The 243408-nt window shown below is 32.5% G+C and overlaps 9 protein-coding genes across 25 annotated transcripts; 2 read left to right on the top strand and 7 right to left on the bottom strand.

The window, feature by feature from the left end:
• Positions 1-2666: 2666 nt before the first annotated feature.
• Positions 2667-24513, bottom strand: LOC139487473 (acidic mammalian chitinase-like). Of its 12 annotated transcripts, none has more exons than XM_071272302.1 (11): positions 14719-14871; positions 12355-12403; positions 11619-11801; positions 10993-11255; positions 10365-10489; positions 8508-8622; positions 7717-7902; positions 7329-7451; positions 6426-6747; positions 5904-5919; positions 4231-4378 (listed from the first exon to the last, which is right to left on the bottom strand). In XM_071272302.1, exons 1-11 carry the CDS (start codon positions 14827-14829, stop codon positions 4366-4368), a joined length of 1506 nt encoding a protein of 501 aa, XP_071128403.1. In that variant the 5' UTR covers positions 14830-14871; the 3' UTR covers positions 4231-4365. The 12 variants fall into 12 exon arrangements, with proteins under 12 accessions (XP_071128393.1, XP_071128401.1, XP_071128398.1 ...); XM_071272303.1 differs by having other exon boundaries at positions 6537-6747; XM_071272292.1 differs by lacking the exons at positions 5904-5919; positions 14719-14871 and adding an exon at positions 24340-24513 and having other exon boundaries at positions 2667-4378.
• A 4347-nt stretch (positions 24514-28860) lies between these two features.
• Positions 28861-33727, bottom strand: LOC139487451 (uncharacterized). The gene is made up of 3 exons (XM_071272241.1): positions 32796-33727; positions 30636-30820; positions 28861-29142 (listed from the first exon to the last, which is right to left on the bottom strand). Exon 1 carries the CDS (start codon positions 33574-33576, stop codon positions 32827-32829), a length of 750 nt encoding a protein of 249 aa, XP_071128342.1. The 5' UTR covers positions 33577-33727; the 3' UTR covers positions 28861-29142; positions 30636-30820; positions 32796-32826.
• On the bottom strand, positions 29582-30526 carry LOC139489381 (integrase/recombinase xerD homolog). Its single transcript, XM_071275693.1, has one exon. It carries the CDS (start codon positions 30524-30526, stop codon positions 29582-29584), a length of 945 nt encoding a protein of 314 aa, XP_071131794.1.
• On the bottom strand, positions 30765-31598 carry LOC139489380 (uncharacterized). The gene is made up of 2 exons (XM_071275692.1): positions 31100-31598; positions 30765-30820 (listed from the first exon to the last, which is right to left on the bottom strand). The coding sequence occupies exons 1-2, from the start codon at positions 31596-31598 to the stop codon at positions 30765-30767; spliced, it is 555 nt and encodes a 184-aa protein (XP_071131793.1).
• A 16571-nt stretch (positions 33728-50298) lies between the features above and the next one.
• LOC139487450 (neuronal acetylcholine receptor subunit alpha-10-like) lies at positions 50299-172938 on the top strand. 6 transcript variants are annotated; one of them, XM_071272234.1, is made up of 9 exons: positions 105549-106329; positions 115016-115074; positions 146137-146372; positions 149965-150074; positions 156527-156981; positions 161435-161521; positions 166326-166441; positions 168696-170679; positions 170758-172938. In XM_071272234.1, the coding sequence occupies exons 1-8, from the start codon at positions 106292-106294 to the stop codon at positions 169098-169100; spliced, it is 1506 nt and encodes a 501-aa protein (XP_071128335.1). In that variant the 5' UTR covers positions 105549-106291; the 3' UTR covers positions 169101-170679; positions 170758-172938. The 6 variants fall into 6 exon arrangements, with proteins under 6 accessions (XP_071128340.1, XP_071128338.1, XP_071128341.1 ...); XM_071272239.1 differs by lacking the exons at positions 105549-106329; positions 161435-161521; positions 170758-172938 and adding exons at positions 50299-50540; positions 161293-161379 and having other exon boundaries at positions 168696-170363; XM_071272237.1 differs by lacking the exons at positions 105549-106329; positions 170758-172938 and adding an exon at positions 50400-50540 and having other exon boundaries at positions 168696-169221.
• Positions 56280-57710, bottom strand: LOC139489379 (GATA zinc finger domain-containing protein 14-like). Its single transcript, XM_071275691.1, has 2 exons — positions 57353-57710; positions 56280-57301 (listed from the first exon to the last, which is right to left on the bottom strand). The coding sequence occupies exons 1-2, from the start codon at positions 57708-57710 to the stop codon at positions 56280-56282; spliced, it is 1380 nt and encodes a 459-aa protein (XP_071131792.1).
• A 12836-nt stretch (positions 172939-185774) lies between the features above and the next one.
• LOC139487449 (ATP-dependent DNA helicase RecQ-like) lies at positions 185775-188787 on the top strand. The gene is made up of 4 exons (XM_071272233.1): positions 185775-186861; positions 187363-187498; positions 187717-187887; positions 188086-188787. The coding sequence occupies exons 1-3, from the start codon at positions 186741-186743 to the stop codon at positions 187811-187813; spliced, it is 354 nt and encodes a 117-aa protein (XP_071128334.1). The 5' UTR covers positions 185775-186740; the 3' UTR covers positions 187814-187887; positions 188086-188787.
• Positions 188289-198979, bottom strand: LOC139487448 (uncharacterized). The gene is made up of 10 exons (XM_071272232.1): positions 197587-198979; positions 196766-196937; positions 196148-196306; positions 195595-195725; positions 194772-195016; positions 193697-193820; positions 193269-193523; positions 191386-192226; positions 189207-189552; positions 188289-188567 (listed from the first exon to the last, which is right to left on the bottom strand). The coding sequence occupies exons 1-10, from the start codon at positions 198496-198498 to the stop codon at positions 188561-188563; spliced, it is 3192 nt and encodes a 1063-aa protein (XP_071128333.1). The 5' UTR covers positions 198499-198979; the 3' UTR covers positions 188289-188560.
• An 8927-nt stretch (positions 198980-207906) lies between these two features.
• LOC139489378 (uncharacterized) lies at positions 207907-209805 on the bottom strand. The gene is made up of 2 exons (XM_071275690.1): positions 208747-209805; positions 207907-208424 (listed from the first exon to the last, which is right to left on the bottom strand). Exons 1-2 carry the CDS (start codon positions 208856-208858, stop codon positions 207907-207909), a joined length of 630 nt encoding a protein of 209 aa, XP_071131791.1. The 5' UTR covers positions 208859-209805.
• Positions 209806-243408: the final 33603 nt, after the last annotated feature.

The raw sequence follows: 243408 nt of genomic DNA, 5'->3' as shown, positions 1-243408 counted from the left end.
AGTTTGTACTTTTGACGACATGTTTATTGAATTTGGATGTAGAATTTTGAATCACATTCAGTATTCCTGGCGGACTGTTTCATACTTATATATGTGTCGGATTTCCTGTAGTCACTTGTAAAAACAAGAATATAAAGAAGCAAGATTATTTGATTTAACATACAGGTGTATTGATGATTTTCTTTCCATTAACAATCCAAACTTTTCTGATTGGGTCCAAATAATATATATATATAATATCAACTTTAAAATAAATTGTATATAAAAGAAACTACATATAAAACTTCCTCCGCATCAGTACAAGACATTCTACTCGAATTGCGAGTATGTTCTTGAGAAAACGATGATAGTCCGTCGGAAGGGAACGATAAATGGCTGACGCGTGTTAAGAGAGAGCCATATCTCTTGCACGTTAAAGACACCCTTGTAGATATCGAATAAGAGCAGGCTAATGCCGGTACGAGGCAGCACTCGCACCTGCAAGGTGGAAAGGGATTTATATAAGTTGAAAAACTTGTTTCCCAATCGTTTAAACTAATATGTGTATGCGGTAATCTCAGTGCCAACAATAATTTGCATTTCTATTTACTTTTTTTGAATCTATCGAGACAGTGAACATACTATATACAATATGTTTACAACGCACCTTTCTTTTGTTTCATTTTCAATTAACTATCTACTACACCTTTAGTGTTGGTACAATTGAGAATGGAAATGGGGAATGTGTCAAGGAAACAACAACTCGAACAAAGAACAGGAAACAGCCAAAAGCCACCAATTAGTCTTCAATGCAGCGAAAACATCTCGCACCCGGAGGCGTGCTTCAGCTGGACCCCAAACAAAAATGTGTACTCGTTCAGTGATAATGAACGTCATACTAAACTCCGCAATATATAAATGAACTAAAATTAAAAATCATACAAGACTTACAAAGGACAGGGGCTACTGACTTGGGACATGTACAGAATGTAGCGGGGTTACACGTGTTTTTATTGTTGTTTTTTTTTTTTTTTTTTTTTTATCTCAACCCTTCTTTTATACCTCTAGCCAATGTAGAAAAACCAACACACAGCAATACGCACAGTAAAACTCAGTCTAATATAAGTCCGAGTCCGAAGCCAGAATAGGTAACAAAAGAAACTATTCAAAATAACGATGTATAAATTAACAAAGGACTGACATGCCAGCTGCAGTGTCTTTGTTCGAACAATGTGTCTGTTTGTCTGAATTTGTTATCAGTTGTGTTGTTGAATTTGTTGTCAGTTGTGTTATATGTCTGTGCTGCATTTTGACACAGTTTTGGCTGATGAATTCAAATCATTGTCACTTAAAACTATTATGTCTTTTCGGGTACCCATCCAATTTTGTCAATGGTCACCTATTAACAACTGGTATATAAGAGTGAGGCGAAGTAAGCTACAAAAAATATAAATCACAAAATAAAAAAGAAACTCTGAGGAATATTCAAAACGAAAAATCCACACTCAAAATAAACAAGCTAAAGCTCGAACACATCAAACGAATGGATAACAACTGTCATATTCCTGACATGGTACAAAATAGTTTCAATCTAATTCAATTTTTATTTAGAAAATGTCAGTACCTAGTCAGGATTATTAAAGTCTGTTGTGTTTAACGATATCGTTTTATTTTGTCATTTTTTATTGACTCCCCCTTTTTAATTTGTCTTGAAGAGCGTTTTTTTGTAAGATCACCCTCTGGCCTTCGGACATCGGGATGATCTTAGACTAACACACCATGTCCTCAGGGAATAACTATTATTGATCAAATTGTTCGTTTCTATGTATGTGGCGTTTGTATTTGTTGAACTTTAGTATTCAGATTTATGACTTTAGGACAGCAGTATACTTCTGTTGCCTTTATCTATTTGATACGTTTGTAGGCCATGCAGTCTATTAACAAAACATGAACATAACCAGTTGCCCGGGAACAGATATATTTTTCAATATAATTCCTGAATGTAACATTATACAACGAGTAGTACTATAATACTTTGTTCTCAAGTTCCATAGAGTTGTGCCCCCTTTTCGTCAATCTGACGTTAATCACAGATGTGAATACGGACAATGTTGTTATGAATTCCATCTTTTATGTAGTGAATAATCTTTCTCAGTATAGATCCACATCAATTCTCACAACAAATACACAAAAGACTTTTGATCACCAACATATTTGTTTAGATTGATGGATTGATATTTCATCATATATTTCGGTATTCCAATGGAAACTTATTGTGTATCACTATTTTGATACTAATCTCAAGCATAATTCATAGAGAATCATCTCAAGCATAATTCATAGAGAATCATCTCAAGCATAATTCATAGAGAATCATCTCAAGCATAATTCATAGAGAATCTTCTCAATGTCAATTATAAAAGAAGCATCTTGCAAAGTTCTTTCATTTCAATATAATTTGATGATGTCATTAGCGACTTTTTTTCGCAACTTTTAGATTTAAGATATCAGTTAAATCGTGTGTCCTATTTCCAATAGACAGTCAAATTATGAACATGTATATCAAGAGACGTCATCCCTGTAGGAACACCAATTCTCCCTCATTTAGAGTTCATGCGATTGACTCAGTTTTAGTAATTATCATCATAAGAGCATGTAACTGTAAGGCGGTTTAAGAAAAGTTACGGTTTTGTAGAAAACATTTAATGCATTGGTTTGACATATAACAAGTAGAACTAATAAACATAACTTTAATATTGTATAACAAACAGGAAAATATCTAAATACATTCTGGAACATTGCAATGTGTGTTACAAGTTTTTAAAACGTGTTTTATTACACATAAAAGTCTAAAGAAAATTAAAAAAAATATGTCTACAATCAATATATGAGGTGTTGTGCATGTTTTGGAAAAATAAATGGAAAGAAAATAATTTATGTAAAGAGAGGTGTTCCTAAATTCGTTCAATGGCTATTGTAGTACGTTATTGTAAAAATCCTATGGTAAATTAATTAGTTATCTCAAAATTATATCGTTGGATAATAGTAATTTGTTTTGAACGATGAATTCATTGTTATGGACCACTTATGTAACGCACACATCCTTTGGATACTGAACATGTGTTAAATGATATGTTAGCACCGATGAAATGTAAAAAAAGAAGAAGCTAAAGCTGTTAAAATGAATAAAATGAAATCAATTACAAAATATGCATTACCAAAACACAGTTTTAGATGAAATGTGTTATTGTCGAGTGAACAATATTTCTAAACAATAACTTACATAAGGAACGCATTTACTCCAGACAACTTTTGAAAAGTAAGAAAAAAACAAAAGTAATAAAATTAAATAAGTGAAATGAGTTTATAGAAGGTGTGAGAGTTTACAACCGAAAGATAACGAACACAAACATAACGAACCTTAATAACTTCACATGGTATTATGCACTTAGCATTTAAACATGAAATGTATAACTTAAATAATTAAAATTAAAAAAAAAAAAAGCCTACCAAAAAAAAAAACAAGACTGTGGTTTGTCAGTGTATAAGGTCAACATGATAAGATAGTCTGATCACTGTTTTAAGAAATTTATATTTTTAGTTACAATAAAAAAAAACATAGTTATAAATATAGTACCAGTCCATGTGTTATACATGAACATAGTTATAAATATAGTACCAGTCCATGTGTTATACATGAATATGTTAATGATTCGACAAATACACTGTCGTTATACATTGGTTGAGGTACCTAGTTTTCCAGACTTAGATATGACTGCCTTATAATTCGGCGGTTCAACTGCATCGAAGTTATTGTAGTTACTATTCCTTTGTTCAAAGCCGTAATCTTCACTTTCTAATGAAGGGTTTTCATGTAAAGTAACATGTGACTGTCTTTGTCTAAGGATGTCATTTGATCCAGCACTAGCACTGATGTGTCTTGTGTTATTTTGTAGAAGAACGTCAGGTGATGAAGCACTATTATTCACCGGATTCGAATGAGGAGGTGGAAATCTAGGTGGTGGTGTATTTGGCGGTGGTTTGTTAAAAGCATCGAAACGACTGACGTTGCCATGCACATGGTTAACACTTGGAAGAAATTTCATTGGCTCGGGCCGATCGTTAAAATAAACTGGTCCAGAATCTTTTTTAAATCCCGCATCGTCTATATGCATATTAACTGTTTGAACACTTGGTGGTGGAATGCTAGAAAAATCTGATTTCTTCTTTTCTGATGATTTATCACCGCGTATTATATACAATGGGTTTATTTCATAACCTTTGAGTCTAAGAATATATAACACTAAAATTATATTGATTATTAAAGATATGGCCATTAGAAGTCCCAGTATAATTTTCGCTGCCAATCCGTCACTATATGGACAATCACCATGTAACCCTACAAAATAATGGTGAAGTTGTAACATAAAACTGAAACATAGTAATTAACATCAATTTGAAATATATATACTTATGATAATTGATTCGATAATTTAACTAATCCCTAGTTTACAGGTTAACAACAAGTAAAATAACTACATTTTTATCGTTATATATTAATATTCTATATTTACTATAAGATTACGTTTAATCACATGTTTTTGTTTTATATACCATTTCTCCTTAGCCAGACAGTGTATATGCAGTAAAAATTGCTCGGAAATAAGTATCATGTGCAGGTATAAAACAGATCGATTAAGATATACAGAAAAAGTGTTTTGGAAAGTCAAGTTTGGTTGTTAGAAAGGATTTGATTCGCAAAATTATATACTTGACATGCTTGTACCGGTCTGTTGTTCAGTGGTTATCATTTGTACAATGTAGATATGGTTGATAAGTGCTTCTCGTTTATCGTTTTTTTTATATTATAGATTAAACCATTGGTTTTTCTGTTTAAATTGTTTAACACTAGTCCTGTTGGTGCCCTCTATAGCTTGCTGGTAAGTATGAGCCGAGGCTCAATGTTGATGTTTGTTTACTCTTTCAAATTGTGAATGTGATAGAGAGTTGTCTTATTGGAACTCATACCACATCTTCTTATTTCTTTTGACTCCAATGTTTTGTATCTCTGAATTAAGCCCAAATGCCATGCGCTTCTCATTGTATGCGTAATGCAGTATAAACATAACACAAACACGTATATCTATTCTTATTTCACAAACAATTATCTCTTCAATCCTCATAAGGGTAAATACAATTGAGTAACAACGCCCTTAGAATTATTAAAGATCTAATAAACTGAAGAAAAACGGTTTAAAGAAGATTACAGTATTCAAAACAAAAATTTGAAAGAAATATACAAAAATTCGCCAAGAAAACCTATCGGCAAAAGTCCATCATTATCAAACTTTCACCAGTATATTCCAACCCAAAATTATAATGTATAGTGGGAGACATTGATATGAAGTTAAAGTTGAAGATTGATATCGAACAAAAAATGTTTGCATTTTCAAAAATAAGATAATTGAAATCACATATTCTGTTTTTCATATGGAAGAGACTCAGAAAATAAGGAAATTTTATTATCACATGTTCTTAGAGAAACTTCTAAGGCTAATGATTGTTTTTCTAGTGTCGGGAAGTGAAGGCTACATTTTTAAAATCTAAACTCATTTTTTTGAAACCCCAAATTGAACGAACCAAGGTTTGCTTAGAAGTGGCTGCTCACAAGACATTTAAAAACATACACAATAATTACAAACATGACAAAAACATGTACACAAAGCACCACCTTTAATAGATGCTGCATCACCATTCTGTATATATATATAATTCCTTTTCCCTCATTCACTGCTTGTTTTTTGCCATATTTTGTACTGATAAATGAAGTACCAAAATATTTAGCATGTCTGCATGTTGTTCCGAATCTATTTTACATTAATTGGGTAAGTTAAATGTTAGTTTGTAAATAATATCAATATTACCACTTGCTGCTAATTTCTGGAAATGAAATTCGTAACTGTATGTATATTATTTCAATGACAGTAAAACCCTCTAGAAAATTCTGAGATTCACATTTCCTCATTTTCCCGACAAACCTAACCAGCTAAGTGAATCAATTTTGATGTTAAAATAATCAATATAACCTCGAATACAAATTTTATCGTCAATTTAGACAATTAATTATATTATTTTCTGTATAGCTCATAATATTCAATATTTGTCCATTTTGCTATAGAACAATTGCAATCACACATTAGTACTTTTTAAAATTTTAACCTAATTTTACAGTTACGGCGAAATTGGATTATATCATGATACATGTTAGTTTGGTCTCATTTGTCTTGAATCATTGTATAGTGCTTTACCAATCATTATAACAGTTGCTATAGAAACGATAATTAGTGCAAATAATTGACAACATGTGGTGCTAGCAATATAGTTATTTTTTCTAATTTTGATTTGAATGTTCATGCTATTTTCTTTATTTTTTTGTTTTGTTTTACCTGACACAACAGGGCCGTTAACTCCAGATCTTGGTGTTGTAGAATCGGTCAATATAGCCTGGTTCCCTCTGATTGGAGCATTATTATTGTTAGAAGTTAAACGAGAGGTACCTGTAGAAATCGATCCTTTGTCTGGGGCATTCGTTTGTCTAGGTCCTGGAGCATTCGTTGGTCCAAACGTTGGAATAGGAGCGCCATTAAAAACATTCTTCATAGTCATCATTAAAGGGTTTTTGCCTTGCCCACATAGTCCATGGAAATCGTCAAGATCTAATGCCCATGTCATACCACCGCCTAACCCATTGTCTATAACGTATTTTGCCTGTAATGTAAAGATATTGGAAAACGTCAGTTGGTATGATTGTTACCGTACACGTTTCGTGACGTTATAATTATGAAATATTGCGAGTATTCATCTGCTGTCAAAAGCAATAAGCAACACAAAATAATGCAAAGAACATGTGCTCTTTCTTCAAGGACAAGATTATGATTACAAGGAAGGAATTCATTTTAATGGGAAGCTTGCGAGTTTTCAATAAGGAGGTCAGTATTTAGATCTGGTATCACTATACTTTTGTTGGAAATCTACAACCATGAGTAATAGTTAGGCGCCCGCTAAAATGTCCGCCCACTCCCCCCCCCCCCCCCCCCCCCGCCACACTTAGTAAGTGTTTGTTTCACGTCAAGAGCATGTAATTAATTGGTTGCTGTATACTGATTCTAGCACCGATAAAAAATGAGGGCGACATTTTTTCACTATACAATGTGTATCATGCACAGAAGGATTATGTATGATCCTGGACGTATGAAATTGCTAGTTTATAGGACAACGTGTATTGTACATTGATTATGAAATACCGGATACTACATAGTTTTATGTCTAATTTGCCACCACCAGCTTACCTTAATCTCAATACTTTTAGCATTGTCGTAGCCAACCCATTGGTCACCTTTGTAGGCATATGGGACTTTTTGATCGTCCAACCACCCTTCTGTCCAGCTCTTATTTCTTATATTAGAACAAATCTGTTACAATAGAAATGTTGATTAGTGTTGACAGTATTGACAATCAAAGATACTAGAATAAAACATAGAATAATACAAAAATTAATGTACAATACTCATTAACAAAAAGTAGTGTATGCTTTCAATCGTAATAAACCTGTAATCTACATTCAAGTGTAGCTATTCTAAAGTCGTCTTTCTAAGGGAAAGTAGGATCAAATAGGATTTCAATTAAAATCATTGGATTATAATAATTCGTCATAATTAATTTTTTAATGCCTTATACCTCGTAATATGATAAGAATCCATTTTCTTTTGTGTATCTTCCTGCTGTACCCTGTCCCTTGGTGGGAGCATTCAGTCCTGTCTCTGCTGTGTTACGTAACCTATAAGATCTTCCATAAAATGCCATACCCAGTATCAGTTTTTGTTTAGGTGTACCTCCATTCAACCACATTTTTATTGCAAAGTCCTTTAAAAAAAAATATATTAATATTAGCATATATGCACAGTGTCATTTGAAATACTTTATTACAACAAGCTTTCCGCAATTAAACATAATGTTTAAGTCCTATTCAAACATCACACATAATTTTCAAATGTAAAAGCCACATTTTCGTGTGCCTTCCACATATATATACCGAATGTTAATGTTTTCTTCATGATTTGTGTAATTGAAATTGTTTACACTGTTTATTCCTCTGTATATGTCTTCAACACCAGTTAATACACTGATAATACGATATCGTCTTTGCTAAATATAACTGTAATGTGCAATATATTTGCTTTAATGTGTATATGGCAATAATATGCTTACATTGTCAATTCGAGGCCTTTTATAGCGGACTATGCGGTAAAGGCTTTGTACATTGTTGAAGGCCGTACGGTGACCTATAGTTGTTAATTTATATGTAATTTGGTTTCATGTGGAGAGTTGTCTGATTGACAACCATACCACATCTTCTTTTATTTATTTACAATACTAAAGACTTTATTAGGACCAATTGGTGGGCATAAATTTAAATATAATATACTTTCTACATAAAAGGCTTCTGTGTCACTTTACTACATACTTACAACATTAAAGGCTTCGTTAGGAGCCATTGATTTGTATAATGGACTGTTATGTTGTGTAACGGTGTTATAATCACTAAACAGATCGTATGCCATGAGATTTATGAAATCTAAATGTCTGCAAAAGAAAACAGCGTCATTAACAAGAGGATGGTCAACATTTTATTTTACAAGACTTCAATTGATTGATTAGTGTTGGCTTACCGTTCAGTGAATATTGGTTCGCATGAATTAAGGACCAGAACACAAACTAGCACTAAACAGAATGGGAATAGTGAATTGACCAGGATAAAGGAAAGAAATGTATACTTCTATCTTAAAATAAGTGTAAATAGTAAATTGCAACTGACAACCGATCGACCCCTTACAGAGATCATGCAATTGTTCTTACACGTGGGTGACAATCTCCAAACATGAGCATCGGTTTGTATTCCTTATTCTGAAATGATGTGGCTGCGTATGTTTACATCCCGTGCAGTAAAATTGACGTTCTTCAATCAAAATGAAGCATGACTCTTGTGCTTATTCTATGGTGTTGCTTCTTTACGCATCTTTAACGTTCAGTAGGTGCCCCATAGTTAGTCACATCATTTTGTCTCTGTCGGATATTAAATAAAGGCAATAGTAGTATACCGCTGTTCGAAACTCACAAATCGATTGAGAAAAAAACAAATCCGGGTTACAAACTAAAACTGGGAAACGCATCAAATATAAGAGGAGAACTACAACACAGCAAAAACACAACATTCTAAAGGTAACATACACAGAAACGAACTATAATATAACAATGGCCATTTTCCTGACTTGGTACAGGTCATTTTAAGAATAAAATATTGGGTTGAACCTGGTTTTGTGGCATGTCAAACCTCCCGCTTTTATGGCAATGTTAAATATAACATTGAAATAACAACACTAACTCGTATACTATAATAGTAAATCGTAAACTTATTTTCGTAAAAAGCCTTTCCTGTCCCACAAATAATTATTATCGTTGTTGTTTATGATCCTTGTTAGTAATCAATTAAGCATGGAAATCGGTTTATTTACTGTACCAATATAAAAATTGAATCAAGGTTATGGAAGAATAAATTGTGTTAAACCTATCAATGCTTTCTTTTCGTGTGTTTGGACTTTTCTTTTGAGTTTTAAATGAAAAATAATTTCTGTTCGACATATTGTTCAGATACTTTTTGTTGTCCATTCTTTTCATGTGTTATTTACGGACTGATAAAATGAGGGGGTTTCTACGTTTATAAAAATAATAACTCGATATTGATACTACTTTACTTCCTCTCAATTGATGAAATTAATTGAAAACTTATTGCTGCGATTCTACACCAGAGTTTATATCTAATCTAGCCTTTCGATGACTTAAAATATTTCAAACCTGTATGGGTTGATATAAACATACTTAAATAAAATCCAAAAATAAGTATACAATGAACGTGATTGTTTAAATTGATATATGCTTTTTGTGCTTCTTTGTAAAATATAATTTTTTTTTTATTGGAGATTGTGACACGGTGATGACTGATGTACCCCTATTTGACAATTTTACCTATATATTATGTCTATTTTGTTCACACATCGTCAACATAATGAAATTACATACTGTGTCATACAAGTGAAAGGTTTAGCTAGCTATAAAATCAGGTGCCTGTACCAAGTCAGGAATATGACAGTGGTTGTGTGGTGTGTTTTATCTTTTAATTTTGCCATTTGATTAGGGACTTTCCCTTTTGAATTTTCCCTTTTGAATTTTCCTCGGAGTTCAGTATTTGTTTTATTTTACTTTTTGCTACAAGTGAAATTGATAACTATTTTGAGGTCCAACTAGAGACGTTATATTACGATACTTACTGTGCTATTATGTTTATTTCATAAGCACTTTCAATTGTGGATTGACCGGCGGCCACAGCGGCTGTCAACAGAAGACGTGATCGACCGGCAGTTAACACTTCATTGTTATATTTTGTACGTAATGTCTGAAATATAAAACCATAGATGTATACTATATTATATATCATATATATGCTTCCTGGACATTATTTTCTTGTAAGATTTCTTAATCTATTAGAGTTGTTACTTGAAATGAAAGTTTTGAGAAGGATAAGTTTCTCTAATTATTTATTTTAAAATTTTACATATTTTCACAAGCTTGTAGGTCGTGGTCATATTTTATTGTGCAAAACTTAAACTATTACATGAATATTCTTTTGTCTCTATTACGTTTCAACATTCCTTGTCATTTTTTTAGAACATTTATTAAATGACATCTTTATAAAAAAATATACGTGACCTATATATTCTACTTTTACGTAATTTGTCTCTTGTGGAGAGTTATCTTATTGTCAATTTTACCATATTTTTATTAGATTTTACAATATTTTAGGTACACAATTCATTCATTCCTTTATACATTTTGATAATTTGTCTACACAAGTCATCATTTATCGATATTTTCCAACTATTTGAATTATCAACTGACCTTCACTAGCTGAGAGAACCTCTTTTTATCTTCAGGCGGACTTCCTCTGTTGGCAGGATATTCCCAGTCAAGATCTAGACCATCGAAACCATTAGCCCTGAGGAATGTCATTGAGTTTGTAGCAAATGCATCTATATTTGGTTGGTTAGCTACCACCTTGGTGAAAGGTTCACTTCCATGATTCCATCCCCCGATAGCTAACAATATCTTTAAGGCAGGGTTTTTAATCCGTACATCACGGATCATTTCATACTGACCTTTGGCTATTGACACAAATTAAAGATAAAAATAACATTGTTAACAAAAGACTGCTCAATAAAATTTACAGGAAAAATTTATCTCCCCCCCCAAAAAAAAATATCATACAAAAAATATACAGAAAAATATTATTTGAATATTAAATATTTAGTTCCCTTAGGTAAACAAATATATTCTTGTGTATTGTCTAAAAAGATACTGCTACATTTTAACGTATTAAACAAATATTTATTTATTTTGAACTTATGAATAAGTATAATATAGGTCAAATATAAGAAAAAGAAAAAAAACTAGATAAAACTCCTAAATTCACTAATCTGTGTTGTCAATTTTAAAATATATTCTATCAAATTTTCTAATAAACTTACCCCACTCATTGATATCATTCCATTCGTACGGTTCGATACTGTTTCCTGTGACTTTAGCGAAGGCATAGACTACATGAGTACAGAGATCTGGATCTACATCACTAGCCATATACTTTCCTATTCCGTCCCGATATTGGGCCCAGTTTGTAAAGTAACACACTCTTTTATAGGAACCTGACTTAACTGAAAAGAAATATGTTTTTATTACATATTTGTTTGTTCTATAGTGATGAAGATTATAACACAATGTTGACTACTGTACCGCTATTTCTGACATTTTTGCCTATAATTTCTGTTTGTTTTGTTCACGCATCGTTGTCAATATAATGGAATTTGATGCGACTGTCATACAAGTGAGAGGTTTGGCTAGCTAGATTTTTGTTTGATCATCACTTGCTTTTCTACAACTTTCTTCGGTAGAAATTGAAAATATAATTTGATGCGCCATATTAAGAATTGTGAGTTTGCATCATTGTTGTGTCCAAACCCTGCCAAAGAACATCATTACATATAGGAAAGATGAATTAAAACACAGAATTAAAAAGAATGAAGGTATTTATTCAAATGTCTAAATTTACTACAAAATTCTGTTATTCATCAGTTCGTATACAGGAGAAATACCTAACGAACACACAGACCAAACATGGCATACCCTCACAACAAAAAGTACATATCTGAAAGTAGATTTTGTAGTAAATTTAGACATTTGAATTAATACCTAACACAATCATCTTACCATCATTTACAAGTAGTAACAGCAACACAACTAAAATGTTCCTCGTCATCTGGAAAAGAGAGAAAACAATCAAAGTCACTATATTATAAACTTTCTATTTTTCAAATTTACAACTTCATTTACTGTAATATGAGTATAAATTAATGCAGTACTGGATATATTGTTTTCTAGATTGTAGAGACAAATAATCCTTATATTTATATTTGCATAGAAGTACCATTTATCATGAAAAAAATAAGTTTTTGGAAATGAAACACCAGAAAAAGACAATCTAGTCGAGTATTTATAACAGCATACAAAAGTAGCGACAAAGTATCAACTTGATGACAGAACATAAGACGCTATTTACATTTATTTTCAAATCCATTACTACAAAACATATGTTGAGAGTGTCGCTGGGTCTGAAAAATTCGAGTTGACACTATTCCTGTGTTATTAAAACTTATTGCTCTTTTAAGAAAAGAGAAAAGATAAAATAAATAATTCATTACTGCCTAGAAAATCTGATGTTGCCGTTTCGTGTCTTTGAGGCTGTTGCCTCTGATATGAGAAGACTACATCTAATACAAAAAAGTAAGCCAACTCCCTGTTTGTCAGGCAAAAGTTTGTCCAGTATAATACAGTTATATTTCACATTTAATTATCACATTCAAAAGAGTTTTCTTTCAGATTAGAATAGAATTACTGCAGTCACTTTTAACGCGCATGAGCACTTATTTTTCTCAGGAATTATTCATTCCACCTTTTGCAAATATCTACGGAAGCGTATTAGCGCCACACATTTTTTATTTTATTTTTTCTTCCTATGTTTGCGTTAACGCAAACAAACGCAAACCTTAACGCAAACATTATTTCGTATTTAAGATTCAAAGGAAACAGTAGTTATTAATGGAGGAGGCTGTATATATTAAAATGTATCACCTTTGTAGTCATTGCCAAAAAAAATGCTTGAATAATTAGATCATATCATTGACTAATAATGAGCAGAATAATATAAGAAGATGTGGTATGATTGCCAATAATAAAACTCTCCATCTAAGTCACTATTCGTAAAAGAAAACCATCATAGGCCAAAGTACGGTCTTCAACACGGAGCATTGGCTCACACTGAACAACAAACTATAAAGGCCCCCAAAAAAGATATCCATGTTACTACTAGTATATATATTACAAAGAAAATTGATTAAATTGAGGTTATATCGAAGAAAAAAAATCAACCCTGATAATAAAGCTATAACCGAATATATAAATATACTTCCAAAGTAAGCTCTCGTTTGAGAACTGTGTAAAGTAGGTTAGATTCAAACAAGCTACCGTTTGGCAATAAATGTATAAAATGAAGATGTTTTATTAATAAAATTATGTTCTCTCTATTCAAATTTCTACCCAAGCATCTTAAAAATATTTCATTATATTGAAATGAAAATTCAATGACTTTCTATCAAAGAATCTATCTCATATTCTGAGATTTAAAAAGCAAGTTTCCTTATTAATAATTCATTTTAAAGCAGAAAGATCATTTTATCTATTTGACTTGGAGGTTTCACAATTATATGACAATTTTTTTGATATTTCAATTTAAAATATGACTATATACTATATACTATACTATATCTATTTTCTTGTTAAATTATATACTTTTCTGATGGACAAATCAGTCTTAATTTATGTATAATTGCACTTCAAGTATATTTCAATATTCCTATGCATATTTATTATAATGATTTGGCCTTGTATGTATGTTTTTATTTTTTATCTACTAGTAAATCACATCCGAAATGAATGACAGACGGACATGTATACAAAACTTAATGAATAATTGAAATCAAGATATTTGAGTTATAACGCAAAGGTTTGCGTTACAACGCAAACATAGGATGAAAAATTAAAAAAAAATGTGTGGCGCTAATACGCTTCCGTAAATATCACTTATTTTCGTTAACAATTATTTCCTGCATTTTGAAAGGCTAAATTTTCATAATCATCATATTTCGGCCAAGTTCGGTTAATTTGTTTCAGTTTTTACCAGGTCAGAATAATCATTTCAAAAATACTCCTTTCTCCGAAGACTTGTTCGTGTGGTATATTTTAAGGCTTTACATATTTTACATTTATATCTATTTTTTTTTTTTTTTTTTTTTTTTTTTTATCTAAATCGAGTTTAAAAATACTGTATACGTAAACTCGATCAAGATATTGTATCATTATGACACATTTAAAGCGAAATTCTGTGTTATAAAAAGAAAAAGAATGTAATGTGAGAGCATGGAAGTTTTATATATCTAGTACTTAGTATTATATATCTTATACTTTCATGATAAAGTTGACTAACCACATTGTTAAAATGCAGATGTTTCATCATACCTTATCATTAGATGATTTCTTTGCAGGAAGGTTTGTCACGCAACAGTGATTAATTACAAACACATCCTTAGAAGGTAAAAAACTTTGTTTGAAAACCTCCAAAACTACCATATCCTATGTTTTACAGTTTACATATTTAATCAGTAATCACACAACGTAACATGTGCAGTAATTAATGTAACATAGATTTGACCACACAATAGATAAACACAAACTCGTGACGTAACCTCAAGATAATTTGTAAATAATCTTTTTTTCCAATCTCCGTAACTAAACACGACGGTAACCCATTCAATCATCTTTTATTTTTAGAGCTTTTGTAACTGTCTTACTTTAAATATTATTTCCACTGCATTTCGTTTTTTTTTTATTATTTTATATTTATTTTATCTATAACAATAATATTTTACTTTGGAAAACTCTACATGTATCTCAGTGACAAATTATTTGTATGGGTTTCATTAGCACCGACTAGATAGCACAAATAATATATTGCACCGACTAGATAGTACAAATAATGTATTGCACCGACTAGATAGTACAAATAATGTATTGCACCGACTAGATAGTACAAATAATGTATTGCCGTTTTACATACTTGTAAGACTATTTTCTAGTAATCTTTCACAAATCATGTGTCTGCAGTTAAGTATGTAAAGCAAAAAAAAAACCAATTTATTTTCCCTATTGTAAACTTTCAATTTTTATATCATGGCATTTCTTTAAGTATATACCTCTCCGGGAGATCCACTTGAATTGCATTGATAGTATTATAATATTTTACAAGATAGAGATACATGTAGGTTTGTATTTTGTAGATTTAGAACTGATAATCATATATTATTTTAACTTTGTAAAAGATTTAGATAGATATTATGTCAATGTCAAGAATCAGGTGACGAACGAAATTATAAAGATTATGAATTCACTAGCTGGTCTTCGGAGTTCCTGGTTAGCAATACAGTTTGGCTATCTGTTTTTCCATGCTAATAACATAATGCTCATGTATTATGGTACTATGCATTATTATTTATTTCTTTCTAATTTATACTTATAAAATATACAGTGTTTTTGAAGAATAAAATAAAATTCTCTTGTCTTGTCGTGACTTCATAGAATAGAGCACAGGAAAAATAAAGGTTTAGATTTAACTGTCTGTTCCTCACATTACAACAAACTAGTTTTCACTCCGTTTAAAAACTATCACATGAAATTGGATAAATTCAATATTTTTCATACCTATTCTCTAGATATATATGTTTTACAATATTTACCTCCTGTTTGTGATTCGGAAACACAGCCCGAGGAAGAACAATGACAACATGAGAGCAAATTCCATCCAGATCTGAATGACTAAATATACTAATTAACCGAACAGGTTATACTGGTACAAAGGATTTTTATCAAGGAAGTTTTTTTAGTGTCATGTGATTTTTTTTTAAAACATATACAATGCACGATTAAACGGTAGACAAAGATTTGACAGTGTTATATTAAGAAAACTGCAAGAATAAAAACAAAGGCAAAATATAACAAAAGGACAAAATCAGACAAACTAAATGAACTTATTTGGTGATGGGCAATGTGAACGACATTGTTGCTATAGGAGGAAAATTAGAAAAAAAAGAAATAGTCAATGGTAAGTCCGACAACTTCAAATTGAAAACTACCATACCTTTAAAAATACAAAGCCATATAAGATAGATTAAGTTACAAGCTCTTAACTAAACCATTGAATAACACACACAAAAGTGATCACATACAATGTTAATAAGGGGCACTAAACATAACGCTTCGTGAGTTCAACAATGACTTCAGCGTTGATCATCTTTTTTCGATAATTGTTTGGGTTTTATGGGTTCACCTTGTAAAAAATTGCATTTATTTATTTTAAATCTTAGATAGTTCAGTATATACTAACTTCAATTATTTACAATAGATAATTATATACGGAAGTAAACATTTAATCTAAATAACAGACCTCTGATTCATCATTAGAACTGATCTAATGTTGTTGTTATTTCAACATACACTTTTGTATTCTAATGCATTTAAAGAGGGACGAAAGATACCAGAGGGACAGTCAAACTCATAAATCGAAATAAACTGACAACGCCATGGCTAAGAAGGAAAAAGACAAACAGACAAACTTTAGTACACATGACACAACAAACTGCGAGTCCCTTATAGTTTTTCATATCATTTTAATCACATAAGAAGATTTACAAAATATTGATTTTACGCGTTTTTGTCATGGCGTTGTCTGTATGCCATAGACTTTTGAGTTTGAAGATCCTTTTTGTATCTACCGACTCTCTCTATAATAAGCAAGATGCATTGTGGTATATTTCTCACTATTAATAGCCCCGCTATTTAGTAAGCAGGAAATTGATGGTAATGGATTTGCATATGCATCACACAACATATCATGGTGATACCAAATTTCAGAAAGCTCGAATTCGTAGTTCCTCATAGGAAAATTTTGATTAAGTAAATAAATCAGCATTTTTGCGTAGAATATAAAAACAAGATGGGATATGATTTCTGATCAAAACTTTCCACACGATACCAAAATGACACAGTAATTAACAAATATGTGTCAACAATGAACAAATCCCGATACCACATAGTCAGCTATAAAAGGCCCCGAAAGGTCAAATGTTAAACAATTCAAACAAAAAAACTAAGGGCCGAATTTACACACAAAATAATGAACGAAAATAAGCACCATGCTTACCAAATTTCGGTTGGAAATCAGATTTGATAGTAGTTTTGACATTTTGAATTTTGACAAAAACTAAGGGGACGGACCGATTTAGTTTTTTAATTTAACTATATTTTATTTGCTCAAGGCAAAAAAAACAGATGCAAGTAAAACAGACATATAAAGTTGTCTCCACATACAATATATGTAACTAATCGACGACCAGAGTTAAAACAACATATCCCTCACTCGTATCGAGGTATAAAAAAATAGTGCCAACGTTATTTTCTCACTTTTTCCTATACCCACTTTCACTAACATTAACGTCTACGTTGGTTGGTTACATTTTACTCTTTCCTATTGATATTTTCTCATTTCACCAACGAAGGCAAATTTTACAACTCCTCCAACGAACAACTGAAATCAATACGCCACAATTATATGGTCGCTTTCACATTAAAGGATCTAAGCTTGTAAAATTATGTATGTTTACTGAAATTGCTGAGTTCATCTGACGATGATGTGTCTTACCTTACTAATGTATAAACTTTTAAATATTACGAGAGGTGATGTTAACCGTTTACCGACACTGCCTGTCTCACTTCAACAGAAATAATGAGAGTCTCAAATTAATGTAGTAGGTGTAACAATACATATATATGTTTGTCTTCTTCGTCTCAAATGAAAACAAATTGTTAAAACATTTAAAAATGAAAACAGGAATTGTCAAAAATTAAAAAAAAAAAAAAAAAAAAAAAAAAAACGACCACAACATCCACCCAAGCCGGTCGACTCTTTCGTAAAATAAACATAGACACAAAGACAAACAAATCCAACAAATGGGCCGGAAAGCCAATAGTGGAACAGACATACAATGTTTTATTTAACAACTTTACATGCACACATTCCAATCTCTCTCTTTATCTATCTAGAACAACAGCAATGTCTTCTATCTCATATCAAAATGACTGGGGAGTATGCACTGACGAAAAAAGTCATCACTTAACACAAGGGAACGAAAGATACCAGAAGAACAGCCAAACTCATAGATGGAAAATAAAGTGACAACACCATGGCTAAAAATAAAAAGACAAACAGACATAAAATAGTACAGAAGACACAGCATAGCCTATCACGAAAAAGACGAAATTAACAGGTCGTCATATAGAAAGGATTTGGAACGTTGATGTGCAAAGGATGATGATAGTCACGATTGACAAGTGAATCAAACAGACCCAAAGTTTTTGCATCTTTGATTTAACCTAAGAGTATTAGCACTAACAGATCAAAATAACATCTTTCTTCATACTTTCAAGTGACAAACAACGATTGAAATGTTTTGAATTCTTGTGATGTTTAAGATACTGTTGTTTCATATCTGTATTTGTTACTTTTTAATTAGAGTCAATTTGTGCACCTTTTGGGACTCATTCAATAAACAACTTTCGAGTTCGATGCATTTCCGTCAAAAACTCTGGTTTTAGTGAACGTCATTTGTGCGTTTAGGGTCGTCGTCACTTCCATTCTAATGTTGAGCTAGTGGTTGGAAAACTATAATTCTATATTGTACGAATTATTCGGCAAATTGAATTCTCAAAATTGACAATCAGCACTGCTGTCATTAGGGAATAGTCATTAAGTACCTACAGAACAACTACTATTTCTAGTTTATCCTGCACAACGACAATCACTAAGACGCTTGGTGAACGTTAATAGTGCAGGGATACAGGCGAGCCCCTCTATCTTGTAAATGACGTCATAAAGGCGAACATAATTGACGAGTTTTTTCCGGTGACGGATGAACTCGAAAGTGGTCTATTCCTAGTATCGCAATATGCATGAAAAACTGAAATAAAGAAATGTATTTCTAAAAATGCCATTGAAAATATTTAAAAAACGATGGTATTTTCGAAAAAACATTTTCGCTTTAATATTATGTATTAGTAAGCATTATTAACTTTTGTAAATAACTTAAAGAAATGAAATTCGATTATGATATTTTAATAACTGTCCTAGTCTGCATTGACCTCGTCTTCCTCAAACATCTAAACATTGTCGTTAGGAAAAAAGGAAAACGGAAATAGTGTGATAATTGTAACCATTATAAAACGAAAAGTCTTACAATCAGAGACAAAGACTTTCAAAAAAGTTCGTTTTAAACATTATATTAGCTTCCTTGTATAATTATTGTTTGAAAAAATACCAATCGTTGAATTTAGAGATTTATGAAAGTAAAATAAACAAATGAATAAATACATAAGAAAGAAAACAAGACCATATTTGGATACATGTCTGTTGAACACAACGTTATTTCCTTATTTTAAGTACAAAGTATTTGGATGGGACAGACACAAATATAACATTAAGCTCTATATTTATATACAGCATTCGTTTGACACAAATATTTCCTTTTTACGTTTGGCGTTTTGTCAAATATGAGTTTATATCAGTATTTTATGGAAACATAAATCACCAGTTTCTTTTGAAAATGATAGACCAGCAAAACAAAATCAAATTTCTTCTTGGTGAAGTTAAATTTAACGTGACCTGTAAACATACTATAATAAATAAATCGTTTTTATCTATTATCGATAAAAAAATACGTTTAAAAAAATGAAAGAACTTCCTTTATTCAGTCATGTATAAATGAGATGATTTATCATTCCCACCGATTCAAAGGAAAAGTTAAACTTATTGATAATGACATTATTCGTCTTTTATTTTACGTTAAATGTCCATATTTTGACGAGGTTTTATGGTCATAGATTCCCCGAGACCGTAAGATTCTTACTTCAAATAAAGTGTATATCAAGGACAATTACTAGAACCGCAACATGAAAAATCGCCTACATTACTTTATTGCAATTAAAACTACTTGCATGGGCTACATCATCAAAGTCAAACCAATCGAAAGTTAATTTACCTAGCTGAACATCAATTTTAAAGAACAATATTTAGTTGGGAATCGGATGTATTGAGGACTTTACAATATTTTTACGTTGTGTTTATATCTATGTTAATAGAAAGAAGAATTCATTTTATTATATTTCAGAAAATAAAATTTTACTGCAAAATCTAATAAAAATCTGTGATATGACCTCACATTGGGTGAAAAAGTGTTCGGTTAATATCATACAATATCGGGAAAGTTTTAAAACAAAATTCCATATCTATTCCATATGTTTTATGATAGTATGGGTTTTTATCTCTATCTGCGAGTCCGTCCGTCTGATCGTCCATTCCTAATCTAAAGTTTTGGTTAAAGTTAGTTAATATTAAAGTTGTGGTCCGATTATTTTGATTTATAGGTATAGTAAGAGGTGGTATGAGTGCCAATGAGACAACTCCCTATCCAAATAACAATTTTAAAAAGTAAATCATTATAGGTCAAGGTACGGCCTTCAACGCGGAGGCTTGGCTCACACCAAACAAGCTATAAAGGGCCCCAAAATTACAAGTGTAAAACGGGAAAACCAATGGTCTAATCTATATAAAAAAAAACGAGAAACGAAAAATATGTATAAACTACATTAACAAACGACAACTATAATATAAATATAGTTCACATATAAGAATAAGAAGCTTTGGTATAATTGCCAAATGAGACAGCACTTGCTGCAAGTAACCAAATGACGTAGTTCTAAGTTCCCATGTTCATCATGGTGAGAGGTTACTAAAGTACACTATACATTCGGTTTTGACGTTAAAACATGCGAGATGAGCATACTTTCCTATTGACCAATTTTTGTTTTGATTTAGAAAAAAGTTAAATAATAAATATACCTAACTCCGAGGAAAATTCTAAACGAAAAGTCCCCAAGCAAATGACAAAATCGAAAGCTCAAACACATCAAACGAATGGATAACACAATTAAAAACTTACAATAAGAATGGACAACTTTGTCAGAGAATGCTTACCCTATCCACCGTTTGTAAACCGAACCTAACGAGTTCAAAATTCAACAACTTACATGTATCAGATAAACACCACACTGAACTGTTTCTTTTGCTCACGTGTGATTGCAGAAATAGAAACGGATTTATAAACATCGAATTTAGGGTAGTTTGTTTAATCTAGTTAATGCATTGTAAGATCGTTATCTTGGTGAATCTTAATATGCAGTGTTGTTTTAAGGAGCGGAAGTGGAAATGAATCACTTTCCCTCCTTAAACGTACACATAACCATTCACTAATCAAACATGGAACACAAAATATATCAAACTTATCACCAGTTAGGTTTATTTATTTATTGAGAAAGAAAAAACTGTTCAACAACAACATATTTCATTTTTGACGTGTATCTCTTTATTATAACTTTTGTGGCACACTCATTACAAATAATTGTTTTAATATTCATTAATTTTACGTCATACCATTTGTATTAAACAGTGTGTGTAAATACATGTACTGACACATATGAACTATAAAACAATAACTTAAGTATAAGTGTATGAAATTTTAGCACATGCATGGTTCCATACCAAATTAGGAGGATTGGTATTTAGTGAAGGGGTTATTGTCGTAGCAGTTAAGTAATAACGGGCTAACATAAATATAAGTGTATGGATCTATATTATTTTTTAGCATACGGTTCCATACCAAGGATTCTGATGTTTAGTAGTTGTCGTTTCTTTTTTTATATAGATTAAACCGTTGGTTTTCCCGTTTAAATCATTTTGAACTAGTTATTTTAGGGCCCTTTAGGGCTTGCTGTTCGGTATGAATCTAGGCTCTGTGTTGAAACCGTTCTTTGACCTATGATGGTTTACTTTTACAAATTTTGACTTGGATGGAATACATGTATAGAAAAGTTGTTTTTTTTTTTTTTTTTTTTCTTTCTTTTGGGGGAGGTATTGTCACCACTGTTTAGTAATTGAAATATTTATTTTGGCCCTGTGCGTGGTAAAATGAATAAAGTCCATGAAACAAACAATTATTCAGATTTCGATATGACACCTTTTTCCTATCTTGGTTAATATTTATGATTTAGATATACAATTATCTTTATCGTATTAATATGAATGAGCCTGTAGGTACAAATCTGACATTCTGACATATGAACAACCTAGAAAACTTTGCATTGTCAAAATTTTAGGTTCTTTTTAGATTTAACCATTCTTTAACATCAAATAGTTTGCACTCGAGCCTCACTGGAGAGACAGTATATACCAATGGTGCATTAACATTAGTACCGTTTATGAATTTAACAACGTTTAATACAGAGTTTTCAGAAAGTAAACAATTTTACATGGTTTCAAAAATTCTGTTTAAACATTGTAAATCAATCATTTTTTTATTTTACGCAAAACAAAATGATTGTGCATTTCGATTCTGTATTTTGAGCAGTATACGGACTATAAGTGTTCTCTTGAATTACTGTTTAACACCGAATGCATTTCCCCTTTATATTTGTCAACTGTAAAGTATGAGTCAACTACAGTATACAGGGGCGGATGCAGGAATTTTCGAAAGGGGGGGGGGGGGGGTGCTAACCCAGGGCACCCAGGGCAAAGGGGGGATGCAAAACATATGTCCCGATACAAATGCATTGATCGGCAAAAATAAAGGGGGGTACGCACCCCCGGAACCCCCCCCCCCCCCCCCCCCTGGATCCGCCACTGGTATATGTATTATATGATTACTTCAACAACACAATCATCATTATTGTTTATCACAGATTTTAGGGATGCATGATATATCAACCTTATATTAAAGACTTTCATATATTATATAATTTTTATATATCAGTTTGTATTACGCCATGTACATGTATATTAACAAAAAACATCCTTATGTCATTGCAACAAAGTATTGTTTTTTGAATGGCAGTAACAAAAAGCATTATACAGCAAGGATGGTGCACACATATACTGGCATGTCAAACAATTAAGATGAACGTTAAAAGAATTTTGAAATAATCAGGTTTATAAAAGTAATTTCTGTAAATCTACATGCTACACAAGGTCGTTCATTTAAAAGACTTGCATATTTTTGCACTTTGTCAAAATTTACAATATGTCAGAGGTAATTCTAGTGGAAAAGTTTACAACAATTTCGGGCCATTAAATGTCTTCAGATTGATAAATTCGTTATGTATTGAACTACATGGACCCACGTTATTATAAATGGTTTGTTAATGTCAGATATATGTAATGTTCCTTTCTGTTTTATTGATGTATTTTTTGGAGAGAAGACGTTACCAATTTGTAAAACATGATGTGTTTAATTAATTTGTCATTTGTCATATGCAATAATAGAATATGTTTCAACTACTGAATTATATGGGGTTCATGAAAAAACAAATAAAACTCTTATTTATGAGGGTCTGGCTTTGGAAACCTTCATATCTGTATTCTATATTTTTTTAGCTCACATCTTTTATTCTTTTATTATATGTTTTAGAACCCAAATATTCTCTATTCTTTAATCTAATTTCTTGGTAATTTTTTCTCTATTCTTCATGTTCTTGGTCAAGTCTTTTCTATTCTTTTTTTTTTTTGGTCCTTATATTCAACAATTTTTGACATCTTTTTTCTAAATAATATTCAAACTTTCATATATTCATAGTATTGCGCACAGCAGAATGTTATACTCCAGTCAGTTCCTCGTATATTGTTGTATTCTTTATATATAAAATATATAAAGTACCTTAATTGGTAATAAATGTAAAGTTAATGTTACCGTGACAAATATAATTGACATACTGACCTTGCTTTATTATTTAATTGTCGAAGTAAAATTATTTCCTCACAAATATAAAATTCCGCCTTATTCAAACAATGAAATCGAAATCTAAAGTTATGTTATGTTCCGCACCAAAACATCCCTCATCACGAAAAGTTTTTCTGCAATAAACATGCAATTATTTGAAAGGTAAAACACCAGTTTACGTCACAGATTACAGGTATATAATTACCTGTTTAAGGTGTAACATTGTCTGACTACAATGCTATGTTACTGTCTGCCCACAACTTTCCCTCATGACCTTTATCTAGTGTATACTTGTACATTTAAGTGGACACAACTTCTTACGATGTTTATCTCTGTTTAAGTTAAATATTGTCATTTTTATGGTACAAAATGTAAATATAATTTAGATCGGAAATAATGACCCCCCCGAGTCATCATAATATACTTCATTTGTCAGTTGTACTAAGACTAAGACTTGAAAGTAAATATTTTAACACCAACTCATAAGATTTGTTAATGCTATAGAATTTTTGACCAAAATTTGAATATTAATATGCAATATTTAAAGAACGCATACATGTAGTTGCATTTTTAGAGAGAAAAAATATGATTTTGGTTAGAGACGTTAGAATATGCTATTATTATGAAAAAGACAGCTTTTTTTTTTAATAATTACTAACAAATTAAATTGATTCTTTGCTCATCCTTCTTTACTTTTTAATCTTTTTTTTAACAGTAACGATACGCCATGAATTGGCTAGATAACTGACATATATGTACTAAACTTCCGCATGTTTACATGATGCTTTTATTGTTTTATTAAAATGTGTACACTGTCACGCAGGTGTACTGCGAATTTATATGTTTGTTATAATTCTTTATGTTTCTTTTCACTTATTAACTTTTATAAGTCTTCTTAATCGTATGCTTCATGGTGAATACTTGTTTTTCCTAAAAATTTAAATCACAACACAGATTCCCAGTTTTATCTTGGTTATCTAGAGTCTGTTAGTCTGTGTTTAGATAAAAACACTCTAACGTCTGATTTGAATGAGGTCGTTTAATTTTATGACCGTCTTTGTAAAGCATTGACTAGATAACATATGTATAAAACAGTATAAACCAAACAATAACTCTATACGAGAGGTGTCCTTGATAGCTGCATCTCCGTATGATACATATACAAGATGCATCTCCGTATGATACATATACAAGATGTATCTCCCTTTAATTATTTTTTGTTCAAAATTGAGCTATAATATCTTAGATTTTTATAAGAAATTGCTTTAAAAACTTGGACCCAGTTTGTTAGAAATAGTTTTTATTTAACTCAACTGCTTTATTTGCTACAACAAAAAAGCGAAAAATAGTTTTGAACTAGCTTTCAGTAATAGACAACTCACGAGTTCGATGCATTTCCGTCAAAAACTGGTTTTAGTGAACACACGGTGGGTATGGTTGTCCTGCGAGAGAACGTTCTGTGCTGGTGATTTGGTCCTGTCAGGTGCTGGTGGGTCCTGATTTTGTGCTGGTGGGTTTGTTTACATTGTATCAGAACGGCAATAAAACGACTGTTTTGTTGCTTAATTTTTCTCTGATGCGTCATAAGTACTATGCAAAGTATATTACAACAATATTATATTGCAAAAGTCGTGCAAGTTCGTTAAACGGAATTGTCCTGATGCTGTGCTGGTGATAAGAAAAACGGTCCTGGTTCTGTGCTCCTATGTCCTGGTTCTGTGCCTTTATATTTTAGTTAAAAGTGGCATATATTCAAGATCATTGATGCTGTACTGTTATTGGCTAATTAACTGTTGTCTGCTTTCTTGAAATTGACATTGTTGTGAATCTGTTTACTGTTATTATGAGAGAAAAAATACCCCTATATTTTTATTTTTTTTTTAAATTAACTGTAATCTTATTTATTGGCCTGTTAATGGAACCCTTCTTGCACCCTTTTAAGATAAGAAAATATGTTTACGATTTTCGGGATTACGATCATTTTGCAAGATCACCAAAATACGTTGTAAATTATACAATACTTATATAAAGTAGATGATGTGGTATGTTTGTTGTCAATGGACAAATTTCCATAAGAAACCAAAGGAAGTATGTGTTAACAACCATACGTCATCGTACGACCTTCAACAATAACCCATAGAATAAAAATGTAAAAGGTTTTTCATAAAAATGGAGAGCAAAAATATAGAACAAAGGACTTTCTGAGCGTTTGAATCATATGTCTTTATCAGCTTAAAACACGTTTGTTTGTGAACAATTTAGTGCTGACTAGAAGAATGACAATAGTATTGCGGGTTTGTTTGTTTGTTTGTTTTTTTTTGGGGGGGGGGGGGGGAGGGGGGATAAGTTAGAGCGAGATTACAGTGAAAGTTTTAAGCTTGGCATAGTTTCTCGTAAGATTTAAAAGTTGTATTTTAAAAGAAAAATGTATCTTATAGCTATTAAGAATCACTTGCTGTATCTGTAAGATTTTTTCAACATATTTTTTTTTGTCTGAACGGTTTAATATCAGGTATATTTTTTCGAAAGTTCGATAGAACACTAAAAAAAATTCACTATTTTATGAAAGGGCAGACTAGAATATGTCGGAGAATGAAGACGAGATAACCTTTGTACAGAGATTTTTGTTATGTTTAGCATACACAAGGGTACATTATCCTTAAAGATCTATTTAAAAGTATTTGAAACTACCGTTTGCTTTGTTAATTGTGCCTTCAATTTCAAAAATTAGAATATCTCCTAGCTTTGTACTACCAATTGAGTATAAAACAAGTATATAAGTTTAAAAAAGAAATTCTTAGATTAAACACCTACATTTAACATTAAAAGGTCATAACAGTTTAAAACAATACAAATCTACACACACAACAAACTGGCTTAATTTCAACTGGTTATCAACCCGAATCGCTATAAGATCATATATAAGCTCACCTGTGTCGAGGGGTCGTGTGAGGTTCATGTATTGTCTTGGCGTCCGCAATTACAAAAAGATCTTTTCTGAAATTACTTGACCAAATGTTACCAAATGATTTTTCAAGAGTGAATCTAGGAAAAACAATATTCATCAACAAACATGACCACTGTCTGTTAAAATGTATTCGAGTTTGTAGTTACAGCCGATTCCATTGAGTATGTAGGCAAAGGTAATATCTTTGGTTAGCTTGCTTGTTAGCTAAACCGTGAAGTCATTGTTAGGTAAGGTATACTACCCTCCTTTCGAAGTAGCCTGGTCCTACAGACAGAAAGATGTGTCATTTGTCGGACTAGTCTACTCTAAAAGTAGGGTAGTTTACATAACCTAACAATGACTTTTCTGTTAAGCAAGCAAGATAACGAAAGATATTCCCTTTGTCTACACACTCATTGAAATCGGCTTTAATATTGCAAAAGTTCAAGCAATTAGGGCAAAACTTACCGAGTAAACAAAATCAAAAGGCCAATGTCTATCTACCTTGCACATTTCAGAAAATTCAGATCAGATAACGAAACTGGGTCCAGCAACATTTATAAGCAATTTAAGATTTTGACCCTCACAGTTTCCATTCACCACAAATATTCTCGTTACAACGAATCATTTTAAATACAAAAATACCAGTTGCAACCTTTTGTTTATCTATTAATATATGTATACGGATAAAGTTATGAAAGCCAGCAGGGTCACCAGGGTGAGGAGTCCATGTAATCTGAAATAAATGCTAAGCATAGATCTAGAAAGCGACAGATAATCATGACATTAAAAAAAACTCTCTTCTTTTCGACTTTTTTCGAACAAATTGACACATAAAATGAATTATATAGTATTGTGGAATTTTTAACTTGTGTTCAATTCATTGGTTACACCTTTTACTAGGATAACAATCCTGTCAAGTATGAGCTGGGAAAAATATTTCAGAAAAGAAGATGGAGATGTGAAAGTTTCCGTGCGTCAGGTGCAACAGCATACGAACAGCTAACATGCCTCGTCAGGGTGGAAGCTAAAAAGTCCACGAAAATTTGATTTAAAACCTTTATTCGTTCCAACAAAGTTATTGAGATTTTGTTGAGGATTTAACCATCTACGACAACAAGAATATTTTTTCAGAATTTACAGCTCTTCTATAAATATATGCAAAGCAAACCATCGATCAAATTGCTTGCTATGATTGTTTGGATGTTTGTAAACGACAGGTAAGTAGTCTGTTTACTATATACTAGAATTTGTTTGGACAATAAACATTAACTATAATTCCTGTCAGTTTGTATTTGTCCAATCAAATCCCAGTATGTATTGAAACTCCGCCTACCTCAGAACATCCAAGCAAACATAGCAAGCAAGTCAATCAAAGTTTTTTTGCATGCTTTTATAGAAAAGCTGTACTATATAATGCAAAGACGCGTTTAAGTCTTTCGCCAAAAAATACTATCAATTTCTTTTTGTCCTACTAGTATGTAAACTTCCGTACCATTTCCTTTCATTCATGATCATTAAATTGAACTGTAAAATATTTCTTGGTACCTTCTTAATTCCTTTATAAGTCTTATGTAAACATAATTATTATAATAACTGTTGTGAGCACAAGATTCACTGCACACTTTTAAAGTTCTGCTTCATCAAACATTAAAATGTGAACTTAAGTTTTGAGACTTTTTTAATCGACACATTGGAATTTTTGTATATGAGAACATGGTTTATCTATTAGTTGAAAATGCGGCTTTGAACTAGCTTTATTTTCTAAATTCTCTTCGTTCAAACGAACATAAATTATTTATGTACTAGACTATATAATTTCTATATACCTCGGCCCAATCTTTTTCTTATCTCATTCATATATAAATAACTAAAACACTAGTTTTAGAACTTGTCAGGCACGATGACCATTCTCTTTTATCTAATACCAAATCATTACAATACATGTTTATCAAATGAACAACAAATTACAAATGTTTGTAATTTTGCAAATACAGTCCACATCACAGAATATATATACGTCCTCTGTTTAAATAAACTTAAAAAGGTTGTCTCAACAATCTACAAAAAACAAACAAAAAATGTTACAAAAAATACATTTAATACTGTTTTCGAATCTATATGTGCTTAAGTTTAACTAACAAAAACTACGTGTGTACATGCGAATGGTCAACGCCCTTATCGATAATTTCAATTCGAGTCCACCGTATTTAAATACACTCGGGTTCATAAAACCTGTTACAATTCTATTGTTATATTAATAGAATTATCATACGATAAAATTCTTTCGCCACGTACATAAATATATTTATTTTCTAAATTCTCTTCGTTCAAACGAACATAAATTATTTATGTACTAGACTATATAATTTCTATATACCTCGGCCCAATCTTTTTCTTATCTCATTCATATATAAATAACTAAAACACTAGTTTTAGAACTTGTCAGGCACGATGACCATTCTCGATTGTACAAAGAAAGAAATTGCAGTAATAAATCTTATAAACCTAAAGATTTTGAAACTAATAAGCGTTTTTTCAAATTGTCGCTTATGTAACTGTCTTTCGCAATATCAGATTTCCACCTTCCGTGAATCTTTAATAATCTGTCCGATACACCAGAGTTACTAGCGGCTGAGCAACCGCCTGCCCTAAAACTATGTGTACCAAAAATTCTTGCGTTTAAACCTAACTCCGACAGAGCCCCTTTTAAAATCTCTCTAGTCCTAGTATAAGATAGTTGTATATTCTTTTTTCTCAGCTTACAGTTGTTTGTACTTTTACAATACGATAAAGCTCTGAACACAAAATCATCTGAGGACCTGTGTATTTTAGCTTTATCTAAATAATCACTTAAAATTTTAACAGGACAGTGAGCTTGATCAAGTTTAGCTATCAAAACGTTTTTTCCTTTTCTATAACAATCTGTTTTGCTACTCTCAATATATATGTCAATATGATCGTTTCCGAATGTAATGTTCTTAGCTCTAATCTGGCATAGTTCACTGTACCTTAAAAATCCTGAATAAGCCAGAAAACACATAGCTAATAATCTAAGATTTTTTAACGAACTATTAGCACCGCCAAATTTCTTAAAAAGACTAAGCATGATGTTTGCATTCATCGGTTCTTTTTTCTGAATAGGCCTATTAAGCTTTCTTTTAGATGCCTCAACAATACATTTAACTATATCCGAGGCACATGGGTCTTCAAACCCAGCTAAACTGTGAGCCCACTTTATAGCGTAACATGCAGCTTCTATAGTACTGTAATGTTTAGCACTTTGCATTAAATATTGAAGATATAAACTGACATAGATTTCGTCTGCAGGAAGGACAGACTTGATTTCTGTATACTTTTCAGACCACACTACAAAACGCTTAAAACTGTATGCATATTTAACAGTTGTATTTCTGGCTTTTGAGTCAATAACTGAATTCTTCATCTTTCTGAACAAAATCTTAAGTTCTGTGTGCTTTACTTGTGTGTCATTTTTCCAAAATCCCGTTGAAAATATTTTCTGTAAAATAATTATAAATTAAATAAATATTTACCTTGAAATATGCGTAACTGCTCAGCTTACAACAAACAGAAAAAAACAGGTCCAGTGACCATAACTATACCCAGTGGTATCTACAGACCATGTGGCCCCAAAAATATCGTCAAGTGACACAACATACACATTAATCAGCTTCTGTAAGCCAACATCTCTGAATAGAGAACCTCCAGTCAGTAAAATCTGCAAAAAATAATAAAAATTTTCACAAATATCAATCAGAAGCTTTCAATCGAACAGCTAAAATTCTACCTTTGAATTTTCCGTTCGCGAAAATAGAATTTAAATTGTTTCCAGAAACTAAAATTCTGTCTACCTCGTTAAATTCGAGCACATCTAACACGTAAGATCTGTGTTCTGTGTTTTCATCAAAAATTAATGGCCAGTAAGGAGACGACGGCCAACTCGGAACTATCAGTGTTCCTTCTGCTTTGCATTTAACCAAGTGGTTTATGCACTTACAAACTAAAGACACAGGTGGTACTAATAGATTGTTTTCTTGTGCCCAGTGGCACGAGAAAGCGTCTACTGCCGAGGAACCAGGGTTCCAGTACAACGAACTAAATTTATCTACTTTGTTATTGTCCATATTAGCAAACCTATCAAAGGTATGAGGACCCCAGAGGTCGTCTAAAAACTGAAAGTACTCTGGAGAAATACCCCAGTCATCAATATCTATAATCCGACTTAAAAAATCAGCCTGCTCGTTCTCTTTTCTGGGTAACCATATAATGTGTAATGTAATGTTTTCAAGTAAACAACACCTATAAATTTCTAAGGACAACTGTTGTAATTCTTGTACTTTGCTACCTTTATTTATGATGCTAACAGCATTCTTGTTATCTGTGTGAAAAGTCACGATACTATTTTGTAAGAGTTTTGAAAAGGCACTGACACATAACTGAATTGCTTTTACTTCTCGCCAAGTAGAACTCCTACCTCGCTCAGTTTCTAACCACATTTTGTGCAAAATGTTTGTTGAATTTTGTATGAAACCAGCAGCACCCGTATCGCTAGCATCTGTGAAAACATGAAAATTTGAAATGTTCTTTACCAGATCAACCGCCTTTAATAAAGGCAAATTATCTCTCCAGAAAATAAGCTCATTGATACAACCTGGATACTTGCCGATGTTTACATATTGATCCCAATAGTCTCTTATATTAATGACTGAAAAAATGTTTCTCGTCATTATCTGGGTAACATTACCTACTGCTGGTGTTAAAGCAATTAACTTACCACATATTTTGGCCAACTGTCGTACCTTTACCCTGTAACTAGAATTTAGTATAAAAGCTACCAAATTCAATATATCATCTATTTTTCTTTGAGGAATTTGCAATTTGCAAGAAATTAAATTCCATGAAAAACCTAACCACTCAACGTGCTGTGCAGGTAACCATACACACTTGTCTTTGTTTGGCACAAAACCAGAAGCAATCAAGTCTGCTTTGATTCTTCGAGCGTGCTTTTCACATAGTTCATAACTAACTTCGACCCCAAAACCGTCGTCTAAATAAACAGCTACCTTTATGCTAGATTTACGCCAGTGCTTTACCAATTGTCTCACAGTTTTAGTAAATATATACCCGCTTGAACTTAAACCAAATGGCAACACAGTAAAAACATAAAATTCTCCTTCCCACGAAAACCCTAAATACTTTTGATGTTGTTCAAAAATGTTTAAGTGGTGATATCCCGACTTCAAATCAAAGACATATCCATAACAATTCAAAGTAACATATTGTGCTAAAGTTTTCCAATCTTCGAATTTGACTTTGTTTACAATCACTTGTTTATTTACATGTCTTAAATCTAAAATCAATCTGTGTTTACCTTTACCGTTAACTGAAACAGTTAAAGGGTTCACAACGTGTGGCATAATTGATACACGTTTTACTAAACCGCCCGACACAAGCTCTTTAATTGCACTTGAAACAAAATCTGAATGCTCTAACGCAGATTTATTATTTTTAGAAAACATATTTTCGGGCTCTTTTAACAAAGGTATTTTGTAACCATTTTCAATAATATCAACAATAAAACTAGAAGCGTTAATACTTTTCCAAAAGTTTACAGAATTTTTAAGCCTGTCTTTAACAAAAATATCTGAACGACCCTTTTCATATTCAAAATAAGTTTCATAAACATCTTGTACCTGTAAAGTGTCCGTATGAGCGCTGAAATCCTTATGAATTTCCTCTGGGAGCTCCAAATCCAGTCTTGGTGTCTTTTTTGCAATCGGATGCCCAATGTCCAAATAATCCACACCTGAAACACATATCTCCTTCCCTGGACCTTTTGACCTGGTTTCCGTAACCAGGTCTGCTCCCGCGAAAGGGCGGCATGCTGACAGAAACTGGAATTGCGTTATGCGCTGTCTGCGATGTAGAACCGGATGCTTCGGCTGGTCTTTTTCGAACGTTCTGCTTCTTGTCTGCAGATTTAACGGACTTTAACTTTTTCACCGCCCGGGTATCAGCTGCCCTTATCTTCTTTTCATCCTCGGAGTCGCTGGCTAAATCATCGGACAAATATTCTTGTACGGTCTTCCACCCTCCCTCCGACTTGTCAGCAATTCTTATGAGCTTGTTTCTTTTCTTTAGCGTGTTAAGAGCCTCATTCAGAATAGTTACCGCTTTATCCGACTTGTTTCTCCCTAGATAATCCAACGCCCTCTGTACCAAATCCTGTAAATCTACGTTCAGCTCGTACTGGACCTGATGACCCTTGAATTTGAACGAATTTTCAGCCTTTTTAACCTTTTTCTCCAAAGTATGCGTAGTATCTGTGAAAGATGTTTCAATACCCGACAGTCTAGTATCCATATACGTCTTGAGAAGTGAAAATAAGTCTGCATTAGACATTTCATGCGGATTTCTAGTAGACGTACCTTGTTCACTCGGTAAATCCAAGATTTCCTCCTCCATATCGGACATTGTCAACGTAAGTCTACGGCAATACAGGTTTAACTAACAAAAACTACGTGTGTACATGCGAATGGTCAACGCCCTTATCGATAATTTCAATTCGAGTCCACCGTATTTAAATACACTCGGGTTCATAAAACCTGTTACAATTCTATTGTTATATTAATAGAATTATCATACGATAAAATTCTTTCGCCACGTACATAAATATATTTCAGTACCTGCGAGCATTCGTTGTTCAATAATGTGTGTCTTTATGTTATTATTTTATGTGATAAATTGTTGTGTTGGTACACCACTGTAACAATGAAGGAGGAAATGAGGAGGGTTGGTTGGGTGGAAGTCGGGAGGGGTATGCGGAGCGCTAACAAACATGTCTATGCGGCATGGGCTTTGATCATTGTTGAAGCATCAATGTAAGGGTCATTTAATATCTTAATAAAACTATTCTTATTTTAGATACTATATATTGTTATCTGATATTGGATGAAAGATGTTGCCCTTTTATGTTATCATGTAATACAAGTTACGATCATTTGAAAACACATATTAAACAGCCAAATGGATGCACAAGAGCTAAAATAGGAGTCATAGATCCTATTGACAACAATTATCTGCCCAATTTTATTGATTTTGTAACATTTGTTACAAATATGACCAACTTCTTATCCAAAATCACCAGCACGCACCGTATCAGGACCCACCAGCACAATGACAGGACCCACCAGCACAGTATCAGGACAGGAATAAATTGAGAAAATGCTAAATTTTAATAAATTGCAATGTTTTTTCACAAAATAGTTTTGCCGTGTGGATTGCGGTATGGAAAGCGGACTCTATGAACATTTTTGTTTTATTTTTTCAGTTCTAGATTTTCTGAAAATGAGCACTTTTGTGTTACGCTTACTGAAACAGTTTAGAGGGTCAACTTTTTAATGGTTTACATATGAACCCATAAGAAACAAAATTGAAAAATCTCAACTGTTTTCTTCCATTTTTTATGAGTGAAAACGTCAAAAATCATCATTTTTGTCTTTGTTTACATGTTTTCATTGATCACCAGCACCCGTCAGGACCGAATCACCAGCACAGAACGTTCTCTCGCAGGACAACCATACCCACCGTGGAACATCATTCGTGCGTTTAGGGGCCGTCTCACTTCCATTCCATTGTTGAGCGAGTGGTTGAAAAATTATAATACTATATTGCACGATTTGTTCGGCAGACTAAATTCTCATACTTGACAATCAGCACTGCTGTCATTAGGGAATTGTGCTTAAGTACTTACGAAATAAAAATTATTTCTAGTTTATCCTGAACAATGACGACCACTAAGACGCTTGACGAACGTTGATAGTACAGGGATACAGGCGATCCCCTCTTTCTGGTAAATGACGTCACAAAGGCGCGCCTAATTGAAGAGTTTTTTTTCCGGTGACGGATACACTCGAAAGTGGTCTATTGTGAGAACACCCATTTCAGTGCTTTGTTGTATAACGTTTTGATGTTTGTAGTGTTTGTGTCTCGTAGCGATCTTTCAAAATAAAGTTCAACTGTGTTTCACATTTTTTGTCAAATGAAGATTGGGCTCTAACAACCACATGTAACCCTGCTTCATTCTTTTATTGCCTGTTCCAAGTCAGGATGTTATCGTTTCAACTTAGTTCATATCTGTCAAATTTATATTTCGTAAACTTTTGTTTTACTTTAAGCTGTTAGATTTCTCAGTTTGAATAATTTCACATCTTTTTAATGTAGGAGTCTTTAAAGCCGACTAAACTGTACAACTCTTTCTCATTGATGAAGGTCATACGTTTGCCTATAACAGCTTACAATTTAAAATTTGATGGATAGTTGTCTCATTGGCAATTATGCCATAACTCCTTATTTTTTTTTTTATATTGAATGATTTTTTTTTATGAAATGCATGAACAAATTGCGTTTTTATGATGCATTTATTTAGTAAATCCTAGAGTAACTAATGTTTTGTCCGAATGATTAGTCTTTGTAAAACTATACGACTTCTGAAAAATCGGGACTTGATAATACAAAGCGGAACAGATGAGGGACATATATACAAGTATTCAGATCTGTGACAGGATAATACAAATGAGGGAAATATTTTTCCTATGAAAACACATAGAGAATGGAAATGGGAAATGTGTCAAAGTGGGAAAATGGGAAAAAAAATGATGTGTACATCCTGTGACAGAACGGGACAGGTGAGGGAATATGTAACAGTTTCTGTTCACCTAAACAATCTATAAAACACCGAACCAGACGAGGGGAAAATGTCTCTAGTGATCTATACTACCTGTGACAATAATATAGTAACATAGTATAGTATTTCTCTTCAGTGATTGGTGTTTTCTGTGCTTTTATTCCAATATTAGTTGATATTAGAAAAAAATGTTTTACATTTTCTTCGTTTATAATAATGAATAATCCTAAAGATTCCTGTATGACTCAATATTCTGTATCCGTGCTCAGAATGATATAAAATATTAATATTTGTATGATTTCAACATTAACATTAAATGTATTTTTTTTTAGAGGAATCTTAATAAAGTGTAAATCTTACCTTAGTGACTTATATCTAATTGTACTTCCTAATGTTGCATTCAATTATGTTTTAGAGAGAACATAAAGGGTAATTTCTAGAGGTATTATATTCAACAAAGCAAAATAATGGACATATAGATATATAGATAATGTTTACATTAAAAGTATCATGCATTTTTATTTCTCTGGTGTAAACAAACTCCGACGAAACAGTCATTACAGCGTAAACGTTAGAAAACATTCCTTAGATATAACTCTACGTAAACATTGTATGTACTTTAGAACTTATAAAATGTCTGATACCTACATTCCAAATGCTAGTTCAATATTCATTCATTATTTGTGGGATACTTGGTGATTTGTTGCATTATTTGAAATCAGTTCTCTTGTACGGACCTTATAACATATTTTTTTTCCTGAACAATATATGATTTTAAGGCGAAACTTAATGACAAAAATAAACAAAAAATGTTTCTACTTCGTCTTTATCGTAATGTCAAAAATAGGTTGTTTGATGTGCACGTGTTTTGTTTAACTGAAAATACTAAATAAATCCCGTAAACTTGCAGGGGCGGATCCAGTCATTTTAAAAAGGGGGGGGATGGGGTTCCCAACTACATGCTCCCATTCAAATGCATTGATCGTCTAAAAAAAGGGGGTTCCAAAACCCGGACCCCCTCCCCTGGTTCTGCCACTGACTTGCACTTTTTTTTTTAAACATCAAAACACCTGTTTTATAAATAGTGAACTACTGTTCATATATTATATGATCATAAACAGTTGTAGTTGTAAGTTGTCTTTCTTTGCATGGAAAAGCGAAAGGTTGTCGTTTGTTGATGTCCGTCATGTTCGTTATTCGAGTATTTCTTTTGTCGGTATATCAGGCCGCCATTGGTTCTCTCGTTTGATTGGTGATACCATCTCAATTTTATTTTTAAATTAGAGGAATTTTGATAGTGAATCGGCCACTTTGAAATATATATAAGACAAAATCAGTTGTGTCGAACAAAACGGGAAAACTGCATGGTAAAATATCAAATCTTAATGAAAAGATGTGTCTGTCGAAAGGGGAAGTGACTGTATATGTTAAAGAATATGATTATGCATTTCTCGGCTGCATCGTACAAACAAATTAGATGCACGATGGTTTTGAGCTTTATCATTAAACAGATAAGGTGATATAAAGCGAATCACAGCTCGATTATACAATACAGTAACAAGTTGAAAGTTAAATGTCATATGTTAAGGACTTTGTTCAAATCTTTTTTTCTAACTTTTTAATGACCTCGGTCGATTCACAGTATTATTAGCCTATCAACGTTGAAGTTTTGAGTTCGATTCCCGCACTTTGTAGGTGGGATCGACTAGAATTGTCAGTTTCCTACTGAATTCAATGGTTCTTTTCAGGGCGCTCCACCTTCCTCTTTCCAAACAAAATGACCGCCACAAAATAGCATATTATTGCTGAAAGTGACGTTAACCACCAATCAATCAATCAATAAATCAATCAATCAATCAATCAATCAATCAATCAATCAATCAATCAATCAATCATTGTCTTTAGTTTTCTTATCTGATAAATACCCAGAGGAACATTGGATACATTACTTGTTCATTGGTTCTCAAAATGTAAAATATCTTTATTCTTATTTAACGTATTATTTCCAATCATAAAATGTAGATCGGCACTTTATGTCTATCTCTCCTTTTTCTAGATGTTTTCCATACGTTTGTCTTTTACCACCAATACATGTGAGGAAGTCAGATTTTCCATACGTTTGTCTTTTACCACCAATACATGTGAGGAAGTCAGATTTCCATACGTTTGTCTTTTACCACCAATACATGTGATGAAGTCAGATTTTCATACGTTTGTCTTTTACCACCAATAAATGTGAGGAAGTCAGATTTCCATACGTTTGTCTTTTACCACCAATACATGTGATGAAGTCAGATTTTCCATACGTTTGTCTTTTACCACCAATACATGTGATGAAGTCAGATTTCCATACGTTTGTCTTTTACCACCAATACATGTGATCAAGTCAGATTTTCCATACGTTTGTCTTTTACCATCAATACATGTGATGAAGTCAGATTTTCCATACGTTTGTCTTTTACCACCAATACATGTGATCAAGTCAGATTTTCCATACGTTTGTCTTTTACCACCGATACATGTGATGAAGTCAGATTTTAATCAAGTCAATTTTGAGTCAATATTATAATACTATATTGCACGATTTGATCGGCAGACTAAATTCTCATACTTGACAATCAGCACTGCTGTCATTAGGGAATTGTGCTTAAGTACTTACGAAATTATTTCTAGTTTATCCTGAACAATGACGATCACTAAGACGCTTGACGAACGTTGATAGTGCAGGGATACAGGCGATCCCCTCTTTCTGGTAAATGACGTCACAAAGGCGCGCCTAATTGAAGAGTTTTTTTTCCGGTGACGGATACACTCGAAAGTGGTCTATTGTTAGAACACTCATTTCAGTGCTTTGTTGTATAACGTTTTGATGTTTGTAGTATTTGTGTCTCGTAGCGATCTTTCAAAATAAAGTTCAACTGTGTTTCACATTTTTTGTCAAATGAAGATTGGGCTCTAACAACCACATGTAACCCTGCTTCATTCTTTTATTGCCTGTTCCAAGTCAGGATGTTATCATTTCAACTTAGTTCATATCTGTCAAATTTATATTTCGTAAACTTTTGATTTACATTAAGCTGTTAGATTTCTCAGTTTGAATAATTTCACATCTTTTTAATGTAGGAGTCTTTAAAGCCGACTAAACTGTACAACTCTTTCTCATTGATGAAGGTCATATGTTTGCCTATAACAGCTCACAATTTAAAATTTGATGGATAGTTGTCTCATTGGCAATTATGCCATAACTCCTTATTTTTTTTTTATATTGAATGATTTTTTTGTGAAATGCATGAACAAACTGCGTTTTTATGATGCATTTATTTAGTAAATCCTAGAGTAACTAATGTTTTGTCCGAATGATTAGTCTTTGTAAAACTATACGACTTCTGAAAAATCGGGACTTGATAATACAAAGCGGGACAGATGAGGGACATATATACAAGTATTCAGATCTGTGACAGGATAATACAAATGAGGGAAATATTTTTCCTATGACAAAACATAGAGAATGGAAATGGGAAATGTGTCAAAGTGCGAAAATGGGAAAAAAAATGATGTGTACATCCTGTGACAGAACGGGACAGGTGAGGGAATATGTAACAGTTTCTGTTCACCTAAACAATCTATAAAACACCGAACCAGACGAGGGGAAAGTGTCTCTAGTGATCTATACTACCTGTGACAATAATATATGTTTTGCCATTTTAACTATAACATAGTATAGTATTTCTCTTCAGTGATTGGTGTTTTCTGTGCTTTTATTCCAATATTAGTTGATACAAGAAAAAATGTTTTACATTTTCTTCGTTTATAATGATGCATACTCCTAAAGATTCCTGTATGACTCAATGTACTTTATCCGTGCTCAGAATGATATAAAATATTAATATTTGTATGATTTCAACATTAACATTAAATGTTTTTTTTTTTAGAGGAATCTTAATAAAGTGTAAATCTTACCTTAGTGACTTATATCTAATTGTACTTCCTAATGTTGCATTCAATTATGATTTAAAGAGAATATAAATGGTCATTTCTAGAGGTATTATATTCAACAAAGCAGGATAATGGACATATAGATGTATAGATAATGTTTACATTAAAAGTATCATGCATTTTTATTTCTCTGGTGTAAACAAACTCCCACAGTCATTACAGGGTAGACGTTAGAAAACATTCCTTTAATGCGATATAACTCTACGTAAACATTGTATGTACTTTAGAACTTATAAAATGTCTGATACCTACATTCCAAATGCTAGTTCAATATTCATTCATTATTAATGGGATACTTGATGAATGGATGCATTATTTGAAATCAGTTCTCTTGTACGGACCTTATAACATATTTTATTCCTGACCAATATATATATATATGATTTTAAGGCGAAATTCAATGACAAAAATAAACAAAAATGTTTCTACTTCGTCTTTATCGTAATGTTAAAAAGGTTGTTTGATGTGCACGTGTTTTGTTTTACTGAAAATAATACCCAACCCAGAGTAAACGGTGGTTCCAACTACATGCTCCCATTCAAATGCATTTATCGTCTAAAAAAGGGGGTTCCAAAACCCGGCCCCCCCTGGATCTGCCACTGACTTGCACTTTATTTTTGATCCCATCAAAACACCTGTTTTATAAATAGTGAACTACTGTTCATATATTATATGATCATAAACAGTTTTAGTTGTAAGTTGTCTTTCTTTGCATGGAAAAGCGTAAGGTTGTCGTTTGTTGATGTCTGTCATGTTCGTTATTCGAGTATTTCTTTTGTCGGTATATAAGGCCGCCATTGGTTCTCTCGTTTGATTGGTGATACCATCTCAATTTTATTTTTAAATTAGAGGAATCAGTCTATGGAAGAAGCGATTCGATAAAAGCTTTTCTTATATCAACGAGCGATATTGTCTTATATCAACGAGTTGCATAGTGGGAAATTTCAGACGAATGTTAGCATTTGTACGAAGAAAGGCATATTGCTCGGTATAAAGTAATGACTCTTTTCTTAAAAAAAAAATGGTGACATTTAACATGACATACGTCTGGTGTATAATTTTCATGAGTTATTTAGTGTAATAACAAGCAAGGTGTATTTAAATGAGAAAATTGAATTATTGAATAAATGAAACATAAATGCGCGATTTATCAATTGTAGATGTACACATTCTATAAATATCATGTAGCAAATTCAGATGAATGCAATTGAGATGAATTCAATTGTTTGCTACGCCAAAATCACCTATAAGTCAACGATACTGCTATATTTTAATGCGATATTTGTCTTATATCATAGCGAGGATTTTTTAATATCAAAAATTTTTGAATGCGATACTTTTCTAATATAACTGCTATAGTTTTCTAATATAGAAATAATACGATGACACGTCACAATACATGTCAAAAAAACTGCAAACATAATTCACAAACTTAGATCATGACCAGTTCAATGTTTTAGGATCAACATCACTAAAATTTCGTAACTGTAACACAATTAACGCTTACATGAACTTATCATTCCGAAATGTTGCTTGACCCTATTGATAGTTGAAAGTTTTAACAACCTGTTCAGTCTATTGTTTTCAATCACATGGTTTAACCAACTAACTAACATGTTTAACCCCGCCACATTATTTATGTATGTGCCTTTCCCAAGTCAGGAGCCTGTAATTCAGTGGTTGTCGTTTGGTTATGTGTTACATATTTGTTTTTCGTTCATTTTTCATTTATATAATGAGGCCGTTATTTTCTCGTTTGAATTGTTTTACATTGTCTTATCGGGGCCTTTTATAGCTGACTATGCGGTATGGGCTTTGCTCATTGTTGAAGGCCGTACGGCGACCTATAATTGTCAATGTCTGCGTTATTTTGGTCTCTTGTGGACAGTTGTCTCATTGGCAATCCTAGCACATCTTCTTTTTTATAATTCTATTTGAAGTGATGATGCAATGGCGGAATTTAAAAGCGGTTGCAAATACGTCTACCGACCTATTAGATTCTAATTTACTGGTCACACTGCTATAGTCTACCCACCTTGGTAATATCGAAATAGACAAAAATATCATTACTTAAAAGAAATATTCATTCAAACAATCCAATCCAATACAGCTCCAAATTACAAAGAATATTCAAATGGTAAAATCAATAATCCAAATAAATTAAAATGTACAAATGCTGATGTCCCGCTCTTTGAAGATACCAACTGAGTAGCCTCAGACTATAAATTGGACAACTTCAGATACAACGAAAATCAAAAATCTTGTCAAACAAAAAATATATTTATTATTAACATAGCAAAAGATATTGAGAAGGAAGAGAGTTCTTTTTAAATATCAAAGACTTTTCCCCTTTGGTAAATCGATATCTCTATGAACATAATCAGCTAGCCGCGTGGACGCTCTTTTACATCGCGATGACCGTGAGGGTATTCCGATGTATTGTTGCCACATAGATTTGACCTTCGTTTTTGGCTAGTAACCGATCGTATAAATATTTACATACAATACTACTAAGAAGTAAAATTTAAAAAAATACTGAACTCCGAGGAAAATTCAAATCAGAAAGTCCCTTATCAAATGGTATAATCAAATGATAAAACACACCAAACGAATGGATAACAACTGTCATATTTCTGACTTGGTACTGGCATTTTCAAATTTTGAAAATGGTGGATTGAACCTGGTTTTATAGCACTTCACCTCTCACGTGTATGATAGTCTCATCAAATTCTGTCATATTTACAACGATGCGTGAACAAAACAGACATAATAGGTAAAATTGTCAAAATATGGGTACAACAGTCTAATATTAATACTAGTCGGTACTAATATTGATATAACAAAAACACCGCTATGATATTTTAAAAGTATCGCATTATTTATTTATGTATATAAGAAAAACACAGCACTTCAAATTTTACACTGACATAAACTTAAGCTTCTAACTAACTTCTGCATGTATATTTAAACTCAATTGTTGTTTATATTTGAACAATAAGTTTTAAAATTAGTATTTTCTTAATTTTTCGTTGCCGAAAACAACATTTCCCGCATGGAATGTCTGCATATTTACAATTGATATTAAACAATATCGCTATGTGATATAAGAAAAGTTTTTATCGATACGCTTCTTCCATAGACTGGGAATTCTGATAGTGAATCGGCCACTTAGAAATATAAATAAGACAAAATCAGTTGTGTCGAACAAAACGGGAAAACTGCATGGTAAAATATCAAATCTTAATGATAAGATGTGTCTGTCGAAAGGGGAAGTGACTGTAAGTGTTAAAGAATATGTTTATGCATTTCTCGGCTGCATTGTACAAACAATTAATTAGATGCACGATGGTTTTGAGCTTTATCAAACAGATAAGGTGATATAAAGCGAATCTCAGCTCGATTATACAATACAGTAACAAGTTGAAAGTTAAATGTCATAATTATGTTAAGGACTTTGTTCAAATCTTTTTTTCTAAATTTTTAAATGACCTCGGTTGATTTACAGTATTATTAGCCTATCAACGTTGAAGTTTTGAGCTCGATTCCCGCACTTTGCAGGTGGGATCGACTAGAATTGTCAGTTTCCTACTGAAGCGCAATGGTTCTTTCCAGGGCGCTCCACCTTCCTCTTTCCAAACAAAATGACCGCCACAAAATAGCACATTATTGCTGAAAGTGACGTTAACCACCAATCAATCATCGTCTTTAGCTTTCTTATCTGATAAATACCCAGAGGAACATTGGATACATTACTTGTTCATTGGTTCTCAAAATGTAAAATATCTTTATTCTTATTTAACGTATATTTCCAATCATAAAATGTAGATCGGCACTTTTAGTTTATCTCTCCTTTTTCTAGATTTTTTTCCATACGTTTGTCTTTTACCACCAATACATGTGATGAAGTCAGATTTTCGCCACAAATGTGTGTATATGTTTTTTTCAATTATATCTGTAAGAGCCATTTCTACATAAGAAAATGCCTGTATCATGTCAAGAATATGAAAGTTATTATCCATTCGTTTTATGTGTTTTTAGAGAGTTTGATTTTGCCATTTGATTACGGATTTTGTGTTTAGAATTTTTTTCGGAAATTCGGTATTTTTGTAATTTTGCTTTTCACCGTATGTGTTCAACAGACTAAACACAAATTTATAGCAGAGAACTCATTTTTTTAATCTTCCGATTCAACAATTTTACAGTAAAGTGAAATCGTAATGAAATATATTATTTATTTTACTAATATTCAAAATTACTCTTTATGGTAGAGAAGATATTAACATTGTTTAGAAATGCTGCGACGCCGTACTTATTGTATTATCTCAATCATCCTCCCACGTGGACGTATCACGTGGACATATCAAAATGATTTGTTATGAATGAATGCTGACTTTTGCATTGAATAATTAATCAATATTTTTATGATGGGAGTTTTACGGGTGATTTGCGCAGTTTTATCTGAGTTTTTAGAGTAATGGTGTACGGTTTATTGCATAGAAAATTACCATCTTATGATTATAACTCTGATAAAATATAATGAAAAAAAATAAGTCTGGATAATGTAAGGTACTTAACTTGTAGCATTTGTATCATCACTGTTTTGGGAGTCTTTCTAGAGGTCGACTCTGTGACGATCAATGCATAATTCAATAATATTATTTCGTTCGCGTTAAACTATTTACAGGAACTTTTATTCTCAGACGGTGTTCAATTTACCGACTGTTCGTTTATTTCGCAGAATTCGTTACACTTCAACTCTTCTTTGGTAGAAATTCAGTTTTATAGCAACGTATAAAAGTTTCAGTTTGAACAATTGAGAAGTAGAATGATAAATTCATTGGAATACCTATATTTTTTTATTTGGCTTTGACGCGTTTTATTTATTTTCTTTGTTACTGAAAAAGAAGGATGATAATTTTAAGTTTTCGAGGTAAGACTGTAAATCTTGACTAGAAGCTGGTCTGAAAGTTTGGTAATCTGACGACCAAACGATTCATCACTGTATAATATTATCGGATTACTGTCCATTCATTGTCCGGAAAGGACAGTGTCCCACACACACTTTAAAATATACGAGTACTTCCAATGTGTGCCTAAAGAACACAGTTTGCGTAACTATACTTATCAGACCATCTCATTTTTTTAAAAATCAACTAGTTTTCAAGCCAAATATACATGTATGACGTTGTGCGCACGAGTTAGATATGACCCGAGTGTTTCGAATGATCGTTAATTTTAGCTGTCATGACTGATTTAGACTAACTAATGTTCCTTTTCACAACATTTCCATCAGAAAATTTTAACTAGTTGTAATGGAGTGTAATTGTTACTCGGTGTATCTGAAATTTAATCCATCATATTTTAGATAAATCTGACACATATAACCTTAAATTAATCAATCAGAATTTACAAGAAAAACTATAACATTTGTACAGAGATTAAAATTGTATTATTAAATAAAAATAATACGCAATGATGAAATCAAGTAACATCGAAGTAGCCATATTGTTACAGAAGCTTTTGTTATGATTCATTGGATGATTGTAGTGTTAAGCAACGAGGCGAGACTATACTAAAAACGCGAAGATTGAACAATATATTATTTTATTACACGAAAGCAGGAAGACTTTTATAAACAAAATTAAACGAATGTTAACTGTTAAGTTTGATCGGAATCTGGACATACAATATGATGCCACGCCTTGTTCTGAATGTGCCTTTCCCAACTCAGGAGCCTGTATTTCTGTGCTTGTCGTTTGTTGTTTTGTACTTGTGTTACAATTTTTATTTTTACTTTTTTGTACCTAAATTAAGCTGGTAGTTATATCGTTTAAATTGTTTACATTTGTCATTTCATGGCTTTTTATTCTATTGTTGAAGGTTGTACTGTGATCTTTAGTTCTTAATTTTGGTGTATTTTTGTCTCTTGTGAGGAGTTATCTCATTGGCAATTATACCACATCTTCTTTTTTTATATGTTAATTCAATCTAGGTTTCTAGATTCTCCCATTAACATCGTCTGTAGGGCTATAGCTTACATTTCTACTTTGTGTATTCATACTTTCAGAAATTTGAATTAAAAGTATATCTCCTGACGCTAACAATAAGCCGTGGACTAATTTCTATGTAAACTTATTCTTTTCACGAATGTTAAAAACGATTACATGCTTGTTCTGTAAAGAAAACACAAGTTATAAGCAATTATATTGGATTCAGAACTATTTAAAAGTAATATTTCTTGGGAGGATTTGGGGAATTTGAACAATTGTACAAAGTTTTTATTGGAATTAAACAGATATTATCACAGATAATGTTATCATGGACGAATAATTCCTACCCTATAAATGTTAAGTGCTTTTACAAGATTTAAATCAATACCATTATCTTTTATTCCTATTTTTAAAGAATTGTTTTTGACAGATTTTAGACAAGAGTAGTAGTAGTGAAGCATTTAAAAAGATAAAAGGTTAAAATTACACAAAATAGATATAAGAAGATTTGGTTTGAGTGCCAATGAGACAACTCTCCATCCAATTCACAATTTATAAAAGTAAACCATTATAGGTCAAGGTTCGGTCTTCAACACGGAGCATTGGCTCACACTGAACAGCAAGCTATAAAGGGCCCCAAAAATTACTAGTGTAAAACCATTCAAACGGAAAACCAGCGGTCTAATTTATTTATAAAAAAAGAGAAACGAGAAACGCTTATGAATCACATAAACAAACAACAACTACTGAACATCAGATTCCTGAATCAGGACAGGTGCAAACAATTGCAGCCGGATTAAACGTTTTAATGGTACCAAACCTTCTCCCTTATCTAGTATGACATCACAACATAGACAGACACACTATAAAATATCAATTGAAATTTAATGAAAATAAGGGTAAAATTTATGATACCACTGTGCAATGCTAAACTGTGACGATTTCAGAAAAAAATCTGTTTTGTTTTAACTGTGTTTTTTTCGATCAACCTTAAATTAAAAATTCACTGCCTGTGTTTATTAGGATAAACTTGAACACCCAAACCTAAAATTTCTGAAATGATTAATCCGCGCAAGAAGCACGCATGTTTTTTCTGTTGAATAAGGATCAATGTATATATTACCATCAAAGAAATCCATGCAGTTCCATTTTATAGTATTCATCTCGCATAATATTCAAAATGTTATAAAAGATCGCTTTTTGAAACGTAATTTATTTTAAAAATTATAAATTACAAAATCACACTACGCTTTAATATTATTGATGTAACTTTTCTTTCTGTCAGTTCTATGTTGTGCTAGGTTACAAAATCATATCTATAATACTAAAATAACGAGATCCAATTTGTCAGCCGTCATGGAAAAAAAAACGACAAATCAAAGAATTCAACTTTATATAGGCATTTGCTAATATAAGACAATGGTGTTGATTAAAAATTACACCACTCCAGACCCTTTTGTTTTCCACATAATTAATATTGCCAATAATTTACCAGTTCCGGGTCGAATCCGATACCGATACCAATAGTATATTCACCTGTTACTTATTACCTTATCTGAACGTTTCGCTTCTGACAGGCGCACCACCAACGGTGTATTTAGGATTTTGCTATCATATACACGGGTCATAATCACAGAGTTGACACTACTAAATTCAATCACTGTCACATTGTTCCCTATTGTAGTATTTTAATCAGTATGACTTTCTAAGATGACAATACGAATACTAAAAAACTGGACTTAAGATAAGGCGTATAGGTACAGTTTTCAATTTGTAAGACGGCATGACGTAAAACAGCCAATCAAATAATTCAACTTTATTTATAACTATTATAGGACAATGCTGTTGATTAAAAAATACTCCATTCCAGGCCCTTTCGTTTTCCAAATAATTAATATAACCTATAATTGATAAGTTCCAAGTCGACGGGTTTAACCAGAAAGATTTTGAAAGCAGAGAAAACTGTGCATCTTATAATCGGCATAACTTTATCAGATGACAATACCAATACTTAAATAAGGCTTACGCATAGTAATAAACTTGAATTCAGTCACGGACCCGCGATATCACGGGTGTGTTCTAGTTATAAATAATTAATCAAGTATATGTATTTTTCTTCAATTATATTCAGCAATATTTAACATGATCATGTTAGAAAGTTATCATGGTCAAACTTGCTGCGATCGATTCCGATTTTCTATTCGGTAAAAACAGATAACACCGTTGACCAAATTTATAGATGTTGATAAGATGGTACATTTGATGTTAAATAAATATTTTAAAGATGACCGAGCTACAATTAATACAACTTACTACCTATATAAGATAGCTAGTTTCAAATTGAAGCAAAATCTCAGTAATGTTGTAAAAGATAAATAACCATGGCATTTAACACAAAAAAGACTGTTTTAGTCTATGGAATAAAAAAAGGTAAACTTCCGACCCAAAGGAGGGGTACACTACAAACATCATTATCTGTGGGTTCGTCTCATGCCAATTTCAAATGATTTTCCCAAGGAACTACAATATGAGCCTCATGAAATTTGGTAGCATGAGATCATGGTAGAATTGAAAATCACAAGACATACAGCTGGCCTTTGAAATTTTTTACTTATAAACATGTATGTACTTAATCTAAAATTCAAATCCTCTATTTCGTATACTTTCTTTACTTTTTCATTCTTAATTTTATTTGCACGTCACTGATGAGTCTTTTGTAGACGAAATGCGCTTCTGGCGTTCCCAATTTGTTCCTAGTATCTATGATGAGATTATAGATATAAAAAAGAGATATGATATTAGAAAAATCTTCCTACAAATCAGTTCATCTAAACAATGTACATGTAACATGGAGTCGACAAAAGTCATCCTAAAAATAGAAAGTAACCTTATATATTAATATATTAAGGAATCATACTGAAACTTCACATAAAGGCTAAGACAAATGAAGTAAAAAGCTTCATTATGTGTAAATATAAGCGGTAATCTTTAGATTTATCTTAAACCTATATAAACGATAGATAGTGATGCTATTAAAAGATCATATGTGAGAGTAATCAATTTTAGATTGCATTTAAATAGGTAAAGTATGACTCTTATTCTCGCATATTTTGTTAACAAACCTACGATCATAACAACTACAAACACAAAATACTTTTCGCAGAACATTAAACCGATCTTAGCATGAAATAATGTTAATAGTTTCAATCCTCAAAAGTTGCATGATAAATATGAATACTTCATAGAAAACACAGTATGTTTTTTCGATGCTGTAAAGGTATTCTCGAATTTATAAATGAAAAGTGAGAATATATGTTACGATCAAATGTAACACTACCGTAACAGTTCGAATTGATAGCAACAGCATGATTCGTGAAAGAAAAAACAAAATTCCATGTAAAATTAGAAAAAGAAATTGACAATTAAATTCCTTCCATAACTTGTAAAACAATATTATTTTCTAAATAAATATAAAAGTAAAGAGATATGGTATGAATACCAATGAAATAAATAGCTATTGAAGAGTACATGTGAACAATTGCATTTGGTTACCGAATGACCTTAAAAAAATGAGATAATTTAAAAAGACATACTAAATAATAGTAATTCAATGACAATCCCCGGTATGACAAAATATGTAACAATTCGAAAAAGAAAACTTCATCCGATGAACATGTGTAAGACTGGCACACAGGAAACAACGGTATTGACAGGTATTGGAGTTTTTTTAATAGTCTCCATGAATTTTTCTATAACTAAAGATGGCCTACATAAATATTTTAAAGGATTTAATGTAAAATGACGGGCACAGTGAGAAAATCGTCATAGGGGAGTAAAATTTCATTAAAAGGTGTGTTAACTGTGAAATAACTGTCTGATATATTTCCAAACAAACCAATGTACACAGATACGATTAATAATTAAAGCTTACTGTCTAAAATTGGTCATATACAGAAAATCGGTTACGACGCTGAAAGTGCCAAATATTTGATTGTTAATCAAACTCGACATTTTGTTAATGTTTCGAATTAAAGTATGACTTTTGTTCTTTTTACAGAAGAACTTTGTATGATTTTAATCAGAAGATGAACATCAAATGTCAGTCAAAGCAATACTTAGATAAGAAACGCAATATTCTATTTAATCAGAAACACAGAAGTAATTTCTTCATGTTTCAACTTCACAATGTAAATACCAATGCACATTTAATTTAGATTGCTTCAAACTAAGAAGAAAATGAAATGATAAAAGACGATATAAGATTTCTGAGTTATTGTAAGCCGTGCCAGTTTTGATCAAAAACGAGCACAGCAGGTGCTGGATTAATTACCCAACGTATTGCAGGTAACACATCAGAGAAAGCTTTTTACTCGTCGTACAAATGTAATGATACTTGGGGAACTATTGGAACGTTATGAAGCGTTCAGTTGGTAAAAAGCCAGACACATTGACTTTTAAGATGCCATCAGTCAGCTTTGTTACCAGTTTATTAGATTAAGTGTGCGATTTACAGTAAATTAAAACACAATATCTTTCAAAGAGCTTTACAATGATATCTATATTTCTTAACTGGAAATTCCTTGTTCTTTAAAAATGGAAACATAAAAGGTCCGTATTCTTGAGTAATGTCATCTTGTGATCTCGTAGCATCCTCTTCTAAGGCAGACGTTAACACTCGCCAAGTACTTCCGGTGAAGTAGATAACACCTGTATGTTGATTGACTTGAAGTAGAAGATTAAAGGGTTGCTGACAGTGAGCGCTACAGGTGAGTTATATTTGAAGTCGTGTTGTCTCTGTGTCTAATCAGTTCTATCATCCGTCTTGTGGTAGAGATGTAATATTATGGCCCTTTCTTAATTATCCTTTGTATCGTGATCCACAATCATAAATTCTATTTTTCCCTCTTGTAGTCTTTACATTTCAATATTATTGTCTTTATTTTCTGTAGTTAAACAGTTATATGTCTGGCTCAAATAAATTGATTTCGTGAGAAGGCCTGATTCATTGTATTATAAGTATCATTATATTTACTTAATCAGTTTATCCAACTTTTACAGTATTCACATATTGTTAAAAAAAGTTCTAAAACATACTGCAGCAGTGTTTTGTTTATTATGCAGTAGTTCGATAGTCAAACATGTTTGTATTTAGAAAGGAATATAGACTGCATTTGTCATGTTTGTTTGCATTCTTTGTGATATGCAAATGGATATTTAATTCCAAAAGACTCGTTTAGATCCCATAAAATATTAATACGATTTTTCCGATAGACTAATCTAACTTTATAAGATGTTGAGAAGCGCATTTCACGTGTTCTGTTTGTACATTTCGAGATTTTATTATTATATGGTTCATGCTTTGTATCTTTACACAAGCAGTGGCAGCTTTTTTAATAACAAAAATAAACATCACTGCTTTCGTTGCCAATACAAAGTTATACATGTAATGAACACATGTAATAAAATACAACGACCACACTATCATATCTTTACCAATAGTTCTTTCTATATATGTTGTATCCAAATCTTTTCACTTTTTATATTTGTCTAGCTCACACATTGTTGTCAATAAAATGGAATTTTATGCGACTGTCATACAAATGAGAGGTTGAGGTTGTTGGAAAACCCGGTTTAAAACATAATTTTCTACATACTGAATTTCTATACCAAATGAAGAAAATGACAGTTGTTTCCCATTGGTTTTGTATGTTTGAACTATTGAATTTCTATTTGATTACATAGGGGACTTCCGTTTTGAATATTCTTTGGAGTATGTAATTTTTGTGATTTTACTTTTTTTCTGACTAGTTTCAAATCATCCGATTTTATTTAAAATACACTAAGAATTGTTTTAAGGTGCACATGTTCTTATGATTCCGGTGATAAAACGATAGCAGTTTGTTTATGCCTAAAAAACAGATTTGATATATAAATCTGGTAATGCTATTCAAAATGATCAATTATTTCTTTTGAGAAACAGTGTTATCAGCATTCATGATATTTTTTACTTTTTTACTTTTAATACATATACTAGTGAGATACATACAATTTATATACTGACACGTGTTTGGGTAAAATTAGGTGTGTGAGTTATTTCATCAGTTTTAATCGCCCGTTATATGACTAGTGCCACATATGGAGCAGGATCTGCTTACCCTTCCAATGCATATGATATCACCCCAATTTTAATGGCGTTTGTGTTGCTTATATGCGGTTTTTTTAGCCTTGACGTTGTCATTTTATTTTCACTATGAGTTTGAATGTCCCTCTTGTATATTTCACTTCTCTATTTAAGAAAATACTTGAAGCAAGACATGTGAAGGAGTGGTTAAAACACATATTATTTTGGGGACTGCAAGGTAGTTATTTACGAATCGATGTAAAACACATGTTCTCACACCATGATTGTGTTTGTACTTAAACGTTTCATAATCTTGTTGGTATACATTTTAGGAAAAAATGCACTAATATTTTAAAAACGAAACTGCAAAATGTTATTTGTCTGGCTGAAATAAATTGATTTCGTGAAAAGGCCTGATTCATTGTATTATAAGTATCATTATATTTACTTAATCAGTTTATCCAACTTTTACAGTATTCACATATTTAATTCTAAAACATACTGCAGCAGTGTTTTGTTTATTATGCAGTTGTTCGATAGTCAAACATGTTTGTAGAAAAGAATATAGACTGCATTTGTATGCATTCTTTGTGATATGTAAATGGATATTTTATTCCAATAGACTCGTTTAAATCCCATGAAATGTTAATTCGTTTTGTTCCAATAGTCTAATCTGACTTTATAAGATGCTGAGAAGCGCATTGTGCGTGTTCTGCACGTACATTTCTAGATTTTTTTATTATATGGTTCATGCTTTTTATTTTTACACAAACAGTTGCAGCTTTTTAAAATACACTACTGCTTTCTTTGTACAAAGTTTAACATTGAATGAACACATTTAATACAATACAACGACCACACTTGAAATCATCATCTTTAATATTGTTCTTTCTATATTTGATGTATCAAATTTCTTTTACTCTTTACTTTTTGTATCCGTCTTGCTCACACATTGTTGTTAATAAAAAGGAATTCTATGCGACTGTCATACTAATTAGGAGAAAACTGTATTGTATTTTAAGCTCCGACGGCATCAATTGGGGATTTGATGGTCGCAAATTAAGTTTACTGGCGACGCGTTAGCGGAGACAGTAAACGGGTATTTGCGACCATCATATCCCAAATTGATGACATCGGAGCTTAAAATACAATGTTGTTATCTCCATTCTAATGAAACTGACAGAAAACAACATTTAAACATGTATTTAAAATCTGTCATATGCCGTCTGCGCTTGCGCGTACGTCCCATAGCATCAATTGTCAGTTGATGCCATGTAAGAAAGTGACGTTATCCAATCAAAATGAAAGTTACAAACGTTGTTGCATTAGAATGAGAGATTTAGGTTGCTGGAAAAAACAGGTTTAAACATTATTTTCTACAAACGGCATTGTATGTACCAAATCAAGAATACGACAGTTGCTTTCCATTCGTTTGATGTGTTTGAACTATTGAATTTCTATTTGATTAGGGAACCTCCGTTTTGAATATTCGTTGGAGTTTATAATTTTTGTGATTTAATTTTTTGTGATTAGTTTCAAATTAGCCGATTTTATTCCAAATACACTAGGAATTTCCCGAATATTGTTTCAGGTGCACACGTTCTTCGGATTCCGATGAAATAACGATAGCAATTTGATTGTGCCTTAAAAACCCAGAACTAATATATAAATCTGGTGATGCTGTTCAAAATGAAAAATTATGTCTTTTGAGAATCAGTAACTGTTTATCAGCATTTATGAAATGTTTACTTTTCTTTTCTTCTTATTATATATAGAATAGTGAAATAGATACAAGTGATATACTGACACATGTTTGCGTAAAATAGATACAAGTGATATACTGACACATGTTTGCGTAAAATAGATACAAGTGATATACTGACACATGTTTGCGTCAGGTAATATGAACCGTTATGTGACTATTGCCACATACGGAGCAGGATCTGCTTACCCTTCCGAAGCACATGAAATCACCACAAGTTTTAATGGCGTCTGTGTTGCTTATATTGTAGTTTGTTTATGTTGTATTTGTGTACTACTGTTTGTCTGATAATCGTTTTCTTTTTAGCCATGGCGTTGTCATTTTATTTTTTACTTTGAGTTAGAATGTCCCTTTGGTATATTTCGCTTCTGTATTAAAGAAAATACTTGAAACAAGACATGTAAAGAAGTGATTAAAACAATTTTTATTTTGGGGAATGTAAGTTAGTTAGTTAGTAGAGATGTAAAACACATGTACTAACACAGTGATTGTGTCTGTACTGCTCATGATCTTGTTTGTATCCTTTCTAGGAAAACATACACGGAACAAATATACATGTTTGTTTAGGGGCCAGCTGAAGCATGCCTCCGGTTGCATTTCTCCCTGCATTGAAGACAAATTGGACTGTTGTCTGCTCTGTGATCGGGCTGTTGTTCCTTTCACACGTTCCCAATTTCCTTCTCAATTTAACAAATAGTTTTAAACGAAACTACAAAATTTTATTTTTTTCTTCATATTTTTTCCTTTCCTTAATGTTTTGTGAAAGTAGATATACACACAAAACGTCTTTTCTTTCAAAGTTATTAACACCATCTTAATGTTTGGTGGCACAATGGCTCTTCTTTTTCGTTCTTCTTCAATAAATAGGCACGTATCATTTTCAATTCAACTGTAATAAACTACAATAAATAGACATGAAACTGTAACTCTTTCAAATATTCTATTGGTAGATTGATGTGTTGAAAATGTATTACATTTAACTGCATACGTGCTTACTAACAGTATAAAAAAGGAATACATGTATACTAATGATCTATTTATTTCAAAAAATGTATATGTCATGCTTATAATGGTGAGTATCATGAACATCAAGTATATTTTGTATTCCAATTATGGTTCCCTTGATAGAGGGTTGATGCCTACAAGGAAGCTATTAAGCAATGGGTTATAAAGTTCAAATAATCCTTCGAAAGTTTTACGGACGCATACGCATACTCATACGAGCATTACTATGTTCTATTGTTACAATAATCTCATCTTGATTTCTTTAATTGTGTTATTTACCTTTTGAGACTTATTACCGATTTGTAAACACACATGACGGGTGGCACTAGTAGAGCGTTTTTATCTTTATGGAGCGCATGAACTCACCCCTTATTCTTAGTGAGTTCGTGTTGGCCAGTCTTTACATTTTATGTAGTGTTCTGTAAGCATGTTCATCTGTTTGGCGTCTTCTATTTGATGTCATGACTGCAAGTTTCTCATCGATTTATGGGATTCGAATCTCCCATGTGTATCTTCCGCCTCTTTTTACCAGAACAACGTTGAAAACAAATATAAGAGTTAACATAAACGGCATGTTTTTCATTATGTTGTTTTCAATGGTTGCAATCTTGTTTATTCTTTGGACAGTGAAATTACTGATATTTTATGAATTTGGCTACCAGTATATAATATATGCCGTTAAACTCAACAAACAGAAATATCAAACACATAAAAAAATAGAAAAAAAATAAATGAAAAAAATATTGAAATGAATCACTCAATTAGAACATATAAAGGCATACACTGTTAATTAGAATGCATCCTGTCCTTTAATGACACGATGGGTGCCACATGTTGAGCAGGATCTGCTTACCCTTTTGGAGCACATGAGATCTCCCCAGATTTTGGTGGGGTTCGTGTTGCTCAGCTTTAGTTTTCTATGTTTTGTCCTGTGTTTTATTATTTGAAATTGAGATAGGAAATGGGGAATGTGTCAAAGCGACAACAACCCGACCATAGAGCAGACAACAGCCGAAGGCCACCAATGGGTCTTCGATGTAGCGAGAAACTCCCGCACCTGTAGGCGTCCTTCAGCTGACCCCTTAAAAATATGTATACTAGTACAGTGATAATGGATGTCATACTAAACTCCGAATTATACACAAGAAACTAAAATTAAATATCATACAAGACTTACAAAGGCCGGTATGTATCAAAATGCTATTTTCAGGTTTAAGTTGAAGAGCAAAAACAATCGACTGGCTTTATAAAAAAGTATAAACAAAATTACCAAACTCCAATGTTAATTCCAAAAGTGGAAAGTCAACATTTGTTTTTAAACCTAACAAAATCAAAAACTCGGCCAGATCAAACGATGAATGAATGAATAAATGAAAAACAACTGTCATATTCCTGTAGGAAAACGGACATTCTATTTTAACATTATTGCATGTTGTCTAGTCACAGAATAGAATTAACGTTCTCCGTAAGCCTAACACATATACATAAACTCATATAGATACCAGGATTCAAATTTTGTACGCCAGACGGACGTTACGTCACTCGTGGTGTTCTTTCTATTGCCTTCAAGGCACTAATGCATTCCAGTTTTGTAACAAAAAGTAAAATAACTATACATTAAGAAGAATGCACATGCTGTAATGTCTTGACTGCTGTGTTGTATGTACTGTTGTTTGTCTTGCCTGCTGTGTTGTATGTACTGTTTTCTGTCTTGCCTACTGTGTTGTATGTACTGATGTCTGTCTTGCCTGCTGTGTTGTATGTACTGTTGTCTGTATTGCCTGCTGTGTTGTATGTACTGTTGTCTGTCTTACCTGCTGTGTTGTATGTACTGTTGTTTGTCTTGCCTTCTGTGTTGTATGTACTGTTGTCTGTCTTGCCTACTGTGTTGTATGTACTGATGTCTGTCTTGCCTGCTGTGTTGTATGTACTGTTGTTTGTATTGCCTGCTGTGTTGTATGTACTGTTGTCTGTCTTGTCTGCTGTGTTGTATGTACTGTTGTTTGTCTTACCTGCTGTGTTGTATGTACTGTTGTTTGTCTTGCCTGCTGTGTTGTATGTACTGTTGTCTGTCTTGCCTACTGTGTTGTATGTACTGATGTCTGTCTTGCCTGCTGTGTTGTATGTACTGTTGTTTGTATTGCCTGCTGTGTTGTATGTACTGTTGTCTGTCTTGTCTGCTGTGTTGTATGTACTGTTGTTTGTCTTGTCTGCTGTGTTGTATGTACTGATGTCTGTCTTGTCTGCTGTGTTGTATGTACTGTTGTTTGTATTGCCTGCTGTGTTGTATGTACTGTTGTCTGTCTTGTCTGCTGTGTTGTATGTACTGTTGTTTGTCTTGCCTGCTGTGTTGTATGTACTGTTGTCTGTATTGCCTGCTGTGTTGTATGTACTGTTGTCTGTCTTACCTGCTGTGTTGTATGTACTGTTGTTTGTCTTGCCTGCTGTGCTGTATGTACTGTTGTCTGTCTTGCCTACTGTGTTGTATGTACTGATGTCTGTCTTGCCTGCTGTGTTGTATGTACTGTTGTCTGTATTGCCTGCTGTGTTGTATGCACTGTTGTCTGTCTTACCTGCTGTGTTGTATGTACTGTTGTTTGTCTTGCCTGCTGTGTTGTATGTACTGTTGGCTGTCTTGCCTGCTGTGTTTTATGTACTGTTGTCTGTCTTTCCTGCTGTGTTGTATGTACTGTTGTCTGTCTTGCCTACTGTGTTGTATGTACTGATGTCTGTCTTGCCTGCTGTGTTGTATGTACTGTTGTTTGTCTTGTCTGCTGTGTTGTATGTACTGTTGTTTGTCTTGTCTGCTGTGTTGTATGTACTGTTGTTTGTCTTGTCTGCTGTGTTGTATGTACTGTTGTTTGTATTGCCTGCTGTGTTGTATGTACTGTTGTTTGTCTTGTCTGCTGTGTTGTATGTACTGTTGTTTGTCTTGTCTGCTGTGTTGTATGTACTGTTGTTTGTCTTGCTTGCTGTGTTGTATGTACTGTTGTTTGTCTTGCCTGCTGTGTTGTATGTACTGTTGTTTGTCTTTTCGTTTTTTGCCATGTTATTGTCAGTTTGTTTTCGACTTATGAGTTTGACTATCCCGTTAGTATCTTTCGTCTTTATTTTACAAATATAACACACATGAAAACGTTGATTTTTTAAGTTATGAAGTAATAAAAACGATAGTAGTTTACCAATGTTCAAATCGAAAAAGAAACAAACCAAACAACGTAGAAAAAAAATAACATGATGCATTCGCAAGAATCCAGGAGCAAGACCTGAACTAAATCGTTATGCTAACCCACACTAAGGCAACATGTCCCAATCGGCAAAGTTATAGATTGGGTGACTATACGGGAGGTTGCAAGACAATAACAATCAAAACCAAGTAGTAAACAAAGACTAAAAAAAACAAAGGACATTTACATCAACAGTTATAAATAATAAATAAGAAACAACGCGAACTCCACTAAAACCCGGGAGTGAAATCAGGTGCTCCGGAAGGGTAAGCATTTCCTGCACCGTATATACGGTACCCGTCGTGTTCTTTCTTTGTTCAGTTCGGTAATGATGGAAGGTTTTTGTGACTGAGGAAGAATATCAGATATGATCTATGTCATAATGGCCAATCAGCTCATGATGGCGACAGTAAAATTTCTTGGATGAATATTATACATCATTACAAGATATATAGACTAATTTGATTGATTCATAGCCCTGTCTTAGCAACTTTTGAGAAAGCAGTATTCCTCGTTCAACAAATCAACGTACTTTGAGCTAGCTCTAGAGTAACGTATCAAATGAGACACATATACTCCATATGCTGGTGCCGCTGGGATGTTGCTACACAGAAATGGAAAGGTAACTATAGGAAAATTAAAATCATCGCGTTTGTCATAAATTTTGGTATTCAACCTACCATCAGTAGTCATTTCGAGGAAAAGGTCTAAATATGAAGCAGATTTATCTTTAATTTCAAGTTCACTTGGATATATTAAATGTAAGTGATAACTGAATCTATTATTATTAAGAGACAGTACATCATCAATATACCGAAAGGTGAAATTAAAAGACTGGGCTAATTTTTTTTCTCCTTTCTGTACAAGCCCTTGGATACATTCTGCTTCATAGGAATACAAAAACAAATCTGCAAGTAGAGGAGCTCAATTGGTACCCATTGGGATTCCAATAGTCTGTTGGAAGACCAAACCTTCAAATTCAACAAATATGTTGTCAATTAAAAAGTCCAGCATGGCAATGATATCCTCTTCTGTGTATGTTTTCTTTGACTCTGTATGATTTTTCACAAAGTAAGCTGAATATCTGCCCACAACTAGATATTTAAAACGTCTAGTGCCTTTTTTGTTAAAGAAACATAAGCTGACGAGTTCTTTCAGTCGAGCTTTAAGTTTAGTTTGTGGAGTAGTGGTATAAAGAGTTGAAAAATCAAAGGTTTTAATGTTGGTACAATGTTTTAATGATTGAAATAGTAAATTCCCTAATAACTCTTTTGAATTTTTCAGTATTCACATCTGATTAACACCACTTCTTGAATATGCCGTTTCGGAATATTTCTGAAACCTTCTTTGACTGCAGTGAGTATGACAGTAAGCACTTTAAAGGGGTTTAGTGGAACACTTGGAAGAACCTGCAATATACCTTTCCTTATAAAGATTCTTGTGAAGCTTAGGAATCCAATATAAGGATGAAAGATCTTGGTCTTCATCCTTTGGATGAACAGCAAAGGAGATTAGAACCGATTTGTGGTTTTCCAGGATCTCCTGCTTAGTAAGCGTACTTAGTGTATATGTAGGATTTCCAAGTGTGTTATTTATCCCGAGTTCCTTAATCAGGCAGACAATGTAGTGTTTCTTGCAAACAAAAACAATATTGTTTGAGGCTTTGTCAGCTGGAACGACAACATATTTGTCATGGAGGCAAGACAACTCCTCTATGACCTGAGGGTCTTTAAAGATGGAAGGAGCTTTGGTTCTCATTGACCCTTTAAGCTTACTTACTCTTATCTGAATCAATGACCTTACTGATTTTACCAACTCCGAAAGAGTGTCAACCTCAACCTTTTCTCTTTTTGTCCAGTCTTTTGCATAACCCTCAACAGAATCTATTAGTAGTTTGAAGTTCTGCTTCCAATTGATATTCAATATTCACAGATTTTGCGTTTTTTTACCTATTAGTTTCCAGATGCAAAATAAATGTTGGAAATTTGTCTATATTTATAAGAAATGCTCTCTGTATTTCTGACCCTTGGACAAACATTGGTAAACACAGCTATTTCACAAACCATGCCCTATTTTGGGAAATATTTAATATTCACAGATTTTGCGTTTTTTTTACCTTTTAGTTTCCAGATGCAAAATAAATGTTGGAAATATGTCTATATTTACAAAAAAGCTACCTGTAATCTTATCTAAAACAGATTATTATAAATTCTGTAAGTTATCCAAATAAAAAAAAATGATTAGACTTGAATTGCACCTAGTAAAAACAGGATATAATAAACTACACACATACAAAAAAAATGTATGTATATGAATGTACTTCCGTTGACTAAGTACATGTAGCTGATATTTGTTCACTTGAGTCGTGTCTTTCAAACTTGTCAAAAGCAAATATGAATCGAGATGTTGCAATTGTCATCTCTGTCTTTACGACACTGACAGCACAATATGTTGTGTTGCCTTTAATTCAGTATTGTATAATGAAAATGATCTACGGCATAAAGAAATCATCGGTTGATCAAAGACTAGGAAGAACGTATGATGAACTACATACAATCCGGGACAGGACAAAGACAAATAGTATAGAAACTTCGACTGTACCAGAACGAACGCCAATCGAAAAAGAAGAAAAGGAACATTTTTATGAAGTTTCCTACGCCAGAGTAACGTCGTTCCAATGTTATATATGTCTTTTCGTATACATACCTACTTTGATTTATACTGTGATTTACAGGACAAATCTAGAGGGAAAAGGCCAGCATCTATCTGTTATACTTATGACCTGCTTAAGCACTGGAATAGTATTGTGTATTATATGGACACAAGCAGAATCTCTATTGTCATGGGAGATGCAGTACTTAGAAAATATATATAATAAAGAGTCATGCGTGAAATATCTGAATGAACTTCGTCAATCTAAACCTATCATTAAAATGACTGTCGTATGTTTCCATTACGAAGAACGTACTGTTACAAGATCAGCTGGAAGGTCAGATGCATCTTCCTATACATATTCATCTACCTATAAAGAAAAAGTTATTGTGATTGATCATCAGGCATCTGAAAATTTTAAATATGACACTTGGGTAGATAAATCAACAGATCCTACAAGTCTCAATATAAATCGAAATAAACTCACGAGAGTTCGAATTCCTGCTGAAATTAGTTTTGGGAACGAATTTACGAAAACGCAGTTTAACAAACAAAAAGAAGATTTCATTCAAAGAGTATTTCGGATGGGGAATTATGAAGAATTTCAATTTTCCTATGAGAAGATTGTCTCCGGTCATGAATCCCGTATTTGTAGTGGATGGGAATCAGAGGAAAAGATTTGGTGGATGTCTGCAGATTGGTTCTGTTTATTTAATGTCTTATGTTGTACATGGGTTTATCGGTTGGCTTTTAATTTGTCAACAACAAAAGTAAATTTCATACTTAAAAAAGATGTCATTTGTAATAAAAGCATACAAATGTAAAGTTTAAAGTTCTCGTGTATTTATATGATGTCGTTAAAGGGAAACACTTCATTATTTAACTGATCAAATTAACATTTCTAACCGACATAATAAAAAGAAACTACAGTGGTTTTTTGTAAATATTGAATGATCAGGCAACTCTCCGTCGAAGTCGCTATCTGTAAAAAGTTACATTATAAGTCAAAGTAAGTCCTTCGACACGATCCTTGGCTCACATCGAATGGCAAGATATAAAGTGTCCCAAAATAATTTTTGTATAAAGCATGATACAAATGATATGATGTTGGAACATTTTGCAATACTATCTTTTTCCATTAAATCAAGTTATTCAGGCAGTCACAATAGTCCAATAAAACTTGTCCGGTCTACTTCTAAATATACACATGGATTTTTGTATACTCAGAAAAAGATGTTTCCAAAGCTTTACGGTGGAAGGAATGAAACTATTAAAGTAAAATCTAGTTCTAACTAGAGGCTGGTGAAAAGTTTAATTGCATTTCTCAAAGTATAAGATGCTTGTCTTGGAACATACATGTATGACTTGACTAACTCATATAAGTATGCAGGTGTCATTCCATGTAATATTTTATAAAATAGGGTAATCTGATGTTTACTTCGTCTATTCTTCAGAGTTTCTAATCCCAATTCAATATAGTTTTTGTCTTGAGGAATTATCCCGTATTAGTCCTAGCAGTTTTTATCAGTTACAATAACCAACATTTTTTTCTAATAATGTTCTGTGCCAATATAAAAAAAGAAGATGTCGTATGAATGCCAATGAGACAACTCTCCACAAGAGAGTCTTGTTTTTCTCTTATAGTTGATGTGTTTCCCTCGGATTTATTTTGTTACCCGGATTTGTTTTAGCTTAATCGATTTACTTATACATCGGTAAAATAATGTTGCCTTTATTCATTCAATCTCAAAAAGTATTTGAGGTATGTGTATTGTAAATTGTATATTACAAAAGTGTAATAAATCGAGAGAACATGTTTTATGCCATATATTACAATATATTTCCGTTCCAAATATATTGGAATCATTTCAAGCAATTTCCATATAGGTCTATTTGTTTAGAAATGCGTTGTTTTCTTTAAAAAGACTAACATAGTAGATGTGTACTGCGTGTTATCAAACACGTTCACAATATTTGCCATCTAGGAAACCACTGATTACACATTAGACCACATGTTCTTCCTATTACATGATATAAACATAGGTGTAAATAAAAAAAAAAATCGCAATTAAAAACTGGATTACACATATCTTGATGTATATCGTTATTAATCAATATGTATAGAGACGCGGCAAATGTAATATCTGTCTTTGCAACAATGTTTTCACAATATCTTGTATTTCCTTGTATCCAATATTTTTTCATTGCATTAGCATTAGAAATACGAAGATCAGAAAACAGTCAGAATACTGATGATCTAACCTCGATTGAAATTGGAACCAATGATGAAAAACGAAGGAGCATTCGTGATACATTTAATGCATCTCAAAATAGAATAGTCTTGGAAAGCTGTAATACAACTACGACAGCGATCACTAACAACCAGAATAAAACGACAGTGATTACTGATAACCAGCATAAAACGACACCGATTACTGATAACCGGCATAACACGGCAGCGATTACTGATAACCAGCATAACACGGCAGCGATTACTGATAACCAGCATAACACGGCAGCGATTACTGACAACCAGAATAACACGGCAGCGATTACTGATAACCAACATAAAACGACAGCGATTACTGATAACCAGCATAACACGGCAGCGATTACTGATAATCAGCATAAAACGACACCGATTACTGATAACCGGCATAACACGGCAGCGATTACTGATAACCAGCATAACACAGCAGCGATTATTTATAACCAACATGACACGGCAGCGATTCCTGATAACCAGCATAACACGGCAGCGATTACTGATAACCAGCATAAAACGACAGCGATTACTGATAACCAGCATAACACGGCAGCGATTACTGAAAACCAGCATAACACGACAGCGATTATTTATAACCAACATGACAAGGCAGCGATTACTGACAACCAGCATAACACGGCAGCGATTACTGATAACCAGCATAAAACGACAGCGATTACTGATAACCAGCATAACACGGCAGCGATTACTGACAACCAGCATAACACGACAGCGATTACTTATAACCAACATGACACGGCAGCGATTCCTGATAACCAGCATAACACGACAGCGATTACTGATAACCAGCATAACACAGCAGCGATTACTGATAATCAGTATAACACGGCAGCGATTACTGATAACCAACATGACACGGCATCGATTCCTGATAACCAGCATAACACGTCAGCAATTACTTATAACCAGCATGACACGACAGCGATTACTGATAACCAACATGACACGGCAGCGATTCCCGATAACCACCATATCACAGCAGCGATTACTGATAGCCAGCATAACACAGCAGCGATTACTGATAACCAGCATAAAACGACACCGATTACTGATAACCAGCATAACACGGCAGCGATTACTGGTAACCAGCATAACACGGCAGCGATTACTGACAACCAGCATAACACGTCAGCAATTACTTATAACCAGCATGACACGACAGCGATTACTGATAACCAACATGACACGGCAGCGATTCCTGATAACCAACATAACACGACAGCGATTACTGATAGCCAGCATAACACAGCAGCGATTACTGATAACCAGCATAACACGGCAGCGGTTACTCATAACCAGCATGACACGACAGAAAGTTCTAGTGCCTCATTTGACACGACAGTATTTGATAATGACCAACATAACATGGCGGAAAGAACTGCACAAATTGTCACAGAAAAGACCGATCCTCTCGCGAAAGAAGACAACAGTGTCACAGAAAAGACCGATCCTCTCGCGAAAGGAGACAACATTGTCACAGAAAAGACCGATCCTCTCGCGAAAGAAGACAACTTATATGATGAAGTATCATACGTTAGAATTACATCGTTACAATGCTATATTTGTCTCCCTATTCCCATACCAGTAATAGTATATACTGTCGCTAAGAAGAATGCGGAAGAGAAAGAAACTGATGTATCTGTAATACTGGTTGCATGTTCAAGCACAGGAATCGTTCTCTGTGTTATTTGGACTCAGATTGAGTCAATTTATTCATGGGAGATGTAATATCTAGAAAACATCACCCGTAGTTTTTGGTGGGGTTCGTGTTGTTTATTCTTTAGTTTTCTATGTTGTGTCATGTGTACTATTGTTTTTCTGTTTGTCTTTTTCATTTTTAGCCATGGCGTTGTCAGTTTGTTTTAGATTTATGAGTTTGACTGTCCCTTTGGTATCTTTCGTCCCTCTTTTAGCAAAAGCAATCTTGCTTAAATTATCTTAATATACTTCATGAAGTCAAGCCCACTGTTGAAATGACGATTACGTTCTTCCACTATGAACAGAGGACTAGTACAGCAACAACATATAATTTAGATGGAACGATGTCATATTCTACCTATACATACACAGTTCGAATTGACCATCATCAGTGTTCTGAAAATTTTCAATATGACATGATAGTGGACAAATCCAGAGATCCATTGAGTCTAAATCTTGATTCAAATAAACTCACTAGAGTTAGAATTCCTAGAGAGATCAATTTTGGTGATGAGTACACAATCAATCAATTTAATAAACAAAAGTCAGACTTTAGGAATACAGTTTCAGCTATTGGAAATTGGTAAAACATGGAATTTACATATGTGAATATACTTGATAAATACGAGCCCCGTATTTGTAGTTCTTGGGACTCCGTTGAAGAGGCGTTCTTGATGACGGATTTTTTTTATTGTTGCTTTAATTCGTTATGCTGTTCATGGTGTTATCGATTAGCATTCAATCTGTCTACCCAAAAAATCGTTTTCTATCTGAAAAAAGACATTTTCTGCAAACCGACGTGAATTAATGATGCACTTTGATTTAACATACTAGTGCAATGACGGCGCAACATATTGTCATGAAAGAATTGGTGGTGCTGAATAAAGTGCCTAGTGAAAAATAAATGAATTGTTTCTGAAGGTCGCTAGTTTGACAATATGTAATGTTTGAAAAAAACTGGATCAATACATAACATTAATGTTATTTTAAGTTTCAAATTTTTAAATTTAAATTCATGTTTACTAATTTGACTCAAATTCTCAAATTTGATTTATAACAATGTAAAACATTTATCCAAATTATAAAAAGTCTAAAATAAACTATTTACAGTGCATAGCCCCTATAATATTTAGCTTCGTTTCACGTGTATTTTAGTACTGACGCCATCTAGTTAACTATATATCTCGTAGCTAGTGTCCCCTTAAAGACCCTTCAGCTGATTTGTTTTCGCCTATTGTGTAATTAACACTCATAAAAAAACAGGGTTACAATATTTAATGTAAAACGTGCGTTTCGTCTACACGAGACTCATGAGTGAAGTTTAAATTAAAAACCGTTGAAAGGTCAAATCAAATACGAAGATAAAGTTTCTTTAAACCAAAACTTTGAAGTGTTTTATCAGACTGAGTGTGAAATTTTTTACCGAATTCCAATTTAAATCAAAAAGAGAACATCTATAAACACATATATAATTTAAACGTTATCAGTCAACGGAGTGTGAGTGAGTAAAAACTGTCATACTCCAAACTTGGTACAAGTCTTTTCCAAAGCAAAAACTAGCTAAATCTGATTTAATAGAAAGCAAATCCACCCACTTGTATAACAGTTGTTTAGTGTTTCGTTATATTGATAAAATGAGGTGAACAACCATAACAGACATTATTATTATATTTGTTTAGGGGCCAGCTGAAGGACGCCTCCGGGTGCTGGAATTTCTCGCTACATTGAAGACCTGTTGGTGACCTTCTGCTGTTGTTTTTTATTTGGTCGGGTTGTTGTCTCTTTGACACATTCCCCATTTCCATTCTCAATTTTATTAGTCTATAAAACACTTCGCCATACGAACCAAACCGAAAAACGAGATTGATCTCAGGGGGTCCGAGAATTAAAATGGAGATGAAGGGCTTAGACTTTTGAAACATAGTTATGGTCAGTGGCATAGATAGTCCAGAACGGTCAACCAAATAATGATTACAGTTGTAACACTTTCAAATGGTACGACTTTAACTCTATTACTAGGACGCAAAAAAAGATTATCTATGTTGAGCAATTTAAGCAAAATAAATGTACAACACAAACAGAGAATGGCAATTGTTGGTGTGGTTCATACGTTTTTTTCTTGTTTCAAGTGTTTTTTTTAATATAGATCAAACATTTGGATTCTTGTTTTTAAAAATAATTTACACTTTATATCTTGTTTTTCGGTGTGATCTTACGCTCTGTGTTGAAGCCTGTACTTTGATATATAATACATCGTGATTTGGATGGAGAGTTGTCTCGTTGGTACTAATATTACAGTCTCTTATTTATGAGTAATGAACATTATAGAAGAGAGTCGAAAGATACCAGAGGGACAGTCAAACTCATAGATTTGAAATAAACTGACAACGCTATGGCTCAAAAAGAAAAAGACAAAGACAAACAGACAAATAATAGTAGACAAGACACGAGCAACACTAAACCCACCAAAAACTGGGGGTTATCTCAGGTGCTCCGGAAGGGTATGTAGATACTGCTCCACATGTGGCACCAGTCGTGTTGCTCATGTTATTATATATAGATGTCATCTTGCATACGATCAGGAATCAAATTAAGTAGTCTACAATTGGAGTATGAAAATATCTGTATATTGTCTTGTTATTTCATTCAGTTTCATTTATTCAGGGGTGATTGCTACGATCTATTCTGTATGCATTTTAACTTTGTAACTACCCCAAACAAATTCACTCTGTTTATAAAAAGAAAAGAATCGTTTTTCTACTTCATAACACATTATATTGTATTTCATATTCCGGGGGTGACAGGTACTCTTTAAGACAAATTACATAGTTATTACAGAAGCAATGACATTACAAATTATAATTAGTTCTATTTTTCTGTGAATATATCATTGAACCCTGATTGAATATCCAAACAGCGGATAAATGTCGGTGTCAGTATTAGATAAGATGTAACTAATGAATTAATGGCTTTCTTCAGAAAACAAAGTTGAAAAATGACAACAGGCCTTAATACTTGCGCTTGACGATGATTGATATGAAGATGATAATGTTATAAGATATGGCCAATTAAACCTGCGCTGTCAAACTACCAGAATACATGATGATTTTAAACATGCAATAGTTTCCAAGCTGCATTTCATTTGAATTCTTCGATGGTTTTGAACTTTTGATCGTATTTAATCTTTACTTTCTTTCAACACACTAAACCAAAACTCAAGTGTGGATATACAGACTCAGGAAATAGACACTCTTGGCATAACTTGGGGATTTCTCTCTTTTCTGAAACTTCCAATCATTGGCCAATAGGTCTTGTAAAATTGTGTGATAATGTATATCGTATTCACCTATAAAATTTGAAGTACATTAATGTGTATACGTATAGATTATCGTTGATCATCTCAAAGAGATTGATTTTCTCGGTACGGCGAAAGTGAGAAAAGCAAACGAGTTTAGATGACCAATGATAATCTGTTTATCGCTATATTACCTATGACGACGTTGTCAATTTCTTGTCAATTTCATTGAAAACGCCAAGTGCCTCTTAGTTTCTAGCGATAATTTTTCATATCACTCGACTCCGTTGAGAAATAAAATGATCAGTCAGCAAGACCAAAGGAAAATATCGAGAAATAGCGATTATACTATATATGTTTTTTTTTTTAATTTATAAAAGCAATCCCCAACAACAACACTTAATCAAGTTTGGGTGTACGTAGAACAATTCTGGATTCACTGTCATCAAGAACGCTCCGTTCAATTCATTTGAAAGTCAAGGATTAATAAGACCTTTATGATTAAAAGAACTCTAAAACAGCCAAATTTGTTAAAGGTTAACATTACCTTCTTTATAATACCCTCGCATTAACTAACGGGTTTACATATTACCTACTACTATTCAGCTTAAATGTCCTAAGAGAGTATTCACATAAATACATGTACATATAACGTGTGATCCAAAAAGGTTTTGTTTTATTAAAGCTTTTAATTATATGAAGGAAAAGATTTAATATGTTTTTGCCAAAGATAGAAATACTATTTCTGTTTGATTATTATGATTTCTATGTAATACGTACATGTGCATGTGGTTTTGTCTTTTTATACTAAATAAATCGCTTGCCTGTTACTTATTTGTAACTCAGCAGTTTGTTGTGATATTCTCAAACAATGATGTAATAAATTCGTTTTTAAAGAGAATTGTTGTGGCTTATCCTCAGAGCAAGTTAATGCAGAAAGATTTAAACCAGATGAACGTCACGAGGCAATTTGGACGAGGCATGTTTAAACAAACATTTTTGTACTAACTGATAAAATAAATACGAATTGCAATCAAAACAGTTTGGCATAGTGTACCTTCAAACATTGCATGTGTCAAATAAAGAGTTGTTGAATTTGGAGTAAAATGAAGAATCGTAAAACTGCAGAACTAACTCATTTTTCGAATATTTCTTGTGAATGTTGTAACGAAACTAAAGCCGAAAAATAATTATTCATTTACAAAATAGAAAAATGTGTATAGTTTCATTGATTATGCCTTACTAATCAATCAAGAACATACCATGAGCGTGTGATATACAGTGCTAACCATTTTGATATGAAAACAAATACATATATGATATACTTAGATGTTTATTTAATGTATGAGATAGAACCTGTAGTCATATGTTGACATTTTGTTGATATTGCAACTCATAAATAAGAATATATTGTAATAGTCTTACTCAAAATAGGATTCTTACTCTATAAACACTCGAACAATACCATATAACCGTTAAATAGTAGAATGCATTTGCAATTTAAACTGCATTCCGTTCTGAAATGCCGTGCAGTGCACGACAAATCTAGCAACTGCACTGTCTAGATGGAGAATTAATTGCACCGTAGATTTAGATTTTAATGGTGCAGAAACACAGTTTTTGTCGATCTTTCTAAACCTGTGTATCGAATATGTATATCTATAGTCAGTATTGACTCTGGGTTTTTTAATTGTTATTTTGTATGATAATATGCCAATTTCCGAACACTCAATAAACCGTACACATTTTAATTTCCACGTTTCTTCTAAGAAAAGATAAACGAACCTGCCAACATTTATGCCTTTATTGTAGTGATATTTAAATACATTTATATCTGTGCGAACATAAAAGTAACCGAAAACTTTACAATTTATTTTTTTCACAATTAATAACTATCAAACCGACGGACTGTAAAATACTGAGTCTAAGTTTGTACAAAGCTTTGTTTATTTGATGAGCCGTATAATGGGGAATTAAGTATTAAATCAGCTGGAATCATGATGCATTTGTATAGTGGTAGATCTTTTAAGTTTATGTTTATAATTCCAGCCTTCAGCAATCACTACAGTTCGTTTCTTACAAAAAAATAATAATTACATTCCGTTACCTTTGCCACTTTGTGTGCGATGATGCCAATTACCTGCTCATATTTGTTGCCTGGATTACCTATTTACAGGGTTATCTTATCCACTAGTTGATACTAATGTATGATGAGGCTAATTTAAGAAATTGCAGAAAGCAAAATCTTCAAAAATGTCTATCCAAATAAAATGTTACTTTTCATGGCAGTATTTTTGTTGTAAAAATGGATCGTAGAAAAAAAGAGGGGAAAACGGTTAAATTGTCGATCCTTGAATATGTATTATAAAATTAAAAAATACATTCAGAACTTTTTATCTGGCTGGTGAATTGTTTCTAAATAAAAAAAAACCATTCAGATATAATTATTGAAAGAAAGCTGTTTGTGTAGGAAACTGTTCCTGTACTAGAGATTCTAAACATCACTTACAAGCCACATTCAATGACCAAATCAGCTTAAGAACATAAGGGAATTGCACTAAACACTCATTCTAACTATTTGAGGGTCCGTAGTTAGCATGTTACATGGCTAAATTTCGGTCCCTATCAAGTTCACTCTCATTTTCCAGTGGCAGTCTCATTTTACTGCTCTTCTTGGTGGTATACCCCCATTACAGAACCTATCTTTTATATATATGGTTCATTTGTGCTGAACATGCATGAACTGTTTTCCACTGGACATTAAACAACCATCAATTGATTAATCGACTATAAAAGACTAAAAAACAACTAAATGAGTAGTATATAAAAGCGTTAACCTCATGAAAAAGGTAAATTTAATCTCTCTTGCATCCAGGTGTAAAGATGATGTTTTAACCCAAGACCTCTTACTTTCCTTTTTTTACTAATTTTTCTGTAAAGGAAAGTATTGTATATATGTTACAGGGAATTTGTAAAACCAGGGATTTTGTAAAAATCACTGGACATTTTAGTGATTTTGTAAACTCACTAACAGTTTCAGTGGTGTTGTAGAATCCCTGAAATTGTCAGAGATTTTACAAAATCACTGAAAATAGAGCTAGGGTTTTTGTAAAATCCCTGATTACAATTAAGTATAACTTGCTTTTAGAAATGTGTTTTTCTTAATATAAAAATAGACTAATGATCACTTATTATTTTGAAATATGTTTGTTTAATAAACACTGTGAGCTAGAACTAGTGTATAATGATAATGACTAAAAGGCATATAAGCAGATATTTAGACCACTGTGAATTTAATTATTTATGCATGTGAGTTCGTGGTCTTGTGGTTAAGACCGATGACTACAGTGCTGAAGGTCCCGAGTTCGATTCTCACTTGGGGTGCTAAAAATATCAGTACATCAGAAGGGTAATTATCACCCTCTCACACACATCTCTGGTACCCAGAGCTGAGTTTAAACTAGAATGGATACTTTGGGACCTCGGTTGGTCAAAGTTGTTATTAACAGATATTTCACTTTGTGGTAGAATACATGTAACTGATATATGACCAAAGTAAGTAAAACTATTTTCATTTTTGCTTGGTTAGAACCTATTCATCAACTTGCAGTACAAAACAAAGTATTCTTACCTATATTTTCTATTGACTTTTTATTTTAATATATTTTGTGAATGTAATTGTTATTTTGTAGACAGCAAAGTTTAATGATACCACACTTGTTTGCTTTTTATATATCAATGTTCATGCAACAACAAGATGCTCTTGCTCTGAAATGTATTTTTTTACAGAAATTCTTATAAAAGTGAATGAATTTATTTTACAAATTCCCTGAATTTTATCAGTGAATCTGTAAAAAACTTGAGATCTTAATTATTTTAGGGATTTTGTAAAATCACTAGTTCAAATCAGGGATTTTATAAAATCACTAATCAGTTCAGTGATTTTACAAATTCCCTGAAATTTCAGTGATTTTACAAAATCCCTGATTTCACAAATTCCCTGTAACATATATATATATATAGCTACTTGTAATACAAATTTTGTACTATATGCAGAGTTTATCGACAAATCACATTTGAATATTTTTTTTAAACTGCAGCACTTTACACTAAACGTATATTGAATTTAATATTCAGTTTCACGCATGCCCAATCCCTTTTTTAATGTTTTCAAGATGAAGCATCGGAGTTGAATAAAAACTACGATACACCCTGACGCCATTCTACACCTTCTTTTCTCACTTCAGATAATTAAATAGCATACACTGACACATTGGTAATGATTTTATATTTGGTCAATTTAATTTTACATCAAATAGCACTCCATACAGATTCCTTTAATACAGACAGTTTAATTGAATAGAAATAATAACGTCGCTATGTTCCTTTATAAAATAAGTACAGTGAATTCGATATTATTGACTCGCCTTTGTTGTAAGCCATGTTTACAAGGGTTCTTTGATAGTTTGTCCGTTTCATTAAACTTACTAAAAGTTGTGGCAAAGTTGTAAACAAAAGTATTAAGAAATAAAAATGAGAATATAAATCGACAGAAACGAAAACCTTCAATTTATATTTTATGATCATATCACTTATTTTTTTTTTTGTGCTTGATTTGACTGTACTAGATTTGATATATATTTGACTGTCATGAATAAATGCTGACTTATCATTATCGTTTTACTAAGTATTTTTATAGATCGATCTTCAAATTAACACATATAAAATGATCTTAGAGGGGCTGATGTTTAATATGATTAACCCATGTTCTGCTCTTGGTAAACAGGAAGAATATCCTTTCGTTCAATTTACTTCATTTGCCAGTCAGCTCACACATGGCATGCCTATACATTTGTATTTACCTCGAGAGTCGGAAAGGGTCTTGGTTTAATTTGTGGTTTGGGTTTGAAGCTGGCTATATCCAAATAGGCACCCAAAACGTATCAATTTGCCAGTGTTTACATGTACATGCGATTTGTTTTTCTTATGTTATATATTTCATTTCTGTTTTCTAAATTTTCCAACAGACCTAACCAAAAATTGGATGTCAATAACAGACTACTTCAACAATTTAAGCACATAATAGCAGTGTCAACTATTTAAAATACTTTTCGTTGGTACTATAAACGAATTTCCACGACATTTCTGCGACACCTTCTACAATTATACAATTATGTTTATTATGCCGACATGTGGATCAAATTTGTTAGTTTCACTAAACGTAAATAAGAAGAATTTGCGCTACATTGGCTAAATGTTTTCATCTGCTTTAGTTTGTTTTCTCAATGCCTCTGGTACAAATTATCACGTCTTAATTGATAGTAACAATTCGAACTGTGCTATTTTTGCTTATTTAAAATGTCAGTTCATAATAAGTGCAAGTATTATATAAGAGAAATATCTATGTATGATATTTACATTTTACTAATGTAAGACCCAGACTTAATTAATTTACTCTGGTTTAAACAGACATAATTCATTTACGCAACATTATTCTTAAATTTTTATTATTTTTGTTAATCTCATTTACGAGAATTCTGATTCATTTCTGCAATATTGCAAAATTATTTCTTGTACTTCTTTTACATGTCTCTTTTTAAGATCAGATCAAAGTTAAGGAAAATTACAGAACTTATATCTTATTTTTCCCCAAGATATGCACAATTATATTCATCCATAGTAGACCTTTATATCTATCGTCTTTAATCAAATAAATGGTTTTTGCATTGATTTTTATAAACTTTTATAGCTTTACACCTGAATACACATTACACTCATGCATAAATATACAACACTGAGACAAGCAGCAACCTGTTCGATATATCATGTACTTGTTAACAGGAGATAAATCATTGTAAATGCCAGAGCAATGACTAGCTGGCAGATTGTACCCGCGGAGGACTATCACTTCATCTACAGTGGTACAAGTAAAACCGACTGCCGTGTGGGGACTATATATATGGTTGCTCGCATCCAAGTTATTTTTCTCATTGGCAATCATACCTCATCTACTCATTTCTATACAAATTCTTCGTTTTAATCATATAGTCAGAGTCCTCATAAATATATGTGGTAATGTAAGACCAAATACCTGATAAAAACAGAATAACCTCGAAACAATAGTTTGAGATCAAATGACCCTTGTCAAATGACAGCAAGAACTATACCTATAACCAAATACAAAATCTTAGGAATATCCGCAAAGTAAAACATAATGGCTCAAACAAGCCGCGTTCAATATATATACAAACTTAATCTAGAAGAAATGAAATATATACAATCTGTATGCTACATCTTCAGATGTGAAATTAATCTGTTATACACACCGGGCGTACCGAGATATTGCTGTAAGATGTTGGATTTTTGTTTATCTTATCTAGTTACACCTCCAAAAAACAATTAAGTATTAATAATATACTACATGTCTCAAATCCTATTTAAATAGTTTTGGAAATATCAGAATAACAGACTTGATTTGGTATAACAACGCCGTCTATACTTATTTAGAGAATAATCAGACCATATTCTATATTACAAAGTTATCTAGAACTGAGAACTAACGGTTGAACACTCTAAGGAAATGATATATTAAGATAAATTCTATGATTGATGTGATGGACGCACATACGTCATGTACCAATATTCTGATATCACGAGAAATTCTATCAATGTTTGTCATTCTTACATTCTATCAACACTGCCTTTCTAAGTGTGGCTTACTTCCGGTAAGGTCAGGGGTCATAATGGTTGACTGACTACATAGAGAGAAGGCAGATAAGATTTCAGCAAAGTTCACTACTTGTCTGGAGATTTATGAAGGCAATTGGCTGAACTTTGTCTTTGTTTTGTGCATGTATATATGAAATCAATATGAGATAGCACATTTTAGCTGGTTTTGTCAATTACTATATTTATGATTGATGACTGGTACCAACTGTTTCCTAGGTAGTCAATAGCATATATCTTATTTACTCTTAATAACAAAATAAATATATATATGTCTGATAATTAGTTTAGTTTTTTCGCATCTTAAAACAAAGTAAGATGAATGAGATTGTACTGTAGTCAAAAATACCAGTCGATTTATAAACTTTCCACGGCGTTTGATGTTTAACTTTGCCTTGTAAATTATGTTTTCTGTCCAAATTCAATTTGAAAGAACATAAGGAGAAGTCAGCAGGATCAAGCTATCCCATTCTTTGATTTCATCGGTTGTAGTTTTGCTAGTCATTTAAAAGATCAAATTGTTTGAAAAGAAGAATACATGAAATGATTAAAAAAAATCTCCCAAACTATAGTCTTGTTTGTCCCGCTTTTCTATAGATGATAATGGATTCTTATCATCTAATTTATTCTTGTCATTTGGACAATTAATAGTTGTATGTAATTTATAAGATCTGACGTTCGTTTGAAGTGGTTGAAGACGTTTAATGCTATACATAAAGTAGCTCAATAGACAATGATCTTTATTCTGTGCTTTGTATTATTCTTTAATGTAAAATAAATGCATCGGAGATTATATACTAACATTTTAACGTCAACAAAATGTGCATACTTAGTAATTTAATGCATGAATTCGAACAGAAGGGTAAGGTTAACTTGACAAATGCCTTCTCAAAAGTGTCAGTCCTTTAACTATTTTTGGACCAATCGTAGTTCTATACTTTACATTTTGATGTTTGTTATAAATTAGGCCGTTAGTGTTATTCATTTCACATTTACTTGTCGGTGCCTTTGTATTCGACTAAACGGTATGGGTTTTCTTCATTGTTGAAGGTTGCCTTTACATTGCTACATCCACTTCCTTACAACTTTAGTAGGTAGTTGTCTCATTGGACATCATATCATATCTCCAACACGTTCTCATCTAAAATTAGAAATTCTCTTATTTTTGTGTGAAAAGGCTACAACATTTGGGATTATTGATATATTTCGCGTTAAAAACTCACTGTATAGCATTAACAATATTTGTTTGTCATCTTTTGGCAAGATTTGTGATCTTTCTTTGTAAATGCGAACCAAAATTTCATCATTTTATCATAAACCTTTTTCATAGGATGCTAGAATGAACTATTTTAACACCAAGGAAATAGTTCAAGTAAATAAACCTTAAAAAGATACTCATTCTGCATATTTGTTATACTTTTATGTCATTTTTGAAATATATACATAACATAGCATTTACCCATCTTTATTTCAGATGTTTCAATGAAAAGAATGCTAAATTAAGTCTTTTTTCTCTTACTTGTATTTGTCAGGTCTGTATGCCTGCATACCACCCTGGTGTATGCTAAAACCTCACTGTATGTGTATAGTAGAATTTGTCAGGTCTGTATGCCAGCATACCGACCTGGTTAATGCTAAACTCTCACTCTATGCATATACAAGTATTTTTCAGGTCTGTATGCTAGCATACCGACCTGGTTAATGCTAAACTCTCACTCTATGCATATATACTAGCATTTTTCATGTCTGTATGCTAGCATACCGACCTGGTTAATTCTTAACTCTCACTCTATGCACATCCTAGTATTTGTCAGGTCTGTATGCTAGCATACCGACCTGGTGTATGTTAAACTCTCACTCTATGCATATACTAGTATTTTTCAGGTCTGTATGCTAGCATACCGACCTGGTTAATGCTAAACTTTCACTCTATGCATATACTAGCATTTTTCAGGTCTGTATTCTAGCATACCGACCTGGTTAATGCAAAACTCTCACTCTATGCACATCCTAGTATTTGTCAGGTCTGTATGCTATCATACCGACCTGGTGTATGTTAAACTCTCACTCTATGCATACTACTAGTATATATTTGTTTAGGGGCCAGCTGAAGGACGCCTCCGGGTGCGGGAATTTCTCGCTACATTGAAGACCTGTTGGTGACCCTCTGCTGTTGTTTTTTATTTGGGCGGGTTGTTGTCTCTTTGACACGTTCCCCATTTCCATTCTCAATTTTATATATTAATATTTGTCAGGTCTGTATGCTAGCATACTGACCTGGTGTATGTTAAAAACTCACTCTATGTACATACAAGTATTTGTCAGGTCTGTATGCTTGCATACCGACCTGGTGTATGTTAAACTCTCACTTTCTGCGTATATAAGTATTTGTCAGGTCTGTATTCCTGCATACAAATTTGGTGTATTTAGAACCTTTAATATATTTATTTTGGCATAGTTAAGGTCTGTATGCCTGTATACGAACCTGGGATATGTAAACCGATTTATTTTTAAATTTATTTTGGCTTTTTTTTCTGCTAGGTACTTGTATGCCTGGATGGATTCTAAAATTTTATTCTGGATTCATGTTTGTATTGGCAAGTCTGTATGCCTGAATGCTAAGTATTTACTGAGTAGTAACATTTCTTATCTAATTATGTTTGCATACCTCCCTTAGAAAATAAGGAGATGTGTATGATTGTGAAATGAAAAGGTTGAATTACATGGATGTAAGGAATTACTTATGTATAGCCTTCAACTTCATTTGAATTTGAAAGAAAGCTCTTAATTCTTAACTGCAACACTCAGGGTTTAATTCCCGTATACTAACCCGCTTTTCAATAAACCCTTGTAAAACAATGGAATTCATGGGTTTGATTGTCGGTATACCAACGTATAATCCTATACCCTTTGGAACATAAAAGTTTGCATATTTGTTTGACATTTTCAGTTCACGGTATTCTTGCATGCAACACTGGTGTACGGTGAAAGCTTATTTTTCTTGCATGGATACATACAAGCTTTAATTGCTTGTATACCAATCTATGTTTTATTGAATTGCAGTTTTACATACATTCTAGTATTGTCAAACCAAGCTGGTGTTTAGTAAGCTTGTGTTATTGTGTATGGTTTGCCCCAGTCTTAAATGTCTGCATATTTGGTGGCACTTATTAGATATTAAGCAAGCTGAATGGTTTGCATTCTAACCAGCCTTATATTGTATTCATATTTTGAATTGCAAAACTATCATTTTTCATCATTCTCTAAGTTATAGACTTCAAGAGGGGCGAAAGATACCAGAGGAACAGGCAAACTCATAAATCGAAAATAAACTGATAACACCATGACATGAAATATACAAATTAAAGTTCACAAGAAACAGCATAGAAAACAAACACAGTCTGAGCAATTAACACGAACCCTAACCAAAAACTGGGGATGATCTCAGGTGCTCCAGAAGGGTAAGCAGATACTGCTCCAAATGTCCAACAGTGGCACCGTCGGGTTGCTCATGTTTTTACAAACCCGATTTAACTAGCTTTATACAGTAAGTCAAATTCATGAAAAGGGAAGAGGATTGTAGTTATGACGTGAGAAACATATCCCATATCATCTGTGAAACGGTTATTCCATAACGGTCAACCAACTATATACTATGGTAACAATTGTGTATACACTGGAGTTGTAAAAACAAATCCTTCAACCAGGAAAGCCAAAGAATTGATGCCTTTTCTAGTGAAGCCATGCATACATTATTAGCAGGAACAGCAAAAAGACTGGTGTTGTTCATTGGTGTCATAGTTTTCTAGGAGGCATTGGTTTAACCTAACCAGTCACTAAGAAGTGTTACAATTAAATTCATAAGCAACACATAAATAGGTACATGAAAGGTATAGCCAATGTTTGAAAAATAAAATGCTGAAACGAGAAATGGAAACTACATATTATATACATATACATATGCGAGTAAATATTTTACACTTCACAAATTTAACATTGATATGGCGTGGTCAACTACATCAAAGATTTGATGGTCAATTATACTTAATTTGTTGAATGATCTTTCATCTTGATTATTAAATGTGACAGTTTGCATGTACAGTACATTAGTTGCACAGTAGAATTGTAATAACATTTGGACGTTTATCAAAGCAAGGTTTAATGTAATTTAAGGACAGCGGTTCATAGCACGATTTTGTAAGAAACTTTGCATTGATCACTTATATTGGTGTAGTAGCTTGAAGTAACAATTAAGTTGCGATATAGATTATAATGAAGTAACATGTTGTTTTATAGAGTTGGAACTAAGTAACGTTTTGTATTGGAATTTATAACTGTGAACCTGGGCTGTAAACCTTTTAAATATATCATATATACATGTACTTTTATATGATTAAACATGTGAACATTAAACAGACTTCGTTACTAGTATATAGACGGTATAGTGAGTCTATATATATATATGGTGAAATATTTAATAGCTATTTCCTTATGTAAACGGGCAAGAAGGATTAGATCCCAGATACATATATCCAAAATAATGACTGTCCAAAATACACAGAACAAAGACCCGTTTAGCGTTACATTTATATCACAATTACTGATTTTAAAGTTTATATGAACTAAGGGTTCTTTATAGTGGTTGAATTGAACTCGTTCCCTTGAAAAACAAATTGTCGCCATGCATGTGATTGATTGAAGATCAATGAAATATGTCATTTCCTTAGTACTAGTAACATTCATTTTTCCAATTTGAACACTCTTGACAAATAGACAAGATGCAAATTATTGCAAGAACATAGTGATTTATTTAAGTACTTCATCTTGACAGTCGCTGCATGATTTTCAAAAAAATAACTTACAAGGCCAAGACGACCCCCTACTGACGAAGTGGTTATCTTAAAAGTTTACATTGCAGCAATTTTGCGCCTGTCCTAACTTGTAGCAAGGAACCTCTGGCCTTTTATTTTTCTTATAATGAATTTTGCGCAATAATTGCATGCTTTGTAAATGACACAAAAATGGAAACAAACTACAAAACCTGCAAGACACAGACATTAATATACTTGATTTTTTTCAAATTGTAGAGTAAAAAATGCTGCTTTTCAGAAACGATTTTTAGTGGCAGGAAACGACTAGAATGCAGGATTTTAACGCTATGAACCCCAGAGCTTCTGGGGGCCTTGAGCGGCTCCCATACCCTCTGCAGTAAGACGCTGGCGGAACACTTCCGTGTCCCATATGTCTAATTTGCCAAAAAACGTACCATTATTTATGGGCCTGCTACGCCTATGTATTAGTGAAATAAAAGTATCTGAAGTATCTTAAAAAAAGATCTTCATAAATTACCCTGTTACAGTATTTATTTAAACAGTATAGTGGCGGATTAAGATATTTTCATAAAGGGGGAGGGGGTTCCAGCCAAAGTTCAGTAATTCCTATATAATCAACCAAATTTTTCCCACAAAAGGGGGACAGGTACCTTTTGTATCCGCCTATGGGACCCAACATGAAAAATAAGAAATAATAATGTATAGCAAAACAATTTACGAAAAAGAAAAACCGGAAAAATATGAACCAATGACAACTTCAACAGTCAGGCTCCTGACTTGGGAAAGGCATATAAAGACTATATGGTGTGGCTGATTTTAACATGTGAGCGCTCAGCTTCCCCCTTTTTTTACCTGGGAAAGTTGATTCCCTAAAAGTTGCAAGAATAAGACATGAATATCCAGAAGTTTCATAAGGGGGATGAGATAGGGAGGGCACTGCATTACTTCTTTAGAGATGGACGCTTCAGTACTGTTTCCCTCAATAAATCAACTAAAGTTTTCCCACAAAGCACTGGCATAGCACCCCCTTATATATAGATTCTACCTCTTGCTACATGTGTACATGTTCAAGTCAACCTCCAAAAAAAAGGGTGTTAAGGTTCATCATAACAAACGGACAAATATGGATGTATTTACATGCCAAAAATTACTCTGAGTACAGACTTACCTGTTAAGTTGGAAAAGTTTTAATGCCTAGCATCCACTAGATATAATACAGTTAAATGCATTTTGTGTTTCAGAAAGATAAAATCTCTTTTGGATTTTGATGGGCATTTTTTTTTTCCTTCATGCAAAAGGTGTGAAAATTGACTAAGTTGTGGTACAACTATGAGATGCTCCCTCAGGTAAAAAAACCGGTTTGTATTGTTTTCATTGTCGTTAATTGACATGGACACCAGGTATCTTCAGAACTATAGGTAAGTTAAAGAGTTTATCAGAGTCAGTGAGTGGACAGTATCAAAGTAATTCAGGTGTTTGTTTATTTTTGCACCTTCTGCAAAAAGGAAAAAAAATGCCCATCAAATACCAAAAATTACTAGTATAAAACCATTTCAACAAGAACACCAACGGTATAATCTATATAACAAATACGAGAGACGAGAAACACTTATGAACCGCATCAAAAAAGACAACTACTGAACAACATAATGACTATATATGTTTATATATACACATTGAATGTGCTGGTTACATTTCTATTCCATATTAAATTAAGCATGATACTTTTTGTATACAACTGCAACATGTTTTGAGAATATAAGTATTGTAGTCTAATAAGGTCTTCGATGGTTCATTGCACTTTCATTTCGTATTTGCCAGTTCAACCTTACAGATTATATTTGCCAATCATTGCATGAAACACAAAACACAGCCTTATCTATAACGATGAAAGACATTCAGTTGAAAGGTACAAATGAACTTGAAAGTTTGCTTTGGTAATCAATTTCTTTATCGATATAAAAAAAATAATTGGCAGGCTCTTCCAATGGGAATATTATTTTTAACTATACTTATAACTATGTAACTGCCAAGGACATACTTCTCTTTCTGATATCACGTGACTCATAATAAACTCCTAATAACTTCTTATCAGATTTCAGTCAAAATAAATATATCATCCTTGCACAATGAAACACAATTCCCATTAATTCCAAGCAGAAATGATAAACAACTTTTTTGAAATATTCAATATTCCAGTACATGTCAGTATGGCACAAGTTAAGAATTCCCTGTTGTGTTGATTAGTTCTAGGATTAGTCAGTCTGTTCTTCAACGTTTTTATTTAGTCTTTTAATTTTCAAATATTTTGCCCGATCACCACTGAAGACATGTTAACTGTCGAAATGCGCATCTTGTGTAGTAAGTATGGTACCTTAAAAATAAACAATTCACAATACAAAACAGAATGACTGGTCTTCTTACTACCATTCACTGACTCGTGTAGAGACTGTGTTATTTGGCAATAACTGTTTGGGGGAAGTTGAAGGACCTATATGATGTATTGTAATTTGATTATCCGTATTCTCATGACACATTTTCCACTGAATGTAGAAGAAAAAAAAACTAATATAAAAAATATACTGCTTAGTCCCTTGTACACAATGGGCACTAGAAAACAACCTAAAATGTTAAGACTTAATAAATGGGGAAAAAAAAATAATGTAAATTGAGGTATATTAGAGCAACATACATGACGAAACATATTGCGTTACAATGTGCTGAACTAGAATTGTTGTTTTAAAGTTTGTTCTATATATTTCGTATTTTGTTTTCTTTTTAGGAAGAATCATTACTAATATCTTTGAAGCTATATGTTTTCATTTGTCTTTGATAATCTTTAAAGCATATGCTTTGATTCATCGCAAATATAACGATACATTTTAATGAGACATGCGATATCGAAACACATATAATTTCATTGAGTTAATTATATGTTTTTCAGTCATAGTTAGTTCATGCAATAATAAAAAGAGGACAAAGACCTCACCACAGAATTAAAAACAAACATCAGTATTTATGTAAAGTAATTAATATTTGTAAATTCAAACTCTCGTGTGTTCCTTTTCTATCTGTTTATGCCTACTATACTACTGTTGAAGCCCATTATGTGGGTCTGAGATGGCTAATGTCAGTTTAGAATAAACCATTATGAACCACTTATTATTGAGAAAAACATGATCTAGATACATGTACGGTAGAGGCTCAAAAATATTGTCTGAGACATAGGTGGCAAATACATGTATGTGTGACAAGAGATGTTGTACCTTCCTCATTAGAGTTTACGGTGGATTTTATGATTTTATATACCAAACCTTCCCGCAAATTGACATGATCACGAACTTGTCCGTATTTTTGTTAAAGATAGATATTTATTACATGGGAGGTTGGATGTACTGTAAAACCAGGTTTAACTCACATTTTTAATCGAAAGTAATTGTGTTAATTTGGAACTATGACAATAAATCAAAAGCTGTTCCCTTTGAAATCGTTTCAAGTATTTAAAGCAAGATTATTGATGTTTTGAAATAGACGTTTCACTTAGTAAAATTAAAAGTAAATTTCGTATTTCCTAACTTCACAATAAAGTGTATAGATGACATTGGAAGCCCCATGTTTACCCTGGCAATTTAAATCAAATCATTTGTCTCATAAAATGTTGAATACAAGCTGACATTACAGAGGTAATTATATTATGTCTTTTTTAATAAGAGTAGTTTGTCACAAATTACTTTTGACATCAACTTAATATTTCATAATGTCTGAACAGTAATTGAATAATTGCATTTTAATGTTTTGCACTCATCCTAGCTGGTCACTACGTTTAGAATGCATATTATCCTATATATTTGGTTAGAACAGATTTTACTCACTCGAGCTGGTCACTACGTTTATAATGCATATCATCCTATATATTTGGTTAGAACAGATTTTACTCACTCAAGCTGGTCACTACGTTTAGAGTGCATATCCAATATATTTGGTTAGAACAGATTTTAATCACTCAAGCTGGTCACTACGTTTAGAGTGCATATTATCCTATATATTTGGTTAGAACAGATTTTGCTTACTCTAGCTGGTCACTACGTTTGGAGGTATATCACTCGACTGTCATACAAGTGAGAGGTTTAGCGCTTTAAAACCAGGTTTAATCAACTATTTTCTACAGTTGAAAATACCTGTACCAAGTCAGGAAAATGACACTTGTTGTCCATTCGTTTGATGTGTTTTATTATTTGATTTTGCTATTTGATTAGGGACTTTTCGTTTTGAATTTTCAGAGTTCAGTATTTTTGTGATTTTATTTTTTATTATACTTTAGAAAAATACCCTTCTTCAAAATACATTAAAATATAGATCCTGTGTCCATGATTTGCTATGGGCTATGTTTCCGATAACATCAAACCGCTAACTTTTCTTTTTGAGTTTTAAAATATTTTTAGCTATACATGCGGTATCCAGCTGAATACATATTCAAGTCTTTGCATTAGGTTTATATTATGTGTGTCGAACACAAAACGGCGTATTCTGGAAGTATTTTATAAAAACAGATGTATTTTATACGTTACTAAACTATTTTTTTAGTTTTTCGACATAAAATTGAGAATGGAAATGGGGAATGTGCCAAAGAGACAACAACCCGACCATAGGAAAAAACAACAGCAGAAGGTCACCAACAGGTCTTCAATGTAGCGAGAAATTCCCGCACCCGGAGGCGTCCTTCAACTGGCCCCTAAACAAATATATACTAGTTCAGTGATAATGAACGCCATACTAATTTCCAAATTGTACACAAGAAACTAAAATAAAAATAATACAAGACTAACAAAGGCCAGAGGCTCCTGACTTGGGACAGGCGCAAAAATGCGGCGGGGTTAATAGATATAGGAAGATGTGGTGTGAGTGCCAATGAGACAACTCTCCATACAAATAACAATTTAAAAAGTAAACCATTATAGGTTAAAGTACGGCCTTCAACACGGAGCCTTAGCTCACACCGAACAACAAGCTATAAAGGGCCCCAAAATTACTAGTGTAAAACCATTCAAACGGGAAAACCAACGGTCTAATCTATATAAACAAAACGAGAAACGAGAAACACGTATATATTACATAAACAAACGACAACTACTGTACATCAGATTCCTGACTTAGGACAGGTGCAAACATTTGCAGCGGGATTAAACGTTTTAATGGATCCAAACCTTCTCCCTTTTTCTGAAACAATAGCATAACATCACAACAAAGAAAAACATACGATAAAATATCAATTGGCAGACTTAACTAAACATGTTTGTGAGATCTCAACCCTCCCCCTATACCTCTAGCCAATGTAGAAAAGTAAACGCATAACAATACGCACATTAAAATTCAGTTCCAGAGAAGTCCGAGTCTGATGTCAGAAGATGTAACCAAAGAAAATAAACAAAATGACAATAATACATAAATAACAACAGACAACTAGCAGTTAACTGACATGCCAGCTCCAGACTTCAATTAAACTGACTAAAAGATTATGATTTCATCATATGAACATCAGCCACAATCCCTCCCGTTAGGGGTTTAGTATCATACCATCATAACATATATGAGAAGAACATAACCCGTGTCATGCCAACAACTGGTTTTTGAATAAATGTGTTTAGTTCCGATGCAAAGACCCTATAATATAATCAATATTAACGCCAAAATATGCAATCTTTAATGACCTGACAACAGTATCGTAACTATATCCCTTCTTAATAAGTCTATTCAAAGGTTTTGTTAGTTTTTGAGGTGAATACTGACACCTTTGTGCTTTATAAAGAATATTTCCATAAAAAATTGGATGTGAAATACCTGAACGTATAAGAAGTCTGCATGTTGAGCTATATTTACGAATGATGTCCTTATACCGATGATAAAATTTAGTAAATGTTTTGACTAGTTTGTGATATCGAAAACCCTGGTGTAATAATTTTTCAGTAATACATAAATTTCTCTCGTTAAAATCTAAAACATTGTCACATACACGAGCGAATCGTACAAGTTGAGATACATATGTATATAAACACCGTCTTGCTAAAATACATTTATTCATTAGAAAATTTTGAATCATTGTCTTAATTATTATGATTATGTTTTGTTTATTACTTATTGTTGCTTTTTGTTATTTCAGTTTTTAGTACATGTAAAGGGCGAGGGTTGAAGACTTAAAGCAGTTATTTAACCTCGCCACATGGCTATGTTTGTCCCTTGTGGCTGCCTGTATTTATATTTGAATGATTCAGTTTTGGGAATTTTATGTCGATGCGAACTTTGATAATATCTGTTAATTTTATTATAAAACTCTTGGGGTATTTAAGAGCTTGACGTGTTTTTGTGTAAACATCTGTCTTTTGTCGGAGCATCAATATTTTGACCAATAATTACAACTTAAATACAATTCGTTGTTTGTTTCTTTCTTGTTTTCAAAGCATTGTTTACTTACTGTCAATTGTAACAAAATTGTCCCTTGTACTAATGCCCTCTGATTCTCTACACTTTGCAGTCGTTCTCCCGTATATATATTATATTCATAAGAGAAGACAACTCTTAAAAACTGGAGAAAAAGTTAAATACGACAGATCTCTTACTACATTTATCAGTTTAGTAATGCAGACATTTATAGTCAAGTACTAAGCTCTCTTTTGATGAATTAAAACAATGAAATCTTATCAAAGCAATATTGGTATCCATTAGTTTTAACTGCTGCATATATAATGGTTGATATTATGTCTCACAAGACGGTCATATGTGATTATATATAAAGTACTGACAGTAAGATATATATGTTGAATAATATTATACCTAGGTTTTTACAAACATATATAACTAAACATAAGATATTGCCTTGGTAAACGCAGGTTATTATTGATAAGTTAGGGAATCGACAAGGGTAAGCCAAGGTATGACTAATATGATGTTAACTTGGTAAACGCAGGTTGATATTCTACCAGTTCTGTTTTTTTATGTGGGTTTGTCGACTATTGAAAAACTTATATTAACCTGAAATACAATGTTTTCTTAAAAATACAGTCCCAGATAAACAAGATCTTTGGAATAAACGTTAATCTTGAAATGATTTTTACTGAAAAAAGTCAAAAAGTTTGGTTTCAGGACGAAATCTTTTGGGCCCTTATAATATATTTACAATACTTAGTGCTTCCATTGGATGTGGAAGAACGTTATTGGTGAAGCCAATTGAAATTTGGGCACAGTTATGACAGCTTTTGTACACATGGTGCTTCTGGAATGTTTTGAATTGTCAGCCCTTGCGTGATAAAAAATTACCAAGCCATTTAATATCATTTTTTTGTCTGTATCTTAAGCTGTATTAGGTGAAACCTTTCGGAATTTTGATCCTCAATGCTCTTCAATCTCGCTGTTTATTTTGTCTTTTAATTGTTTTTGAATCGAGTGACACTGAGTCTCTTGTAGACGAAACGTGCTTCTAACATATACAATTTTATTCCTGTTATCTGTGGTCAGTCCATTTGTAACCGCTTTCAACTGAAAAAGAATTATAAACTACGTAATGTTCAAACTTTGGTGTCAAATTCATAATGGCATTCCAATCGTAATGTGATTTTGTAAATTTTCCATTAACGAATGCACTTTTAGAAGAATACACCAAATATATAACCCACTTTAGCATAGGAAACATTTTTTGAGAAGAAAGCAATTACTAGTGTATTGGTGTTTTACGTCGATTGTAATGTCGTCCCGGGGGATTCGACAATAGCAATGTTCTAAGTCTCTACTAATTATTTATACGGCTTGGAAACATTTACAGTGTTAAAGCCAACAGATCAGCACAAACACCAAGAGAATTTCCGGTATCGTACTTTACATACAAATGTGTTGCTTACTCAGCCTTAACTTGAAATGACAACGTGGAACATTTCATAGGGTCGGTTCGTCAAGCCTTTACTTAACTTGTCCCGTAACAGAAGAACGCAAATTAAATTTCGTTAGATGTTATTTCCACTATGACACTTCATATGTATATAATTGTAGTATAAAAATACGGAGATCTAACTAGTATGATTCTCCTGAGACAACAGCAACCAAAGATCAAAGATAGATAAACTATACAACTAAAGGTCACTGTAAGACCTTCAACAATGAGAAAGTCTCAGACCATTAAGTAATTTAAGGTTTACCTGACCCCGGTATAACAATTCATAATACAAAAGCAAATGAGAAAACTAACAGTCTGATTTAAAACTGACATAACATAACCAAAAAAACATTATGATGGACGACGACCAAATGGGTACACAATCTTTTTTTTCAATTATAAGACACATATAGAACGTGGTACATGTTTGTTGTGAATGGTACCATCACATTGCGTATGTACATGTACACTGTAAAAGTGCTGTTTTTTTTATATAGTAACCTATGCTATATCATTATGTGTTTGTTTATTCTACAATGGCTAGAGGTATAGGGGGAGGGTTTAGATCTAGAGGTATAGGGGGAGGGTTTAGATCTCACAACACATGTTTAACCCCGCCTCTGTCATTTGTTAGTTTGTATATATTTTTTTAAATTTAAGTTCATTTATATGTTTTGGAGTTTAGTGTGACGTCCATTTTCACTGACCTAGTAAACATTTCATTTAGGGGCCAGCTGGGGACCACCTCCAGGTGCGGGATTTTCTCGCTGCGTTGAAGACCCATTCTGGGCCTTCGAATGCTGTCTGCTCTTTGTTAGGGTTGTTGTAAATGTTTTAAATTTACGAAAAGTTTGGTATAATGTAAAAAAAAAATGATAATGATATAAAGCCATCAGATGTTTAAGTAACGGAAGCTTCATATTCATTGAAATCTAAGACGTCTGAACATATTCTACAATCATAACAGAAAAGATCAGAAAGGGCTCGAAAACATGTTTGAAAGGTGGTGCTGACTTTTAAAAAACCATCCCAGCTTTCTGACCTTTTTGTAAATGTCTTTCACAATTCTGATTGGTCAAAATATCAAAGACAGCTATAGTTGCATATACAAAAAAGTCACCACTATTGGGATGGTCATGAAGTGATAAATATAAAAATGACATCTCTCAATTCAAGATATCGAATAATCCCTGGTTGCCGGAGTATTTCATCTTTTTAAAACTGATTTCCTTCTATATATTTTTCAAATGAATTATTTATATTTTTTATATTCCTCTTATATACTACCTATCTGACATTATTGTCCTTGTAACAAGTTGTAAGTCAGAGAAAGCAATTTTCACAAATTACAAAGGTACATATTGGTCACGTGATGTTTGTCTTACGTAGATAGATGAAATCAATTTAAATTTCATTTGTATTTTCTCTCAAATTATTGAATTATAAAATGGTAGTGCATTGTACCAGCGTTTGATGTATGATCAGATATAACGTACGTTGTTAATGATTTTTTATCTAAGCATTACGTAATCAGCGTTCTGTAGGGATATTCGCCATCCAAAAACAATAAATAATTTTCCAGCAAAGATTTTTATCGCGATGATGGCGAATCATAAATCAAAGGATGAAATTAGAAAGTAGAATTACAGCGTCCTGACGTGTAAAACTGCCATGTTGTATATGGTTAAGTTATAGTCTAATTACAAACATTTCTTCCTAATTTAGTTTGGAAACTTTATATACATTCAGCATCCAACTTCTACTGTAAGGTTGTTAAAGAAGTTTCCTATTTCTTATTTTTTTTATTACAAACTATCTCTTTTATCATAGATCAATGTTTTTTAATCTCATAATTCAAAATATATAAATCAGCTGAGATTTCTGAATATATCTTCTTACAAATACTCTAAATATAAAGATTAAACGAAAAGAGAACAACAATATTGATTGTGTTCAGCAACATATAACGTTTGTTAAAGGGTTTCATGAAAAATTATCCCAAATAAGTTGTTAAGATAGTTCACCCTTCGTGTGTTACTGGGGATAAAGAAAGCACAAAGATAGCAACTGAAAAAACCTCATTTTAGATATGCAATGTTCATCTTCCAAAGTGTCACTCAAAATGCCCTTCATAAAGTTCTGTGAGAATTTCGACCTGGTAAGACGTAAAATTCCCCATGAACGTAATATATATCAGCATAAACTATCAAATATCACAAAAATACAAAATAAGTACGTTCAGCTAGACGGCGCAGAATTATTAGAAATATCCTGAGTCCTTAATTTTTTAACTTATTAACATTAACATTTTGCTAATTACCGTTCCCTTTACAAACTGCGTAAACCCCCTTTTTAGTTTGAGATATTTATAGAATATTCTATTGATTTATTTGTTTGCGATTACACTACTTGCAAACTTATTTTCGTTTTCATTTCTTCCCAAGCAGTCATTTACGTCAGTCATAAACGACGGTGCCATTTCATTAACGTCAACATCTTTATGACAAGCAGTACACCCTTGACTCTAAATAAAACTCGTTCGCCTTGCATTCATCAAGATTATTAATTTGTTCAAGATATAGGCGTCGTTAAAAAATGTCAAATTAAGGCCAATTTTCTGGAATTTAATTTCCCGTTTAGATTTGATTTAGAATAGAGCGAGTCTGTAAAAGCTGAGTAGTCATTTAGATGAAATAATCTATTCCTGTTCAGAAATCAGTTTCCTGTCTACATCATCTACCAATCAATACTCCATAGATGAGCTTTGAATTATATTTATGCCAAATTTCCCCATTAATCTTCAATTATTAGTGCTTAAGTGAATTCATAACATGAAATGAACACATCCTCATTTTCAAATAATTGTTCTGATTTTCCATTGACCTTCTTATTTCTGTCGCCATGCATGTAAAATAAAGTTACGTATATATAAGTGGCAGCATGTAATATAAAGTTACGTATATATAAGTGGCAACTACTGATATAATGAGGTGTTTTATAATGTAGGAATCAAGTATCTTGTTGGAATGGATGCATGGTGCCCTCCCCCTACTGATATAATGAGGTGTTGATATAATGGAGGAATCAAGTATCTTGTTGGAATGGATGCATGGTGCCCTCCCCCCTACTGATATAATGAGGTGTTAATATAATGGAGGAATCAAGTATCTTATTGGAATGGATGCATGGTGCCCTCCCCCTACTGATATAATGAGGTGTTAATATAATGGAGGAATCAAGTATCTTATTGGAATGGATGCATGGTGCCCTCCCCCTACTGATATAATGAGGTGTTAATATAATGGAGGAATCAAGTATCTTGTTGGAATGGATGCATGGTGCCCCAACACGTAAAGAGCAATGAGAAAATGAAAATACAAGGGAGGGTTAAGATCTCAAAAAACGTGTTTAACCCCGCCGCATTTTTGCGCCTGTCCCAAGTCAGGAGCCTCTGGCCTTTGAGTCTTGTATGAATTTTGATTTTAGTTCTTGTGTATAATTCGGAGTTTAGTACGACGTATATTATCACTGAACTAGTACATATATGTGTTAGGAGGCCAGCTTAGTGACGCCTCCGGGTGCGGGAGTTTCTCGCTGCATTGGAGACCTATTGGTGACCTCCTGCTGTTGTCTGTTTTGTGGTTTGGCTGTTGTCTTTTTGACACATTCCCCATTTTCATTCTCAATTTTATTCTTTTACGGAATAACGGAAACATTTAAAAATGAAGGGGGTTCAATAGAAAGTCTTGTCGAGAAAATAACAACAAATGGTTATTGTTCTTTTGTATTTAGATTGCAACCATTCGTTTGCTGTGTTTTGTTGAAATTAAAATCATGGGTATGTTTATTTTCTGGTTTGTTTTTGTTGTCTTAATTGTACATTTACTATTCTTTTTTAATATATAATCGTATTTTAGTATTTTCTATTTCAAATTGGCTTAACTCGAGAGAACTCAACTTTTTACTGTTCATGATATAACTATGAAAATGGTGACATTTTTTTTTATTGATAGTATGTATTTCAAGTCTTTCCAGTAAAGTGTTTATCTTTAGTGTGTTAAAGTCATTCTTACTGTGCACTAAGTTGCTTATATCATTAAAGGTATTTATGTAATATTGAATCAAACAAATGGGGTTAACAAAACTTGAAATGACGTTGACCTTTTTATAAGTCACGTACATACTTGTAGTAGGTCGCTGTGATAACATTACACCAACTGTTTGCCGATTTTTAATTATTGAAGAGCATGTTTTGTAGTTCAATGGAACACCGTTATATATCTACATAAATCGTTCGCAGTGCGCTGGAATTGAATTAATAAGTGCTATGTTTTCATTGTACTTTCAGATGTTTTGTAAATACATTGTGTTGAAGATGACTCCTCTCCTATAAATAGATGAGAACATGATTGTTAAGTGAACACTTGAGATTTTACGGCGGTAGATGTTACTCTTTAATGGTTGTTAATTACCTGCACAGATATAAAAAGGTTACTTGATCTCTTTGATACTATTTGGTTTATGTTTATTAAGTTTTCACACTTGTTTAAATGAATGTACCTGATTTAAAGATTAAATAAATTTGAATATACCACAACTGTTAGTTAAATTTAACAACTTCCCCTCGTGCTAAATGTTTGTTCCCTAAACTCTTTGTCTATTCTGTGAATCCGTAAGATCAACGTGTCATGTAGTTATTTGAAAAGATTTAAAAGATTTTTTAAAGTTTAGGAAACGCTATAAATCACCTGTGTAAAAACAACACTTATCTCAATGTGTGGCACAAAAGGAAAACTTAAATAGCAACGTTTAAAGCAAGCGACTTTAAAGAATATAAATTGGCATAAGTGAAGTACTATATATGCATTTAAAGGCTTTTGTGAAATTTAACGTGTTATACATTTTATAAGACATCTGTTAAAGTTTTCAAATTATATTGTTGACTGCATAAAATTTATAAAATGTTGTTTTCTCTGTTTGCATCACTGTGTCCTATACCGCTACTGGTAGACTGCCGCTCTCTCCGGTAATTTTCATCAGTTCAGACAGTAGTTAATACTTCAGTACTGACATGACCAATAACAAACTTTTATAAAATTGTCCGTTAATATTTGAGTTTTTAGTAAGAAACTAAGACTTTAACTCCGTCAAACATAGATTAAATTAGGCTATTATTGGTATGTGCGTTTTGTCAACTGTTTTCGGTTTTTATACAACATTGGCTTTCACAAATTCGACTTGGAGAGTCCGTGATGATGGTATACCAATAAAAGCGCTGTAGAAGCATGAAATTTATAAAATGCTGTTAAGCCTGTTTTCATTTTTTACTCTTCAAAGCCGAAAGTCTTTTAATTGAACTTCATAGGAGTACTGGTTCTTCTGAATATAAAGTGACATGGTGATATAATGTTATGTACTAAAAGATGCATTTCGGGTTAACCGGAGTATTGAATAATCTTTGTCTATTTATTAATAAGTGATATTTTCGATATCACGATGACGTGCGAGTCTACGGCTTAACTTTTGAGACAAATAACTACAAGTACACTCTACCCCGAGAGTCCAAGATGAGAATGCGCTTCTGTACAGGAACAATATTGTTTTTACTGTATGATCGTTCTATATCTTTTACTTATTTTAACGAATTTCTGTGTGCAAGACACGTGTTTCTGGTACAGCTGTATTCAGTAAAAGATCAAAGGTTTATTTCCGTTGAGATTTTGAAATTCAGATGTAAATAATTGACGCAGATATCGAGTTATGGTAATATGTTAATTTTGTCTAACGTCTTGTGTCGAATCCGCTTTATGTCCCTTCCCAAACGGTTAAATTTTTCGCAAAGTACTTCAAAAACTGTAATTTAATATCATCAATTAACTTTATATAAAATATAAAATGTAGGTAAAATGATTACACCAGACTCAAAGAGCAGCATATTACATTAGAAAACAACACAAGGCCATATTCGTGATGCTAATTTAATCTAGTTTTGATTTATGGATAACTTGCAGGTTTTATAACTCTGCATTATCGCAATAAAAATAAGCACCAAATATTTGATGACAAATGTATAGTGTCTACAGCAACAAGTTGTCAGAGTGAATAGATCCATTAGACCGTTTGATTAGGTCCTGTATGATATATTGACTGTGAATGTATATACCATCTATAGGTTTGGTCCACAGGGACGAACTTCATGTGTTAAATATTTCTACACATCACACATCAACAATTAATTGATTTGTTAGATGCAAACATTTCTTTATTACATGTGTTGGTTATTTTTTGAGTGATGCATGTGAATTGCAGACTCACGGGTAGTAATTTAATTGTGATCTTTAGAACGGGCACCTGTTACACACGTAAGGTACAAATTAGTGTAAATCAAAAAGTAAACATGAAGAAAGGTAGGTAAGTGAATTCTTTTATGTTCAATGTTTAATTTTCTCAAGTTCGCATAAAAGACTTAATTATCCTAATTATATACTAGAAAATCTAGAGCAAATAATTTCAATTTATTTTCCTTTAACCACTTTCAGTCTACATTTTACTTTAAATCACTTTCAGTTTATCATCAAAACAGTGAAGCTGTATCAGGTAGGGCTATCATATAATAAACGTGTGAACTAGATCTATTGCAAAATTGACATTTAACATTAAAAAGTAATAAAAGTGAAAGTAATATTTTTTTTGTCGGAGTCAGATTTGTTTTTTCGCACAAAGCGCTAACAAGTCTTCTTTTTTTTTTTTTAGTTTTTCGACGCTATGAATTAAATTATTTTTTTCAAATTTTACACTTTGTATGGGGAAAATCTGAATTCAGAATATTTTATTTGATCATCTGCTTGTTAGAAGAAGAAAACATAATCCCCAAGCCCCGCTTGCAGTTAGATGGTCGTTTCCTTAGGTAAAGTCGATTGGTTGCTTACATATTTTGACTGTGAGAGCTAGATAGATTCATGTTATATCTAACATCGAGGCGATTAGGAAAAGAGAGAATAGCCAATTTATTTTCCCCCAAATTCAGTGTGTATATGTTTGTATTCATGAATGTGATTGAAATTTATTTGTAGACCTTTTTATCATTAAACTGTCCTTTTACCCGTAGAAACGGACTTTTTAATATTGGTATCAATCGAGTCCATTTAGTTTAACAAAGATAAATATGCTGCAAGTCAATGGCGGTATTAAGATGGTTCTAAAATGGAACATATGATATGAACATTATGTAATATGGCTTGAAGAAATTTATGTTCCTTTACCAAAAGATAAAACAATGTATTCACTATATAAAATTCTTAGTCATTGTCAATTTTTGCGTAGTCATTGTTACTTTCATGCATTTCATGCAGACAACTGCTTATACACCTAATAGTTATATCGTAAAGTTCTGTTAACGAATGTCGTGAATGGGAAATGTTTTTTTGAAAGAATCAGTCAGTGTATTGAATCAAGCAGAGACATATAATACATATATATATATTATATGTCTCTGAATCAAGGAATCAAGATTGCACAATGAGCCTCTACTTTAATATTGGTTCCATATGCTATATCTGAAAAATAGTGAATCTTTATGTTCGGTGGAAAATATTTAAATCCGTGCAAATCATTTACATTTTTACCGGAATTGCAAGCACTTGTGTTGTTTGTATTTTCTGAACTGTTTACGATGTTTGTCAAATTAACAGTTTATATGATCAAGTGAAGATTTATCAGCGGAGTTATCTATAAACACGTGAAATATTGCACTGTATTTTTTTCATATTTGGAGTAAATCTGTATTTAATTTACTATATGACTAAAGGATTCTCATCGTTTGGCCTATGTTGTTACGTTGTCTTGTTTACCCATTTTTGCTTCTAATTTTAATTTAACCCTATCGTGTAATACTTCATTGGTAATCTAGTGGAATGGTTTATTTAGTACACAGTAAGTCCAACTGATGCATGGTCACCGAAGGGAAAACGTGAAACATTCCAATGAAAATTAAAACCTTTTTACAACCTCTGGTTCTTGACATTTACTACCCAAATTCTTGCACTAAATAAGACGGTCAGTGAAATTGATATAGCAGTGTATTCCCAAAGCAGTTTTTTATTTCATGAAAAAACCAATCACCATGTTGATGAATCATTTATACCGATGTTAATTAATAAAATCCGTCCAAATGAAAAGAAACACCTTGTTGATTTGTTTTCATTACAACTTCTCTGCAGTAACCAGCAGTACCATAAACTTGTTTGATACGCGATGCAAAAATAGCTAATCAAACAAAAACATCATGAAGCAAAAACACATCTCTTTTATCTAAAGTCAACAATTTTAATTGGATGTAATCAGAAATGAAAAAAAAATAAAAGATTGTTTATCAGTTTTGATGATGTTGACACCTGAGTTATTAGTATAGAAAAAAATGTTTACTAAAAATAACTAATGGTTTACTGAATGACAATTACTTTCAGTTAAATATCAAGAATTTATAAATAGATCTTGTGTGGTGAAAATCATATAATGTGTTCCTCTAACATTACAATTGTATACGATATACATTGACATGTAGAAATATCTCAACGCCCCAAGCCAAAATCCCCAAAATCAGAATGCTAAAAAAACGAACCACGTTGCAAATCATACAACCAAGAGGAACGTATTAAATCATACAACCAAGAGGAACGTATTAAATCATACAACCAAGAGGAACGTAATCATACAACTAAGAGGAACGTATTAAATCATACAACCAAGAGGAACGTTGCAAATCATACAACCAAGAGGAACGTATTAAATCATACAACCAAGAGGAACGTAATCATACAACCAAGAGGAACGTAATCATACAACCAAGAGGAACGTTGCAAATCATACAACCAAGAGGAACGTATTAAATCATACAACCAAGAGGAACGTAATCATACAACCAAGAGGAACGTATTAAATCATACAACAAAGAGGAACGTATTCTTTTAGTATCTTCCATCTCTTTTTTGGTTCTTAGACAAATAAAGAGAAAACTGCAAAACAAATAAAATGATTCACAACGTCAGCGCCTAGAATATGTAACTCAAGGAAATCCTGTATTATTTGTGAAGTTGATACTGATTATATTTATCCATTTAGTTATTGTACCTTCCTGGTTTGTTTTTTTTAGAAAAAAGACGAGACGTTCTATGACCAACTTCATCACATTAGTTTTTTGCTCTTCCACCGATGACGTATTACACAGTATTAGTAGTAGCTGTAAGATCTTGAATATCGTATGAGTTAAGAATTGTATACTCCATACGAGAATGGTAGAATTTTACTTCAACTTCACAATGACCAAACCATGACATTATCAACTGTTTGTACAGTGATCAGAGCTCCTTCACATCAGGACCAACTCACTTTACAATGATCAAACCATGACATTATCAACTGTTTGTACAGTGATCAGAGCTCCTTCACATCAGGACCAACTCACTTTACAATGACCAAACCATGACATTATCAACTGGTTGTACAGTGATCAGAGCTCCTTCACATCAGGACCAACTCACTTTACAATGACCAAACCATGACATTATATCAACTGTTTGTACAGTGATCAGAGCTCCTCCACATCAGGACCAACTCACTTTACAATGACCAAACCATGGCATTATCAACTGGTTGTACAGTGATCAGAGCTCCTTCACATCAGGGCCAACTCACTTTACAATGACCAAACCATGACATTATATCAACTGTTTGTACAGTGATCAGAGCTCCTCCACATCAGGGCCAACTTACTTTACAATGACCAAACCATGACATTATCAACTGGTTGTACAGTGATCAGAGCTCCTTCACATCAGGGCCAACTCACTTTACAATGACCAAACCATGACATTATCAACTGGTTGTACAGTGATCAGAGCTCCTTCACATCAGGGCCAACTCACTTTACAATGACCAAACCATGACATTATATCAACTGTTTGTACAGTGATCAGAGCTCCTTCACATCAGGGCCAACTCACTTTACAATGACCAAACCATGACATTATATCAACTGTTTGTACAGTGATCAGAGCTCCTTCACATCAGGGCCAACTCACTTTACAATGACCAAACCATGACATTATCAACTGGTTGTACAGTGATCAGAGCTCCTTCACATCAGGGCCAACTCACTGTACAACAATTCAGACTGAGTCATAGAGTTTCTGTCGTAACCAGAGTTCGTTATCAATATCTAGCTAACATGGGAGTGTTTTAAAAATCGTGACAAGAGAACCTTAATGCAACATATTTCAAAACAACTATGCAAAAACACAACATATTTTCATTTTTTTAATCAACCATCTCTTAAAAATATAAGATTTGCATGTTAAAGTCGATTAAACCATCCTTTAAAAATTATATGAAATCAATCTACATGAACTTTTTCTTACATTGATCAGAATGAACGTTGATGGGAACCAACAGTGTTGTCTATGGTACAGTAGTATGATTGTTTTATTAATTACAAAGCGTTAAAAGGGGAATATGGTCTTATTTAAAGGGTCTGATTCAAAACAAGGGCATTGATAATTGAGATTGCGCCTTGAGCTGATTTTCGTGGAAATTTTAATTATAATTTTTCTCATTTTATTTGAATCGTTCAAAGCTTTTTTTGATATTTTTTTATCAGAAATATTGTCGACAAAATAGCCCTGTGACATTATACACTTGAGATTACAAATTGTAACCACTGTTTAGATTATTTATTGCATGAAGTGTTCAACTAATTTTAAATACATTACAAAATATTGACAATGTACACATAGCAATACTCGTCTTTTGAAAGCGAGTTTTCTATAAACAAATATTGAGTGTATCATTTGATTAATATTTATAGAATGTGAAAGGATGCCTTTTATTTGATGAAAATAAATAATGGCACAGGTTGTACAAATATTTAAATAATTGTTTGTTATTATATTTAATAAAAATCTGTTCATTTATCTAAAAATTAAATGCAGCAAACGTGAGTACTCTCATATTGAAACATTTCATAATGTGATAAATTTAACTATTATTTGTATTGATGTTTAGGTACAAGAATAATCATTGTATATTTATAACGTAGTCCTACTTTACAATGCATTTCATTTCAGAAAAAAAAAATGATGATTCAATTGATTTTCAAACCTCTGTTAAACACGTGTACCAGACCGGGATATTTGAACACTAAAAACAACCAAACCGCATATAGAAACTACATCAGTACATGTAAATGTACTTATAATATAATATACCTTTCGGAGCACATGCATATTAAAATTGTTTCTGATCTGTGTTTTCAATCTTATCGTTCAGTCTTTTTTCTTCTTTTATCTTGTTGCTATATTTCTTTGACTAATGATATTTTATTTTCTGCCTCTGTGTCATCTGTGCCTTTTAAAAAATGAGCTTTGAACCTTAATATTTCCATTAGTTTCCACATTATATATCACTTTTCAGGGGCGGATCCAGCCATTTAAAAAAGGGGGGTCTCAACCCAGGACAAAAAGGGGGGGGGGGGGGTTCAAACTATATGTCCCCATTCATATGCATTGATCGGCCAAAAATTAGGGGGGTTCCAACCCCCGGAACCGCCCCCCCCCCCCCTAGATCCGCCAATGCAGTTTCCATATCCCTTGCGTTTTAAGCAATTCAAAGATATTGTCATGTTAAAGAAAATTATCGTGTCATCACCACATTACTTAAAAAGATTTATGGCTACTAAAATCTATTTAATATTAAAAGATAGAATTTTCTATGTGACTTTTGTCGTTAATTTCATTTATCAGATAATAAAGATATATTTATGATTTTTACGACCCTCGGAAGCTTACTGCAACAAAGCATACTTACCAAATGTTGTAATTATTAAAGTGATGTCAGGATACTTACCAATATTGTAATTATTAAACTGATGTCAGGATACTTACCAATATTGTAATTATTAAACTGATGTCAGGATACTTACCAATATTGTAATTATTAAACTGACGTCAGGATACTTACTTGGTTAGTTCAGATATAACTGCAAGGTCAAAGCCGAAATGCTTATTTCAGATATAACTGGATGCTCAAAGCCGAAATGCTAAGATCAGATAAAAATCTGCAAGATAAATAAATGACAACGAACTGACGATACTAGAGTAAAAAGAAGGGAATTACACTATATGGGATGTAGACAGAATGATAGACTATTTGTTTTACACTCATGTATATTGTGTCTCCACTGTCTACACTGTCACTGTTTTAGTTACAACCTTGTTAAGATAGTTATGTGTGTTATGTCTTCTTCGCTTAAGTTCCAATTAATTGCAATTACAAGTCATGTATATTATGTCTACACCACCTTAGTTCAATTGTGTTGACCTTTGAAAGTCATGTGTACTGAATCTACACAGTTTTTGTTCCATTTCGTTGCCAAGTTCAGTCGTGTGTTCTGTTCATTTTGTCGAACTTAGATGTATTGGTTTATCGTATTCTTTATATGTCTCCTTATTATATATAACTTCAAAAATTCAAATTTGTATTTTTACTTGGCTTTTCGGGCTTGTTGTTACTGGTGAAGTTTATTTCCGACAAGTGCTTTGTACAGACGTGCCATATCTTTAGTGTTATTTTTATGTGCACTCCGTCCAGTTTCCTTATTCAGTTGTATATATTGTGTCTACACCGCCTTTGTTCCATTATTTAGATCTCCGTATAGTGTTGATCAAGTGATTTATTAGCGTCTTACTTCATCAGGTTAATGAATGAAAACGTCCGTTTGTTACGTCTTTCAGCATCATTTGACACTTTATTGTAATGATGGGAACTCTTAGCAAATGAATTTTTAACAATTGTACTTTGCTTCATTGCAAATAAATCAGAAAAAAATCATCAACGTATTCAGTTAGAACATAAACTTCCCCCCTTCCTATGTTTTTCTTAATAGGCTGTCAACTGAAGCATCTATAAAATTGAAATAATTTCATTTAAAAGACCGATAACTCTGTAATAGAGATACGATCTGAGCTTAATGGACGCTCTTTGATGTGGTGCTTATTTTTCCAATCGACGCTCGAGTGACGTAACAGCAAATTACCTATAAATGAAATTGGCATTCCGCGAATTTTAATTATATCAACGCTGCTCTTAATTCTGTAATATGGGTTTCAAATATTTTGTTGTAAAGAGATTTTGCTCGAAAAGACTTCACGAAAAAATTAAATAAAGAGATTAATTTGGTGAAAACGTAATTGTAACTGATGTCTTTAAGATAATAGTAACCGTTTTGTGTGAACGAACATCGCAGAACAAATTTAAATGTATTGGAACCATCTAATTTTCTTTAAATTGTGTTGATATCCTTCTAACAAATGAATGGTACCGACATTAACCATGCTAACTGTGTTACGATGTTTCTCTCCTCATTCAAAAGTGTAAAGGCTGTCACATTTTAATTCAATCTTTTTTCGATATATCAAACTAACATTCTATTTTGGTAGCGTATAATGGCCGAGTTAGAGAATGTAAGTGCATTAACGATTTAAGTGTTCGCAATCAGCTTTCAAGAAATTAGTAAAACTGCATGATGTGTACATTTGTATCACCAACCAACTAATGCTTGATAAATGATATTTATCTGAACAAACGCCTTGATGAAATTACCACAATGTGATTGTAATAGAACTCAGTGTATTAATATGTTGCTACGAACTACATGTACTGGGTATCCTGAACTATTTTCGATTATACGGCGATGATGAATATAATCTATGTACAAAATAAATGTTCATTGCTTCCAAACTAATGAGGCAGACATTTTCTTTAATGATAGTTGATAACCAGAATATTTGGATAATGATAAAGAAATGTTGTCTAATACAATCCCCTCGAACAATTATTTGGTGACAAAACTAGCATCTTTCTTATTCTTCCTCCCTCGTAAGAACGCGTATGACGTCATTAAGATCTAGTTAAATAAACGTGTAGTTGCCCCTGGAAGATTTAACTTTTTATGTTGCACAACCCAAAGCTTTCGCAACAAGCATGAAACGCTGCACTTTTTATAGACTTTAAATAGTCTTCCTGCATTGAACATAATGGGATTTTGATTTATTGTATGTATAACATACAATTGCCCCTTTTTCAGAAATGAAGCGTGGACAATTCAGTGTACTTGTCTAGAGGTATATATACACAAATTGGTCAATATTTGTTCAGACGGGTTACATGCTCAAGACTGTTTGATCTACGACAGCCAGACGGAGATAGGGTTATATTGATTAAAACAACTTCAACTTAGTAAAATATTGTTAAAACTTTAATTAATGAAGTTTTGTTTACATTCTTTAAAAAATCCCGGAGAGAAATCTGAAGAGTTTATACTGGGATTAGAAACACAGTTAAGACAAAGTGAGAAAGGTTGACAACATATTGTCTATAATTAGGATATAAGTTATGGCCACGAGGCTTCAGAAACAATAAAAATGTTACAAATACTCCTTATTTGATCTTGATGTCACCAGATATCGATCGGAACCTCGTATCGTCCGTCATGTGCTGACAGGAAGCATTTATTTGTCGGCTGGTTTACGGTAAATCCTAAACAATATCAGGGGAACAGTTAACAAACGTTTTATCAGTCTTTCATAGAACAAAATGTGAAATGTATGGAAAGCCTGTGGGTATGATAAGAGCAAAAGTCACTCAATCGCTAATATAGCTGTACTTTCATAGTCTATATCCATATAATGTCTCGAATTGTGGTAGATGATATAAATCGTACTTATATACTTACACAAATGTATCATTTGGCATTGAACAAGGTCATGCGTCAACCAGACTGCCTATGACGTCTTATACTCAATCCGTCGGAGAAGTACTGGTCAATATATTAATCTGAACAGAAAACACCATTGCCAAAGTAAACAGGACGGGAAGACAAACAACAAAACATCACACACAAATCTAAAGCAGCATAAACATAATTACAGTATATTCGTGTCAATACAAATACATGTATACAATCGGAAAATTTTAACACATTTTATTATTTCTACAAAAATAAACAAGATAACAAAAATCGAGGCGAACTAAACAATTCTTCGCTTAAACTTAACTGAAGATAAGTTGCAAAAATGCACTACTAGTATAGTCCTGGAATTGTATGTCCACAATCTTGTTGAACCAAACCCACATTACTTGAAAAAAACTAAAATCACAAAAATACTCCATAATCACATGGCAAAATCAAATAACAAAACACATAAAAAACGAATGGACAAGAACTGTCATATTCTTGACTTGGTACAGGCATTTTCAAATGTAGAACTGGTGGATAAAACCGGGTTTTGAAGTGATGGTTACTTGCATAAACTACACAATGATAAAGATAAAGGAAGACTCAGACAATCCGTAGAAAAGCTTACAGTAGCATGAATTTGTGAACAACTACCCTTATGTATTAAAATATTACGAAAGTATCACTGGTAATCGGAATCCAAACTAGTAGTCCCCTCGAGTCGTAGAAATATCACAAGAGCTATATAATACTCAATAATGGCGGATGGTGAGGTAAAATAATAGATAAAAGGAAAACGATTCTATCTTAAGTACAAGTAAACAGTATGCATTCTAAGAAAATATTGTTATATTTACATGATCTTAACGGCTGATGTTTCCTTGTCGCCAAGTCAATTTTTACTAGTAAATTGAATGTTTATATAAAATGAATGATAAGGAAGAGTGGGTGTTAGCCTACATCTTTTCTGTCTTGTGTAAATATACAATTTTTATCTAATTTCCTTTTTTTTTTCTCTTACTCAAGATATAACTTAAAGTATATTACTTGGCTGTAAATACAGTTGATTTTATGCATGGAATAAACCTTTATTATGTCTTCTGTATTCTTAAATATTTTAAAATTGATAAAACTAACAGCTTACATTTAATTGTATTGCCGGTGTTTCGTCGATCTGATTGCCCTGTTCTATAATATCATATAATATCTTTGAAGGGCCGATTTTGGCCTCAAACTTCAGGTTCATCTGATGAAAGATTTTGGACACTTTTTAAACCATAAAGGGTCTACTTCAGTTGATTCAATAAGTTTTTGTGATAGATTAATAAATAGCTAAAAGTTTACATTCAAACAATTTTGTAAGACTGCAATATTTTGGTGCAAAAAAAAGGTCTTACTGGACCTCATCCTTTACAAAAACTTTGTCGAATCTTCCTATAACGCTCTTCTCAATTCTTTTAAGCACATAGTTTTTCAGTCCTGCTTCGGCCTGTGAATTCTTTGTAAATGGTAGGGTCCCTGTAAAATACCTTATATACAGGAGGACATCGTATACTAGTATTCCAGAGTTGTATTTCTCCAGAGTTGTATTTCTCTAGAGTTGTGTTTCTCCAGAGTTTTCGACGAGTTGTTATTCTCTAGAGCTGTATTTTTTCAGAGTTGCATTTCTTCAGAGTTGTATTTCTTCAGAGTTGTATTTCTTCAGAGTTGTATTTCTTCAGAGTTGTATTTCCCAAGGGTTGTATTTCTGCATAGTTGTATTTCCTCAGGGTTGTATTTACTCAGAGTAATATCTTCCCAGGTTGTATTTTCTCTAGGATTGTATTTACTCAGAGTTATATCTTCCCAGTGTTGTATTTTCTCTAGGATGGTATTTCTGTAGAGATATATTTCTCCAGAGTTGTATTTCTCCAGAGATATATTTCTCATGAGTTGTATTTCTCCACATTTGTATTTCTCCAGAGTTGTATTTCTCCAGAGTTGTGTTTCTCCAGAGTTGTATTTCTTCAGAGTTGTATTTCTCCAGAGTTGTATTTCTCTAGTGTTGTATTTCTCCAGTGTTGTATTTCTCCAGAGTTGTATTTCTCCAGAGTTGTATTTCTCCTCCAGAGTTGTATTTCTCCTCCAGAGTTGTATTTCTCCTCCAGAGTTGTATTTCTCCATAGAGATATTTCTCCAGAGTTGTATTTCTCCAGAGTTGTGTTTCTCCAGAGTTGTATTTCTCCAGAGTTGTATTTCTCCTGAGTTGTATTTCTCCAGAGTTGCATTTTTCCTGAGTTGTATTTCTCAAGAGTTGTGTTTTTCCAGAGTTGTATTTCTCCAGAGTTGTATTTCTCCTGAGTTGTATTTCTCTAGTGTTGTCTTTCTCCAGAGTTGTATTTCTCCAGAGTTGTATTTCTTCAGAGTTGTGTTTCTCCAGAGTTGTATTTCTCCAGAGTTGTATTTCTCTAGAGTTGTATTTCTCTAGAGCTGTATTTCTCCAGAGTTGTATTTCTCCAGAGTTGTATTTCTCCAGAGTTTTATTTCTCCAGAGTTGTATTTCTTCATATTTGTATTTCTCTATAGAGGTGTTTTATTTCTCCGGAGATGTATTTCTCTATAGTAGTGTTTTTCTCCAGAGTTGTATTTCATCAATAGTTGTATTTCTCCGGAGTTGTATTTCTCCGGAGTTGTATTAAGCATTAGTATCATTCGCAAGAGTTTCTTTAGAGTTGAATATCACCAGATTTTAATTTGGGGTTGTATTTGTACAGAATTGCCTTTCTTCAGAGTTGCATTTCTCCAGCATTGCCTTTCTTCAGAGTTGTATTTCTCCAGAATTGCCTTTCCTTAGAGTTGTATTTCTCAAGCATTGTATTTCTGTAGTGAAGTATAAATATAATCAATTGGTCTTTTATTTACAAGTCCTATCTGGAATGATGTGCAATAGAGACGGAATATACCGAGTGGACACCCGAAACTGAATAATTGAGAGAAAGTTTCAAACCGAAACGCCATGGAAAAAATGAAGTATAATAGAATATTTTAGTTTAACTAGTCACTGTGTATGCATCCATTGTTTTTACTGTTTATGTTTTCTGGTGTGTTTTCAGTTATGGAGAATGTTTCCTACATCAGGATATTGTTTAGAATCTGTGGCATGGTTTGAATGTGTCCCTTTAGAATCTCCCATATCATAGTAACAATCTCAAAAATAGATGATGAATCATGATTGTCTTTCACTTTTTACTACTAACAGAATAGCAAATGACTTTTTCTTATTTCTCATTCACAGTTAAGCGTACCTGTAATTATGTTTAATCAATCAAGCGTGACTTAATGCATACGGATACGTACCTGTAATTATGTTTAATCAATCAAGCGTGACGGATAATAGAGAATATTACATGTTAGTGTATCATGCATGCGGTTCCTCCCCTTAAGTTTCATCTCTCATTATCTATGTATACTTTTTCCAGGCAGTCGATCAGCTCGGTGAATTAGCCGCCAGTTATTTACTAGACTTCTGAATAATAGAAAGCGTAATGCAACTCATAGCCAAATAGATTTTCACTTTCCTATGAAAATGTTGCATAATTTAAAACATAGTGGTGATTTAGTTATAGGATCTATCAATATCCCAATATAGGTTCATCCTTAGTTTTTTGAACCATTAACTCCTATTGAAAATAACGGCTTTATCCTTTTACCAGTCATCTCAAATGTGCTGTTAATTAATTTTTACGAGATAATGTTGTCTTTACATTAATGAAATAAAAAAACAAAAGACGGAGAAGTTTTCCTTTTAAAATGTTTGATACAGTGAAAGTTTGGCAGAGGAATACGGACGGCTAACTGTCCATTACTAAATATCGATGAGTGATGCAACGGCATGGCAAATTGAATTTAGTATTTCTAGGGAAGTGTACACAATAACTTTACAGACCAATGGACAGAGGAACATACAGTTTATTTATCTGGAATCGTGTACAGTGATTTAACAGTCGGATAAACAAAAGACAAACATTTCTGTATAGATGTCTGTTAGTTATTAGCAGCCGTTATAACATAATGGATTTACTTTCCATCAGTAATACTTCATGAAGAGATGAGGGTTTGATTTTTAATCACTGGATAAAGATAATATCCATTTGGAATTGTTCTTACTAAATTCAATGGATTGGAACAAAGTATATGTTTGTACTTATTAATAAATCTGGATAAATGTTAGAAATATTACACAAGCACTTATTGACGAAAAGGTATGTTCTTATGTTCATTTAAACGCATATATATTTTTGAAATATTTTAGAAATTTTGAATTCATATCAATTGTTTTTTCCGAATATAAAATGATAAATATACAATTGTATATTTTTTCTTTACGATATTAAAACTGTGTAAGTAGAAGTGTTGATCGACTTTCCACGTGTAATCTGCGAAAAAGTAACTATGATATCACAATGACATTGTCACACAGTTGTCTAAAATGTTTCCATATTTATAAGGAAATTGTCAGTCAATAACGACAATATTATGAGTTAAACTTCCTTTTGCTTTTTAAGAAAAAAATGACATTGTTTCATTCTGTGAGGTTTTAAGCACAGATATAGATCTGAAATGGTTTTGAATTTGTGGTACTTTGTTGGTTTACTTTTTAGCATTGTTTAGCGAATTTAGTGATTTTGGGACATTACTTAATTCACCAAATTACTCTTTTCTGTAAATAGTACACTTTATTAGAAAGTGGGTAAACAAGTTTAAATTAAAGAGTTTAGTTTTTATGTCGAATTTTTTAATATATTTACATTTTTGTTTCTTTGAATTCAATTGAAGATGTTTAAAGTGAATTTAATCATAGTACTCGTAAGAGAAGTTTGATAACTTTACAGCAAAAATAAGTGAAAAGTATTGGGGTTACTATAGAATAAAGTAGTGGGGATACTATAGAATAAAGTAGTGGGGATACTATAGAATAAAGTAGTGGGGATACTATAGAATAAAGCTAAAGCTAATAGGACCCAAAGGGAGTGTTGAGATAGAATAGTGTTGTTCTGACAAAAAGTCGTAGAGTGTAGAAATCTCGTTTTATAGTTGTGTTGGAAGAAAGGCCATTGTACTTGCATATTTACTACAAGTACAAACATATCTCCATTACGTTCGAAAATTGACATCTAACACTACAAGATATACACAACGATGTCTCCTGCTAGTATATAGATATCTTCCTTTTATACGAAATGGACATCTTACACGTCTATAAGATATACCCGTCTCTATGTAGTTATATCCCTTTGTATTCTATTGCGACATAATATTTAGTATACATAAAATGTACCCGTATACGAATTCCCCTATAGGAATAACCATAGCATTTTTTTAAATTACAAATCAAAATTGCAAGTATTGTCTTTTCAGTGAACAGAGGCTAAATTAGTTCAAAATCGTAAATTGGGTTTGGATATACAAGTACCAAGCCACATCAACACTGCGTTTTTGCTAGATGAATTTCTATTTGTATCTACATGTATCTGATGAGTTAAGCCTTTTTCAACTGATTTTTATAGTTCGTTCTTATGTTGTACTGTTACAACACTGTCCCAGGTTATGGGGAGGGTAGGGATCACGCTTACATGTGTATCCCCGCCACATTTTGTATGTATGTGCCTGTACCAAGTCAGGAGCCTGTAATTCAGTGGTTGTAGTTTGTTGATGTGTCACATATTTGTTTTGGTGGATTTTTTTGTACATGAATTAGTGCGTTAGTTTTCTCATTTGATTTGTTTTACGTTTGTCATATCAGGGTCTTTTATAGCTGACTAAGCGGTATGGGCTTTGCTCATTGTTGAAGACCGTACTGTGACCTATAGTTGTTAATTTCTGTATCATTTGGTCTCTAGTGAGAAGATGTCTCATTGGCATTAAGTGAATTCTGTAAAAAAAGCTAAAAAAAAAGGAAAGTTCATTAAAATCAACAAAATCAAATGATCAACTATATATAAACGAACGGAACTGATGGAATACAAAAGTCATATCCCTAACATGGTACAGACATTTCTTAAGAACTTGGTGGGTTACATCTGGTTTTATAGCTAGAATCTGTAACTGTCATCGTCATTAAAATGTAAAATACACACAGAAAATTCAATAAAGTAATTTTGAGAATTGAAAATAAGATAATTATATCATTTAAAATAACAAAGTCAGCATGCTTGTTTTATTTGATAAGATCTTGCATCACTGATAACAGTTTGCCATTTTTCATCTGCAAAAATGATCAGCAATGAATGAAAATAAATGTGATGAAAAAGCAATAAAAGAAAGTTTTGTATTTTTGTAAGATGTAAGAACCTCATTACCCTCCCCTTAATCATAACTATCTCTTTTTACATTCACCTGTTAAAAAGTTTATAATTACAGAAACATACGAAGGTTATCGGTTCACTTTTTACTTTTGATGAGGATTTATTCTATAAACAAAATTATTTTTCAGCATTCAATACATATTAGGCCGCTAGTTTTCTCGTTTGAATTGTTTTACATTGTCATTTCGGAGCCTTTTATAGTTGACTATGCGGTATGGGCTTTGTTTATTGTTGAAGGCCGTACAATGACCTATGGTTGTTAATTTCTGTGTCATTTTGGTCTGTTGTAGAGAGTTGTCTCACTGGCAATCATACCTCATCTTCTTTTTTATATATATTAGTTGTAAATGTTTAAATGCAAATTTGGTTTTAATTCAGCCAGCAAGGGTAAATCAGTGGTTGTCGTTCGTTGCTGAACATGTCTGTCACAGTTGCTATTGGTTAATTGTTTTGTCATACATTGTATTACGTACCTGGAGGACCATACATTGTATTACGTACCTGGAGGACCATACATTGTATTACGTACCTGGAGGACCATACATTGTAATACGTACCTGGAGGACCATACATTGTATTACGTACCTGGAGGACCATACCTTGTATTACGTACCTGGAGGACCATACATTGTATTACGTACCTGGAGGACCATACCTTGTATTACGTACCTGGAGGACCATACATTGTATTACGTACCTGGAGGACCATACCTTGTATTACGTACCTGGAGGACCATACCTTGTATTACGTACCTGGAGGACCATACATTGTAATACGTACCTGGAGGACCATACCTTGTATTACGTACCTGGAGGACCATACCTTGTATTACGTACCTGGAGGACCATACATTGTATTACGTACCTGGAGGACCATACATTGTATTACGTACCTGGAGGACCATACATTGTATTACGTACCTGGAGGACCATACATTGTATTACGTACCTGGAGGACCATACATTGTATTACGTACCTGGAGGACCATACATATACATATAACAATTGTAACTCATGTCGTTTCGTTTTCTTGTTTGAAACGTTTTACGTTTTGTCATGTCGGACCTTTATAACTGACTATACAGTTTGTATGGGCTTTGCTGATATAGCCGTAAGCCGTACGTTGACCTATATTTGATTACTGTGATCCACCTCTTTGGACTCTAGTGGACAGTTGTATCAAGTACGTTGACCTATACTTGGTTACTGTAGTCCACCTCTTTGGACTCTGGGGAATGGTTGTCTCACTGAAATTTCAAATTTCAAATTCTTTTATTACCTTGAACTTTACAGTTCATCGGTGTCAATATAAATGTTCATAGTAAACAAGTAAACAGACAGAGAATGTTCATGTAATATGGTCTCTGATTTTAAATGCAGTAAAAATGTACTTTCCTAAATTGGTTAACTGTTTGAAATGCATACTATATATACGTCTTCTTTTTTTTTATATAAATACTTTTATTAAGACAGGGTTTGTCTTCTTTTTTGTTCTACTCTATATGTTGGTGAAGGTATTTGATATCTCGTCCTAATTATTGTCAAAATAGTAGGTATTTTCTTCTTTAACTATCACGTACACATAAAGCTATCTGGCTAACATTTTAAATATTAATTCTGTTCCGTGCTATATTTTATCACGTGACTTTGATTATACCCTTTATTTATAGTTAGTTTCTGCTGACATATAAATTATTAATATATTGGGTTAAAGTATAGTTCATTAATATTCTCGGTACATAAAAGTGGTCCAAAACATTCTCTTTAAGCCACAGTCCCACTAGACCACGATCGCACCACGCTCACCGCGATCTAAAATGCTGGCATCACGTTTTATTACCACAAAATTATGTACAAGTATTTCCGATAAAAGTTTGATATGAAATATTGATATAAGTTGCATCAGATATTAAAATGATTAATTTTAAACGATAAAAAGGTCGTGTTTTCAAAATGTACTTTATCATATCAGTTGGATCGAAAGCGATAAGATGACGTCATGGGTTGAAAGTTAAAATTACGTGCAATGGTTTATGATCTAAGAAATATAAAACCATGAAGTCAGTCCCGTAATTACACAGTGGGTTCGAAGACGATCAATACAAAGACGCCGAAAGTAAAACTATATGTGATACGGATCCTAGACACTCTCTTTAAATCAAACGTCCCCAGATAATAGTTTAATAATCTATTTATATTTTTTCGTGGCAATCAATATCTTCAACAACTTAAGCTAAAACATATATATTGTCACATTACCGTACACCAAGAGACAACTCAAAATTGATTTTTGATTAGGTACTTGACAGACTCTCATTTGAGGGAAATAATTGAGTTTAAAGTACCTCAGTTGTTTCAATTTTCTATAATTTTGTTAAACTGATTAAAAATCGAGTCAAAGACTTTTTTCTGTTAAAACCTTGGTGTTTGATCAAGAGCAGGTAGCAGTTGAAGTTCTATATAGCTACTTATTCGTTTTTCTCTGATTTTATTGCGGAAGATTCCGTTTGTCCTGGTTCCTTAATCCATGATCATTTAAAGTCAAGTTCCACTTTGTCCTGTAACCGGTTACTGAAGAGAAATGTAAATATAATTGATTGTTACACAGTGAAGTGATATAAATTACCATTGACAGATCTCAATGACCTGGCTTTGATAGAGTTTTATGTTTGCCAGTTTAGGGACTAAAATACCAATACACAGATAATAACGTCAGTCGTATCAAGTATTTTTTTTTATCTAATCAGTCGATTCTGCTCCTTTTCGTTTTGAAGCTTTCAAAGAGGTCATAGTGTAGCTGTAGGAGGGAACTGTAATGGAAATTACTGAACCAGAATAAAAACAAAAAGTAAACCATGCATTATCAATTAATTGCACTTAACTATGCAAATTATCATATGTAATGTTCATTTGTTGACAAAAGCTTTCCCGAGCAAAGATGTAGACCATTTTTTTCTTATCACATTTTTATGCGGCAGTCTCAAAACCTCTATTTTTTAAAGAGTGGAGTTGCCTTATTTTTACATCTCGTCATGCGTACAGATTATTGTAAGATTAAATAAATAAATGAATTCAAGTTTTTTCATCTCGCTAGTGCTTTTATCAAAATCAAAACGGTTTAAGTTAATCTTGTTCTGTGATACATTTATGTAATACTTGTACAAAGAATACATTTGTTTCTAAAGTTTCAAAAGGAGGTATAAATACAGAATCAATTTAAGGTTAACATAGAAAAAAAAATGACGAGAATGCATTAATGGAGCCAGTATCATGTAAAGTAGAAACAGGGTGCATCAGCATCATATGCATAGGAGAAATTGATCGCATTGATCGCGGTGTAATGGAATCGCATAGATCTTAAAAGCAAGACTTTGAATTGTTTGTTTCTGAACACATGTTCAATAGAATCACAAAGATTTAAAAGCAATACTTTTACTGGTTCAATTCGAAGGATACTAATAGTTAATTAAAGAAACAATATTTAAAAAGATCAAATAAGTCAAAGATTGAAACAATAACAGAACAAAACCCTTATAATGTGTTTTCATTGGTCTTTTTACATATTTATATAAAGTATTGATAACTTATCTCGTTATCTCATTCGAAATCATTAACTACAACTTCGCTTTATGCAAATATTTAACAGTATGTTTATAAAATATAAAACATAATTGATTTGTGTGAATCAAAGGACTTTTGGTAAAATCATTTTATAAATGAAAACATTTTAAAATTATTCAATATTGAATGTATAACAATGTAAATGGTGAGAGTTCTATCACTTTATATAATTGATTGTACTTTTAACATTAGATGTAATTCTCTTTTTGTTGCAGCAGTGGTCTGTAAATATTTCAATAGTTCATTGTCTCACGGTCCCACGGCTGGTTTCAGTTGATTATAACATTTCTTTTTGTACTTGGATATCAGATAATAATTATTAACGCATCATAATTTTTAATGGCGTCGAATATTTCTAGCTTTCTGCTAATACATTTGTACATTTACCATTTGCATAATCTTGGTATAATTTTCTGACCTGATATTGAAATAAAGATATTGAATTTTAAATCAAATTTAATTAAAGACTTGCTGTTGCACATAATATTGTAATTACAAAATGTTAGATGATCGTTAAAATTTATTTATTTGCATAATACATATTATGAGGTCAAATAGCCATATGCGTCGACATTGAACGAATCTTGGTCACCCAGCGCTAATAATCGCCAAATACTAGAAGTCTGTTTGATTCATTGTTTTTCATCATACATAGTAAAATGCTTAATCAAGAATATTATATGTTATTTATGGATAGGGGTGCTATAAACAGTTTCGTATAAAAAACTAGGGATTCCCCAACTAAAAATAGACATGGAGGGAAGTCCCTTTTTATCAACATAATTGGTGAAAAAGTATCATGTTTTTTGTATTTAGTTGTAAAGATATGTTAATTAACTTCAATTAAAACAGGATAAATGATTGAAATAATTTAAAAAATTAGATTAAGTATTCATGTTTTGAGGGGAGACAACACTGTAAACAGTCTGTTTTTTTGGCAGTGAAAATTCATAGCTTATTTGCAGCCCCTGTAGCTCTTTTCGGAGCAGGCGAACGTACCCTGAAGCGTGAATTTTTTGAAAGACCAGGTAAAAATCTATGAAATTCATACAACTTTGATAATGAAAAATGTGCAGGTATCATGTCCTCAGGGGTGTGCACATGACCTGATTTCAGGTTTTTTAAGCTTAAATTAGGCAATGTTTTTCCCAGTTTCTCTGGATAAAACTTTTTTATACTATTAAAAGTACACTTTTTTTTTATTCCATTATAAACTAGAGACATTCTGATTCCAGTGATATCTAGTTTTATACAGGTATCTTTATTAATCAGTCCACCACTAAGGGTCACTTATACATGGTCCCTCAAAATATGACGTCATAGAAAAAAACTGTTGATTGCACCCTAGGGGTTCATATCTAAGTCAATATTCTACGAATCTTGCCAGTGTTTAATACAACGCTGATGTACACACATAGCTCCCTGCTGAAAGCATATGTTTTAAGACGAAGAACAGCAATAAAAGAACTGGTAGTCTGCTTGAATTTTGCGTAGCTTTGTATATGGATTTCGAATCATAAACCAATACGCTAGATCCATTTTGTTTCATGATACTGATAACAGGTGTAAATTAGAATACTATGGTCCTATATATAGTTTCTTTCTTCTTGTTCAATGTCAGAAAAAGGAATAAGGTTCCTGCATGATACCTTACGAGACAACTATCCAACATAGTTGAAATGTTAATAGTCAGCTATAAAATGCCTTGACATGATAAAAGTGAAACAATTCAAACGAGAAACCTAATTGCATATAATTAAAAACAATATTGTCGGAAAAAACAAAAATGCCAGACGTATTTTAGCTAGTGCCGAAGACACCTGTCGTGTGTTACAGCTTAGAATGTTGGAGGGCTACCTTCTACTCTTGCATACTATATTATATATGTAAAACTACAAGCCTTTGTGCAGACCATAACATAACTGGTTTTCGGTTTTCTTGTGTCTTTGTTGTTGTCTCATTTCATTATACCTTGCATCTTGTTTTATTTACATGTAAATTTAGCATGTTTTATTTAAACATCAACAGGAATACAAACAAAGCAAAAGGACTATGCGGTATGGGCTTTGCTCATTATTGAAGGCCGTACAGTGACCTATATTTGTTAATGTCTATGTCATTTTGGTCTCTTGTGGACAGTTGTCTCATTGACAATCATACCACATCTTCTTTTTTTTTTATATAAAGCAATCTTTTAACAAACATCATAAAACATTTATAAATCAATTAATCAATCATCAATCATAATAATTAAAACAACTACTAGTATATTGATAGTGATGATGATATTACTAAATCAAACCAAATGATTGTAAGCCTCTCAATATTTAGTATTTTAAGTTTATTCAGTCAAGTTATGTGCAACTTGTTTGGTGAAATCGGAAGCCTCGCTATGACGTATAATACCTAATTCATTTCATCTTACTTTAGGCAAGTTTTAATATTGAGTTTTTGAAATGTGTTTTTATCTTGTACTAAATAGCAGTATCTTCCTTATATAAAAACGAACAGTTAATGCATTAATAGATTTGTCTCGTAAAATTCAATGTTTCAAAAACAGATACATGCTTTTCCATGTTAAGTACAATTTGTATGATAAAATTTGACATTAATTGAAATTCCCATAAAATAGGCATTTGGTTTCCCTTGTGGATATGATCTTGATTTTAAAGTAATGTTGGTTTCCTTTAATCAATATTGGATATATCACTATTATATGGCACTGAAGCACGCGGTTACCTCCCTTGTGGGATCAAGTAATCATCCAATGACACCCTACAAAATCTTCCAAACTTCACCCATATTTATACATGTAATTGACAGTGTGGTTTACCTGTGTATTGTGGACGTTCTTTGGGTTGGTTGTTGTCTTGTTACGTTTATAAATCAGTACATCAATGAAGTTTATTACTCTATAACAGAACAAAAACCATATGACTATGTTTTGGATTGATTTTTCAGTATGAAGACGATGATGTATCGAGCAGTATTTCTGTTATTTACAGCCCCATGGTGTGTGGGTAAGTTGTCTACTCTTTATTATTGCCTTATTGCACGTTCAATTTTTATCTGCAATCCACTTAACAACAACAGGTCGACCACTTGAGAGTTTTGAAGTGATACGAACTTAACTTGCTTCTCTTCAACATTTACTGGACGACACACAGACTCGTTTCTTTAAAATCTATGACTGGACGACTAACTCACTTCTCCTAAACATATAAGTGAACGACAGCACGACTGGTGCCACCCACGTACAACACCTCACGTCTGATAGTCAATTACTTTCTAATATACTTGATACTACTTCTGTAGAAGGAAATTAAATTTTTCTATCATATATAAACCCGAATAATCCAGTCGTTATATTTCACTCACTTATATCTCTACTTCTGAAGGACATTGACCGTAATGTATATGGTATAGCTTACTGCAAAAACGGCAGTATAAAATTGGCAATTCATATGTACTAGGAATCATTTCACCAAATACAAGATCTGTCATAAATATGCCCCTCCCCACTGATTTTATAGGAATACGGAGAATCATAATGTTAACAAATTCCTCGTTTACTGGTGAACAAAATAGGAAGTATATTATACAGCGATGTACGAGTTTTATAGGAAATTCGAATTGTAGGAAATGTGCAAGAAAATGGCAACCAGCGGACAAAATAAGAATACATTCACAATTTCAATTAAAAGGTAGAATCTTGTTGAAATAAAACTTTATATTACTAATTAAGTTCTTGGTCATTTGGTCTCTGATTGAAAGTTGTCAATTGGCAATCATACATAGGCCGCATTTTTTTAACCAAAATTTTGTAAACGTTGTGTCGCGTTTGTTGTTGTTTTCTAAAAGTGGAAACAAATACATCGTTTAATAGGTTTACTGACCCTGTTTGAACTTTCAATAATGCATGCACATGTTGTTGGTAGACATACGTTTTACAAACGTAGAATGAACAACTTCTTTTAATCAGGTTGAAGTTAGAAACAAATGTAGCGTTTATACTAACAAACGACAAAAGACAAACTGTAGACGCATTTTTAGCGTATGCATAGTTTGTCAAAGTTAAATTAATATACACTTTGCAAATGCATGTTTGAAAGAAATTATCAAAACATGTGCGCGCTTAGCCGTTTGATCGTTTGTGTAAGAAAGAAATGCGGCCTATATCTTTTATTTTTAATAGTCGATTGTTTCTGGTCAAAAAAAAAAAAAAACGATTTATAAATCATAATTTACCCTAAGCGTATAAAACAAAACATCCGGTCGAATAGCACGAAATAGTTATCTTTAAAAATATGATAAAATAAATAAACAGAGGCAAAAACATTCTGGATATGATTTTAATTCAAATTCTTTATTCAACAATTTATAACAGTTCCATATTCCACCTTCTTAATGTACAAATTTATGTAAGGTATAGTTTATGAACATTTCTTCTGTTTATACGTTTAGTTTTCTACTATTTACGTTTTTTTTTATTTCTAAGTTTTTACAGTTTTTATGATGTTAATGTTGCTGTATTGAAATATTAATGTGTTTTTTTTTATCCAACTCAAGAAGCAGGTGTGTTTTTTCTTCACTTAAATCTTTACGTTATAATTATAATATATAGTTATGATACTAGCCCCCTAACGGGAGGGATTGTGCCTGATATTCATATGATGAAAACATGGTCTTTCAGTCGGTTTGATTGAGGTCTGGGGCTTGCGTGTCAGTTGACTGCTAGTGGTCTGTTGTTGTTTATGTATTATTGTCATTTTGTTTATTTTCTTTTGTTACATCTTTTGACATCGCACTCGGACTTCTCTTGGGCTGAATTTTGGTGTGCGTATTGTTGTGCGTTTACTTTTCTACATTGGCTAGAGGTATAGATGGAGGGTTGAGATCTCATAAACATGTTTAACCCCGCCGCAATTTTGCGCCTGTCCCAAGTCGGGAACCTCTGGCCTTTGTTAGTCTTGTATGATTTTTGATTTTGGTTTCTTGTGTATGGTTCAGAGTTTAGTATGACGTCCATTATCGCTGTACTGGTATACATATGTTTAGGGGCCAGCTGAAGGACACCTGCGGGTGCGGGAATTCTCGCTACATTGGAGACCAATTGGTGGCCTTCGGCTGTTGTCTGCTCTATGGTCGGGTTGTCGCTTTGACACATTCCCCATTTCCTTTCTCAATTTTAATTATCGTAAAACACATATAACACCAAATTTTAGAATGCATATACTTCGTGTTAAGATAAGATAAAAAGAGCAATAAATATACGATATATAATTACTGGATCAACAGTATACACTTTCAACTTGTGTGTTTTTTCTTCTTCAAATTTTGGTTCATTTATAAATTTCGGAGTTCAATTCTGTGTCCATTTTGCTGAACCAGAATATACTATTGTTTATGTGCCAGCTGAAGGCCGAAACCGTGTGAAGAATTTTTCTCGCTGCGTCGAAGGAACATTGGTGGCCTTTGATTGTTTTCTGTTCTTTGGTAAGGTTGTTGTCTTTTGACACATTCAAATTTTCCATCCTCAATTATATATCCTCTTGAATTATCCATTCAATTTAAAAAGGCTTCACTTATCTGAGGAACTAAATACACATATAACTCTTTAAAAAGCAAACATAAATATAAGATCTAAGAGTACTTGATTGTGTTTTGCTTAAACTTCTAGCAGTTAATATTTTATTGTGTTTTGCTTAAACTTCTAGCAGTTAATATTTTACGCCTAATCAGTTCTAGAACTTATGGTTGGACTGATATGAAGACTTTCGCTGCAAACAGTGTGGCTAGTTGGATAGAGAGAACGATTGGTCAATACTGATATTAAGTTAGGACTAAACAAATATTGCATGTTCAGTATTAAAATTTGTGAAAATACTACTTTTGTGAAGATAATTATGTTCTTCTCTCATCAGCTCAGAAAAATTTATTTTCTTTCTAATGGCATTTTAGTGCGAATATTTGTCCTGAATATTTTCAATGATAATTGTGTCTAGAACGTAGCTCACCATTATGTTTTAGAATAAATTTTAAACATCATTACACAGAATGGTTTAAAATTTTAAACAGTGACTTGACTAGTATTGGAAGGAAAAATCTATGAATATTTTGGAGTCACACAATGTTTCATATTATTTTGAATTACAAAAAAGAAATCGAAACGTTAAGATCACAAATTATCATGAAAAGTGAGTTAAAATATAATAAAGTATATACATCACAAATAACCAGTTTTATTTGTCGATATCAAGATATATCGTTTCCTCATCGACTGGCTATAGAAACCATGCTTGTATATCAAAAGTAAATTACCAATTGTCCATTTCAGGATAAAGGTTTCCAATATCTATAGTCCAGACACAGGGTTACCATTATATACCCATCAATCGAATTTTGTTCTCTCTCTATAATATAAATGTTTCATCGAATTCTGTTCTCTCTCTATAATACACATGTTTCATAACCTTGAATATCAATAGGAATGAGATCACTTTTGGAAAGTGGATAACATAGTATCGATGATGTCATGTGACAAACTTAAACACGTAATTAGTGGATAGATAGAGAATAAACAAAAACTAACGCCTACACGACAAAACGTGTAAATGATAAGACGAAATTATCGACAAAATACATTAATATATAATATATAATATTGAATATTGAATTGAATTCTTGTTGATATCACACTTATCCGTCCCTATCGGCACATATTAAATACTCGGATTGTGACCTTTGTAACTAGAGAAAGTATATAGGATACGCTAAAAAATATGAATGAAATGAATAAAAAATAATGTTTGTATAAATAAACTTGAGTACGAATGCAGTCAGATGTGTAAAATACCTCAAGGGGCCAATATAAAATTGAGAATGGAAATGGGGAATGTGCCAAAGAGATAACAACCCGACCATAGAAAAAAACAACAGCAGAAGGTCACCAACAGGTCTTCAATGTAGCGAGAAATTCCCGCACCCGGAGGAGTCCTTCAACTGGCCCCTAAACAAATATATACTAGTTCAGTGATAATGAACGCCATACTAATTTCCAAATTGTACACAGGAAACTAAAATTAAAATAATACAAGACTAACAAAGGCCAGAGGCTCCTGACTTGGGACAGGCGCAAAAATGCGGCGGGGTTAAACATGTTTGTGAGATCTCAACCCTCCCCCTATACCTCTAGCCAATGTAGAAAAGTAAACGCATAACAATACGCACATTAAAATTCAGTTCAAGAGAAGTCCGAGTCTGATGTCAGAAGATGTAACCAAAGAAAATAAATAAAATGACAATAATACATAAATAACAACAGACTACTAGCAGTTAACAGACATGCCAGCTCCAGACTTCAATTAAACTGACTGAAAGATTATGATTTCATCATATGAACATTAGGCACAATCCTTCCCGTTAGGGGTTTAGTATCATACCATCATAACATATATGAGAAGAACATAACCCGTGTCATGCCAACAACTGGTTTTTAATAAATGTGTTTAAAGACCCTATAAGTGAATCAATATTAACGCCAAAATATGCAATCTTTAAATATGCAATCTAATAACCCACATCACAATTAATCAGAAACATTTAAAAGTCAACATACAGAGGTATTTTTTTTTTGCTGATTAAAATATTCAATTTTCTATATTTATAATACATATCTATCACTTCTGTGCATGTCTCACCTAGTTTCGAGTGATTTAAACGACCCAGAGAAAATACCAAATTTTACTATCCATACTAAGTACATGCACAGAAGTGATAGGCTATGTATTATAAATATAGAAAATTGAATATTTTAATCAGCAAAAAAAAAAAATCCAAAAAACAAAATCTGTATCATTTACCCAAGCGCCTGTGATATAGGTGTCCAAAAATATACGAAGGTCTAAAACATTTACTATTTCCGCTTTGTTTGATTTATTTGTATGTTTATTTGAATTTTTAAGTCCGCTTTGCTGTATAGCCCGGATGTATGTTTTCATAGTTGTTGCTGCTGGGTCATCTTTATTGTCACATTTACCAATATGTCTTTTTGGGTGGCTTAGCCAATTTAGTTAATAAAAGAAAAACTGTAACGTTTGTATTATATCAGGTGTTATCCTCCATACCTTTTTAGACCCTTGTTAAACAAGTTGAAAACGATTTAAACAAATTGTGCCAAAGAACGGTCCTAAATACCAATCTCTCCAATTATATTTAACCAGTTTTCTGAAATAAATTGAAGTTCGAGTCTGATTGTTTTGTGCTCATCTGTGCGTATTTGACACCAAAATCAACCAAAATTAACGTATGTATAAGTAAATCTTACTTGTTAATGGTCTTGAATTTGGATTGGTTCGATTGTAATTGGTTTTGTAAAGATATAAACACGCAGCAGCAAAGAAACGCATTATTTAATTCGATCCAAAAAAATGTCGGAATATGTCACCAAATTGCAAACCATACTAGGAGAGCAAATCTAATAAAAACCGTCACAACGTACCTGAAAGGTACTTTATACAGAAATGATAAAGCAATACATCAAGGGATGCAAAATATCTTACGTTCAGTCATTGAGCACTCGCATTTATTTTAACTATCTATTGGAAAATGCGACAAAAATTAAATAAAGCAACACCACTGTTTGCTTTTGACCTTAAGTCTTTTATGACATTAACAATAATGATATATGTGTTTTCAATGTTTACTGCGCAATAACCTTTCATCTGAAAGTATTTGCAACCAAAATAATAATGTTTACCGGAGACTTCTTGAGCATTGAAACCCATTACTTATGTAAATTACCGCGATCATGTGTACAGTAATTTATAGATATAATTGTAGTAAAGGCTGTTTACTGTTTAATTAAAAGTTACATCGAGTTCTTCAACTCATAGCCTTGATCTGATCGGAAATATTCACTAGGTGTCTAAAAAGCTAAATGTTTGCATACGCCTATACCGTCGAATCAAACACAGAAACTCAACAGACAGATAGATAGATAAAGATAAAAACAAAATAGAAACATGATTTCCTGCCAGGTTATATTGATATGCCCCGTGGTTTTCTATATGTTTATATCACTTTTGTATTATACCTTACTATGGGGTACATTGTGACGTTATTTGTCAGATCGTCTGTTGTTGATTGTAACTTGATGATTTTTTTTTATATCTGTTTGTCGGTCGAGTTGCTGTGTTTCTTATGTCGGTATAGGCGTGTTAAGTAAGAACATGTATTATGTGTTTCTCATGTCGGTATAGGCGTGTTAAGTAAGAACATGTATTATTGATAGACAGATAACCAACAATAAATAAACTCATCAATAATACCAGGATTCAAATATAATATTTACGCTAGACGCGCGTTACGTCTCCATAAGACTCATCATTGACGCTCGAATAACAAAATGTTAAAAATGCCCCCAAATTAAAAGTACGAAGTTGAAGAGCATTAAGGACCTAAAATTCCTAAAAGTTTTGCCAAATACAGCTTAGTAAAGATCGTAGTTAAAGAACGATCACCTTACGACAGTATTTCTGGCAATGAAGTAACGAACGATGTAATGATCACGTGTTATTGACGATATGAAAGCTGTTAGAAACATGACGTAAATGGCTATGACATATAATAATAAAACAGAAAATTGAGAGCTGAAACTTTTTTTTTTTTTGGCATTGTTAATATAGAAATATCGCTTAAATCAAAAGCTAGAAAATAGACTACAGTCTGCATGCCACATTAAATAGCATTGAGATTTACCAAAGGTTGTACTGTACGCTTAAACCTTTTAACATAAAAGACAGAGGATTGGTATGGGACGATACTGCGCTATAATAAATATTTATATAAATTGCTTCATTAACAATTTTATGACGGAACATGCAATTTGTATTTTAAAGTTGAAAATGATTGTCTATACACAAGAAAATATTAGTACATCAAAAGACCGAACATTAATATACAATACTGCTATTAAATAGAATGTAATAGAGGTAAATTATCTCCGTAACATGGTTTTAATAGCTTTAATTGATTGAGAACATGATTATTACAGCTATTTAAATATTACATAAGCATTCCACTCTTTTACATTGGATGAACCAAGATATAAAATTAAAAGCTCATAGTTACATGGTAACACTATAATGTAATGTTGGCACACAATACAGAAAATCATCACGATATTTAATGGCTCTCACCGTTTTGTATTTCCTTTCGCCAACAAATATCGCTTTAAACAATTCCGAGAAAATCATGTAAAACTTTTATTATGATGATCAAACAAATCTTTGCAAAAAGAAACAATGTAATATTTGAAAGGACAACTTGACAATTTTCCTTGAACAGTATTGGTGATTTTCTATAATGGTAAGAAACATGAATACATATGCTTGACTAAAATTGTCGACCGTGCAATACCCTCATGTGTAGTAAAGTTCGTTAAACATCCCATATATATGGTATTTCGACTTTGGTTGTAAGGAGATATTTCATTTCCTCCTTAGAGTATTGTAAATTTGTAGAGAATGACCTTAATTGTAACATATAAGATACATTTGTAACAAGTTTTGGAACTTTTATTGCTAAGTCTATTATAACTTGTGCGACTTTTGTGTTGACTGCTGCATACCTTTAGGGGGAAATAGTGTTGCTTATCATTAAGCTATGTCCCCTTTTTGCATAACAAGACGATGGAACCATTTTTCCTTTATTTTGATATATTTTTTGCTCATCTGCAGAAAGGAGTAGGTCCAGTAAGACCCCTTTTTGGCCCCAAAATATAGCAGTTTAACAAAACTGTTTTAAAAATGTAAAATTTTAGTTATTTTTTGGAAAGTCGATTGCATCTGCTACATAAATATGGGCTGTTTTTGACAATATGATGCACATATATCAGGTACTAGCATCATTAAGTAATGCTAAATTACTGAAATCTTCACAATTTTAACATTTTTGTTAAATTTTAGACGGTTTCCGTCTAAATGAAAGTGACCGCATTTGTGTTCATTGTTCATATTGGAATGTAAATTGTATTTGATAATAATACATAACATTTATAAAGGCCGAGGATGAACACGGATGCTGCCACTTTCATTTTTGACAAAAACCCTCTGAAAAGTGACATTTTTGACATTTTTGATAGATTGTTCATATTTGAGCTTTAATTGGAGAGTTTTTAATGACTAATACGTTACAATTGTTCACATAAACTAATTGAATCAAATGAAAGAGACACTTAAGTGTTTAAAAAGTGTCCAAAATCTTTCGTCAGATGAACCTGAAATGTGAGGCCAAAATCGGCCCTTACCGGACCTACTCCTTTAATATAGCCATATTTGTAGTCTGTCAGTCTTGTCTTTGCAGTAAGATATATTATTGAAACACAAATGATTCCAGTTTATATTACATAACAGATCATATTGATTAGTAAAGTTTTTACATAATTGCTAGAGGAAGACTTCAGCACGTCTGTTAATGCTGCTGCAGAAACAATAAATAACTTCAGGCTTTCCCTTTAATTACCTGGTAGGTAAAGATGAAGGTAGTTGCTAGAGGAAGACTTCATCACGTCTATTAATGCTGCTGCAAAAAACAATAAATAACTTCAGGCTTTCCCTTTAATTACCTGGTAGGTAAAGATGACGGTAGTTGCTAGAGGAAGACTTCATCACGTCTATTAATGCTGCTGCAAAAAACAATAAATAACTTCAGACCATCCCTTTAATTACCTGGTAGGTAAAGATGACGGTAGTTGCTAGAGGAAGACGTCATCACGTATATTAATGCTGCTGCAAAAACAATAAATAACTTCAGGCTTTCCCTTTAATTACCTGGTGACGGTAGTTGCTAGAGGAAGACGTCATCACGTATATTAATGCTGCTGCTAAAACAATAAATAACTTCAGGCTTTCTCTTTAATTACCTGGTGACGGTAGTTGCTAGAGGAAGACGTCATCACGTCTATTAATGCTGCTGCAAAAACAATAAATAACTTCAGGCTTTCCCTTTAATTACCTGTTTGGTAAAGATGACGGTAGTTGCTAGAGGAAGACGTCATCACGTCTATTAATGCTGCTGCAAAAACAATAAATAACTTCAGGCTTTCCCTTTAATTACCTGGTAGGTAAAGAACACGGTAGTTGCTAGAGGAAGACGTCATCACGTCTATAAATGCTGCTGCAAAAACAATAAATAACTTCAGGCTTTCCCTTTAATTACCTGGTAGGTAAAGATGACGGTAGTTGCTAGAGGAAGACGTCATCACGTTTATTAATGCTGCTTCAAAAACAATAAATAACTTCAGGCTTTCCCTTTAATTACCCGCTTGGTAAAGATGACGGTTGTTGCTAGAGGAAGACGTCATCACGTCTATTAATGCTGCTGCAAAAACAATAAATAACTTCAGGCTTTCCCTTTAATTACCTGTTTGGTAAAGATGACGGTAGTTGCTAGAGGAAGACGTCATCACGTCTATTAATGCTGCTGCAAAAACAATAAATAACTTCAGGCTTTCCCTTTAATTACCTGGTAGGTAAAGAACACGGTAGTTGCTAGAGGAAGACGTCATCACGTCTATAAATGCTGCTGCAAAAACAATAAATAACTTCAGGCTTTCCCTTTAATTACCTGGTAGGTAAAGATGACGGTAGTTGCTAGAGGAAGACGTCATCACGTTTATTAATGCTGCTTCAAAAACAATAAATAACTTCAGGCTTTCCCTTTAATTACCCGCTTGGTAAAGATGACGGTTGTTGCTAGAGGAAGACGTCATCACGTCTATTAATGCTGCTGCAAAAACAATAAATAACTTCAGACTTTCCCTTTAATTACCTGGTAGGTAAAGATGACGGGAGTTGCTAGAGGAAGACGTCATCACGTCTATTAATGCTGCTGCAAAAACAATAAATAACTTCAGGCTTTCCCTTTAATTTCCTGGTAGGTAAAGATGACGGTAGTTGCTAGAGGAAGACGTCATCACGTCTATTAATGCTGCTGCAAAAACAATAAATAACTTCAGGCTTTCTCTTTAATTACCTGGTGACGGTAGTTGCTAGAGGAAGACGTCATCACGTCTATTAATGCTGCTGCTAAAACAATAAATAACTTCAGGCTTTCTCTTTAATTACCTGGTGACGGTAGTTGCTAGAGGAAGACGTCATCACGTCTATTTAGCTGCTGCTAAAACAATAAATAACTTCAGGCTTTCTCTTTAATTACCTGGTTGGTAAAGATGACGGTAGTTGCTAGAGGAAGACGTCATCACGTCTATAAATGCTGCTGCAAAAACAATAAATAACTTCAGGCTTTCCCTTTAATTACCTGGTAGGTAAAGATGACGGTAGTTGCTAGAGGAAGACTTCATCACGTCTATTAATGCTGCTACTAAAACAATAAATATTTCAAGCTTTCCCTTTAATTACCTGGTAGGTAAAGATGACGGTAGTTGCTAGAGGAAGACTTCATCACGTCTATTAATGCTGCTGCAAAAACAATAAATAACTTCAGGCTTTCCCTTTAATTACCTGGTGACGGTAGTTGCTAGAGGAAGACGTCATCACGTATATTAATGCTGCTAAAACAATAAATAACTTCAGGCTTTCTCTTTAATTACCTGGTGACGGTAGTTGCTAGAGGAAGACGTCATCACGTCTATTAATGCTGCTGCAAAAACAATAAATAACTTCAGGCTTTCCCTTTAATTACCTGTTTGGTAAAGATGACGGTAGTTGCTAGAGGAAGACGTCATCACGTCTATTAATGCTGCTGCAAAAACAATAAATAACTTCAGGCTTTCCCTTTAATTACCTGGTAGGTAAAGAACACGGTAGTTGCTAGAGGAAGACGTCATCACGTCTATAAATGCTGCTGCAAAAACAATAAATAACTTCAGGCTTTCTCTTTAATTACCTGGTGACGGTAGTTGCTAGAGGAAGACATCAGCACGTCTATTAATGCTGCTGCAAAAACAATAAATAACTTCAGGCTTTCCCTTTAATTACCCGCTTGGTAAAGATGATGGTAGTTGCTAGAGGAAGACGTCATCACGTCTATTAATGCTGCTGCAAAAACAATAAATAACTTCAGGCTTTCCCTTTAATTACCTGGCAGGTAAAGATGACGGTAGTTGCTAGAGGAAGACGTCATCACGTCTATTAATGCTGCTGCAAAAACAATAAATAACCTCAGGCTTTCCCTTTAATTACCTGGTAGGTAAAGATGACGGTTGTTGCTAGAGGAAGACGTCATCACGTCTATTAATGCTGCTGCTAAAACAATAAATAACTTCAGGCTTTCTCTTTAATTACCTGGTGACGGTAGTTGCTAGAGGAAGACGTCATCACGTCTATTAATGCTGCTGCTAAAACAACAAATAACTTCAGGCTTTCTCTTTAATTACCTGGTTGGTAAAGATGACGGTAGTTGCTAGAGGAAGACTTCATCTCGTCTATTAATGCTGCTGCAAAAACAATAAATAACTTCAGGCTTTCCCTTTAATTACCTGCTAGGTAAAGATGACGGTAGTTGCTAGAGGAAGACGTCATCACGTATATTAATGCTGCTGCTAAAACAATAAATAACTTCAGGCTTTCTCTTTAATTACCTGGTAGGTAAAGATGACGGTAGTTGCTAGAGGAAGACTTCATCACGTCTATTAATGCTGCTGCAAAAACAATAAATAACTTCAGACTTTTCCTTTAATTACCTGCTAGGTAAAGATGAAGGTAGTTGCTAGAGGAAGACTTCATCACGTCTATTAATGCTGCTGCAAAAACAATAAATAACTTCAGGCTTTCCCTTTTAATTACCTGCTAGGTAAAGATGACGGTAGTTGCTAGAGGAAGACGTCATCACGTCTATTAATGCTGCTGCAAAAACAATAAATAACTTCAGGCTTTCCCTTTAATTACCTGGTAGGTAAAGATGACGGTAGTTGCTAGAGGAAGACGTCATCACGTCTATTAATGCTGCTGCAAAAACAATAAATAACTTCAGGCTTTCTCTTTAATTACCTGGTGACGGTAGTTGCTAGAGGAAGACGTCATCACGTCTATTAATGCTGCTGCTAAAACAACAAATAACTTCAGGCTTTCTCTTTAATTACCTGGTTGGTAAAGATGACGGTAGTTGCTAGAGGAAGACTTCATCTCGTCTATTAATGCTGCTGCAAAAAAATAAATAACTTCAGGCTTTCCCTTTAATTACCTGCTAGGTAAAGATGACGGTAGTTGCTAGAGGAAGACGTCATCACGTATATTAATGCTGCTGCTAAAACAATAAATAACTTCAGGCTTTCTCTTTAATTACCTGGTAGGTAAAGATGACGGTAGTTGCTAGAGGAAGACTTCATCACGTCTATTAATGCTGCTGCAAAAACAATAAATAACTTCAGGCTTTCTCTTTAATTACCTGCTAGGTAAAGATGAAGGTAGTTGCTAGAGGAAGACTTCATCACGTCTATTAATGCTGCTGCAAAAACAATAAATAACTTCAGGCTTTCTCTTTAATTACCTGGTAGGTAAAGATGAAGGTTGTTGCTAGAGGAAGACTTCATCACGTCTATTAATGCTGCTTCAAAAACAATAAATAACTTCATGCTTTCCCTTTAATTACCTGATGACGGTAATTGCTAGAGGAAGACGTCATCACGTCTATTAATGCTGCTGCTAAAACAATAAATAACTTCAGGCTTTCTCTTTAATTACCTGGTGACGGTAGTTGCTAGAGGAAGACGTCATCACGTCTATTAATGCTGCTGCTAAAACAATAAATAACTTCAGGCTTTCTCTTTAATTACCTGCTTGGTAAAGATGACGGTAGTTTTCTAAATGTAAAGTCAGATGAAGAATAGATTATGAAATATTTTCTATTGTACTGTCTCTTGTCTAGTATATGTTATTTTTACCCCTGAAGATCATCTTTCTGTTACAAAGTAACACATATGTGTGGCACCGAGTACTGTGTGGCAGTTTAGTGACCGGGCAGATATCATTGGAATAAAGTATAATGTACGAGGCTTAGATTTCTATTATGAAATCCAATGCATTAAAAATATACATGGGCATTGAAATTTACAAATAATATGATGATATCAATTCAAATGTAATTGTTTAAAGAATGTATTTTATCTAAACATTTATGAAAATCATGTTTTTTTCTAATTTGCTCAAAGTAGATTGATCAACTTAAAGTTACACAATATGTAATCTTTCAAGTGTTTTAATGTTCTGTACCACTTATAAAAAAATAATATCAATTGTTATATAATATAAACACAATAACCGTTAATCAATTCATGAACGAATTAAATATTTTTTAGTGCTTTCAATTTTAGCAGATTTTTTTTTATATTGTATCCATGTTTATTTGACGAGTATTAAACAGTTTTTTTTTACGTGTTTTGTATATATGTTTATACCTCGTCAGTTTAAACTAGTATTACTTTTATTACAACCGCATTATAAAAAGGGGATGTGGTGCTTGTAATGCTTTCAAATAAAGGCAATAGAAGTATACCGTTGTTCAATAGTCATACATCGATTGAGAGACAATTCCGGGTTACAAAGTGAAACCGAGGGAAACACATCAATTATCAGAGAAAAACAAAGAAATAACAGAGAAATAACGGCAACAGTAGTATACCGCTGTTCGAAAGTCATAAATCGTTTGAGAGAAAACAAAAGAGGGACGAAAGATACCAAAAGGGACAATCAAACTCATAAATCGAAAATAAATCTGGGTTACAAACTAAAACTAAGAGAAACACATCAACTATAAGTGGCAAACAACGAAACAAAAGAAACACTGAAGTGAAACAAAAAACAACCAAAACAAATGACAATGCAACACACACAGAAACAAACTATGAGATAACAACTGCAATTTTCCTAACTTGGTACAGCACATTTTAAGAAAAAATGGTTGGTTGAACCTGGTTTTGTGGCTAGCTAAACCCCGCGCTTTTATGGCAATGTTAGATATAACACTAACATGACAACATTATATGACAGGACTACAGAACAAATAAATGGAAGTACATTCAGTACAGAGAAATATACAAATAAAATGGATGGTTGAACCATGTTTTATAGCTAGCAAAACCTCAATATTTCAAAATATCGCGCCGATTACAGACTACGTGACAGAAATACAATACACACACGCAAAACACTCATGACAGAGAAACGCACACACAAATAGTATAATAGTCGAAACAACATGCAAACCACAGATCAACAACGAACATCTCCCATCAACGACAGACAGCACAGGACACCACAAACAGTGACGCACTATTGTAACGATTATGTAATCTTGAACTTCCTACAAATATTTTCACAATACCAAACAAAACAATTGTCATGATAATGACGGCATTGAAAAGCTATATATAAATGTATTTAACCAATAGGAAATGGAATTCAGTAGAACAAAATGATATTCTTTAGCAATAATTGAAAGCACAGCAATACACAGACTGAACTTTAAAAGGTCATCAAAGATACCTGGTTTATAATATCTGCTGCTCCTGTAGACAATTCTATATCTCCATGTATATAGCTACAATGAGAGTTTATAATTCAAACAGTTCTAGAAAAAAAACAATCGTTAAAGATCAATGGAACTTATTTACTGTTGTTTTCGTTCCTTATGTTGGTATTTAATATGAAAGTATTTGACATATATCAAACCTTATCAAGTTAATCAACAGTTTTTTTGTCTTAAATGCCAAAGCTGCACAAGAGATGAGAAGGAATTATGTGACATCTTTCATTGATAAAGTCTAATGGAGGTACAGTGATAATCGTAAAACGTACTATAATGTATTTCATCTGCCATCTGCAGCGCTATGGTTTCTTTGTCTACATTACTTGCTGGTAGAATAAAATATTAGTTTCTTCTGTCAACGAATTACCCAGAGGTTTATGTGTTATTGTTTAAGCTCAAAAGACAAGAATATTGATGACTTGAAGCCTTTCTGGAACAGACGTTTTCCTTTTAAACTATGGTGACAATATTTTATGTTAAAAATCAGTCCTGAGGGTTCATCGGGTTAAGTTTATGAAATTAAGTGGGATATGGTGGCTCCTGCCATCTTGTAACATAGACAGAAAATAATCGGTTTATATTTTCAAGCTAAAAATAATGTAATTATGATGCAGGAATGCAAATAATTTGTGATACTTTTTATTTAAATGAAGAAATTATTTTATTTTATCTGAACACTATTCGGACTATTGTTACTAGGATAGAAGATTTTGCGATTGACTTCTAGTTTTAAATTAGCCTCATAAGGAGAGATAGCTCAGATACAATAATTTAATGAAGGAATGTATTTACAGTTTGATTTACGGCAATAAAAAAGTGCGATGACACTTTTATTCTACATTTTACTTTCAAAAAGCTTGTTATTAGACTTCTCATACTTAATCTGAAAATTCTGTCATTTAGTTCTTTTTATACACACCACAGTGCATTTTTTCTTATTCTTACAACATGAGTAAATTATTTGCAACCAGTTTGGAAAAAGCTCGATGACATTGCATTTTTTATTATCTTTTGCAAATAGCACTAAATAAACTACCCTTTGGCAGAGTGTAAAAATGTCGTTTTTGTTTATACCTTCCAGATTTATTAAGTATTTCGTTTTATGGGTGTCGGCCGTTCAAACATTTGTGCAATTGAATGTCTTAACGTTAGCTTAGCTAATTCAAAGTCTAAATAACACTTAAATGTGTTTTGTCATTTGATTTTGCCAAGTGATTATGGACTTTCCAATTGGATTCTCCTCTGAGTTCAGTATTTTTGTGATTTTACTTTTCACCTTCAAAATATGTGATGTAAGTCATCTTATCCCGCCGAAAAGACATTAATTGTCGAAATTGTTAATGCGCATCTGCGATTAAATTAAAAAAAAAAACTTACGAGGGAAAAAAACTCGAAGGTCATGAATATTTCAGTGGAACAGACTTTTTTATTTTTTTACATAAAGGCACTTATTTGAAAAATGATTTTAATAAAGTTACTGTTCGACAATATTTAATGTAAATCTACGCATGCATGTACACACACTTCAGGATATAACATATTTCTAATAACTAATACTGGCAAATTTATTATGGTCAGCCAGAATAGCAAGTGAGGCTACAATCGAGCTGTTGCATTCCGTATGACTATACAAAATGCCATTATTATTGTCATCGGCAATTTGTCTTTACATGGTGTTGTTTCGGTTGAGGATAAAAAAAAATAATAATTAGTTAATTTAATTACCTTTACGCGCACAGAGCTTTGTGATGGTTGTTTGATTGTAGGAATGAAGTCACGTGAATTTAATTGATAAATTGTTGCGGATGGACACGTAACGCTCCCCTTCTGATATTCGTGATGTAATAGCTTAATATTTTCGAGCATCAAATCTTGTCCATGATCGTTACAAAAATAAGCCAGTAAGATCCAAGAAATATGTTAAATTGTCGATGAATAAATATTCCTATCTTAAGTTTAAAATATTTATTTCTCAATTGAAAAATATGTGTAAAATTGAGAATGGGCAATTGTTTTTTTTTATAGTTTGCTTTTATGTTGTGCTGATACACTACTGTCCAATATTAGTGGTGGGTTGTGCGATCACAAACAAATCTAACCCTGACATCGTATATATATGCCTATACCAAAGTTGGGGTTCGTGTTGTTTATTCTTTAGTTTTCTATGTTGTGTCATGTGTACTATTGTTTTTTCTGTTTGTCTTTTTCATTTTCAGCCATGGCGTTGTCAGTTTGTTTTAGATTTATGAGTTTGACTGTCCCTTTGGTATCTTTAGTCCCTCTTTTTTGTATAGTTGTCTCATTTGACAAACATACCACATCTCCTTAATTTATGTTATATATAACATGTATTAATTAATTCACACATGTAAAAAAAATAAAAAAATCTGCAAAAGCTGTTTGTCATATTATTATTCAACGAATGCTACCTTTGTTAGATGTTAGAAGGATTCGTGAGGTACCATCATTAATCTAATGAAATCTATCGATTGAATATCTCTTAAAATACATTTGTTCAGCTTATTTCAACTGATTTAGATATTAAAAGTTATGGCTTTGTTTCCTTTTTAAAATGTTAATGTCCAACGTAGATGTAACAAGTACATTTTAAACAGTAACCATTCCTATAGCTTCTTGTGTGTTCATCTCAATCTCGTAAAATGTGTTATTTTCTATTACCATTATCTATATATTATTGCTATATCTAATTTTGTAAATAACGTTTCTGTACACTTAATAATTATGCAGTATGTTCTATTAAAGGATCATTGATTGAACTTGATAAAGTTTATTCGCATTTGTCTTCATTAAAATCTCAGTTCCAAAAGATCTTTTTCGAAGATCACTGAAAAGTTTCTTGAATGCATATGTTAATCAAATAAAAACTAGTTATATTCTGCTTTAGTTTTTTTTTAATACAATACAAATGATATGTTGGGTATACATACGTCTATGAAAGATATATTGTTTCATAGAAAATAAGTGGTACCGTTTCGGCTAATTTCTTATAAAGTTTATAATTTCTATATTTCACTAACTGTAGACGTTTAATACCTCACCCACTACAAAACAATACATTAAAAACAAAAACGAGTAACTAGTTAAGGGGAGATTAAACTGAAATTACAATTATTTTTCGAAGTTCATACTTTGATTTATTCCTCTACCATTTACAAAAAACATTTTGTTGGTGTCTTTGCTAGACTTGTATTCAGCCATTGCAGATTGTTGTGTTTCTTGTTAATTATACAATAAAAGTAGAATTACAAAAATACCGAACTAAGAGGAAAATTCAATAGGGAAAGTCCGTAATAAAGAGCCTAAATCAAAAGCTCCAACACGTCAAACGAATGGATAACAACTATCATGTTCCAGATTTGGTACAGGCATTTTCCCATGTAGAAAATGAGGAATTAAACCGGGTTTTATTGCCACATGTAGCTAAACCCCTCACATGTACGACAGTTGTATCAAATTCCATTATATTGACAACGATGTGTGAACAAAACCCAAACAGACATAAAAGTTTAAAATGTCAAAAATAGAATACAGCAGTCAACATTGTGTTGTAATTTTAGTCACTATAAAAAAAACACAATTATGTAACAAAGACAGGCAAAAAGGCATATATACAAAGTACATTAGAAAAAACACAAGGATACAAATATTAACCATAGAATAATTAAACAATGAAAGGATGTACAAGTACAGAGCTACGTCACATGTAACAAAGAAACACAACAGGGTATACAGACACACATAATTTAGTTATGTTATTTTGACTGCTGGATCTCAATTATTGTCTCGTTAATCAATTATGTCTGGATGGGTTGCTCACACCATTTTTGTCAATATAACTATAATCAAATGTCATACAAATATCAGTTGCACTTCAGTGTTTGTTGCACTTCAATGTTTTGTTGTTTCGTTGTTTTTCTCTTATAGTTGATGTGTTCCCTCGGTTTTAGTTTTTAACCCGGATTAGTTTTCTATCAATTGATTTATGACTTATGAAACGCGGTATACTGCTGTGGCTTTTATTTGCACCTAACTTGAAACCGATTTTTTCCCACTGTTTTGTTCGAAAAATGCATATACTAAGATTAGAATATATCGATTTCCTGTCTTGCCGTCGGTTACTATATACGGCCGAGCGTTTAGTTCTGTCATTTTTTTTTATATACTTCCTCTTTAGAATTTCCTTTGAGGATTGGTATTTTTGTAAATATATTCTTCGGCCATATGAAAGATATTGTCTTCTTAACTTAACTTTTATGGATGCGCCATTAAACGTTGGTGTGTAATATCATAGCGAAAAATTTGCGTTTTTCAGTATTTTTTTAAAGCTCTTGTTGTCTTTTGTTGTCTTTTGATAATTTGTGTCGTTGAGTTGTGGTCTCATTGGCATATACTACGCATGTCCTTTTATTCACTTTTTACACAAAATAGTTCTTTGTATATTATTAATTTAAGAGAATTTAAAGAGCAATAACGAAACGATGTACATTCCTTTCTTGTCTACACCTTTATTTACCAAGCACATTGTATCATTGATATATGTTTTTCTTTCTTTTTCGAATAACCCATTGATTCCTGATGATTTAACCTAGCAGACAATATTATCTTTTTTTTCAATTTAGTTTTTACAAACGATGAGATTAAAGTCTAGTCTAAGCATGTATATTCTATGTAAACTATACCTCTCCTCTCTTGGGTAGAATAGATAGATATAACTGTCATATAGCCAGTCTTATTTATTACAATTGATTATCCCGTAACGTGTACAATGCTTTTTTTAGTGATTACAATCGGAGTTTTCATGCGACGACATCAATTTACTTAACCACTTAATGGTAAACAATACGTAAACTTTTGCATATAAATTGTTTCTTTGGTATTAATCATTAATATCGGATTGTATTCAGGCTTGAAATGGATAAATGAATATTACACAACGAGATTACTCGAGATTACAGAGATAATATAACATTAGAACACTTCAAATACTAAAGGGAAATCATAGAACTTCTTCAGTTACAAACTTTGTACATTTAAAAATGTTGCACGCGACAAGCAGAATGTATTTCTATTGGCTTATACAGTTAAAGCCTCGCTGATGTTCAATATATTGGATAATAAACAGATTATCATGTTAAGGATGGGTATTTGCGAAAAATACCAGTCGAGTGAATGTTAAATTTCGCGAGCCGTAAGGCGAGGGAAATTCATTCTCAAGACTGGTATTTTTCGCAAATACCCCTGAAGAACATGATATATCTGTTTATTATCCAGATTACACCGAATGTTAATGTTAATGTTCAAAAACGCATTGATGATCGTGACGTTACAAGCGTCCAGTCGGAATGAGTATTTTTTGGCAAATACCACTGCACAGAGGGTAAAAAAGGCACATTCTTTTGGCAAATACCCTGGTGGCGTTAAAAAAAGAACGATATTCATTTTATAATAGTAAATTTGTAAAAAAAAATACGCTGGCTATCAACCAATCAAAATCCAGGATTCTTACATAAAGTGTAATTATCTTTAAAAGATTGCATTATAATATAAAAACAATATCCTGAAAAATGTCAAGAGATATACATTTAATATCAATTCTTCTCGGGTAGAGTCTTCTAAATGTAAGGGATAACATTGAGGGCAAATTAAGCCTGGAAATAGTACTTCGTTAGCATGTGTTTGTCTATGTTTCAGTCAGTTCAAATTATTCAACATTTTTACTTCAAACATTACTTGTATCCTGTCAACACTGAAGAAAAAGTTTGAATATCACTTATGAGAGTTGTGCTCGATTCAAGTTTTCACTGTCAACGATTGACATTTTCCATATTCACAAACACCAATAAATATGCCATACATTATTTTCTAGTTATAAAATACAAATAAACAAAATACATGTTTGAGCACGTTTGTACCCGTGATTTGCAGTGCTTCCGTTCAACTATGTCATTACCTAGCAAACTATCCTGTTAGTTTGTAAGTTTTCTTTGTACTTTTCAGTCATTTTATAGCTTCTGCTCCTCATCTGTGTCAGTCTTTAATTCTCAGGTGTAGCATATCCATATTTAACACAGATTTCTTCCAAATGTGGTGATAAACGTCTTCTGTGTTTATTTTCAATGCTCAGATGAAGCATATCTACAGCTAAAAATATTACGTCTCTGTCAAGTGCTACAAGCTCTCGCAAAACCTTACAGGGTCTAGTGTAATGAATCAATACACCCAATGCGTCTCTGATATTAGCTTACATGACAAGGTCATCGTGTACAGGGGAAATTACAATCCACGCCGACACAATATTCTTAATGTTTATGTGTTATACACGGTCCGGTAAAACACCAATGACCTCAGGTTGGGAAAAGATAGTCCTTGGAGGAAGGAAATTAACGTCCGATGAAGTTGGTACTAATGTAGCAAAGATATCTAACATATAAGAGTGTCAATATCAAATGTAAATCATCTATATAATTCCATAAAAATAAAACGTGTTCTTTTCATCTCTGTGTGTCGATTAACAGCAGAAAGTCATAGATTTCCGGAGACAGATGTTACAATAAAAGTGCAATGAAATACCGGGTATCTAAGAAGAGATAGTATATAGACTAATTACACCATTAATTCGTTACCATAGGGATTACTTTTCTGAAGTTTTATTTAATTAACAATGTGACTTGGTCACACTTAATATATTGTCCATTATTTTAATGCTAATAGCTGATAAAATAGCTGCATATTCTGCTGTTTTCTAATTTAAAATGTAAATGCTGACGCAGCAGACGTTGCCAATCTCAGACGAATAAAGATCAGGAAATTTAAATAAAAGTTAAAAAAGTATATAATGAAGAAGTATTTTGATTTTCAATGAATAGCTGAAAAGATTTTACTTGTATCTTGTACTTCCTGGTAACCAAAAACAATATCATACCACGTGATGTACGCATATAAGTAAATAATAAAAGAAAATAGAGGTATTGATTTGCCATTAATTACCCTATTGTTTTTGACATTGAGCAGACGGACATTTACGTTCGTAGTTTCAGACAGTCCAGCACTGTTTTCTTCCAATGCTGTCTATTTTCTACATGTCAATTAAGTCCTTAATATTGGATTATTTGCTCAAAGTATCTAAAATAATTAATCATTTAAAAGACAAAATTAAATTAACAATATTGATTCTAATGTTTTAGCGTTCAGTGAAGTTTGTTTATTTCTTTAGCTGTTCATCGTTTACACCAACTTAATAGAAACAGATGAAGCACAATCACGAAAATAATAAATGGCTTAAAGAAGGTGGAAAATGTATCGACTTAAAGAAGGTGGAAAATGTATCGACTTTGAACCAGTAAAATGGTATTATGGACAAAAATAAACACTCGGTAGACTAATGTCCTAACAACCCAACTCAATAAACACTCGGTAGACTAATGGTCTAACAACCCAACTCAATAAACACTCGGTAGACTAATGGTCTAACAACCCAACTCAATAAACACTCGGTAGACTAATGGTCTAACAACCCAACTCAATAAACACTCGGTAGACTAATGTCCTAACAACCCAACTCAATAAACACTCGGTAGACTAATGTCCTAACAACCCAACTCAATAAACACTCGGTAGACTAATGGTCTAACAACCCAACTCAATAAACACTCGGTAGACTAATGGTCTAACAACCCAACTCAATAAACACTCGGTAGACTAATGTCCTAACAACCCAACTCAATAAACACTCGGTAGACTAATGTCCTAACAACCCAACTCAATAAACACTCGGTAGACTAATGTCCTAACAACCCAACTCAATAAACACTCGGTAGACTAATGTCCTAACAACCCAACTCAATAAACACTCGGTAGACTAATGTCCTAACAACCCAACTCAATAAACACTCGGTAGACTAATGTCCTAACAACCCAACTCAATAAACACTCGGTAGACTAATGTCCTAACAACCCAACTCAATAAACACTCGGTAGACTAATGTCCTAACAACCCAACTCAATAAACACTCGGTAGACTAATGTCCTAACAACCCAACTCAATAAACACTCGGTAGACTAATGGTCTAACAACCCAACTCAATAAACACTCGGTAGACTAATGGTCTAACAACCCAACTCAATAAACACTCGGTAGACTAATGTCCTAACAACCCAACTCAATAAACACTCGGTAGACTAATGTCCTAACAACCCAACTCAATAAACACTCGGTAGACTAATGTCCTAACAACCCAACTCAATAAACACTCGGTAGACTAATGTCCTAACAACCCAACTCAATAAACACTCGGTAGACTAATGTCCTAACAACCCAACTCAATAAACACTCGGTAGACTAATGTCCTAACAACCCAACTCAATAAACACTCGGTAGACTAATGGTCTAACAACCCAACTCAATAAACACTCGGTAGACTAATGGTTTAACAACCCAACTCAATAAACACTCGGTAGACTAATGTCCTAACAACCCAACTCAATAAACACTCGGTAGACTAATGTCTTAACAACCCAACTCAATAAACACTCGGTAGACTAATGTCCTAACAACCCAACTCAATAAACACTCGGTAGACTAATGGTCTAACAACCCAACTCAATAAACACTCGGTAGACTAATGTCCTAACAACCCAACTCAATAAACACTCGGTAGACTAATGGTCTAACAACCCAACTCAATAAACACTCGGTAGACTAATGTCCTAACAACCCAACTCAATAAACACTCGGTAGACTAATGTCCTAACAACCCAACTCAATAAACACTCGGTAGAATTATTTCTTAAAAAAAACAGTTGTTGGCATGACACGGGTTATGTTCTTCTCATATATTTTATGATAGTATGATACTAAACCCCTAACGGGAGGGATTGTACCTGATATTCATATGATGAAGACATAATCTTTCAATCAGTTTAATTGAGGTCTGGAGCTGGCATGTCAGTTAACTGCTAGTAGTCTGTTGTTATTTATGTATTATTGTCATTTTATTTATTTTCTTTTGTTACATCTTTTGACATCAGACTCGGACTTCTCTTGAACTGAATTTTAATGTGCGTATTGTTATTCTTTTACTTTTCTACATTGGCTAGAGGTATAGGGGGAGGGTTGAGATCTCATAAACATGTTTAACCCCGCCGCAATTTTGCGCCTGTCCCAAGTCAGGAGCCTCTGGCCTTTGTTAGTCTTGTATGATTTTAAATTTTAGTTTCTTGTGTATAATTCGGAGTTTAGTATGACGTCCATTATCACTGTACTATTATGCATATTTTAGGGGCCAGCTGAAGGACACCTACGGGTGCGGGAATTCTCGCTACATTGAAGACCCATTGGTTGCCTTCGGCTGTTGTTTGCTCTATGGTCGGGTGGTTGTCGCTTTGACATATTCACCATTTCCTTTCTCAATTTTAATGTCCTAACAACCCAACTCAATAAACACTCGGTAGACTAATGTCCTAACAACCCAACTCAATAAACACTCGGTAGACTAATGTCCTAACAACCCAACTCAATAAACACTCGGTAGACTAATGTCCTAACAACCCAACTCAATAAACACTCGGTAGACTAATGTCCTAACAACCCAACTCAATAAACACTCGGTAGACTAATGTCCTAACAACCCAACTCAATAAACACTCGGTAGACTAATGGTCTAACAACCCAACTCAATAAACACTCGGTAGACTAATGTCCTAACAACCCAACTCAATAAACACTCGGTAGACTAATGGTCTAACAACCCAACTCAATAAACACTCGGTAGACTAATGGTCTAACAACCCAACTCAATAAACACTCGGTAGACTAATGGTCTAACAACCCAACTCAATAAACACTCGGTAGACTAATGTCCTAACAACCCAACTCAATAAACACTCGGTAGACTAATGTCCTAACAACCCAACTCAATAAACACTCGGTAGACTAATGTCCTAACAACCCAACTCAATAAACACTCGGTAGACTAATGTCCTAACAACCCAACTCAATAAACACTCGGTAGACTAATGTCCTAACAACCCAACTCAATAAACACTCGGTAGACTAATGTCCTAACAACCCAACTCAATAAACACTCGGTAGACTAATGGTCTAACAACCCAACTCAATAAACACTCGGTAGACTAATGGTCTAACAACCCAACTCAATAAACACTCGGTAGACTAATGTCCTAACAACCCAACTCAATAAACACTCGGTAGACTAATGTCCTAACAACCCAACTCAATAAACACTCGGTAGACTAATGGTCTAACAACCCAACTCAATAAACACTCGGTAGACTAATGTCCTAACAACCCAACTCAATAAACACTCGGTAGACTAATGTCCTAACAACCCAACTCAATAAACACTCGGTAGACTAATGTCTTAACAACCCAACTCAATAAACACTCGGTAGACTAATGTCCTAACAACCCAACTCAATAAACACTCGGTAGACTAATGTCCTAACAACCCAACTCAATAAACACTCGGTAGACTAATGTCCTAACAACCCAACTCAATAAACACTCGGTAGACTAATGTCCTAACAACCCAACTCAATAAACACTCGGTAGACTAATGGTCTAACAACCCAACTCAATAAACACTCGGTAGACTAATGTCCTACCAACCCAACTCAATAATTCGATTACAAACTCTAACCAAAGTTATAAAATGTCATTATGCGTATACTAGATAATAAAGTATTGTGATAATGGATATACAAATTAAAATAACTTAAAATGATTATCATGGAGACTATGATGAACATAAGTTGAATCGAATTTTTCTAACTTATGTAATGCAGAATTTATCCAATGATTGTATGCAGTCATTATTGAGATAAGTGTTTTGAACAGGGAAGCAATAAAAGTAATTAAACTGTCAATTGTTCTTGAACAATTGAGAGGTCTTTCCTTTTTTAATGTAAAATACATGTTCCAACAGACGTAGAATGTATTGAAAAGGTCAAGGTCAACCTTAAAAAGCTCGAAAACACACTAAAAATCCTTTAAATAAGGTTAAAAACACTAAATTCGCTATCTGGTACATGACCTTGACCTTTGACCTTTTGACCTTTGTCAAGGTCATTGGTCCCCAATGCCATTACTGAAGACCTTAAGGGTCTAGGACCTTTGGTTATATAGTAAAAGCTGATTTTGTCTTTTCAAAAACCTAAAACAGGGGTTATGCCCCTCATAGAAAGGTCAAATCTCTTTGGTCAAAATGTAACAAAGTTGCGCCATAATGACCCAAACATTTTCCACCATTTAAAACTTCTGTAAGTATAATGGTTTTTGAGATTATCCCATAACAAGGTGTTAGGTCAAAGGTCAAGGTCAACATACAAATATGACCTTGAGGTATTTTTTAAAGATACATGAAATGATGATGATTGGTGAAGATCCTATGTGTCTACGACTTACGGTTTCTGAGTTTTGGTGGCCAACCGACACCGGTTAATTTTCATAGGGGCATAACCCTACCAATGAGTCGTTGAATCTTTTCGATCCAAATGTAACGAAGAACCGGGGTCTGGTCCTGAACAAATTTCACCCTTCATTTTTTTTCTACCTATTACGGTTACGGTGTTGGAACGATAACAAGGTTTTTGGGTTTCGGAGGGATTACTCCGAACCGACAAAATATTTCGACTCACAGGGTGAGTTCCGGATAGGTATTCATGACACCGATACAAAGTGTGAACATGAAAGCGACACGTCTTACGGTTACGGAGGGAAATTTTGTCAAAGTTTGGCGGAACAAGAAGAATAATAATCAGAAGAAATACAGTAAGGTCTTTCCCTTTAGTAAAAGGAAAGACCTTAATAATGAATATGCACTTTCTTGTAAATAGTCTCTTCCATTAACATGATTAACATTTAGAAGGATTTTTGTATACTTTTAAAACATGCGATTACCGGTATTTAGATACGTATATACATTTTCCCAATTATTCCTGCCCAAAACTATACAAGAATATTAATTCATTCAATTTGAACTAACTAATAAAAGTTTTGATTCTGGAATTAAGTCCCCGGCCTTAGTCGACGGAAGTTTTGATAAATGAAGTTTGCAGATAATTTGAAGGAATACCAAACCCGTTAATAGTCACGTGATAAAGGAGAGACAATCAATCAGGACTTTCAATTTCTAACAATATCACACGATTTTAAATCGTCTAAGAAAACCGTGTCAAGTTTGCCTGAAAAATGGTGTACAAATTGTACAAAGAGTCACACCTTTAGCTATTTGAATTCGAATATAACTAAGCATGAAGACACTTTTACGATGCATTATAACAGCAGATACAAATAACTTTGATATATATATATATGTGTATATGGATAATATATAAAATAAACTCATCACAGATACCAGGACTAAATTTTGTATGTACGCCAGACGCGCGTTTCGTCTACAAAAGACTCACAAGTGACGCTCGAATCCAAAAAAGTAAAAAAGGCCAAATAAAGTACGAAGTTGAAGAGCATTGATGACCAAAATTCCTAAAAGTTTTGCCAAATCCAGCTAAGGTAATCTATGCCTGAGGTAGAAAAGATAATTCATGATCTGCTTTAAAATTATTAATATAAAAAAGGAGATGTGGTATGATTGCCAATGAGACAACTATCGACATGAAACCAAATGACCCAGAAATTAACAACCAAAGGTCACCGTACGGCCTTCAACAATGAGCAAAGCCCATACCGCATATTCAGCTATAAAAGGCCCCGAAATGACAATGTAAAACAATTCAAACGAGAAAACTAACGGCATAATTTAAGCCTAATAAAGCTACTATGAAATAATAATAAAACTCAATAGTAACCAATTTCGTTATTATTTAGGACTTCACACTGTCATTTAGATAAAAGCATTCAAAGCGAGACAGCTTTTTTATTTTAGTATGGTGATGTACATATATGAAATTTAGGCTTACAAATAGCGTATTTACAAACCACTAAAACAAAAGTCATAATAAACTACATGTACTCAAAGAAAGAAATTCATCCCTTTACAAATAATGTATATATACAATAATTTTGGAAATAAAACTCTCATTGTAAATAACAATCCTGGCACATTGTTACAGTAAGAAATGCCTTTCATCATTATAAAACATTTAGAATATAAGACATGTTCATAATTATTTTTAATTAGGCCGACATGATTTAAATAAAATATTTCGTAAAGTGCATACAGTTTGCCACAAAATATCTTAAACAAAAACGTGAATACGAACCGAATATAACAGTTGAAGTGTATGCACTACAGTGGCCGAACTGAATCACCAAATTCATGTATTGGTGACATTCTAGAAATGTTGAAGATAATAAGGAATGCAACTGTTTACTGCTCAATTACAGATGCCATAATGACGACTCTTCCTTGCTAGCTCCTCCTTTATTGCAACAATCTTCGTACAACACACATCATTTACTTACTTATGAACATAATTAACATCATGAAATAGTAATGGAATGTAGAAACCTGATCTATTATAAAGATCTTTATAGGAAACCTAAGGTCTCAATACTCATATCCCAAATTTGTATAAAAATGTTTTGATATTATGGCTCGTTTGACACCGTTACATTTATGAAATCTTTCAAACATGATGTCTTTAACATAAATTAAAATATCATGCAGTTGTGAAAATATTATGTTAATAATCAAAACAATCAGAAAAATAGTTTTGTTTTCTTAATATCACATTACAGATTCAAAGATATTTGATCCGCAGTGAATCACTAATAACTCTCTTAGGAATCTTATTTTTGATAAATAATCATATGACTTTGAATGATTGATAATTAATTAAAATAAATCAATGGTTGTATTTTGTTTGATCTGAATAAAAGATTCAAATCTACTTTTGAATAGTCATTATTGCAAGTGAAATACAGTATTGACACAAATTGATTACTTTTGAAAATAAACAGATAATGGCAAACCTCAAATGTATTATTAATTTTCTAATATTCTGCTATCTGAGTATTATTTGTAAAAATTGATTAACGTATAAGAAGAGCAGCCACTTGATTAAGTGAATTAAGAAACATGCTGCTAAAGCGATTAAATAAACCAAATTATACGATTAATAACGGAATATTAACTATGAATGGTTAAATGTTAGAGTGTTTAGCGTCCAGAGGGATACTATGTAAACTTCGAGCATATCACCGTTATATTATTAGTATTATTAGTAATTACTCATCTGTGTAACGCACAGACAAATAAGGTTTTTAAGCATCTCATAAATATCCTAATTCATCGTTTATATTTCATCTTCTGATGAATAGATCAATACTACTTATTATACATTTAAGGAATGACTGTAATATTTTTTCTGTCTATGAATGTTTCCACACTGAATAACGCGCGTAGAGGGTTATTTAACAGTGTGCACCACATTTTTTATGTTATTTCGAATAGACAGAAAAAATATTACAGTCATTTCTTATAATTTAATTCTAAATTCCATTTTAAACCGTAGAAAACCTTGAAAAAACGTTGATGACGTCACGGTCACATGACTAAAGTATGTCTATGGGCTGATAACAAAATAACGTCAGCCAATCAGAAGACATGTAACATCCAAAATTAAATTATTTCGAGGTAACTAGATGAATACAATGCATTCTAAGGTATGATTATTTAGAAAATGATAAATTTTTACAATTGTCATACAATTCATTTTATTATTTATTCAATTTTCTTTAAAAATAAAAAAAAAAACGGTTTTTATTTTTGCATAAAAACGTTTGTTTGCTAATAAAGATGATGTGGTGCTATATAGATGTGGTGCTATATAGATGTGGTGCTATTGCTATATAGATGTGGTGCTATATAGTGGCAAATTGCAAGCAAATTAAATGTTAAAGAAAGCTTTCATAAATATGAAAGATACCAATCAGAAAAACACTCCAAACATTTGTACTTCTTCCTTGTAGTGAATATCTAGCACCTCAAACATCCCCAAGATTCTAATGAATAGTGTTACAATAGTTAAATGAAATCTTTCTATATTTGGGGGTGTTCTCGTTGATTTATATGTCAAACTGTCAATTTCTCGGTGTAAATAAAAAGATTTCCTAATTACTTTCATTAAACAGGTTTTTGTTCTATTCGAATGGAAAACCCAATAGAATTTTGTCCTAGTTAAATGAAATAATTCCAAATAACAAATCAACCAACGCATTACATAATACTGGACTACTTATCTGTTGTATTGGTTGATTGATATTAAAAGAGACGGTTTTTATTCAAATGAGAACACTTTGTGCGACTTTCCTGCACTGTTATCATATAAATCGTTAAAATGTTGTTTCAGAATATCACTAATGACATTGAGATTAACTTTAAAACAAAATTATTGCTAAAGCGAGACGAACAAGACCAAATGAAAAATTTGACATTTTATATAGTATTGGTTGTTTATTTCAGTGTTTCGGTTTCTCCTCTGATTTGAGAAATTTGTACTTAATGATGAAGCCTACATTTTAACTATTGTCTGAGATTTCATGCAGTTATGTGTAAACGAAACACGTGTTTGGTGAACCAAAAAGTGAAATAACAAAAATACCGAACTCTGAGTAGTCATTAAAAGGAAATGTCCCTTAGGAAATGGCAAAATAAAAAGCTCAAACAAATAACACCTGTCATATTCCTAACTTGGAATAGCCATTTTAGAATGTACAAATATTAGCCTCACATATTGCATGAGTGTTTAATGATGCTGGGTCAATGTCACTCCTAATAACCATTTTGTAACCGAATATATCGCCAGTCTAGCAGTCATCACTCCTGTTCGGACATTAAAATCTTTTTCTGTTGTAAACATTTTGTTAATTTTGCAAACATTTATCCTAGGGAATCAATCAAAAGTCCTTTGTTGTCAAAATTACTTTTTGCTACAGTAAAATTGCTACCGTTTATGTTATTACTGTAAATAAACTCATCATAGATACCAGGACTTAATTTTGTATATACGCCAGACGCGCGTTTCGTCTACAAAAGACTCATCAGTGACGCTCGAATCCAAAAAGGTAAAAGGGCCAAATAAAGAACGAAGCTGAAGAGCAGTACGAACCAAAATTCCTAAAATAGTGTAAATATACGAAATATTAAGTTCTAACCTCCTGCACAATTTTTTAAAATTTGTTTTCAAGTTTTGGTTTTTAATGCTCTCCAAACTTCGTATTTGATTTGACCATTCGACGTTGTTTAGTCAAACTGCTGAGTCTTGTGTGGACGAAATCATTGTATGGCGTACCAGATTATAAGCTACGTTGGTTTGCATTTCTTCCATGTCATAGGTACGTACGATTGTACCATTCTCTTTGCATTGTGTGCAGTGCTACTATTTTGTTTGATATGTTTATATTTGATTAAAAGTGGTGTGGACAAATGTGTATCTGTTTCATAATATGCACATCTATTTTGTTTTGTTTATCGTACTAGCATAAATACATATTATAACATTTTTCTTATCATACTTTTTTTTAATTATAGGAAGAATGAGACATAGCAGAAACCAGAGGTCTTGCTACGATGATATTGTAGAACTAACAGAAGAAGACAGATTAATCCACAAAAAATTAAAGCAATACGAATACAGAGGAACCTTAAGTAGACCTGTGGAAAAGTTCACTGATATCATGAAAATCGAGTTTGGCCTACAACTGATACAAATAATCGACTTAGATGAGAAAGAACAAGTTTTAACGTTAAATGTCTGGGTAGATCATGTAGGTATATATGTCTCGGTAGATCATGTAGGAATATATGTCTGCGTAGATCATGAAGGTATATATATCTCGGTAGATCATGTAGGTATATATATCTGGGTAAATCATGTAGGTATATATGTCTCGGTAGATTATGTAGGAATATATGTCTGCATAGATCATGAAGGTATATATATCTGGGTAGATCATGTAGGTATATATGTTTCGGTAGATCATGTAGGTATATATATTTGGGTAGATCATGTAGGTATATATGTCTCGGTAGATTATGTAGGTATGTATATCTGGGTAGATCATGTAGGTATATATGTCTCGGTAGATCATGTAGGTATATATGTTTTGGTAGATCATGAAGGTATATATATATCTGGGTAGATCATGTAGGTATATATGTCTCGGTAGATCATGTAGGAATATATGTCTGCATAGATCATAAAGGTATATATATCTGGGTAGATCATGTATGTATATATGTCTCGGTAGATCATGTAGATATATATGTTTCGGTTGATCATGAAGGTATATATATCTGGGTAGATGAAGTAGGTATATATGTCACGGTTGATCATGTAGGTATATATGTTTCGATAGATCATGTAGGTATATATATCTGGGTATATCATGTAGGTATATATGTCACGGTATATCATTTAGGTATATATGTTTCGGTCGATCATGTAGGTATATATATCTGGGTAGATCATGTAGGTATATATGTCACGGTAGATCATGTAAGTATTGTTGATTAACAAGATATCTGTTTATTGTCTGGTAGATTATGTAGGTTTGATAAACAAGATATCTTTTCAATGTCTTGGTAAGTCATGTAGGTATATATTGATAAACAAGATATAAACAGAAAAGGAAACGAAAGTTACCATATCATTAATGATCAGCAGACTCATGTGTATTCCCCAATAGCAATCTTTTTGAATTTTAATGCATGTATCTGACAGTTCCGGATGTTTCATATACAAATGATTTTGATTTCTGTTGTCTGTTGTACTGTCCATCAATATTAATGTACGTCCTGTTTTTCATTTAATATATAAATGTCAACATCTAGATATGTTTTGTTTGATGTTTTTGAGTTGCTGACTCATTCACTTAAAACAATATCTCCTTTTTTTTTTTATCATAACAGTGCTGTCACGATTATCGCAATAGAACGCATAAAATAATATATGTTTTATGCAAGTGATAGCCTGATTGAAAATACACGTGGCATATTTAATATTTGTGCAGTTTTGTTTGAATAAGACAAATACAATTAACAATGAAATATATACCTAAATCAATTTCCTTGACTGCTGTTGGCATTGGAAGAAATTTGGAAAAGCGCGTCATGCAAAACAGTCAAGCACAACAACTGTGTACGTTTTTTTTTATAGGTATTACTTGACATGTGAACATACTTTGACAAGAAATGAAATAGACAAATAATCTCATGTAAAGAGGAAATTCTTTTAACAATGCTGCTAAAACCGGTCTTACAGTTGTATGGTCAGCAATAAATCACTTGATAACAATTAACGTTTACAGTCTTGGTAATGGTATGGTACTTTACAAGACAATAAAGTATATAATTGATTTTATGATAAATAACACTGACCAGTATAGGACTAAATTTTATCGTTGATGTTTTTCGTGTCTGTTAATATATATTTATTATGTCTCGTATGGTAAAAAGCAGAAAAGGAGCTACATTATATTTAATATATACAGTTTATTTGTAAATGGCAATAATTCATAATGCATAGAAAATCATTCAGCAGCTTGAAACCTAATACTCAGAAATTCGTAAATAACAGCAAAATTATTACAGGGGCACTAGCTGTCAAAAACGTGGTCACCGATTTGACTCAAGTTCTCATATTTTATTTATAACAATGTAAAACATTTGTCCAAATTATCAAAAGTCTAAAATAAGCAATTTACAGGACATCAGTTCGATAATATGTAACTTCGTTTCGTGTGTATTTTAGTCTAGTCGCCATCTAATCAACTATCGAGTTGACCTCTAATGACCATATAATCCATGTAAACATAAATATAGATACAAATAGATTAAGTAACTCGTGAAATTTAATTTTTATAGGTCTGTTTAATTTGATATTATAGATTTGAAATATATGTTTCTCGTCGTTTTTTCTTATATAAGAATGATTTTTTTGTGGATCGAATAAGTTAATCAAATGAATTACCTTTGTTTCACTTTCACTTTTGACATTCTTTTCCTTTAAATAACAAGTACACGGAAGATGTATCCATCTCTAGCTAAGGGTTAAATTGAAGTTCACATGAATGCGGATTTAATGAGGTCGAATTATTTACTTGCAAGACTTGGTATATCGTGATTAAAAGAATTCGCGTTTTGATATAGACCTTAGCTGATATCCTAAAACCCAATTATTAATCTCGCATTTTCGTCAATATAAAACAAATCGGAATAATAAATGCACTTAAAAATTTCTGATCACAAAATTTGTTCTATTATTGCCGTATAATGTTATTCAAACTACCTTTCAAACATACACACTCAAGAAAAACAAAAATCTCAAAGCCAAATAAATAAAAGTTTTATTTTATAAGATACCAAAGGAAATAAACTGAATAGCCGAAAATCTTTTGCATTCAACTACTGGTATTCCAGAGGGCAGTGTAAAAAAGTTAAATCACAAAAAAAGAACTGTACTCTGAGGAAAATTCAAAACGGAAAGTCCCTAATCATATGGCAACATCAAAAGCTGAAATACATCAAACGAATTGATAACAAATGTCATATTCCTGACTTGGTACAGGTAATGTATAGTCAAAACTGACACACTTATGCTCACACTACTACAAGTAAAACGATGAGATGATAACAGTGTATACTCTATAAACAGAAATACAGGAATTCTGTATTCTGCAGAAATTCAATCAAAATTATTTAAAAACCCTCAGCTCATACGTAAACATTCATTATAAAGGAAACAGGTCTACAAGTTGTACACTTTATAACTACAGTATTTGATTTCATATTATGAGTAAATCTGGTAGTGTGATTTCGTATCGAATTATATTTCTCACTCGAAATAATGGGCTTTCTACAACTTACTATATGATGTTTAACCTGCTAAATGTGGAAACAAGGAGGTCAACGATACCAAAAAGACACTCAATTTCATTTATTGTAAATGAACTAACAAGACCAAGGCAAAACAAAAGGCCAAATGTACTAATTATACATCATAGGCAATTAAAGACTGAACAACACGTAGTCAACAAAAATAAACGGGGCTTATCTCAGGTGATCATTATAAGTATGAGGAAAATGTTCACTAAACTTTGGATCTTTTCAAAAGGCTCCCGATAATCATGACAGATCTACTACAGAACAACCTTATTACGTAATTTTTAAAGTGAACATTAAGAAAGGAAATATAAGTCGGAATATACCGTGCATTATAATGTACAATTGTATTTGGTGATCCTTAAAAGAGGGACGAAAGATACCAGGGGGACAGTCTTCTTGTAGTACATTCAAGGATCGCATAATGTACACATGAGATATTGTATGATACTAATGATTTGATATTTTACATTACAGAAATGGCATGACAGATATCTTTCATGGAACGTTTCTGAATATAAAGGTGTAACAGAGCTTCATCTGCCGTCTTCAAAAATATGGACCCCTGATATCAAATTGTATAATTAGTGAGTATTGATATAATTTGTATTATTGAATAGAAAGCAAATCAATTTCATAAAAAGATAAAATTTTATAGTTGAACAGAAGAAATAATTTTTTTTATAAGTGTTCAATCTTAGTGGTTGTATTTTTAATATAAGAAAAATATTTGAAAGATAAATACAAGAAAATAGGACAACGATGACATAAATGATTTGAAGTAGAAATTTTCGTTTGTTTTCCTTATTTTGTTTTTCAATCGGTATATATTGTAATGTTGTGTTGAACCATAATCACATATGATTGTAATAAAAATAGATAATTATACCCCCGCTTTAAAAAAGGGGGGGTATACTGTTTTACCTCTGTCTGTCAGTCCGTCCGTCCGTCCGTCCATCAGTCCGTCCGTCAGTCCGTCCGTCAGTCAGTCAGTCCGTCCCATGAAACTTTCGTCACATTTTTCTCAGGAACTACACATCCACTCTTTCTGTAATTTGGTATCAACATTTATATATGTCAGCCATACCGTGTGATGCGTTTTCAGATTCATCACTTGACAACTTCCTGTTTACCGAACACTTGTCTGATTTTACACATGATAGCCAAGTTGAAAATTTTCGTCACATTTTTCTCAGGAACTACAATACAAGGATTTCTGAAATTTGGTTTCAGGATTTATATAAGTCAGCTATACCGTGTGATGCGTTTTCAGATTCATCACTCGACAACTTCCTGTTTACCGAACACTTGTATGATTTTACACATGATAGCCAAGTTGAAAATTTTCGTCACATTTTTCTCAGGAACTACAATATAAGGATTTCTGAAATTTGGTTTCAGGATTTATATAAGTCAGCTATACCGTGTGATGCGTTTTCAGATTCATCACTCGACTACTTCCTGTTTACCGAACACTTGTATGATTTTACACATGATAACCAAGTTGAAAATTTTCGTCACATTTTTCTCAGGAACTACAATACAAGGATTTCTGAAATTTGGTTTCAGGATTTTTATAAGTCAGCTATACCGTGTGATGCGTTTTCAGATTCATCACTCGACAACTTCCTGTTTACCGAACACTTGCATATTTTTACACTATTAATATTATCCACTTGCGGCGGGGGTATCATCAGTGAGCAGTAGCTCGCAGTTTCACTTGTTAATAACTATTTTCAGTATGGTTTGTCGACACCAACTATTCGAAATATACTTTGCATAAAGTTATAAAAAATATAGTGTCACACAACAAATTAAAAAATGCATCTGTTTCTTTTTGGAAAATGTAATAGAGACCTCTGGACTAGATGCTTGTTTTTTTATTTGTTTTGTTGTCTCATTGCTGTATAACCAATAGTATATAATTATACAACAATTGTGATATTAGTGTTAATTTAAAATATTGCAAAACGTGTTTTTCTTCCAATGTTGACTACTTGTGCACTACTTTGATAAAGGTCAGAACTTTTACTCACAAGCCTTCCAACATTGTAAGTTGAAATGAAACATAGATTACATTGCCTCTCCTTGATCATTGTATTTTGTATAGATGACATTGTATTCCTTTGTCGTCCTCATACCAACTCTTTTATGAACTTGAAATGCTAAGATTCTAAGTCTGCTTTGTTCACTTGCCTTTAAAACTGTTCCATAATAAGACCAATGATGTTTTTCCTATCAATTTGCCGTCTTGACGTCAAAACAATAGATACATGTAATACTTCCGCAATGAACGATCCCCTATCACTTTGCCCTTTTGACGTCATAACAATAGAGAATACTTCCGCAATGAACGATCCCCTATCACTTTGCCCTTTTGTCGTCATAACAATAGAGAATACTTCCGCAATGAACGATCCCCTATCACTTTGCCCTTTTGTCGTCATAACAATAGAGAATACTTCCGCAATGAACGATCCCCTACCACTTTGCCCTTTTGTCGTCATAACAATAGAGAATACTTCCGCAATGAACTATCCCCTATCACTTTGCCCTTTTGAAGTCATAACAATAGAGAATACTTCCGCAATGAACGATCCTATATTTTTGTAGATAATTGATAACAAATGCTTCATGGTTTGCTTGTGTAATACCCAAGGACAAAGATCGGACTGTTGGCATTCGTAAAATAGTAACACTAGTTTACTTGACGCCATACATATTTTGTTAATGCCATTCACGGATTACTTAGGACTTCGACCACCTCTTGTTCAGAAGCTTGTTCATGATCATAAGACAGTATCCAGAAGTAAAATTTTGAGAAGAAAAAATCTTGTTTATCTTTAATTCACTTATAAATACTTCTGAAAGCTAACATAACATTCACTCAGGTGTAAAAGGTTTTAAAATTATTACAAGCTTTCGTAAAACTATCCTGGATTATACCAAACGTGGACAGAAGCTTGTTTTTGACAATAATATAGTATCTAAAAGTACATTTTGTGAAAAAAATCCTGTTTATCCGTATTAAACTTTTAAATGAACTTAGTTGTTCTGCCAGTAAACACTACATTCACTATGAGCTTAAAGGTTTTAAAAAACCTTTAGAAAATTCTTAAACTTTCCTGGATTTGTACCAAACTGAGACAGCAGCTTAATTATGAACAAAAGCTAATATTTTAATAGGAAACGTTGTTAAATATTTTTTCTGTTTTTCCGTACATTACTTATAATTTGACTTATTTTTTGTTCTAGTTAACATTACATACAGTCTGCAGTTAAAGTTTTTAAAACATTAAGTATAATCATAAACCATCCTGGATTTCTACCAAACTTTGACAGAAGCTTCTTACAATAAAAAAGACAATATCGAGGGGAAAAGTGTAAATTAAGAAATAATTCATTGCAGACGTAGATTTTTTTTCATTTTACATGGGTTGGGCATTTATATTCGATTATTTTACCCTGAGCGTTAGCAAATCTACGGCTGCCATGAATTATTTCTATTATAATAGGACAAATTCGAGAACTTTGCTAACCGTGAAAGTCCTATACATACGATTCTGTTTTGGCTGTTCCGTTTTACCCAATTTTTATAATATTAGTAATATTATATAATTCAATGAGTACATTTTTGTAATAGCATTTTTCTCTCATATATTTTCTTCCAGTGTAATTTTATTCATTCTGAGGAGTGGTTTACGGAAACATTCTTTTGACGTCACCGTGTTCTGTTGCTATGCGAAGACAATAACATCATTTTGCAGAATTTTCGTTTTATGAAATTTTACCATGATAAACAAATTGAAATAGACTGATTTGTTTATTTTGATGTAGAAGAGAGATCAATATATTGTATCTGAATCTTGGCCTTTGTAAACCGGGGATTTTGATGTAGAAAATTGAGAATATATGGCAGTATAAATAAGTTGGTCGTAACGCGGAACAGCCGTTTTTTTGTGTATCACTGCGTTTGCGCTAAAGGTAGATATATTGTGATTATACTGGTTGACGACAATAGGTCGTCATATGATAATAATATTTTCCAAATTTTTGTTGAGGCTCTAACTGACAACAAGTGAAGGGGGGTAATGGGTTCCGCGGAACACTTATGCATTTTTTACATACTGTTCCATATCATAAACGTTTAAAGCCCACAATTAGTGAACAATAAGCTTAGAACCTTGTACTGTTGACCCCACTCTATACAAAACCTCGTAATGCAATCTCTGTACAGCTGACTTTTATACCCTACTCCATACAAAACCCCGTAATGCAATCTCTATACAGCTGACTGTTATATGTAGTTTCCTTTTCTATTATTTGTCTATGTTACCAGATATAACAACTTTATCTTTTGTACTTCCTTCGAACTACTGTATTTATTGTCGTGTAAGCATCTTTAAACATTGAATACCGTTTATTGACTAAAAGATCGCTACTTGATTGCCTTGTAAAGCATTTACTGTTAGTCGATATTAACGTCTATATAGAAATATAAGTGTTTGTCGCCTTATCGTAGAGAAGTAGAGATTATTGGTAATAATATATATGCATACATATGAATTTTGCGTTATTTTGGCAATTGAAGTAACTTCTAAGGAATTTGGTGTCAAAATAATATTAGAATTTTATAATTCCATTCTATATGAATCGTTATCTGCAACCGAATTCATGCCATAAATACCATGTCAATTGTATAGTAGTCTAGTAAAATAGTCCGGTAACCCATATTTGTTAAAAATATAGATTTTACGTCAATTTACTAAATGATGTATACCCAATATTTAAAATGAACCTGAGATGAGATCCTCAATAGAAGAAACAAAAAAATGACTGTGTAAGCAAGTAGGGGTGATCTCATGAGCTAACGAAGGGTAAGCAGATCCTGTTCCACATGTGGCACCAGTCGCGTGTTTCTCATGTTAGTACACCCCCGGTTGTACGTCCTACTCGGTAGGTAAAATTCAGGAAGAGGGGACGGAATTGTGGTAACATTAGTAGGAACGTTGCAATTTTCTACTGAATATAAAATATCCACAAAGTGTTTTGTTAATTGTGCACAAAGAATCATTTCTAACATTCACTGATTATGTTACTTTATTATCTATGCACAAAGAATCATTTGTAACATTCACTGATTATGTTACATTATTATCTATGCAAACAACTGTTAAAATAAAAAAAAAAGATGTGGTATGATTGCTAATGAGACTACTCTCCACAAGAGACCAAAATGACACAGAAATTAACACTTATAGGTCACCATACGGCTTCCAACAATGAGCAAAGCTCATACCGCATAGTCAGCTATAAAAGGCCCCGAAATGACAATGTAAAATAATTTAAAAATGAACATGTTACTCTATCTTTAGTTTACATAGGAAATGTACATCTGTTTGACTTTTAAATATTCCTATAGAACCCAATAGATTATTTTCATATTATATGCCTATAAAACATTCCTACAGATTTCATATATAGATATAAGAAGATTTGGTATGAGTGTCAATGAGACAATGCTCCATCCAAGTCACAATTATAAAAGTAAACCATTATAGGTCAAGGAACAGTCTTCAATAAGGAGCCTAGTCCAAATAGAAAATCTTCATATTATATGCATATAAAACATAGTATCCATATTACCAAATATATAATCTTCATCATTTCGAAACATACATGTTTCATGTTTTCCAGTTTCATAATGAATTAGTTATAAATATTCCATCAGAATTCATTACCTTTAACAGTTTAACCAGATTAACATCACGCAACCATCATCGTGCTACTTAACAAGATAAAACAGCTTTTTAATTCAGTAAGTCCTTGCTGGTATTGGCATGAATTTTTAAATGACTATAGGATTCCTAAGGTTCATTATAAATGGTGATAAAAGCGTCAGCCAGACTTCAAGAATAACCAATTTTGACATCAAAGTTAATTAACATTAGCGGAAGGAAGATTACTTGCTATTAAGCATGAACACACAGATCAGACTTTAAATCAATATATATGTAGTTGCGTCTGGTTGTATATGGTCCTTATTGTACATGTTTACAAAAAAGGAAGCTACCAACATTAACTTGGCTGGACCAATGTTAAAAGAGGGACGAAAGAGACCAGAGTGACAGTCAAACTCATAGATCGAAAATAAACTGACAATGCCAATGCAAAACAAAGACAAAGACCAACAGACGAACAATAGTACACAAAACACAACATAGAAAACTATAGACTTAACAAGACGAACCCCACCAACAAACTTGGGGTGATTTCATGTGCTCCAGAAGGGTAAACTGGTCGTGTTGATCATGTTATTAAAACCCGGTAAATAGTCCAACTCGGTAGTGCACATTCGTGATCGACATAAAGAACGTATCTGCTGTCATCTGTAAAAAGGATATCCATAACTTATCCAACTCGTGATTGCGTCCATAAAATTTACAAAGAAAAGACCTCATTATTACTCTTGATTTACAAGTTACCTTGCGAGCAGCAACCCTCTATCAAGGGTATTATGATAGGAAATATAGGCCCGGAAAGAGCGTATCAATTGCGAAATACATACTCCGTATGCAGGTGCTGCTGGAATTTCAAGAATTTAAAAAAAAATGATGTTTTGTGTTGTTGTTTGTACGACGGCAATCTTGAGATAAACGAGTGCTAATAATGAAAAAAATGTACATAAATTATGCTCTATAGACATCTAAACAGACACTTGTAAGTAGCGACGGAAGTCCATGTTGACGTCTACTTCTAATTGTTAATAATATTATAAATTTTTTTAAATCCCTGCTTTTTTCAACCTGTATCACATGTTTTAGAAATAATTCCAGAACCATATGTCTACGAGAATAATACTTCAGAAGAATATATCCTTAAGTAACTCTTCAAAGCATTTGTTATTAATTGACTGTTTGTCAAGAATTGTTGCAGTTGCCTTTTGTACATGTATACAGATTTTTCTTCTATTTGGCAACAAAAGTCTGATAAAAATGTTTGTATTTTGTCTTAAATCAAAACTGATTTTCCATTTTAGTGCTGATAAACGAATTACAGAGTACAGGGATGCATTAATTATCGTACAACATACAGGAGATATATCATGGCTCCCACAGGCAGTATTTAGAAGTCAGTGTAACATAGACGTAGCGACCTTTCCATTTGATAAACAAAACTGTACCCTTAAGTTTGGATCATGGACTTACGGTGGTAATCAACTCGATTTACAGTTTAAAAATGGCCAAGCAAATTTTAGCTTGGCAGACTATACAGAAAGTAATGTTTGGGAAATAAAAGACTCTCCGGCCGTACGTCATGAGATGAATTATGTCTGTTGCGATTATGCGTTCATAGATCTAACCTTTACACTTGTGATACGAAGGAGAGCAACGTTTTATGCCAATATATTGATATTACCCTGTGTGTTATTGACCTCTTTAACGTTAGTTTTGTTTTGGATCCCGCCAGAATCACCTGCAAAAATGATGCTTGGTTTGTATAATAATTATAGCAATTATTGTTATATATATGACTTTTTATGGACGTCTACTCTTAACAAAGTGACATTTGTTATTTTGTTATAAAACGAGTTAGCTATGGTAGATATAGAAACGATGGTTTATGAACTGTCGTCCTCTTGACAGTATCTGTTTCAAACACGGGGACATTCAAACGTTTGTACAAACATAAGCAACACGACGGGTGTCACATTTTGAGCAGGATCCCCTGACCTCTCCATAACACCTGCGATCACCCACCAGCTTTTAATGGGATTCGTGTTGTCGAATCTTATGTGTGTTACGTTGTGTTTGTTGTAATATTGTTTGTTTGTTTGTCTGTAGGCCTTTTTTTTCGCCATGACGTCATCAATCTATTTTTGACTTGAGTTTGAATTATCCCCTGTTAGAATTCGCCTCTTTTATAGGCTGTGTAAAAAAAGCGTGCATTCAGCCAATATAACCAATATATTTGGTCCTAATAAACTCAGACTAAGACAAATATAGCTTTCATATAGGCTTTTCCTGATGTAAATTTGTAGGTACAATAAGGCCCTTTTATGGCCCCTATCTACTTTCAGCTTAAAAATCAAATTAAATTTTAGGATTTATTTACTTCATGTTGCAATGAATCATATATATAAAATATGTCTTGTCTTTGTTGTTTACGGGTGATTGTTGTTCTCATGGCGTCACAAATAGGAAACGATTTAAATATCCATGACAATGCATTAAAAACAGATCAATTAATAATATGTGCTGTAGCACAATCTATATCTCACTTGAATAGTTAATTTACAGATTCCTGAGCAATATGTTTTGTAGAAGTAAATGTGGTTCTTAACATGAGGCTTTTGTAAATTGTACCTAAATATTTCATGTTACTTCACATGAAAACTCTTAATATCGCCCAACAATGGACATAATATGGCGCTAACGGAATTTTTCGCACGTGTCTGTGAATATCTGGGTCGAGGAACTTCGTTGGCCACCTTTACCTAATATTTATCTGAAAGGCTACTGTTTTGGTAAGGAATATCCTTCATATTTACCTAGTAAACCGCTTAAATTCTATTAAAACCAATCAAATGTTAGTTTTCAGTCCTCGAGTACTCTCACGGAACGCAACAATAGAAAGCCATCCACATCTGCGTATTGCTTTATCATTTCTTTTGAATTTGAAATTCCCTCCTTGTTTTTCAGTACACCTGTTATCTATTTATGTGACCTTTGATTGTTTTCAAGCATGTAGTTGTTTCCTTGGGATTTTGACTTCTACATTAAACAATTCATGAAGACACAGAATTGTGCAGTGTTAGTAATAAACGTGTACAGAGTTTTAAAAAAGAAATACAAACAAATTACAGTGTAACCTATGTTACATGTATACGACACACTAGGGGACCAGAAATAATGTCGGATAAAACTTGTTCAAATAACATATGCATACCTACACACTTAAATCAGCTGTTTGTAATATGTAATATATTTCAAAAAATAGAACTGTATAAATGCAACAGTAGAATATTGCTGTTAATGTTATTATTACCTTCTAAAATAAGTAAAGAGTAGTTCGTCAAATAGATCATATTATTGCTATGTTGTCTGCTGTTTATTTCTTTGAATATCGATGTATGATGATATTTGTATCGCAAGGCTATCAAATAATGTTTTCTTATTAAGATTCTTTCTTTATATATGACTATTAGATTTCAAATTGTATAGTTTGTTTATCCATTGATTGGTAAATCGTACAAACAAATAATTTGAGATTGTAATAATGTAAGTTTGGTAAACTGACAGTCCCACGGTGAACTTATATTGCTATTGACAGTTTACAAACTGTGTTATTTACTTTAGAATTGAAAGAAATTAGCAAACAGGGGATTTATTCATATAGTTACGTTATTAAGTAAATCAAGCAGTATTAACGATTTTTCTGTCAATTATTCTGAAGATATTACCGTGAACTAACATAACTTTTAAGATGATGAAAAGGTTAACTTTGTGTTAAATCTCGGACAGTAGTAATCGATGTTATGGAACCAACACTCCACGTAAAAGGAATAACAATTTATAGAAAACAAACACAAAAACAAATCAGTCATGACTTCGACATACAAATTCTTAATAGTAAAAAAATGTTCAGTCGACATTTTAATGAATTAAGTAAAACTTAATGTATACGTAAGCGCGTACAAATTGATTTATTATATACATGTTTTCATATAATGTTATATTTTATTTTTTACAATTCTAATTCTAATTATACTGCATGATCTGTTTATTTCGATATTTGCTGTTTTATTGCTCTATGTAGTTTAGACCTTAGTTTTTCTGTCTTGTATTGCTTTGTCGTTTTGTTATATCATACCTTAGATTTTATCAATGATTTTCAATGTTTTGGATCTCTATAAAGCTATTATTTCTCCCAAATTTGGGAGTTTGTAGTTGGAATTATCATTTTCCTGTCTTCTTAAAATGTATTGTTTATCAACTTATGTATCGGTTCATATTTTCACAACTTTGTAAAGTTTATACCGGTTAAGTTTTTTTTTAGTTTTGTGTTCTAGATATGCATGGTTAATATGGCTATATAATTTAACTTTTTTTATTCTTTATTTGTTCCTCCTCTATTTGATCGATATTCATATTTTATAAAATTAAATTGAAGGTTTATTGCTTAGGACGTTTTGATTTCTTTAATATTTTTCACTATTATGCTCAAGAATTTAATATATATTTGGATGGTATATTTCTTTATTTCTTGGTTTATTTTATACCATACTGTCGACTTGTCATTGTTTGTTTTTATCAATTAAATCCGGTAGCTGTGTTTTCCCTAAGTCGTATTTTCCCCGATTTATCCGTTCGATTTATTTGGTATATTCGACATTTTATTATGAACATCGTTTTGTCAAAATAGGGTTATAGGTTAATATAAAATAATAAATCAAAGAATGAATTGTACAAGTTCTAAGTTGTGTGTAAACACACAATGTGAATTACTGAATGTAAACGGGATTTATATTTTCATAAATGATCACATTCAACTGAAATTTAAAAGTCTATAACTATAATAAAAAAAAAGATGCAGTATGATTGACAATGAGACAACTCCCCGCAAGATACCAAAACAAAAAACCACAGAAATTAACAACTATTGGTCACCGTTCGGCATTCAACAATGAGCAAAGCCCATCCGCATAATCAGCTATAAAAGGCCCCGAAATGACAATGTAAAACAATTCAAACGAGAAAACGAACGGCCTAATTTATGTACAAATTTTCAATTACCTGCATATATGGAACAATAGCAATATGATAGATTGATTGACTGTTGGTTTTCGTTTACTGGCAACTATTTCTTGCATTCATATGACAAAATTATAAATTTTTGAGGATTAATTTTTAAAAATTAAGTTTATGTATCAGAACTAAAATCCCTTTTATCCTAGATCAGTGAGGGTTTTTTCATCAACATTTTATTTTTAACAGAACTTGAACTCAAACAGGCATATTTCCCCCTTCATTCTATTAATACAAAACAAATATACGTTATTTGAAAAGTATCTTTTTGTATTGATAAATGTAATACAATGTTTAATTTGTAATTAAATGAAAAATATATATAAAATAAAGGTGAGAAAAAAATATAATAAATTAAGGCAATATTAGTATACCGCTGTTCAAAATTTATAAATCGATTGAGAAAAAAACCAAATGGCCATTTTCCTGAATTGGTACAGGACATTTTAAGACAAAAATGGTGGGTTGAACCTGGATTTGTGGCTAGCCAAAAGCTCCCAATTGTATTAATATTTTCAATAAACAGTGAAGCATTGACCTAATGTTAAGGTATTATAAACCATAAGACTCCGTGATATTCCTTTTCACATTTATTACAACCCGTACTTACAGTGTTTTATAAGACCATATCGCTTATTTAAATGTATTTAAACTTTTAATTATAAGTGAATACAAATATTCTACAGGTTTTCTTAAAAAGAGTATAACCTTAAATAGTTAAATATCCCTATAAAAGGAATAATTCATCTAAATAAAACAATGATATACAAAAAGGGATATGGCCGAAATAATCAAGGAACTCCACGTTGCCCTAAATGACAATTTTCTATAATTTTAGGTGTTTTGGCTATTATCATCAAAATCATAATCTAGTAAAGGAAATTTATTACAATTGAAACCTAATCTACAAAAAGAAATTTCGCAAAAATGGCCTACCGTCTCCCAATAAACCTATTTCGAAAAGCTCAAAATCGAATATTTTTTTCTTTTGTTTTAGGTATGACCCTTTTTATGGCGTTCTTCATATTACTTATTCTGTATAGCGGGAACATGACGCCGACGGAAGGGTCGATTCCGGTATTAGGTAAGCCTGTACGTAGATGCTTTCTCTTAACCATGCTTTTCTATCTTTCCAACAGGGATGAGTATTTTCATGGCGTTCTTCGTTCTTATGTTGTTGTTTGAGGCTAATTTACCACCGGCCGCAGTGCGTGTACCTATCTTAGGTAAGGAAATGTTGTAGTGCTGGTGTTCTAGACAATAGGGTTTTAAAGACTGGTGACCTGAGCACATTTTAACACTTGGCAAAAATTAATAAGAAAAATTCACTTTTCTCAAGCTTTTCTTCCAAAGTGCATGATCATAGAAATTATCTGCCACTCACAAAAACCAGTCACTTTTGGAACAATTTGTCACGTTTGTTATGCCTGTTATTTAAATCACCTGTCGTTGAGTAGATATAAAGTTTTCTTTATCACATTTCATCCACGATGATTCACTTTTTTATAACGTTTTAGATTTCAAGTAGAGTAGAAATTTTATTACATTGAATATAGCATTTGCTTTTCATTTTTGTCATGTTGTTCACTTAGAATTCATCTTTTTAAAGTAACTCTGGTATACTATTTCCTTTCAGTGATAATAATTGCTGGTCGACCTCAAATAACATAATTCTCTTCAATCAAAATTATCCTTAAATATTTTCACGATAAAGTTTTTGGTGTTTTATGACATATTAATGTTAGTAATGTGTTATAAGCATTTTGTTGATAAATATTTTTGCGATGTATTTTTTAACTTATTAAACAGCTGCATTCATTATTCTTTTTTTTTGGAAAGCTAGATTTTTCATATAAAAAATATGCACATCGAACCTGATTAAAACATTGAGAAAATATAAAACGTTTTCCATTACTGCTGCATTATTATTCTTCGAAGAGTTTCATATGGTACTTTGCAATGTATTTATTTTGATATCAAAAACGATATAAGGACAACTTCTTTATATATCAATTCACAGTTTGTGCTACTATGTAGTGTAAAGTAAATACAATTGCCAGTTGCATGAAGCTTTAAAAGATAATCAACCCTCAGCTCATCTGACATGTCCCATCGTTGATTGGTAGATAAAATAATAGTTGCCTCACCTGGGTAGGTTTTACTTTTTTCCATTAATTGGGAGTCCATGTTTCCTCAACAGAAAATACAAATAGCACAAAGCGATCAATTTAAACTACTATATTGAAAAACAAGTAAGGAAAAAGAAAAAATCTGACTGGTGTTAATATTTCAGAATGTCATGAAGAATACAAGATTAATTTTTACTCAGTTTATTCTGAGAAAAACTGTCAGACGACCCTTTGCTGGTATTTTGCGCCTCAGCCTATATTTTGAAAATAGTAATAAACAGAGTGACACTTTAGTGAGGAAGAGAAATAAGTTAAAAAATGTATAAAAAAAAACATGATTGAATTTGTCATTCGACATGATTTTAAAAATATTCACATCTAACTTCAATTCTAACCTACCTACTGATTTGATTCCAATGCCACTGAAAAGTCTGTGTGTTTCAACCGTTTGACATACACATAGCCATGTATTGCTTGATGAATTTTTACCAATGGTCCATTTTTGGCGATAACTATTTTGATATATTTACTAGTATTCTTAAAATGAAAGTAAATTAAAAAAAAAATATATTCGTGTTGCATTGTATCAATTTTATACTAAAATGCCAGTTAAGCGATAGTCTTAACGGAACCTCTACATGCAGTTTATTTTTATCTGTTAAGATTTTTGGTTTTGTTTGAAGGTAAATCTTAAGTCAACCATCTATATCTCTTTAGGCCGAAAACACGTACTTCCTTTTAGCAACATTTTGAAAGATTGAACGTTTATTTTTCTGTTCGAATAATCGTTTGAGTTCACAATTTGCTCCTAGTGTCAAATAAACAAAATTCAACACGAATTCGTGTTTTCAGCTTTATTTATCATCAACAACATTTTGCACTAACTTTCCTAAATCCCTCTTGTCATTGGAGAAACACTTTCATTCATTGAAGAAGTGCTTTATTCCTCTTAGTTATCTTTCAAACATCTCACACTGCCTCTCTTTCTGGCTAGGGTTTTAACCTCACCCTCTTTTGTTAAAAATCTGTGAGTATTCTGCATTAGTTCTCCCCTCATCTAGGGACTTCATTGTAGTTTAAACAATGATGCACATATTATTTCTGTCGCATTATTTGCACTTTCATTACCTTTTGTTAGTGTGTGATTGTGCATTTCTATATATAATTTAATTTTAATGTGTGTGTTCTATTCTTATATTGCAAATAAATTTATTGTATGTATAATCATTGTGATAATCTTGTGCATTTAATGATTTAAAACGTCTTTGTAAAATCAGATATGTTTTAAAAAAACAACGCATATATTTAATGCATGTACTGTTTAAAAATATCAATGCCAATTTAATTTCTAATTGTATTACAGCGTCGATTCTTAAAATATGTGTTCTAACTTTCATATTAAAAAGTGTTATTTCATATCAACATTGATAACATAATTTCATTCTGTTATTTTGCATTGTTTTTTAATACTTTTTCATGTTTTTGATACTTTTTGAACCGTCACGTGTTTTAAATAAACTTTCATATTCAATCTCCCCTGCATGCAAAAGGACAATGCCAAAACGTTATTCTAGATTCCATATAAAAATCTGTTCAAGCAACATCAGAAATAAACGTCAATAGAAAGGCACATTCAACAACCACTGATTATTCTACAACATATTTGAAAAAAGCAGGATATTTTTCATGAGATGTCAATTTGATATTTAAACATTTTTATTTATTTAACACCTTCACTATAAATACAAAGACAGCAATATCCAAAGCTAGAATTAAAGTTTAGATAACTCAGAATCCATCATTTCAAATTTTGCCGTTACGATTAAAAGTAATACCGAACACCAAGGGAAATTGTAAATAGATAGTTCCTAATCAAAGGTCAAAATTAAAAGCTCATCAAACGAATGGATTACAACTGTCATATTCCTGACTTGGTATATGCATTTTGGCATGTAGAAAAATGGTTTGATTAAACCTAGTTTTATTGCTAACTAAACCTCTCAACAATATGACTGTGTCATAAAAGTCAAATATATTGACAAAATTAAATGCAAATATAATTCAGTTAAACACAATTCATTATTTTTTATTTATTTATAGTTAAACATAATTCAGTTAAACTATCATAAAAGTCAAATATATTGACAAAATTAAATGCAAATATAATTCAGTTAAACACGATCACGCTCTAGAATTGGATTCGTTAAACGAAACATCTGCTTATACATGTTATATTTCCACTTAGCCAGTCCTTTTTAGGCATCGCTGTCCTCTATTTGTTTGAAGCCTCTCTAATACAAGATTTGAGAATTTTGTTAAAATATTGGTCAATTGACTAATATTTTCATTTTCAACTTAATGGTTGATTGATTTGCAATAACAGATTATCCATGAATAGCAAACCCATATTATTCATATTATAAAATTATGCCATACCATTACATGAGGTACAAGTCCATGCCTTCGCATTGCATGTATTTTCTTTCTAAACTACATTTATTTTATATTTCACAGAAGCAATATTTGCTTAATTTGCATTATGACTTCTTTTAATATATAACAACAATTCATGTGAGCTTTATTTCACAGCCTTACCCATCTTTGAGTTATTAGTTGCATTATTATGCAAGTCTTTCACATCAGCCAGTCTAACAGTTTTATAGCTAGGTATTGGTGCTTACTAAAACAGGGATTACGGATTTCTTGATGAAAAGATAACCTTACTCCCCAAACCTTCAATTTTGTTGAATCAGCGAAATATTTCCTAAAATTATTGTTTGTCTTTGTATAAAATCGACGATTGTGTTTGTCTGTTTCAATTTAATGTTTTCTGATTATCCCTTTCCAGGGTTTGTATGTGGTATTCATTACATTAGATATATGTCAGGATGTTTAGGGGTTGTCGTTTGTTGATGTGGTTTTCAACGGTTTCTCGTTTCTCGTTTCTCGTTTTTTTATAAAAATTAGACCGTTAGTTTTCCCTTATGAATGGTTTTAAAGTAGTTATTTTTTGGGGCCTTTTATATCTTACTGTTCGATGGGAGCCAAGGTTCCGTTATTTGACCTATAATGGTTTTCATACCACATCTCCTTTTAATTTAAACCATATAATTCTGTTGTGAGAATTAACTAGCAAATGCTATTTGGATGTTATGTGATTTTTTTTTATAATTTAGGTTAAACATATTAATCGCTATCAAATTTACAATGACTTCCTAAAACCTGCGACAAAGATCTGTATTCTGACTAAGAATTCTCCTCGCAATAGATAATACATTTCGATACAAGGCTTTTGACAATAACCTACCAAATATGCACACTTTAGTACATAAGATGTTTTTCATCAAGTCATATTTCCCATAAAAGATTACACTTTTCACTGTAATCAAGTCGTTTCGCAAATGGCAATGTAACCTAGTGAAACTCTGTTATCAATTGTGTAACAATCATAATTATATTTAACATATGTATGTTTTGTATACGTCATATTTTTCAGATATATTAACAGATTGAAGTTTGGGGAAAACATACTTTGGATTCATTATTTTTCAATGAAACACCATTTTTGCAAAAAAAAAATTCGGAAGCAATTAACTACATTTTAAGTTAAATGAGTACACATTTCCAATGATTTGTTGATACGAGGTATACGATAAAAATGGTATTTACAAGAATAAATGAATCCACAGTAATATGTTTAGTTTTGTAAGCTGCTTTTATCTTGTTTCATTGCTTTAACTCGATGATTTTTAACGTCAATTTGTACCTTTATACACAATTTTAGTACTACCTCTGTTGAGTTTTCAACATAATCAAAAATACGGAAGGTATATATAAAAAAAGGAGAAAGTGTTGGACAAGAAAGATTATATTTGTTGTTTATTTCCATACTATATTGTAGGTACATACTACTGCTTGAACATGGTGTTGATTACACTATCATCTTTCCTAAATGTTTTTGTTGTTAATATGACTTTCTTTGGAGCCCGAGCACCTGTCCCTTATGCACTTAAAAGGGTAAGTTTTCAATATTAAATATATAAAGGCGTCAGCGTCAAGACATTGCACCTTTACGTTACCCTCAGGGGTTTGGAGTACCATCGTAGGTCAGAGTCTTAAGTACATATAATTAACAATAAATCATCTAAATAAGAAGATGTGATATGAGTGACAATAGGACAACTCTCCATCTAAGTCACAACGTATAGAAATGACAATCATAGGTCAACGTACGGCCTCCAACACATAGCCTTGTTAATAAGTCATATGCATTTTCTATGTTGTGACAACAAAACTTCGAAGTTCTATGGTCTGAAGTAAAATTTATATCTATCAGATGGAAAGAACGATATATTTTGTTTCAAGTCAGTGTGATGTCCCTTAAAGAATCAATCTAGAAACAGTGGTATATCAGCAAATGCAATTCTCAAGTCAGAACCAATTACGCACATCTTTTTACACCAGTTTCAGACAAATATAATATTTAGATATACACAAGGGAAATACAATAGGATGTACATGACTCTTCTAAATGGATAGAGTTGCACTCTAACTTCCTTGAGTCTTGGCATTGATTAATCTATCTAAATGTTAGAAATGTCATTCCGTACGGGCTTTTTAATCTTTAATTTTAAAGTAACTACAAATTTAGTAATATAAAAATTACTGATTTGAAAATGTATCAATGAATACCATAATGTAACGTTAATATAGGTATTCATAAATATTGAGAATCGGATACTACTTGATACTACTTGATATAATTTTTCTAAAGTTTCAATAATACATATAAGGTAGCCGATTCTTGTACAATATTCTATTTGGTGGCATTTTGTTGAAGGTTATGGTTGTCTTTCTCAAATTCTTCAACATCTCACGCTTGTTTTATTGATTTTATATTTACATTGTATCATTGATCAAATTTATTCGTTCAGTGTAGATTTGTTTTTGCTAATACATCTTCTGATTGAGGTTAGCCATTTCAATTGATATTATATAGTTTGTCTTTCTTTGTTGTGATGTTACACATGTTTCAGGTAAGGGTGAATGTTGGTACCTATTCAAACATTTACATCCGCTTCATTTGTTTGCACCTGTCCTTAGTCAAGAACCTGATGTCTAGTGGTTGTCTTTTATTGATGTGATTCATAAATGTTTCTCGTTATTTGTTTCTAAATAGTTTAGAATTGGTGTTCCTGTTCCTGTTGGAAAGGTTTAACACTAGTCGTTTTGGGGACCCTTTATATCTTGCTTTAAGTTATGAGCCAAAGCTCTGTGTTAAGACCGTACTTCGACATATAATGGTTTACTTTCACAAATTGTTACTTGGATAGAGAGTTGTCTTATTGACACTCATTCTATACTTTCTTATATCCATTTGCCATTTTTTGTTTTTAAACTAAGTGTTTCATTATTTTCATCATTGATTAGGTCCTGCAATTACACAGGGTTTTTTTTACAAATTTTCTGAAAGACTCTCACAGACACGTTCATTTGAAAAAATAAACAAATAACAATTTTATTTACGCAAACTATTATATGGAGCAAAAAATTTTGAAGGATGAGATTGTAAAAACAAAATGGAAATATGGATTTGAAAAGTGCCTTGCTACCATATAGTTTCGGAACATGAAGACCAACACTTTGAAATAGAAAAAAATATTAAGTATACGATTCTAATTTTGATAAATTTCGTTGAATTATTTGCAGAATGTTAATTGTTAAAAAATACCATATCGCAACCATATATATTGGGAATCGTTTTTACCTTAAATTTGACAAAGCAGAAAAAAATATTTGAGGATCAAAATTTCCGTTGTTAAATAATGTCGCAAGGTTGATGTCTCTACTTAAACTAATCAAAGTTTATTTCAATAACATGTGTTGAGCGCTCCAAAATCCATTCAACCAATTTTATCAGCATAACCAAGCTATAAAAAACTAATATACAAGTGGGCTGGGTATAAATCCATGTTTGATTCAACTTGTATCTTGGATAATATTTTCCAACGTTTGGTTATATCAAGATTTGTTGACTTCTCCTTTTTAAGAGAGGGGCGAAAGATATAAGATGAACAGTCAACCTCATAAATCCAAAATAAAGTGACCACGTCATGAAATGAAAAAGACAAGCAGACTAAATTTACCTTGAAGTTCGGTATTTTTGTTAATACTATTTCATAAGTATTTTTAATTGCAAAATAACTCCAGATATTATAATATATTTTAAGAGTAGCGACCACAACTAACTATGTATCTATAATACTTGTAGATAATGTTCACATGGGTAGCCAGAATGCTATGTATGGAAAATCTAGTGTTACCTTTTATGAACGAAGGAGAAATGGCGTGTGCTTCCAAACCACATTTTATGGGAGTGAATAGTGACAATAAATGGTCAAATGATTGGCGGGGATCCAACGAATGTTTATTAACAGTACAAAAAGACATAACAGACAACCACACACAACTAGCACAACTTCATTCTAAGGTGGCGGAAATACGAAACTTTCTCAAATTATACAAAGAACGACTTGAAGAAAAAGATAGAAAGGAAAAAGTAACGAGAGAATGGAAAGCACTCGCATTAGTTTTTGACAGAATATTTTTTATAATTTACTTTACGACCATTGTAGTATCATTATCAATTGTTATAGTGTTTATTTTCTCAAACTGAAGTTTTGTTGTGATAATTCCTATAGTAGTACACTATGGTAGGATGAATATAAATTTATTGATACAATACTTAGCTTGATGGTTTCAGGTATCAATCTTTTAATTAAATAAAAGTTTATAATAATTTGACGACCTTACTGCAACTAAATACATTTTTTTCTTAGACATTTGTATCATTGTAACAATTAAAAAAAAATATTTTCATTTAACAATTTGTTGCAATATATTTGTAAAATTGCTTCTACGTTAAACTTTGATATGATGAATGAAATCTTATGCTTTTAACAGTCAGTATGAGACACCTATGACTTAACATTGACCTCTTGTTATTTAGTAGTTCATCCTTCCGTATTGTACATATCTTTAGGAATACGGGATCAAAACTATGAACCATTCCCAGTTTGTTATTATGCATAATGTTATTGTTAACAGAAGTGTCCTTTACCGACAGAAGTATTTATTATTCATATCACACTACAGTGAAACATTTAGTATTCATATTACACTACAGTGAAACATTTATTATTCATATCACACTACAGTGAAACATTTATTATTCATATAACACTACAGTACAAGAACCTGACAATTTGACATTTCTACTGTTTCTACATTTGTATTGTTTCACTGTAACTGTATATAAACACGTGCACAACACCATTCCACAATGTCATTTAAATTGCACTGGCCATTTTTCACATTGTAAATATGTCAGGTATTTTTATTGGTTTATTAAGGCTGTATTTTATTAGATGTTTTACGAAATACGACAAGTATATGAGAACAAATTATGGGATAATTAAAAATCTGGAATTGTGTATTATCATTTTAAATGGGAAATCAATTGTTACATTTAAAAGATTCATTGATTTAAATAAGCTATTTTTTTTATTATGAGCAACTTACAAACATAAATGTGTGTATCCCACTTTTCAATTGTCATGTGATACACTCATGGAACTATTACAAGAGAGAGGAAAAGATACTTAATGAACATATTGCATTATTGCAGGATTTTTTCTGTTTATTTGTAGATAATATATCGTGTGATTTTTCTTTTATTATTTTCCAACTAGTAGAAATCTAAACACTACATACACACACCACAAAGGCAATTATGTATGTCTCACTTTTATAATTTCTAGATGGTGAATATTTTCGTTCTATTTTTCATTGTTTTTAAGGAAGTTCGCTACTCATTCTCAAAATAGCAAGCTATTCATAACACGAGTATATATTGATAGGTGATTAATTAAGGAACAAATGAGTAAAAATAAAATATAGGTCAATGTGCTTGTTTTCGAGATATAAGCCATTGAAATTTTGGCGGGAAAATATTCTCTCTTGATTCTTCATAGCTTTATCAAACAAGTTAAAGATCTCAAGAACTGTTAAAAAATAACAATGATTCTATAAGAATTAAACAGATTGCTTATTATTGTACATGTAAAAGATTTAAAAAAAGAAAAATGGGGGTCAATGGGCAATTTATTTTAAGGCATTCAAATGGATAAAACCAGAGGATTCCGAAAAACTGACAAAATTTCCAAAATATGACAAGCAAACTTCCTTATAAAAAAGTTTATTTTAGTTCAGTTTGTTGTACTACAAGACGGTAGGTTTGTTTTAGTTCAGTCTGTTGTACTACAAGACGGTAGGTTTGTTTTAGTTCAGTTTGTTGTACTACAAGACGGTAGGTTTGGTGATAATCAAAAATATAATTTACTAGTAACTACAATCACCATGCACACAATTATGCACTGTTAACAAAAAAGTTGGGCTTCAATATAATACGTTTTTAATCGATTTTCGTGCTTCAAGCAAAGATGATAAAAGTGATTAGAGAATATTGAAAGTGATTAAAAACAATAGAAAAGATTAGAGAACATAGATGATTGTGTGTTATCTGTTGTTCATTTGCATCATTTAAACGAAGAACGATGTTTGAAGTCTTCTAATTGTTAGTTAAATTAAATTTTGTTCCAATTAGTCCATAAAATAGGAATTAATTTTTAATTATATATAAGATGCTGCCTACGTCTTCCACCAAGATAATTACCTTTTTAGAATATTTTATTAACACATCATGCTGTAATAACTAAATTAGATTATTTTTTGGCTATGTTATTTGAATAGAATACATTGTGATAAAAATACAGTGTCGCCATTTACCTTTTGCCTTAAGTAAACAAATTGATTTTCTTTATATAAGTTTTGCACCTAGATTAGAGATATATTAGGTATACTGACCTATGTAGTAGATAAGGGCAACAGTAGTATACCGTAAGGTTGACCTGCAACACCAAGTTTTAGACATAACAAAACATATAAGTGTTTTTCATTGGCAGATTATTGACCTGTACAATTATTTGAAAAAACACTTATGTTTTATCATTTTAATTTGAGGATAACCAACGAAACGAGATCATTTGATATATATATAAAAAAAATGAAGATTTGTTGTGATTGCCAAAGTGACAACTATCCTTTATTTAACAACGAACAAGAACTGAAATAACTACACCGAAGTCCCTTTAATGATAAGCAAAACAACTACAGGTCATTGTAGGCCCTTTGATAATAAAAAAAAAAAACCCAACATGTAACTGTAGTTTTTTCAATGGCAAGCAAAGAAATTACAGGTCACTGTAAGCCCTTCGATAATAAGCAAACCAATTACAGGTCATCGTATATCGTCTAGTAATAAATAGAAATATACTGTATAGTACGCTGTAAGAAATCACAATTAAACTATCTGTCTTATTTGGATAAATCACTTTAAATGGCAAACCGCTGCCGCAACCAACGAACACTATTGGACTATAGGGCCCTTCCGTTGAACACGGACATAAAGAATGTGACCATGTAAAACATATGTATGAGCGCTTATTACATTAACCTTAGTTAGATTAGAATAACAGGTGCTGCTTGGAGTAATATTAGACAATAGGTTATAACTATAACGTTTGTAGAACAAATAATTGCGAATCACCAAAAAATAACACTTAAGACTATTATCTAGAAATTATGTAGTGATTTCAAAATTCATAGCCAAAACACAACACAATGCAAAATCCTGGTGTGTAAATATCAACTGTATGAAAGAATCGTGTGTGAATTATTGTTCAAATATATGAATCTAAAGGTATCAAGTTTTACCAGCATTTTATCTGATAGTATAAGTTTCATCGCCATTTTATTGGATAGTTTTTAGTTTCAATAACATGTAATAAGATAGTAACATATTTGATTGCCATTTAATTGGATAGCATACAGTTGGTTGGCGAACTATATTTTCTTTGAAACGGAATGAGCAAGATAAATAATCTCTATACTAAATTAGTTCATTAGAGACACATAGACTACGGATCAACATTTCTATACACAATTTAAAATTTATTTATATCAAAGAAAACAAGTTTGCACAATGACGGGGTTTAAAGGGTTTGTTTAATTCATTAACTCTAGATTTAAGAAGTTAACATGTTCTATGAAATTTTGTATATTATATGAGACTGCACGTTGATGTATGTATGTTACTTTTGTCGTTTTGATGAAACATCCTGTCTAAACTGAAACAGTCCAAAACTATATGAATGGATTCACAGTTATAAAATTGTCTGTCAAAATGTCAAAATCCTTATTTCTGCCATTATTAACAAGTTTCAATAATCACATATTTGACGTTTTAACTTTGTGGTAAGAACCTTGATACCTTTTAGATATGAGTGTAGTAATGTTGATGATAACAGTAAACTCTATGCAAATATTAGTGTTATCATTATACATTGTAAACATGAGGAGTGCAAAAGTTTGAATAAAGTTACAATTTTATTATAGATATGGTTTTGTGTTATTTTTGTATTTAATGATTCCTAATGATTTGTTGGTAACATAGAATCAGTGTTTGCTATAGTATGAAAGCAATGAATTTTGCACATTTTGTTTCAATTCTTAACTGGAAAATGAATTGATAGAATAATTCTCACTGTGTTTTTTAAGATAGAATGGACCACGTTAATACAAATTTGTAATCAAGGGAGAAACAAAAAAATACTAGTATTAATTCATTCACAAAGGAAAACAACGGCCACATCTATATAAAAAGACGATAAGATGTTATTAATCACAGCAACAAACCACAACCACTAAACATCAGGTTCCTGAATCCATTATGCATTGAAAATAAGCACAAAGCTCTCAAATCACATCTTTATTGGATGCCAAAAGATAAAAACTACTAAGACAAGATAAAAAAAATCTTTCGTCTTAGATGCATGATTTTTTTATTAGCTGTTAGTGGCTTTGAACTAGCTGTCAGATAACTGCGAGTACTCTCAGATCTGTTCATTATGTCATTTTGTGTCGGGATGTATAAGTACCCGGCCACGTCCACTTGTATTTTTGTCCATCTGATGAGTTAAGCCTATTTCAACTGATTTTTATAGTTCGTTCTTATGTTGTACAGTTATTCCCCTGTCCCAGATTAGGGGGAGGGTTGGGATCCCGCGAACATGTTTAACCCCGCCGCATTATTTATGTATGTGCCTGTCCCAAGTTAGGAGCCTGTAATTCAGTGGTTGTCGTTTGTTTATGTGCTACATATTTGTTTTTCGTTCATTTGTTTATATAAATAAGGCCGTTAGTTTTCTAGTTTTGTTTTTCATTGTCTTATCGGGGTCCTTTATTGCTGACTATTCGGTATGGGCTTTGCTCATTGTTGAAGGCCGTACGGTGACCTATAGTTGTTAATGTCTGTGTCATTTTGGTCTCTTGCGGACAGTTGTTTCATTGGAAATCATACCACATCTTAATTTTTATAGTTAGTACCAGATATCAAACATAAATGTACTTACTAATGATATTTTCAATACAATGTCAAAAATTTATTAACAAAAATTGATAAAATAGTTACGTTCCATAGAAAAAATTGAACGAAAATGGAGACACTTTACAAAGCAAAACAATAGAAATTTTAGTGGACGATACAGGCCAAATACTTACACAAAAATGTGACTGGACTTCTATAAAATGTATCAAACTTGCTAAAATGCCCGACAACTGACACACTATAACATAATGAAAATTAGGTGTTTGCATGTAATTACTACACATCATCACGGAAATCATTCTGAAACTAACGGAACATTTCAAAACATACATTATGATTTAAATGTAGCATCACTTACAGTGTGGAGGACACTATAACTATAGAAATTGATCCAAAGTTCTCAAGCGAGTAAACATACATGAGTAATGTTGAGAAGGGAGATAATCACATAAAAAGTACCTATGGAAAGGATGTTAAAAATGTTTCACAACAGAACTAGACCGGATTTGTTGACAAGGTAAGTGTCTCCTTGTATGTATAAATCACACGACTTGCGAATCCATAGTCGAAAAATTGGAGATCATTCGACAGCACTAGTAAATAAACTTATCATAGATACATGGATAAAAATTCGTTTACAAAATACTCATCAGGGACTCTCGAATCAAAAGGTGAATAAGATTTTTTTTTAAAACGAAGTTGAAGAGCACTGAAGATCCAAAAATTCCGAAAGCATTTATAAATAAGATCTCCGACCGTGAAAAATGGTAGCTCAGTGATTCCCTATGTAATAAACCAAATGTTCCATAAAAAAGGGAGCCTGGTCCTACTCCCTCCCTTACCTAAATCCGCCTCTGCTTTGTAAGTTGGTAAACGTGGTTTTCACATATTGTCAGTTTCAAAATGAACTTATATATACTGCTGACTTTCTTAAGATGATCGACTCTGCGAGGAATAAGAACAACACAAGACCAGCATTGTCAGATTTTCTATAAACATATCACGAGTGCATTACGTTTTATTTATCCAAGACCTTTTATTTGAGTCGTTAAATCATGAAGCACATAGTCCATCTACATATTGGGTTCTAGGGTTGTCGATATACTATGTTCTGTGAATGGTCAGTGAACGTAAGATGTTTGGGGGAATGAACCCATTGGAATAAGTAATTTTCTGCATCTGCATCATGCGATATCTAAAAGCGTTGCTGTATGGTATACATTATGGAGGTCATAAAGTAAAATGATCGCTTACCTCGAGAGGGGTGTTAAACTATGTACACGACAGAAGACGAGTAGATATCAGCCTTACTATATCTCAGTCCATTTTTGGTTTGATTGGAAGCAGTTTGGAATTACAGAGGTTAGTATAACACATATAATATTACACATGACGTTCACAATTTTTCTTCAAATATATATTTCATAACCCGAAACTGGTAAACTGCCCGAAAAAAGACACAAAATAAAAAATCATAACTTGTTTAGCTAGAATTACACATGGCAACCACCATGCATTGATTAAAAAAGAAAATTCTTATTTCTAAACAAACTTTTTAAAAAGGTTCTGAACAAACTGTAATCCTTAAATTTTCATAACCGACTAAATCCTATAAATATTTATAGCTGAATTCAAAAAGGTTATTCTTAGGAATAATGAACAGAAGCTAGGATTGTCCTTTAAATTCCCGTCTGCTATAATTCAATGTGACTGTGTTATATGCGTTCACTTACTATTACAGAGAGAAACCAAAGGGTAATTTTTGTAGCACCAATGATAGTCTTAAAAATGGGGGGAACAATTGCAACAGTGCAACTTATTAAAAGGTATAGTTAGAGTATTTACCGCGTTGTATCCCTCCCAAACAGAGGTATCGGATGTATTGTCCTATGTCGACGTCATTGTGTCTTTATTCATACCTCTCTGTCAAATCAGGAGTATCACTTATGTTATTTTGGCTCGGACAGTTCAAATGACCATATATCATGTTCCTTCATCTCGTTTGGTTCTGGTAAAGTTCATATGGAACATAAATTTCAAATACAATTTCGTGTTTGTGAAGACAAGGTATTGTCTGAAATAAATATTTATATGAGGGTTTACACGAATAGTTATTTTTTATCTAATCATACACGTGGAAATATTTTAAATAAGAAGATATAAACCATTATATATCCATTATGTTGATAGCTTTTTCATTGTTATAGATCACCTTTGGAACATTATTACATTTCATATTAAAACTCACATCTGCATGCACTCAATATACATTTTTTTTAAAGGCCAACTGTTATTGTTTTAACATTTTAACATTAAATACATTAATTTAATTGAAGTAATGAAAATGTTTTTCTTCTTAAATCAAAAACGCACTTGATGAAGACTTTTGATAAAGATTATAACTTTTGGAGCTAAAATAAAAAAAGAATGAAAATTTGTAATTTTTGACTCCGTGTTCATTGACTAAATTATTAAAATCTACTAAACTAACTAGAATTTTGTATATTTTTAAACATTCTTCATGAATGTGCCTGTCCGAGGTAACACGAGTCTGTAATTCAGTGGTTGTCGTTTGTTGATGTGTTACATGTACATAAATCAGGCCTTCACTTTTCTCGCTTAACTTGTTGTACGGTGATCTAAAATTGTTAATTTCTGTGTCATTTTGGTCTCTTGTGAAAAGTTGTCTCATTGGTCAAACTCATAAATCTAAAATAAACTGACAACGCCATGGCTAAAAATGAAAAAGACAAACAGACAAACAATAGTACACATGACAAAACATAGAAAACTAAATAATAAACAACACGAATCCCACCAAAAACTAGGGGTGATCTCAGGTGCTCTAGAAGAGTAGGCAGATCCTGCTCCACATGTGACACCCGTCGTGTTGTTTATGTGATAACAAATCCGGTTACTGACGACAAAATAGAAGTCAAGTTCAATAATCCCGATTTTGACTTTTACCGTTCAGGAGTTATGGTTCTTGAAAGGTTGAATAATGGTGTTTCCAGTCGTGTCCGTGCATTTACTCATGAACTGTTTAACAAAAGCTTTTAAAATATTAAGATGATGTTACTGATGTTATTTTTTGTTGAACGTTTTCTGTTCAGGAGTTATGGTTCTTGAAAGATTGAAAAATTGTGTTTCCAGTCATGTTGTTGCATTTACTCATGAACCATTTTGATTCAACCAAAGCTTTTCAAATTTGGATATGTTGTTACTGATGACAAACTGAAGGTCAATTTGATATTGGTGATATTTACTTTCACAGTTCAATAGTTATGGTTCTTGTGATATTGAAAAATGCCAGGACACAAATAAATGTTAAGAAATCCGGTTTGCTGTCGCTCTGATATCCTCTTGTTTATACACACATATAGGGTTTATGGCGAGGTCAAACATGTAAGTGGGGTCCAAACAGATGTGTAACAGTGCAACACAAGAACGAACTATAAAAATCAGTTGACAAAGTCTTAACTCATCAGATGGATACTTGAATATAAAAATAGAAATGCATGTGACAAATACACAGAGTAAACATGACCGGGTACTAAATCTGAATAAAAAGACACTAAGAACAGATGTTAGAGAGTATTTGCAGTTACCATAGATGTAATACATCTATACAGTTACTAACAGCTTGTTCAAAGACAATACCATCTTATATGAAATTCATTCATCTAAGACTATGCTTATTTTAAGATAAAAACATTCAGTGTTGTATGAAAAATGAAAATGAGTAGTCAAATATTATAATGATATTATAATGTTGCAAAAGTAATACAAGTTCATCTATCAAAAAGAAAAATTGTTGCATTAAGTTATATTTGTTTTAAGTACTCGAGTGTAATATTTCATTACCTAAAAAAAGGATTTGATGTTATTAGGTTGCCATTATTTCGATAGATCATTTTGACATCATTTCTCTTTCTGACGTGGTTTAAAATATGCAGTGCATTCATCTTCATATCATCTTTCTTTTAATTAAATCAATAATATAGATAAATAAAGTTTTAATTCAAAACATACACGTGCATATTATATCGTGGTTATTGAAACACTTAATGTGCAATTTAATCGGATGAATGTTGATTTATTTTCATTATTTCCAAATGTACAGCTATTTGTTATATATTCTTGGATGAACAAAGAAGTTCTATTATAAGTACTGGTTAACTCGTTTAAAATTTGAAAGTTTACAGGACTATCATTTTTCTTTCTTTCTGCTTTTTCCTGCTTGTTTGGTCCTGTCTTTTATACGTGTGATTTTGTATTTAAAGATTAACATTTCTGTTTATTTATTTCAACACGCAATTACTTTTTTTTATATGTACTGCATTAACATAAAAGAATTTATTATATGATTACATGTTTTTGGATTTTTGTTTGCACTTTTTTAATAGGAAATGAAAATGTTTACTGCATGTACACATCATTATAAAAGGCTGTTGTTTGCTCTATGGTCGGGTGGTTGTCGCTTTGACATATTCACCATTTCCTTTCTCAATTTTATATAGACTAATATGAGAAATATTATCACAGTTACTAAAGTAAGAATGCACTCCATATAAAGTTGTATTACCTCAACATTAAATAATTGGATTTCCCGTACATTATTTGAAGAAAATATAAAGTGGCATTACAGAAAAAGTGACATGTGCCCTGGAAATGAACAGTGAATTGCTATTTATTATTAATATCTTTTGGTAGTATACTTCATTTGTAATTACGATGAGAAATATTCAATATTCGAGACACAGACTCTAAATTAACGTTACTGACACCAGTCTTTCATACTTACAACGAAGATCAAACAAATCTATTTATTCTACGTGAGAGGCAACACTAATATTATCACCAATAGCCCTGTTTAATTTAATTCGTTGTCCATGTTGAAGAATTAAACACCGTACACTGGTAGATAGAGATTTTATTTTCATGGGATACATATTATTGCACAGGCTTGATTTGTTTTTTGCCTATTTGGTGTTTTTCTCCCATTAGGTTAATTTTTTATGTCATACAGTTCGAAGAATGTTCGAACTTAATCAGAACCTCTAACAAAACAAGGAAACAGAGATAAGTGTTGAAAAAACATATTCGAAAACTTTACAAATAAAAGAAGACTACACAGATACAGCAATATATACAACAAAATTATACAAATAGGGAGATATGGTAATATTTGAAATGAGACAATTATCACTAAAGACCATCGGACACAGATGTGTGTGAATACATTTTACCAACAGGCCTTTACTAATAAACAAAATAATAATACAAGTTTTTACTATATAGTAAGGCTTAAAACACTGGATGACACAATGTGACCAACACAAGAGAGAAAACTACAGCTTAGTTAAACGAAAACAGAAGAACACTGGATCAACACATCACATTAATTAAGAGGATATCATTGTGATAAGAGCGATTGGAATATACCCGTTATCATCTGTGACATAGATATTGATAACCGCCAACCAACTTTTGATGACGTCCGTAAATAGTTATCAAAGGTACCAGGATTATAATTTAGTACGCCAGACGCGCGTTTCCTCTACATAAGACTCATCAGTGACGCTCATATCAAAATAGTTATAAACCAAACAAATACAAAGTTGAAGAGCATTGAGGATCCAAAATTCCAAAAAGTTGTGCCAAATACGGCTAAGGTAATCTATGCCAGGGATAAGAAAATTCTTAGTTTTTGGAAAAATTCAAAGTAAAACTTTCGATGGCCTGAACAATAAAAAAAAACCATGTACGTTTTATTTGAACATATTTAAAATTGACATTAATAAAATCCAAGTTCTTTTTCATTAGGGTTTTCACCAGGTAATATTCAGTAACGTATTTTTAAAACCATTTTTATTTAGTATTAATAGTACTTTATAACGTCTTTATGTACTTCAAATAGTCATCCATTAAATTACATTTGGTAGAAATTTTCATACCCTCTATTTTCATATGTTATTAAACCAAGTCTAAGTATTTTAAAACAAAGTTTCTGGTACATTACCAATAAAGAAACTGTCAATGTTTCCCCTAAAATTCATTTGATTTAGAAAAAATTACTATCGTTATTATATAGATATTGACATCCAGCAGGTTCTAGAAAGTAAAATATTAACATCTGTTGTACATTTGAATACTATAATTTCAGTTAAATATGCTTAATGTCTTCAATTACTAACAAAAAACACATTAACGATGAGGAAAAAAAAATGTATTGATTGGGAATAGTGCAAATGTAAAGCAGAGAGAAATAAACAGGCTAATATATCCAGTTTAATTTGAAAGAATGGTACATCTTATCAGATAATTTAAAAAAAGTCAAGATGGTATACTTGAACTGTTTACCTCTGTTACTAATACCTTTAAAAGTTTACCGTAGGTGCATAAGTTAAGCTTTTATGGCAACATCGTAACTTGTTTATACTCAAACTATAATAGTGCAAATAGATTTGGATCTTAAATATGAAAAAAATAACCAAATCCACAAAAAAATAAAAGATCTTTTTGAAACGTGTACACAGTGAAAGCATGTTTATTTCTACTGTATCCAATTGAAGGTCCGTTTCTAGTTGGTACTGTCTCCAAAATGATCTATTAAAAAAGAGAGAGATATCAAAAAGACTTTCAATTTCCAAGCCGAAAACGCCATGGCTAAAAGACAAACAGACAAACAAAAGTATACAAAACATATAAAGAAAAACAAAGACTGAGCAACACGAACCCCATAAAAACTTTGAATCACATGTTAGTATTGAGAAAAAAGTAAAAACAAAAAATGCCAAACTTCAAGGAATATTCGAAACGGAAAGTCCGTCATGAAATGAAAAAATCAAAAACTCAAACACTTTTTTCCTTTATAACAACATGCGATTTAAAAAAATAGACAGCTAAAACTATATAAAAAAAAAAAAAAAAACTTGCACATTGTTTTCCATTCGTTTGGTGTATTTAAGCTTTATATTTTGCCGAAATTAACAGAACAAATTGTAAACTTAAATCTCGAAGCAGCAAGTCTCTCGAAAATTGACGTTCATATCAATATAAAAACAATAACATGTTGAGTATTTATAAAAAACGGAAGGTGACTAGAAAACCACAACCAATCTTGAGGTTGAGAACAATCTATGATTGAAATTGGAATTTTTTTTTCATTTGAAGCAAAATATACCAAACGTTTTCGTCCATTTTTATGTCCAATCGATATAAAAGTTCACCAATTGTAAAAAAAATCATTTAGTCTTGATGTAAGAATATTCATTTAGTCTTGATGTAAAAAAATCATTCAGTCTTGATGTAAAAAAAAATCATTTAGTCTTGATGTAAAAAAATAAATTGGTCTTGATGTAAACAAAATCATTCAGTCTTGATGTAAAAAAAAATCATTTAGTCTTGATGTAAAAAAATAAATTGGTCTTGATGTAAACAAAATCATTTAGTCTTGATGTAAAAAAAAATATCATTTAGTCTTGATGTAAAAAAATAATTTAGTCTTGATGTAAAAAAATTCATTTAGTCTTGATGTAAAACAATAATTTAGTCTTGATGTAAGAAAATTCATTAAGTCTTGATGTAAGAAAATTTATTTAGTCTTGATGTCAAAAAATTCATTAAGTCTTGATGTCAAAAGATCATTTAGTCTTGATGTAAGAAAATTCATTTAATCTTGATGTAAGAAAATTCATTTAGTCTTGATGTAAGAAGATTCATTTAGTCTTGATGTAAAAAAAAATCATATAGTCTTGATGTAAAAAAAAAAAACCTTTAGTCTTGATGTAAAACAACAAATGAGACAATTGCATTACATTTTCGACTTTCAGTAAGTCTTAATAAATGCAAAGTATTATGAAAATTTTACTAAAATCTATGTCTTAGTCAATTGACTGTACCTTACATTTTCAATACCGTTAGAGACGAAGTGAAATGTCGAAAAATTCAAACAAACAAAAAGAAAACATGATGTAATCTGTTTTAAAGAAGATGGTTCCTTGTTCTTTTACTCAGGTCAAATGTTAGTCACGATCGCGAAAAGCCGAATGTTCATAAAAACCGAACCATCGACGTAGCGAACAATCATAAAATGTAGTTTTTTTATCAACTTTTATATGTGAGAAAAAGGAAGTAGTTAGGAATAAGAATAAGACAATACAATCTAATTATATCAATTTTAAACATAGGCGCTCATCCCAAAATAAGCCGGACAGCTGTAAGAACCATCTTATAATTACTTTTACCTTTTACCAGTCTCTTCTTTAGATATGTTCAAAGTATAGATTATTGATGATAAAAATTATTTTGATACGCCTTTATGAGGATATAAAAAAAAATCCATTACCCTCATCTGCTATTAATTCAAACGTTGTTAGCTTCTAATTTTCCATTACATTTTCTTTAATATAACCTGAATAATAAATGTTTTATGTTCAAAGCAAATATAAAATATCCAAAGTATAAAATTAAAGTGGAAAACGGGGAAAATGAAAGACCGTAGTATTCTTTTTCTTTCTTATCGATGACTTGGTATGGATATCTCAAATACGAGTAACATTGGTACGACCGATCTATCGAGCCACAACAGTCTTTCACATGAAAGACAATATCGAGTATTTACATTTGTTATATGGATAACAGGAATGTATTCTTTTTATAAAATAACATTTCTCATTTCGAAGTTTACATTTGTTAGTTCAATCGTAACATTTCTTAATAATAACATGCGAATTAAAATAACAGAAAGCCAAAAACTTATTGGAGAATAAAATTTATAAAATCATTAAAATATGAAAAGGTTTCAACACAGCACAACAATGTTTTTATCCTTCAAATGACGATGCACTGGCTAATGGACTGATAGTTGCCTCGAGAACTTATTTTCCTTCTATATCACATGCGATCCAGTGGTACAATAACACAGGATACACATAATCATGCGCTCAACACTTGTGTCTAAAATAATCATACGCTCAACACTTGTGTCTAAAATAATCATACGCTCAACACATGTGTCTCAAATAATCATACGCTCAACACTTGTGTCTCAAATAATCATACGCTCAACACTTGTGTCTCAAATAATCATACGCTCAACACTTGTGTCTCAAATAATCATACGCTCAACACTTGTGTCTCAAATAATCATACGCTCAATACTTGTGTCTCAAATAATCATACGCTCAACACTTGTGTCTCAAATAATCATACGCTCAACACTTGTGTCTCAAATAATCATATGCCCAACACTTGTTTCTCAAATAATCTTTATAAATTACACTCTACTAAAATAATAGAACGTTTGAGAGAACGACTTATCCAAAAGATCATAAACACAATATTCAAAACCGTTCAATAGTTTATAAACTTATCTTCTACAAACAAGATGCGTAATTTAAATCTTCTATGCACCACATTCTAATATGACGTTTTTATTCCGCTTTATAAACAAAGGCATTGTTCCAATTAGCAAAACATGCGCAAAACTTTTAGTTTACTCTCTCGCTCACGCTCAGAGAAAAATATCGAAAAGTATAATGCCTACCTATGTTATTTATGATATAAAATGAAGTAGGAACATGATACGAAGAAACTATATCTTGAACAATGTCTGCTAGGAAGATCGTAATATTTACCGGACACTAGACTCATCTGGTAGGTTCATTTACTTGACACAAGACATAAAACAAATGTTTGATAAACAGAAAATGTACATGTCTTGGTTTTGTGCTAAAAATTTGAGTATGTGATATATATATTGTATTGTTTCCGTGATCAATTGGTGGAATTTGATGCGACTGTCGTACAAGTGAGAGATTGAGCTAGCTATAAAACCAGGTTGAATCTACCATTTTCTACATACGAAAATACCTGTACCAAGTCAGGAATATGACGTTGTTGGCCATTCGTTTGATGTGTTTGAGCTTTTAATTTTGTCATTTGATTATGATTAGGGATTTTTCTTTTTGATCTTTCCTTGGAGATCAGTCTTTTTCTGATTTTACTTTTTCTGATGATCTTATGATAGTTATTACCCATTTATTTATATATATTACACTTATTGTACTTTTTAAAAGCAGTCAGTAGTGAAATGACACCTTCTGTTTGCTGTTTCATAATTTAAATAACTAGATAGATATAATACACTTTGAACTTTTCCTTTATTATTGGTAAATTCTAGCCGAAGTCAATTCACTGTTTTGAAAAGATAGCTATGTCTGCATGTAGATTATTTGACGCTGTAATATCCCCGTTCATTAAGTGTAAATGTAATATATAATTGATGTGCCGATCAAACTGTCACATTCAACACCAGATCCAATGTTGATAAACGCACACAGACATCACGTCAATTTCTGTTCATTTATTCAAACTATGCAATCATTCTTTCAAGTTAAATTCTATTAAATTAGGACATATTTACAGAAAGCTATACTAATCACCGTCAAATCGTCTGAAGTTTTAATTTATTTTAATTTCTAGTAAAAAAATATATAAAGGAATGTATCATTGACTAATACAGAAGCTCCCTCCATAAACAATATACCAAACGGGGTAATACACATAATTGGAAACACATAACCAAATGAAAAACGTCAAAATTACAAGCAATATAGTAGGCAACATGAACTTCATCTAACATAAGGAGTGGCCTCACGTTATCCGTAAAATTAAACAACCTCAGCTACTAAATTGACACCACATTGCTACTTGTAAACCCATGATAGGAAGTCAGTTTTCAGGTTTCATACTACATGTATTGGGGAATGGTAGATGTGAATTGTTTAAAAGTTTTACGCCAGATTATAATTCTTGTAAATAAAGGCAACAGTAGTATACCGCTGTTCAAAACTCATAAATCCATGGACAAAAAGCAAAATCGGGGTAACAAACTAAAACTGAGGGAAATGCCTTAAATATAAGAGGAGAACAACGACACAACATTAAAATGTAACAAACACAGAAACGGACTAAGCATTAGACAAAATCCTATGAGAATAACAAATATAACATCAAAACCAAACACATGAATTTGGGATAGATAAGTACCGTGACACGTCTATAGTAATGTGAATTCACACTCAAAAATAAGAGAAAACAAACGACACAACGGAAACACAACGTTAAAATGTAACACACAGAGAAACGAACTATAACATAACAATGGCTATATTCCTGACTTGGTACAGGACATTTTTAAAGGAAAAAATGGTGGGTTGAACCTGCTTTTGTGGCATGCTAAACCTCCCTCTTTTATGGCCATGTGAGATATAACATTAAAATGACAACACAACATTACAGGGCTACAATATAAAAAAAAAATAATAGTAGAACATAATTGACAAAGAAACACAAGAATAATAGCTAACAACAGGCACTTGTAAAATCAGAGCGTTTAAATGTTCTCATTACAATTTAAAATTAGAATAGCTACAGTATCTCAGGAGAAACACTCATATATATAATCAACACAGACATTTCCAAATAAAATATAATATAAGAAAACTAAACGAAAACACACTATTCTTACCTAAACACTAGCTGTGCAGGATTTGCATGGGAAAGCAGTTCCTTCTACCGTAATCGCTACAATCGTATTGTACATGACAATGACACTCTCAGTGATGAGTCGCATTTGATTAAATCACAGACACAAATGATTTAACTGTTTATTTCGTGTATTAATGTTATCTGTGGTAATTGGTGATTTTAATATTTCATAAAAATTATCTAAATTATAATTAATTTCTAGGCAGTTACGTTAAAATAATCATGATCTACTCCAGCTACGGAAACAGGTAAGCTTCTTTCATATAACATTTGATATGTGTTACAATAGTAGACCGAATAATCTGTCTCTTGTGTGGGTACATTTGTCATTTCATATTTTCTTTTCATCATTTGGCTATTTATTATTTTTTTTTTTTTTTTTTTGTGTCCACACGGAGACAGAAAGTGCTACTATCAAAAAGTAGTAGAAAGCCTACAATTTGTATGCAGTGGATTTTCAGGGTTTTGTTGCTTCCCGAGTGTTGCAAACACCTACCGATCGTTTGTTTATGGATTATTCTACATATCCGACTATGTCTCGATGTTTATTCTCCCTCAGAAAAGCCCCTATTATCATATTTGTTCAGCTCTGATTCACTCCACTTTAAATATCAATGGATTCCATTCATAAATATTCTGACCAATCAAAATCACTTTCTCATTTTCATGGGAAGGGAGATAATTGTCAGGTGATCTCTAAAAATTGTCAGGTGATCTCTAAAAATAGAACAAGCACATGCTGTCTGCTATTTATATGTTTTTAATATGCAATACTTGGAAGAAATAATTGAAGCTTACAAATTTGATATAAGAATTAAAAATGAACAAAAACAATGTATTCAGCATCTGCTAAATGACCAAAATGTGTTTGCAATGCTTCCAACAGGATTTGGAAAAAGTCTTATATATACCCTTTTTGTCTTAATGAAGTCAAAGGTAGTTTTACATTCAAACTAAATTGCTATGATTTGTAATTTATAAATTTTTATCATTTGTTAAATAATTCATAGATATAGGTGCAAAAGGGGTAAAATTTATCTTAACTTTTTTCATTTCTGACATTTATCACAAAACCACTACTTTTTCCAAAATTGAAAAAAAAATGTCAGGACTCAGGAAATGTTAGTTTCAATTTTTATCACATTTATTTGATATGAAAATGTAGCTTTAATTATTTTGAGATATTGCTTTAATATATTTAAACAAATATCTTAAAAATTGATATTTGAAACAAATTAGGTAGAAAACAAAAAGATGACATGCCTAGTAATTTCCCCCCTCAAAGCCCTTATGAAGGATCAAGTCATGGCGCTGGAATCTAAGAAGATAAGAGGAGCTGCAATCATGAAAGATGCACCAGCTGAAGATATTAAAGGTAAATTGTAGTGAATATTAAACTTTTAAAAACATTTAATATCATAATTTGCCTTCGTGTCTTAATTAAACATTTAAAAACATTTAACATTATAATTTGCCTTCCTTTCTTAATTACATGGTACTCAATCATATGACAGATGGCTAGATAATGCTAGATACTATACCCTCCCTCTCAGTAGTGTTGCACACAGTGGCAGATACAGAATTTTGTTTAAGGGGGTGGGGTGGCACTTACTGCATAAGTGGCCCGCTTCAGTGATTCTCTATATAATCAACCAATTTTTTCCCACAAAACGGGGGTGGGGAGGCATGCCTCCCACACCCACCCACTTAATACGCATCTGCCACATGGCCCCAGACTGAGAGCAAACAATGTGAATAGAACAGACCCAATCATTGCCAATTTTAAAAGCCTAGAGACAAGTTTATAGAACAAGACTTTTAATACCTTTTCACCAATCCTAGACAATATAATAAACACTATTTATATCTGTTGCAGCAATGAAAGATGGCAATGTGGACATTATATTTGCATCACCAGAAATCCTGAAAGGGAAAACACTTGATGATCTACGGTTACTGGAGAGCCAGATTTGCCTACTGGTTTTTGATGAATGCCATTGTATTTCAGAATGGTTTGTTTTTTTCTTTAAATTTCAGTATAAGTGTTTCATGTATATATGATAAACTGTATTCTGAATTTCTGTCAGATATATCTCTTCTTTTTTCCTTTACCATTTTTTTTAATAAATATTCTGAAGATTTTTTTTTTAATAGAAGACCTTAACATTTGTTTAATTGATTGTTCCATTAAAGGATTGTACATGTTGTTTCAATATAATTATTTTTTCAGGGGCCTTGATTTCCGACCTGAGTACCGCAAGGTTGCTGATATCATCAGCCTCTTTGCAAGTTGTCCTACTCTACTTCTTACAGCAACAGCAACATAAAAAATCCAAGAAGACCTGTACTCTCTACTTGCATTAGATAATGACACCAAGGTAGTTGCTGTCTTGCCTGACAGGTATGTGCCAAATAATTTATTAAGGTTGTTAAGCTTTAAGCGTGTTTTGTTTAAATGTGTAATTTTAACTTTCTTGTTGACTCCAGTTTCTCTTGCTTTGTCATTATCTCTTGACGTAAGACTTAATGTTGAATTTTGCAGCCTCTATGTTATTTTATTTCATCTTTGTTAACTCAGTAAACTGGTTTTTTTTTGCAGGCCAAATGTATACTTACATGTAGAGAAAAAGGTGAAACAAGATATTGGTGATAACTTGGCATGGCTGCTTGATCTAATAAAGGATAAACAGGAACTGACTCCAAAAACTATTATATACTGCACAAATATATACAATTGTAATTCAGTGTACATGTGGCTTATGGAAGAACTGGGAAAATGTGCATACCATCATGAAGAAGAAAAATTGCAAAATCGTTTTATTGAAATGTTTCATAGTAGGACAGACACAAATACAGCTGATCGTGTATTGACTAATTTTAAATTACAAAGTAATAAAATACGTGTTATTTGTGCAACAGTTGCCTTTGGCATAGGCATAGATATTCCAGATGTAGAATATGTCATCCACTGGGGTGCTCCTGTGTCAGTCATGACATTTTGGCAGGAAACAGGCAGATGTGGTAGAGATGGCAGGCAAGGCTTATGTATTACATATCCATATGGCAGGTCTCTATTAGGCTCTGAAGAACAATTAAAATCAATATTAAAAGGTGATATTTGCTATCGCAGAAAAATCCTATCAATGTTTACTTTGAAAGGAATGGAGAAAGGCTTACTTAAAACAAAAGATTGTGAATCTGAAAAATGTGAATCTTGTTCTTGTGAAAGATGCTATTGTTGTAGTATATGTTTTGAAAACTGTAAATGTAAAGGGAAAGTAAAATCCAAGTTTTAATTTGGTGAATATGTTTGTTTTTTTCTTGACAAAAATAGATATAGAAGCAGAGGACGCTTACTCTTTCAGTGCAAAATAGACAAAAAATAAAGTCTAAAGAATTAAGGGGCTATAATTCCTACAAATTTATTCCAATTTATCTTAAAATTGGTAGATAGGTACAGCTCATCATGCTTATCATTCTCACAAGTTTTATAGATTGGCTATTTAGTAGTTTCTGTTTCGTAAGAGTACAAAAAAATAGGAAAGAAGGGGGCACAATTATTCCACATTGGTGTGCCAATTTGTTGCTGGAAGAAAGCACTTCGATAGGTGACAATTAAAGGTGACATCTGGAAATACCAAATATCAAGTGTAAAATTTTTTTTGGTCCTTGAAGGTCAATGTGAAGTTTAATCTGACTATAGTTGTCAAAAGATATTACCTTGCATTGATTAGACGAAGTCTTTTTGATCTTTTTTTTACATGCTTCTCGATTCTTTTCCTCATTGCGATGGGATGATCTGTGGATGTGTTGAAAGAAATATCCCCAAAACCAGTGTGATATCTTGCTAATGTTGTTCGTTTACAGCAATCATTCTTTAACAAGCAATTAACGAGATGCTTTATATCATCATTTCTTTTAATTTCTGATCTACTTCTACAGTATTGTGTACTTGATATGCAAATTCTGTCCATAATCTTCCCTAGTTGTTTTGCGACACCAACCATTTCCCCATGTCTTGCCATGGTCTTTTCTGAAATGTTTCCCCCAGCATCTTTCAGTGATTCTGAAAACAAAAAATGTTCATTTAATAATTGGTTAAACTAGAATTTTACTTTAATGTACTTGTTGAATAGAGTAAATAGTAAGGGACGACATCAAAAGATCAATGTAGGATAAAAAAAACCTTAAATAAAATAGTTTGGGTGTGTGGTGGGGTTAAACTACTGCAAGTTTTGTTTATCAGACATTGATTTTTACATATATCCATATTGGTCAAACAATTTTTCCCAAATTAAGTTAAGAGGGGGTAGGGGTAATGAAAAACTATGTGAATAAAGTTTTTCATTCCTCATTGAACTTTTGATGTCCCTAATTATGAGCATATATACATTAAATAACTACTGTATCCTTGTGGCTGAGGAATATGATTATTCTTAAAAAAGAAAAGAAAAACCAAAGTAACCCTTGGGAGAATTTTGTTCAAGATTGGTTCTCATTCCTTCAGTAGACCAAAAATGTTGGCTGACCCCAATGTTCTATTTTTAGCCATTGGTAGCCATATTTTTCAATCAGCAGAAATGGGAACATAATTTCAAAGTAGAAACCATTAAGATGATTGTGGTCAAGTTTGGTTCCAATTCCTTCAGTAGTTTCAGCGGAGAAGATCTCATATGAATGGTTGGAGGATTGAATTATAAAATTGAGAATGGAAATGGGGAATGTGTTAAAGAGACAACAACCCGACCATAGAAAAAAACCCAGCAGAAAGTCACTAACAGGTCTTCAATGTAGCGAGACATTCCCACACCCGGAAGCGTCCTTCAGCTGGCCCCTAAACAAATATATACTAGCTCAGTGATAATGAACGCCATACTAATTTCCGAATTGTACACAAGAAACTAAAATTAAAAAAATACAAGACTAACAAAGGCCAGAGGCTCCTGACTTGGGACAGGCGCAAAAATGCAGCGGGGTTAAACATGTTTATGAGATCTCAACCCTCCCCTATACCTCTAGCCAATGTAGAAAAGTAAATGCATAACAATACGCACATTTAAAATTCAATTCAAGAGAAGTCTGAGTCTGATGTCAGAAGATGTAACCAAAGAAAATAAACAAAATGACAATAATACATAAATAACAACAGACTACTAGCAGTTAACTGATAACTTGTTACTGATATATAAACTTGGATGAAAACTTTAATGTAAGTCAATGAAGCTGAAAATATAGGTCACAGTGACCTAATTCTGCTTGGATGCTAACAATCAATCACCTGTATGCAAAGTTTACTGATCATGAATACTTACTGAGATATACTGTGGACACTTTAATGCGAATTAAAAGTTTACAATGACAACGACGACTAACATGATGACAAACAAGAATGTGTCCAAAGTACACGGATGCCCCACTCGCACTATCATTTTCCATGTTCAATGGACCGTGAAAATGGGTAAAAAATATAATTAGGCATTAAAATTAAAAAGATCATATCATAGGAAACATTTGTACTAAGTTTCAAGTTGATTGGACTTCAACTTCATCAAAAACTACCTTGACCAAAAACTTTAACCTGAAACTTGCACTTTCATTTTCTATGTTCAGTGGACCGTGAAATAGGGGTCAAAAGTTTAATTTGTCTTTAAAATTAGAAAGATCATATCATAAGGAACATAATTATGTACTAAGTTTCAAGTTGATTGGACTTCAGCTTCATTAAAAACTACCTTGACCAAAAACTTTAACCTGAAGCGGGACAGACGGACGGACGAACGAACGAACGAACAGACGAACGGACGCACAGACCAGAAAACATAATGCCCCTCTACTATCGTAGGTGGGGCATAAAAATAATAAAAGGTTAGAAGTAACTTATTTTAAAAAAATATTTTACCTTTAAGTTCTTTATTAAAGAACTCCATTTGTAAGTCCATCTCTATATTGCGATTGACACCCCCGTGGACATTGACTGTTCTGTTCCATGTTAGTTGCTTGGCTATTCTTAATGACAACGCACCATGTGTGTCCATCAATAATCTATGTCCACATAAAAAGTACTTTGTATGTCCCATTTTAAAGAACTCAACCATATCTTCTTTCCAGTACATTAACATTTTTGGTCCATTGTTGGATCTTATTGCCTTATGACGTATCATCTCTCCAATACCTCTCCAAAGTAACATCTGGCTATATTCATACACTAAATCATCTTTAACTTCAGAACTTGTTTGACTGACCTTGCAAACTTGACAACAGTACCACTCTTCAGAAAGAATTTCATCATTTGTAATGTCTTTACATGAATAATGAAACCATTTTCCCCTATTGCACTTCTTATTGTTACACCTTATCATATCTTCTTCAATGTCATTTTTACATACACAGTATTTATAAAGGTCCTTTTGTGAGGTATTGGCATTTAAAATAGACACAGTATTTGGTGGGAGGAAACACATTTCCACTATCTTTTCTGCAATTTCTGACATATACAGAAGCAAGTCATCTTGTTGGGTTTGGAGATCAGTGGGAATATCATCGATAGAAGCGCAGTTCATGAATGTCAATGCTGAAGCCACAATGTATGCTGTTGTTGAAAATCTAAGTAACTCAGTTGCTTCATTAAAGCATGCAGACACTTTCTCCTTCACATTTATTTGTCTGTATGAGTTTCTTATGTATGACAATGATCCAGCACTTCTAGCACTTTTTTGGGAGTAAAGAAGCCTAAAAGTATCCTGAAAAAAACAAAAAAACATGCATATTGAAATTAAAGAAATCAGTTTCTCTCGTCTTGTTTTGTATATAGATTAGACTTGGCTTTCCTGTTTGAATTGTTTTACACTAGTCATTTTGCAATCTTATTAAAAACCGATCTCTCATCGCTCCCGTTTTCTGATATGTCGCGTTGCAGATCTAACGAAACCGGCTTTGAGGTCACATGTGAGTGACCTCATAGGTGTTTTTTTTTCTTCCAATGAAAAAGAGTCTTCCCCGATCTTGGAAATTTATCCTGAGGTAAAGGGATGTAATTCATTTTATTTACGACAAAATCAGCAGTCCAAATAATTCATTAAACTTTTTTGATTGGCTTATTAATAGGTCATCAACTCATTTGCATATCATTATAAATTCATAACTTTCAGTTCACTCACATGTGACCTCAAAGTGGGTTTCGTTAGATCTCCCACGCGACATATCAGAAAACAGGAGCGATGAGAGATCGGTTTTTAATTAGATTGTTCATTTTGGGGCTCTTTATAGCTTGATGTTCATTGTGAGCCAAGGCTCTGTGTTGACTACCATACTTTGGCCTATAATTGTTAACTTTTATGGAGAGTTGTCTCATTGGCAGTCATACCACATCTTCTTATTTATATGGATAAAGAATATAAGACAATTAAAAAAAAACTTAACATATCTAACAATTTCAAGTCTCCCACAATGCTCATGCTTTATTTTCATTTCAGAGGGTGGTTAAGGGTTGTTTGCTTCCAAAGTGCTTTTTTTTCACCATTTCTATTTCAAGTGCTTCCGTTCATATAGTTCATAACAGCAATGTGCAAGCATTTTTTTTTATGTTCTCTTCATCGTAAAACGGTTATTTTATTTCACGTTTTTTAATGCACATACCCCCCCTTTAGGACCCTCATTAAAGTTCTAACAATCTTGGCAATAACAAAAAAATTATGATAAGCTAGACTGGTAAATTCTACAGTTTTTTTCATACCAAATATAATTAAAGTGTGTGCCTTATTGCAAACATAATAAACATATTACCTGTAGCAAAATTCCCCGCTTGTGCCATTCTTGGATGGATGGATGAAGACCCTGTAACTGCTGCCAAGGATCACCTGCATTGATGCGAGCATCTTGAGCATCAAAGCCCCTTTCTACACTTAGTCCATCTCCAAATAGAGGTATTATCACAGGATTTTCATCTCTTGTACCAGGAACATATTGGTGGTAGTCTTCCATGATATCAACCATTTCTGCAATTCTTGCTTCATCTTTATCAAGGACTCCCAAAGGGATCTGAAATTAAAATAAAAGGCGTGACAACTATGTAACTAAAGCAATGTAACTTTTTGTTTGCCTTGCTTCAAGAAATATGTTACATTATTGAAATATTCATGAATATAAACACAAAAAGATGTGGTTTTGTTGCCATTGAGACAACTTTCCATTCTTTATATGTTTATACATACCAAATTGCTTTTTCTAGATGAATGTTGCTCGTATAAATGGACACGAGAATCTTCATATTCCAGATTCTGGAAGCAAGGAATATTGGCAACCAAAACTTCTTTCACCTGCTGTACATAATCTAATCTGAAATATAAGGCAAAATCAATTTTAAATTAAGACGTTGACAATTTAGAAAAAAATTAAATTAAGTTTTTGAAAATACCAATGGACACTAACTTGACACTGTATGACGTTTTAACTGATTTGTGTACTATGCTAATTTTTTTACTACGCAAGCAAAGACTCACTGAAATATGCCTGATTTTTCCTGTTTAAATTGTTATACACTAATGATTGGACCCTTATAGCTGACTGTTCAGTGTTAACCAAGGTCAGAGTTGAAGGCTGTACTTTGACCTGTAATTGTTAACTTTAAATACATTGAAACTTAGATGGATAGTTGTCTCATTGACACTCATACCACATCTTCTTATTTATACTAATTGTCTAACATAAAATGCAATTAAAAGTCTGACCTGTCACAAACACTTTACAATGTGTTTTATCATATGGCACTGTGATCCATAATTGCTTATATTTACTACTTTAGGTCATGCATGGAGATTTGTCTTATTGGCAATCTACCACATTGTCTTATTCTTATATATATATGGTCGTGTGGTCTAGCGCACAGGATACAATGAGGTGATTTGGTGTCACGATATCTCAGAAGCATGGGTTCGAATTCCGGTGAGGGAAAAACAAAAAATTTGCAAAAGCAAATTTACAGATCTAACATTGTTGGGTTGATGTTTAGACGAGTGTCATTTTTCTATAAGAAATGTCTGACAAAGAACAGTTACATAAATAGATGTATTCTATAATGTCTGACAGAATTACCTCTTGACGAAACATGGTAATGGACCTTTTCTATGGGTCTGTATAAAACTTACGCTAGGACTCATGTTATTGCATTAAAACACTGCATTTGATTAGGGACTGTCCTTTTTGAATTTTCTTTGTGGTGTGCAGTAATTTTGTAATTTTTATTTTTTTCATGTTGATTAAAACACGTCGCAAATAAAATATTCATACCTTATGGTTTTAACCTCTTCTTCATTAGTTAAAAACACAGTACATGGTATTTCAGCAACTTCTGCAGGTGTTGGCTGTTTATCATCAAGATGCCCTGTTGGTATCCGATCAACAGCCGCATATGCCTGCACCATATTTTTCATTATGTTCCCTTTGTCTCTGCTAGTTTGCTTTGCATGTAAATGTTTGTTCACATTGTCGAAGACTAAACTATATAAACAAAGTTCATTTTCTGGAACTTCTTCCTATAAAATAACACAAAAGTTGCTATCAAAGTCATATTTGGCTCAATACATATTGCCATCCATTATTGCATGAATATCATTTAATATTATTACTCAAAGAATATATACTGTAATTGCAAGCTCATGCAAAATAAAATTCTAAATGTAAATCGATCCAACTATTAGTAAAGTTATAAAAGATACAATTTTGGTCCCTTTTCAATAATGGTCGGGGCCAACACTCCTTTATAAAATATGATCCTTCCTCTTCTTGCAAGTGACCATGTAATAAAATCTCATTCAAATCACACAAGTTAAATACTGAAGTTATAGTTTTTTAGGGGTTACTTTTTTGTTGAGGTTGAGCCTATAAATGAATTTTGAGAATTAACCCCCACCCCCAACTGAACATGCCATGCCTTGCCTAAACCTCCCCGTTTTTTATGGATCTGTCACTTTATTCTACAGCACCCTGAGGAACATTAAGTTAAAGTTTGAAGGTATTTTGCCCAGTAGTTTCAGAGAAGATTCTTGACGCCGAAGGGTCATGTAAGCTTAAAATCTGACAACGACAGCATCATAGGACTTAAAAATTATACCTCATTGTCAACTTCATTAACAACCATTAAATCTTCATTAACAACCATTAAATCTTCATTAACCTCCTCTAATCCTTGTCTTTCAGCTGGTGTAATCATAACTGCTTCTTGCAAATCATCAGCTAAAATAGCTAAAATATAAAATAAAAACTTATTCTAGTTTAATATGTTATTCTGGAATCTAATGTTAGCATTACTTAATACTTGCAATCACATTATTTTTATCATTAATCATAATTATTAATTTAATGTCAAGAATCAAATGATCAGTAAACAGTTATCAGATAATCATATATAAAATGAAAAGTAATCATGAGAAAAAAGGTTCCCCCTAGAAAAAACAGGACTTAATTTTCACTTACCAAAATGTCTGTTTTACTTGTCCTTGCTACTTTTAAATTTTAATCATAGCGGCTCAAGAGAGTAACCTTAACCAATATTGTCAAGTAATGTTTGAGTGAAATTTTGACATTCTATTTAAGTTAGACATACTCTTTGTTCCTTTCAAATTATGAACTTTGTCCTTTATGATATTTACAGTTTTTATATGTACCTTCAACTTCATCTTCATCTTCAAAAGGAATTGTGTCATTTAAGCTTGTTGCATCCTCGTCTCTTCCATTATTTGGATTGGCATCCTCATTGTCACTTTCTACTGCATATGGTAGAGTATCGTCCAAAATGGCAACCCCTTCTCCATCTCCCTCTTCATCTAAAATTGATTATTGAATTGTTCAACACAAAAGTCAACTAATTAAATATCTGATGAAATATTTAATTGTATTGTCACTGCTAAAATAAGGGTAGATATGTCAAAAATGTTGGACAGATATGTCATATCCAGTTCTGGGGTTTGACACCCCCCCCCCCTCCCCCAACCTTCTTTTTGTTGATTTTTTTTAATCTGTGCAGAATTTGAGCAAACAGTACATCTATGGAATTTAAATTTTAAGAAATATAACAATAATATTGAGTTATGAAATTACAGTCGATTGCAAGTTTCACACTGAAATTTAGAGTACATATGTACAAATTTAATTGATAAGCTACATGTAGCACTTTAAGAACGCATCAATTGTATTTATTGTTGTCTGTAGTAAGTGTGTATTTGAAAGTATAGATTAAATTTTAAAAAATTATGTATACATAGATTTAATTTAGCATATGATACCTTCTTCATCAAACAACCTTCTGCGTATCTGTACAGCTGCTCTGTTGTTACGGGTTAAATGCTCTTTCATCTCTGTTAGATCTTTACTAAACCCCTGTCTTATCTTGTCCACTGCACCACGTGTTGCATCTGTTCCTAGCGTGATGCCTAAATGGTTCAGTCGGGTAAATGCCTAAAAAACACATCTATATTAAATTTCATACATACATTAAAGTTGAAATCTTAACATTTGTTAGTAAGATAATCAGTGATTGTGATTGGGTCCTGTGTCTTTTTATCACAATAAATAAGGTGAATTCTGTATACATGATTAATGTTTCATTAGATATCTCATTGCTACATGTTTATAAAAAAGTAATGTACTTGTTTTTTGCTTCAAAGTTTTAAATCAAAATGATTTATTCCAAGTTCAAACAAAATGCACTGAATTTTAACATTTTGATAAAATAAGGGGGGATAGCTCTGTGTATGACTTGTTTCCATATGTTATACATGTATATTGTACTGTCTATTTTTCTCAAACTTATCATGCCAATTTGGGGTTTCATTAAAGTTCAATACAACATGCATATTAGTTCTAATTCAATTTTTATGGACATATCAAACCAAATTGCAATACAGCCTAACCTGTGTAACAAACAAAAAATAATTGTACAATAACATTGAGGTGGTACATATGTAATAACTATAAAAAAAATTCAGACAGTCTCAAATTGAGCTGAACATTTTTAAACACTTTTTTTTTTTTTTATCTAATTCTAGTCTCTGACATTTGTCTTAACACAGGTTTGACTGATTTGTTATAATTTTGGACTTTTTACCTTTCTGGAGGTTCCAGACATCCACATCTGCAGCCCAATCATTTCTTGTAAAAATTTCATTGTGTAGGGTTTCCTTGCGAAGACAATCTGTCCAAGGATGCAACCTAAATTTGGCAGTAAAGACACTTGTGTTTTTCCAAACTTTCTCTGTAGATTGATGTTATTTGACAAAGATGATGACACAGCTGCTACTAACAGTGGACAAAACCTTTTTGTTTCTTCTACTGCACTGTCCCATGAAAATCGATTGAAAGCATTGATGCCATTTTTCGAGCCAGAGCGCCACACTGTATCATGCTTTGCTTTACAAAGCTCAGAGACCTCTTTTTTTATCTCACCGACCATAATATTTTTAAAAGCTGTTCTTGCAGCCTTAGAGTTTTTAATCAAAGTTTTAAAAACATTAGAGTATCTGCTAGCTGATAAATAAATTGAAGCAGTTCTTTTATATCCAAAAGAGGAATGCTTTTTGCCTTTCAATTGCAGTTTTTTCGACGATTGGACAAATTGTTTCATTGTATGTTTTGGGGTAACAGTACATGTAGTTCGGACACATTGTTTCTTTGTCCTGTATCTGCTAGGAGTTCTTGGTGATGCACATGTCACTAATATTTTTTTCCCAATGTAAGTTGAACTATCTGCTACTGTTCTAAGCTCTTCTTTGGAATACAGTAATTGTCCATATTTGAAAACTTTGGAAGAACAACTAGAACAAATGTATGCCTTTTCATCCCTATTTGGGGTTAACTGAATAAAGTGTTCGAGTACATCACTCACTTTTTCTGGTTGTCTATGTAATTTACTGTCAATGCTTGTTCTATCAAATCTTTTTCTTTTCACTTGATAAACAAATTTGTCATTACAGATACTGCAACTGTCATTACAGCTGTCAGCAGGTTTCTGACTTGCCATTAATACTATTTCATTTGATTTATATCTTACGTTTTTGCATGTGCATTGTAAACAATCATGGTTTCTGTTTCGATCATGTGATCAAATTATCTCCCTTCCCATGAAAATGAGAAAGTGATTTTGATTGGTCAGAATATTTATGAATGGAATCCATTGATATTTAAAGTGGAGTGAATCAGAGCTGAACAAATATGATAATAGGGGCTTTTCTGAGGGAGAATAAACATCGAGACATAGTCGGATATGTAGAATAATCCATAAACAAACGATCGGTAGGTGTTTGCAACACTCGGGAAGCAACAAAACCCTGAAAATCCACTGCATACAAATTGTAGGCTTTCTACTACTTTTTGATAGTAGCACTTTCTGTCTCCGTGTGGACACAAAAAAAAAAAAAAAAAAATAATAAATAGCCAAATGATGAAAAGAAAATATGAAATGACAAATGTACCCACACAAGAGACAGATTATTCGGTCTATTACAATAGTAATTAGTTAAATGTAGCAAAGTAAAACAATTATATGGACATATTTCTTTTAAATAACAAAAAATGTAATAGGTATAATGAATGTCTTGAAATAAATTTATTGCTATTTTAAGCGATTTAAATATTAGTTGGTTAAAGGCTTCATGTAGAAAGAGAGATAACTCTTGGTTATATGTCAACATTTAAACATCAATCTTATCCGTTCGTTTAATATTTTTGAGATTTTTGATTTTGACATTTGTTAGGGACTTTCCGTTTTGAATTTTTCTTTGAGTTCAGTATTTGTTCGTGATTTTACTTTATACTTATTAATTATATCTTTGCCTTGCATTATATATATATATGTATATAAAATGACTGAATAAATAGTCAACGATCAATCTTACAGGGCGATGGATCATGTAATATGATTCTGTACACTACAAAATATAATATATAACAAGTCAAAAAGGGTACAACATCACCATTAAATAACTATAAAATATACAAATATTAGATATTTCGGATAACAGATATCCTTTATCAATAATAGCACGATGTCAAATGAATCATGTCAATATCTTCAAACTGAGATACTTTTTCTAAATCTTGAATTTATACAATTAAAGCGAACACCACAGACGCTGATACAATTTTAAAATTTCCAAACACGGCGCAAAGATTACTAAGATATGCCAAATGAAAGTAGTTATTTTCGTTGTGAACTGGCACAACTCTAGATTTCCAAAGGTTGTGACAGTTGAGATGTTATGACTGCATTGAGGGCAGTCCTCAAACAAAAAGATCAAGAATGTCCTAACCGATCCAGGATGGTATAAATTAGACAACGGTAGGGCAATTACAACAGAAACTACATATTTAAGCCTCCCAAACGAATAGCAGTCTAATAATGATTGAAAAAAAAAATTTACGTATGAAATTTCCGACTCTAAGATATCTTTCTTAGACACAACCACATCTATAAAGGACGGTGTCATATCAACAGACCTCTATTGTAAACCCACAGATAAACATCAATACCTTTCTCCCCAAAGCTGTCACCCCAAACACTGTACAAAAAGTATCCCGTACAGTCAAGCTCTCAGAGTCAAGCGGATTTGCTCCTCTGAGGAGGCTGTCACGAAACGGTTACAGGAACTTCGCGGATTTTTGACAAAACGAGGTTATAAGAAATTGGACATAGATAAGGGGTTTGCGCGCGCTAACAATAACAGCCGCAATGACCTCTTACAGTACAAACGGAAGAAGCGCAGCAAAATAGTCTCGTTTGTTCTTACATACAATCCAGCCTTTAATAACCTTTCACGTTTGATCCGTGCCAATTGGCAAACTATTGCCAAACACCCTAAATTATCCAAGATCTTTCCCAATCCTCCTGTCTTAGCTTTTCGGAGACCAGCAAGTCTGAAAGACTTATTTGTTAGAGCTGACGTCTCCTCAAATAAAAGCTGTTCAATTGCAGGATGGTGCAAGTCATGTGGTAACAGACGTTGCCTGACTTGTCAACAAATACTGAATACTCAAACATTCACTTGCCACTCGACTGGGTCTGTGTACACTATATATTGCAATGTAACTTGCAAAACCCAGAATGTTGTATACCTCCTTCAGTGTCGATGTGGCATGCAGTATGTTGGCGAGACAGAGCAGCCATTTAACAAACGCATGAATGGTCATCGAAGTGACTACACTTGCAAGCCCGACCTACCCGTAAGTCGTCATTTGAGATCACCTGGACACACACAAGCTGATCTCAAAAACCTTACCATCACAATCATAGACCACAACGAGGGTTGGTCGAAGGTCGACAGAGTCGCTCGGGAAAGATTTTGGATAAGAAAGTTACGGACAGTTTCCCCAGAGGGCATAAATGAAAAAACATAGAACGAGCCCTTCATTTTCCTGTGACCACCTGTTTCAAACAACGCCGGATTTAGTACTGGCTTTACAGTTGAAATTATTTTTAAAAATAACAGTTTAAATTACAGGTTTCCATTTATTCGGGATGATGTATAAGTACGTTGCCACGTTCAATTTTTTTACCTCATTATATAAAACTTATTTTTTCAATCATTATTAGACTGCTATTCGTTTGGGAGGCTTAAATATGTAGTTTCTGTTGTAATTGCCCTACCGTTGTCTAATTTATACCATCCTGGATCGGTTAGGACATTCTTGATCTTTTTGTTTGAGGACTGCCCTCAATGCAGTCATAACATCTCAACTGTCACAACCTTTGGAAATCTAGAGTTGTGCCAGTTCACAACGAAAATAACTACTTTCATTTGGCATATCTTAGTAATCTTTGCGCCGTGTTTGGAAATTTTAAAATTGTATCAGCGTCTGTGGTGTTCGCTTTAATTGTATAAATTCAAGATTTAGAAAAAGTATCTCAGTTTGAAGATATTGACATGATTCATTTGACATCGTGCTATTATTGATAAAGGATATCTGTTATCCGAAATATCTAATATTTGTATATTTTATAGTTATTTAATGGTGATGTTGTACCCTTTTTGACTTGTTATATATATGTATATATATATATAACTAAATAACTTTCATAGATACACATATTGGGTGTTGAAATTATGCTTGACCTGTAAAAAATATATTTACAACCGCATATGTCATCTTAACTTTTGATGTAGTGTTTTTGTTAATTAAATCTATTACGCTGTATTAATGGACTAGTAGCCACTGTTACTGTACAAATATTGGCTCTTTTTTGAAAACACAAAATACAAAACTTTGAATTTTTCGAAAAAGTAAGGATTTTCTTGTCCCAGGAATAGATTACCTTAGCCGTATTTGGCACAACTTTTTTTGAATTTTGGATCCTCTATGCTCTTCAACTTTGTATTGCTTGGCTTTATAACTATTTTGATATGAGCGTCACTGATGAGTCTTATGTAGACTAAACGCGCGTCTGGCGTACTAAATTATAATCCTGGTACTTTTGATAACTATTTTGACAATTTTGTAAAACAAATTGAAGTAATTTTTATAAGGGATTCTATATCCTTTATGAAAAGCCTTGATTCCGTTCCTAATTTGGTTATATTTTTACCGTTTGATCAGCTTCAAAGTTTGCATCGGGATTTCGCTTGTATAAGAGTTTTTTTTCCTTGTGATCGCAAGTGCTAACAACAGATTAACAAAAACAAGTTCAGATACATCGATTGAATGAATTTTATATATGAAACAATAACTAAACAAAAAAAGGGATAAGTTTAGTTTATAGTTAAGGTGTTTAATATATATTATTTTGTCAGCATATTCTTGCTTTCTACAGGTAAATTCTTTACTGAAATGTCGACATCAACTGAAAGTGGATTGTCGTAATAGCAGTAAATAAGTCTGAAAATTGACTGACGACTGAACATGTCATAACGATTTATAATTCCGTCATTATTAAGTTGTTTAATTCACAACTATTTATCGTGTGATGTGCATATGAAAACCTTGCTGATGGATACACATTTAGACAATATAAAATCCTTATTTGTCGAAATATACAGGTAAAATATATATTTAAAAAAAAAAGTGTGTAGTGTACATTGATGTCGTGTTAAGACATTAACAGTTTCTGAAATCAGCACCATAATGTTCCATTGGCAATTATACCATATGTCCTTACTTTAATACGGAAAATTCTATTCTTGTTCGGAGTTCAGTATTTTTGTGATTTAACTTGTATACACAAGACTTGCGGCGATGTTGTGCATTTAATCAGTTTTGATATACAACTTGAAAATTTGTAGTTAAAACCTCTTTTCGGTTGCAAAATTACCTTTGCAATAAATAAACACGAACAATGACAATTTTGTTTTGTTTTAATCTTTCAAAATAATAAATCAGGTGTATTAAAGTCTTTTCACAGATCTTGAACTGCAGTTTATTTTTTCAAATATTTGTTAAGATCAAACATTAACTGAAATAATAACCATTAAGATAGACTCAATAAGATATTAATAAAACTTGATACACAATTTAAAAAAAAACGTGTAGGATAAGAGAAATATAGACAGGTTTCTATGAAGTTAATGTCATGCAACTAAGTCTGTATTACTGTAAAATCCTGACAAAGTATTTTATATAATATGCATAATGCTTGCAGTCAAATAGAAAATGTGTCACATCTACATCGATTGAGGCATATGCATTGGTGGTTAAACAATATTAAGAAACGCCTAATATGTAGAGTGATATTCCTAAGGCTGTACAGTGACTTATATTTGTACAATTAAATGAGACTTACCTTAAGTCGAAATTTGATTGTAATTTTGTTGAACCTATTTATGCTGAGAGTTAACATGAGAGTGCGCATGCCGGTCATAGAGGTCACTTTTCAGAGAATGTAACAGAGCACATAGTACATAATGATACATCAGAAAAGAAAAGAAAATTGGGAGGGAATACGAGTTATCGCGTGGGCATGTTAACTCTCAGCATAAATAGGTTCAACAAAATTACAATCAAATTTCGACTTAAGGTAAGTCTCATTTAATTGTACAATTTTATTGAACCTATATGCTGAGAGTACCATGAGATTTCAGAGATATGTGATCTGTTACACATAACCAGTCTTTTATGTCGATTTAATCAGGCATAAATAATTACAAAGTAGTAGTTAACTTGTATTCTTCCAAAGTATAACTAAACAATATATACATACATGTACACATAATTACATGATATATGCAACTTTATAGTAAACTGTTCATAGATATTTTAATCAATCAGTTTGACAATTTTTGACTTCTCAAAACTTTGACACTAAAATTATCATTATAATTTTGTTTTGAAACTGGTCTGTTATAAAATTTTCTAAATGTTGAATCATTTGACCATCCTGCAGCTTTTAATATTGTGTCAATAGAAGTAGCACATTGAAAAGCTGCTCTGAGGTACTAGCTGATCTAGTACTATGTGATTTATAAATTGTAATATCTATACCAGCCAACTGCAGAACAGTTTTCACACAATGTGCAATAGTGGCTTTAGACACATGTTGATACGGTTTGACACAGCTTAATATTAGCTTTTGAGTTTTTCTGAAAGAAGATGTTCTAAGTAAATATTCCTTATAAACAGTAACTATACAAAGTCTATCATCATCTATAAAAGCTGGCAACTCTATTGGTTGTAAATGTGATCCAGGCTTCGAACATTTTAATAAAGTTCTTACATCTATATATATGCTACTATCTGTAACATTTATGTCATCCAAATCAAAACAATGAATAGTTTGTAACCTTTGACCTGTTAATAATAACAGTAATGTAACTAACTTATACGATAAAACACGCAAAGTCAACATGTGAACTGGTGTTAATGTCATAAGATATTGTAACACTATATATTAACATCCCATGTCTGTTGATATCTAGGTAATGAGGGTTTAAGATTAAAAATACCTTTTAAAAATCGCTTCACTAGTGGCCATTGACCAACAGTTATTTCTCTATTTACTGACAAAAAAGAAGATAACATACTTCTTGCAGTGTTAATAGCACTATAACCTAAACCTTGTTTATAAAATAAAGTTAAAAATTCTAAAACATTTAACTCAGTGGCTTTAAATATATCGATTTCCCTTTCACTGCAAAATGACAACCATCTTTTGCAATATGTCCAATATTGTTGTTTGGTAGCTGGTTTCCACGATGATGCAATAATGTCGGAAGCTTCTTTTGATAGTCCATAACTTTGGAACAGTTGCCCGATATCCTGAAAACTGCTAATTTTAATTTCACTATGTGATGTTCTATTGTCGGACTTTGAGGTTGATAAAGTAGATTTTTCTGGCTGTTTATCATAAATGAATCTGCCACTATCCGGTGTAATATCAGTGGAAACCAGTTTTAGGTGTTCCATAACGGTGCAACTTACGTCATGTCTACTTTGTCCTTGTCCACTTTTTGCAGTATCTTCCCAATCAGACTGAAAGGAGGAAAACAATAGCAATTAATGTTATTCCATTGAACTGAAAATGTATCTACTGCTTCTGCATAACTATCAGGAAAATATGAATAGTAACGTGGTAACTGATGATTAATCTTAGATGCAAACAAATCCACATCATGTGGTCCAAATAAACTATTTATAATATGAAAAACATTTTCATTTAATTTCCACTCAATGTCAACATTTATTGATCGTGAGAGGCGATCTGCCTCTATATTTGCAACTCCAGGCAAATAAAACGCAGTTACCCAGATTTTTCTATTAATACACCAATTCCATAATTCTTTTGTTAACGTGTTTAACTTCAGAATGCGACCACCCATTTTGTTAATGTAATTCAATGCCACCATGTTATCTACATAAACTCGTATATGAATTTTTTCCTTAGAAGAACAAAACCATTTTAATGCTAGTAATATAGCTTAAAGTTCTAGAAAATTGATATGATTTTTCTGTTCTTCGTACGTCCAAAAACCTTTGGTTTCTAACAGTGTATCTTGCACAACTGCACCCCAACCCTTGCTTGAACTATCCGTCTTAAGAATAAAGTCAGGATCCTTTTGATTTATCGGGTTGAAACTGGATTTAACATTATTAACCCACCAGTTTAAGTCAGAAATATTATCCTCTGACAAAATCATTTTTGCATCAAAATTTCCATAGTGACATTTTAACAATATATCTTTGGTAATTTCTAATGACTTGATATATAGTGGTGCAAACTGTACACCAGGTTGTGTTGCTACTAACTTTCCAATTACTTGGGCAAATTCACGTATTGTAATCTCTTTCTTTAAAATTAATCGAGAACATAATTTTGCAATGTTATCTGCCTTTTCTTCGGTTAATGTTATACGCATTGTGAGTGAATTAATCACAAATCCCAAAAACACAATAATTTGGGTAGGCTGAAGAACAGATTTATCTGGATGACATGTAAATCCGAGATAATCCAACAATTTTACTGTGTCAGTTATATTCTTTTGACATTCAGCATAAGTTTTGCTGACAAGTAAACTGTCATCAATGTATGGTGTATTACAATGCCCTTTACTCCTTAATTTTGAAAAAAAACAACTTTCAAAATTTTGGTACAAATTCTCGGAGCTGTTGTTAAACCATTTGGCAAACAAGTATATTCATACAAAACATGTTTCCAATAAAATCTTAAGTATTTGCTGTCATTTTTGTCAACTTTTAAATCAACAGATCCAAACCAGCAATTTTTAGAAATGCTTGTCACAGCAGTTTTAAAAGTTTCCATTTTGAAATGAATATGTTCAATATCAAGATTTAACTGTTTTAGATTTAAAATAACTCTATAAGTACCATCTTTCTTAGGTCTCACAAAAATATTTGAGACATTTGATCCTCAGTTTGAGTTACAGGTTGAATTATTCTTTTTGTTATAAACTTGTCTATTTCTTGCTGCACATATTGATTTTTTATAGCATTAAAAACAAGTGGGTGTGGTTTATTAATCTGTGTAGGTATGTTTTCAAATTCTAGCTTATAACCTTTGATTATGTCTCAAATCCAATAATCAGATGTTAATTCTTTCCAACGATAAAAAAACAATGATATTTTCCCTCCAATAAAATTGTTCGGAAAATTTTGTAATTGTTCACCAGATATATCAAGTAATTGATCATTTGTACTTACATCACTTGCAGATACAACATGATCTACTTTTGATCTTTCTTTTTCTTCTTGTATTGAGTCTTGTTGTAGTCTAAAAAACTACCATCTTTAGGTCTTTCCACCTTTCTTGTGGAAAGACCTATTGTATTTGCTGATTATTTTTTTTTCTTCCGCCTAATTTTTTTCTTGCGGTGTAAAAATGTTTCAAAAGATGTCGCTTAGTTTTTTTGTATATGATATAATTCAGTCTATACGATTTTGAAACTGACCCTGTTTAACCGAACACTTTTCTTTGTAAGAGTTATCTCCCCAAACACTGTTTTTCTTGTTATCAGATCTCCTCCGCAACCGTAAAAGAAAGCGACAAATTTATTTTTTCAAATTGCTCGTTATATCCTCAGGATGTTACGTTTTATTTTCACCGAAGCTTTACGAAGACTCCATACGAGAATTATTTCCCCTTTTGTAATGAAATAAATGAAATAAATTTGTTACTGGAAAACCATTAGTGATAGAGGCCTAGGGTCTTTTGATTTGAGGTCCTTGGTCCAAAAAAATGAAAATGAGGTCAAGGTCAAAGGTCAAGGTCATGTTCAAAAATATGATTTTGGCTTGTTATCTCTTATTTTCAGAAATCCTATAAGATATCGACAAAATATTTTCACAAAATGTGTGTTACGACATGGCGTAACACGTAAATTTTAGTTAAAAGGGTACGTAAACATTTGATGCGACTTTTCCCCCTTTTATATCTTATATTAGTTGTATGGTAATATAACTCATTATCATTATAAAGTAAAGGCTTAGGGTCTTTTGATTTAAGATCCTTGGTCCAAAAAAATGAAAATTAGGTCAAGGTCAAAGGTCAAGGTCAAATTCTAAATTTTGATTTTTGCTTATTTTCACTCTTTTTCATTAACCTTATAAGATTTCAACAAATTATTTTTACTAAATTGTTAGTTGCGACATGTCGTAACTTATAAATTTTGATTGGAAGGGTGCGAAGAGAATAAATGGGATTTTTGCCCCTGTTATATTTAGAATTATGCGTAAAGTGATATTACTAATGAACCATACATAATACAGACCTAGGGTCTTTTAATTCGGGATCCTTGGTTTATGACCTTGAAATTGAGGTCAAGGTCATAGGTTAATTTGACGTTCTAGATTTTGACCTTTGCTTGAAATTCATATTTATATATCATTTAGCCATAGGAACTGACATTTTCAACTGAATTTTAATATTTTCATATCAAAATAGATCCTTATTGGTGGAAAGACCTTCAATTGTTCTTTAAACAATTGGTTTTTAATTGTATTTTGGTTTTTTGTTCGGTACATGTGCCTTGGGCTTGCCACCATCAATTTTGCGCTTTTTCTTTCCAAATTTGTGAGACGACCCACCTCGCCCTCTGGCGGATTGATGAAATCCAGTTGATTTCTCATGGCCAACTTTCTTAAAGACACTGTTCTCGGCATCCATTTCTTTTATTTTCTCTTTAATGTCGTCTCCAAATAACATGTCTGTAACAGGTGTTGCATCATCACAAAACGCTTTATATTGTGGCTGTATGTCACCTTTTATAAAACTTCTACGTCTGAAAGTTATTTCGCTGAAAGATGCTTGCAGCATTTGGTAAGTATCCTTACATGTAACAGTGTAAGATTGCACCTCTTGTATTGTTATAGGTTTTTGGGTTGATGATTTTTGTAGAAACATGTCCATCATGTACATCATGGGGCAGGCTGCCTTTGAAAGCAAATTCTGTAAGTGTTGCAACTTGAGATCAACATCTTTATTTCTTGTTGTCATTTGTCTCCAAATGCCTACAATTATTATTAATTTAATTTATTAATTATTGATAGTTTCATAATCTTGACCTAGAAATAGTACATGTATAATATATTTATATATTTATTTTGGATTGTGTTGAACCAATACTAAATAATAGTATTTTATAAACACAGTTTTATAAACCTATGATCAGACACATTTTACTTATTTACATTATGTAATATATATGTCACAGTTAGATCAGCTCTGCTGGAAAAACATTGTTTTATATCTTGATTTATTTCTGTGATAACTATAGTAAGTTTGGTTACAGTAAACATTTATAATTATAGTTATATATTCTTATAATCTCACCTAAATTTACTCTAGGAACTTTAAGGCTGCTAACATTTGCAGGCTTGTTATATTTTTGGGTAAGTTCTTTAAGTTTGTCTTCATTAGGTCTTGTTCTAAGTCCTTGGTTCATGTAACCGGCCAGATCATTGTTTATCTTTGGCCCAGACAGTTCCTCTGTACTGATAAAATCTTACATAGATTCTAGGACATTAACATTGTCATTTTTCTTGCTAGTATTTTCGGCAAGTTCCTCATCTCCTGAACAATCGTCATCGCTGTCATAGACACTCTCGTCATTACTTTCAGCGCTTGATATATCAGAATATAGTTGTTCTGATTGTTCAGATTTGTTATTATTTACATCAAATAATTTGTCCAGCTGCGATTGATAATCGTCATGATGTTTATTATGTTTCTTCACCACAGGTGCTGGTGTCCTAGAAATCGTCGCCGATTTTCTAGAATTGTTTTTATTTACATTGTGGCTACTATCAGTAGTCGAAAACATCTGTTTTTTCATCATGTTTTGCATGAGAATTTGATTTTGCAACAAAATGTTGTAAACATCCGGTATCACTTCCGGCACTCTGTCATGATTGACAGCTGAAGCTCCGCCTCCAAACGCGGCGTTTTCAACAGTTGCTTCAAAAACGTTATCATTAATATCGTCATTGATATTATAACAAGGCGAAATAAGCCTTGTTGGAATGCAACTTTTGTCAGTATTCGAACTATTCTTGGCCAGGCCAGAAACTTCTTGTAACGAGTTTATGCTCGATTGGTCAGCCATTATGTTAAAGTTACATTGGCGACAACGTGACAAAGTTATCCATCACATTCAAAACACATCGAGAATAGATAAAATCCAAAACTATGTATCAATTTAAAGATCGTATTCCTTAAATTACGAAAATCATAATATCCATTTAAAATCAACTTATATATCCAATATTTTCTACGAATTTAACGGAGGATTAAATCCATGATTTGACCTCTTTAGACCTATTTACGCAGTGACCTCTATGACCGGCATGCGCACTCTCATGGTACTCTCAGCATATAGGTTCAATAAAATTGTTAATTTGTGTGTCATTTGAACTAGCTTATAACTCAATCAAATGTTTTCCCATTGACTATCATACATTGTATCACATCTCCTTTTTCATACATGTATATTTTTAGTTTTAACTGTTATAGGTTGCCCGTTGCTCATGCTATACATTCTAGTGGTTTTCGTGATAGATGCTTTTGTCTTATTTGTTTATAAGTGACATACGGGTATATCATTTATCTATTCAAGCCGTATTCTCTTTCAAAGGGATTGTATAAATAGTAACGCGTAATTCTCATAATTAGAATTTAAACTGCAGATATTTCTGGCGCACCTAACTTTTCTGTTGATTTTTGTAGGATTTTTCATTCATTTAATAGTGTTTTGTCGATTGTTGTTTGTCTATATATTTCTATTGTAATTATATTGTGTGTTTTTTCAACTGATGGTATTTGAAAACCATCTTTTTGGAAACAACTGTCATAATCGTGACTTTTAAACACAAACATCACAACAACACAAATCAATATACCTCCATACCTGTATAGATGAACATCCTCCACGTTCCTCCACACATCCTGTTGGGCTCTCCTGAAAATTGAGTTGTGCATTCCTAGTCTAGTTTTGGTGGGTACCTGTCAACATCTAGTTTGTTTTCACAGAAACATTCTTCGCCAAACTAGAAAACGTTTAGATTATTAGCATAATGATGCATAATGGTCGTTTGACACCAAGATGCAAATGTTTATATGCAATCACAAACAAGACAAGTCAACAGCAATTGTTCCTATAACAAACCCTCAACAACTAAGTTATGTTTTTTGAGTACCTCCAATTGCATATAACGAAAAGTAAAAACATGTACGATATCAGCAAAAAAAAAAACGTATGACGATATTTGATTTGTATACGTAACATCTTCATATTGACTAACAAACACAACATGCAAGATGTACCTAAACTTTTAATCCCAATCTACAAAGAATAGTTTATGCAAATGAAATATTATGTACAATGGCGATAAAAGAAAAAAGAAAAAAAAAAACAGTGTTTATTCATATGACACAAAATAATACACACACATGATAGTGTTTTATTGGAATGATAAGAACTTAACTTTGCCTTTCTTTTCTCGATAATACATTTGTGTTTGATTCCATGTTTAGCATAGAGTTGAGAATGAGACAAAACAAGCCTAAACAAAGCAGGCGACATACAAAACATCGAAGATAAATAAGACAATACCAAACGGAAAAATTCAATACATCTGTGCGTCATTGTAACTTACACTACCGCAGTAGCTTATGTCTTTATAACTACAGTGTTGCTTAGTCTTTAGTTTTCTATGTTTTGTCCTACTTATTATTAGTTGTGTGTTCGTCTTTTTCTTTTTTAGCCATGGCGTTGTCAGTTTATTTTCGATCTATGAGTTTGGCTGTCCCTCTGGTATCTTTTGCTCCTCTTAAACAAAGCCAACATAAGAAAACCGCTGTACAATTGTTATCAATCGAAATAGAGAAAGCAAAATCCAGCTTAAAAACTGAAAATGAGGGGTGAAAAATCAACAATAATAGGAAAACAACTGAACTTCAACAAAAACAAACGCCAAGATACAAAGCAAGGAACTATTTGATTCTAACGGTCATATTCCTGAATTGATACATAACATGTTATATAAAAACAATAATGGCTTCAACCAGGTTTGTCTGGCTAGCCAAATCTCCCGCTTATATGGCAACAGGAATAAAGTGCAAAAAGATTGAAGAACACTCATGACATAGAAAGAAATATAAGGATAATAATGTAATACATATCAACTAATAAACCGCAGAATGCAAACGTACATCGTCCATGAATTTACACCAATATACCTGGAAAACACAAACGAATTATACACTATGCGTCATATCAATGAATCAACGTCACAGAAAACCACAATCTACGACTTGTTTATATATCTTAAGTTATTTTAGACATATTAAAAATGAAAAAAAGTTTCATTATTTGTAGAAAATAAATTTGAGGCAATTCACTTCGAACCCTTTTAGTGTTAAAGTAGCCTTTCCTCGATCTTGATATCTATATCAGTAACGGAAAGCTTAATATTAAAATTTATGATAAAAGAGATGATTTTTCAATTCCTATCGTTAATTATCCATTTTTAGATGGTGACGTTCCCTTGTCACTATCTTACGGTGTTTATATATCTCAACTTGTACGATTCGCTCATGTATGTAACTATGTTTTAGATTTTAACGAGAAAAATTTATATATTACTGAACAATTATCACACCAGGGTTTCCGATATCACAAACTAGTCAAAACATTTACTAAGTTTTATCATCGGTACAAGGACATCATTCGTAAATATAGCTCAACATGCAGACTTCTTATACGTTCAGGTATTTCTCATCCAATTTTTTATGGAAATATTCTTTTTAAAGCACAAAAATGTCATTATTCACCTCAGAAGTTAATAAAACCATTAAATAGACTTATCAAGAAGGGATATAGTTACGATACTGTTGTCAGGTCATTAAAGATTGCATATTTTGGCGTTAATATTGATTCACTTATAGGGTCTTTGCATCGGAACTAAACGCATTTATTCAAAAACCAGTTGTTGGCATGACACGGGTTATGTTCTTCTCATATATGTTATGAGTGTACGATAATAAATCCCTAACGGGAAGGATTTTGCCTGATATTCATATGATGAAGACATACTCTTTCAATCAGTTTAATTGAAGTCTGGAGCTGGCATGTGAGTTAACTGCTAGTAGTCTGTTGTTATCTAATGTATCATTGTCATTTTGTTTATTTTCTTTGGTTACATCTTCTGACATAAGACTCGGACTTTTCTTGAACTGAATTTTAATGTGCGTAATGTAATGCGTTTACTTTTTTTTTACATCGGCTAGAGGTATAGGGGAAGGGTTGAGATCTCATGTTTAACCCCGCCGCAGTTATGCGCCTGCCTTTGTTTTTAATGTTTTTTTTTATACTTATATGACGTGACTCTGTACTTATACATCCCATTATTGTGTTATTGTACTATGGTGTATTCTTTTTTTTTGCTAATGTTCTTGGTGTATATGCCATTTTGCGCTTCTTTATTACATATTTGCTGGTATTTATAGTGATTAAGATTATAACACAATGTTGACTGCTGCACCACTATTTTTTTTTACATTTTCACCCTTTATGTATGTTTGTTTAGTTCACACATCGGTGTCAACAGAATGGAATTTGATTCGACTGTCATACAAGTGAGAGGGTAAGCTAGCTTTAAAACAAGGTTTAATCCACCATTTTCTACATAAGAAAATGCCTATACCAAGTTAGGAATATGACAGGTGTTATCAATTTGTTTGGCGTGTTTGAGCTTTTGATTTTGTCATTTGATAAGACTTACATCTAGAAATTGAAAATAAGGGTCGGTTGAACACCAAACTTTACGACAAAATAGACGATTTCAGCTTTCCAATGGTGACCTTTTTATTTTAATCCAAGAGTTTCGAATGATGAAGTTGAAATCATCACTTCGTAAATTTTACGGACGCCCTCACAAGTTATGGAATAACCGTTTCAAATATGACATCTGATATGTTCCCTGTGTCGTTTCTACTATTCTGTGGCCTTTTCACGAATGTCACCTACCGAATTAGACTATTTATGCCTTTTTTATAGCATGAGCAACAAGACCGGTGCCACACGTGGAGCAGTATCTGTTTACCCTCCGGAGCACTTGAGATCACTCCCAGTTTTAGTGGGGTTTGTGTGGCTGTTGTCCCCCTATTGGGACATTTTTGCCTATTGTGTCTGTTTGTTTTATTCACACATCGTTGTCAATATAATGGACTTTCATACAAATGAGAGGTTTAGCTAGCTTTCAAACCAGGTTTAATCCACCATTTTGTACATCAGAAAATGCCTGTACCAAGTCAAAGTTCTAGTACAATCTTATTGGTAAAAAACACATTTAGGTGTTGAAAGCGTTTGATTTATTTTCATTCATATGATTTTTGGCTACTTTAACATTAAAAGAGTTTCAAGTGAACTGCCTCGAAAAAACTCACCAAATAATGGAACTATTTTCATTCTTAATATGTCTAATCTAACTTTAGACATCTCAAGTAGCAATAAACCAACTTCACCTGCATATGGTATAGATATTTACCAACTTATTCGATATTCAAGAGCTTGTAGCTCATACTCAGACTTTCTAAAACGTCATCAGTGTCTAAGCAGAAAATTGATAAACCACGGGTATGTCAAAGAACGTCTCGTCCTTTTTCTAAAAAAGTTCATCGGAAGGTCCCAATACCTTGTTGATAAATATTCCGTATTAATTTTGTCTATATGTGTTACATTTTAGTGTTATGTCGTTGTTCTCCTCTTATATTTAATGCGTTTCCCTCGGTTTTAGTTTGTTATCCCGATTTTGTTTTTTGTCCATGGATTTATGAGTTTTGAACAGCGGTATACTACTGTTGCCTTTATTTAACTTCACAAATAATACATGATGGTCGTGATGTATAGATTCTGCGTACTGATGTTGTTTATCATCTTAACAACATATTATATTGTTCTTTCATTTGTCTTTGTTCTATTATTAATATTACTTTTACTGTTGGATTGTTTAATGAGATATCCATTTAACGTGGCTCGGTACTTTAACATCCCGTCAATGTGTTTGCATTATCTTTCATGTTTTGCTGCTGTGTTTTGTATATGCGACTTTTTGTGTTTCTTTGGTTCTTATAACTTGACTCTGTACTTTAAACGATTCTGTCGGTATGATATTGTTCTATAATAAGTCATTATGATATATTTCTATTATGAATTAGAAATACGTTGAACCACAAACGTCAAAATTATTCAATCGCGCAGTGAAATGAACTATCTGTGGGTTGTTATAAATTCCATACAACTTTTGGACTATTTTAAATCTCGATCTATTTCCGAAATTAATTCTTAAATACTTTTGATTTTTTAACCCTGTATGCTAACATTGCCAATGTGAAATTTTAAAATTGTTTGTATAAACATTGAATGACAAAAATATGTGACGCATACAATTTTCTGACGTCAGACACGCAAATCAATGAATGTGTTTGTAGATTGATGTTTGTTCTTTTTTAAATTGTTACACGATGATGACTGCTGTACCCATATTTTGACTATTTTATTTATTATGTCTGCTTAGTTCACGCATCATTGTAAATATAACGGAATTTGATGAGACTGTCAACAAAATGAGATGTTTACTGCTACGAAACCAGGTTTAATACACCATTTTCTACATTTGAAATGCCTGTACCAAGTCAGGAATATGGCAGTTCTTGTCCATTCCTTTTTGATGTGTTTTGTCATTTGATTTTGCCATGTGATTATGGACGTTCCGATTAGATTTTCCTCTGAGTTCAGAATTTTTGTGATTTTACTTTTTACTCATTCTTAAATTGAGGTTTAAAGCACCATTTTCTACAAGGTGATGTGGGTGACCCTTTTTTTGGCCGTTTGATGTTGGTGAGCCGTTATTTTGCCATTTGATTTGGGACTTTTCTTTTGGAATTCTGTATTTTTATGATTTTACTTTTTAACAGCGGTATACCACTGTTGCCTTTATTTATAACTGCATCAAGAAATATATAAATAAAATTATATATTATTATGATTAGCCTCTGTTGTGAACGGCATGTTTAAATAAATAGAGTTGGTAACGTGCAGTAGTTCTGTTAAACATTCCAACATTTAAACAAACAATTTTCTACCTAAATTGTTTTTCAATTCCTCAATTTGTTCGTCCACATATTCACATGTTGCAGTGCCTTTGCATGTTACAGCATTAGGGAAATTATAGTATACTATAACAGCTAGAAGGTACACTTGTAAAAAAGTATGTCTAGACATAATGGTTCACGCTACAAAATGAGTGAATAATTATAATTGTTAGCCAAACTGAAATATTTCGATTCCTCTTTCTTTATTACATAAGGGCAATAACATACATATCCAATTCAAATGTATAACTTATAAAATAATGCATTAAAAGGGAAAGACTTTATATCAAAGTTATTATCAGTTACAGTTTCCTATATTTTCCTTGATTTTTATATTTCCATTGATTCAATTACTCTGAGCCGGCATGTCAAATATTACATTATTATTACAATTACATCACAACAATGTTCGTTTCTTGCAAATGTACTTTATAAAACATATTCTAATTATTTATTACAATTCGACATTTCTACCCAAAGCATATATTTCATCGGCCATATTAGGCACATTTTACGGATTTAAAAAGTTTTAGCGAACTTTAACTTTGTATTTAATATTGGTCCTTCATCTATTTATTATTCTTGCGCCACAGATGAGTATTTTGTAGACAAAATGCACGTCTGATGTATCTTATTAGATTCCTGGTATTGTTGGTGAGTTTATGTTTTAAATCAATGATTATTATTCTGTTCAAATAAAAAAGGAGCATTTATTTGATAATGAAGGTTGTGATAACATTTATCATTCTTGGTTCCGAGTTTGTTAGTCTTTGCTACTGGAATACAAATAATATATAATTTGCATATTTTTCAACATGTCATTTCATTATGACATTCAAATTGAAAGTCACAAACATGAAAAATGTAACCTTATATAAATCTAAACAGAATAACTTGTGTACCTATGTGTTTAGGTATTCTGTATTCTGAATGGAAGTTGACAATTTGAACCGTAAAATTTATTCTGTTTAAATTGACAATTTTATATACAATTAAGAATACATAATACATCAATAAATTAGATAAGATTAAAATCAATTGTATGCTCAATGAAAGGTATTGACAGTTTTGTAATATTTATTCCTGCTAAGGGATATATCGGTGACCCGGATTCAATGCAGATCGTTTTGAAGGATGTTTGCTACTCTGTTTCACAACAACAAACTTTTTAAAAGACTATTATAAAGTGATAATATACAAATAATGAAACTAAAAAAGCAGAAAAAATTAAGGCCTGTGTGCTTGTTTACGAGATATAAGTCAATTAAAATTTGCGAGAAAAAAATCTCTGTAGACCTTTTATACATTTAATATTAAAACCCTTTTTCTTTTAAAAATTAGGAAACAATAACATGGATTTTATAGGATTTTCAAATATGGCTTTTTCAACTTTATTATAAAATTATGAAAAGAAAAGTAGGAGTTGGAATATTTTTTAATGGCACTACATGGATAAAACTAGATGATTCTCAATATCTGGCAAAAATTAAAAAAATAATAGGAGCAAACATCCTTTTAAATACCCGAAATAAATCTGATCGCCCTACATCTAAATACAACATGTCAAATGTTTGTCATGTAAATTTTAATCATCATAATAAAGTCGTAACCAATTCAGCAAGGAGAAAGCCTGGAGATAAAAACAAATGTTCAAAAGTAACCTACCTTTTTAAACGTATTTTTCTTTCTATATTCAAGAGACCTTTTCCAAAACCTTGAACTGACAATGTCGCTTGCATAAACAATATTTGATTCAAGGAAAAAATGTCTCATAAACGGGCATATAAATTGGGAACATCATTCTTTGAACTGAAATTGACCAATCAAATCGGTATATGTTATTTATTCTGCGCAACTCGCCGATAAATTATTTCGAAGTGTTGATGTCGTTTTGTTTAAGTATGGTCACTTAAAAATAAAAGTGCATATTAATTATGGCGTCAGCTTTTTAAACCAAAGGTAATTCAATGCCGATCATCTGTCGTAAAGCTGTCACATTTATGAGGTTGGGCATCCATAATTGCAGCATAAACCGTTTATATACAAATGCTGAAGTCATAACATTAAAACATATGCAACTTATTATGCAATCATACATAAGTAAACTACGGAACTTGTACGTCTGATGGATAGGATTCAAGTATTATCCATGCCATGTGCCGGTTATAAAAGACTAAAAAATATAAACCATATCTTATCCATTATTTTTATATAAAGAAATGCATGCACAGAGTCAAGAATATGACAGTTGTTATCCGTTTAGAGCTTTCCTTGCAGTTCAATATTTATAATATTTTACTTCTGATTAATCGTAGGGAAGGGATTCCTGCAAACGTCATTAATTTTTGCATCAAATCAATGATTTAAGCAATTTTACTCTTGGTTACCGCTATAAACCTAGCACGCCGTTGATGAAATACAGAATATATATATACAGATTAAAACTGACGAGGAAAGGTAACATACGGCCACCGAAAGCTTTATTATTTTGTGAAGCCAAGGTGGTTGTGTGGTCTAGCTCTCCGGATACAGTGCAGACGGTTCGGTGTCTAGATATCTCAGTAGCATGGGTTCGAATCCCAGCGAGGGAAGAACAAAAATTTTGCGAAAGCAAATTTACAGATCTAATATTGTTGGGTTTATGTTTAGACGAGTTGTATATATATAAATCGATGTTATGGATACTGTTGAAGCAAGCAATAGCGCAGATTTCTATCGCAAAAGGCATCCCAAGAAAATCGCAAAACGACAAAAATTTGTCCATGGCGTTTACGAAAACAAAACGGGAAATGTGTCAAAGAGACAACAGCTTGCTAAAAAGAAGAAAACAGAGTAGAGCCACGAATATAAAGCGAAAAAGACGTTTTGTGCGAACATATTGATGATGTTTAACTAAATTAGGTGCAGTAAAATTAAAACTGTTATAACTTTATACTCAGGGTTTTCTAGAAGGGTAAGCAGAACCTGTTTCACTGGTGACCCCTATCTGACATCTAGAAATTGACAATGAGGGTCGGTTGAAAACAAAACAAAACATTACGACAAAAGAGATGATTTTAGCTTCCCAATTGTGAGCTTTCCAATTCTATGTAGCAACATTCCAGCAGTGCCTGCATACGGAGTATATATCTCCCAATTGATACAATATTCAAGGACTTGTATTTCCTATCATGATTTTCCTGATAGATTATTACTGCTCACTAAGAAGGAATAAAACCAAGAGATCCAAATGGTGAAGTTGAAATCATTCCTTCGTAAATTTTAAGGACGCCATCATGAGTTGGTTGACCGTTAAGGAATCATCGTTCACAAATGATATCGATTTGTTCGTTATGTCGTAGCAACAATACCTTCCCTTTTCACTAATGTGTCCTCCCGAATAAGACTATTTACCGGATTTGTAATAACTTAAGCAAAGCGACGATTGCCACATGTGACGCAGAATCTGTTCAACCGTCCGGAGCACCTGAGATCACCCTCAGTTTTTTTTTGGTTGGGTTCGTGTTGCTTAGTCTTTCATCTTCTATACTATTATTTGTCTGTTTGTTTTTTTTATTTTGAGCCATGGCGTTGTTAGTTTATTTTCAATATATGACTTTGACTGTCCCTCTGGTATCTTTCGTCCCTCTTTTTGTTACTTAATAGAATAAGATGATCAATTATCTCATGTGATATATCATTCCATGATAGTGGATCAGAACTTGTGTTTTTTATTTAATCAACCCTGATGTGGTTTGTACATTGTATGTGATTTTCTTGCACAATAGAATGGACACCTTTATAAGTATTCTAATCATTTCAGTTATGTAATCTTTTCTATGATCGTTAAAATAAATCTTCTTAAGGATAAACGTTGATAATAAGAGACAATGCATGCATAATCGACATAGAAAATGAATGTTTATAGGAAGAAATGGATTACAACTACCATGCATTAAAAATAAAATTTATTTATCACTAATTGTAACTATACTACTTTGTATAAATAAGTATACTAGTCTCATGTCATCGACAAAATTCAATAATAATTATTTTGTTAACCCATGGAACTAATATTTAAATATTAACCCATGGAAGTGATATTTAAATATTACTTCCATGGTAAACATTACCATAAATAAACGGGTTTGTACTGTCGCCATTGTGTTATGATGATTGTACACTGACGTTGGTCAATACATTTTGACAATACATACGGACAGACGGATTCAGTTTATTTCAAAGTGGACGTAATTCGAACAGCTTTTACATACCACCGAGCGTACGAGTCGGAACAATATTTTCACTATTTTTTGCGTTACAAAATCGTTAAATACATGAATCAATATAGTTTTGTCAATCAAAGGTGGAATCGAGAGCTTGCAACCTATACGTCTTCTAGATTCGCCACTTATCTTATAAATTGTATACCGTATTAAAATATTGTAAGAAATAAGAAAACAGGGACACCCGCGAAATCGGATTATGTGGGTTTGATAATGTTTATTATAAACATTCGCATTGATATTTTTAAACAAACGAGACCAATTGATTCGAATTCATAGTGTTTGAACTATTTGTATAAAGCTACATATGTCAAAAGTTAGAAGGTTTGACTGCAACATATACAAGTATGGAACACAGACCAAACGATTGATTTTCTATTTGCCATATGACCACTGTCGTTGCCCTTGACCTCATTTCTATATTATTTTCCTTTGGCCACATAAAGATTCATGAGAGAATGAACTTATTTCTTTGATTTATTGGTAAGTTTGTGTTGTTTGTTTTAAAAATTAGAATGTACGTGTTCATGTCCGTCTGGCAGGATTCATTAGACCTCGACTTAAATGTTTCCATAAACAATTTGTTAAGATTCTTTGACCATTTTTGTTTTATCTTACAGACCTTCAAAATAAATTGAATTGCGATTATTTAAGCATTTGTAACATGCCACTGCATACACTTAACTATAAATCATATGTATTTTTGTTTTGTTAAAAAGAAAGGCCAGTGAAGTTGTTTGCTATGTCCGATCAAGTTATCTCGTTGGGGAAATTTGAAATTTTCAGTTGTTACACAATTTTTTTTTAAATTCAAGAACAGTGCAATTTTGTCGTTCATTATCTTTCAATACAATTTTTTACATACATTTTCTCATCTAAAATTATTAGGCTGAATTGAACAAACCTTATCTAAAATCATGTGTCTTTTTTTAATTATAATTAGGGTATCCAGTTTTAAAAAGTTTACTGTGACCCCTATTGTCAACCAATATGGCCGTCATGGCTGAAAAATTAACATAGCGGAGGACATGCAAGTGCATGATGTCAATTGTTTAAAAACAGCCGTAAACATAGAAAATTCAAAAGGGCCAGATGATTATCTTAAAAATGTTGAGCTCTACCATTTGTCCATTTACTTCAAAATTCTCATATTACATCTTATTGCATTGCCCATAAATGACGAACTTAAAGTTCTTTTTATCAATTTTTATCTGTTATTTTCAAACATATATAAAAGTAATATAGCAAAAATGATATAGGATTACGAAGACAAGATATACAAATAAGTCGACTTGGCTGATATTCTTATAAAACTTATTAACCTTTAATTGAGAGTTTTTTCATTTCTTTGCATTTTTACACGCCCGACACATTATTGACATCCTTCCGTTCCTCCTCAATCTATCAGTCAGTCTGTCCGTCCATCCGTCTATCCACGGTGGGTATGGTTGTCCTGCGAGAGAACGTACTGTGCTGGTGATTTGGTCCTGACGGGTGCTGGTGATCAATGAAAAAATGTAAACAAAGACGAAAATAATGATTTTTGACGTTTTCACTCATAAAAAATGGAAGAAAACGGTTGAGATTTTTCAATTTTGTTTCTTATGGGTTCATATGTAAACCATTAAAAAGTTGACCCTCTAAACTTTTTCAGTAAGCGTAACACAGAAATGCTCATTTTCAGAAAATCTCGAACTGAAAAAATAAAACAAAAATGCTCATAGAGTCCGCTTTCTATACCGCAATCCACGCGACAAAACTATTTTGTGAAAAAACATTGCAATTTATTAACATTTAGCATTTTCTCAATTTATTCATGTCCTGATACTGTGCTGGTGGGTCCTGTCATTGTGCTGGTGGGTCCTGATACGGTGCTGGTGATTTTGGATAAGAAGTTGGTCATATTTGAAACAAATGTTACAAAATCAATAAAATTGGGCAGATAATTGTTGTCAATAGGATCTATGACTCCTATTTTAGCTCTTGTGCATCCATTTGGCTGTTTAATATGTGTTTTGAAATGATCGTAACTTGTATTAAATAATTACATAAAAGGGCAACATCTTTCGTCCAATATCAGATAACAATATATAGTATCTAAAATAAGAATAGTTTTATTAAGATATTTTAAATGCCCCTTACATTGATGCTTTAACAATGATCAAAGCCAATGCCGCATAGACATGTTTGTTAGCGCTCCGCATACCCCTCCCCACTTCCACCCAACCAACCCTTCTCATTTCCTCCTTCATTGTTACAGTGGTGTACCAACACAACAATTTATTACATAAAATAATAACACAAAGACACACATTATTATACGGATGCTTGCAGGTACAGAAAGCTAGTTCAAAGCCGCATTTTTAACTAATAGATAAACCATGTTCTCATATACAAAAATCCCAATCGTGTAGATTAAAAAAGTCTCAAAACTTAAGTTCACATTTTAATGTTTGATGAAGCAGAACTTTAAAAGTGTGCAGTGAATCTTGTTCTCACAACAGTTATTGTCATAATTATGTTTACATAAGACTCATAAAGGAATTAAGAAGGTACCAAGCAATATTTTACAGTTCAATTTAATGATCATTAATGGAAGGAAATGGTACGTAAGTTTACATAGGACAAAAAGAAATTGATAGTATTTTTTGGCGAAAGACTTAAACGCTTCCTTGCATTATATAGTACAGCTCTTCTATAAAAGCATGCAAAAAAAAACTTTGATTGACTTGCTTGCTATGTTTGCTTGGATGTTTTCAAACAATAGGTAGGCGGAGTTTCAATACATACTGGGATTTGATTGGACAAATACAAACTGACAGGAATTGAAGTTAATGTTTATTTTCCAAATAAATTGTAGTATATAGTAAACAGACTACTTACCTGTCGTTTACAAACATCCAAACAATCATAGCAAGCAATTTAATCAATGGTTTGCTTTGCATGTATTTATAGAAGAGCTGTAAATTCTAAAAAAAAAGAAATTTTGTTGTCGTAGATGGTTAAATCCTCAACAAAATCACAATATCTTTGTTGGAACGAATAAAGGTTTTAAATCAAATTTTCATGGACTTTTTAGCTTCCACCCTGACGAGACATGTTAGCTGTTCGTATGCTGTTGCACCTGACGCACGGAAACTTTCACATTTCCATCTTCTTTTCTGAAATATTTTACCCAGCTCATACTTGACAGGACTGTTATCCTAGTAAAAGGTGTAACCAATGAATTGAACACAAGTTAAAAATTCCATAATACTATATAATTCATTTTATGTGTCAATTTGTTCGAAAAAAGTCGAAAAGAAGAGAGTTTTTTTAATGCCATGATTATCTGCCACTTTCTAGATCTATGCTTAGCATTTATTTCAGATGACATGGACTCCTCACCCTGGTGACCCTGCTGCCTTTCATAACTTTATCCGTATACATATATTAATAGATAAACAAAAGGCTGCAACTGGTATTTGATTCGTTGTAACGAGAATATTTGTGGTGAATGGAAACTGTGAGGGTCAAAATCTTAAATTGCTTATAAATGTTGCTGGACCCAGTTTCGTTATCTGATCTGAATTTTCTGAAATGTGCAAGGTGATAGACATTTTGATTTTTTTTACTCGGTAAGTTTTGCCCTAATTGCTTGAACATTTGCAATATTAAAGCCGATTTCAATGAGTGTGTAGACAAAGGGAATATCTTTGGTTATCTTGCTTGCTGAACAGAAAAGTCATTCTTAGGTTATGTAAACTACCCTACTTTAAGAGTAGACTAGTCCGACAAATGACACATCTTTCTGTCTGTAGGACCAGGCTAATTCGAAAGGAGGGTATAGACCTTACCTAACAATGACTTCACGGTTTAGCTAACAAGCAAGCTAACCAAAGATATAACATTTGCCTACATACTCAATGGAATCGGCTGTAACTAAAAACTCGAATACATTTTAACAGACGGTGGTCTGGTTTGTTGATGAATATTGTTTTTCCTAGATTCACTCTTGAAAAAATCTTTTGGTAACATTTGGTCATTGTAATACGGACGCCAAGACAATAAATGAACCTCACACGATCCCTCGATACAGTTGAGCTTATATATGATCTTATAGCGATTCGGGTTGAAAATCAGTTGAAATTAAGCCAGTTATTTGTGTGTGTAGATTTGTAGTGTTTGAAACTGTTATGACTTTTTAAAGTTAAATCTAGGTGTTTAATCTAAGAATTTCTTTTTTAAACTTATTTACTTGTTTTATACTCAATTGATAGTATGAAGTTACGAGATATTTTAATTTTTGAAATTGAAGGCACAATTAACAAAGCAAACGTTAGTTTCAAATACTTTTAAATAGATTTTTAAGGATAATGTACCCTTGTGTTGATCCCATGCTAAACATAACAAAAATTTCTGTACAAAGGTCTGTGAATTTTCTACAAAAATAGTGATTTTATTTTCACCAAACTCTCTTTTTCTACTAAATACAATAATGAACTATAAATAATAATGCTTTGCAAGAAGTTTCCCCTTGATACATGTCAATGTACAAAATTATATCTCTTATTATTCATTGTCTGTGCTGTTTTGATACTATTGCAGTTTGCACATTTTCGTAATTGACAGGCCACAGGAGGGGGCGATAAACCGTACACGAAAATATAAAATATTGATCTAAGTACTTAATTTGCATCTCTGAACCCCCACCCCGGCTTGTTTTTTAGGAGAGTGTCTAAAAATGGTCGATTACAGACAGCCGAGTACGCATTTTACTTTCCAGGCGTGTTTACGTTGATTGTTAAAGTCCTGAAAACGGATAGATAGAAACAAAAATGTTTGATTTATCTGGCTTTAGATTCAGTTTTTTTAAATATAAATTAAGTCTACATTTTAATATAATAATACTAAGAATTCAAAATATAAAAAAATGCAGAAAAAAAATGGAGATGTGAAATATCTTAATAAGGAGTCATTACTACAGAGATGGTGTGTTTGACACACAAAACTTAAAAGCTTAGTGATATTACTAATATTAAAATAAAAATGTATTTTAGTTTGGTAGTTTTTCCATTTACTCATTTTCAATCATAATTAAGGCACATTTGATTTTTTATTCATAAAAATAATTAAATATAGAAAAGTAGGACACATTGTTTACTTCCTCCCCTGTAATTCTTTATCAAAAATATTCATTTATTTTGAAATTTTGAAATGAAAAAGCTAAGAAATCTTAGTTTTGTTAATGTTCTCTAGGTTATCTCGTCTTCATTCTCTGACATATTCTCTGACATATTCTAGTCTGCCCTTTCATAAAATAGTGATTTTTTTTAGTGTTCTATCGAACTTTCGAAAACAAATACCTGATAACCGTTCAGACAAAAAAAAAATATGTTGAAAAAATCTTACAGATACAGCAAGTGATTCTTAATAGCTGTAAGATACATTTTTCTTTTAAAATACAACTTTTAAATCTTACGGGAAACTATTCCAAGCTTAACACTTTCACTGTAACCTCGCTCTAACTTATCCCACATCCCCCCCAAAAAAAACCAAACAAACAAACACGCAATGCTATTGTCATTCTTATAGTCAGCACTCAATTTTTCACAAACAAATGTGTTTTAAGCGGCTAAGACATATGATTCAAACGCTCAGAAAGTCCTTTCTTCTATATTTTTGCTCTCCATTTTTATACAAAACCTTTTACATTTTTATTTTATGGGTTATTGTTGAAGGTCGTACAATGACGTATGGTTGTTAACACATACTTTCTTTGGTTTCTTATGGAAATTTGTCCATTGACAACAAACATACAACATCATCTACTTTATATAAGTATTGTATAAATTACAACGTATTTTGGCGATCTTGCAAAATGATCGTAATCCCGAAAATCGTAAACATATTTTCTTATCTTAAAAGGGGGCAAGAAGGGTTCCATTAACAGGCCAATAAATAAAATCACAGTTAATTATAAAAAAAATAAAAAATAGGTTTTTTTTTTCTCTCATAATAACAGTAAACAGATTCATAACAATGTCAATTTCAAGAAAGCAGACAACAGTTAATTACTAGTAGTCAATAACAGTACAGCATCAATGATCTTGACTGAATATTTGCCACTTTTAACCAAAATATAAAGGCACAGAACCAGGACATAGGAGCACAGAACCAGGACCGTTTTTCTTATCACCAGCACATCGTCAGGACAATTCCGTTTAACGAACTTGCACGACTTTTGCAATTTTATATTGTTGTAATATACTTTGCATGGTACTTATGACGCATCAGAGAAAAATTAAGCAACAAAACAGTCGTTTTATTGCCGTTCTGATACAATGTAAACAAACCCACCAGCACAGAATCAGGACCCACCAGCACCCGTCAGGACCAAATCACCAGCACAGTACGTTCTCTCGCAGGACAACCATACCCACCGTGCTATCCTTCTGTCCATCGTAAACATGTCGCACCGTAACTTGAGAACAGCTTATCTAATTTTCATGAAACTTGACAAAGTTATTTTTTATAATGGTCAAACGATCCATAAACCTTTTAGTGAAAATCAAATTAAATCTTTGTGAGTTACAGGTATTTGTAAGTAAAAGAGGAGTGTGGTTTGTTAACATGTCCCGCTATATCTCAAAAACGATTTGTCATCATTGCATCAAACTTTACACACTTCTTAGTTATATAAATCTTAACTTCTGCATACTTTTTGGTGATGTTTTAAAAGAGGGACGAAAGATACCAAAAGGGACAGTCAAACTCATAAATCTAAACCAAACTGACAACGCCATGGCTAAAAATGAAAAAGACAAACAAACAACAGTACACATGACACAACATTGAAAACTAAAGAATAAACAACACGAACCCCACCAAAAAACTAGGGGTGATCTCATTTAATTTTAAATTTTGTTTAAACGTTATTTAGTTTTTATGTTAAAAAAGGGGGGTCACATATTGTGAGGTATCTCAAAACCTATATAAAAATATCATAATTTTTAAAATTTTGAGATATCAGTGTTTGCTATTGAGTATTTATATTCCATTTAAAATAAGTTTGAAGGTAAGTGAAATAAGGGATACGCCTTTCATAATTAGGAAAATGTGTATAACTATAATTACCAATATCCAAAAGTGTCCGTCTATTGATGTTCCGTCATTGTTCCGGATGTAAGATACCATCGAGTCCGAACAATTTTTGCCGGTGTGGTTTAGACACAGTGCAGACGGGCGTTTACTCTACAAAAGACTGATCTGTCATATTGAATTAAAAACAGTCCAATTATTGAAAAGCATTAAAACAAAACATTTTAAAACGATGTCAAAGTCTGTCTAAGATTATATGTCAGCTCAAAACATACTTTTCAATTTTACCATTTTGAACGTAATCACGCCAGAGTTATAGATCTTTTTTCAGGGTTAAATTGAAAGCTTCTCAAATGTCAAAATTGAAAACAAATTGTAGGTTCTTATCTTTCTATTTTCTTGTTATTATCTTTTTATCTAGATGTCTAGAACTATTAAAATGTTTTACAGGTTACAACTGCATCTAATCTATACAAATGGATCGATGAGACCCTTATTCCGTTTCTGTTTCCACGAAACCATTCCAATGGAGATCAACTGAATGCCAATAGAAGATTATATGTACATGACCAAGTTAATTTTCGTGTTGGTCCAATGAGACTAAGACAACTAAGAGCAGTTCAAGATACAGTAAATTATACATGCATGTTTATTTGTATTACTAGTGTGATGTTTTTAATTACCAGTTCCTGCTGATGAAATAGAAGATTACAGCTTACTCTAGCATCCAATATCGTAGTAGATGTGTCTGTTCCTTAATGTTTTAGGAAATTTAACTCCAACAATATTCGTGTTCGAAAACTGATTAATAAAACTAATATGACATAAGTCTGTTTCATCCAAAGCCTTATTTCTAGATTTACCTTTATCAGGAATTCTATCTAGACACATGAAAGCCACATTAAATACAAACGTGAACATATACTCAAGAATATGAAACAACGATATGACCATTCAGATTGACAGTTTTAACATAATTCTTTATATTATTCCAGAGTAAATATAAGAAAGCAACTTAAAAAAAACGCAACTTGAATACGAAAAGACAAAACTTGTATAAGCAAGCCATCAAAGGTTTTTAACTGAGATTCTACAATGTTTTAGTCCTTTTCACATAAAAAAGGTGATTTTTTTTTATTGAAAGTCATTTGACTTTTTCAGAGCCATGTAGGACACAGTTAAGGGATAACTATACTTGTTATGATGAATATTCTATTTCCGTAGAGGAGGATGGGAACTATTGCGTAGCCTTGGAGCCTCGCCCGTGTGTCAGAGGTCAAGCTGTTTATAATATGACATATGCTGCATTTGTGTCGTCTGTAGATATTTGGGGACTTCCGTCCACAGGATTACATTCTACCAATGGTGGGGTGGATACATAGCAGAATTCGTTGTCAACTACAACATCTCACGTCTACTTCTGAATGATTTGTATAAATACACATGGATAGATTGTAAAACGAGAGCCATATTTACATAATTCACCTTATACAACGTAGACGACACGTTCTTGACAGATTCCCGGAAACAGGTGGTGTAATAACAAGTACATTGATTAAACCGTTTCGGCCTTATCGACATGTCGGAAGCCTTGGTATGTTCATCCTTACTTGTGAAATTATTGTACTAATTGGAATACTTATAGTTTCTGTTAATAAATGTCTTTTGATTCGGAGAAACGGAAAGAAGTTGTTTAAGGAATTATGGAATGTTCTTGACATGTAAATTATACTTTTATTCTTTGTTTGTACCGTAATGTATATTGGAAGACGAATTTATCAGTAGGATTATTATAGTCCCATGATAAATAGTTGATCTTAAAGTTAATTTTTAACATTACGAATACGATATATTTACCTTTTATTTCTGTTTAAAACGGGACTATAATATACACGAGAATTTAAACAGATAATGCAATCGATCATTAAATGGTAAACTGGGAAATCCTTTTCTGCAATTACTTTTTTTTCTGTGCACCAATAAACTAGTGCAGAATTCGTTTCATAATCTCGTTTTGTCTCAGAAATTTTAATAAATAAAAGATTATGACTGTTTTTTTCTTTAAACATGCCATGTTATTGAATAATCTTATTTCAATGCGCGCTAGATAACTTCGCCCAAAGTTATTTGAGACATACAATACCAAATCTGCCTTTGTTTTTTTCCTTCGTTATATTGTTTTCAGTATTAAATAATTTGTGCATGTGTTGGATTGAATATATTTAATGTTTAACTTTCTTAAGTCCTTTTTTAATACAAATTAAGTTAAAAAAATGTGAAGCGAACGCATAATTTTTATAAGAGGACGCGCGTTTCGTCTATATAAGACTCATCAGTGACGCGCATATCAAAATAGTTATAAAGTCAAACAATTTCAAATTTGAAGAGTATTAAGGATCCGAAATTCCAAAAAGTTGTGCCAAATACGGCTAAGGTAATCTATGCCTGGAATAAGAAAATCCTTAGTTTTCGAAAAATTCAAAGTTATTTAAACAGGAAATTTATAAAAATGACGACATAATTGATATTCATGTCAACACCGAACATTTTATTTCCGAATCTGTATAAAAGGAAATATAAATACGGAACTGTTTTCGTTGTTGGTTCTGTTGATAACGACTTTTTTTCAATGTAATCAAAGAAACGTAATCAACATTCTGGTAACATTTTTTGATTCATATCAAATATTTTTTAAGTTACAATTGTTTAAACGATAATATGTTATGTTTGCATAATATGTTTGGAATATGTCTAGCCAAGTAGTCAGCACTTCGATGTTGATATGAATATCAGTTAAGGATTAATATAAAAAGACGTAATATTAGATACAGACGATTGATCAGGCAAGTTTCCCAAGAGAATACATTTTGTTTGCAATAAATTCGTAAGATGATTTAGCTCCAGAATCATTTGAAAATATAAGGAATTTATTTTGATTGTTTATCGGTCATTTTTGCCGTAATCAACAAACAAACAGCATGATACCCCTTCCTTTTTTTGACACTAAGTCTCGTTATAAACAAGATCAGAAGAAACAAACAGATTTCTTCGCGAACGCGGGAAACCGAACAAGTTTGAAAAATATTAAACGATTTAGAGATTAATTAATTTATTCTTTTTATTAATTTTCAGACTGTAAAAAGGGAATGCTCCTCCATAAATAAGAGAATAATGGTATGCCGAGTACTGCGAAAAAAATACTTTAAAAACATTGTGAATAACCGTGAAACAATTTTGTCACTTGAAAAACGTCAGTTGCATATGACAAAACAATTTGTAAACACATATACCTGCAACGATAAGAAAGTTAAGCCATGGCGTTGTCTGTTTATTTTCAATTTATTAGTTTGACTGTTCCTCCGGTAAAAACATGAAGTGAATAAAATACGACAAACGCAGAAGGAAATCAAAGCTCCAATCAACCCATTTGAGTTTGAAGAAATTTCCAACATTTGTAAAAGTTTATGTACCAACAAATCTATCTATCTCGTTGGTTTGAACTGAAACGAGGCGTTCGCCAAGGTGGCGTCTTATCAGCTCTGTTAAATTTAGTATACATAAACGATCTTTTGTACGAAATTGAAGACTCTAAATTGGGATGCGTTCTTCTAGATATCAATGTAAGCAGCTCAGTTCAAGCCGACGACATTGCGTTACTCTCAACAACAGAAAAAGGAATGCAACACCTTATAAACATTTGTCAGACATATAGCGAGCAGTGGGCATTCAAGTTTCTCCGACTAAAAGCAACGTCTTACGTTATTCAAAGAAGAACAAGAATGTTACAAGCAATCTTACTTTGTATGATGACACCATACCACTCGTGACGTCTGCCAAACATGTCGGTATTCTTCTGAACTGTAAATTTAGATCAATGGACCAGACGTTGAATGCTTGTAGAGTGTTGCGATCAACTGCTCTTTCAGTTCTAAATTCTGGAATTCATCCATCTATTTTAAACACTTTGACGTGTTCCAAGATAATACTTCAAATATGTTACAGCAAAGCTCTATATGGTTGTGAGTTATGGAAAAATTTGACTCAAACAGAACTTACGATGTTAGAAAGATCTCACAGATTTGTGTGTAAAATTATTCAAGGGCTTCCAAAACGAACGGTTTTCAGTTGAAAGCATTATCAACAGATGTAAACTTTTATTTTTTGGTAGACTATGTAGGTTAAAGTCTTCTGCGTTACCAAAACGAATAATGATAAGCAGACTTATGGAATTCAAACATAAACGTGTTCCAGAACAACTTGGTTTTATACCTGACATCTATAAAGCAGCCGAAAAATATAACATTACAGATTATATTGTTAGTTTTGCAAATACTGGTTCTTTCCCATAAAAAAACTTTGGTCAGTTATTGTGAATAAGAATATAAATGCAAGTGAAGAAACATGGTGGTCTTGTAACGTGTTTGGCTTATGAACTATATGTTCGTATCCGTTTTCACAGAATCTGAGATACTCCAATATCAATCTTTTAATTAACTAAAAAACCTAACTACAACTTGGAGGCTTTACTTAAAACTACAAGACCAACATTGAAACTTAATAAAGAAATAACACTATTTACACAAATAACTTTGTATCAAAACGTAGTCTGAAAACTAGAACCTCAATTTATCCTTGATCCTTTCACTAACTCCGAGGTCCCAACTGACTTGACAAACAATTATATTAAACTTAAGAACAAGGTTCAAAAATCTTAGGTTCCTGAAACACCTAGTTCCGAGACACCCAGTCTCTGAGGCAACTAGTCTCTGAAGCACCTAGTTCCTGAGACAACTAGTTTTGAAGCACCTAGTTTCCGGAGCACCTAAGTCACCAGATTATTACAAGCTATCTGTTCGGGGGACTGCTGCCATTCCCGAGAGAAATTACAGTTTCGGAACAACGCGGTAGCTGTCAATAATTGTAATACTTAGTCTCCGAAGCACCAAAGTCACCAGACTTTTACAAACCACCTGTTCGAGGGACTGCGACCATTCCCGAGGGAACTTACAGTATCGGAACAACCCGGTAGCTTACAACAATCGTAAAGACTTCAAAAACCGCTTGTTTCAAAACCACAAGCTTTCAACTCAAACTAGGTTTACAAACTTTCCTTTTAAACTGCTTTATTGGCTGGTATTCACTTTCCGATGCTCATCCGTCGAAGGCCAATTAATAAATGTGCGAACTCGCACTATAAATCAAGAGCGCGGACCTCGAAGAGAACACCCTAGCAACAATTAACGCGTCTCGTAACAACCGAGGATAAAAGGATGATTTTATGTGTAGTTTTCGTTAACGTATTGTTCAAATGGGTAATAAATCATGGATTACAATTCAACGATAAATTACAAATATTGTCTTATGCCTAAACTGCGTTTTTGTCACATTACCCACGCCTCCGATTTCATTCGTCCTCGCATGACTAACATACTTTTTTTCTATAATAACGGCTGTAGTTTTGAGCGTTACTACTAAAAAAAAAAGTTTAATAGGTCCCTAACAAATTTTGCCTCTGCAGCGGCCCCAAGGAGCGTACTCTTAACGAAATCTGCAGAAGGGGTCTTTTACATGCACAGGGCGTGACATGTCCCTGTACATGGGGCCTCGGATGTAACGTCCCCATCCGACGGACTCACATTGATATATTTTTTTCTGTGTTGAGTGTATTTCAATACACCTCAACACTTACAATAAAAATTACATTAATATTTTATAAAAAAAACAAAAAAAAACCAATTGCTATCCACAATAACCGATTAAATTTCTACCAGAGATTAAAATTCTATCCGAATTTTCTTTTCAACCTCATTTCTATTTAACATACTTCTAACAGACTTTATATATTTTCTGTACTTTAATAACACTTTCTGCTTTGGAGACACAGTTTTCTCTTGTCGTGTTGTCTTTCTTTTGCTAAGTCCTTCCAGACACACTTTATCGGAAGTCTTGACATTTGTGTGTCAGACTCTTTGATAACATTATCTTTGTTTTCGGAGCTGTCATTTTCTGAGACTTTTTCTCGGTTCACATCTCCGTCTTTAGAGTAAACGTCATCTTCCCTTGGTAGCTCAATAATTTTAACGTCATTATTCCTGTGTAACCTTCTCATATGACGTCTGCGATAAGCCGATTTCTTAAAGACTTTGCTACACTGGTAGCAATGTGATAAGTTCTTCTCCTGATTCGTAACCAATATTCCTTTATGTTTATCTACAATACTAACCTTTTCTGTGAATAGTAAACAGGCTCTGTGATGGTTTTAGACACCAGTACTTCACACCGAGGAGGCAGTTGTACAGCCGATGCTACATATGCCCCGTAGCAGCCTATCTGACCTTCAAAATGTAAACGGGTCTCTATTCCATTTACCCAAATATTACCTTTAGTAATATTAATTACACAACTTTGGCTCCTTTGGAAGTCTATTCCCAGTATACCATCTACGTTCAGATCTGCTATCACAGCTATGCTGGAACAGACATCACCATTTATTTCAATATCAATGATGGTTTTCCCAAATACAATTAATGGAGAACCGTTGGTAGTCAATATCTCTCTGTCCATTGGTGACAGAACATGGGAACCCATACGGTCAAATAATTTCTATGAAATTAGATATACTGTCGCTCCTGTGTCTATAAGCATCTTGGCTTTACAACTATTAACTTTAGCTTCTATAAACATACCGGTCTCATTTGCTAATTTGTTAACTCCTATCACACCGTTCTGTTTTTCTCGTGAAAATTCGGGTAGGTTTTGGGAGTTTGAATGTCCTCTTTTCACACTACTATCGGGACAATCTTTCTTGAAGTGTCCAAATTTTCCTCAATTGAAACATCCTCGATTCTTGTGATTCTGGTATTGCGCCCGAGTCTGCTTTAAAGCTCTAACTTCTTGCTGCAGATCAGTCAAAGCTGTCTGCATGTTTTTAAGTAGCTCTACTGTTTTGTCGCTAGCGTCATTGTTGGTCCCGTTTCTAGTTATAGCCCTTGAATAGCCCTTCTCACTATCTTGCTTAATTTCGGCCTTATTAAAAGCTTCAAGTTCAACAGCGTGTCGAATCGCGTCGTTCAAGTCAGCAGGTCTAGCTTGTTTTATCCTTAGCCTCATGTCTACACTCATGAGTCCGTCTATAAACTGCTCTTTAGCAAGTGTTTCCCTAACGTCATTTGGGGCTGTTGGATATGAAAGGTTCGCTAAGCGTCTTATGTCCTGACCTAATTCCGAAAGGCTTTCTAAAGCCTTTTGACGACGCTCCCTTAATTGTGTTCGATACAATTCCGTTTGATTGGCAGGCGAAAATATCTCTTCAAGAGACATGACAAGCTCTTTAAAATCTTGTCTTTTATCTGTGGGTAGATTTCCTAGTACCTCTGGGCCTGTCCTCTCAATGAGACTGCCAAATATAAACCCTTTTCTGACTCTGTCCAGCCATTTATACACCAACAGGCATCACAATGAGACTTGTAATCTATCAATGATCCTTGGCCGTCAAACGTAGCGGGCTTTATGATACTTTTGCTTTTGTTGTCTCCCCTATATGCACCTCATTTATCTTGTGGTTTTGGCAAATTTTTCTTTAACCTTTCAGTAACAAAATTTGTTTCGAAAACAGAGTCTGAATAATTTTTAATCTCTGGAGCTAACTTTATCGAAGCTGGGATATGTTTATCAGGTATTGCAGGCCGTGGCATAACTTTTGACTTAGCCGCCCCTTTCCCAACATTTGAACTTTGGAGTATATTGCTGCCTTTACCAAAGTCGGGGTCTGGAATAATGGAAGTACGAAATCCAGAGTCAGATTGTCTTGGCCATGTTGCTTGATTGATAGGAGTTGACTGAGAAAAGTCTGGGGTATTCTCAAAACTCTTAGATCTTAAGCACTCTATTTCCTTGTTTAATCTATCTAACTACCTGGTCAAATTTCTTGTTTCGACACTGTAAGGGTCATACAACATTTTATCTTCTTTGTATGTTCGGGACATATTTTGAAGAATAAATTAAACAATTTTCCAAATATATTTTATTAAACAATTTGACAATCACTGTATTTACAAAACAGTGTGTTGCTTCTTGCAATTAAGAACAAATAGGAAATAATGACAATAAAACAATGTGATTATTTGCATATAATACTGAAGTTTCTCAGATCCCACCGCTGCCACCAATTTTGTAACGTGTTTGGCTTATGAACTATATGTTCGTATCCGTTTTCCCAGAATCTGAGATACTCCAATATCAATCTTTTAATTAACTCAAAAACCTAACTACAACATGGAGGCTTTACTTAAAACTACAAGACCAACTTTGAAACTTAATAAAGAAATAACACTATTTACACAAATAACTTTGTATCAAAAAGTAGTCTGAAAACTAGAACCTCAATTTATCCTTGATCCTTTCACTGACTCCGAGGTCCCAACTGATTTGACAAACAATTATATTAAACTTAAGAACAAGCTTCAAAAATCCTAGGTTCCTGAAACACCTAGTTCTGAGACACCCAGTCTCTGAGACAACTAGTCTCTGAAGCACCTAGTTCCTGAGACAACAAGTTTTGAAGCACCTAGTTTCCGGAGCACCTAAGTCACCAGATTATTACAAGCTATCTGTTCGGGGGACTGCGACCATTCCCGAGAGAAATTACAGTTTCGGAACAACGCGGTAGCTTGCAATAATCGTAAAGACTTCAAAAACCGCTTGCTTCAAAACCACAAGCTTTCAATTCAAACTAGGTTTTAACTGCTAGTAGTCTGTTGTTATTTATGTATGTTTATTTTCTTTGGTTACATCTTCTGACTTCAGACTCGGACTTCTCTTGAACTGAATTTTAATGTGCGTATTGTTATGCGTTTACATTTCTCCATTGGTTAGAGGTATAGGGGGAGGGTTGAGATCTCACAAACATGTTTAACCCCGCCGCATTTTTGCGCCTGTCCCAAGTCAGGAGCCTCTGGCCCTTGTTAGTCTTGTATTATTTTAATTTTAGTTTCTTGTGTACAATTTGGAAATTAGTATGGCGTTCATTATCACTGGACTAGTATATATTTGTTTAGGGGCCAGCTGAAGGACGCCTCCGGGTGCGGGAATTTCTCGCTACATTGAAGACCTGTTAGTGACCCTCTGCTGTTGTTTTTTATTTGATCGGGTTGTTGTCTCTTTGACACATTCCCCATTTCCATTCTCAATTTTATTACAAACTTTCCTTTTTAACTACTTTATTGGCTAGTATTCACTTTCCGGTGTTCATCCATCGACGGCCAATTAATAAATGAGCGAACTCGCACTGTAAATCAGTGTCTTTATATACCAAGAGCGCGGACCTCGAAGAGAACACCCTAGCAACAATTAACGCGTCTCGTAACAACCGAGGATAAAAGTATGATTTTATATGTAGTTTTCGTTAACGTATTGTTTAAATGGGTAATTAATCATGGATTACAATTCAACGATAAATTACAAATATTGTCTTATGCCTAAACTGCATTTTTGTCACATAACCCACGCCTCCGATTACAAGCGTCCTCGCATGACTAACATACTTTTTTCCTATTATTACGTCTGTAGTTTTGAGCTTGCAATAATTGTAATACTTATTCTCCGAAGCACCAAAGTCACCAGACTTTTCCAAACCACCTGTTCGAGGGACTGCGACCATTCCCGAGGGAAATTACAGTATCGGAACAAACCCGGTAGCTTGCAACAATCGTAAAGACTTCAAAAACCGCTTGCTTCAAAACCACAAGCTTTCAATTCCAACTAAGTTTACAAACTTTCCTTTTAAACTACTTTATTGGCTGGTATTCACTTTCCGATGTTCATCCGTCAACGGCCAATTAATAAATGAGCGAACTCGCACTATAAATCAGTGTCTTTATATACCAAGAGCGCGGACTTCGAAGAGAGCACCCTAGCAACAATTAACGCGTCTCGTAACAACCGAGGATAAAAAGATGTTATTGACATGTTCTATAATACGTTATGAAGATGAACATTTACTTTGCGACAAATATGGAAAGTTCTTCTTGAATATCGTTGAACACTTACTGGTATCCTGTAATTTTATACAAGACAAAAGAGATGATCTATGGCAAGACATTATTAACATTAATCCCATTCAGTTCAGTGTTTTATAGAAAGTCTTTCGGCACATGAATTCACAACAACAATTCTCTCTTGCAATACGTCATATGAATTAGAAAATGATGAATTAACTTTTTTCTCTAGACTTGTGTTCGTCATCGATAGAAGATGTGTCCGTTATCGATATTATAGACAGTGCTCATTTTTTTTCTCATATTAACTTTAAACAGTGACTTTAATTCTTTGTTTTTTTGTAATTTTCTGATTTATATATTTCATGTACACCAAATCTCTATAATAGAGGAAATAAAGTTATATATATCTTTCGTCCCTCTTCTAAGCAACCATTGGAATCTATGCATAAATAGAAAACACTGGACAGATAAATTCTACTTGAGCAGAGTATTGGTCTGCGTTTCTTATCCACAGCTGTGCATATTATCGCCAAGAAATGAATAAAATAAATTGGAGTAGGGTTGGTTGTAGTTTGTTTATGTGTTACATATTTGTTTTTCGTTCATTTTTTTACATAATTAAGGCCGTTAGTTTTCTCGTTTGAATTGTTTTACATTGTCTTATCGGGACCTATTACAGCTGACTATGCGATATGGGCTTTGTTCATTGTTGAAGGCGGTACGGTGACCTATAGTTGTTAATGTTTGTGTCATTTTGGTCTTTTGTGGATATGAGTCTCATTGGCAATCATACCACATCTTCTTTTTTATATTCTCTACTGTACAGTGCTTTAGTAGATGTTACAAGAGTGTTTCACCTTTTGTGTTTAACATATGTTGTTGTGACACATACAATGTACGTCATAAGACTTTTTATAAGAAATCATTTGTCTTTAAGCAGATAATTGATGTCAGGGCTAAGGTGAAGGTCTACACAATTGTTTTTTTTTATATTGTTTAAAGGCTCTTTAATGCATTGATTTTCAAAATTTCAATATCAAGTATATGTAGATGTTGTCTGACTCTGTTAACTGGCATGACATCGAATGTGTCAGGTGGGATGAATTTTATAACCGTTCCTTCAATATTAAGGGCATACGATACAGTTTTGATCCCATATTGAAATTTTACTGGCAATTTACATACAGGCTGTTTTTTGCCTGATTAAATCAAATATGTAATAAAAAATATACCTTCATGTGCTACTATTTACTACGATAATGTCGACCTAAATCTCAATAAATTCAGCTACAGCTGATCAGTTCCGCAATGCAGTAATGCAATGAAGTAAAAAGCAAAGGTCAAAAATTAGAACGTCAACTTAAGCTATGACCTTGAGATCAATAGGTCTTGATTATATTTGTCTAATGAGTTATATCTCCATACGCGTATTTTTAACTACAAGAGGGGAGAAAACTCCCTTATACGTTCAACGTACCCTTGAAATCAAAATTTACGTGTTATGACATGTGGCAACTAACAATTTAGTGAAAATAATTTGTTAATATCTTATATGTTTTTAGGGAATAAGTGAAATTAAGAATATAACCTTTGACCTTGACCTAATTTTCAGTTTTTTGGACCAAGGACCTCAAATCAAAAGATCCTAGGACTCTCTCACTTATGGTTTACAAGATAGAAATGCATATCACTTATATCAAATGCATAAGGGGAAATAACTCTCATATGGAGCATTCATATCGCTTCGGTCAAAATAGGACAAATCATGAGAAGGATATAACGAGCAATTTTGTAATCTTTTACGGTTGCGAAGGAGTCGTGGACACAAAGAAAACAGTGTTTGGGGAGATAACTCCTACAAAGAAAAGTATTCGGTTACGCAGGGTAAATTTCAAAAGCGCATAAACTGTTCGATATCATATACAAAATATCTAAGCGACATATTGAGAAACAAAATGAATGTTTATCGCAAGAACAAAATTTGGCGGAAGAAAAAGAAAAATAATCAGAAGAAAAACAATAGGTCTTTCCACAGAAAAGTGGAAAGACCTAATAATCAGAAGAAGAAAAACAATAGGTACAATGGATATCGACATCATCAAAAACAGGTGCATTGTTATTTCCTAATTAAATGTTTGTTCAATACATGCATCTTGTCTCTCTCTACGTGTTTCTTTTGCAAAACATGTAATTAGACAATAAATATTAAAATTCGAATAAAAACTGCGTAATAAACTTTCAAAAAAGAAGATGTTAAATAACTACAAGTTTTTCTTTTTCTTTGCCACAGGTTTAGCCCTTTTACACAATTTGTATACCTATAATATAATTAATATCTACTACAAATTTTTGTATCTATAAAACAGTTAAGTATAAATAATGAAAATGTGGTTCATTTTTTTAAACAGTATTATGGTTCTATCATACATTGTTCGCTTTAGCATTGATTTCAATTATTTCACAAATTCCTTGCAGGGTAAATGTTGAGACCATGTCACGAATCGATTGATCTACAAAATGTTTAGTCACGTAATACAAGATCCATAAAAGCATGCAAGCATTTTCAATTTCTATATTAACTTTCTCTGTGTTCTCAAACAGTCAAACTAATGAAATTGTTTTTTTTTCTAATAACTTTAGTTGATACAGATGTTGCAAATGATTTAATATGTATGTAACTTTTATATAATCAATAACAGAATATGTATGAGATACTTAAAACTTACAAAAAATCGCTGTAAACTGATCAAAATTTTAAATAATTATATTCTAAAAGGTTAAAAGTTTAACACTGTAATACAATATTTGACTATCGTGTTAGTGGTATCGGCATCGAATTTAAAAATTTTAATTTAAAAAAACAACTGAATATGAATTCCTATATCGTAATGAAAAATTACTGCCAGACAAAACGTCGATATTTATATTTTGGCACTGTACATGGTCATATTTCTCAGACTATTTATAACTACACTTAATTCATAGGATATGTATTTATTCAGTAAATGAACTGACGTTTGCAGTTTATCTCTTATTATTTTCTGATAAAACTACTGTTGAGATTTAGCGCGTGCAAAGAAGTGTGATCATGCCACCGTATGTTCCAGTCCCAAGTCAGCAGCTTGTAGCTCAAAAATTGCCATTTGTTTCTATCAATCATTATTAATGTAAAAATAATCAGTTGAATTCGTTTCTTTCCCCTTCAATTTGCAAGTCTGTACCCTTTATAGCTTACTATACGGCCAGGGACTTTCTATACTAGAACAGCTGGCCCCCAAACAAATATATATACTAGTTCACTGATAATGAACGTCATACTGAACTCGAAATTGTACACAAGAAACTAAAATTAAAAATAATAAAAGACTCACAAAGGCCAGAGGCTCCTGACTTGGGAACACTGTATCTTTGTTAAAATTGGTAAAAATTGTAAAATACAAAGGTTTAATCGAGTACGATTTAAAAAACGCTTGATATCAACTCGAGTTGTTTAATTTTAATATATTCAGTATTCCTGTTTCAATTAATATTGATATAAGCAGAATCCAATTATCACGAGGTTTTTATAAATAAAAGAATATTTGATTTGAGTGCCAATGACACAACTCTCAATCCAAGTCAAAATATGTATGGGTAATAAGATGTTTTACTAAGAGTCAACATTCTTATACTCTTAGAGTTAAATATTCCGTGGAATTATTGATCTTGGCAATTTCAGGTGAACATTTTTTTGTTGTTGTGTGTATATAATTGACAAAATCATACTTCTTTGTTGCCATGGACAAAATGTTCATCAACTTTACATTTGAAATCAATCACTGACTAATCGAATAGCCAATGGAATTGTCGTTTTATCGTCTTATAATATAAGCCAATCGTATTTACATTTTTTTTTTGTATCACTTTTTGTATCACACTACGTGCAGTGTGATAAACGAAATATATCTGTAAACAAGAAATAGATCACTTACCACACAAATAAGAGACTAGTCTTTGTTTTGTACGTACATTCTATACATATGTAAAAAGTTTTGCTGATTTTCGTTTGGAGACAATTGTCCAGAACAAAATAACACCAAATTTTACATGAAGAACTGGCAAAAGATTAACTTAGCCGTATTTTCAACATCATTTTGGAATTTTGGGTCCTCAATGCTCTTTAACTTTGTTCATAACTATTTTGATCTGAGCGTCACTGATCAGTCTTATGTGCGAGGTTTGGCATGCCACAAAACCAGGTTCAACCCACCATTTTTTCCTTTAGAAATGCCCTGTACCAAGTCAGGAATATGGTCATTGTTATATTATAGTTCGTTTCTGTGTGTATTACATTATAACGTTGTGTCGTTTGTTTTCTCTTATTTTTGAGTGTAAATTCACATTGCGATAAGACGTGTCACGGTACTTGTCTATCCCAAATTCATGTATTTGGTTTTGATGTTATATATATATGTTATATTTGTTATTCTCGTGGGAGTTTGTCTATATGTGTTACATTTTAGTGTTATGTCGTTGTTCTCCTCTTATATTTAATGCGTTTCCCTCGGTTTTAGTTTGTTATCCCGATTTTGTTTTTTGTCCATGAATTTATGAGTTTTGAACAGCGGTATACTACTGTTGCCTTTATTTATATAGTTCCCATTAAAAATCGAGACATTAACTCTAGCTAAAAAGGTGCGCAATTAATATTTAATTGTCAATTTAAAATTGTTTTAGATAAACCTTTATTTCAAATAAGATGCATAATTAGGTATAAAGGCTATCGAATGTGTGACGTTCAGTGAGTGTTCAATGAGTGTGACTTATTCTGATTGATACTGAGATTCGTATAATAACAAATCATAAAACATATGTATTTTTTTTGTAAAAATGTATGTATGTGTTTAAGGGTTATTGTGCTTTAAGTGTAGTATCTTTGTAAGCGTATGATTCTGAAAGGAGATTTAGAGTAATCGTTAATGAGACATACACACATTAAAAAAAAAACGAACCAAAAATGACATAAGTGATAAAAATGGCTGTTTTGCTATTTTATTTCATTTTGCATAGAGATTATTCACAAGAAAAATATCCAAAATCATTTAATGAAAAGTTGAAAAACAAAATAGATTTGTACAAAATAAAATCCGAATAAAACCTGGCTGCCCAAATAAATGCATAATTTAAGGACCAACAATTGACGAAAACCGAATATACAAAACATAATATTTAAACTTTTAATAGTGAGAATCAAACTATCAATGTCGTATACTAAAAACCAAGAATATCTATGCGTGAGGTTCGTCTTTATTAAAAATTGATATCAATGAAGAATATTTGAATGAAGACAAAATAAAAACAAATCTGTAAACTCTGGGTAAGCTTTAAGCTTTTTTCAGTTCTTTCTTTGTGGCAAATTTGCTATTTGTTTATATACGAGAAGGTATTTGATTGCTACCTTGAAATATTCCAGTTTTATTCTTTTGTCTCAATTGTAAAACTAAGCATGAAAAGCGGAATGTAAAATGTCAAAGATGTCGGATGCCAAAAATAAACATAAGACTTACTTCCAGTTACTCCAGTTAAAAAATTAGATAGCTTTTGGTTGCCTAATGTAATATAATGTAATGCACTCGTCATATGCACGTTCAGTTCAAAACAGACTCATTATGAACGCTCGAATTTAAATTATTTTAAAGGCCAAATAAAGAACGAATTTGAAGACCATTGGGGACCCAAAATTCAGAAAAAAGTTTTAACTTTATTATGGCAAATACATCTTAGATAATATTAATATTAGGGTTATATTATGATGTTATATGCTGTTACAAATGTAGTTAATTTCGTTTGATGGCAAATTGTGCACTCTTTCAATTTAGAATTTATTTTGTCCTTTCGTACTATGTGTCCTTGGATTACTATCCCAATTACACTCAAGGATGTACACATCTGAGGAGCCAACATTTCTAAAAATAAATTCGTAAATTGATTTATGGGTTTACATATATATATGTGACTGCAAAAAAATAATTGATTAATAAAAAATCATATTGTGATGCAATTCTATTTTTGCTACGGCCCTTTGAAAGTACCAAATTTTTCATTAATTTTTACCCATTTTTGGGCTATAATCGTGAAAGACATCACAGTTTCACAATTATATTTTTTTCATACTTTCAATCTGAATAAATTTAACATAAAAAGAAAACTAAAGGTAGGTGTTTATATAAGAAAGTTTTATCATCTTTGTAATGCTTTTTTCGTGTCAAAATCACCGTGCTGTCAGTTTTGTAAATTTGTGATTCATCTCTGTTTTAAGAACAATTTGCATATTATTTCAACTTCTTTGTTATAAATAATTGACAAAATACACATTTAAGAAATTTTGAAAAAAAGGAATATGGGATGTTTATGTTTATGGTTAAATCCTTTTTTGTAGACCTCATTCATTTTCTTAATATTTTGGCTATAAAGACTGACTTGATAGGTGATTAACTGTATTACTTAACAAATAATTATTG

This window comes from Mytilus edulis, chromosome 9 (assembly GCF_963676685.1).
Source record: "Mytilus edulis chromosome 9, xbMytEdul2.2, whole genome shotgun sequence".
Taxonomy (NCBI): domain Eukaryota; kingdom Metazoa; phylum Mollusca; class Bivalvia; order Mytilida; family Mytilidae; genus Mytilus; species Mytilus edulis.
The sequence above is the reverse complement of the archived record's forward strand: the minus strand, read 5'-3'. Positions and strand labels throughout refer to the sequence as shown.

Coding starts and splice junctions, on each gene's coding strand:
- LOC139487473 (XM_071272291.1), bottom strand. CDS start 14,829: ATGGTAGTTTTGGAGGTTTTCAAACAAAGTTTTTTACCTTCTAAGGAT. Junction 12,404..14,718: donor AGAAATCATCTAATGATAAG/GTATGATGAAAC, acceptor TCTCTTTTCCAG/ATGACGAGGAACATTTTAGT. Junction 11,256..11,618: donor GAATGATATCAATGAGTGGG/GTAAGTTTATTA, acceptor TTGTGTCAATAG/CCAAAGGTCAGTATGAAATG.
- LOC139489381 (XM_071275693.1), bottom strand. CDS start 30,526: ATGAAGAATTCAGTTATTGACTCAAAAGCCAGAAATACAACTGTTAAA.
- LOC139489380 (XM_071275692.1), bottom strand. CDS start 31,598: ATGTGGTTAGAAACTGAGCGAGGTAGGAGTTCTACTTGGCGAGAAGTA. Junction 30,821..31,099: donor ACCACCTGTGTCTTTAGTTT/GTAAGTGCATAA, acceptor TATTTTTTGCAG/ATTTTACTGACTGGAGGTTC.
- LOC139487451 (XM_071272241.1), bottom strand. CDS start 33,576: ATGTCCGATATGGAGGAGGAAATCTTGGATTTACCGAGTGAACAAGGT.
- LOC139489379 (XM_071275691.1), bottom strand. CDS start 57,710: ATGGCAAAAAACGAAAAGACAAACAACAGTACATACAACACAGCAGGC. Junction 57,302..57,352: donor AGTAGGCAAGACAGACAACA/GTACATACAACA, acceptor AAAACACAGCAG/GCAAGACAGCCAACAGTACA.
- LOC139487450 (XM_071272234.1), top strand. CDS start 106,292: ATGTTAGAAATATTACACAAGCACTTATTGACGAAAAG. Junction 106,330..115,015: donor AAGCACTTATTGACGAAAAG/GTATGTTCTTAT, acceptor TTGATTTTTCAG/TATGAAGACGATGATGTATC. Junction 146,373..149,964: donor TAAATGTCTGGGTAGATCAT/GTAGGTATATAT, acceptor TTTACATTACAG/AAATGGCATGACAGATATCT.
- LOC139487449 (XM_071272233.1), top strand. CDS start 186,741: ATGACATGCCTAGTAATTTCCCCCCTCAAAGCCCTTATGAAGGATCAA. Junction 186,862..187,362: donor ACCAGCTGAAGATATTAAAG/GTAAATTGTAGT, acceptor TATCTGTTGCAG/CAATGAAAGATGGCAATGTG. Junction 187,499..187,716: donor TGCCATTGTATTTCAGAATG/GTTTGTTTTTTT, acceptor TTATTTTTTCAG/GGGCCTTGATTTCCGACCTG.
- LOC139487448 (XM_071272232.1), bottom strand. CDS start 198,498: ATGGCAAGTCAGAAACCTGCTGACAGCTGTAATGACAGTTGCAGTATC. Junction 196,938..197,586: donor TGTCTGGAACCTCCAGAAAG/GTAAAAAGTCCA, acceptor TGTGTTTTTTAG/GCATTTACCCGACTGAACCA. Junction 196,307..196,765: donor AAGGTTGTTTGATGAAGAAG/GTATCATATGCT, acceptor AATCAATTTTAG/ATGAAGAGGGAGATGGAGAA.
- LOC139489378 (XM_071275690.1), bottom strand. CDS start 208,858: ATGAACCAAGGACTTAGAACAAGACCTAATGAAGACAAACTTAAAGAA. Junction 208,425..208,746: donor AGTTCCTAGAGTAAATTTAG/GTGAGATTATAA, acceptor TAATAATTGTAG/GCATTTGGAGACAAATGACA.